Source organism: Dromiciops gliroides, chromosome 1 (assembly GCF_019393635.1).
Source record: "Dromiciops gliroides isolate mDroGli1 chromosome 1, mDroGli1.pri, whole genome shotgun sequence".
In the NCBI taxonomy this organism is placed as follows: domain Eukaryota; kingdom Metazoa; phylum Chordata; class Mammalia; order Microbiotheria; family Microbiotheriidae; genus Dromiciops; species Dromiciops gliroides.
In genome coordinates this window covers 504,424,675-504,713,032 of record NC_057861.1, presented here as the reverse complement: position 1 = coordinate 504,713,032, position 288,358 = coordinate 504,424,675, and the positions used below count along the sequence as shown (strand labels likewise).

Here is a 288,358-nt window from a genome sequence, read left to right as displayed (position 1 = left end):
GCTTGCTCTGTGCACAGGCACAGTGCTAAGCACTTTATAACTATCATCTCATTTTGTTTTGTTTTGTTTTGTTTTTGTTGTTTTGTTTTTTTTTTTGCGGGGCAATTGGGGTAAGTGACTTGCCCAGGGTCACACAGCTAGTAAGTGTTAAGTGTCTGAGGCCGGATTTGAACTCAGGTACTCCTGAATCCAGGGCCAGTGCTCTATCCACTGTGCCACCTAGCTGCCCCCTATCATCTCATTTTTATCCTCACAGCAACTCTGAAAGGTAACTGCTATTCTTTTTTCTTTTTTTTTGCAAGGCAGTGGGGATTAGGTGACTTGCCCAGGGTCACACAGCTAGTAAGTGTCAAGTGTCTGAGGCTGGATTTGAACTCAGATACTCCTGAATCCAGGGCCAGTGCTGTATCCACTACGCCACCTAGCTGCCCCCTGTAACTGCTATTCTTACCCCCCATTTACAAAGGAATAAAACTGAGGCAAACGGAGATGAAGTGACTTGCCCAGGGTAGCACATGTAGTGTCTGAAGCGAGAGTTGAACGAAGATTTTTTTCCTGGCCCAGAGCGCCACCTAGTGGCCACAGAAGAGAACAAAAAGAAGTTCCAAGGAAGACTTAAGCAGGACAGCTTTGAAATGAATTGAATTTTATTATATATACTTAAAAAGCTCTCTGTAAGAAATTCATATTTTCATACACAATTCTATTTCTATTCATTGAATATGGAAACATTTATGTTTATCAAGTTCAAAATAACGAAAAATTTAAAATTAAAGAAACAATTTATACTTTTTTGTTTTGTTTTTGTTTTGCAGGGCAATGAGGGGTTAAGTGACTTGTCCAGGGTCACATAGCTAGTGAGTGTCAAGTGTCTGAGGTCGGATTTGAATTCAGGTCCTCCTGAATCCAGAGCTAGTGCTTATCCACTGAGCCACCTAGCTGGCCCTCAATTTATACTTTTTTAGGGGAAGATTTTAAAACAGGTTAGAAAATCCTACTTCCAAATTTTTGAAGTGTACAGCTATTAGAGTTTTTGCTGGTGACACATCATTTTTAGCAACAAAAGCTTAGCGCTAAAATATCCTGGTAATTGTGATGGCTATATAGTACTATTAGCTAATCAATATCTCAAGGCTCAATCACACACTCAGGGAAAGCTCTGGCATTGACAATAGTGGACACAAGTGTACATTTTGAGTCACCTTCTTGGTAATTCTGAATTTCCTCAGCCGACTTCTCATCAGATCTGATGATTTAGACGGTCACTGTTTTTGCTCCATGATGTTCCTGAGGAAGAACTTCTGCCAGGCAGGAGAAGAGAAGGTGCTGCCATTATCTTTTGCATTGTTAGTATGACCTTCCATTCACAGTTTCTGCACAGCAATCTTTCCCAGACTCTTGTCCACTTTGTTAGGGTCAGTTTAGTTAAAAATAGATAATATAGGGGGCCACTAGGTGGCGCAGTGTATAAAGCACCTGCCCTGGATTCAGGAGGACCTGAGTTCAAATCCAGCCTCAGACACTTAACACTTACTAGCTATGTGACCCTGGGCAAGTCACTTAACCCTCATTGCCCCCCCCCCCAAAAAGATAATATTATCTGCAAAGGCACATGTGGACTGCAATATGTTTAAAGTGAACAATATGTTTGAAGTGAACAAATACGTGAGGGCACCATTGTCCACTCTTCCATCTGGTGGAACTTCTACGTTTCCCTCAAAATATCTCATGAGCCATTCATAGTTTAATTTCTTTCTGATTCTTTTTTTTTTAAGATCAAAATGAATAGAAATAGAAGGATTTCTCTCACCATGGTGAATGATCTTGGACATACCTTGGGATTCCCACACCCTACTTTGGAGACCACTGCAAGTCTCTTTTTTTTTGTGAGGCAATTGGAGTTAAGTGACTTGCCCAACTAGTAAGTGTTAAGTGTCTAAGGCTGGATTTGAACTCAGATCCTCCTGACTCCAGGGCCAGTGCTCTATCCACTGCACCACCTAGCTGCCCCCACTGCAAGTCTCTTAAACTCTAAGTTGCTTGAGGAGTCTTCTCACTGGAAGTTTACCAACCAATGAAATCACAGATTTCATTTTTATAAAAGAGAAAATTAGCCTGGCCTATGACCACCTCTCTTATCTTGGACCAGCATAGCAAAGTAAAGAAAGAGAGGCTTATCACCAGTAAGCTGACTAAGAGGTCAATGAATTCATTGGCCATGGGAACCCAAGAAAAATACAAAATGGTCCTTAGAACTGTGTGGTTCCCTTCCATGTCTGCTGCAATCCTGGCGTAGTGTCTGAAAAGGGGATACAGAGCTCTAAGAGTCACACGGTCTTTATTGACTCTCTCTAAACCTAAATTTCACTGCTAGTTCTCGTAAATGTGAGAGCCTGTGCAATGATGGTGGAAAATGAATACTATGTCAATGTCACAATAAGAACCAAACGGATCTGCTGGGGTGCAGGCCCTCTCCCTCTCCAATAAGGGGCCACTTTCAACTCTGGACCCACATGTGCAGACAGACTGGGGTCAGACCTGGAGCACACTCATCAGCAGCAATGTAATGTAAGGTGCCTGCATTCTGTGAAATGACATTTCTTTTGCCTTTAGTCTTATAGTCAAGGCAAATCAATCAATCCTTTTATTTGCCTCTCCAAAGAGGCAAGAAGGACAGCTACCGTGAAGATAAATAAAGCTGTAATGGGGGCCTGATACATGTGCAGACCCCATCACCTAGCATGGCTGATACAACCTCTCTACAAGGAGAATGGTAGGGATCTTGCTTCTGGAAGAATCTGATGATCCGTAAGAGAGAGGGGAGCAGGTGTAGACATCCCATAACTACTGCTGGTTGGCTGATGACATGATAGAGAGACACTCTGGCTCAAGAAGCATTCAGAAAAGGCCTGATTGAGCTCTATTAGCTGATTTACAAAAGTTAGCTTCAACTAGGTGGCACAGTGGATAGAATGCTGAGTCGGGAGTTAGGAAGACTCATCTTCCTGAGTTCAGATCGGCCCTCAGACATTTACTAGCTGTATGACCCTGGGCAAGTCACTTAACCCCCTTTACCTCAGTTTCCTCATCTGTCAAATGAACTGAAGAAAGAAATGGGAAGCCACTCACTCCAGTATCTTTGCCAAGTAAACCTCAGATTAGTTACAAAGAGTTGAAAGCAACTGAATGACAACAAAAACCTTCCCCTTTGACTCTCTTCAATTTGTTCAGTGACTGCTCACAATCATCAAGAGCTGGGGCGGCTAGGTGGCGCAGTGGATAAGCACCAGCCCTGGATTCAGGAGTACCTGAGTTCAAATCCAGCCTCAGACACTTGACACTTACTAGCTGTGTGACCCCGGGTAAGTCACTTAACCCCCATTGCCCCGCAAAAAAAGGGGGGGCAGCTAGGTGGTGCAGTGGATAGAGCACGGGCCCTGGATTCAGGAGGATCTGAGTTCAAATCCGGCCTCAGACCCTTGACACTTACTAGCTGTGTGACCCTGGGCAAGTCACTTAACCCCAATTGCCTCACCAAAAAAAAATCATTAAGAGCCTGTGCTGTAAAAGGAAAAGCTTTAGGGCGTTCTTCCCTTGAGTCCAGGTGGCCCCTGAAAAATGGGTCTCTATCCCTGGTCGTTTGTCTGTCCATTTGTTCTTTTCCATTCTAGGTGAAAGGAATGGAGTCTCATAACCTAGTGAATTCAAAAGGAGGGCTGTCAGGGGGGCACTCTGCCATCACAGTCCCTGGGCTTGAGAGACAGCAAAACAAGCATTCATGCCCCAAAGAACAGGGAGCAATCGTTGGAAGTGACCTTTAAGACTCTAGCCTAAGGGAGGGATTCACCTGGCAGTCATGCTGCTTCTGGACATGAACATGGGGGGAAGATGCCATGCAAGTTCTCCCCTGGTAGTACAGGGGAGAGTGACCCAAGGTGTTAGAGGAAGTTTGTACTTTTGTTCTTTTATATCTTTGAAATAAATATCCTTTTGTGAACACTATCCAATGGAACTGGAGCATGAGTCACATGTCCCTAACAATAGTGTGTGTAGGGGGCGGGGGGGGGGGGGAGAATGTGTGGAACACAACCAGAGGGCCTCAAGATGATAAGACACATCAAACTTTCCTGATCGGCCCTAGAGCTCTGATGGGGGATATAGCAGGCCTGGCCCCGAGAAAGTGGAAGGGCCTTATCTGGTCTAAAACTATGCCCTTAGCATTTGCAGGAACCCCTGGAGAGATTCTCTACCCAGGACTTAAAATCTGCAGTAGTTTGTTGTATCTTAGAGAAATAGGCAAATATGTATGTGTCGTTGTTGTTCAGTTGTTTTCAGTCATGTCTGACTCTTCGTGACCCCATTTGGAGTTTTCTTGGCAGAGATACTGGAGCGGTTTGCCATTTCCCTCCCCAGTTTATTTGATAGATGAGGAAACCCAGGCAAAAAGGGTTAAATGATTTGCCCAGGTTCACACAGCCAGTAAGTATCTGAGGCCACATTTGAACTCAGGACTTCCTAACTTTTTTTTTTGTGGGGCAATGGGGGTTAAGTGACTTGCCCAGGGTCACACAGCTACTGTCAAGTGTCTGAGGCCGGATTTGAACTCAGGTACTCCTGAATCCAGGGCCGGTGCTTTATCCACTGTGCCACCTAGCCGCCCCCCTAACTTTTTTTTTTTAAGTGAGGTAATTGGGGTTAAGTGACTTGCCCAAGGTCACACAGCTGGTAAGTGTCAAGTGTCTGAGGCAGGATTTGAACTCGGGTCCTCCTGAATCTAGGGCCAGTACTTTATCCACTGCGCCATCTAGCTGCCCACAAATAAATGATATAGATAAAGAGATTAGATGGATGGATGGATGGATGGCTAGTTGGATGAATATAGACAGATACTTTTTAAATTCAATGCAAAGTTGGGCATAGAAGATGGTAAAAAAAAAATGCACTGAAGAACATTACTCAGGATTAAAAAATGAAGCCTTGCACTTATATGCCATGAATCCTTTAAAAAAAGTCTGGAGGGCAGCTAGGTGGCGCAGTGGATAGAGCACCGGCCCTGGAGTCAGGAGGACCTGAGTTCAAATACGGCCTCAGACACTTAACACTTACTAGCTGTGTGACCCTAGGCAAGTCACTTAACCTCAATTGCCTCACACACACACACACAAAAAGTCTGAACTCAAATATCAAATAAAAAGGACATTTCCTTGAATACTTTCTTCGAGAAGAGGGTAATATGGCATGCATCAAATTGTTACGTTCACAGAAATGAAAGTGGAGGCAGACATGGTGGCACATGCCTGTAATCCCTGCTGGGGAGGTGAGGGAAGGGGGACTGAGGTTGGTGGATTGTTTGAGCTCTGGAGCTGCAGTAGAACTAAAGCTGTGAACATTTGGCCACCTAAGGAGAAGTGAACTGGCCCAGACTGGAAATGAAAAGGGTCAAAGCTTCTGTGTTGATCAGTATTAGGATCAGGTCTATGAATACGTGATTTACTTTTGGCCTTGGTGAAAGAGGGAGGCTTGATCTTTGAAAAAAATGAAAGAAGGAAAAGGCAAAGCGAGAGGAGGGAGGGAGGGAGAGAGAGAGGGAGGGAGAGAAGGAGGGAGGAAGGATGGAGGGAGGGAGGGAGAGAGGGACAGAGAGAGGGAAAGAGGGAGGGAGGGAGGGAGAGAGGGAGGGAGGGAGGGAGAGAGGGAGGGAGGAAGGATGGAGGGAGGGAGAGAGAGAGGGACAGAGAGAGAGGAGAGAGGGACGGACGGGGGCAAGGAAGACAAGGAAAATGACTATATGAACAGAGAGGAAACAACCTTATACCTGAAGTGGAATCATTTCAGTCTTTAGTCAGGATGCTAGGTCAAACAACACCAAATTAGAAGATAGGATAAAGATTAGAAGCAGACTGCAATTATAGGAGCTCCAACCTGACTTATTCAAGCAAACCACTGCTGCTAAGCCAAATTTGAAATAGTCAAAGGAAAAAAAATAACCAACTGGAGAAAACAGTTGTCATAGTGACCCAAAGAATCCCCAAACTCCTAGAACCTGCAAATAGTTGATTTCCTCACCAAGTGCGGAGACCTAAGGATGACAGTGGTTTAGAGCATAAACTCATATACAAAATTGTATGGAGAAGGGTAGTGAGAGACTGTGAGAAGGATCACTTCACAAACAGTGAAGAGTGGCAGAGGGAAAAATTAATGCAGAAATTGTGACTTGAGACCCACTGAAGACAAATAAAAATATCTAGCATTTATATAATGCTTTAAGGTTTTGAGAAACATTTACATGTTATCTTGTTGGGTACTATTTTATTTTTATTTTTATTTTTTGCAGGGCAATGAGGGTTAATGACTTGCCCAGGGTCACACAGCTAGTGTCAAATGTCTGAGGCTGAATTTGAACTCAGGTCCTCCTAAATCCAGGGCGCCACCTAGCTGCCCCCTTGTTGGGTACCATTATCATTATACAGGTGAAGAAACAAAATGCCACTGAGAAAGGTCAAGTGATTTGCCCAGGGTCACACAATTAGTATCTGAGGCAGAATTTGAACTCAGGTCTTCTTCTATCCAGTGCTCCACCTAGCCTCCCTCTTGGATGTCCTTTTGGGCATTCCTGGTCCTACTGAGAGTCTTTGCCATGCAGAGTACCAAGCCTAGCTGGGCTCTTAGTTCTGGACTCTCCTGGTTTGCTCCAGTCTGCTGCTCCTGTTGCTGACTTGTGGGGCTGAAATGCTTGTGGCAGACTGCTATGATGACCATTTCCTCCCATGTGGTCTTTCCTGGTTAATGCCTCCCAGATCCAGCCACCTTAGCAACTATGAGTGTCTGTGTCCATCCCTCCAAATATATTTGCAATTTACATCTTCTTGGTATAATTTTCCTGGACCAATTTCCCGTTTTAGATTCCTTGAAGACGGGTCTTGTTAGCTCCTTAGATTGCCCTATTAGGCCTCACCCTACCCAACCTCCCCACTGGGTTCCCCACTGTGGCTCTTTAAGTGTCACTGAGGGACAGCTGGATGGAGCAGTGGATAGAACTTTGGGCCTGACGTGAGGAAGACTCATCTTCCTGAGTCCAAACTCTGCCCCTCAGATCTTTACTAGCTGTATGACCCTGGGCAAGTCACTTAACCCCCTTGCCTCAGTTTCCTCATCTGTCAAATGAACCCAAAGAAAGAAATGGGAAACTACTCACTCCAATATCTTTGCCATGTAAGCCTCTCAAATGGGGTCAGACAGGACTGGAGAGACCAAACAACAAAAAATGATATTGACTGGTGTAGTGGCAAGGTGCATGTGCCTGTGTGTATGAGAAAGGAAGAGGGGTGAAGGGGAAAGCCTGGGATATGAAGTCAAAACCTAGCTCTGCCACTCACTACCTGTTTGACTTTGGTTAACTGCTGCTTTCTCGGCAGCAGCTTGGTTTCCCTTATCTATGAATGGAGGATCTGGGCTAGATCACCCTCTAAGACATCTTCCAGCTAAGTCTCTGCTCCTCTGCTCCTCTGTCCCATGGTGTGTGGCCTCCACTACCCCAAAGGGGAGAAGGCTAGGACCTGGAATTCAACCCCTGCCTCAGTCAGGCAGTGCAGCATCCAAAAAGAGACCACTGGATTTCGAATCCCAACTCGAATCTTACTAGGTGTGACCTCCTCCTCCCTAGCTTCCATTTGTTCAATCCTAATTCTTAGGCAATTATTTTCATCTGACAGTTTTTTAATCTCCTTTTCCATTTGGCTTTTCAAACTGTTGACTTTTTTCTCATGACTCTCCTGCATCGCTCTCATTCCCTTTCCATTCTTTCCTCCTTTTCTCTACATCTTCTTTCTATCTCTCTTACTTTCTCTTCAAAGTCCCTTTTGAGAGCTTCCATGGCCTGAGACCAGTTCATATTTTTCTTGCAAGCTTTGGATGTTGGAGCTTTGACCCTGTTATTATCTTCTTCTTCTGAGGACATATTGTGGTCTACCTTTCCCTCAAAGAAGTTTTCGAGGTCTTCTGCTTTCCTCTGCCCTACTCATCCTGGCTTACTATTTCTTGCTATTTACCTCCTTCTTAATGTGTAGCGCTGCTTCAGGACACACTGTTAGTGCTACAGCGTGGCCCAGGGAGTGATTGGGCTTCTCGACCTCCTCCTCCCTAAGACTCCTTTTCCCTCATCTGCAAAGGGGAGATGATTGTATTGGCTACCTCCAGGGTTGTGAATGTGAATCCAAGTCAACTTGGCCTTCCACTCTCCCTTTCAACAAGGGTCAGGGAGAGAAGCAGGAGGCCATGTGCCCTCCCAGTATGTTTGACTGGCAGGAAAGTCTTTCTTTAGTGGAGCCTGCGAGTAGGAGGCATGGAGAGCCCAAAGGCACCATACAATCCTTCTAATCCTTTCCTATTAAATAAGACCTTCCCTAGCTTCCCAGGACTCAACTTTTTTGTTTTTGTTTGGGTTATTGTTCTTTTTTGTGAGGCAAAGAGGGTTAAGTGACTTGCCCAATGTCACACAGCTAGTAAGTGTCAAGTGTCTGAGGCCGGATTTGAACTCAGGTCCTCCTGAATCTAGGGCCGGTGCTTTATCCACTGTGCCAACTACCTGTCCCCAGGATTCAGCTTTTTTAGTCCAGTTCTCACTACCCCATCACATGCAGTACTCCTTCTAGTCCCCATATCTTTGCAAGTTCCTCCTTCCTTTTCCCCAATCCAAATTCTAACCCTTCTTCAGGGGACCACTCAAATATCACCTCATTATAGAACCTTTCTTGACAACCTCAGCTCATACTGATCTTCCTGGGTTTTTTTGTTTTGTTTTGTGGGGCAATGAGGATTAAGTGACTTGCCCAGGGTCACACAGCTAGTAAGTGTCAAGTGTCTCAGGCTGGATTTAAACTCAGGTCCTCCTGACTCCAGGGCCAGTGCTTTATCCACTGTGCCACCTAGCTGCCCCATGATCTTCCTGTTTTCTGTGGCACATAATGCATCACTCATTTTGGACACTGCCCTGGTTGATGTATGCATCGCATGTATATGTATGTGTGTATATGTATATCATATACACATACATAATACACATATATGTATCATAGTCCTAATTTCTGTCAGTTCTAGTCTGATACCTTCCCCCACATACACACACACACCACACACACACACACACACACACACTGAACTGGTTTCCTTCTCTTTAAAATGAAGGGGTTGGGGCAGCTAGGTGGCACAGTGAATAAGTACCCGTCCTGGATTCAGGAGGACCTGAGTTCAAAATGTGACCTCAGTGACACTTGAAACTTACTAGCTGTGTGACCTTGGACAAATTACCTTAACCCTCATTGCCCCACACAAGAAAATAAATGAAATGAAAGGGTTGGACTAGCAGAGGTTCTTTTTTTTTTTTTTTTTTTGGTGAGGCAATTGGGGTTAAGTGACTTGCCCAGGGTCACACAGCTAGTAAGTGTTAAGTGTCTGAGGCCGGAATTTGAACTCAGGTTACTCCTGACTCCAGGGCCAGTGCTCTATCCACTGTGCCACCTAGCTGCCCCTTAGCAGAGGTTCTTAACCTGGGGGTGTCGTGAACCTTTAGAAAAATAAGATTTGGGGGCAGCTAGGTGACACAGTGGATAAAGGACCGGCCCTGGAGTCAGGAAGACCCCGAGTTCAATCCAACCTCAGACACTTGACACTTACTAGCTGTGTGACCCCGGGCCAAGTCACTAACCCTCATTGCCCTGCAAAGAAAAAAATAAATAGATTTTGACAACTATCTTTCAATATAATTGGGTTTCTTTTTATAATTGCTATTTCATTTTATACATTTAAAAACATCGATCTGAGAAGGAATCTATAAGGCTTCACCAGGAGCCATGACACAAAGGGCTAAAGATCTCTAACTACTTCTATCTCTAAACCCTGCCTGGGGATGGAGGGCCAAAACCAATCTTCCTGTTTCAGGTTCCTGTACCCGGGCTGCTCTGTGGGTAGTGTTGGAATATCATGCATTTACTCTAGTTCTAGAAAAAACCATCTTATATTTTTTTACCTTCCTTGGCTTCCAACTAAAGAAGTCAAGAGTGAGACTTCAAAGTCAAGTAAAGGGGGCAGCTAGGTGGTGCAGTGGATAAAGCACAGTCCTGGATTAAGGAGGCACCTGGTTCAAATTCGCCTTAGACACTTGATACTTAGTATTTGTGTGACTCTGGGCAAGTCACTTAACCCTCATTGCCACTGCCCCCCCCAAAAAAATACAAAGTCAAGTAAAAAGAGGAACTGAGAGATGAATGCCTCTAACTCAGAGAAAAAACCACACCATACAACAGGCCAGTGCTTCCTGCTTTATACATTAAATGTAACATTTTATACAAACGGTGGGGGGGCCCAGCTAAAATTCTCAGAATTAATAGAATGACAAGCTGCCATATCCATCAGGCATCCCCTCAACCCCAGTGCATTTCTGGGGTTTTGCACTGTATAGCTCTGTAACAAACTTACTTCTATGAAATATTAAAGAAAATAAATATTGCCACTTTTGTAATAAAGTTCTTTTCAAAGGACTGCATTCATTCTTCCCCTGCTCCCGTCAGTAAGTGCCCAGCTATAAGAAAAGGGCTCATCAAAAGGAAGTTCCCAAGGCAGGAGGGGAAGTAGCATTTGACATTTCAAACAAGGCCAAGATGACATTGAGACTGAATTCCTCACAGTACAACCTGAAAATTGAGATTTTCTCCACCCAGGGCACAAGGAAGACCTAGGAAAAACTGGCGGTCAGGCTGTCTGCTGGGGCCCCAGAAGCCCCCTGCTTAAAGACCTCCAGGCTAGTGCTAGACATGACCCTCCCACCCATTTGTGGGCTCCTTCCCTTTAGTCAATACCTCAAAGCCCTTTCCAACACTCTGGACTTTTACAGTGGTTTGTTTACCCAACGGGAATTAGAAAAACCTAGATTTTACCATATGGTTGAGCTGGGGGAGGGTTGGATGGGGGAGAAAGGGAAGAGTCAAAAGATCAAAAGGGAAAAGTGGGATGTGTGTATTTCAGGCCTCAGTACACACTGCACCTTCTGTGTCTCTAGAGGTGACTGAGACAACCAAACTTGTAAACACACGTCTGTAATCACTGACATTTCTAGCCAGAGCCTTTAATTCTCCATTTTCTTCCTCATGGGTTTGATTAAGCTCAGATCTTAAGCCTGACAGTCCTGATGTTCACTGTTAAGGCTCTCAACGGTGGGTCAAGGTTGCTTAGATAGATCTTTACCTCTGCTCGGCAAGACAGTTTTGCTAAGTAGAAGCCAGACAAAGGGACTCACTTGTTCAAGCCTCTTTCATTCTGCAGGATTCCCTGTGCTGCAGTCCGTGTGATGCTGGTAAAACCAGGGCCTATGCCATCCCCCCACTGCCTTTTATACACAGCCAGGAACCCAGGAGAAGTTGTGGGCATGCTGTCCTAGGCTCTGTCTCTATTACGACCTCCCTCCAGTTTTTTTTTTTAATAACACCTAAGTGAACTGTCTATTAATACCCTAGAAGCTAGCAGGAGATTGAGAAGTAGGAGGCCTTGTGAGCTGAAACACAAAAGCTGATTCTCTGTGCTTATAAGGGTCTGACTGAATTCATAAATTCAAACTTCCAACTGTATTAACCCTATTGCTCTACCCTTCCCCCTTAAATTCAAATCAACATATATTAGCTCCTACTTGTGCTGCTCAAAGAGTCCACAGACAAGAGACTACACTAGGGTACCTGCTTGTCCAGGTCTCGTAGCTTTCTGCACCACATAGCCAAACATTCCTGTCTCTGGTTTATCCAAGAGACACTTAGATACCTTGGGGGCAGGAAAGCCTTCTTCCTAAAAAGAGATGGAGAGAGAGTCTCTCCATCCCTTAAGTTTAGCACTTCACATCCACTAAACAAAGAATGGAGAAGAACAGGACTTGTCAGACCCAAATACAAAGTGATAGTCATCTGGCCACTTACCAAATGGGCCCCCAACTTTTCTATGGAGAACTCTAAGCCCTGTGGTGTGTTTGAAAAGGCCACACAGCCATCTGTCTGACCCAGGCAGCTCCACAGAACAGTATGGAGGATGGCGATGCCTGGCACTCAACTTGGAAAAGCAAGATTCTCAGAACAATCATGGTTATATTTCCTTATCTCTTCTATCACGGTGGAGGAAATGAGAAAGTGGTAACAATCTGCCCCTTAGGAGGCTACCACCGGACCCCAGGCCCTAGGTAACTAAAGAACGGATAAACCATCAATATGATATAATCTGTTGGTGGCAAGCCACCAGTAAGGGTCATCTGGGGGCCCTGCTGGGTACGGGAGAAAGGTGCTAGCATTTTCTGAGGGCGGTGTATGTGTCATGGGCATGGGTGTACACAGAGACGGCTCACGACAGACCCTAACCCCTCGCCTGGATTTCCTAAGTCTTTCAAGAGACAAAGTCCTCCCTCGGGACCCCTCTGCCCAGGTCAGGATTCAATCTACCTAAACATCTTCTCTTGTCTTCAGTAAAGCAGACTACGGAGGCGCTGCCGACTGACCTGTCTTGGGTGGCAGGGTCCTCATCAGCTACATCAGTCACTATGGTCTCTACCCTCACAAACTGACAGGGAACAGACCCCCTTTTTTCAAAAAGGGGCACGGTAGAGAAGGGGGGAAACTTAACAAAATAAAGTCCACTCTTTAGGACAGCATCAGACAATATGTTTCAAAAATGATATTAGATTTTTGTTTTTATTGTAGAGCACACAGATCATAGCAAAGTGCCAAACACACAAAACTACAATAATTTTTTTGGGGAAAAAAAGCTGTAAAAAAAATAAAGCTGCAACTGCTTTAGTACTTAAAATCCAGATTCAAGGAATCAAAATCTGAGAAGTTTTTGTAAAATTTATATTTCAAAAGAGGGTTCTAAATTTATCACTAGACCCCCAAACCTCCAGAGCCTTCAAGGCCTCAGACAAGTTAAGTCAACAGGACAGAACAGAGAGAAGGATCAGGTGGGAAAAGAAAGTTAAGGTCTTAGCAGCAGGAGTCAGGTTTCTCCTGAGTCATCTTTATGGCCAATGGAGCCCTGTTTTTACTAAGAATTCCTAGCAGTTTAAAATGAATTAAGACTTCAGTTTTAATAGGCCTGACTCATTGAAAGTTGCTAAAGTTTTTTTTTTTTAATTAAGAAAAAAAAAGTATTAAAAAGGCTCTTCCCATTACTCACAAATCTTACAACCCTCCCAAAAAACTGATGAAGGAAATAATCCAGGGTGAAATATAGACTTCCATCACAGAGCCAACTCTGTTCTCCTTTCCCCTCGTGGCCAACACGAAGCCATGAGAACCTGTGGGAATTCCCCTTCTATGAGGAACGAAGAGAGAAAAAGTTGATATCCGCTGAGGTCCTTGTATTGGGGGAGGGGAGTAGAGAAGAAGGAGCCTTTCCTCTAAGGGGGACCTAGAAAACAGACTGCCAAATGTTGAACATTTAACATGGACTGACCTCTCTCAGGCTAGGTCCCTCATTGGGGAAAGAAGGGAAGAGTGAATGAAGACAAAAAAGATATAGACAAAAACCCCACCCACACGCCATGACACTTTTCCATATTCCAAACCCTAGACTTGGAAAGACATCAGTCCCCCTTGCTAGAAAAATTTCTAAAACCGACCAAAACATGAGAAGACTCTACCACTATCCAAATATTCACACATATGTCCAAATGCATGAGAGGAGATACTTATGAACAAAATCGTGCTATTTAAGCAAAGGTCTCTGTTCCAGTACCAACCCCCCCCCCCCCCCTTTCTCTTGGGCCACTGGGAATGGTCAAGAACTGGCTGAGAACTGACAACTGCACATGTAGGAGAAAACAGAACTTGGTGCAGTGGCCACATAAGCTATCAGCTAAATGTCCTAAGCAACTTGGAAATCTGTTGCAGAAAGAACAATTTGCAAACTTCAAGATTCCAGTTACCAAATGGCAGGTTAGAGAAAAGAAATCTATAGGAGACTTAGGGCTTAGCAAGCTCTATTCTAAAGTTGGTAAAGCATGAAGAGGCCATGACCAAGTTTCAACTCTAGGGGGGGTCAAACAATATATTTAGAACGTTTAAAAAAATTTACAATTAAAGCAAAAGGACTAATTTCTTGAATCTCCAGCAGTGAAACAGTAAAACATTTTTGGTGTTTTAAATAAACACAGCCTAGCACAGCTTCAACTTTATCTGCTTGGTGAGGGCAAAGTGCCCTTCTGACTGCTCAGGTGGTAACCAATCCTCCCCAGAAACAAAGATGCCTCCATATCATTTCCATTCAGGAAAATAAGTGAACCAAAAAAAAAAAATCTGGATCCTGTCCCAGTTCCTTTCTTCAGCCCTAAAATGAAGAAAAAAACTCTTGGGGGAAAAAAATGCTAAGAGAAACAGCCAAAGAAAGTTTTCACAGAAGGGAGGCTGGTTTCTGCAGCTTGAGTCCTTTTGCTCATTTCTCAGTGTCTCCTCATCTTCACTTTTCGGGCTGGGCTTCCGTCCTCCTCCCCGCAGTCCTCTGTGTACTCGTAAGACTTTCGCCAATAGTTCTCAGAGCTGAAGCTGCTCCTCCTCCTGTGTTTCGGTAAGAGGACAGAACGCCGGTTCTCTTCTTTGTCCATTTCTAAAATTCGTGGCCTGTTGGGGAAAAGAAAAAGGAAAAATTGCAGGTAGGGGGGCAAGAAAAATATTTTGGGAATTGGTATCATATAGCAGAAAGGACACTGAAAGGAAGGAAGTGAGGTCTGGCCTTCAATTAGCAGCAGTACTTTGGAAAAGTCCCATACCACGCCAAGTTTTGTTTTTTCATTTCTAAAATATAGGAAGTTGAATCTGATGATCCATCTAAGGCCCTGTCCAGTTTTAAATCTATGACCTTTTTCCCTCTCTGGACCTGAATTTTTCCATTTGGGAAATAAGGGTTCGATCAGAGCTGATGAATGGTCCCTTTTAGTCCCCAAACTCTATGGTTCTATAAAATGCCAAATTCTAGAGATGTGATGTGATTCTGCTGAATTGAAGAATAGTATGGTGGAAATAGCTCTGGATTTAGGGTAAAGACTGGCTCTGACTCTGTCACCTGTTGTAAGGAAAGCACTTTATAAGCTGAAATTTTCTATATAAATGTAAGCAGAGACATTTTCCCTAACAAGCAATAAAAGTTATCTTAGTTACAACTTCTCAAGAAACTATACATAAGGCAAGAGTTGAACACCAACCTATCTGAGAATCCTATCTATTTAAATTTGCCTTAAATCAAATAGAAATGGTGAAGTTGGGAACATTAGTAAATTTTCTGCTATAGTCCCTTACTATAAGAGGTGCTAGGTGGTATAGTAGATAAGAGTGCTGGTCCTGGGGTCATGATTGTTGCTGTTCAGTGGTGACCGACTCTTCGTGACGCTGTGGACCATAGCATGCCAATACTGACCATGAGGTTTTCTTGGCAAAGATACTGGAGTGGTTTGCCATTTCTTTCCCCGTGGATTAAGGCGAAGAGAAGTTAAGTGATCTGCCCAGAGTCACACAGCTATTAAGTGTCTAAAGTAAAATTTGAACTCAGGTTTTCCTGACTCCAGGCTGAGAGCTCTATCTAGCGAGTCACCTTAGGTGCCTCTTTGGAGTCAGGAAGATTCATCTTTGTGAGTTCAAATCTTGTCTCAGACACTTAATAGCTATGTGACCCTAGGCAAGTTGTTATTCTCTCTCAGTCTAAGATTATTCATCTACCTACCTCCTAGTACTGCTCGCTGTAAGGATCAAATAGAGATAATATATGTTAAAGCATCTGGCAAATGTTAGAGTGCTATGTAAATGATAGTTATTATTATTACCATTACTACAAAGTCTCCTTTACTGGGTTTGGAGAGAAAATATGGGGTAAATTACTAAAATGTTCTAGAATCTGTGACTTCTTGAGTTCCCTTAACTTCAACACCCAGGCTATTTAAGATAATCAGCAGTAAAGCCCCAGTGTGGTTCATACCTATGGGCAGCATCTGGATCTGCTTTTCGGTGGGACCGCTTTGGTTTTAGAATCTGGTCCCTGTTGCTTCCTGACAGACGATCAGAAGTGTAACCAGGGGGTAACACAGAGTTACCCAGGGACTTTGTTTCCAATCTTGGGGCATCGAGTCTTGTCCTATAAATGAAACACAAAGAGTTACTAGCAGGATTCTCTGAAAGTACACCTGCCAGAAAAACCTGGTAAGACTTACATGAACTGATGCAAAGTGAAATGAGCAGAACCAGGAGAACATTGTGCACAGTAACAGCAACATTGTACAATGATTAACTATGAATGATGTAGCTATTCTGATCAATACAATGATCCAAGACAATTCCAAAGAATTTAGGATGAAAAATGCTACCCACCTCCAGAGAGAGAATTAATGGAGTCTGAATGCAGATCAGAAGCATACATTTTATTTTATTTATTTTTAAATTAAATTAAATTTTTTTTTTTACGTTATAAGGTATTTTATTTTTTCCGTTACATGTAACGATAGTTCTCAAACTTTTGTTTTATACAAGCTTTACAATTTCAGATTCTTCTCCTCCCTCCCCTAGACAGCAGGTAATCGATATAGGTTATATCTATATAGACATATATCTATACACACCACACATATATATATATACATAATAACATTAATCCTATTTCTGCATTAGTCCAGGTTAATAGAGAAAAAATCAGAGCAATGATGAAAAACCTCAAAATAGGAAAAAAAAACAACAGCACCAAAAACAAAGAAACAGTATGGTTCATTCAGCATCTATACTCCACAGTTCTTTTTTTTTTTTTCCCTTGGATTTGGAGATCCTTCTTCTATCATGAGTTCCTGGAACTCTTCTGTACCATTGCATTGGTGAGAAGAATATAGTCCATCACAGTAGATGCCAACACTTTATGTTGATGATACTGTGTACAATGTTCTTCTGGTTCTGCTCATCTCACTCTATAATCAGCTCACATAAGACCCTCCAGGTTTCTCTGAACTCCTTCTGGCTCATCATTTTCTTACAGCACAATAGTAGTCCCATTGTATTCATATGCCACAAACTTGTCCAGCCATTCCCCAATTGATGGGCACCCCCTCAACTTCCAATTCCTTGCTACCACATAAAGAGCAGCTATAAATTATTTTTGTACATATGGGTCCCTTTCCCCTTTCCATGATTTCTTTGGAAAAAAGACCCAAAAGTGGTATTGCTGGGCCAAAGGGTACGCATAGCTTTATCGCCCTTTGGGCATAATTCCAAATTGCTCCTCAGAATGGTTGGATCAGTTCACAGCTCTACCAACAATGAATTAGTGTTCCAATTTTCCCACAGCTTCTCCAACATTTATTATTTTCCTTTTTTGTCATTTTAGCCATTCTGATAGGTGTCAGGTGGGTACCTCAGAGTTGTTTTTAATTTGCATCTCTCTAATCATTAGAGATTTAGAGCATTTTTTCATATGGGAATAGATAGCTTTGGTTTCTTCATCAGAAAAACTGCCTGTTCATATCCTTTGACCATTTCTCATTGGGGAATGACTTGGATTCTTATAAATTTGATTTAGTTCCCTATATATTTTAGGGATGAGGCCTTTATCAGAAGTACTGGCCTCAAAAATTATTTCCCAGCTTTCTGCCTCCCTTCTAATTTTGGATGCATTGCTTCTGTTTGTACAAAAATTTTTAAATTTAATATAATCAAAATCATCCATTTTGCATTTTATAATATACTCTATCTCGTGTTTGGTCATAAACTGTTTTCCTTTCCAAAGATCTGATAGGTAGACTATTCCCTTTCTCTCCTAATTTACCTATGGTATCACCTCTTATGTCTAAATCGTGTATCCATTCTGACCTTATTTTAGTATAAGTGTAAGATGCTGGTCTATGCCTAATTTCTGCCATACTATCTTCCAGTTTTCCCAGCAGTTTTTGTCAAATACTGAGTTCCTATCCCAGAAGCTGGAGTCTTTGGGTTTATCAAACACTACATTACTAGTGTCATTTACTACTGCATTTCCGTGAGCCTAGCCTATTCCATTGATCTACCACTCTATTTTTTAGCCAGTACCAGATAGTTTTGATGACTGCCACTTTATAGTAAAACTCCAGGTTGGTACCGCTAACCATCTTCCTGTGATTTTTTTTTCATTATTTCCCTGGATATCTTGATTTTTTGTTTTCCCAGATGAATTTTGTTATTTTTTCTAGTTCTATAAAATAATTTTTAGGTAGTCTGATTGGTATGGCACTGAATAAGTAAATTAATTTAGGCAGTATTGTCATTTTTACTATATTAGCTCTGCCTATCCATGAGCAATTGATTAATCTTTCCAATTATTAGATCTGATTTGATTTGTGTGAAGAGTGGTTTGGTAGTTGTGTTCATAGAGTTCCTGGGTTTGTCTTGCAAGTAGAACTCCCAAGTATTTTATATTATCTACCGTTACTTTAAATGGAATTCTCTTTCTATCTCTTGCTGCTGGGTTTTGTTGGTCATGTATAGAAATGCTGATGATTTATGTAGATTTATTTTATATCCAGAAGCATACATTTTAAACTTTAGTTTTCTTGTTTTGGTCTGTGTTGTCTTTGTAACATGGCTAATATGGAAATATGTTTTGTGTGACTTCACACTTATAATCTATATCAAATTGCTTGTTTTCTTCAGGATGGGGGAGGGAGGAATATGGAACTGAAAAAAAATTTTTTTTTTGGGGGGGGGCCAAGGGGGGTTAAGTGACTTGCCCAGGGTCACACAGCTAGTAAGTGTCAAGTGTCTGAGGCCCGGATTTTGAACTCAGGTACTCCTGAATCCAAGGCCGGTGCTTTATCCACTGCGCCACCTAGCTGCCCCCTTGAAAAATTTTTTAAAAAAGAACATTAGGGGGCGGCTAGGTGGCGCAATGGATAAAGCACCGGCCTTGGATTCAGGAGGACCTGAGTTCAAATCCAGCCTCAGACACTTGACACTTACTAGCTGTGTGACCTTGGGCAAGTCACTTAACCCTCATTGCCCTACAAAAACAAAAACAAACAAAAAAACCAACCAAACAAAAAGAACATTAAACATTTTATATATATATATTTTTTTGGTGAGGCAACTGGGGTTAAGTGACTTGCCTAGGGTCACACAGCTAGTAAGTGTTAAGTGTCTGAGGCTGGATTTGAACTCAGGTCCTCCTGACTCCAGGGCCGGTGCTCTATCCACTGTGCCACCTAGCTGCCCCCCTTTTATATATAATTGAGAAAAAAATAAAATGAGGGGGGAAAAGAGAAACTTTCAGCAGAAAAAAAAAAAAAAGTACAGCTGCTCTTCTAAACCACTGGATGCCTAAATTATTCACTATAATTTCACTAATGCTAGAAAACAAAATGTCATGAGGTTACATACTTCTGGAGCCAAACAAAAAAGTTCTTCTGGGGGGCAGGTTTAGATCTAATTCAAAAGGTAAAAAGTGTGTAGTAGGTGGATACCAACCTCTAGAAGGAAAAAAAAAAAGGACTAAGTATATCTACTTGCAATATGTACCATACTGCCTGTTACCTGGGACAGCTAGGTGGCAAAGTAAATAGAGTGCTAGGCTTGTAATTAGGAAGACAAATTCAAACCTGAACCCATAACCCTGGGCAAGTCACTTAACCTGTATGTCTCAGTTTCCTCATCTATAAATAAGGATAACAATAGCAGCTACCTCCTAAGGCCACAGAGAGGATTAAATGAATGAGTAGTTGTAAAGCACTATTGCACCATGCGGGGCACATAGCAAAGCACCTAATAATGCTTGTTCCCTCATTTTTGCCTTCTCCTCACTCCCTGTTGTTACTTCAGCTAAGGACTGTGGTACTATCACCTTAAGATACTTGAAAACATGTAGCTAACTTGCACATAAAAGATAGAGATAAGAGAAGCCCCAAAGTATGACTACAAAGTCTCATTTCCTTAAACAATTCCCCAAAAATCCTAAGTCCAAATGAATGTTGTGTTTGGATGGTGACACTTATTCCAATGATGTGGCCATTGTTTGGAGTATGCTTAGAATTCTTCCCTGAAGAGCTTTCGGAGACATATATGAGCCATACAGGGTAAAACCAGTTATTGTTTTAGCTGCCATTTTGTTTTTGACACAAAAAAGTTATCTCCTAAACCAAATTATTCATTGGACTTGGTTCCAAATGACATTCATCTATTTCCAAAACAACAACAATAATAAATCTACCCTTGAAAGGAAAAAAAGATTTGTCTTTATGAAGGCTATTTATTCCAAAGGCTCTAAAGGTATTTCCTAATAAGAATGATAGACCCATTTTGAGCAGTGGCTTATGGAGTTTGCACCTTTAAGGAAGGGAGGTTGTAAAAGAAGGCAAGGAGGGACATGGTTATAACTGAATAAAGAAGGGGATCACACTGAAGCCCCACAAACTAAAAGTTTTGATCTGATTCAAGAGCAATGTTAACATTACAGGGCTTTGAGAAAGGGAGCAAAATGGTCAGAAGATAACCTGAAAGAAGGGTGTTTACAACTATGCAAAAGTGTGGAGGGGGTAGACACTGAAGCACTATTTTGCCTGACTGCTTTCTAGTTTTCCCAACAGTTCTTATCTAAGTAGTGTTTTCCTAAGTAAGTTTTAAATGATCTGATTTATTGAACTTTGAGTTACTGAGCTTAATTTTTTCTACTGTGTTCCACTGATCTACTTTTCTTTTCTTTTTTTGGTGAGGCAATTGGGGTTAAGTGACTTGCCCAGCTAGTAAGTGTTAAGTATCTGAGGTCGGATTTGAACTCAGGTCCTCCTGAATCCAGGGCTGGTGCTCTATCCACTGTGCCACCTAGCTGCACCCCCCCCCCCCCCTTATGTTCTTTAGGAAGTATCTTGTAACTGTTGCCTTTATGCAGCTATCAGGGATAATTTAGCATAATGCTTCCTAAATATTTTATGCCTTTATAGTTATTTTGAATAGTAACTTTTAGGGACTCTTTCTATTATTGCCTCCTGGATTATTATGTAAAAGAGTTGCTGATTTTTATAACAGGCAACTTTGCTGACACTATTGTCTCAATTAGTTTCTTTGATTCTTTAGAGTGATTTAAGTCATGTCACTAGCAAGTAGTGATGGTTGTCTTTAAGTTTTTAATTTCTTTCTCTTGTCTTATTACTGTCACTAGCATTTTTAGATCTATATCAAATAACAGCAGGGAAAGGAGGCACCTTTGCTCTACTTCTGTGTTTACCGGGAAAACTTCTAGTGTTTCCCCATTACATATAATATTTGGATTTGATCATGTAAAAAAGATCCCTCTATTCCTATATGTTGTGATTTTTAAAAATAGCAAAAGTAAGTGTTGTACTTTCTTAAAGGTTTTTTTCTGCAGCTAGTGAGGTCATCGTGATATTTTTGTTTTTAATATGAACAATTACATTTATTGTTTTCCTTATGTTGAATGATCCTTGCATCCCTGGTGTCTTGTTTGATTTTAAGAGAATAGCAAGAAATCTAAATGAAAGGGCAGTCCTGTGGAAGGTGCCAGATACAACTTTGTAGGGCTAGACAGGTGTAAGTAGCTGGGCATGCAAGACTATATTCTGACAGGAAGTCAAAGTAGTAAGAGCAGAAAGCCTGGAAACTGTATGCTATTAGGCAAATCTAAGAGCAACATGTGGAAGGGAGAAAAGTCAGCAGGAGCTGCTAAAGAAACAGTCTGAGAAATGGAAAAATGGGATATCCTCCAAAACCAAAACTGAGAGGACAAAATGATATGAAAATGCTGCAAATGAGTTCAGGAAGATAAGGATGGAGAAAATGCTGTGGAATGACCTAAAAGAACAGCTCAGGTACTAATGTGATAAGTACAGTTTTCACAGTTCAGGGAAAAGCTAAGTCACTTCAAAATGTCGAAAATGTCTGTAGTATTCCAAATGAGAGCCAATGCATTTACTAGCTACTTGTTCGTGTATGGATAGAACTGGCTTTGGACACTAACTGGCTATATATCATCTGGAGCCTGCCATTTTGCCCCTCAGATTCTAGGTAACTCTCTAAGATGATACATGTTGCATAGAAAATGTAAGCCGACACTGGTAGAAGTTCTCACCAGGAAGAGTTCCCTACATAAATGAAATCATAGGAACATTCCCTAACCCCGTCATACGGGGTAAAACACGAAATTATGAAGCCAACTGATCAAGACCAGTGGTTTTCTTTCTGCTTTTTCCCCTCTTTATTTAGCTTTTATTTCCCCCAATTGGCAAATAAAACAATTTTTAACATCCATTTAAAAAACCTGTGTTCCAAATTCTCTCCCTTCTCCCTCCCCACCCCACCTTTGAGAAGGCAAGCAATTCAACATAAGTTATACATGTGTAGTCATGTAAAACATTTCCATATTAGTCATGTTGTGAAAGAAAACAGACCAAAAAAGAAAAAAAAAAGTTATGCTTCAATTTGTATTCAGATACCACTAGTTCTTTCTCTGGGGATGGAGAGCATTTTCCATCATCATAAGTCCGTCAGAGTTGTCAGTGGCTCTCTTTTCACAGTAACTCCTATGCAAGCTGTATATTTCTTCCATTGATGGTGCTTTCCTTAGGACATTTCAGGAAGTGTCTTCTCTGGTGGCAGATGGATGACTTGTAGTTGTCCTATTACTTTATGGCATCACTTAATTTTTTATCCTAAATTCTTATTGGTTGTTGCCAAAAGTCAAACCCATCCTAAAAAAAAAAAAGTCTCCAGAGAGACTATTACTAAGCCTGAACTACAGGTTCTGAAAACTACTCCCAGAAACAGCTGTCCTAGACATGTTCTGAGTAATGGGAGCAGTTCTAGAACAAGTGAATAGATTCTGAAGCAGTTGCTTTGAAAGACAACACTCATTTGGATCGTTAAGTTCTGTGTGTTTGTTAAAAGATTTGGTGATTTTTGCCTTTAACTAACTGGGTGAACTGGCAGTTTCATCTGTTACTCTTATAAAAAAAAAAAAGGAAGTATGACTACTTCTACAGTGGCTTCCTACTACTACCTCAAGGATAAAACAGTCCTCAGCTTAGCACTGAAAGACTTCCAGAACCTGGCTTCAACTGCCTTTCTGGATTTATTTCACCATCACTTTTCTTCATATACTGTGCCAGCCAAACCTGCCTACTAGCTACTCTTGAAGTAGACACTGTTGCCTGCTTTAGGATTTTGCTCGGGGTGTTTCCCACTCTCAAGACACTCAGCAAAGCAGGCACTTCACCTGTGGCTCTTTATTTTCTTTAGGGCTCCTCACCAACCAGCCAACTTACATTGCTACTTTCTCCCCTTTTTCTGTCAGGTGGTGCCAGTGCTGTCTTTCTTCTAAAACTACCTTGTAGAAAGGTAAATGCTATGTCTCTCCTGACAGAATGTCTGCTCTATATCTGTCCTTGGATCCCCCCTCTTAGGACTCTAGTTACTTCTCACAAATGCAGTGATTCTGTATTCAAACTAAACATTCAAGTACTTGCTCTCAGTAGCCCAGGAGCCTGCATATGCTGGACAGGGGCCCAACTGACCCACCTTTAGCTAAGTTATTGCTAATAGAAGACAAAGAATTGAACTCCTACAATGGCAGATGAAAAGAGATAATAAAATTTAATATCTTCAGGAGGACCTGCTGAAGTGTCCAATTAAGGTCAAATCCAAACAGCCTCTCCAAGGAGGGATCCTCATCTTTATTCCAACAACTTAACACAGCAGCTATAATCAAACCAGCAAGCATTTATTAAGCATCTAGTATGTGCCAATCATTATACCAGGTGCTAGAAATATAAAGATAAAAGGTAAATAATTCCTGCCCTCAGGGAACTTACATTCTAACAGCTAAACACACACACACATATTAAAATGAGATTAAAGCAAATGTATATAGCTAGTATTATATAATACGTTCTATATCATTATACTATATGCAATACATTTTATATAAAATAATAATATAGACTACAGACAATATATTATAGAAATATATATTTTTTGCTTTAACCTTATTTATTGAAAGGTATATTTAAATGATCAGTCATCTAGGTATAAAAAATTATTATAAAACAATGCAACCAAAAGCACTGAAGTCTGTATCTGACACAATTCAATTTAACTTCTGTTTTGATGTCTGCATACAAAAATTATAATACTCAATTCTGAATGAATCTAGTCCTACACCATTGCAATTCCTAAGGTAAATTTAGTATTCACTCCCAACATCTTTGAAGCCTGGAAAGGATCCAAACATTTATACTCCCACATATAATACAATGGAATTCATAACAGCAATCAAGTAGTATAATTTTCATTTTAAAACCATATGCGGGGGGCAGCTAGGTGGCGCAGTGGATAGAGCACCGGCCCTGGAATCAGGAGTACCTGAGTTCAAATCTGACCTCAGACACTTAACACTTACTAGCTGTGTGACCTTGGGCAAGTCACTTAACCCCAATTGCCTCACAAAAAACCCCCCAAAAACCCCAAAACACCCAAACCATATACAGGGGCAGCTAGATGGCTCAGTGGATAAAGCACCCGCCCTGGATTCAGGAGGACCTGAGTTCAAATCCAGCCTCAGACACTTGATATTTACTAGCTGAGTGACCCTGGGCAAGTCACTTAACCCTCATTGCCCGCAAAACAAACAAATGAATCTGGGGAAGAGAAGCTGCTGAGTGATTGATAGGGAAGGAGAGTCTAGAAGTGCTAATAGAGAAGAAAGTATTCTGAAACCCCCAATGAGTTGGGGGTTAAGAGAAAATGCAATCAGTACTGGAAAGGATAGCTATTTAGGCAGTGTCATTTATGGGGAGCCAGGTCACACTGAGAGCCAGAAGATGGGAGAAACATGAGAGGAAGAAATCTGAAATAAATGTAAGTTTGTTAATTATAGAGCTGGAGTTCCATAGTATACAATGGAAGGGATGAGGATAGTCTCTTTGGTAGCATGGGATTCAGCATCATAGGGACAGGCAGAGTGAGAAGAGGTAAGAGCTTGTAACCCATGGGATTATGAATGGGGAAGAGAGGGGCAGTTAGGTGGTGCAGTGGATAAACCACCAGCCCTGGATTCAGGAGGACCTGAGTTCAAATTCGGCCTCAGACACTTGACACTTACCAGCTGTGTGACCCTGGGCAAGTCACTTAATCCTCATTGCCCCGCAAAAAAAAAAAGGGGGGGGGGATAGTACAAGTGGATGGGAGGCAAGCAATTAGAAGGTTTAGGGTCTCAAGGCTGGAGGTCTCAAGCAGACCTTGCTTCCCCAGAGGCAGTGGTTCTATTTCCCGAGAGCATCCAGAAGTGCAGTCTTTTGGCAAATGCAAGCAGGCCTCCTGGTGCTAACGTGCCTTGTGCTAATTCTGAAAGGTATTGCCGGCAGAGCTTTAGCCAGCATAATGATTTGTATTCCAGACATGTTCCTAAGCAGAGCAATAGTATCACAATTCTGTTACCTAACAGAAGAGCATTTAGCTTTCAATAAAAATCCGTAATTCTATTTAATAATGAACCCTATACTAATCTAATCAGCGTTAAGTTCATCACATAACACAAGAGTCTCCCAAAGTGTTGAGAAGCTTTGGTAAACATCCTGACAGTTATGATTCCTAGTCACTACATTTTTGGATCTTATAATGTTGTTGTTGTTCACCCTTGTTCTCGAAGAGGACCAATGACATCATGAAGGTAACATCATGACTTGCTCACGAATTGGATATAAGTGAGGCAGAGCTGCACAAAGTTGTCATTCATCAAAGTCCAATGGCAGAACAACTGGTGATGGCCCAGAATGTAGCAGGTCACCTTGGCCTTTCTAAATTAAGGTCCTTCCCAGGTCTCAGTTTGTCTGAGGTCAAGCCCATTCATTAACTTAGGGCTAGGTAAATGTTGAGACAAAAGATGGACTTTCTGTGGTCCTGGAAGTGTTCCCTCTCCCTCACTCTGCTGCCCCCTCAAGTCCTAGACAAGACAACATACTCTTTCCTTTAGGAAATAGCATTATCAGTGAGATTACTACTGAAATAAATAAGTTATACAGGAAAACCTGGTTTAATCTCTTGTTTTGGGCTTGGGGCTTTGAAATCACTAGCAAATCTAGACGAATTTGGCACCCTAGATGTCACCGCATCTACCTAATCTCTCTTGCAGAAGCTGTGGTAGAGAATGGGTAGATGGCAGGTTCTAGTTTGTTCTAAAATAAGAATACTTCAAAATAAGTAGTATTTCAAAAATATCAATGTTTTCAAGTAAGAATCATGGAGCATCAGAGTTAGGACATTGGAGAGAATTTCAAATAAACCAACTAAGAGTCAAAAAATTGAAGGGACTGGCTCATGTTCACAGTGTTATTAAGCGACAGTCAGGACTTCAAGCTAGGTCTCTTAGATGCCAAACCAAACATTACAAGATTATACTAAAGACAAAAGTAACCACAGAGCCTGTCAACACAAACTAGGCAAAATCCTTGATGTGAAAGACAATGGGGGCAGCTAGGTGGCACAGTCAATAAAGCGCTGGCCCTGGATTTAGGAGGACCTGAGTTCAAATCTGGCCTCGACACTTGACACTTGCTAGCTGTATGACCCTGGGCAAGTCACTTAACCTTCATCCCCCCCTCCCAAATATATACATTTCTAGTTCCAATTTTGACTAATATGGTAATGTTTTACATAATTGTATATGTATAACCTATACTTATTGCTTGTAGCCTTGGGGGGGAGGGGAGGGAGGGAGGGAATGAGAGAGGGATAGAATCTGGAACTCAAAACTTTAAATAAATAAATAAATAAATGAAAGACAATGAAGTGGTCTTAAAAGTCAGTTTCCTGGAAGTTTTATTTTATTTACATGTTCCAGAAAAGCCTTCCACTGATCACTAAAAAACCATCAACCAAGTAAAACTATTGTATAAAATATAAGAAGCCTTTCTTCTCAAATCTAATTCCTAGAGTATTATTTACAGAATTGTGGCTATTTGCAAACCTAAAAAATTGTCATAATTTCATTTTTTGGATCTTTACTCCCCTAATTAAATTTCCAACTCTTTCCATTAAATCTCAAATTTAAAGAAATACCATGCTTACTCCAGAAGCAAATTCAGTTCTCTCCTCCTACACCACTGTCTCCACATCAAGTAGTACCTGCTAATATTGAGAATAAAGATTGCCTCCCTATCATATCTGGAACAATTCTCTGGTGATAAGACCTTCCCTTTAATTCCTTAAGCCTGTCAATGGACTATAAAGCAATTTGAATTAAGGTTAACATTTGAGAATCATAAGGTGATTTTAATATTCAACAGTCTGGAAGAAGGGGAAAAAAAGCAGCCAGCAGTCACTGGTCTCTGTTAAGGCACCAAAGCCCTGAAAGGCCCAACATTAAGTTAAAGATAGTGATAGTCCCTGCTATTAGCAAAGATATAATGTTAGCAGTGGAACCTCAAAATAATTAAAAAGCACCATAAATTGGGTCAATATGGACAGATTTAAAATAAAGAGTCAAGTAAACTTGTGACATTAACAACTTCAAAAACTCTAAAGAACAAGGTAATGGGGTGAAGAGAGCCAATGGCAGAACCGAGATTCTCAGAAACCCGTGGAGGGAAATGAAAAACAAAACAAAAAGCCTGAATTCTTCAGGGTCCAGATAATCACCTTTCTAATATTGCAACAATGTCCTCATTTCAAGTACTCCCCCCACCCCAACCTTTCTCAAAGGTCCTATATGCTTCATGGATATTCCAACTCATTCATAACTTATCTGCTGTGGGTGTGGCACAGGTATTTCTACACTTCATTACTCTGGAATTCTTTTCTCTTCAGGAAATCCACTTGCCCTGAATCACACAAGAAACCTAGATCTAGAGTATTCTCAGTTTGACATAAGACCACCCAGGTCAGGTAACAGGAAAGCCTTGTTATGTATTCAGCTCGCCATTACTGAAAGCACGCAAAGACAATTTTGTATCTAGGACACAGTAAAGGGAGCTATCTGTCCTGGGCGGAAGGTAGGTCTCTTCCAACACTCTGAGTCTGGGATTCCACATTATGGCATACCTTGGCATGTAAACTGACAAACAGTTTCATAATGGTACAGACAGGGGCTGAACACCTTGGAGGTAGCCTCAGCCTATCCCATAGTAGCAGGACTAGCTATTTGTCTTCCCTGATCTTCTGGAGTCTACAAGACTAGTGTTGCCACTTTCAATGGAGACTGTTTAGCTTTTAGCCCTACTCCCTCCAAATCAGTTGGTAGTAAAGAAATGCCTGTACTATACTGACAGGTATTTTCTGTAAGCTCTAGGGATAGCAAGAGGTATGGGTCAGTGTCTTTACTTCAACTGACAGGAAGCTGGTTCAAGGCTAGTTCTCAAATAGGCAAGGTTCCCAATTCCTTCAATTTGTTCATTTTGCTAAGTACCTAGAAGAATGGCCCACAAGCATAGCACCCTTCCAGTTTCTTTTTTTTTTGGGGGGGGGGGCAATTTGGGTTAAGTGACTTGCCCAGGGTCACACAGCTGGTAAGTGTCAAGGGTCTGAGATCAAATTTGAACTCAGGTCTTCCTGAATCCAGGGCCGGTACTCTATCCACTGTGCCACCTAGCTGCCCCCATTCCAGAGTTTCTTGATGCCAGGAAGCTACTAAGAGGCATGTTTGCAGGTTAAAACATATCAGAGAACACAATAGCATCCTATTTAACTCAGAGAATCCTAGACAGAAGAACAAGAGTTTGTACAGACAAGGCAGCAGGCACAGGAATGGAAATTACTTCAGTCGTGGTTTCAATCTTAGATCATTTGGTGAATCCAAAGTTTTGTTCTTTTATGCTTTCTCCCAATGTGAAATTTTCTAAAATTGAAGCTAAAACATCTCTAAAACCTATGAAGATTGTTTAGATTTACATTTTGTGTGTGTGTGTATGTGTGTGTGGGCAATTGGGGTTAAGTGACTTGCCCAGGGTCACACAGCTAGTAAGTGTTAAGTGCCTGAGGCCGGATTTGAACTCAGGTCCTCCTGACTCCAGGGCCAGTGTTCTATCTACTAGCTGCCCCTTGAAGATTGCTTAAAATTAGACAAATCCTAGATGTGGGCTGGAAAGGTCCGTGAAAGACACACCAAAAAAAAAGACTACAAGAGCAAGGTATGGTGCTACTATACTGCCCAGCAGATAGGTCAAAAGCTGGGTCAGATAGTTTGGTTCTGGCTAAACAGGTTAAAGCACCTGTTCTACACAATATCCCTGAATGCTAGGGCTACTTGGGGGGGGGGGGGAGGAGGGAGGAGAAGAGCAGAGCAAAATGAGTCTCCCTGAGAACCTCTGGGAGATGGGGTCACTTGAGTTTTCTGTCTCTAGGGGTCACACTTGGACAAGGAAGGGATGGATCAGCAACCCTTGGCAGGCAAGCTGATTTTCCTAGGAGTGGCAGTCACTGTTGTTACCACATCTATGAGGTGAGCTATCAGCTTAGGGCTTAATGGCTCCCTTCTTCCTTTAAAGGAAACAGCCAACAATTAGGAGAGAGATCAATCCCAAGCACTATTTCTCATTTGTAAAACGAGGGAGTTGTAGTAGATGATCCCTCAGGTCCCTATCAGCTTTAATACTATGACTTTACCGAGGCAGCTAGATGGCGCAATGGATAAGCACCAGCCCTGGATTCAGGAGTACCTGAGTTCAAATCCGGCCTCAGACACTTACTAGCTGTGTGACCCTGGGCAAGTCACTTAACCCCAATTGCCTCACCAAAATAAATAAACAAATACATAAAATATTAAAAAATAAAATAAAATTTAAAAAAATACTATGACTTTACCAAATCTTGACATTTCATTTAATGGGTTTTAGTGCCAGGGGGCCGATGGACTGAGGCTGACTCAATCTCTTCAGGGTGATACCTTCATGGACCTAGGAATGTCAGTGTCATACCTGATCTACTTTTTACAAAAAGTTTAACTTTCCTGCCTTTCAAACTTGGCTATGTCCTTTGCATTCTTTACTTTCCAAACCTCTAGAGAGGTTCTGTTCTACTTAGAAAAAGCTACTCATGCCTATAACGTTGTTCTACTTAGTTTTGTCACAACATAAGCCACAGGGAAATCCTTCCTAATATTGTGCCTATGCCACTGCATCTGTTTGGGGGCAGCTTGGTTATACTTAAACAGTTATGAACACATTTTTCCTGAACCATTAATACCTTCAGGTGGTAGAAAGAATGCCAACTAATTCAGCCAACCCTCAGTGTGCAGCTGAAGATGCCAAATAATAATTGTGAGCTTAGGCCCTAGCAGAAACATAAGTTCTTGAAGTCCCTGATGTTCTTCGACAACAGTTTCCCTATAACATCAAGATTTCACTGAGGAACATAAAAGGAATGCCACAGAAGTAGGAAACAAGTCTGTTGTTTTTTTGGTGGGGTAGAATATGGAAGCACTGTCTGATGGGAGGGTGATGGGGGGGGTTTAATATTCAATTCAAATCAGAAACCCTGGATCAGAGCCAATTATGAGAGCTTTGGGAAAACTGGAGTTAACAGAAAAGTACCATCAGAAGGCTAGTGAAGATATTTACATATTGGTAATGCCTTTTTGTATTTTATAAAAACTAAACCCCAGAGGAGGAGCTACTTAAATTCCTCTTAGAGCCTAGCTAGCTAAGATCACTTCTGTTGGAAGGGAACAAAATCAATTTTGTATTCTATGTTTTGGTATATCCCTAATATTTGCCTTTCTGCACATCAAAGCCCTAAAACTTTATGATCCATCATATTTTCAATTATGCAAATAGACTTCACTGACACTAAGATTTATTGACTTAAGCTAAGTGACCAATTTGGTCAGCGTGGACACCACTTTCAAGTGGTTCTCCAACCGAGTCAAAGGCTCTGAAGGAGTTTCCTGGAGCACATGAACAGTGCAAGGGCATTTGATCTGGAATCCAGGGGTACTAGCATTCAAAAATCTCATCTCTGAGATTAGTTGTATAACATGGACAGGCCACTTAACCTTGGAGTCTTATTTTCTTCATCTGTAAAATGGGCATAATACCTAATTATATACCCCATGGGATTGCTGAAGACTGTGAGAACTTATGTAAAATATTTTGCAAATTTTAAAATACCGTGTAAACGTCAGCTATTATCTCAACTTGGAACCCTAAAATCAAATCCCATTTCTTATATCCTGGGTAAAGGATTGGGAAAATCAAGTAGGAAGAAATGAAAGCAACTATATAGGTACTTGCTGTCTTCAGCCTCCAAATTTAGTTAATATGGTCAATGGATACATTGACTACCCCCTATAAGCAAATAAAACATCTTTTGCTTGCTTCATTGCACGAGTCTTCAGAAGACTGGAACACAACAGAAGTATGTCAGTAAACAACTCCAAAGGAACAAACTAGTTAACAGTTATGCACCAGAGGGAAAAACCTTAAGCTATTATTGCCTTAACCGAAGATATTACTCTGTATGATGGGATATATGAGAGGTTCTAGCTTCACCAACACATGAGTAATACTTAGATCTCATGCACAAGAAATAGATATTTTCAAAGTGATTACATGGGGCAGCTAGATGGCGCAGTGGATAGATCACTGGCCCTGGAGTCAGGAGGACCTGAGTTCAAATCCAGCCTCAGACACTTAACACTTACTAGCTGTGTGACCCTGGGCAAGTCACTTAACCCCAAATGCCTCACTTAAAAAAAAATTGTGATTACATGGCATAGATTGAATAAAAGACCAACAAACATATGTTGATTCCTTTATTTCAAGTGACCTAGTTGGGTCCCATTTCAGTCTCTCATAATATGGTAGTATATTAGGCAGAAACCACCACAGCCTTGGCTCTGCCACAGACAAGAATGTTAAGGGGTCTTCAAATTCCCTCCTGATAGCTCAATGCTAGGTGGCACAGTAGATAAGAGTATTGGCCCTGAAGTCAAGAAGACCTGAGTTCAAATCTCACCTCAGGCACTTACTAGCTGTGTGACCCTGGGAGCAAGTCACTTAACCCCAACTGCCTTAAAATATCTGGTACCAACTCCAGTCTTCTTGATATATATCTTGCCACACTGGATCCAGATGGCTCTGGAGGAGAGAGTGAGAGGTTGGTGACCTTGCATAGCCCTCCCTCAGTGCAAGTCATGACAACATGTCCTCTTTGAGGACAAAGGACAAACAACAACACAACTAAGATATGCTCTATGCCAAAGCTTCTTAAACTGTGGGTAGTGACTCCATATGGAGTCAAGTAACTGAATGTGGGAGTGGTGGAAAATTTGGCAACAGTAAAAGATTACATATACCTATTTTATATACTTATATATCTGGGTCAAATAAAAATTTATTGGGTGAAAAGGAGTCATGAGTGGAAAAAGCCCTGCTCCAATGTTCTAAACATATTTTCTTGCTCATAAAAATAATTAGCATAGCTTAAGAAACCTGGATTAGGTCAACTAGAATGTGTGAAGGTTGATACAGCTATCCTAGACTTCTTCCAGCCACTCTATTTTTTTGATTCCTGAAATAATCTTCAATTTATCCTATATATCTAAAAATACTTCCATATTATTGTCTTAATCTTACAACACCTGGAATAGATAAAGGATCCTAGAACAAAGGTGTCAAAAACATGGGCTGTACGTGACCCACAACACTCCCAAGTGCAGCTCAAATCAAATTAAAATGTAATTAGAATATATTTAACAAAATAAAACCACCACAAAACATGGATAATATTACATTTTAAAACTAAGTCAATATGAAGGCAAAAGGGTTTTGGTGGGTTTTTTTTGGTTTTGTTGGGCAATGAGGGTTAAGTGACTTGCCCAGGGTCACACAGCTAGTAAGTGTGAAGTGTCTGACGCTGAATTTGAACTCAGATCCTCCTGAATCCAGGGCCAGTGCTCTATCCACTTTGTCACCTAGCTGCCCCCAAAAGGGGTTTTTATGCATGGATTATTGGCTTTCATTTCTATTTGCGTTTAACATCATTGGTTCAGCTGCTTATCCAAAGTAGGGATGCTGCACAAAGGAGTCTTAACAAATGGTCATCTAGAGGTACCAGACTAAGTTCCTAAATCTCTGAGAGTGGGGACTATGTCTTACCTACACTTTCTATTTCTTGTAGCACACTGTACTCTGAACACAATAGGTGCTGTAAAAAGAAGTTTTTTGAATAATTAAATCCAGTTTTGCTGAAATATTTTTTTTATAGGAGGAAATTGTTACCTCTTGATATAGTCTATTTAATTGATGGACAGCATTATTCATTAGTTTTTCTTTCAGTTCAGACAACCATGAAAAGACATGAATTGATGAAGAGTGGAGCAAACAGAACCAGGAAAATAATAAATACGACAATCTAAACAAAAAAAGAAAAATTGAACTGAATCATTAAGTCTGACCTTGACTCAAACTGGTAACATGCCCTTCCCTTCCTCCCTTTTCTGAAGAAGTGAAGAACACTAGATATGGAGTATTACACCCTGTCAGATCCTGCTAATATGTTGGTTGGTTTTACTGAATTGCTTTCTACCTTACCCCTCCCTTAAAACATCCCCACATACCTACACCCCCCCACACATACCCTTTTGTTACAAGGGACAGTGAAGGGACATCCTCAGGAATGATGGTATTAAAACAAAGAAAAAATAAAAAGTAATTTTTAAAAAGCTTTTTATACTATGTTGAAATTTGCTTTCCTGTATCTTCTGCCCACTGATGTATACAAATAATTGAACACAAAGGAGGAAGTCTGAGGCATTGGAAGATCAGACTTAGTGTCCTGGTCTCCTAGTTCTGTAGACAATGTTCCTACCACTAAAACCACATTCTTATCTGAGGACATCAAAGAAAAAGATAATTAACTACTGGTTCGAAGACTAGCACATTAACCTGAAGTCAGAAATTCTCCATGACTAGCACACATGGAATGAGTGCTTACCCTTTCTATCTCCTGTTACCATGAGTAACCCTTGGCTCTTGATGAGATGCTATTGTCCCTGGCCTGCCACTTCCTTGGCTGTTGTGTCAAGGGTTGATGCCCTGCCAGATATCCAGGTTTCTCCTTTGCCACCTGGCTGCCTGCATTGACAGTGGACCTCAGTTCTGTGCTGCCAGATCCTCATGAGTTTACATATTCTCTACAAGGATCTGAGGTGACCTCCCTAGCCACAGTTTCTTCTGAGTTAGAAGGTTTGACTTTAGATGATTTAAATAACTCCTAGTATTTTAAGACAAATGAGATGCGACAGGTTTTATAAATCCTAAATGCTAAAAAAGAGTCTGCTGTTATTAATAAGGATCTGCATTTTTATTTGATCAGTCAGTTACTTCTACCAATGCAGATAATACCCCATAAACACCTTAGTAGACAGTTTTTGTGAATTGCTATGGCCAATAAGATTCACTGCCTTATGACCAATCTTTTAAGTCATGAGCCTAAATTTAGGTAGGCTGATCCTTGATAGACAGACTCATAATCTGTCACCAGGTCCATACTCTAAACCCTTTTTATCTGGTACAATTTGCCAAGGCAACCCCAGGGACACTTTGCCATTAGATGGCAAAAGAGAAAGGTTTTAGTGAAAGAAATCTCTCAATACTTTTCAAAAATGAAGATTATGCCACCACCACCCCCCCAAAAGAAAAAGTCTGACACACTTAGGCTGCTCCCTCTGTTTACATGACAGATAAATCCTATGTGATTAACATTTTCCTTAATGAAGTGTGTTGGGAAAGCAGCAGATGGAACAAGGAAGGTAAAAAGGCAGATCAATCAACAAGCATTTATCAAGTGCCTACTCTGCACCAGGAACTGTGCTACATGCCGGGGATAACAGCATTTCCTGCAGTTAGAAAAGTCTTCTTACCCTCTTTAAATTTCTAGGAAACTTTGACTGAATCTTTCTTTTGTTCCCATAACACTCCACCTTGCATTATCTTTAATCTGTATGTATCTATGTTTCTCAGTGGAACAGTGGTTCTAAAAGGGTTGTGTGCCTCAAGTGTTGTTAGGTATGCCATGAAATTTTGGATGTCAAGTTACTGCAGATAAAGAGATTTTTCAAAATAATTATTTCACACACATTTTACTTACCCAGTGTATTAATGTGGTAAGTATAGCATTTGCAAAAACAAAATTTGCTTATTATATGTGCATGTTAACCTCAAAAAATGTCAGACCTTGAACTTGCAACAAAGTCAACAAAAAAGGCCGTTTTTTTTTTTAAGTGAGGCAATTGGGGTTAAGTGACTTGCCCAGGGTCACACAGCTAGTAAGCGTTAAGTGTCTGAGGCTGGATTTGAACTCAGGTCCTCCTGACTCCAGGGCCGGTGCTCTATCCACTGCGCCACCTAGCTGCCCCCAAAAAGGCCACTTTTATTGAAGACAACTGTGCATACTCAAGCTGGCCAACTATTCTACCACAGCACTATCAACTTAAATGCTCAGTGTGCTGAAATCCCTCATGGCAAAAATACTGTCATAAGCAAAAAAGTCTGAACCACTGCAGCTGAATATAAATTTCTTAAAAGCTAGGCTTGTCATTTATCATTATTTTCCCAGTACCTAGCACATAGTAGGCATTTAATAAATGTTTGCAGATAATGACAAACTGAATTGAAGCCTTGGGGTCCTGGGAAGGAGAAAATAAATAGGCTAAGTTACAAAAGAACATTCTAATTATGGTTTGTGAATAACATAAAATTAAGAGTGAGGGGGCAGCTAGGTGGCGCAGTGGATAAAGCACTGGCCCTGGATTCAGGAGGACCTGAGTTCAAATATGACCTCAGACACCTGACACTTACTAGCTGTGTGACCCTGGGCAAGTCACTTAACCCTCATTGCCCCTCCAAAAACAAAACAAAAAAAAAAGAGTGAGGATACTTGTGCTCTAGTCCTGGTTCTGCCTCTAAACAAGATATGTGACTTTGGGCAAGTACTTTCTTTTACCTCTAGGACTGTTTCCCTCACCTATAAAATGAAGGGACTGGACTTTAAAGGTCTCTTTCTTCTGCTTTACAGTTAGTTCCATGATTCTAAATCTATTTATCTGATGAAAGAAAACTGGGAGAACTTATGTGGCTCCACAAATGGCATATGTCAATACCTCCTTATTTTTCCATCACTGCCTAAACTTACCACAAGTTGGTCATCAATTCCCCACATGAGAAATGGTGACCATGTGGGAAAAAATTAGATTCTCAGCCATCTGATCAGTTTCCTTTACTGTTTTCCTTACCATACGTGAAAACCTTGAGAATTGAGAGACAGTTGTGAAAGCAGTGTCTAAAAATACTTTGAGTATATAATAATGAAGAGTGAAATGAGCAGAATCAAGAGAACGTTGTATAAAGCAACAGCAATATTATTTTAAGAACTATATGACTGGGGGCAGCTAGGTGGCGAAGTGGATAGAGCACCGGCCCTGGAGTCAGGAGTACCTGAGTTCAAATCCGGCCTCAGACACTTAACACTTACTAGCTATGTGACTCTGGGCAAGTCACTTAACCCCAATTGCCTCACTAAAAATAAATAAATAAATTTAATTTAATTTAAAAAAAAAAGAGAACTATATGACTGGGGCAGCTAGGTGGTACAGTGGATAGAGCACTGGCCCTGGAGTCAGAAAGACCTAAGTTCAAATTTGGCCTCAAACACTTGATACTTACTAGCTGTGTGACCCATGGCAAGTCACTTAACCCCAACTGCTTCACTCCCCACCCCACAAAAGAAATATATGGCACTATAAAAGACATGAAGAAAGATGCTATCTACAACTAGAGAAAGAACTGATAAAATAGATGTATGTATGGAATAATTTTACATATATATGTAAAAAACCACATACACCTATTTGGGTCTAATGGTAGCCATCTCCAGGGAGGGGACAGAGGGAGGGAAGAGAAAAAAAAAGAAATTTACTTAATTTTGTTGTATATTTGAAAGAAATACCAAGTTATACATAAGAGATTTGCAGTTTCATGTGCAATCATCTTTTTTATTGTACTAGATTATAGAAATGCTTGTTTTATTCCATAGACTAAAAGTAAAAAAAAAAATTTAAGTATATTATGAGTGGTGATAATAAGACCCTTAGGGTGTTCTCTAGGTAAGGGAAAAAGAACTTATTTTCTCAAATCTTTTGGTCTTAGTCTATTTTTCAATACTGATAAAACATGCCTTTTCAGAGCCATTTTTATAATATCTTGCTACATGTGTCCAAGTTGAGTTTAAAATGGTAGAGGCTTCCAGATGAAACACCTTTATACTTAAAGAATTAAAATCAAGAAAGGGTAAAATGAACCTCAGGCTGCCCCTCCTGCCAAACATCCTTGGTACATAAATATCCCCTAAACTTAAAATGTACCTCACTTGTTATTTACAAATAGGATCCAGAAAGACGTAAATATATAACAATCAACTTAGTGGAAAAACAACTGAGCTTTGGCACTTACTTCCTAAGTATGATGACAGCTCGACGCTCCTTGATATCCTGCGGTCGTATGCAGTGGGTGATTTCATCAGCAGCATATCCACTGAAAGAAAACACAGCACATACTCAGAGAAGCCTGGCTTTAAAAGAATGACTGCAGGTAAATGATTATCACTTCCTTCGATCAGAATTCTTCCCCCCATTTCCTTTGGGTTACTAAAGCTCATTCTGATGGTCAGGAAACTAATAATATGAACTTAAAGATACTACCTTCCAACAGCATAGCCATTTGTGATTCAAAATAAGGGAACCTTTTTCCTATCATAGTTGGATATAACAGGCATCTTTACTATTTAAATGCTGTTTTTTCTCAGTGGAGACTCTACATTTCATCTAAAGCAAGTTTGACTAAATGTAAAAACTACTTTAAGAAAACATGGACAGTTTTTCCCTTGTGCTCTGATTCTTCTTTCACAAGATGACTAACGTAGAAATATGTTTAATGTGACTGTACATATACAACCTATATGAGACTGCTTTCCATCTTGGAGAGGAGGGAGGGAAGGGAGGGTGGGAGAAAAAAAAAATCGGAACTAAAATTCCTGTGAAAACAAATGTTGAAAACTATCTTTATATGTAACTGGAAAATAATAAAATACTTAAAAAAGAAAGTAACTAAGTCTAATAAATTATGAAATAGCTGACTTTTTCCTAGCAAAAAAGAAAGAAAAAAAAGAAGACATGAGCATATGGCAAGTAAACAAGACTTTTAATGGAAAGGTGAGAAAGAAAAGCCGAGCAATTTATATGATACCATGTTAATTTTGAAATCCCTCCAACCATTAAAAAAAACTAAAGGCCCTCAATTTAAGTGACATTTTTTTCTTCAGATTAAACTTATCATTTGTCAATCCTCAGCTTTGGGGGAATCAAAGATGCAGAGACTACCTGGAATGGTTAGATTAGCTTAAGAAAGGCTTAGTGGGATATATCTGTCTGTCTGTCTGTCTGTCTGTCTGTCTGTCTATCTATCTGGGATAGGAAAAGAGATATTCAGATCTTACTCTTTCACAACTTTTTAGCTTTATGCAGAAACTGAGGTGGATCTACTAATGATGAATCACCAGGGCACAGAAGACAGAAATTCAAGTTTTTTTCCATAAAGCTACCACTTAGGGAATTCAAAGTCTCCACATCAGCTTTTTGGTATATTTTAGGAATTACAACCATTATTTTGTATTTATTTCAACACAAGATGTAATTCAAAACTGCTTACAGGCCAGTAATCACATGTAGATGACTACTTGATGGCTAACAACTTTCAAAGCTAACTGTTCCTCTGCAGCCTCTCCCAGTTGTCATGCCCAAAGTGATTTTAACCTGTCAATAGCCAACTAACAAAACCCTGAAAATCATTCAGATTAGTATAGTAAAGCTTTAGTTTATAAAAAATGAGCTATAGCCAAAGTCAGAACTGAATATAGGTAAGAAAAGGTCTCTCAAATATTTTACTCAACTCAAATACCTCTAAGTGTCCCATGTGATAAATGATCATTTTATGCTCAGTCTCTTTGTTTTATGTTCAGGCTTTTCTAAAAGTCCTTTTCAAAAGTTATATTAGCATCAGGCCTGCTTGGCCTCTATCCCTCTAAGCTCAACCTGGACACACTTGGCAAGATATTATAAAATGGCTGGTACTATTTGGATGGGGGTGGGGGACAAGAACGGGAAAAAGGCAGAAGGTATCTGATACCCTACTGGAAGGAGGCAAACAGCTATTCACCCCATGCTCTGTCTAAGAGCCAGGCTACTTTTGGCTTAGGTCTCAGAAAGTCTGATCTGATTCCAAGCCCTGTGTCCCTTCAAGGTTACCAGGTTGGTTCTTGTCTAGCCTCAGGAGATCACATCCACAACAAAGATTTTCTCAGGATGGTCTTGGACTAAACCAGAGGTCAATGAAGACTGGAGAGCAAACTAGAATTCTTGATATAACTGGAAATATTCCGGGCTCCTATACATCAAATAACTTGGGGCTCCTATCTCTTGATTCAACGTTCTCAGTCATATGAGGCAGCTAGGTGGCGCAGTGGATAAAGCACTGGCCCTAGAGTCAGGAGGACCCACAGCCTCAAAGTTCTCAGTCATATCCTTTGGGCTAGCTGAGGCAGACTAAAATGGTTGTAAATCTTACATTTTCTTCTTTGTCTTTCTACATACCAGAGCAAAAAGTAATAGCATGAAAGGTACACAAGGCCAATCCCCAAACGACTCATTTACGAGTGGTAGGATACTAATTCTCATACCAGCTACAGACAACCACCTCTCCAGATACATACACATGAAAGTATTGTTAACCTATTTGACTTGGCCAGTAACAGAGCTGATAATATACTACCTTCAAATCTGCTAACATGTAAAAGCTTGCTGAAACGCAACTCTAGAAAATATCCAGACCTTTTGGGGGGTGGGGGGGGAGAGAGGCAATTGGGGTTAAATGACTTGCCCAGGGTCACACAGCTAGTAAGTGTCAAGTGTCTGAGGCCGGATTTGAACTCAGATCCCCCTGACTCCAGGGCCAGTGCTTTATCCACTGTGCCACCTAGCTGGCCCCCAGACATTTAACAATTTGTCTTCTCTCTCTTCTTAGAGAGAGAGAAAGGAATTAAACTATCATTTATCATCCTCCTACCAAGTGAAGCCAAAATGAGTCAAAAGATCTGGGAAAGATAATTTTAATTGATTCAAATCCTTTTCACAATATCTAAGTGTGTAGTATCATAAATTATAATAGTTTAGCTACCTCTGGTACCCTTTAGCTCAATTTAATCTTAATCCTCTCAGATGCTGCTCCTGCTCCCTCTTGTGGCTGCCTCAATTCTGGTATACGGCTGATGCATCTGACACTAAAATTCATTATCTCTCATTATTAGGCTTTCGCTATACCTTTGCCTTTCCTATCAACAAAACCATTATCATTATCTAAGCCTTTGGCAATCCTCAAGAATGCTTTAAAAAAGGACCTATACTATTCTTTTTAAAAAGTTGTTTTTAATGTGATCCTAATCATTAATAAACACAAGTTGTTTCATTATATAAAGAGAGGATCATAGAGGAAACTAAACTTTTGTTAAGTTATTCTTCAACCCGAACTTTCCATCAGAAAGTGTTGAGCTGAGAGAACATTAGGCTTATTTACCACTAAGGAGCCTATTTACTGCAAGAGAACCTGTTTAAGAGAAGCTGCATGCCAGTTTGAAACTGAATACGCCCAAGGTCCAATGCCACTCTTGGCCTGTAGAAAAGAGTCAGGGCCTGTTATTTTATCTCCAAAGGAAAGAAAGTTTTACATATTGGTCAGCCTACATAATTATCACGTTGATCAAATGGGAAAGCAGAGACCATTTTCAAGGTTTCCTTGTACCACATCTTAAGTCTCTGCTCTAGGGAGAGAGATTTGGAAAATGCATGATTAAGACCGGTTTGCAAAGATGCTAACTTCCTCCTTAAACACCCTTTAGCAAGTCTGTCCAAACAGGATCAGAGAGACATGAAAACTTAGGTTTGGGCTATTTATCTAGGGCCCTCAGTTCTGTCTTAGGATAAGTGGGTGGTAGAACAACTGTTCACATTTATGTAAAGCTAAATGTAAGGTTAGCAAGCTTTTCTTTTTTGTAAAAGGTAAGCAATCCACATTTCTCCACATTTTACAGGTGAGGAAACTGAGGCTTAAGGAGGTTAAGTGACTTGCTTGCTCACTGTAACAGTAAGTAACAGTCTGGGCCAGGATTCAAACCCAGGTCTCCTGACCCAGTAGTCTTCTTTCTGCTATACCATCCATGCTGTCTCCAACTTCAATTTACTGGGACATAACTTAAGAACTCTCAGTAACATAGTCCAATCACAGTATGAGCCCTCTCAAAATGGGGGAGTGAAATGCGTTTCCCGCCCCATTTAGCTAGAGGGCAAATCAAAGCTGGTTCTTTTTGGAAAGTGAGCCACTTTTCACCAAAGCAGGATGGTGATCTCAGGTGGAAGTTATTTATGCATTACTCTAACACCATAAAAATATACACAATTCAAATCCAAGGAGAGGAAGAAAGGCATGTTTGACTCCAGACATCCAGAAGGTTGGGGAAAGAGGGATGATGTCTCAAACTAGAGAAGGTGTTGAGCTGACCCCAAGCCTGATTCTGACTACATAAAACACTAAATTCTGAAGCCTGTGCACAATCTTCTCTCCAACTGTTCAATTATATACCTTAAGTATTATTCACCTTTGTTTTTGTACTCCCTTCCATGAGACACTCTCCCCTTCCACCAAACCGTATGCTTAGCAGCTATAAGGCTTGTTTGAAAACTTTTTGAAGCCTGAAGTACAGCTCTAGTTAGGGATGGTATAGGGATATCTTTTTTTCTTTCTTTCTTTCTTTCTTTTTTTTTTTGGTGTAGGGATATTTAAAACAAATCTGACTGTGTAAAACAACTTAACCACTCATAAGCCTAGGCGGTACCTATTGCCTTTGGGTTAAAACAGAAGTTTGTTTTGCTTTTAAAGCTCCCCACGATATGCTTCAGACCAATTTTTCCAGACTCATTGGCCATCATTCCCCCTCCTTCACTCTAAAACTAGGTAAACTGGCCATGTCTCTGTCCTCATCACCACAAATCTTGTCTGTTCCCCTATGCTTTGAACACATGGCCATGTCTTTCCCTCCCTCCCCTATCCCTTTCCTGAATCACAGGGATTGCCTCATTCTTTGTATTTATATCTCCATTGCTTAGCACAGTGCCTATAACATAGCACCCACTTATATGCTTGATTGACGGGGTGCTTTAGCATACATAAAATCTTAATTAAGTGGGATAATCAATCAATAATAGATCAATAAATATTTATTAAGTGCCTTCTATGTTCCAGGCCAACACATTCAGCTCTTTTTAGTCATGTTCTAAGCTGGAAAAGTTCTGAAAACAAAATTAGGCCCTCTGAAGGAAAGAGCTAAGCCTTGACCACAGCTGTACAATGCCCAGCCCTAAAAATTTCCCATAGTACTTAGAGCATGTACAGAGGCTCCTGAACATAGCAGCACTACATCTGCCTTCTTTTTCCTTTGTCTTCTCTGTATTCCTTCCTAGGAAAAGAAACATTAAGACAGCCCAGTACAGAACTCTGGCCCTTTTAAAACCATCTGTGAGTTTGCATCCTTATGAACTGATGCATCACTATCACTGTTTTTTTCTGGGGTTTGAATATTCTTTGCTATTCTTTGTTTGCATATTTCTTCCATTGCATAGATGAAGTGCCTTAAGAGCTATCTGTCCCACTTTCTGAACTATTTTAAGCTGAAGGCTGAATTTTGCTTTCAGTAAGTAGACATTATCTACTCTTCTCCCAAAATTGATGATTAATGCTAACAGTAAATAAGGAATCAGCCTGTCAGACATTACTTCAATTAAAAAATGTAATTTCTATATTTTAATTTGAGATATTCATGTCATAGCATGAAAGAGAAATATGCTAAGGAGGTAGGAAGAAGGTAGTAATAAATGTCTTGGAGGAATAGAGTTGAGTGGCCTACCCTATTCCTCTGCCCAAATGGCAAAATGTACAGAAAAGAATAAGGGAGGGCCGAGTCGACTATTGAGGGAACTGAATGAGGGAAAAGTTATACCATTAAGGAAGCCGTTTCCAACTGAATTTAGAAATAGGCAGGACAAAACTTTTGTTTAGAATAGGTTTCTATTACCACTTCAAATGTGTTTATATGATCTTTAGAAGTTGTTTTCCATGACAACTATTATAAAAAAAAAACCCGAACCCCTACTATAATTCTCAAAAAGACAGCAATGCTGATGAAGCTAGCAGTATTTCAGCTATTACTAGATGAAATCATGATGCAGTGAAAAGAGTACTGGACTAAAGTCAAATGGCTTTGCTGGCACACTGCAAGTTACCCTGGGTAAGTCATTTCCACTTGGGTCCCAGGTTTCTTCACGGGGTAATGAATGGGTTAATTAGATAATCTAAGGTCCCTTGCAAAACTAACACTGAGTCTAGAATCTGCCTTCCTACACACCCCCATTATACCTCTCCTCAAATGGACATGTTGAAGGACAGGGATTGGATTTGGGGTTTCATTGGTATAGGGAATATTTCCCAAATGAGGAGACTACTTTTATCAATGCTCTGCAACTTATAATCTTAGAGCGTTACTCAAAGAAGACAAAGTGACTTGCCTAGGGTTAGAGTCAGTTTGTGTCAGAGGTAGGACCAGAACCCAGATCTTCCAGGTTTCAAGGATAGTTCTCTACTCATTACATTCTTTTCTTCCCAATCTGAAGCTCTAAACCCTATCAGATGAGGGTAGTACATTTGGGGTTCATTCTTAGTAAATGCAAGAAAATAAGGATTGCTCCACAGGTTTACATACCAGTTGAATTCTGAGAAAAACTAAGATGTTAATTGGCTGGAGACTTCAAGGAAGCAGTCTACCTGTCTGTAAATGTTGTAGAACAGAGTTGACAAAGCTCAGAAGTAGCATCTGAACCCAATTTGGAAATTCATACAGGAGCTCTGAAAAATAAAGTCTCCTTGATCACTGGTTTTTCAAGCTTGGTGATATTCAGGGGGAGGCAGAAAAGACGGAGGCTGAGAGAGGAATCAAGCTGACCTTTGTTTCCAGGATGCATTAAGGTACAGTGGATAAATGGATTTGGAGGCAGAAAGTCTGAATTTGAATCCTGACTCTGCTACTTACAGTGCCTGGCACATAGTAAACACTTGATAATCTACTGTGTGATACCGGGCAAGTCACTTAACTTCACTAGGCCTCAGTAAACTCATTCATAAAATAAGTACAGGGAGCAGCTCGGTGGCACAGTGGATAAAGCACTGGCCCTGGATTCAGGAGGACCTGAGTTCAAATCCAACCTCAGATACTTGACACTTACTAGCTATGTGACCTTGGGCAAGTCACTTAACCCTCAATGCCCCTCAAAAAAAAAAACCCCACAAACCAAACCAAACCATAAATAAGTACATAATAGACAATCTCTAAGGCAGGGGTTCTTACTTAACCTTTTTTTTGTGTGTTAAGAACCTTTCTGGCAGTCTAGTAGAGTCTAGGGACCTCTTCTCAGAATTATTATTATTTCATAATCGAAAGAAATATTAAATTTCAGTTAGAGATTAATGAAAATAAAGACATGATCTCCCCCACCCCACTCCCTTAAAGCTCATTAACCCCCTGAAATCTATCTACAAACCAAAGGTTAAGAAGCCCTTCTCTAAAGTTCTTTCCAGTTCCAAATCTGTGATGACGACTTCCAAGTGTTTCTCCTTAAATGACATCATCACATAGACTACCTAACCTAACAAACGAGCCTTACTTTAGAAATGCTAAAAATAAATCGAAACTTGAGGTTTTACAGCTAAAGTTCTCAAAGAAACAAGACATTTTCCTGATGGTATAATTGTTAGTTTACTCTTGTCAACTAGCACATTGGGACTATGTATTGGTGTCGGGAAGCTTTATGGTATTTTTTTAGCACATTAACTAAAAGGATAACATGACAGATTTCAGAAGAATGCTTTTTAAGCCTTGCATTAAGTATCAAAACGAATAATTTACAGCTACTCCAGAATGTGTTCTTGCTACAAAACTGTACGGACCTGGCTCTGAAGGTCCCTTTGGTATTTCAGGCACTGAGTCTCCCTGGGGATGCACTACAGTAATTCCATGCTATGCGGAATTGTTTATGGCCAATAATTTTAGAGAAGTTCTTATTGGAAATCCCTATCCTAAAAGGTACTATAAGTAGTAAATCTATATTGGAATAAACAAGCAGATTCTAAGAAACAAAACACGTCTCAAATATTTGGATTTTCAGTGGTTGTGTGGGATCCCAAATCCTGGCTTCTATTGGTGTTTCAGATGAACAAAGAAGCAAAGTACTGCTGCTCCTGTTTGTTTACTTCTCAAACACAAACAACCTTCAGTTAACCACTCTGCTTGGAATTCCCTACTATTGCAGCATAGTTTTTTGGCTCTTGGGACCTGACAGAATTCCTCCCTCATCCACAAACACTGAAGAAACAACTGCTTCCACACCCAAATGATATTAACGGTGCTTCCCCAAAGCTGTTCTTAAAAGGACTCCTGGGACAGCATTTTTCTATCCACTGCTTCACTTTAAAGATTAAACTCTTCTCTACTAAAGCTCCTGAAGACCTTCAGGGTAAAAAGTTAAGATCAACATTACTTTCTGTGCTACTTTTTTAAATCAGAGGATTCCAAGGTACTCTAAACATTAGTTATCTTATGACTTGAAATTTCTGAGCTAGAATAAAGCAGTTTAAGGTAAAATTTTACTTTCTCATTAAAATCCAATGGAAAGGTAAATATGTTACTAATATAACTAGGGGAAAGCACCAGGTCAAGAGAACGTAATTACTAAACTTATAATTTAGAAAGGACACTCTAACATACCAGATCAAGTGCCATACTTGGAATCGGGGGATCTAGGTTCAAATATCTCCTCAGACAGCTACTAGCTGTGTGCTATGTGATCATAGGCAAGTCACTTTTTGGGCCTCAAAGTGCCTCAGCTGTCAAATAAAGGGATGGGTCTGGATGGTCTCTTCCATCTCTAAATCTATGATCACATGAAAAATAATGAAAGGCTGAAGAAAACAAAATCTGCATCTTAGAAGGATTTCTAACTTAACCAGCAGCACAGTATCTTTGGAAAAATCTTATCTGATGGCTTCTGTTGAGTGCATTAAAGCTAAGTTTTAGCATTGTTCTCCTCCACTTCTAGGAGAAGAGGAACAAACTTTCCTTGATAAGCATTTCCCACTTTAAGATCAAGCCTAAATACAGTTTAACCCATAGGACAGGTCACCCACCATAGAGGAAAAGGGTATTCATTATCTTAACCTGATGGAAGCCAGTTGGGAATAAAGTTATGGGTTAAAGGATGACGGCTCATCCCTCATTACCTGAGCACAGTCACACTCCCTCTCCTCACAGGCAGGAACAGCACAGGTTCAGAGACCCTGATGGGCTTGAATTGAAACTTGCAGCCGAAGCAGAGGGCGGAGTCACTGAAGAAGGAGACAGACACTATGGGTCTCTCAAAGATGTGGATGGGATCCACATGTGAGACAATGCAGCCTCCGGGTTGGTAGTCATTGATTACTGCGCTGTTGACAAAGCCTTCAGGGATGACACGATGCTCCACGAGCTTCCGGATCACCAGCTGGTGCACCCACTCCGGGATTTCATCCACGTCCCCAGGTGGATAGAGCCGCTCCTGGCCCGGACCTCGCTTCTGCAGCTGGGATCCGTAGGTATAGCCCTCTCCAAAAAAGTACTTGTTGCGGAGGGGCGCCCGATCCACCGTGTGCTCGTTATACAACCCCTTCTCTGCTCGGGACACCACCTCGTCGATGCGGGCCTCGATTTTGGCACATTCATCCTGGCTGAAGAGGCGGATTTGCCTGATGCCACTCTTCACTTTGCGGGCCTCCTCTTCCTTCTGCTCCTCGTAGTCACTGCGCTCTGAATCCGAGTCTTCGTGGTATTTACGCTTGGCCGGGATGGTGTAGGGCTCGGCAGCTGCAGCCGCGGCCGCCACGGCCACCACGGCGGCCTCCCGGCTGCTGGGCTTGTAGTTATCCCGGGATGTCATGGACTTGAGTTTCTCCCGCAAGTCTGTGTAGCCGCCGGCAGCAGCCATAGTGCCGCTTCCCACCCCACCCCCACCTTTCCTCTATTGATCTCCTAGATACCCGACTCTGGGAACTGGAGAGTGGGAAGTGCTGCTGCTATTCATGGCCTGCACCAGCTGTATGCGAATGTTCTTTCGGAAAAAGACGGTTTGCTACAGCCCTCCAAAGGCGGATTTTAGGGTCCCCTAAGAGATGGAAGCCGGGTAGACCGAGGGGGGAGGAGGTTAGGAAGGCGGTCCTTCTTCAATCTTCATAGGTCACTCACTTCTCAGAGCATTGGAGATTTTTTAGCTTCAAGGCTTCATGGGGGTTCTCCTCCCCTTTGGGGAGAACGACGGCTCAGGGCAGATATCTTCTCTCAGGTTCCAGTCTTCGGTGCAATAAAGCCCGTGAAGCTTTAGGGGAAAGCAAGTCCCGGGCCGTCAACCAACTCCGACCCCTTCCTCCAGAGGGGTCTGAAAGCTCTCCTCGTGGAGTGGGGGAAGGACCGACGCCAGAAGTGGAGCCGAGTCCTCCGTGCGTGCTTCCCCCTTCTTCTTCTTTCTTCAGTTGAAGACAGGGAGGAATTAGCGAGGCTCCAGCCGGAATCCTGGCTCTCGGAGGGGGCTCCGTGGCCGCCGGAGGCCTCAGCCGCAGCAGCCAGACTGTGTCATGCAGAAGCAGCGGGCCTCCTCCCGGGATCTCTTCAGAGGTCTCCGGCTGAAGGGAGGCAACATCAGACACCGGGTCTCCCCAGATATCTCCTGCCTGCCTCATCCACAGCCCGACGGCTGGCAGCCCTCATGGGGAACTAGAAGCAGAGAAATCAGGTTCCATTATTAAGTGCGATCCGGTTCCGCTACTGCAGAGCAGGGTTTAGGTAGCACTTTAAAGGACTCCTCACTACGTCACAGGGCGCCAGCCCAGCATACTATAGACCCGGGGCTAGTCCAGTCCTAAGCGGGCTCCTCACTGCGCAGGCGCCACTCCACCGGCAACAGCGGGTCCTCCGGATATCAGTCATTGCGCGTCAAGATGGTCCGGGCAAGCGGCAACTTCAACGCATGCGCACTAAAAACCTCTAGTCGTTTGCACCCCTCCCCCAACCCTGAGGGCTACGAACCCCCTAGCAAACCTGCCTCAACACAGCACCGCTAGACTTCCTCGGGGGCTGAGCGCTCCCTTTCACCTCCTTCGCGGGGTTGGGGAGCGTTCTGCACGTTGTCACTGCTGTTCCCGCGCCTTGTCAGGGACATCGTCGGGACACCCGTACACTCCTCAAACCCCCTCCACGTACAACCTGGGGAACCGCCACAACCTACCCTGTCCTATTACCGCCCCTTAAGCTTGCTCTTCTTTTTATTGGTCTGTCGGCCACTCAGGGGGCGGTCCCTAGACAAGGTTTCCGGGAGCTGATTGATGGAAAAGCCAGTCAATCAGAGGGGGTTCGCCCTAGTTATTGCGTCCCCGTCGAGGACCCCTCAGGGGTTAGTGGGTAGTTAAATTATTGCCTGTTATACTACTGTACCGCTACGGAGAAAGCCCCGGGGACCGAAAGTTTCCCAAACTTAGGCTCAGCCATGGCTGTATGTCGGTCCCATGGGCTCGGCGCGTGAACTCGGGGTGATGGCGCACTCCCGAGGCGGGGGAAAATAAGGCACCAGCGAGGGCAACCCCTCTCGCGGCGCCGTAGCCTCCGGGACGTGACTTAAGGACGTCGGCTCCTGGGAGGTGTCGTTGGCGCGCGCCTGGCGGAGGGAAAGTACCTCCAGGGATTAGCCCGGGGAATCCTAAACCCACACACCGCTAAGGAGGGGAGGGCGCCCTCTGCCTAAATGCTGGGGGCTGGGAGTTGAGAGCCTTGGTCACGGATAATGCAAAACAATGGATAACCGGAAACGGGTTTTTTGCTTTTGAAAAAGAGCAGTTCACATAATGTTTCTACTTTTTGGTTGGTTTTTTCTCTTTTTCGAGATTTTCCCTTTTGTTCTGATTCTTCTTTGACAACGACAAATACAGAAATGTGTTTAATGTGATTGTATAGATGGCCTATATCAGATTGCTTTCTGTCTGGGTGGGGGGGAGGAAAAATTTGGAACTAAAAATCTTAGGAAGACATGTTAAAACGATCTTTACATGTAACTGGAAAATAATAAAATACTTTTGTGATGAAATAAAAAAAGAAAATAATAAAATATTAAAAAAGAATAATTCATTGATTTTTTTCTTTTGTTTTTTGGTCCAAAGTCACAGATTTTTGTTGGTTTTTTTTAGAAATAAATTTCTATTCATACTTGTTTTTTTTATATCACTAGAATTTCTCTCAGAGGCATCCCAAATCAAAATAATTTTTATGATTTTATAAGTATCTTTAAAATATAGAAATAAAATGTTATGATAATTTTTAAAAAGAAAAAGAGACCAACCCCCCACCCCAATAAAACCGATCAATACAACAAAAAAATTCTGAAAATAATAAGCCATGTGCCACACCTATGGATCTCTGCAAAGGAAGGGATTTGGGTGCATCTTCTATCTGTTCCAATAGCTTATATTTTTACATCCTAATTAAGCTTTCCTCATAACAAGCCATAAAGTGGATATTGGAAGCACCTTAAAGCTTCTCCTTAGTGGCTTGGTGACTTTGGTTGTCCTCTTAACTATAATGCTGTGCATACCCACTTCCTTAGGTCTCCTCTTTCAAACACACCTTATTGATAAAAAGGATAGTCTGGAGCCTGTTGGACTTGTCACTGTGCTGGGCCCTGACTGGAAATAATACAGAAATTGAAAAGGAGCACATTGGTATGGCACTTTAAGGTTTGCAAGCCTTGGAGAGGAGAATCAAACCCTGGTGGATTACTCATCTGAATCCTGTCTGTCTTTCAAGATGCTGCTCGACTTAAAGCTGTAAACCCAACTTCTCTGACTTGACAATTTATACTAAAGGCCTTTGGTGTACAGAGCACCATGGGTGTTACAGCTTGTCTAAGACACTCTTCTTTCCTTGAAGCTCTTATGGTCTAATAGGGACATAAAACAGTAATATGGGTCATTGTAATGCTATATGAAAAGTGTATCACTTACTAGCTGTGTGACCCTGGGCAAGTAACTTAACCTTCGTTGCCCCACAAAAATATGTTTTGCATGACTTCACATGCATAATTGATATATTGTTTGCCTTCTCAATGGGTAGGGGAGGGGTGGGTGTGAGGGAGAGAATTTTGAATTCAAAATTTTAAAAATATGAATGCTAAAAAAATCTTAAACTGAATAAAGAGAGAAAAAGAAAAAAATTAAAGTGCATCAGGGAGTTAGGAAACTAAGATCTACATGAAGTTTGCTGGGTAAAGTTATTGCCAAAGGGAAGGATGATACAATAGGAAGTCTGATCACAGTGCAACCTACCTCCTTTGACTTGCTATGGCACTTATTATTCACACATTATGATGCCTCATATTCTTTAATTTTTCATTTATATTTATCTTAGCTCCCCAAATAGACTGTTAGCACTTTAGAGTTAGGGACTGTGTATTACCAATTCTTTTATTTCCCATATCCCTTAGCCTAGCACAGAATTCTGACCCTCTCAATCTAGGTTCAAATCTTACTACTAATGAACAAGTCATTTAACCTTTCTGAACCTCAGTTTCCTCAACTGTAAAATGGGATGATAATATTGCCTACCAAACAGAGCTGTTGTTAGGATCAAATGAATTAGTATTGATAAAGACAATTTACTGAGAACTGACTGATCCCCACCTAGCCTGCATTCCCTGGCCAATGAATTGCCTTGGGTTAACCAATCTTTGTCAATTCCAGACTCTTGATTGACTTATGGATCTCCCCCAAAACGAACTATCCCTTCCCAAAGATTCCCAAACTTACTTCCTAGACTTTAGGTTATTATGTAAAAAAATTCATTTATATTAAGTAGTTTCTGTCTGTGAGAAACTTACTTTTTTCTAGGGCAATCTCATAGCTCTTTCTGTTCTGTTACCCCATATAAACCCTGTCCTCAGTCCCCATCTTTGAGTATTCCTAGGATTCTTGCTTTGCGATACTCTGAGTTATAACTCCTCTGCCCTGATTAAAGACCTTATTTTCTCCTATATTGTTTCATTAATTTCCAGGTTAACAGTATATTCCCAAGAGAGAAAGAAGAATTTGGTTCTCTACCTCCTTCCTCTCTCCCCAACCACATACTCACCAAAATATAAAGGGTAATGGGTAAATAACGGATAATCAAATATTCATTCATATACTATTAAGTGCAAATAAATGTTTTATCTTATCCCTTTATGAAGTGTGAAGAAATTCACTGAATTGGGAGGGCATCTGGCCACTGGTAGAGCCCAAACTGACCATGTTTCTGGAGACCTTTAAGAAGACAAGCCTACTAAGTGTGACTCCTATACTTCCCCTGCCCCTCCCGACCCCTATTGGTTATGGCAACTTGCTAAGGAGTTTCTGGGCAACTCAATTTCTTTCTTTCTTTCTTTTTCTTTTTTCAAATTTTGTGGGGCAATGAGGGTTAAGTGACTTGCCCAGGGTCACACAGCTAGTAAGTGTCAAGTGTCTGAGGCTGGATTTGAACTCAGGTTCTCCTGAATCCAGGGCCAATGCTCTAGCCACTGCACCACCTAGCTACCACCAACTTACTTTAATTTCTGTCTGCTTCAGATTTCTCAACTGTGAAATGGGGATAAATAATAGTTCCTACCTCCCAGGGTTGTTGTAAGGACTAAATGTGATCATATTTAAGCAATATTTATCAAACCTTAAAGCATGATATAAATGGTAACGATTGTTATTATTATTGCCATCTTAGTAGCTGTGTTTGCTGTGAGCTACTGATTATTAAAGATCAGCTCACCACTGAGGGCTCATGAACTAAAGCTTTAGGAGTACACACCCACAGAGCACAGGGTACCTTCTTTTTTTGTTTCTTTTTTTTTTTTTAAACGGGGCAATGAGGGTTAAGTGGCTTGCCCAAGGTCACACAGCTAGTAAGTGTCAAGTGTCTGAGGCTGTATTTGAACTCAGGTTCTCCTGAATCCAGGGCCAGTGCTTTCCACTTTGACACCTAGCTGTCCCCCCCCCTCCCGCCCCCCCCCAGGGTACCTTCTTAAACCCAGAGGCAGAGGTAGTCACTCCTCAGTCAGCACTCAAGTGTAGATATTGAGTTGAGTAGGAAGCACAGTGAGGTGCTACATGTATAAAGAACTTTGTAAGCTTTGAAGCATATATTAATGTAAATTACTGTTTATTTATTTTTTTTTTTAGGCAATGGGGGTTAAGTGACTTGCCCACGGTCACACAGCTAGTAAGTGTCAAGTGTCTGAGGCCGGATTTGAACTCAGGTACTCCTGAATCCAGGGCCAGTGCTTTAACCACTGCGCCATCTAGCTGCCCACTGTTTATTTTTATAATACATATATCTATATACATATATATGTGTGTGAGAGACATTTATTGATGTATACGCTGATATCCCTAGTAGGAATGTGGGGCCCAACGTAGCACATTCTACTACTTTTAAGATCATAGATCTGGGGCTACAAGGAATATTGGAGGCCAATCTTTCTATTTTGCAAATAAAGAAACAGGTTCGGGGAAATTAAGTGACTTGTCTTTTCTACCTCCATATCTCTCACATCCAACCATTTCTTTCTACTAATATTGGAGCCATTGCCAATCATCTTGATCTATATCTTGCCACTGGACACAGATGGCTCTGGAAGAGAGTGAGGCTGGTGACTTTGCCCAGCCCTCCCTCACTTAAATCCAATTCACTGCAAGTCATGACATCACCTCCCAATGTCATTGGTTCTCTTTGAGAACCAAGGACGGAACAACTAACATAATTACCACCTTAGTTTAGCACCTCTGGTGCATATTAGCAGCAGTAGCTGCTGCTGCTGCTGCTGGAACTTTACAAATGAGATAACCATAAAGCACTTACCCCAATGCCTGGCATATAGTAAGTACTATATAATTGTTAGCTATTATTATCTCATTTGATGCTCACAAAAATACTGAGTTATACGTGCAATTATTATCCCCATTTTTTTCAGACGAGGAAACTGAGGCAGTCACTGGTAGGTCACTAGTAGTGAGTCGGTGTCTGAGGTCAGATTTGATCTCAGGTCTGACTGACTCCAGGTCAAGTTCTTTAGCAACTGTGCCACTTAAATGTCTCTAAGTGTCACTCAGGATAATCCCTCTCCCATCCCCATGCTTTTGCACTGGCATGCCCTAGAACGAACACCCTCCTTTCTTCCCCCTCATAGAATCCCTGTCTTTTTTCAAGGCCCAGCTCAAGCATTATCCTCTACAAGGACTTTCCTGATCTCCCTGGCTGCCCCGCTCCCAAATGATCTTGCCTTCATTTGTATTTGTTCACTTTATTTTATGCTTTTTATATATGTATTCATTGCCTACCCTTTTCGAATGTTAGGTCTTTGAGAGTAGGAGTGGTCAGATTCTACAAAATTGTATCCCCAGTCTCTGGAGCTTAATAAATACTTGTTGACTGACCAACCAAGGTCATAGAGGTAGTAAGTGGCAAAGGTGGGATTTGAATTGGGATCCTCTGGCTTCCGGAGCTAGAGATCTTTCCACTGAACCAAATTACCCATCTCCAAGGTAATGAAAATAGAGTTTAGAGGGGGAGGTGGATGGAAGTAGGAGTGGGGAAGGAACTGGTAAATTTCCTTCTTTGACTTGTGCTAATGGCCACGATTTAGGCTTAAGTATAATTGCTCAAGACCATTTTCTTTTATTTATTTCATTGCATTGCACTGTATTTATTTAGAACCTTTTAACATCTGCTAAAGGAAGTCCTTCCTCCCATTGGCTATCTCCACTAGTCACTGTCCAATTAATTACATGGGCACCTCCCTGTACCCCTTTAGACCCGCTCTCCCTGCAGAAACACAGAGCTCCTCCAGAATGTCAACACCTGGAGTGATTGCCCCAATTTTCTAAGCCCTGAGGAAGTCTCCCTTTCCGAGAGGTATTGCTTTATTAAGTAATTAATGTGTGCCAGGTTCTGTTCTGGTACTGCTTAGAAAGGTCAGAAAGTAGGGGAAAGATAGGGACTCACAGAACATGGAAAAAGAGATAACATTGGTAAAGTGTTGGGCAAACTTTAAAGCACTATGTAAATTTTGGCTGTCATCATCATCATCCATTATGAATAGTATGATTATTTTGTTATTATTATTAATCTTTGATGGTGAAGTAGTGTCCCCTTTTGCCCTTGGTGCTGACAGCAAAGAGAGACCCTGAGGTGAGCTAGCCTTGGACAGAGGCCATGTTCTTATTCCAGGATCTACTATAAGGTTAGCCAAACAGTGGAGAGAGCCAATACATATCAGGGAGAGAGACCCACAGTTCTCCCCCTCCCCCACCAACAGCATATTTGTAAGGAAGTGTCAGGAGCAGGTGCGGGTGGAAAAATGGAGCAGGCATCAGGGCCCTGCATTAAATTTAGCTGCTGCCCTATTCCTAGGGTAGCCTTTGGGGAGCTAAGCCATTAGCCTTAAAACTGGAGATGGCAGAAAAAGAGTCAGCCCAGGGAGGGAGCTTGGTGTGGTGGAAAGAGACATGATCTGGGAATCGGGAGACCAGGAATCAAATCACAGCTCTGCCACTGACTATGTGACCTTGGACAAGTCCCTCACTTTTCTGTGCCTCTCTTTCCTTGTCTGTAAAATGAGGGAGGTAAACTAAGGGTTATCTAAGGTCCCTTCCAGTTAAGTGCTCAATGAGCTAGTCTTTTCCCTTCCTTTTCCTCCTTGTGTCAAAATTCCTTAATATCACCCCCTACCACTTGTTCCTTTTCTTTAGTCTTGTAACCCTTATCTTCATCAAAGCAGACCCTTCTGTGTATTCCCCAATCCTCTCCCTCCTCCTTTTTCCTGCAGATTATCCCTACTAGTATTGCCTCTCTCTCTTTATTCTCCAACCTTTCCTTATTTTATTTTGTTTTATTTTATTTTCCTTATTTTATGGAAGCTGAATTCAAATCCTGCCTCACTTATAACTGCTGTCTGCCCCTTGTGTAAAATGAGGGTAGTAACAGCAACTACCTCTCAGGGTTGTTGTGAGGATGAAATAAGATAATATTTGTCAAGTGCTTAACATAGTGCCTGAAACATGTCAGGCACTTAATAAATGCTTGTTTCCTTCCTTCTCTTTCCTCTTAATTGCCAAATCTAAAGACCTCTTCTTAATTCTCATCCTCCTTGACCTCTCTGCAGCATTTGATGCAGCTAATTACCTTCTCCTCCTGGATATTCTCCCTTTCTTCTTTTGGTGAGGCAATTGGGGTTAAGTGACTTGCCCAGGGTCACACAGCTAGTAAGTATTAAGTGTCTGAGGCTGGATTTGAACTCAGGTCCTCTTGACTCCAGGGCCGGTGCTCTATCCACTATGCCACCTAGCTGCCCCTCCCCTTCTTTTTTAGGTTTTGTGACATTACTCTTCTGACTCTCTTTCTGTTCAACTACTCCCTCCCCCCATAGGCTTTTTTGCTGATTCATCATCCATATTACAATCCCTGACTTATGGGTGCACCCCCAACATTCTGTTTTTCTCTACATATTCTTTCAGCATTCTCATCAGATCTCATTATGTCAGTTATCATCTCTATGGAGATGGCTGACATATGGATCTGAAGATCCAGCCTCAATCTCTCTTTTGAGACCCAAGTCCTGAATTATCAACTATTGATCGGATATTTCAAACTGGATGTTATATATGTATCTTAATTGTCACATGTTGAAGCACTTGGTCCTTTGGCATGAAGCAGAATCCCTGTGGAGGCAGCAGGGGTAGATGTCTTGCATTATAGAGGATGGACTACTAAACTAGGAAGAGCCCTCCACTCAGTAGATCTTCAGGAAAGTGACCGCAGTGGGCCGTGGTGAGGCACACTTATACTCGATGTTATAGGGGAGGCTTGGACTCAAGCTCAGGAGTTCTGAGCTAGTTATACTAGCTGAGCCTGAGACTGGATCTCAAAACCCTAATGGCTTCTTCTACTTTGCATTTTCCCCCCAGGTGATCCAATGGCTATTCTGAGATGGGCTATCATTGAAGATGACCTTGTGAGTTCAAGAGATCAAAAGCTCCTTGTGTCTCTGACATCTGCACTATGGGAGGTGCTCCCTATAATGCATGTATACACATGGCATACATACATGTACATAGATACATGTGTGTATATACCATATATATGTGTATACAGCCACATGTATACACACAGCACACATACGTGTATACAGATACATGTGTGCACCCCATGTGCACACACATGTACTGTTAGTGTGCTTTTTGGAAGACAGAACAACCACTAACAGAATGAGGAGCCCAATTTCTGCCCAGTGTTGTCAGAAGACATGGGCCTTGAGGGAGATGATACAGAACTAAGGTGAAATGATCATTTAGCAGTCTCACAAAATGCTTCAGGTTTTGAAGTTTCAACTTCTTGGGGGTGTCTAATGGTAGTTATAAGTTACTGACATTTATTTAAATCTTTGCCAATGCTCATTTGTGTGAGCACACTTCTGTGAATAAAGTAATGCTTTTAAGCAGTGGAAATAAATAACAGTTCTATACCTGATTTATATAGTACATTGAGTTTTGTTCTATATAATCCCTTTGGAGGAGATCATAGACATGAGCCAGACTTAAGCTTTAAGTGATTCTCTCTGGACAGAATCTGGGTGGGGACATAAAGTGTCAGGAGGTAGGGAGAAAGTACTTAACCCCTTTTTTTTTAGTCCAACTTCACTAGAACTGAACCTGGTCTGCATCTATGAGTCCAGAGCTAGGGATCCCTTGGTGGGAGAGAGGAAGGACAAGCGCCCTTTAGCATTTGGGCCCAGCAGTGGTTCTTTGAGTTGTTACTCATATATATACATGTTGTCTCCCCCATTAGGATTTAAAATATCTCTGTATGATCAGCATTTAGCACATGGTAAACACTTAATAATTGTATTTTGATTGATTACTATATCTCCATTTTAAAAATAAATGTTTATAATTCTCTGGTGCTGCCTAACACAGGGACAGACACATAATATCGGGATTACTACAGACTCCAAGGAATCTTCTCCCAGGCTCTGAATAGCATTAGGTGCTTAAAAAACCCTCAGTCCATGAAGGAAGTAATGGGAGCCTTGTACCTCATATGTGGAGTGTTCAGTAAAGATTTATTGATGAAAAAATGAATGAATGAGCAACTTTGGGAATGAAGTTAGTGATACACTGTTGGGTCATCCTAGAAAATATCCATGCTGTTACTAGGGTATGGAGGTTACCAAGGCAGAGGTGGTCTGACAAGCACCCTCAGCATCTGACTGGCAACGTGGGTGGATTGCTCCAGATTTGCTGGAAGTCTCCTGGAATTTGCTTTGGGCTTCTGGGCACAGGGCCCTGGAGCTCAGGGTGGGGCAGTACTGGTTTCCAAGGGATTGGAGGCATAACTTGACAGGTTCCCGGGCTGTCTCTGAACTTAGAATAGGCTGAGTGGGTGGGTACAGTCTCTTCCCTGTCTGGTGATAGCTCCAGCCTCCTTGAGTGGAGAGAGGATTAAAATCTCAGATTCGGTTTTTGATCCAAGGGGAGGGAGAATGAAAATCTCAGGCCTAGCTGTGGGTACATGTGGTAGTCTTAAAAAAACAATTTTTAAATGTTTTTTTGTCTTTTTACAACACATTTATTTTGGGGCACAAAAGGTAGTCTTTTTCTTTTTTCTTTTTTTGTGTGAGGCAATTGGGGTTAAGTGACTTGCCCAGGGTCACACAGCTGGTAATTGTTAAATGTCTGAGGCCGGATTTGAACTCAGTTCCTCCTGACTCCAGGACTGGTGCTCTATCCACTGTGCCACCTAGCTGCCCCACAAAAGGTAGTCTTATGAAAATTATTCCCCTGTCCATCTGATCTCTAGATCCAGAACATTTACCCTAGCTTGAGGAGCCCTTTTCCCAAAGAAATATTTCATCTTTGAACTGGGCACATTGACCAAAGCCTAGGGGACCCCTTGTGGGGAGGGGTGGGAAATGTCCATCATCTATGGGAATTTTCCAGGGGTCCTTCCTCTCTGCTCTCAGCCTGTATTCAGATGAAATCCAAAGTCAGCTGGGTGAGGGTGGGAAGGGTATGGAGAGAGAGGGGGAAAGGAGAGAGCTCTATTTGAGATAAAACCTTGCTCATTTGTTGTTCTGGGTTTCCTTACTTTAATTTTGCAGGGGTTTCTAGCTATAGAGCTCCTGGAGAAAACAACAGGGCTGAGGGGATAGAGAGAGGCATGGATGAAGTGGTGGTGGTGGTAGGAGGGAGAAGTCCTTCCCAGAGATAGAGCTGAGTTGGGTAGAGGAAGAAAGAGAGGAAGAGAGAGAGAGAGAGGCAGACAGAGAGAGAGAGAGAGAGAGAGAGAAAGGGACAGAGACAGACAGAGAGACAGAAACAGAGAGAGGGACACAGAGAGACAGACAGAGAGAGACAGAGACAGAGAGAGAAAGAGACAGAGAGGACTTCTTCCACTCCAATTTTGAATGGCCAGCTGGAAATCCAAACTTCCACCTTGGGACTTTTGGCCTCAGATTGTCAAGCATTCACTTTATCTAGACAGGACTCAGACCTACTTTCTGGTCATTTTCATGATATATAACCTCCTTCCAAACTCCTTTCCAATACTAGCTCTGATAACAATAATAAAACTACCACTACTATTCCTGGAAAGGACTTGTCAATCAACTACTCTGTGACTCCAATCACCATGACTACCTTGTCCATAATAGTTCTCCTTGGTCGCCACTTCCCTATATATGTGATCTTCCCCTACAAGAAGTGTAAGCTCCTTGAGGGTGGGGGCTGACTTGTTTGCTTGTGTTTGTAGCCCTTAGCACAGTGCTTGGCACATTGTGAGGGCTTAATAAGTGATTTTTCATTTATTCATTTACAGACTGCATGATTCCCAAAGAACAGCTAATGGACCAAATTTGGTTTTGGAATCTGCTCTGTGCCCTATTTCCCCTCCCCTAGGCTCATCTGTGACCTTTTCTAAGTGACATTTGTATTTTTTTTTGTTTTAGTGAAGCAGTCGGGGTTAAGTGACTTGCCCAGGGTCACACAGCTAGTAAGTGTTAACTGTCTGAGGTCGGATTTGAACTCAGGTACTCCTGACTCCAGGGCTGGTGCTCTATCCACTGCACCACCTAGCTGCCCCGACATTTGTATTTTAATAGAGGATTTTTAGAAACAATGTTTTAACAATGAAAAAGGAAGGAGTAAAGGAGAAATTTTAAGATGGGGAAAAAACTGTATCATGTTATTCACCTCCACCCTATATTAAAAAAAAAAAAAGGTATTCTGAGATAAAGCTACCCTGGGCTGGGTGTAGGGAGTTGGAGTGGGAAAAGAAGATGAGACCTAAAGACAGAGTTAGTCAAAGCTGGGGACCATTGCCTAGAATTCAGGGGAAAGAATCAGACTGGAGGGAAGGGAGCAGAAAGCAGGTCCTTAGGCTGGAGAGATGAAGCTGGTAGCCAGGGTCTCTGTGTCTCTACACCTCTGTGACTGAGGACATGGGAAACAAGGGTGGTGATGGAATCTACAGGGGCTGGGGCTTTGAAAAGAGGGCAAAGGGATGGGTATTGAAGAGGGTTGGGATGAATGGTGAAGATTCCCTATCTTCTTCTGCCCCATTCTGGCTTTGTATAGGACATGGTTTTCCTGCTTCTGCTCATAGGATGTTAAGGCTTTCTCTTCCTTGCTGTGCACTGGCTGATGACTTTACCAGGAAAAGGAGAAGTAACTGGGAACCTCTCAGCTGCCAGCAGCTGACTCACCCAGAGCTCCCCTGGAAACCAGCACACTCTGTTGCCAGGGCCCCCTTACCATGCCCCTCCCTCCTTCTTCCTTTCTTACCACCCTCCTTCCCTTCTTGGCACAAGACTTCTGTCTACTCTCATCTCCCTGAAATTCAAGGCATTGGAGGACCTTGTTAAAATGTAAAGATCCCCTGAGATGAGGAACAGGCTAATTTATTTCTGAGGGTTTCAGGAGATGGAGAAGCAAGGGAAAGGTCTGGAGCAGGGGATGCTGGGAAGAGTGGGTGGGACTGAGAGAATAATGGCTGGGGTCGTCTGCAGCCTGATAGCAAACACCACCAGCTTCTTGATTTTGCCAGGGGCCAGCCCTGTCCTGAGTTCCTAGGGACCTTAATGCCCTAACTTGCCATTTACTTCACACAAAAATTACAGAGAGAAATAAAGATTGCTAAAGTGTGGGAAGTGAAAGGTGAAAGCAAAATGAGTGCAAAAAAAAAAAAAAAAGCAGAGCTGGGGAGGTCCCAGGGACCTTCTGCCCAGACTTCTACCATTGTCCAGAAGGCCACCAACAATTGGCTTCTGCCCAGTCTGGCTCAGGAAAATTGCTTCAGGATGAAAAAACAGAACCCATCTACCCAGGCTCAACACTGTGCTGCCCACTCTCCTATATTACCTGCTTAGCCTTTCCTTTACCCCAACTACTTAAAGATGAATGAAAAAGAAACCATCCAGCCCATAGGTTAATAGCCTCCTGTTCTCTCCCGTGCTCAATCCTAGGTCCCGAGAGCCACACAGACCCCCTTCTAAGTCATCCACTTGTCTATAAATTAGCTTTGCTCTTTGGCTGAGAAGAGCTCAGACTTGTAGCTAGAGAGGAGACAGTGATATTGACAGGGTTTGCTTTCCTCCTAGGCTGGGCAAAGACATTCATTTATTGATAAATATTGGAGGGAAGGCTTCCTGAGAAGGTGGGCTTGAGCCAGCACACAACTGGACATCAGTCTCATCTTTAGCAGGTAGTCAGGCATTTTCAGGATGAAATGAAAACTGTCTAGGAAATTCTTCTTTCTCCTTTTCGTGCTTTAAAAATGCTTGTTGATTGATGGATAGATTGAAGTCTTCCCATGACAACTTGATTCCATTAGTTCTTTCAGCCTATCTCCTCCAGCCTCTTCTCATTCAGACTCAGATTTCCTGTTTCTTTAACCTTTCTCTATTCTACAGCCCAGAAGAGCCTTCAGGGAGGGTGTCATGATCTGGCCCTGAGACTTAAAGGGATGGTCTTAGAAGAGTGTCATGGTTCTTGAAAACAGACCGTAAGGTATATGCCCTAATACAACATGGTGCTTATTTCTTGAGTCTAATTCAGAATCTAACATGAACCTCACACTCCTCTCCCCCCCCCTCTCTTTTTTTTTTTGGTGAGGCAATTGGGGTTAAGTGACTTGCCCAGGGTCACACAGCTAGTAAGTGTCAAGTGTCTGAGGCCAGATTTGAACTCAGGTCCTCCTGAATCCAGGGCTGGTGCTTTATCCACTGTGCCACCTAGCTGCCCCATAAGAATCTTTTTTTTTTTTAATTTTATGTATTTTTTTTAAAGTGAGGCAATTGGGGTTAAGTGACTTGCCCAGGGTCACACAGCTAGTAAGTGTCAAGTGTCTGAGTCCAGATTTGAACTCAGGTCCTCCTGAATCCAGGGCCGGTGCTTTATCCACTGCGCCACCTAGCTGCCCCTCTCTTCCTGTCTCTTTAACTCAAGTGATTTTCCCTGAGTCTTGGGAGGCAACCATGGCCTCTGATCATTTACAGCCTCAGTTTGTTGAAGACTCCCTTGGGAGACCCAGTCTTCCTGAATTGTCTGGGAAGAATTTCAGAAGCACAGAGTTGAACAGAATTCAGAGTAAGAAGGGATCTCAGGGGCCATCTAATCTCACCCATATCTGCAAAGGCATTCCCATTGTAATAAACCCAAAAGTGATCATCCAAACTCTGCTAGAATACCTAGGAGGAGGAACCTACCACCTCTAGATACAACTCATTCTACTTTGGGATAGTTCTACTTGTTAAAAAAGGTTTTCTCTAACATCAAACCTAAATTTTCCCCTTTAAACTTTTCCAGCCATTACTTCTGGTAATGCCTTTTGGGTCAAACAGAACCAACCTAATCTCTCCTTCACATGATAAGCCCTCCAAATACTTGAATAGAGTTATTATGTCTCCCCTCAGTCTTAGCTTCTCTAGGTTCTTTATGATGTGGACTCAAAGGCCTTCGCTAGCATAGTTGTTCTCTGTATACTCTCTTGCTTTATCCACATTTTCCCTAAGCAGTAATTCCCAGAACTGAACACAATTTTTGTTTTCTTTTGTTTTTAGTGAGGCAATTGGGGTTAAGTGACTTGCCCAGGGTCACACAGCTAGTAAGTGTTAAGTATCTGAGGCCGGATTTGAACTCAGGTACTCCTGACTCTAGGGCCGGTGTTCTATCCACTGCGCCAACTGAACACAATTTTACAAGCTGTGGTCTGACCAAAGCAGAGGACAGGGAGATTACCACCTTCTTCTTTTTTTTCCTGGAAGCTATACCTCTCTTAACGTTGTCCCAGATTGCATTACGGTTTTTTGGCTGTCATCATACTACTGACTCATGTTTAGCTTATGGTTCACTCGACTTTTCTTCAGAACAAATGTTGTCTAACGTGCTTCCCCTACACTATTTATGAACTTGATTTTTTGATCCTAATTGTTAGACTTCTCATTTATTCCTACTGGATTTCACCTCCTTGGATTCAGTCCAATGCCTTATAGATCTTTTTGGACCCTGACGCTGTCATCCACCATTTTAACTCTTTCACTTAATTTGGTATCATCTGAAAATCTGATGAGCATCTCATGAAGGCTTCTGTCTGCATCACTGGTAAAAAATGGTAAATAACCCAAGGCCAGACACAGGTCCCTGGGGGTACTCCACTGGAGACCTTCTGCCAAGGCAACATGAAGTCACTCCTTGCCCTGTTCAGGGTCTTCCACAGGTTTTGGGTGGAGTTGGGTGGGCAGTGACAGCAGCCAAGGAAGGAAGCAGATGTTGAAACAAGTCAGAGAAGGGTGATCTCACTAGGAGGCAGGGTGAACCGCTTCTCTCGGGCACACAGGAGGCTCTCCACATGTGCGGCCACAACCCGGCACAGCTCCAGGCCCTGTGGAAACAGAAGGGGGAATGGTTCAAGTGCTGCTCATCTCTCTTCCTGAATCCTCTCACAGTTGCCTTAGAGATGTTTACAGAGGACAGGGTGGTGACGGAACGCTCTCTGTATATATGTATCTGTTTATATGTATATATATATGTAGATAGATCTCTATTATATAGATCTATAATATTATGTAATATAGATACCTATTCTACACATGCATAATAATGTATAATAGAATAAATATATAATATATAATTTATGGAACATAAATGTCCAGGCTTCTGAAGGGAAACCTGCTTGTTTGCATTTGTCTTGGGTTCTATTGACCAAGGAGGTGGGAGGGCAGACTCTTCCCAGGAGCCTAGAGATTTTCCTGGCTGTTTGGGGGTAGTTGGTCATAGAATGAGAGGCAGTTTGGCATAGTGGATAGAGAGTCTGATCCAAAGCCAGGAAGATCCATCTCCAACACTTACTGGTTTCATGTGACCCGACAAGTCACTTAACCTCTTGGTGTTCTTAGGCAGCTCTTTAAGATGCTGAGCTGAATTGGCGGAGGGAATTTCCTCACCCAGGGAATGAAATCATAGGTCCAATCCCTCTCCCTATCACTATCCAAGGATTCAGAGAGTTGTGTGATATGACAGAAGGAGATCTAGATTTTATTGGGCATTGGGTCCAAGTCCTTGCTTTGGTTAGGGACTTGTCCTCACTGGTCCTCAACTTTCTCATCTCTGGGGCAGATGACCTCTAAGGTCCTCGAGTTCTAAATCCTAGGATTCTATGATTTCTATGAAAATCCATGTTGGGATTTCAATGGGAGCCGAGGCTCAGTAATCTGGTCTGAGGCAGCTAACCTCTCTGAGCAAGACTGAGAAGTTCAGCACTCCACGTGCTGAAAGGCAGACATCAGAGCAGAGAGCTCCAGTTCTAAATCCCTTCTGTTTGGAATGGTTTCCTTGTCCTGGGACCTGGACACTCGCCCAAGAGAACCCCAGGTAATTCCACTGGCTCAATCAATGAAAAATCAGGGCACTAAAATCATTGCTCCACAGAACCCCCAGAGTGGAGGAATTGGGGAAATCCATGAAGAAAAAGAATAACAGAGAACATTCCAGAAAAGTCTGCTTGTAGTAAGATCACAGAATCTCAGAGTTGATATTATGCACTATAACTCATATGTGAAAAGAGATCCTCTTTACAATATTCCCTACAAATGATCACCCAAGCCTTCATTTGAAGACTTCCAGTGATGAGGCATTCAAGGCTCGGGAGTATGCAGAGGAGGAAATGAAATAATCATCATGACAATAATATTGAACACTTACATTAGGGTGTACAATAGTTATCATTTGGTCATGTTTTCAGTCATGTCCAATTCTTCATGTCCCCATTTGGGGTTTTCTTGGCAAAGATACTGGAGTGCGTTGCCATTTTCTTCTCCACCTAATCTTACAGATGAAGAACTGAGACAAGCAGGGTTAAGTGACTTGCCTAGGGTCACACAGCTAGTAAGTGTCTGAGGCCAGATTTCAACTCAGGAAAATGGTTCTTTCTGATTGCAGGTCCGGTGCTCTATCCGTTGCAGCACTTAGCTGCCCTAGGGTGGTCAAAGCATTTTATAAATATTACCTAATTTGATCTGTACAATAACCTTGGGAAGTAGGTATTGTTATTACCCCCATTCTATAGATAAGAACACAGGTAAGGTTAGAAGTTAAATGACTGCCTAGGGTCACATAATTGGTAATGATCGGGATATCTGTCATATTTGCATTCAGGTTTTCCTGAATCCAGTACTAGCACTGTTCACTTTACCTCCTAGCTGCCTTGTGACAACATAATGAGACATGATGGCTATCTTCAAGTATTTGAAGGACTGTCATGTGGAAAAGTATTTAGATTTGATCTGTTTGGCCTCAGAGGGCAGATCAAGGCGTGATGAGTGAGGGAATTGTGAGCTAGCTCAGTTCCCTTTCTATTCAATTATGGGTGTAGTCCAATTTCTGCCTTGTGAGAAAACTTTATTGAATTATGAGAAAACCTTTATTGCATTGTTTGAACAATGCTAGCCCTGTGTGTCTCGGAAGCTGGACCTCTTCTACCTGTTGCTTAGAGACACTTAACTAAGGACCTCGGTTATGCTGACTAGAAACCCAGTCAGATCCAAAGATTGATGCAAAGAGTTTTCTCACAATTATACATTTCAAGCAACCTATATATGTCTTATCTGAAAATTGACCCCATAACTGGTCAACCAGTTATTGTTTCCTTGTTCCTTTGATTGAATACAGACACTTGGGGAGGGGAGTGGGACACCTCTTTTTATGATTTTAGGGAATTGTACCTGTTCATTCTCCCCTTACCAACTCAGAAAGGCCCTAACCTTTCCTCCAATTAGAAATCAGATTACTTAATCTTGTATCCTGGTTTATATCCTGTTAATTGTTTTCACTGAATGCATAAAAATCAATCTTCCCCCATATTCAGGGTCCAGTGCCAAGCCGAGGAGGCCCCGTCCCGATTTGTTATGCAATTGGCATTGTTGTTGTTGTTGTTCGGTAATGTCCGAATCTTTGTGACCCCATTTGGACGGTTTTCTTGGCAAAGATACTGAAGTGGTTTGCCATTTCCTTCATCTCATTTTATAGATGAGAAACTGAGGAAAACAGCATTAAGTGACTTGCCCAGGGTCACACAGCTACTAAGTATCTGAGGCCAGATTTGAACTAATGAAGATGAGTCTTCCTGATTCTAAGCCCAGTTCTTTGTCCTCTGTAGTACCTAGCTGCCCCTACATTCTTTTTTTTTTTTTTAAACAGGGCAATGAGGGTTAAGTGACTTGCCCAGGATCACACAGCTAGTGTCAAGTGTCTGAGGCCGGATTTGAACTCAGGTACTCCTGAATCCAAGGCCAGTGTTTTATCCACTGAGCCACCTAGCTGCCCTGCCCCTACATTCTTAGTGTTAGTGTGGGGAAAGAAAGAGCTCGGGTAATGAAAAATTGCATATAATCCCAAATCAATTTACATTCTGCTTTGGAGTGGGCTTTAGTCCTTCTCAGAGAGATACATACCCTTCATTTAAAACAATGAACCCAACATCCAACTCACCAGCATCTGGAGAATTCCCCATTTGTGGCATCAGCAGCCTAGGTTTAACTATCTCTTCCCTGAAAAGTTGCTGTTTCTCTGCCTCCCAATTTACCTATGCCTTGAGGCACAGAAACACTGACTAAGGGGAGATGGGGGTAATTAGTGCTTTGGTTTAAAAGGAATATACTGGTTGATAAGCACAAGGAAGGAAGGAGATGGACAAGGGTGATAAACTTTCTTCTTTTCTAGCAGGTAAGAGTGTCAAAAAGTGGAGATGAGAATCAACAAAAAACAAGAATAAAACAAGAAGCAAGAAAACAACAGTGATTCAAATTGGTGATAGAATGATTAAATGAAGGTGAATATACTTCCTTCTTATACGTCAAAAAAAACAACTTTTTAAGATAGGACAAATGTAGCTAGACATTGATTCTTCTCAAGAAAGATCTGGGGGCAGCTAGGTGGCGCAGTGGATAGAGTACTGGCCCTGGATTCAGGAGGACCTGAGTTCAAATCCAGCCTCAGACACTAAACACTTACTAACTGTATGACCTTGGGCAAGTCACTTAACCCCAACTGCCTCACACAAAAAAAGAAAGAAAGAAAGAAAGAAAGAAAGAAAGAAAGAAAGAAAGAAAGAAAGAAAGAAAGAAAGAAAGAAAGAAAGAAAGAAAGAAAGAGAAAGATCTGGAGGTTTTAATGGTCTGGAAACTCAGTAGTGTGATCTGTCCATTCCCTTCCCTTCCCCCCCACCTCCCCCCAAAAAACAACCCAAAAGCTAATGCAGTTGTAGATTGTATTAAGAGAAATGTAGCGTCCAGGACTAGGGAAGTGAGAGTCCCAATGTATTTTGCCCTGGTCAGATGTTATCTGGAGAGGTGAGCTGAGTTCTGTGTGCTACATGTTAGAAAGAGAACTACAAAGTTGCAGAGCATATATGTGAAGTGGGGTATAGTTGATATTTGAAAGATTGTCATACAGGCCTTTCTTTAGTGCGCTTTCAACATGACTGTGACAATGACAGACACTTTGGTAGAGGAAGGGGACTTCCTTTCCTGCTATGGAATTTCCTTCCTGGGAACTCCCTGGGTCCTTCCCGAAAGGCAGTATGCTTGAGTGACAGAAACTATAATGTAGTGGAAAGAAGGCTGGTTTTAGATCCAGAAGACCTGGGTTCGGATAACAGCTCTATTACTGGTCAGACCACATGTGGGGCATTCTATAGTGGATACCATGGTTTAGCAGCCAGAATGCCAATGGAGGAAGACAGTCAGGGTAGTGAAGGGCCTCCAGACCATATTATGTGAAGACTGATTGAAAGAACTGGAGAAGCCTCAATAAGGGTGTTTAACCTATCAAGGACCCCTCAGACAATCTGGTGAAGCCTAGGGACCTCTTCCCAGGACTACTTTTTTTTTTTTTTTTGCAATGAGGGCTAAGTGACCTCCCCAGGTTACACAGCTAGTAAATGTCAAGTGTCTGAGGCCAGATTTGAACTCAGGTCCTCCTGAATCCAGGGCCAGTGCTTCATCTACTATGCCACCTAGCTGCCCCCAGGACCATGTTTTTTAAAGCATAGAATAAGATACAAAGGATTACAAAGGAAATCGATTCTATTGAAATATAGTCATCGAAATATTTTTTTTCAAAATAATTTTTAAAAAGTTGAAACAGACTCCAGGCTAACAATTGTATCTATTGGGTATTGCCTCCTTTAGGGGTATACAATAGCTGTCTTCAAGACTAGTCTTATTATTCTATTTGACCCTAGAGAACAAAGTTAAGAGCAATGGGTGGAAAGTCCAGAAGCCCCCTCCACCTCCCTGTGAAGAGAAAACTTGCTGGCTATTAAAGTGGCCCCACAGTGAAATGGGCTTCCTCCTCAGGTGGTAGGGTTCTCATTTGAAGGAGGTCCTCAAACAGAGGCTGGGTGAACATTTGTCAGCATTGTTGTGTGTGTGTGTGTGTGTGTGTGTGTGTGTGTGTGTGTGTTTGTGGACCAATAAGGGTTAAGTGACTTGCTCAGGGTTACACAGCTAGTAAGTGTCAAGTGTCTGAGGCCGAATTTGAACTCAGGTCCTCCTGAATCCAGGGCTGGTGCTTTATCCACTGTGCCACCTAGCTGCCCCCTATCAGCATTGTTGCAAGGTATATTCTTGTTCAAGTATTGGTCTGACCAGATGGAAAGTCCCTCCCAGCTCTGAGATTCTGTGTTCCGGAACTGTTGTCTCTGTGACCTTGCTGGAAGGCAAGTCTCTAAACCTCTGATACTCAATGTGCTGACCAACTATCAAATGAGAATCATGCTTTCCTGTCTGCCTTTTAGTGTGGAGCCAAGGACAACTGCCACAATGCAGTGCCCTTGCCCCTCCTCTGGCAGCCTCTCCTAGTCTCTTACCTGCTCAAGCTGCAGCTGCATAATTCGTTGTACAGTCAGGTTTCCCAGCGTGATCTCTACATAGGGATAGCTGGAGCCAGCTGTGGGTCGCTGGGTTCGAGTGGATTGAATTTCTTTCAGAGGAAATTTCACTGTCAGTTCCTACAGTGTCAAAGGAGAGAGGGTTAGGACTAGGGATTGTCACCATCTCCTAGGTCAGCCTAAGGCAACATGGCAGGCAGAGTGGGCCCTTAACAACCCGGTAACCTTGGCAACTTAGAAAGGTGGAATGCTGTTTGGCTGGATGCCACTTTGCCCAGTATCTTTCCCTGCGAAATGCATTTAGTAATATTCATATGAGGAGCCTTTTCGAGCACCTGTAGACATTATAAAAGGAAGGCAGCATGAATCATCACAAAAGCCACTTCATCAGAGACTGGAGTAAATGAGGACATAGCTGGGGATGACATAAAGGGGTTTTGAGATATAGGGAAGGGAAAAAGAGGAAGCTCACAGCAAATGGCTGATACAATTGAGTCCAGGTCCTTAGCTGAGAGTGTGAGGTTTGAGGGGAAAAGAGAAGATTTAGAACAGCCATGGGAATAAGTGGGATAGAGATTAATTAGGGAGGGGTAAAAGGATTTCCAATCACTTCTTAAGACTAAGCCTCAGGCTTCTCCTCTGCCTAAAGTGGGATTACAAGGTGTGTCTGCCATGTTAGACTCCATGACGCGATGGATGTAGAAATGCTTTGGGAATAGATGAGGTACTCTACAGATATGAGAGTATTATTATTATTTCATCATTTCTGATAGAAGCAGTTTAACCTAATCCTAATTCCTCTACCTCAACTACTTAAGGGTCAGTGACCACATAAGCCATTTGGGGGCCACCTCTCTCCCCCATCCCTCCATGGTTCAAGGCCCCAGCTCACGTGGGTCTCCTTGTTGAGGAAATTAAGACCATTCTGGTTGACAGCCAGGATGCAGGGCGTGAGCACGGTGTTGTTGCTACAGCTCTGGATGAAGAAGAAGGAGGAACCAAACATGGGATAGGCACTGAGGAGCCCTGTGGAGATGTGGAAAGAGATGTGAGAGAGCTATGTCCATGATCACCAGCATCCAGGGAAGAGGGGCAAGAGAAGAGTATATTTCGGGGGAGGGGAGGGGACCTAGGACATACTAGCTACAGGCAGAAGGTAGATCTCAACATATTCACCTATATGTGAGAATGTGACTGTGGGTCTTTTCTGACCTATGACTATATCAATGCCTGGAAGACAATAACAGCCTGTTCATTGAAAGGGATCTATCTCTAGCTCATAATACTGCATCTGCTCAGCACCATGAGTCAACTGAGTGACTCACCAAGAGGAGGACATAGAGGGGTATCCCACAAGTCTTAGTGTAGTTTTAAGCTCCATTTGTTTGTTCATTTATTGATTTATCTGTTTATTCATTTGTTTATTTTTTTGGTGGTTTGTTTTTTCTTTTCTTTTTTGCCACAGTTTTTGGTTTTTTTAAATTTTTTAATTTATTTTTTTTTTTGGTGAGGCAATTGGGGTTAAGTGACTTGTCCAGGGTCACACAGCTAGTAAGTGTGTAAAGTGTCTGAGGTCGGATTTGAACTCAGGTCCTCCTGAATCCAGGGCCGGTGCTCTATCCACTGCGCCACCTAGCTGCCCCGTTTTTGTTTTTTTTTTTAATTAATAAAGTATCTTATTTTTTTCCTGTTACATGTAAAGATAGTTCTCAACTTTTGTTTATACGAGCTTTTCAATTTCAGATTTTTCTCCCTCCCTTTCCTCCCTCCCCCCTCCCCTAGACAGCAAGTAATCTGATATAGGTTTTATATATATATATATATATATATATATATATATATATATATATACATATATATATGTATGTATGTATGTATATATATGTGTGTGTATATATATATATATACACACATAATAACATTAATCATATTTCTGCATTAGTCATGTTATAAGAGAAAAATAAGAGCAATGATGAAAAACATCAAAATAGAAAAACAACAGCACCAAAAACAAAAGAAATAGTATGGTTCATTCAGCATTTATACTCCACAGTTCTTTTTTTTTTTTTCCTGGATTTGGAGATCCTCTTCTATCATGAGTTCCCTGGAACTCTTCTGTACCATTGCATTGGTGAGGAGAATAGTCCATCACAGTAGGTCAACACTCAATGTTGATGATACTGTGTACAATATTCTTCTGGTTCTACTCATCTCACTCATCATCAGCCCACACAAGACCCTCCAGGTTTCTCTGAACTCCTCCTGCTCATCATTTCTTACAGCACAATAGTATTCCATTGTATTCATATACCACAACTTGTCCAGCCATTCCCCAATGGATGGGCATCCCCTCAACTTCCAATTCCTTGCCACCACGTAAAGAGCAGCTATAAATATTTTTGTACATGTGGGTCCCTTTCCCCTTTTTGCCACAGTTTTAAGCTTTAATAGTTTTTGGGATCTCCCGGTATACTGTAAGGTGTACATTACAGTACATTGGTGAAGATGAGCTGCACTGTCATCTAATGTTTATCAAAGTGCCCAGTACACAGTAGGCACTTAATAAATGCTTATTGACTGACATTGCCTGATGTACACTCTCTCACCATTTGGGACATAGGTAGATAACTCTACGGTTCAGTCTATGCTGAGCTTAAGGGATCAATCTGTGGTTGGCATTAGAGTCAGGGCTAGGACTAGGGTCCTCAGTGTATGATTGGGGTTCAGTCTAGGGCTAGGATTAGGTCTTAACCTATGACTGCATCCTTGGCTCACTTAGGGGTATTGCGATTCAAACTTGGACTTTCTCTCCCTCTTTTTCTTACCAAGGAACTGGGCCCTGGCCTGGTGGGGGCTCAGGGCCTGGATCTGTTGCATATGCTGGATCACCAAGTTCAGCCAGGCCTGACCCTTTAATGTGCGATAGAACTGGGGTGGCATGTACTCCTGGGCTTCACGGCTAGGGACAGAAACAGAAGCACAGGAATTAAAGGTTGTGGTAAGTAGTACATGGGTTGTGAGAGGTGAGGGTGAGTGGAAGAGTGACCATCACCCTTGGGACTGTGGCAGTTTCCTTTAAGAGTCACGGAAAGTGAACTCAGAACCTCTGTCTCTTTCATCTCAAGATTCACAGGATGAGAGAAAAATAAAACTCCTGTATCTAAGTATAATCAATCATTCCATTCCTCCCTGTCTTGGTCCTCCTGTACCTATTCATCCTCACCATGGTTTCCCAGTATCCATCACCCCTGCTGTGGCTACATTCTCCTCCCTTCCCCAATCTTGACTCTTTAGTAAACCAGTTCAACTTTGCACTTTCCTATACTCTCAAATCCCTTGGTCCCTGGTCTTGTCAACACTCACACTTTGTGAAAACCCAACCCTGAATTATTCTTGCCATTTATTTCTTTTGTTCCTATTCATTTACGGGTTTGTTTTTTTGTTTTTGTTTTTTGCAGGGCTATGGGGGTTAAGTGACTTGCCCAGGGTCACACAGCTAGTGTCAAGTGTCTGAGGCCAAATTTGAACTCAGGTCCTCCTGAATCCAGGGCCAGTGCTTTATCCACTGTGCCACCTAGCTTCCTTCCCCAAGCCTCAAGCTTCTTGACCCCTCTGTATCATTTGTCTATTTTATTGTATTTACTTATTTTGCAGAGCAGTGAGGGTTAAATGACTTGCCCAGGGTCACACAGCTAGTAAGTGTCAAGCGTCTGAGGCCGAATTTGAACTCAGGTCCTCCTGAATCCAGAGCAGGCATTTTATCCACCGTGCCACCTAGCTGCCCCCCTGTATCATTTGACACTACTGACCACCTTCTCCTTCTGGTTCTCTCCTTTCTGGAATCTTGTATCATTATTCTCTCTGGGTTCTGCTTCTATCTGCATGACTTCTGCTTTTCAGTTTCCTTTGCTAAAGCATCATCATTCTCATGCCCACTAGCTGTGAGTTTTCCCCAGGGCTCTTCACCGGGCCTTCATTTCTTTTCTTTTTATACTCTTTTACCTAGTGACCTTATCAGCTCCCATGGATTCAAATATCATCTCTATGTAGATGACTTTCAGATTTATATATCTAGCTCTAGCCTCTCTCCCAAACTCCAGTCTCAAATCACCAATAGTCTACTGAATATTTCAAATTGGCTCTCTCATAGGGGTCTCAAACTCAACATGTCCAAAACAGAACATATTACCTTCCTCCCCTCAAACTACCTCTCTTTTGAATTTCCCTATTACTTTGAAGGGCACCACCATTCTTCTAGTCACCCGGGTCCAAAACTCTGGTGTGGTTCTCAACTTTTTCCTCTCACTCATCAAGCATATCCAATCAGTTGCCAAATAATTGTCATTTCTACCTTCCCATCTCTTACAACCATTCCCTTCTCTCTATTCATAGTGCCAACACCATTTCGGTCCCTCATTACTCCTCATCTGGATTATTATAATAGGCTACTAATTGGTCTCCCTGCCTTAAGACTCTCCATAATCTAATCCACACTCCAGGTAGCTGCCAAAGTAATTTTTTTCCTAAAGTGTAGATCTGATCATGTCACTCTCCTGCTCAATTAACTGTAGTGGCTCACTATTACCTCTAGAATCAATTATAAACTCTTCTGATAAAGCTCTCACAACCTGGGCCCACCCCCTCTTTCCAGCCTTTCACATTACTCTTTTCCAAGAACTTTATTGCCTAGCCATACCAGCCTGCTTGTTCTTCATATGACCCTCCATCCTGTCTCCAAATCTTTCCACTGGCTGTCCTTGGCTCCTTGAATGCTCTCCTCACATCTGCAGCTTGGAATCACTCACTTCCTTTAAGACTCACAAGGTGTTTCCTCATCACCCCCAGATTCTAGTGCCTTTCCCTTCAAGGCTACCTGTTATCAACCTTGTTAGAATATATCCTTCCTGAGGGCGGGGACAATGTTGTCTGTCTTTTTCACCCCAGAATCTTAGCACAGGCTCTTAGTCAATGCTTGCCGATTTGATTATGACATTCAATTTTCTGCATCTTTGAACAAGCTTTCCTAAGGCTTGGATTGCATTACCTTATTTCTCCTACCTTTTCTTTCTTTCTTTTTCTTTTTTTTTTTTTTTGCGGGGCAATGGGGGTTAAGTGACTTGCCCAGGGTCACACAGCTAGTAAGTGTCAAGTATCTGAGGCCGGATTTGAACTCAGGTACTCCTGAATCCAGGGCCGGTGCTTTATCCACTGTGCCACCTAGCCGCCCCTCTCCTACCTTTTCAAATCCCTAATTTTCTTCAGAACTCAGCTCAAATGCCACCTCCTAGATGAGGCCATTCATGATGCCCCCAGATGCTAATGTGTTTCCTCTACCAAATTAATTTGAATTTGTTTTATGTATAGTTTGTATGTACTCATAACTATATATTTCCTTATCCCCCTCTCTCTATCCCTGACATAAGATCCTGGATGGTGGGGATTGGTTCATTTTTATCTTCGTATTTTCAGCACAGTGTCAGGCACATAGTTGATGCTTAATAAATGTTTATTGACTTAGTATATGGGAGAGCTATTGCGAACATCATATTATACTACTATGTCAATTCTATTCACCATTTTTCACCCCATCTAGGGTGGAGATAGGCTCCTTTCCTTATCTGGTCATTGGTAAATAAAAAGCAACAATATCTGCATCCCCTCTTGACCCAGAGATTTGAAAAGAGTTTTGGAGATCTCTATAATCAGTCAATAAGTGATGAATGAATAAATATTTATTAAGCACCTGCTAGGTACCGGGCACTGTGCTAAGCACAGGGAGATACAAAAAGAGGCAAAAGACAATCCCTGCCCACAAGGAGCTAAGGCTTTGGTATAAATAGAAAAATATTAATTCCCAGGAATTTGGGTAGATGCATTACCAGGGAGACATTTTTGCTCTGAAGCCTCTTTTCCCCTCCTTTTCCACTCAGCCCCTTTCTAAAGCTACCTCTAGTTTCTAGCCTTTGTCCACTGCTCTCTGGAAGGCTTCTTCTGGGGGCTCAGAATAGATATTATACACAGAAAGAATTTTAGATCCCATCTAGTCCAATTCTGGCATTTATACAGATGAGGAGACTGAGAACTACAGATATGTGATTTGGCCAACATCACAAAGCAGCAAGGTGGTGGAGTGGATAGAGCCTTGGTCAGGAAGACTTGAGTTCAAATCTTGCCTTAGATCCTTATTGGTTCTGTGACCTGGGCAAGTTGTTAACTGCTCTCAGCCTCAGGTCCCTCATCTGTAAAGTGGAGTTGGGAATAGCACCTATCTCTTAGGGTTGTTAGGAGGATAAAATGAGATAATGTTTATAAAGTGCTCTGCAAACTTTAAGGCACTATACAAATTCTAGCCATTATTATTGTTGTTGTTACTACCTGAACAAGGGCTGGGACCAAATCAAGCAAAATTCCTGAGTTAGAAAAGATATAGAGGGGCGGCTAGGTGGCACAGTGGATAAAGCACCGGCCCTGGATTCAGGAGTACCTGAGTTCAAATCCAGCCTCAGACACTTGACACTTACTAGCTGTGTGACCCTGGGCAAGTCACTTAACCCCCATTGCCCTGCAAAAAAAAGAAAAGAAAAGATATAGAAAGGGGAGTCCTGAATAGCTATAGCTTTTGGCAAGCTATAGCTTTCAGGCTCTCAATGTCCACCCTTCCTATCTGGTTCTCTCACTTTCCTTGGAAGCTGGACACCTCTGGGAGAATGATTATAGAATCATCTGGAGAGGATGGTGGGGGGGTGGGACAGGGGGCAGGGGTCCTTACACACTGGGCAGATAGACACCATCCTTGGCACGATGCTGGAGGGCAGCTAGCTTGGACACCTGCTGTCGCTGCTGTTCACTGGGTTGTTCAGTGGGTAAACTATTGAAGAGGCCCTTTAGATAATCAGGCAGGACCTAGAAATTGAGGGAGAGTAGAGAATCATAAGAGGAAAGCACACTTTTTTTTTTTTTTTTTTTTTTTTAGGCAATGGGGGTTAAGTGACTTGCCCAGAGTCACACAGCTAGTAAGTGTCAAGTGTCTGAGGCCGGATTTGAACCCAGGTACTCCTGAATCCAGGGCCGGTGCTTTAACCACTGTGCCATCTAGCTGCCCCAAAAGCACACTATTTCATGAGCTACTTTATCTATCTACAAAACAACTAGAGAATCATATCAAATAATAGCATTAAATACTGAAGTGAAGGATCAATCCAAGTGCTGGAGGAGCTCAGAATAGGGAGAGATCAGCTTGATCAGGGAGGAAGCGATATTTGAGCAGAACTTTAAAAGAAGGAAATTTAGTTAGAGAGGAGAGGGAAGGCAGTGCAGTGTGTACCTGATAGTGTACCTGACTTAGATTCAGGACGATTTGTGTTCAGATCCTTCTGACATACACTAGCAGTCTAACCACAAGCAAATCCCTTAACCTCTCTGAGCCTCAGTTTACTAATCTGGAAATTGGGGATAATTATACCTCTAATGGTTAATTCATAGGGTTGTTGTGAGACTCAAATGACCTAGAATAGGTAAAGTACCATACAAACTTTTCAGCACAAAATGAACATCAGATATCATTATTCTCAAATAAAGGAAAGCAATGTGAGCACAGGCAGGGTGGTTAAGAATGAATTGGGTATATGTGGGTTCCATAAGAATAATCTGGATGAAGTTTAGGTAACATATAGGGAGTAGAGATAAAAGCAGATTATTGAAAAGGTAGATGGAGGCAGATTGTGAGGGGCATTGAATGCCAGCTCAGGGAGTTAGACTTTACCTTATCTCATGTGGGAATGACCAATGAGTGACCCGGACCCAGGCCCAAACCCATATGGAGGGTCAATGAGCCTGCCTCTGGGCATGCATAATAGTGGACCCTGTTTTCTACTTTGGCACATGGGCAAGTACCCTACGACCATTTCCTTTCTGATCACTGTATAGTGAAGAGGGGATCTTTTCATTGGTTGCTGAACCTGAAAGGTCCCAGTGAGTAGACCTTAGTCTCTTTTTCCTGTTAGTGACCAAGCCAATAACTTACTATAAGCCTTTAGCTGGGGAGACGTAGCATTGGTACCAGTGGTGTGCTCTCCCTACATAGGCCCATGTTTGACTGTGAATACCTGGTGCCCTTTTTTATACCAGTTTGCATGTAGCCCTGACGAGCAACCTGCTCAGAGTTTAACCTAGCTCAGCAGAGGATCGACCTGGTAACTGAGATATTAGGTTCTGAAGTAAGGTAGTGAGTGACTTGTTTAACAGCTAGTGACCTAGAAGGGTGAATGCTTTGTAGCAAATGAGTTGAGTTCGAATCCAGTGGAAGTGATGAGGGAGGAGGTAGTGGAGTATGCTCCTGGTCTTAGTGAAGATGCCTTGTAAATTCTATGGCTTTATCTTCTCTGTAATATCCTTTTATAGTAGCTAATCAATCTTAATTGTTTAAAATTATAATAGTGCACCAACCACTCAACCAATGATCTAGATATGTTAAGGATTGTTAAGGGGTCCCCTGAGCTTATCTTTTTGAGTTGCCATATTTCTCAGAAACACTGAACCCCAAAGCATGCAGGAGGCCCTGACTGTGTCAAGGACAAAGTGCCCCCCCCAGCTGACAATTTGTTGTTTGTACTCCTAAGTAGATTCCCTGTGTGTCTCTGGGGTGCCAGCCAGTCTGTACCAGGCTGAGAAAAATGCCTGTGCAGCTGGGCTCCTTTGCAGATAAGCAGACCCTCCCATCTTCATAGTTCCAAGGGAAAAGAATGTGGCTTTAGCCATCCCCTTGCTCCTTCCCAGGGGTGAGTGGTTTTGTCTATTTTCCCACTGTTACCGCACAAGTCTCCTCCCCATGTGTGAGAAAATTATTAATAATAGGGCTTGCTGAGAGAGCCAGGCCTGACTTTTCTTAAGGTCAGCTCAGAGTCAGGAAATTACCTCATTCAAAACCATACCTACCTGAAAGCCTTGTTCCCGCCAGAGGATCTGTTCTCTGACCTCAGCAGGACTGCACCAAACCGCCCTCAAATCCAGTGAACCAATAGATTTGAGTGATGCTAGTCAATCAGCTTTGAACAATGTGTATGGGCGGGCTCTGCTCCTGCCCTCAGCAAGCTTGCACAGACACCTGCTCTCTTTGGCACAGGAACTCGGTGAGAGCAGACTCAGCCCTCTAGGGTTCCCCATTTTCTCTCTTCTCTCTCTTCTATTTCCTAGCTAGCTTTTCCTATCTTTCAGAGCCATGTGCACTCTCTTTACTAATATTTAATGTGCTTTAATAAATGCTTAATGCCCCCAAACTGGTGCAGTATCCTCTAATTTCTAAGTAACAAATATACGATAAACCCCAGCCAATTTTCCCTACACTTGGAACCATAAAAGGGCGACCACATATAGTTTTACCCTCCACACGTGCCACGCCCCTTCTTGTTTTCTCTTCTTCCTTTTGTTGTACTATCATAAATATGCAAACTTCTGTGAGGACTGTGAACTCTTTGGGTTCCACATTTCTCTTGTAATAAGTCTGGTTTTCACCTAAGTCTGATGATGTAGTGATTGCCTGTTGACAGAGACTAGCTATAATTGGCAGCATGGAAATGGAGACTTGAGCTGATAGTATTAGAAAGACACTCTACTACCCACTCAAGGGTACCCCTAGAGTCCTGAGAAAGAGATGTAGCTAACCAGCCCTCTGGGGAGCCCAACTCACAGACAGATGTGAGAGCTGGGAAAATGATACAAAGGCTATATTTATAAGCAACAGGGAGCCCTTAAACCTCAACCTGAAGCATTGTATCTTATTCCCTGATGGATTTTTTTTTTTGTCCTTGAATCTGTGTGGTTCCCTGGGCTGGAGAAATGTTGACCTCAAGCTAATGACTTGTTTCCCTTTGGTGGCTGCTGGTGCATGTTGGGGCATCTGCCCCATGACTCCCACCTCCCTTTTCCCTTCTTTCCACTGTCAGGCCACAGAGCGAAGTTTACAGTGTTTATCACAATGGAAAAGAAAAGTATACATGGGGGCAGCTAGGTGGCACAGTAGATAAAGCACTGGCCCTGGATTCAGGAGGACCTGAGTTCAAATCCAGCCTCAGACACTTAACACTTACTAGCTGTGTGACCCTGGGCAAGTCACTTAACCCTCATTGCCCCACCCCACCCCCCCCCAAAAAAGAAAAGAAAAGTATACACAGAGATCAAGAATAAGAACATAAGCAATAGAGAGTATCTAAAAGGATACCTAAAAAACGTATAATAAATAAAAATAGTTTATTAGAAATTACCGGGGTTCACTAGATGACTTCCAGATGGTGGTTCTATCCTATCTCCTCCCTAAAAAATCCTTTGGGTCAAGTCTGTTCCAGAATGATTCTCTCCCAGGCTAGAGTGTTGGGAATCTTCCTCACATTTTGTAATGCTTTTGTTCAGTCATTTTCAGTCATGTCTGACTCTTCCTAACTCCATTTGGGGTTTTCTTGGCAAATAATGGAGTAGTTTGCCATTTCCTTCTTCAGCTCATTTTGGAGAGGAGAAAACTGAGGCAAACAGGGTTAAGTGACTTGCCCAAGGTCACATGGCTAGTAATTGTCCAAGACTGAATTTGAACTAGGAAAGATGAGTCTTCCTGACTCTAAGCCCAGGACTCTATCCACTATGCCACCAAGTAATCACTAAATACCCACATCTTCCTTCTAAGGGAAAGAGTTCTCATAAAAGATATAGTTATACCCATCCTTGCTTCCCCTCCCCCACCAAAGGAATAATCTAATCCATCACCTAGTTCATTTCCAAAGGTAAAAAGGGCAATACCTTTCATTACACACACCCAGGCTTATTTGGACACACTAAGAGATAGTTTCCTCCCTTCCCCCATCCTACCGTCCATTGGCCCCTAATAAACGTCCTGGAGGGAAATGCTGGTCTCTCAGTTACTGTCACCCTCCCTACCATCCCACCCCAGCTAAGAGTCAGGTAGCACAAGTGGGCATACCTGGCTGTAGTGCATGGTGACATAGAGCTCATTCTCAAACTTGAGTGGCTGGGTCCACAGGATGCGCCGGTACCAGAATGTGTATCCACTGTCCACCTGCTCCATCTCTGAGGCTACATCGAGGATGTAGTCCCGCCGGCTCAAGGGACAGACGTTCTGGCCTGAGTAAGGAAAGCAGTGGAGCTTTGTGTATGGGTGCATTGTGTGCCCCCATGTACAAGGTGTACCTACAGCTTTGTTTATTTCTCTGGCTCTGTCCAACAATTTACTCAGTTATGATTTATTAAGCACCTAATGCATGCAGAGTGCTGTGCTTGGTACTGGTTGAGGTATGAAGTTTAGCTAATAATTTTTTTTTTTGATGAGGCAATTAGAGTTAAGTGACTTGCCCAGGGTCACACAGCTAGTAAGTGTTAAGTGTCTGAGGCTGGATTTGAACTCAGGTTCTCCTGACTCCAGGGCCGGTGCTCTATCCACTGTGCCACCTAGCTGCCCTTTTAGCTAATAACTTAATAGAATGTAAGCTCCTTTTCTTTTCTTTTTCTTTCTTTTTGTGTGTGTGTGTGTGTGTGTGTGTGTGGCAATTGGGGTTAAGTGACTTGCCCAGGGTCACACAGCTAGTAAGTGTTAAGTGTCTGAGGCTGGATTTGAACTCAGGTCCTCCTGACTCCAGGGCCGGTGCTCTATCCACTGCGCCACCTAGCTGCCCTTAGAATGTAAGCTTCTTGAAGGGTAGGGACTTTTGTTTTTGTATCCTCAGCAGAGTTTGCTACATATAAGATACCTAAACGCTTGTTGATTGATTAATAAGACCTAATCTCTACCCCCATAGAATTTATGGGTTAGTAGTATATGTATCTCAGTGGAAAATACACTGGGGCTGGAGTGAGGAAGCTCTGAGTTCAAATCTGGACTCGGATATTTACTAGCTGTGTGACCCTGGGCAAGTCGCTTAATCCTGTTTGCCTCAGTTTTCTCATCTGTAAAATGAGCTGAAGAAAGACATGGCAAGTATCGTTGCCAAGAAAATCCAAAATAGGGTCACAAAGAGTTGGACATGACTGAAATGATTGAACAATAATGACAAGCATATGTATATGGACATGTATGTAAGTATATGCATGTGTGTGCATGCATGCACGTGCACTTATTTTGGTTTACGTTTATAAATGTAAAGACATCATGGCTTAGGGAAGAGTGCTAGCCTTGGAGCCAGGAAAACCTGGGTTCAGGTTCTGCCTCTGAACTTACTGCCTATATGACCCTGAATAATCACTGCCCCCCAGCGATGAGATTTCCCTTTTTGGACCATCTTTTAACCTCCTGCCCAAACTTTCCCCTGATGTTTCAGAAGTTGAGGCCTCCTGCCAGAGGGGCCTAGGAGGTAGTCTCAGGGACCCAGGATCATACATAGCCACCAACAGGGGGACACTTTCTGTCCTTAGAGCTAGATCCTGGGTCTCCATGTCAAGGGACATGGGGCAGGGAGGGGAGACCTCTTAGATTAAATTCCTCTACCCCCACCCTCATACACCCCAGCCAGGCTTCCTGAGAAGGGCACTTATCATGAGCCTCGGGGGTAAAGGTGGGAAGGGGGTCTCTTCCCCTTTCTTCCCTGACCTCTTACCTTGGTTGGTGACAGCGAAGATCACATATTCACTGACAGCCTCAGCCCTTGTCAGGCCCATCTCGATGCAGATCTCTGACACCACATCTAGGGCCACCTAGAAAGAGAGGTCCCAATGACGGGAGCAAATGAGCAGTTGCCTCCTGCTAGTCAGATACCCATCAGGCAAGCTGAAAGAGGGCCGTGCCAGAGGGGTAGCTCTTTGGTGTCAGTGCCACAGGGCATGCTTTTTTTTGGTGGGGCAATGAGGGTTAAGTGCCTTGCCCAAGGTCACACAGCTAGTAAGTGTCAAGTGTCCCAGGCTGGATTTGAACTCAGGTCCTCCTGAATCCAGGGCCAGTGCTTTATCCACTGTGCCACCTAGCCGCCCCCAGGGGTAGCTCTTTGGAATGGGATCCATGAGGGAAGGGTTCTTTTGTGGAAGACACCGAAGGGGTCATGCAGGACCAGCTCCAGTATCCCAGAGTTTCAACTCCCTCATCATCACCACCACCAATAACATTTATTGAGGACCCATCAATGGCCAAGCACTATGTTAGGCTCTGGGCACATGAAAGAGCCCTGGCTTTCACAACACTTACGTCCTATTGGGGAACTAGAAGTATATCCAAGGTGATTTTTATAGGGGGAGTGCTAGCAGCTAAGGAGATCAGGAAACACTGCATGTAGAAAGTGATGGCTGAGCTGAGCTCTGGAGGAAGTTAGGGAATCTATGAAGGGGAAGTGAGGAGGGAATGCATTCCATGCAGGGAGTACCCCTGGAGTGGGGCAGTGGTGCCAGCCTGGAGAAAGGCATGGAGAAGAGGACAAGGAGGCTAGATCGGCTGGACGCTGGATCGTAGAGGAGGTAAAGAGTCATAAGCCTGGAATACATGTTGCCTCCTGTCCTATACCCTCAGTCTCTCCCTTCAAAGAATCAGGTGGCTCTGGGGTCATCCAGGAAACCCTCATCAGTGTGTCTGACCTGGAGGAGCAAAGGGCTGTGTCTCTATCAATATCAGATGGGTCTGGGGCCTGGTTCTCGCTTTACCGTGCAGGTCTTGATCTTCAGGTGGCGTTCAATCCCTCCAGGAAGGAGAAACAGTTGCCTCTTGGAACTGCGGCCAGCCTGTGGGTGAGGAGGGAATGAGAGTGTGTGTGTGTGTGTGTGTGTGTGTGTGTGTGTGTTGGGGCGGGGCAAAGATTCAAAGGAGGTAGATCCCTCAGGATCTTGAAAGGGCAGAAGTAGATAGAGATTGCAGAGAGGGAAATCTCATTCTGATGTTAGGGAAGGGGCAGCTAGGTGGCACAGTGGATAAAGCACTGGCCCTGGATTCAGGAGGACCTGAGTTCAAATTTGACCTCAGACACTTGACACTTACTAGCTGTGTGACCCTGGGCAAGTCACTTAACCCTCATTGCCCTGCAAAAGAATTTTTTTAAATGACTGATATAAGAAAGCAAATGTCACCTGATGTTAGGGAAGACTTCCTTTTACAACCATCCAATTAGAGCTATCCCAAAGTAGAACCTTGGGAGGGGGTGGGTTCTCTCTCATAGGAGCTCTATAAGACACTATTATTGGATATGTCGTAGTGGGGATTCCTTACAGGTTGGACTAGAAGGTTTCTGAGGCCCCATCCAACTCTAAGATCCCGTGATTCTGTGAATCCAGTTTCTTCTTCCTTTCTAGGGATCTCTTTCTACTGAGGGTACTGGGAGTCGTGGGGGTGACCTATACATGTCCAAGTAGGAGTACCTGGATGAGCTGACTTATCCCAGTGTCCCATTCAAGGACCATATTCTTTTCCAAACCACCTCTTTGGGAAGGATCTCTCTGATCACTTTGAACACATAATAATTTTCTTCTGGACTCTTATAGTACTTGGTACTGGTCTTGCTCATCTTGGCACTTGACCATATACTGTCCCAAGTTGCTCCCCAATTATTTCTTTTCTTTCTTTTTTTTTTGGTGGGGCAATGAGGGTTAAGGTCACACAGGGTCACGCAGGGTAACACAGCTAGTAAGTGTCAAGTGTCTGAGGCTGGATTTGAACTCAGGTCCTCCTGAATCCAGGGCCAATGCTTTATCCACCGTACCACCTAGCTGCCCCCTTCCCAATTATTTCATATACAGGAGTCTTTCCAATTAGACTGCAAGCCCCTTGAGGGCAAGGACTAGGTTTTGAAGTTTTATGTGCCTATGTAAGTCTGGGTTCACAATAGGTACTTGGTATAGACTGGGTGATTGGTGTGATCAGCCAAGTTATAAGCTTCCCTAGATCAGGTGTGGGTGGCACCTCTGCTGTCTGATGAAACCCAGAGACCAATCTAGGGGGTGTGTCTGGGCTAGGCTGGAGGAGGAGCTCCCACCTACATTACTCCCATCTCTCCCTCCCTCCGCACTTCCCAGCTTACCAATATGGCCCTCAACTCCATATTGCTGGGAAGTTCACTTCGACCACCAAACTGGAAGGTTTTCTGAAGGTTCTGCTCACAGGCCTTTGCAATCCCTGTCAACATTGTGCCATGTTTAGTGGTTTATTTACCACTCCCCTCTCCACCCACAAATTTCCTTTCTCAATTCAACAAGCATTTATTAAGCACCCACAGTGTGTCAGGCACTGATGACACAAAGATAAAAGCCCAAACAGTTCCTGTCCTCACGGAGCTGATATTATCTTCCTTGACTTCCTCTGCCTAGGTTCTCAAAGGGCATAGCTATGCTGTCAGTTCCATGGAACATTTGTAATCCTGTGCACATGCTCAAGTGTGTCCTCAGCAAAGGATAATACTGTACCTTGAATAACAAGTTTGAGAACCACTGGAGTAGAATCTCCATCAAACCTGTCTTATTTAACCCCCTTGGAAGCCTCTCCACCTTATCTCTTCCCCCATTGCTGTCTCCAACTCCAGGGAGTTTTCCTTCTCCCTGGCGGGGGGGGGGGGGGGGGGGGGGGGGGGGGGGGGGGGGGAAGCTCTCATAAAAAATACTAGAGTTACACCCACCCCTGACCCACCCCCTTCTGAAGGAATAACCTCATAATAATAATAACAACAATACTGATAATAATTTGATTATTATAATAAATTGATAATAATAATATTGATAATGATAATAGTAATGATGATGATAATAACCACCTCCACAGAGCTGCCAAGTGGATTTTCCTAAAGCACAAGTCTGACCATGTCAACTACCTGGGGGCTCCCTATTATCTTTAGTTCTCTATTTGGCACTTAAGGCCCTTTACAATCTGGCTCCAATCTATCTTTCCAGCCTTATTCTACATTTTCCCCCTTCACGTATGATACAACTAATCAAAGAAACCTTTTTACTCTCTCTCCTGTCCCTGCACTTTTGCATAGGGATGTCCTCTTTTCTTTTCTTTTCTTTCTTTCTTTTTTTTTTTTTTTGGCAGGGCAATGAGGGTTAAGTGAATTGCCCAGGGTCATACAGCTAGTAAGTATCAAGTGTCTGAGGCCAAATTTGAACTCAGGTCCTCCTGAATCCAGGGCCAGTGCTCTATCCACTGTGCCACCTAGCTGCCCCTGTTCTCTTTTCTGAGAGTAAACTCCTCTACCTCCCTTGGGACTAATTAGTTTGTCACTACATCAGTCTTCTTACTTTCCTTCCCCATTACTTGGAAAGAGTAGTCAAAAGAAGGAGTTCTCTCTTCTCAAAATCCATCTCCCCTTCCATTCCCCTTCTGGCTATGGCAAGAGACTTCTCAGGGATCCTTAGCCTTGCTTCCTTTTACCACCATCCATCCTTTCACTAAACCTTACTAAGGAGCTGGAGATAGAAACCTAGAGAGTAGAAAGCAGGAGGTGCTAGACCTCAACTTAACTAGGGATAGAGAGAGCTTAGACCCGTGATTCTACTGGACAAAAAGTGACACAGGTTGACACTGTCTTGGCAACTTATAGTCTTAGAGCATTGAGAAGTTAAGTGACTTGCTCAGAGCACTGAGAGATTAGGTGATTTGCCCAGGGTTACACAGCTAGTATGTGTCAAATGTGGGTGTGGGCTATAACCTATGTCTTCCTGCCTTGAGGCTAGCTCCCTCTACTATCTTATGTTGCTTGTGTAATTGAACTATGACCCTAAAAGCAGAACAATTTTTACCCCCTTTTCAAGTCCCCAATAACAATGTAATGCAAGAACCAGAAGGGACTTTGGAGATCATCCAGTGACTAGGCTATAAAATGAAGAGGTTGGACTACATGACTTCTTTTTTTTTTTTTTTTTTTTTTTAGTGAGGCAATTGGGGTTAAGTGACTTGCCCAGGGTCACACAGCTAGTAAGTGTTAAGTGTCTGAGGCCGGATTTGAACTCAGGTCCTACTGAGTCTAGGGCCGGTGCTCTATCCACTGCGCCACCTAGCTGCCCCTACATGACTTCTTAACATGGGGTCTATAAGCCTGTTTTAAAATATTTTGATAATGGTAGTTTGTTAGAATCGGATTCTTTTGTAATCTATTTTAAGCATTTAAAAACATTATTCTAAGAAGGGTTCCATAGTTTTAGTAGACAGAGGGGAGGGGGTGGAGGTGGGTTAAGAAACTCTGCCCTAGTCTAACTCTCAAGAAACAAAAGACCCAAAATGGGGAAGACTTGCATAGTCCACAGATGAGTCAGGACCAAGGACAGATCCCAGACCAGGGAACAGGTATGACAAGAACCTGGGTCTCCTCTGAACCCCATGTTCTTTCCAATAAAGCAAGCTAACCTCCTTCAAATATAATCAAATGGATTTTTAAAAACAGAATCAAAATTATTATTTTAGAAAAATTTTTGGTGAGGCAATTGGGGTTAAGTGACTTGCCCAGGGTCACACAGCTAGTAAGTGTTAAGTGTCTGAGGTCAAATTTAAACTCAGGTCCTTCTGAATCCAGGGCTGATGCTCTATTCACTGCACCACCTAGCTGCCCCTCAGAATCAAAATTAAAACAGAAAAAAGCCTCTAGAGATTCACTTTGAACTGGACCAAATGATATTTTCTTTGGCATAATAGTTAGAGGTTGACACTAGAATCAGGAAAGACCCACCTCTTATACACACCTTCTGACCATGGATAAATGATTTAGTTTCTCGGGGCTTTAGGAAACTTTCTAAGACTGTAAGGAGTTTCAAATATGTCAATAGAGGGAGTTTCCATAAGAGGAATTGCCCATGTCAATTATATCCAGACCAGACTCCTACCTCCCCTCCAAGCAGAGGGAAACAAGATCACAAAACTGACATTTTCTCTAGCCTAGCATATCACAGGATCATATCATTAGGGTTGGGAGGGACCTTAGATGTCAAGTTATCCAACCTCTTCATTTTATAGAGGAGCAAAACTAAGGTTTAGAGGGGTTAAATAATTTACCTAAGGTCACAGAGGGACCAGTTGGGTAGGATTTCATCCCAGGTCTTTTTTGAATCTAAATTCAGCCCTCTTTCATGCAACAGGGATGTTCATATATGTAATATATGTTTGTCGAATGACTGGAATTGAGCCTGACCCAAAAGACTGCCTTAAACATAACCACAATAAATTGTCAACAAGAGAGCTGAGAATTGAGAGGAACTGAAAGGCATAGGAAAGCACCTCCCCCTTCCCTGAGGTATCTCCCCTACCAGGTGCCATTCATCTTTCAAGGTTAAAGTCTTGCCCTCTTCTCATTCTTCCTTTACAATACAAAGCCCTGGGAGGGAAGCCCATTCAGTCTCCAACATGTCCCTGGGAATGAGACTATCAGACACATTTCTCTCTCAGAAGGAATCCCTAAAAAAACCAAGTGGACTAGATGGGTCTGAAGGTGGGGAGAGGCTCTGAAAAAAAAGAAAAGAATAAGAAGGGAGAAATGAGAGCCCTCAAGGACAAATTTAGGTATCATAATTTTGCAAAGAGATGCTGAAGGAAAGATAATGACTCTAAGTCTCCCTCCCCTCGCCCCCAAAGAAGGCCCCTTCCTCACTTTCCCTCTGTGGGGGAAGGGAGGGCTTCTGAGGGTTTCCTTCAGTGATAAAGAAGAGGTCAATGATCAGCCTCTTTGTTCAGACCCTAGATAGCATCTCTGGGAATTAGGGAGGGAGGCAGTGGTTCAGGGCTGGGCTCTAGGAAGAACTCCATTGATTGGAAGGATCCTGAGAATTTCTTTTTTTTCCTTTTTCTTCTGGGGCAGGTTCACAAATTTTCCAAGTTGTAGCTCTTCTACAGCTTAATTTTGACTTGGTATCTTTGTATTGTTCACTGAATAGAATCCAAACCTCCAAGAGCTTCTCAGGCTGGCTCAACCCTACTTTTTTTCTTTTTCTTTTTTTCTTTCACATCAGCTGTTTCTATTTGTACTCTTTTGTTTTTCTTTGTTTTGTTTTGTTTTGCAGGGTAATGAGGGTTAAGTGACTTGCCTAGGGTCACACAGCTAGTAAGTGTCAAGTGTCTGAGGCCAAATTTGAACTCAGGTTCTCCTGAATCTAGGGCCAGTGCTTTATCCACTGCAGCACCTAACTGCCCCCTCTACCCTACTTTTCTAGGCTTGTTTTCCTGGCCTTTCTGTTCTTTTGGCTGAGTATGACCCAAGTATGCATCTCTGCCTTTTGATTTTTCCTGCTCATTTACTCTTGAGGTGTTTTTTTTTCACTTATTAACAAGCATTTATTGAGTGCCTGCTACATCCCAGGTACCATGCTAGGCATTGGGAATACAAAGAAAAAAAAGTAAAATGGGGGGGGGGTCAGTAAAATTGAATGGAAAAAAATCTATCTTTATTTTCACTAGCTTATAACTGGAATTTGGAATTTACTTTAATTACTTAAAAAACATTATTCTGAGAAAGGGCCCATAGGTTTCACCATCCTGCTTTGGTAGTCCAAAACACAAAATAATCTAAAAATTTCTGGTCTAAATGGAGAGAGTAGGGGCAGCTAGGTGGTGCAGTGGATAAAGCACCAGCCCTGGATTCAGGAGTACCTGAGCTCAAATCCAGCCTCAGACACTTGACACTTACTAGCTGTGTGACCCTGGGCAAGTCACTTAACCCCCATTGCCTTGAAAACAAAACAAATAAAAGGAGAGAGTGGTCAATATTGTCAAATGTTGCAGAGTAACCAAGGATAAAGGGTGAGAAAGAAATCATTGGATCATTGGTGTGAGAAAATGGGTAGTTGTCTCCTCTCAATGAGGATATAATAGTCAATCATACTCCTCCTGACCTGTTTGTAGTACAAAGGTCTCCGATCCCCTCCTCCCCCTCAGGCTAACAAAATCACATGGTTCAAGGAGTCCTGTTCTCAATAAGGTCCACTCTGGAGTTGTGTCCATATAAGGAAGAATAAGGTCCACTGCTGAGTTATGCCCATAAAAGGAAGAGGGATGAGAATACTGTGTTCTGATTAGCTAGTTTTTGTGTGTAGAGTGTAACCCTTGAGTAATTGGACCAATGATGAAGAAGGGGAGGGTCCATTTGCATTAGGGACTAGAATATAAAACAGGGCCTGCAAGCCCCCTTTCTTTGCACCCACTAGCTGCACACTAGGGTGCCTCCTCATGAGAAGGAAATAAAAGAGCCTTTGTCACATCGCTGCTGAGTTCCTGAGAATTAATGAGAAGAGGATTGATTTTCCCTCACAATTAGTAACTTTGGAGAGGGTAGTTTTCAACAAGTAGGTAGACAGAAGTCAGATAACTTGAGGTTATGGATTAGGAAGTGAGAAAGTAGAAGCAATGAGTATGCAGATGGTCTTTCTGGAAGCTGGACTGTGAAAAGGAAGAGAGATATAGGATGGTAGCTTAAGGGGATGGTAGAGTCAAATGAAGACTTTTCAGACTGAAATCCAATTCAACCTTCAAGGCATACCTCATTCTTGTTTTTGGTTTTTTTTTTGTGAGGCAATCGGGGTTAAGTCACTTGCCCAGGGTCACACAGCTAGTAGGTGTCAAGTGTCAGAGTCCGGATTTGAACTCAGGTCCTCCTGAATCCAGGGCCAGTGTTTTATCCACTGTGCCACCTAGCTGCCCCTGCCTACCTCATTCTTGAAGTCATTCATAATTGCTATCAGTCACACTGATCTCTCTTCTTTCCCTCCCATGAACACCTATGGCATATACACTTGTTATGGCCCCTGGGTACCTCAGAAGTTTTCTGGGGGTAAATCAAAGAATATTCTCCTTGAGAAACTAAACCAAAGGACAAATACAACTAAAGAGATAAGTGGAACTGGGTTAGCTCCAGGACCACCATCCTTCATTCCAGTCTCCCCCACCCCTCTGGGAGATAAGATTAGGTGTGGCTGCTGCCTTTGTGGCATGAGGAGGACAGAGATGGCTTGAGAGATCCAGAGCCCCCCCCTCACCCAACTTCCCCCAGCCACCACCAGTGGGGAATGGTCCTCCCCCAACAAGGGAACTTTCCATAGTCAGATGATCACCTCATGGGAACACCATGGTCCTCTATAAAAGCATCTGCCCGTCTCCTGCTCAAGGAGATAGGTATCTCAGAGAGCTATGCCTCTGTGCCATGCCTTCTCCCCATGAGAAGTCCAAGGACTTCTCTCTTGGTTTCTTTTCCCTAGCACCTAAATAAACTATTCTAATTGGATTTGTGTGCAAGAGGGTGTAATTCTTTACAGAATTCCTAAGAACCCCTACCCCAAACCCCCATAATTTCCCCCATAACACACTCATCAATGGTCATTTACCAAGTATTACCTGATACTGTTATGTATTTTTTCATATCTGTGGTGTTGTATCCCCAGTTAGACTTACTGAGGGCAAGGAGGGTGTGTGTGTGTATGTGTGTGTGTGTGTGTGTGTGTTTACATATATTTTGCTTTTGCTTCTCCCCACTTCCCCCTCCCTGGGCATAGTAGGCACTCAAAATAGAATTGTGGAAATTTGGTGGTTGTGTCCCTAGCTCCTCCATCCCCGCCCCAAAGCTAATTGTGCCTAATTAGCAGTAAACTCTTAACTAGCAACTTTGGCAGCAGCATAGAACTCACCCTTAAATAAACTTTTGTTTTGTTTTTGTTTTGTTTTTTTTTAGTGAGGCAATTGGGGTTAAGTGACTTGCCCAGGGTCACACAGCTAGTATGTGTTAAGTGTCTGAGGCCGGATTTGAACTCAGGTACTCCTGAATCCAGGGCCAGTGCTCTATCCACTGCACCATCTAGCTGCCCCTTAAATAAACTTTTAAAGACAAATTCAATTGAAGGGTAGAGAGCCTCCAGGGCATGGAACCCAACTCCTGGTCACCTGAAGTGTCCAAGTCTTGGAGAACAGTCAGGAGAGGAAACAGGACTAGGCCAACTAGAGAGGTGAATACTTGGGCTATAGTTTAGGGTGGAGAGGGAGATGGGGTGGAGAGAAGGAAGTAGCCCATCTGATAGCTTCCTATTTTAACTGATTATTCTTGCTAACTAGGTGCCAAATTCAGCTGCTTCTAAGCTGCTAAAGGAATGTAAAATGCTTTCAACACCTTCTAAACTATAGGGCCCCGGGGGAAAAGATGGGGTTCCTTAGTTATGGTTTTCATGGCCAATCACAGTTTCCATGAGGTGACAAATGCTTCCTGAACCCTGGCGAGGACAGTTTGCTGCCCCCACCATCAGCCTCTCCTCTCAGGAGCACTCACCCTGGAAGTGCAAGCCGGGACTTCTGCATACATCCTGAAAGAATCGGAAGAGGTATGGCTTCAGGACATCTGAGCACTTGTGGTAGGCGGCCAGGATGTGCAGCAGCCTCCAGCCTCTTTGGCAGCTGTCCCTGTTGAGGTACACAGGAGGATGCTATCATTAGGCCAGGCTGCTGCCCCAGATTCAATAGGTGTGCCTTGGAATTATCAAAGCTCGCCCAGCCCCTCCATCTGAGGTATTTTCCTCCCGGGCATGATGGTTGGACATGGGAATTTGGAATCTAAGAGATTCTAAAGCTCTTGGGAAGGGTGGAGTGAAAACCTGAGAGAGTGAAGGGGATTAGAGGGAGGAAAGAGGGGAGAGGAAGGGGGGGGGAGATAAAGAATGGAGAGTAGGTGAGGAACAAGGGAAGAGGGAGGTGGGTAGACCAGGAGGGGAGAGAAGCAAAGAGGAAAGGGGGAAGGTCTGAGGATGGGAGTGAGGCTGGAACATCAGGATCATAGCATCATCAGACTGCCACCTGATACATTTAGGGGATTTGTCCAGAAGCCTGTGGGGCAGCTGACATCATGTACTCTATTTAAAGGTGTAGTTGCTGGTTATCCTGGACAAGGGCCTCAGAACCCAGAGTGCGCCCTATTTCTTCCCTCATGCCCAACTTTGGAGTGAGCCAGCCTGGAGGCTGGGATGGCTCTCCAAATGGGAGGAACCTGAGACTTTACCATCCTCTGCGGTTCTACAAGTCTGGAGGAAAGGAGCAGAGGGAAGCTGGAAGATTTCTGTGCTCCAGGGTGGGCCAGGGGCCTCACTCACGGTTTGGAGCTGGTGTTGTCTGTGATCTGCTTGATGACCTGGCAGTAGGCTTCATCTCGAAGTACTTCATGGTCCCTGCAGAGCTGCAAAAAGGACAATAAGTTTAGAGATGGAGGAGACATGAGAGACCACCAAATCCAACCCCGTCATTTTACCAGTGAAGAAACCAAAATTCCAGGATTCAAAATGATTTGTTCAGGTTATACACAGAATTAAGTGGCAGGGTGAGATTCAAACTCAGGACCTCTAACCTCAAATATAATACCACACAAACCCCGCACTGGATCTCTGGGTTACAAACCCAAACCTTAAGCAATATATTGCTTTCATAACTCCTAACACTCTTTTTTGTTTGTTTGTTTTTGTTTTTGTTTTTTTGAAGGGCAATGTGGGTTAAGTGACTTGCCCAGGGTCACACAGCTAGTAAGTGTGTCAAGTGTCTGAACCTGGATTTGAACTCAGGTCCTCCTGAATTCAGAGCTGGTGCTTTATCCACTGCGCCACCTAGCTGCCCCCAACTCCTAACACTCTTAACATTGCTTTCGTAACTCCCAGAGATACCACCTTAGTTCTGGCCCTCATCACCTTTTCCCCAGCTATTCCAAAGACCTCCTAATTGGCCTCCCTGCTTCAAGTCTCTCTAACCCATCCTCCCACAGATGCCAATGTGACTTTTCTAAAGCATAAATCTGACCAGATCACTCCCCTGCTCAATAAACTCTCTATGACTCCTGGGATAAAATACATACTTTTCTTTTGATTTATAAAGCTCTTCATGACCTGGCTCCAACCCAGCCTTATTATACATTACTCCCCTTTCCACATACCATAGTCCAGGTAAACAGACCTTCTCTCTGTTACTCAGAACTCCATCTCCTGTCTCCATATTTGCCTAGAATGCCCTTGCTTCTCTGCTTCATAGAATACTTCCTTCAACTAAAGCACTTTGAGTGGTTTTTGTTGTCGTTTTGTTTTATTTTTGTGGGGCAATGAGGGTTAAGTGACTTGCCCAGGGTCACACAGCTAGTAAGTGTCAAGTGTCTGAGGCCAGATCTGAACTCAGGCCCTCCTGAATCCAGGGCTGGTGCTTTATCTACTGTGCTGCCTAGCTGCCCTGCACTTTGAGTTTTAATGGCTTAAAACTACACTAAGACTTTTGGAACACTGTGTGCATATGTACATGAGTGTGTATACTTATATACGTACCTGTTCCAATGGAATGTCAACCCCTTGAAAGCAGAGATTGTTTAATTTTTTTGGCCAACTTCCTGAAGTCCTTTTAGGTAATTAGGAACTGAGATATAAAAACAGCCTTGGGTCATGTTATAAAAATGCTTAGTGTGTTCTCATACTTCTGGTGCTTCTAATAATATTATAACTACCTACTATGTGTAAGGCACTGTGCTAAGCACTTTTTAATTATTATCTCATTGGATCCTCACAACAACCCTGGGAGGTAGGTCCTATTATTATCTCCATTTTACAGATGAGGAAACTGAGGCAAGCATCAATTAAGTGATTTGTCCAGGGTCATACAGCTAGTAAATATCCAAGGCCAGATTTGAACCCAGGGCAACTAGGTGGTGCAATGGATGGAGTGCTGGGCCTGGAGTAAGGAAGACTTATCTTCATGAGTTCAGATACTTAATCTTGTTTGTCTCAGTTTCCTCATCTGTAAAATGAGCTGGAAAAGAAAATGGCAAAAACTACTCCAGTATCTTTTTTTTTTAAATAATCATTCTCTCTCATTACTTGTTTTATTTATTTATTTATTTTTTTAGTGAGGCAATTGGGGTTAAGTGACTTGCCCAGGGTCACACAGCTAGTAAGTGTTAAATGTCTGAGGCCGTATTTGAACTCAGGTACTCCTGATTCCAGGGCCACTGCTTTATCTACTACACCACCTAGCTGCTCCCCACTCCAGTATCCTAGCCAAGAAAATCCCAAAATGGGGTCACAAAGAGTTTGATGCAACTGAAATGACTGAAACAACAACAGCTTCCTGACTCCATGCCCAGGGGGCCACCTAGGTGCCTCTATGACCTATATGTTATGGTATAATATCTAAAATCAGTGAAGCACCTGTGGGTGCTCTAATCTCCTCTCCATGTCCCCTTGATTCTCAGCCTCCTCTCTTCTCCAGCAGATTGTCCCTATTATTATCTCCTTTCTCTCTCTAATCTCCAATTTTTCCCTATCTACTGGAACCTGAGTTGAAATCCTGTCTCAGACTCTAAAGTCACTTAGCCTTAGTGCCCCAGTCATACACAAACATTCTAGGCATTCCTTTATTTTATTTATTTTTAGGCAATGGGGGTTAAGTGACTTGCCCACAGTCACACAGCTAGTAAGTGTCAAGTGTCTGAGGCCGGATTTGAACTCAGGTACTCCTGAATCCAGGGCCGGTGCTTTAACCACTGCACCATCTAGCTGCCCCATTCTAGGCATTCCTATAATAAGATCTGCACTATTTTCTCAGCTCAGCTCCTAATTACCTAGAAGGACTTCAGGAAGTTGGGGACCAAGAGGACTCTACAGCTACATGGTCTTGGCTTGACTCATCTAGGCCTAGCTTGGTCCTCGAGTGCATACTGACCTTGAGCCTATTCTCACTCCAAAGCCACTGCCCTGGGCCCAAGATGGAGACTGGGAAGGGCAGGGGGAGCCAACCACATAGTCTCCCACTGATTCCCCTGAAGACACAGAACTAGCTTAGGGCCTTTCCCCACCCCTGATTCTGTCTACCCCTCCAGTGAGCACAACTCAAACTCCAGGATGGAAAGAAAGTAAGAAATAGTATTGGTTAGTACCCATTCATGATTCCCCAGGGTTGGAGTGAAAGTCTCCCAAAGGTCATCACAGCATCTGCCCAATGTCTTTTGGGGGTAGCTCCAGGTGGAAAAGTCAGGGTATCTCATTCTCCTTCTACCCTTAAGTTTCCCTTTATCTCTGTCCTTGATTCTACCCCAGGCACATTGCACTAGAGAAACCCAAACCTTCTGCTGTTTCTTCCCCAGCCACAGGAGCCCACACTGATCTCTTCCTCCTTTTGGAGTCCTATGACACTGGCAAGGACATTTACTTAACAAACACTGACTGGTCGGGGAAGCTAGGTAGCGCAGTGGACAAAGCACTGGCCATGGATTCAGGAGGACCTGAGTTCAAATCCAGCCTCAGATACTTGATGTTTACTAGCTGTGTGACCCTGGGCAAGTCACTTAACACTCATTGACCTACAAAAACAACAACAAAAAGAAAAACAAACAAACACTGACTGGTATCTAGTTATCTTTTCATCTGTTTATATCTTCTTCCCACTGCTAGACCCAGAAGTTAAGAAGGAGTATGGTGTAGTAAGCAGTATTCAACATTGAGTCAGAAAGACCCAAGTCCAAGTTCCACTCCCAATCCACTTAATATAAGTTACTTAACATCTTTGAGTCTCAGTTTCCTCATCTGTAAAATGGGGATAATCACACCAATGTTGTTGTGAGGCTCAAAGGAGATAATATATGCAAAGCACTTTAAAAATGTCAGCTACCAGGGCAGTTAGGTGGCACAGTGGATAGAACACCGGCCCTGGAGTCAGGAGTACCTGAGTTCAAATCCGGCCTCAGACACTTAACACTTACTAGCTGTGTGACCCTGGGCAAGTCACTTAACCCCAATTGCCTCACTAAAAAAAAAAAATGTCAGCTACCATTACTCTTCACAAGCAGTGAAGGTTTCTTATTTATCTTTTGTATCTCCCATAACATTGTGCCTAGCACAGGTCAACACCCAGCCACCCCCACCCCCAACCTGTCAACATCCTGCCTCCTTTACATCTTGGATATTCTGTCCATGGATGTGGGAAATGGCTTTCAGGGAAGTGAGTGGGGGTGGGGGGGGTCCCATGAGTTTTGCATTTTTGTAATGGAATGAGAGGAACAATAATTGGACCATTGGGACATTGTTTGGTGTCTGTCCCTCCAGGGTATGTACCTGGATTCCACTGGTGAGACTATCCCACTCCTGATAATGCCCTGGATTTTCCCAGCCTAATCTGGAGAGATTGTCCCACCCTCAATCCACTCCTTCCACAGTTTTAGAAGCAACAACCTATTCATCCTCCCAGATCCTGGAGTCATTGACCTGCCCATTAGTACCCCCTGAACTTCCCCAGTCCTGGTCTCAGAGGGCAGCTCTGAACCATAGAATGTCACAGCTGGAAGGAGACTGAGAGGTCAACTTCTGAAACACCTTTGCTTTACAGATAGGAAAAATTAGGCCACAGAGAAGTGAGAAACAAACCTTTAAGAAGGAGCGGAGCACATCCAGCTCGGTCTGGGCCTTCATTGGGAAATCCCCCATGAACTTCATCACAGCTGTAGGAGGTACATACCCACCCGACCCCAAAACCCCAAATTAGCTTCACTCTTCATCTACCTTAATAGCTTTCTTCCTGAACTCTGAGCCTTTCTCTGCCACTGGGGACTCACAAAGAGGAAACTTTTTTCTCAAGTGGCAGGATAGGAAGAAGAGGTCTTTGGGCAAATGGGATACTGGGGCTGTCTTGGATGGGCAGGCATGAGCCAGGCCCAGGAGCAGGAAGAAAGCATTTTGGAACACAAGGTTCTGGAGGTCAGGAGCGCTTTTGTTTCTGTCTTGGTCTCCCAAATGCCTGGCACATGTGAAGTACTTAATGCATGTTTGTTGATGGAATATTGGACAGGGCAGTATTAAGGATGCTACAATAAAGAGGTTATAGCCTGTAACTCAAAGTATATCTGGAGAACAGCCCAAGAGCTGGGGGGTGGGAGGAGTGGGAAGGGGAGGGGGGCAAGAAGGTATGCATGGACTTATTTGTCCTTGGTATCATTCATTTGCTAAAAATGATCTCATTTTCTGAGATGGAATAAGAGGGCTCGGTCCTGGAAATGGGGATTCGGTCCCAGGGTTTGGGGTTTAGTCTAAGAGTTGGAGGCTCAGTCTCAGGATAGGAGTTCAGTCCTGGGGATGCGAATAGGAACCCGGAAATTAATTGGGGTCAGCAATACTTTGCCACCGGACCACCTACCCCATTACTGGAGCTCTCAAAAGAGATGCCGAGCCCTGAGTGTGGGTCAGCTTCATAAAGGGACACCCAATGAGACACACACCCAGACCTTCCCCAAGAAAAGCCCTTATTTCTGCCTCATCTCTTGTATGCTGGGGGTAGGGGCAGAGAAAAGGGGGAAAATGCACTCTTGATGGACGTGTTCCCAAGTCCTTTCAAGGAAAACTACCCCCCAAGAGCCTTGGAAGGCTTCTTTTCCCACCCTCCTCCAGTACCTAGGAACATCTCTGTGGCAATTTTGTTCAGGCTGCTGTTGCTGAATTCAATGAGGGATTCCTGGATTGGTGTCTATATGAAAGAGAGAAAAATGAAGGAGCGTGAAATCAGTGGGGAGCGGGTGGTGGTGGTGGAGAAAACTCTTTGAGCTGAAGGGTCCTCAGAAGTCTAGTCTCACCCTTTCTTTTTACAAAGGGGGAAACTTAGACCTGGAGAAGTCAGGTGATTTGTCCAAGGTCACACAGCCAGTAAGTGTCAGAGCAAGGATTTGAACCCAGATCTTTAGACTCCAAACCCATTACTCTTTCCATAGCACCATGATCTAGAAGCAGAGGCTGTTGGCTGATGACAACAAAATCCAGAAACCACAGAGGAGCACAGCGTTTTCTGGGTCAAAGAGCCAGGAACGTGACACCATTGATAAGGAGGGTCAGGAACACTGTGAAGTGGAGGTGTTCCAATAGATCAAAGACATCTCGTGACATGAAGGACCGTGTTATCTCACAGGGCATCCCCATACAGGACTCCAGTTTGGGGCCAATATCTTTATCAGAGGTTAGCCTCCTGAAGGTCACAGAGACAGCATTTCACAGAAATATTATGATACAAGCTCATTCCTACATCACCGAGTCACTTTGGAGGTCCAGCGGGTAGTCCTAAGCCCACCAGGGACTCTCTACCCCTCCTTTTTGAGAGGGCAACTTAAAACTATAGAATGCTAGAGATACAAGAAAATGTGAACATTGTCAAATGGAAAAAGGGATGTTAAGGAGGCTTTTACCTCTTTGGCCACTCCATTCCAGAAAGTGAAGATATGGGCATGCCCACAGTCATGACGTCAACTCATTATATCATTGTGTTAGATACTATGGTGATGACATCATCGTGTCAGATATCATGGTGATGACATTATCATGTCAGATATCACAGTGATGGCATCATTGTGTTAGATATCATGGTGATGGCATCATCCTGTTTGGTTGGGAAGTGGCAGAGGCAGAGAGCCAGTGATGGAGAAAGAAGGTGGGTGAGAAAATCAAGTGTTCAGGGACTGACTCTATGTACATATTCTTCACTATCCTTGTGCCTGGTATGTTAGCCTCTTCCTGGGGAGGGGGAGAGGGAGAGGAGTGGGCAGAAGGAGGAGATGTGAAAACATTTTTTTGGCTCAATCTTCCCTTTCCAATCTATCTTCCACATGACTGCCAAATTGATATTCTGAAAGCACAGATCTGGCCTTGTCACTCTGCTCACAAAGCTCTAGTGGTTGTATCTTGATTCTCTGTTTGGATTTTAAGGGCTTTCACAATATGGTTCTATTGTCAGTTTCCTCTTCTGTAAAATGGGGGTAATAATAGTACTCATGGGGCAGCTAGGTGGCACAGTGGATAGAGCACTGCCTCTGGATTCAGGAGGACCTGAGTTCAAATCTGGCCTCAGACACTTGACACTTGACACTTACTAGCTGTGTGACCCTGGGCAAGTCACTTAACCCCCATTGCCTCACCAAAAAAACAAAAACAAAAACAAAACCTGTTAATAGTACTCATATCCCAGGGTTCTTCTGAGGATAAAATGAGATGATATTTGTAAAGCACTTTGTAAACCTTAAAGTACTATACTAATGCTGCTGTTGCCTCTTTTTCTGTCTCATCCTCCTCTTCTACTTTTTCCTCTTCTTCTTCCTCGTCCTCCTTCTTCTTCCATCATCATCATCACCACCACCATTACCTTTCCAGGTATATTGTACATCACTCTCCTGGTTGTAACCAAATTGGCTCGCTTGCTATTCCCCACATATGACATTCCATCTTAGGCTGATTCCCCTGTCTTGAATGTGCTTCCTCACAAGTTCTTCCTAAAATCCCTGACTTCCTTCAGAGCTCAGCTTAAGGGCCAACTCCTACAAGAAGCCCATCCCAATTCCCTGTGATATTTTGGTTTTATTTTTTAAACCTTACGTCTCTGTGTGCATGGTGTTTACCTCCAATAAGAACTACGTTCTTTGAAGGTAGAGACTGGTTTGCTTTCTATCTTTGTGTCCCCGTTGCCGAGTACCTGTCCTGGCATACAGTAGATGACTACTGAATGCTGCTTGAATGAATGGGTCAGGAGATGGGGGGAGGGAAGGTGGAAGAAGAAATGAGGGAGCTGCTCTTTTGCTGATACTCCCTAAGCAGGTCCCTAAGGGCAGGGGAAGAGGTGAAGTGGAGATGGGTGGGGAATGATGACCAGTAACTTGGAACTGGAGCCAGGAACCGCGTTCAAGGGTTTCAGGAGACTCCCGGGGAGTAGACCACCAGTCTAAGCCTGGGCGGATGGCTTCCCTCCCCTCTCCACCTCCTGGCCAAGGAAGTACCTTGGAAAATTTCAGCATGTTGCTCATGTCTCTGGATTCTCTTCCTTTCTTGGATTTCTGCCTGAAAGAATCCCTGACACAGGAAACAGGAGAGCTGGTGATTTTCCAACCTTTCTGCCTTTGCTTATGCTACTTCCCTCCTCCAAGAATTATGGGGAATATGACTCATCTTTTCATGCAGATAAGTCTTCCCCCCTTTATTAGGCTGTAAGTTTCTAGAAGGCAGGAACTAGCTTTATACTTCCCCATGTTCCTCCTCTTCTTACCTCCCCATCCAGGGCTGGGCATATTGTGGGATTCATCCAATATTGCTTGACTGACCAATCCAATGGGCAGGTAGGTCTTTGAGGTTGAGGACTGGGTCTGCTCTTACTGGGTTACCCAGGCCAAGCGTGGCCATTACACAAAGTCCGGCTCACCTTGGGGAGGAGCTAATGTCACCCTCAAGCCCTCCCCGACCAGGGCTCCCCCAGAGCCCCCAAAGGGGAAGCCTTTCTCCTTCCTGACCTGCCCCATAGCCCATTCAGAACTCCAGAGATTGGTTTCTCCTCTGGACTTTTGACATCTCCCCAATCTCATCTTTCTCTTTCTTCCATCGTGCACACAGAATCAGAACTCACATGCATCGTCTTTGTGGATCCCGGAAATACTTCTGAGCAAATTCCAGCATTGTGTACTGATGACTGGGAAATAGAGATGCCCCATAGACTTCCTGCCGAGATGTTTCCTCTCCAAACTCCCTGGACCCCTGCAGGGACAAAGGAAGGGTGGAAACTGGGGGAAAACATCTAAAGGATAGAAAATATCTAGTTCTAGACAAAAATATAGTCCTAAGGGATACTATCTGGAACTGAGTGAATCAAGAGCCAACGTAGAGTACTGGATTTGGAATTAAGAGACCTTTAATCTCATCTCTGCCACTAACAAGCTGTGTGGGACCTTGGACAAGCAATTTAACATCCCTGGGCCTCAGTTTCCTCATTTGTAGAACAAATGTTGAAATAGACCAGATCTAACATTCTTGTAATCTAGGAATGAGGGATGAAAATGGGCAGTGGGACAGATTCTTTCTTCCAACAGCTGAGGGGCCTGGACTTGCCCTCTCTTCCCTTGGACAATGTCCATGTGCTAACAGGACCACCTCCCCACCCCTGGCCTTCTGGGTCTTCAAGATCCTTTGAGAAGGAATCATCACCTCCGTCTTCCTGCCAAACTCCTGGGCCACGGTAGAAGAAGCCACGGCTACAGCCACAGCAGCTGCTCTGCCTGACTGGTCCCGAGGTCCCCCCATGTCCAGCTCTGAGGGTAGCTGGAGGAAGTCAGGGGCAGCTACGGGCTGTACCAGGTCCATGGGGAATCGGCCAGGCCTCCCGTGGATGGCCCCAAACTTCCACCCTGTGGGAATCAGGCAGAGGAAAGGGGTTCAGAGAATGTGCCACAGATTTTCCTTATCCCTCAGCATCTTGTGGCCCACCTAAAATGAGTTTGTATTTATTGTGAACATATTTTGTATCGACTGGTATGTTCATCTTCTGTTCCCTGAGAGCAATGTATAAGCGACAAATGAGGTTAATCTGAAAAGCACCATATAAAGGCTAGCTTTTATTACATCATTGTTCCTATTTAAGGGCAGAAGCTTTCATTTTCATCTCTGTATCCCTGGTATCTAGCACAGTGCCTGGTATATAGCCTATGATTAGTACATTTTTCTCGAATGAATGAATAAATGGAGATGGGAAGGCTTAGGGGTTGTGTTCCCTTGAGAGGTGGGTGGAGGTTGAAGAGAGGAGTTTCAGAGGCTGCCCAGATGAATGCCTCCTGTCTTTTCTTCTCTCTATTCGCCCCCACCCCACCACTTCACTCCCCTACCTCCACCAAGGAGCAAAGGGCTAAAAATCTAGTATGATAATCAATGTGATCAGGAGGAGACTCCAGAGGTCTGGCTTCCAATGTCCGACTCTTAAACCATATTTTCCCCAAAATTATTTGGTCCATGACACGTACTTTGGAATCTGCTGGAACCCATCAAAGGGATCAAAATTATAAGCAATCCAATGGGCAAAAAAGATCTGTGTGTGAATAGGCTGCAAAAATGACTTTCACTGAGGAAGAACAAAGACCCTCATTAGTCTTTTCTACTGTGGGGGAGATAATTGATGCAATATTGGTGTGAACCTTGGGGCAGAACTGACCTGGATGGTGAGTGTAGGGTTAGCATCACAAAAATGCTCATTCCTCTATGGCCAGCCAGGCCCCAGGACTCTGCTGAACCCTACCTGGGCTATCACCCCCCTTTCACCTCTTGCTTAGGGGCTGATAATTAAATCGACATGACCACTGCCTCTCTGAAGGATGTGATTATCTCCTACCCTAGGATTCCACTCAGAATCCCTGCAATTTGGAATTGTAGACTGTTTAGGCTGAAGCTTCCTTCCCTGGTCACTACTCCTGTTCCCTCATACCCATCCATGTGAGCGCCCATCCCTCCAGCACCTTACCCCACCATTTATTTCCACTGTGCTGTTCCCTGTTCTGTTAACAAACTGCCCTTTATATTAAATCTGTGCCCTCCCCTGGAAATAAATCAGGTTGCATTCATAGTGTATTTACTTATATGTGTACATATCCACTCCTAATAGGATGCAAGTTCTTTGACGTCAGGGATTCTATTCCCCTTCCCACACCCTGTGGTCCAAACTTTTCCTAACACACAACAGTTTGTCTTCCAACTCTGTGACTTTGCACAACTGTCCCTCCTTCCTGGAATATACTCCCTCTCTCTACGCTCCTGCCTCATTTTCCTCAAGACTCAGCTTAAGCACTGCCTTCCTGGCTGTGCAGCTCCTAGTGCCTCCCCTCCCCAAACTACCTTGTATTTATGGATGCCAACAAAAGAGGTAAATGAATGTTGCTAGTGCTGACTATTTTTTTAAAAAAAGAATCAAAGAAAGGCTTGTGGCCTTTTGGTAGATCCTTCCTGAAAGAGTGAAGGGACCTAGAAGATAATCTTGAGATAGAAAGGGGTTGTAATGTGCCCTAGCAGAGTGAATACTCACACTGTGATGAGATCACAGAGCCATCTACAAAGACAAACAGTTCTGAATCTGCTGGCATTTGGGAGGTGGATCAATCAACCATCTATTCCCTGACAGTGTTGTGCGCTCTCTCTCTCTCTCTCTCTCTCTCTCTCTCTCTCTCTCTCTCTCTCTCTCTCTCACACACACACACACACACACACACACACACACACACACACATAAAAATATACACTTAGAGAGACAGACTTGAAGAGCAATGGACATACCTAGAGATACATAATGTTTGTTTTTCTTTTTTTTTCTTTTCTTTTCTTTTTTTTGGGGGGGGGCAGGACCTGTGATTTAATTGGATTTAGGGAACTCCTCAGCAGGAACTTCTACGGATGCAATGCAACACCTGCTCAGCAACTTATAATCTCATTCTCTTTGTTTCTTTCTCCCCCTCACCCCCGTGTGTCTCTGTCTCTTCCCATGTATCTGTTTCTCACCATGTGTCCCTGTTTTTGTCCATCTGTCTGTCTATCTCTCCTCATGAATCTTTGTCTCTGTCTCTCTCCCCATATGTCTCTACGTAGACAGACAGACAAACAGAGATGGATAGATAGAGAGATAGATAGATAGAGAGATAGATAGATAGATAGATAGATAGATAGATAGATAGATAGATAGATAGATAGATAGATGATAGATAGACAGATAGATATAGAAAGACTATTTCAGGCTATTTTCCCTTCTCCCTGCCTTTCCCTAACCCTCCCCTCCCCCACCCCTACACACATGCATATGTGTGCTTGTGCACACATGTGTGTAGAGTGCATGTATGTGTGTGTGTGTGTAGGTAAGATGGGCTCAGAAATTTTGACCTTTTCCATTATTGACCTGTTCTTCTCTACCTCCTTCCCAGTGCTCCCAGAGACCCACTCTATGGGTATCAGACTAAAGTTTAGATACCCAATTGACTTTAAACCTAAAACAGCCCAGAACTCTCAAAATTAAGAGGTCCAGCAGCCTCCGCTTTCCCTAGGAGCAGGAATTACAGGCTTTGGCCACTATGTTTACCAAGTAAACAACTTATAGTCTTAAAGAAATGCCATGGGGAGGGGCAGCTAGGTGGCAAAGTGTATAAAGCACTGGCCCTGGATTCAGGAGGACCTGAGTTCAGATCCGGCCTCAGACACTTGACACCTACTAGCTGTGTGATCCTGGGCAAGTCACTTAACCCTCATTGCCCCGCAAAAAACAAAATAAAAACAAAAAACAAACAAAAAGAAATGTCTAGGGGTGGCTAGGTGGCATAGTAGAGAGAGCCCTCGTCCTGAGTCAGGAGGACCTTGAGTTCAAATAATGCCTTAGACACTTAACACTTACTAACTGTGTGACCCAAGTCAAGTCACTTAACCCCTGATTACCTAAAAAAAAAAAAAAAAAAGAGGTGCCTAGAGAGCTGGCTGAGAGATGAGATGATTTGCCCAGAATCACATAGTCAGGATACATCAGAGTTAGAATTTAGTTTGGGTTGGTTTTTTTGGTTTTTTTGTTTTTTGGTTTTTTGGTGAGGCAGTTCGGATTAAGTGATTTGCCCAGGGTCACATAGCTACTGAGGCCGGATTTGAACTCAGGTCCTCCTGACCCCAGTGCCAGCGCTCTATCTACTGTGACACCCAGCGGTCCCCCAGAGGTAGAATTTGAACCCAGATCTTCCTGACCTAGATGCTGCTTTCTATGACACACTGTGCCTATGACACATATAAACTTAGAGACATACATATACAGACACATTTAAACACTCTGAGATGAATACATAGGGATGGGCACATATGTGTAGAGAGAGTCATGGGAAGACAGATACTCAGAGATACAAAAACACATGTAAGAAACTATACACAGAGACACAGAGAGTAAGAAACCAAAGGAGCACACATGCCTTTATCCAGGTTCTGGGGTGTGGCAAGAACTGGCCCCACCTTGTGGCTTAGCCCAACTTGTCCTTTAATGGGACCATGTTGAGGCTGAAGCTAATATGGCACCAGCCACAAATGAAGGATTCTGAGGGCTGGGAACTTTAGAAACAGGTTCAATTTCAGTTCTTTTATTTCCTCTGTGACCTTCAGCAAGTCACTTGGCTCCTCTAGGCCCCAGTTTCTTCTTTTGAATGAAGAAGTTGGATTAAATGACCTTAAAAGCCTCTTTCAGTTCTAAATCCTGTGGTTCTGCATGGCAGGATTCTTTGGATTCCTACACTGCACCTCTCAGTGCTGTCTGCCCTGGGCCAGCAGAAAGGGGACCTAAGTAAGCCAATCCCTCTGTGTGTGTGTGTGTCTGTATATATTTATGTATGTGTATATATATATATATATATATATATATATATATATATATATATATATATACACACACACATATGGAGAGAGAGAGAAAGAGAGAGACACAGACACAGACAGAGAAAACTGACCCTGGAGTCAGGAGGAACTAAGTTAAAATCTGGCCTCAGACACTTACTAGCTGTGTGACCATGGGTAAGTCACTTAACCTTGTTTGCCTTGGTTACCTCATCTGGAAAATGAACTGGACAAGGAAGTGGCAAACCACTCCAGTATCTTTGCCAAAAAAACCCTAAATGGGGTCATGAAGATAATCTACTACGCAATGAATCCATAATACTATGTGTAGACTTTTTTTTTTCCTAGTACCTACCAAAGTCCTGGGTGCCCCTCTTCAGCTCCTCCAGGTAGATGACCTTCTTCCTGACTACGTAGCCATAATTGTAGCCTGGGAGGCATAGGTAGGAAAGATGGGAGGCAGAGAGGTTTAATCAACTCATGACCCTTAAGTCTTCCCATCCACCCATTACTCCCAGTAAGTCATGGCCTAGGGGCTGGTAGAATTATGACTTTTTGCTACTGAGCAAAGCTTAAACGTTGTAATAGCCAGGAAAAAAAATAGGATCTGGTTGTGGGAAGTTGGGATGGAATCAATAAACATTGTTGAATGAAGATAATCATATAATAAATCACATGCCATCTATTCTTGGCCAGGGGTGGGGGTGGGGGTGGGGAAATTAAGAAGTCAAGAAGCTTAGGGCTGTCATGCATGCAGGGATCTGTGGGCATGTGAAGGTGTGGGACAAGGAAGAGCAGTGTCTTGTGCTAATCACTGGTCTACTATCCACTAACTAGCTCCTGGAATTACTGCTCTTTCTTGGTGCTGAGTTAGGGTTCAGTTGGGGCCCCCCATCAGGCACTGACCCCTCTCAGGCCACTCTGAAGACTGTAGATGGATGATGTCACCCTTGTGGAAGCTCAGGAGATTCGGGTCATCCGGCAGGTAGTTTCTCACAGCAACCACATAATCAGAATCCTAAAGCCCAGGGGAGTTTGGGGACATTGGGATCCAATGGACAAAAGTCTGCCATTTTTACCCAGAATGCTTCTATACTCACGCACTACAGCCTAGCTTCTTCCGCAGTCCTCTCACCCTTAGGGAACATATACCTTTATTCTTTTTTATTCTGATCTGTGAATTCCTTGGGATAGGAAACTTTTGCTGGGAAACTCCCCTCACCAATATAGATGGCAAATCCTCTGTGATTTATAGTCAAAGAATAGCCTAGAGGCACCGAGAGCAACTTGTTCATAGTCACAGAACTAATGTCAGAAGCACGGCTTGAACCTGGTCTTCCTGGTTTCTGTCTTACCCCCATGCTGCCTCTGACCCAGACTCGTATGTGCACATGCACATGTATGTGCACATATATATGTATATATACATATATGTGATATATATAGGTAGTTACACACGCATGTATAAGTGTATCTTAACAAATACTCCTGTGCCCTAGTTCTTCCCCCACACATGGGTATCCTCCAAACACCCAGACTTAAACATACACATAGGAATACACAGGCATCCCACATCTCAACATAAACGAAATCAATCTTCACTGCCACCTCCCCTCCATCCCCTACACTCTATGTATATTCATACAACAATTGCTGTTTGTCTAAACACACACATACAGTCAGAAACACATACGCATACATTAATCCCAATCGCAAGAACTGCTCAGATATTTATGTGGTTATGAAGGATGAAGAGAACAATGACCCTTGTCCTAGGGACATTGCCTTTCCCTCTATACTCTGTTCCTTACTCCCTGGTCTCTTACCTTTTTCAGCTCCAGAATAAAGTCGTCCACCATGTTCTTCACCTGAGGAGCTCTTGCTGAGAAGAGAATGAGTTTCTCACTGGCCAGGTTGAATTCCAGCATGTTTATGGAAGGGATGGTCACAAAGAGGATGTCTGTATAGCTAGAAGGGAGAGGGGCAGGGCCAGGTGAGGTTCATGTGAGGAACTCCTGTGCCCAGGTCCTTCCTAAATGGGGGGAGGGCTGTGAATTGACAACTGATGATAAACTAAGATTCTCATTCATTTAGACATATCTGCAGATTACATAAATTTGGAGCAAAGACGTCCCTCCTCTCAGTCTCATCCCCTAACCTCTCTCATGTCTCCTGATACAATAAGAGATGACTTCTCTATGACTTCCTCCAAAAAGTCTAAAGACATCTTCCTTCTTCCCTGTATCTGGCTATAGTCTCAATGGAAGGTAAAAGGTTGGAAAGTGGGATAAACCACATAAAGGAGAAGGGAGATGGGGAGGGCTGTTTTGTGCCAGTCACAGGCTGGAATTGGCATCATTAAGGGTGTAATTCCAAATCATGTGTCCAACATTGGCATATGACCAATGGAGAGATCCCTGAGACAAGGGTAGGAAAGGAAGAAAAGACTGCCCCTGGCTTTTTCCTCATGGGAAGATGGTGGCAGTATAATCAGGAAATAACCTCTTTAATACTGTTTAATATAGGAGAGACCTGTTTTGTTTGATGATATCCAAATGTTCCAAAGAAATAATGACCTGGTCCCTTTATGAAAAAATAAGTGGCAAAATGGTCCAAAAATGAACCAGTGGTGACAGTATGGATCACCAGAGGTATTGCCTTTTAAAAGGGCCCTTCAAGGGGCAGCTAGGTGGCACAGTGGATAAAGCACAGGCCCTGGATTCAGGAGGACCTGAGTTCAAATCTGACCTCAGACACTTGACACTCACTAGCTGTGTGACCCCTAGGCAAGTCACTTAACCCTTATTGCCCTGCCAAAAAAACATACACACACAAAAACCCCCAAAAAATAAAAATAAAAAGGCCCTTCAGAAAAGAGAGCACACCAAGGCTAGAAACTCCTAAAAACCTAACAGAGTACTCAGAAGTGCCAATGAAGTCATTTACACCTGAACTCCAAATAGCAACTGAGTATACAGGCTCCCAGAAAGGAGCCAGAAGCTTGAAAAGTTGCCTTGGACAGCCCCAGATATGGTGGGAAATAGAAACAGAACAGCATTCAGAGAAACATGTAACATGTAACAGTTAAGTGAAGTATAAACTGTAGTTTGTACTTAGAGGATCTTGGTTCATTTAATCATTACCCTTACTGGGCTGTTGCATGATTTGAAAGTTAAAAGTCAAAGTAACCCATTTACAACTTAAAAAATACTATTTAAATTTAAAATTTAATTTTAAAAATTTAACAAAATTAAAATTTAAAAAAAAAAAGAAGGCCACAGTTCATTATCTAAGGGAAAGCTACAAGGAAATGAAAGAAAATGAAAAGCTCTAACCCTCTAACTCAAATTGCATGTTTATTTTTAATATAATATAAAGAATCTATCTGTACAACTATTATGCAAACCCTGGTTTCTCTTTACAAGATCTGATTCATTGGATTACTTATTCTTCTGAACAAAGGGCAGGGTGATATGAGTTGAGGAGCTTTATAGCAGACCTAAACTGACCTGGTTTGAGATCCCTGCTTTACCAGACTTTCCCAGAAATCTCACACCCTTTTCGGATAATAATAAGCATTTGGATAGCACCTTTAAGCTTTGCAAAGCACTTTACCAATATTGACTCATTTTTGTCCCCTGGGAGACAGGTGCTATTATTATCCCCATTTTCCAGATGAAGAAACTGAAGCAGACAGGCATTAAGTGATTTGTCCAGGGTCACCTAACTAGTAACTAAGTATCTAGGGCTAAATTTAAATTCAGGTCCTTCCTGTCACCAGGTCCAGCACTTTATCCACCATGGCACCCAGCTGTGATGGAAAAGGGCACCTCTTCTTCCAACTCAGAGAGGCCAGCCCTCCACCCAACGCTTGTCCTTACTAACACACATTGGCTTCCACCCCGAGTGCCTGTTACCTGTAACTCCGCAAGACCCGAAACTGTTCTCCTGATGACCAGCTGCCCTTTACCAAGCGAAGGAGCTTGATGCCCACATGAGACACAGCCAGGATCTGCACACCTGTGCCCACGCTGCCCTGCAGGGGAACAATAGTATGTGGATTCAAGAGTCCAGGGTAGCATGGACAGCAGGGACGAGTGTGGACAGCAGAAGAGGGAACCGAGAAAACAAGGGAAAAGGAGGGGAGGAACACATCTCAGCTGGTTGGTAGTGCCAGCGACCCTTCTTCCCCTGCCCTGGCCCTTCTCCATTCTCTTCCTAGGAAGCAAGAGAAGACTGGACCCAGGGGTAGCTTATTCAGCATCCTCTTCTCTTAGGGGAACAGGCCTGACTGGCCCTCTGAGAAGAGACGGCTCCACACCCTCCACCTTTTGGCAATGAAGGGGAAAGCCCTCAGCCAGGATTCCCCGAGAGATGCTCAGGGCCTTCCCCGCTTCTGTGCACGGGGCCCAGCTCATGCTAGCGGGAGCAGGAAGATGGAGAAGGACCTTACTTACCGTGGCTGGGAAGAGGCGGGAGAAATAGACTTCCCAGCCCGCTCGAGCTTCACTGACCACTGCTCTCTTGATACTCTCATTCACCACCGGATGTAGCGAATCCAACTTGTTCTGGACTAAGAGAAGGAGAGCCCCAAGCATCATTTTCCCTTCCTCCTTCTCGTTCTCCTTCCCTTCTTTCCTAAGAGACAAACTTATAGAAACTGAGGCCCAGAAAAAGGCAGTGATCTCTCCAGACTGGTTACTTGCAGACCTGGCACTAGAACCCAGTCTCTTGACTCTCCAGATTAGGGCTGCTTCCACTGATTATTATTTGGATGCTTCTCCCATGAGACCATGATAATCCTCTTGGAGCTTTTTTTCTAGGGGACTGATTCCCAGGGCTTTCTTTACTTGACCTCTAGGGCCTGGACGAGTCACATGAACTCGGGGCTCCAGGGTAGTCCTGAGTGTAATGCATCTAAGACATAGTGATTTAAGAAAAAGGAAGATATATATGGGGGCCCTTTAAAACTGAGATAATTTTGCATGACTACACATGTATAACTTATATTGAATTGTTTGAGTTCTTAAGGGGGGGTGGGGAGGGAGGGAGGAAGAGAATTTGGGACACAAAGTTTTAAAAATCAATGTTGGGGGGGCAGCTAGGTGGCGCAGTGGATAAAACACCAGCCCTGGATTCAGGAGTACCTGAGTTCAAATCTGGCCTCAGACACTTGACACTTACTAGCTGTGTGACCCTGGGCAAGTCACTTAACCCCCATTGCCCCGCAAAAAAAAAAATCAATGTTGGGGCAGCTAGGTGGTGCAGTGGGATAAAGCATTAGCCCTGGATTCAGGAGGACCTGAGTTAAAATCCGGCCTCAGACACTTGACACTTACTAGCTATGTGACCCTGGGCAAGTCACTTAACCCTCATTGTCCCACAAAAAACCCCCCAAAACCCAAACAAACAAAAAAATCGATGTTAAAATTTGTTTTTATATGTAATTTGGGAAAAATAAAATTCTAAATAAATAAAAAATTAAAACTGAGATAAGAGAGAATGGAATTGTGTTTGGCTATGACTACAACATCCCAGCCCCAGGAGGGACACTGAACCTCAGTGAAAAGCAAAGGGGATGGTCTCAAGGAAATTTGTCTGCACTTTGGGTTAGAAGCCACCTGACAGCTAGCCAACTCTAGGCTAAGCTCTCAGGAGCAAGTGGAAGGGGTGTCAGTTCCCAGGCCTTCAATGCTCTGATCTGCTCACCCCCAAGCCTACCCCATCCCCCTACTACCAAAGATGGATTTCATCTTCATCCTCTCTTCTTTAGAGATTCTGATGCAGGCTTCAGAGAAAGTGTCATGGAGGATCTGAGGGGAGAGGGTCAAGGCTTATTTAGGTTCCTGATGGCGCCAGGGTAGGATTCCCAGCACTGCCATCACCCCACCGCCCAGACAGAGAGAGATCTGGCAGTGCCAGGCAGGGGGTGTGCTGTGGTGAGTCTGGTTTCTGAATTTGTCAAGTCATTCAAGAAACATTTAATAAGCCTGTAGTTTGCAGTTCTATGAAGGGGACAATGAGAGCACTAGAAAGGCTCCTTACAGGAAGGGAATCCTGAGATAGGTCTCGGAGGTACCTATCCAGCATCCTCTTCTCTTAGGGGAAAAGGCCTGCCCGGCCAGCTGAGAAGAGACCAGCCCCACACCCTCCACCCTTTGGGAATGAAGGGCAAAGCCTTCTGCCAGGATTCCCTCAGAGATCTTCCCTCTGCTATGGGGGCTGTCAGGAGCTGGGGTCTCACCTGTCTGAACAGGAGGTCCAGGAGGACTGGGTGATTGTAGCTGTCCTTGGGGTAAAAGACCTGTGGAAGGAGAGGTTCACAGGAAGGTACTGGGGCTGCTCCCCCACACACTCACTCCACCTTATCTCCTGTCCCACTACCTTACTCCTCCCAGCCCTTCTTCTTCTTCTTTTTTTGCAAGGCAATGAGGGTTAAGTGACTTGCCCAGGGTCACACAGCTAGTAAATGTCAAGTATCTGAGATCAGATTTGAACTCAGGTCCTCCTGAATCCAGGACCAGTGCTTTATCCACTGTGCCACTGAGCTGCCCCTAGACCTAAGTTCTATATGCACTCATAGCAGCTAGCTCCCTCCTCACCACCTGAGTGTGTGTCCACAGGGACTCTCCCCTCTGTCCCCTTTGGCCTGTTTTCTTCTAAGGCAAACAAAGTCCAGGGTCCCATAAAGTAAGAGTGGGATTGTGTGTGTGTGTGTGTGTGTGTGTGTATGAATGAAAAAGGAAAAGGAAAGAGAAGAAAATAAGGTATAAGAGAGAAGGGGAGGGGGGCAGCTAGGTGGTGCAGTGGATAGAGCACTGGCCTGGATTTAGGAGGACCTGAGTTCAAATCTGGCCTCAGATACTTGATACTTACTAGCTGTGTGACCCTGGGCAAGTCACTTAACCCTCATTGCCTTGCAAAAGAGAGAGAGAGAGAGAGAGAGAGAGAGAGAGAGAGAAGGGGAAAAGGAAAGAACTAAGAAAGGGGGAGTTCTCCAGAAAAATAAGCTCTTTTATTTAATAAATATTTGACTGTACCCTTGTACTATAGGAAGCAGCTCATGCCTGGCATTTATAAAGCATTGTTTCTTTCAAAAACATTTCCTGATTTATCATTTTCTTTCCTCTGGAAACCCCTTTTTCTCTTTTACAGTTAGGGAAAGAAGGGAAGTAAATGGCCCAGGGTCACACTAGTGGTGGATGCAGGACTTAAAGCTACCTCTTCCTAGATAGACCTGGGGCAATTTCTGAGACTCTGTCCCCTGGTTTTAGAAAAAGAAACTCCCTCCCCCAGACAGTCCCTGAGCATACATAAAGACCGGGCACCTCTTTTCGGAGATATATCTTCCAGGGCACTCCCTGGTAGCTATAGAAGGTCTCGTTGCTCTGCCGATGGAGCTGTGTTTGGATGGGATCCTCCTCCGGAATAAGTGTCCGTGAGACTGGTATGTGGAAGGGTGAGATAGGTGAGGTTGAGGAAGAAGGATTAGGAACCTTGGGTAGCTCAGTCCTGTCAACCCCTGTACCTACAATACCCCGGGCTTGACTGCAACCCCAGCTTATATCCATAACTGGCAAAATGAAGGGAGGAGCATTATGGGTCCTGCCTAAGGGAGGCCGGGAGAGATGAAGGGTTCTCATCCTGCCCCCATCTCAACGGATTTCTAGGGGTTCAGTCTTGCCCTTTTGTGTCTCCCACCCTGTTCACTTCCCATCTCCCCCTTACCTGAGGGAGGGCTTAGGGTTGGCCTGGAGGCTGAAGTTAGAGGTTTGGCCAGCTGGGGTTAGACCTTGGGACCTAGTGCTGGTCACCGGGCATTCACCAAGGCCACTGTCTGTCTAGGACCTGGACCTTCCCTAACCCAGGGTAGAAAATCAGAGAAAGTATCAAGTGTGAGTGGATTTGGGTGGTGGGTGGAGCAGCAGAAGAAGGGGAGAGGGGGCTGGTTGTTTAGCAGGGCCGGTTCAGGAAGCCAATTCCTGGTTATAGGATTCAAGCAAAGGCTTTTTTTTTTTTTAAACAGGGCAATGAGGGCTTAAGTCACTTGCCAGGATCACGCAGCTAGTAAGTGTCAGGTGTCTGAGGTCAGATTTGAACTCGGGTCCTCCTGAAACCAGGGCCAGTGATTAATCCACTGTGCCACCTAGCCTGCACCAAAGGCTTTTTAACATGGGGCCAAGGGATTTCTCCAGGGCTCCAGTCATTCCTTTATTCATTTTCCAAATATTGAGCTCTCCCATATTCTATGTCCTCACGTTCTGTGTGTGTGTGTGTGTGTGTTTACATGCATTGTAGACTGCTTTCCATTTTCCAAAGCATTTTCACATCCATTATTAAATTGAATTTCACAACAGTTCCATGAAGAAGACAGAGAAGAAATTGTTAATTGTCCCCATTTTACAGAAGAGGAAACTGAGGCCCAGTCACTTTACTCCACATGGCAAGCCAAGTGGAAAGCTTTTACAGTATTAACCTGCGTGCATGCGTGCGTGCATGCGTGTGTGTGTGTGTGTGTGTGTGTGTGTGTCTATTCCTGCTTTCACCATACCCAAGGAAATATGGAGGAGACCTAGACCTTGACGGATCCCCGCATTGGATAAGGAACATTACAGAGGAAGGTGCTGGGGGGACAACGGGATTGACCACTACCAGGTTGATGGGGGCGAGTGGGTCATTTGCTCCTTCAGGATCAGGAGGGCTTCTTCATGAGGATCCGATTTCTTCACAAACACCTTCCCACTTTCCTTCCTAGGCAGATGGAGGGTGGGGAAAGTTAAGGCATAGCTGCCCAAGGGAAGGAGCCTCTGGATGCATAGGGATAAGCCGAGAGTCCTTCCATCACTGGACAGCCTGGATGTGGGGACGATGGAGGGAGATGATGCTTAGCACAGTATCTGGCAAATTGTAGATGCTTAATAGATGCTTGTTGCCTTGACTTGATGTGACAATGTCCACTGAGGGAGAAGGAGGAGACCATGCTCTACCAGGCCTTTCCAGAGATTTGGGATGAGGAGCTGGAGCTCTCAGACACCAACCCTGCATCCTGGCTTTGAGGAAAGTCACCCATGTTCTGGACCTAGTTTTCTCCTCTCCCCTCACTCCTTAAATTGTTATGACTAAAATTGACTTAATGTATCTTTTTTTTATAGTGAGGCCAATTGGGGTTAAGTGACTTGCCCCAGGGTCACACAGCTAGAAGTGTTAAGTGTCTCAGGCCAAATTTGAACTCAGGTCCTCCTGAATCCAGGCTGGTGCTCTATCCACTGCACCACCTAGCTGCCCCTTAATGTATCTTAAAAGAGGGTCCTGGGGAGGACTCTGCTTAGGCCAGAAGAATGAACAACAAATAATGCAATCTGAGGTGATGTTTCTGAGCAGGTGGCCACCTACTTTGCCTATGGGTAAGGGTGGTTTTAGAATAAGGGGGACGGGAAACAAGGCCCCCTCTAACCTGAGACCATCTGGAGCTCTGGGTGGCTGCTGGCACTGGCGAATGATAGTCTTGATCTGTTGGGTGGGCTGAGGGAAATGTTCCGAGTTGAGGATGGAGTGACGTACAAGCTCTGGAGAGGGTGAGACTGGAGAGGCATATTTCGGGTGATGAAGGTGTCACACAGACTGTAACTATTTTTACCTCCCAGGGACCCTCTGAAGAAAGGGAAAAATCTCTCCCAAAAGCTAAGGCAAAGGAGAGCCTGGAGGGGAGATTGGACTGAAGGAGGAAAGAGGGACACCCAGAATAAAGCATTCACAGGTTCTTTTTTTTTTCAGGGCAATGAGGGTTAAGTGACTTGCTCAGGGTCACATAGCTAGTAAGCGTCAAGTGTCTGAGGCCAAATTTGAACTCAGGTCCTCCTGAGTCCAGGGCCTGTGCTTTATCCACTGTGCCACCTAGCTGCCCCTTAATGAACTACACGGTTCTTAAGGAGGGTGTTGGGTCCCTGCCATCCGAATAGGGGTGGCCACTGGCTTAATACGAGGGATGGAGCCCCGAGGCTTTGAGGGAGAGCCAGATACTAAGGCCTTGGGCTGTAAACCAACTCCTCCAGGGTCTCCCAGCGCTGGGGCTGCATAGATCAGCACTGGCTTGGCAGGGGGACTTCTCTTGGCTTTTAGAGAGACATCTGGCCCTGTTGGCTTCTGCCAAAAAGGAAGAAAACCCTGGTGAGCTCTGGACCCGTCTCTGGCTCCCAACACAGCATCTCAGCTAGAGAAGTGCCCTTCCCCATAACCTTTCTGAGCCCTAGAGAGCAGTCCCTGAGCCCTCTGGAGTCATGGGGATGGTAAAGGCTGCCCCCATGTTCTAGACGAGCAAACACATCCCAGACCACATGGTCAGTAAGCCACCAAGCCAGAGCCAACAGCTTGGTTCCTCTCTGTTCCTCTGATAGCTTCCTCTCTCCTCCCTCCCCCCCAACATAATCTCTCCCTTCTATCACCTGTTATTTTTAGCTCCTGTCTCTCTAGTCACTGCATCTTCTGCAGGTGTAGAGTATGTTTGTGTCCCACCCCCCAGACCCCTCTCTCAGGGTCAGACTCACTTTGGGGGGCAGGGGCTGGGTGGAGGGTTCCAGGGGGACTGAGGAAGATCCAACAGAGGGGACTGTATCTGTCTGCTGCTGCTGCTGCTGCAGGGCCATCGCCTGAAGAGTCATCTCTCTCGCCTTTGTGGGGGAGAATAAAGGAGAAGGGGCGGGCTGGGGTAGGGAGAGGGAAGAATCCCCTTCCTCCCAGCAGCCTCCTTGCCTCGGCCTTCATTGTCCCTCTGATCCACCTTCGTTGCCCTCTTCTGTCAATCGAAGAAACAGGACCCCACTTAGAAGAGGAGACCAGACAGGATTACCTCCTTTGGGATTTTCTCCCCCTTCTCCTATTCAACCCTTCTTGGCCAACTCCTCACGGTTAGTGAGTTCGGCTCTGGGCCTGGCGGCTGCTTTCTTTTGCCTAAGCTTGCCAGAGACAGAGTTGTTTTGTTCTGTTCTGTTTTTAAGAATCCATTGTAGTAGATTTGACCAAGAGGAACCACTCAAAATTTCATCAGAGTGGATACTCCTTCCATCAGTGCAGATTGCAACCCCTCCATGCCTCGTTCTGTGCAATTCTTTGGCGGGTGTGTGTGGGGGGGGCAGGGCAATAGGGATTAAGTGACTTGCCCAGGGTCACACAGCTAGTAAGTGTCAAGTGTCTGAGGCTGGATTTGAACTCGGGTCCTCCTGAATCCAGGGCCCGTGCTTTATCCACTGCACCACCTAGCTGCCCCGCTGTGCAATTCATATTCATGTCCTTCCATAAAACCTTCAACAAAGGATTTACCCAGTGTGGTAGAGCCCTTCCTCTCAATGCTTTAATATTTCTTGATATCACTGGAATACCATCCAAACCTTTAATATGCAAGGCACTGAGCCAGGCCCTAAGGGTACAAAGACAGAAAGGAAACAGCCCCTGGGAGCTTTCCTGGGGAAATATAGACATAGATAAATGTAGAGCATTAATAACAGGGGGAAGAAATCAAGGAAGGCTTCACATAAGAGGGGGCATGAGAGCTGAGCCTTAAAAGAAGTGAGGAATTCTAAGCAGCCAAGCCTCATTGCAGGGAGTGAGGGCCACTGTGTACAGTGACAGAGACCAAAGATGGAAGTCAGGTTCTGGGAACAGCTGGTTTGTCCAGAACATAAGCCAAAGAAGGGAAGTGGGAAATCTTTGAAAGACTAAGTGGGAGCCAGATTGTGGCGGGCTTTAAATGCCAAGTTAAGGAGTTTATATTTTATCCTAAAGCTAAACTGGTCTTCTCTCTGTTCCTTATACATGGGACCCTATCTTTGGGCCTTTGTACTGCCCATCTGGGGCAGCTTGGCGGTGCAGTGGATAGGGCACTGGGCTTGGAATTAGGAAGACATCTTGAGTTCAAATCCTGCCTCAGACACTTGCTAGCTGTGTGACCCTGAGCAAGTCACTTAACCCCGTTTGCCTCAGTTTCCTCATCTGTAAAGTGAGCTGGAGAAATGGCAAACCACTCCAGTATCTTTGCCAAGAAAACCCCAAATGGGGTCACAAAGAGTCAGATGTGACTGAACAACAACAAATCTGCAAGTGGAGAGAAGGGAACAAATGGGAGGACTATTGTGGAGATAGGATCAAGATTTGGTTGTTGGTTGGATATGTAGCAGAAGGAGAGAGAAGAGTAGAAGATGACCCTGTCAGTGTAAATCTGAGGGATCTGAAGGATGGTGGCCCCCTCAGAGGGAATAAGGAAGTTTGGGGGAGGGAGGAATTTAAAGGAGATAGAATTCTGTTTTCGATATGTTGAGTTGCTTATGGAATGTACAGTTAGAAATGTACAATGGGGGGGCAGCTAGGTGGCGCAGTGGATAAAGCACGGGCCCTGGATTCAGGAGGACCTGAGTTCAAATTTGACCTCAGACACTTGACACTTACTAGCTGTGTGACCCTGGGCAAGTCACTTAACCCCCATTGCTCCGCAAAAAAAAAAAAAAAAAGAAAAAAAGAAATGTACAATGGGTCCTTGGTGATGTGGCACCGGAACTCAGGAGAGGGTTTGGGGCTGCATATATGGAATTGAGAGTGATCTCCGTGGAGATGATAACTGGACTAATGGAAGTTGGTGAGATCACCAAGAAAGAGAGTATAGAGAGAAGAGAAGAGAGCTCGGGGCTGGGCCTGGAGGAGCAAGTATGAGTAGTAGATCAAAGGAGACCATATTTTGTGAAGTGCTTAGCAAAGGTCCCTACAAAATGCTTGTTCTCTCCCCACATTTCCTCCTCATGAAACATTTAACATGCATGTGGGGGTGAGACAGGTAAAGATCCAGCAAAGGAAAATTAGGTGCAGTGAGGCAGTAGCAACGGAGACCCAGGGAGCAGCAGCATGTAAACCAGGAGGGAGAGAGCATCACAGAGAAGGGCTTGTTGATAGTGTTAAGAGCAGGCAGAGATCAAGAGGTTATCAGGAGGGGCAGCTAGGTGGCACAGTGAATAAAGCACCAACCCTCGATTCAGGAGGACCTGAGTTCAAATCCGAACTCAGACACTTGACACTTACTAGTTGTGTGACCCTGGGCAAGTCACTTAACCCCAATTGCCTCACCAAAAAAAAAAAAAAAAAGAGTTATGAGGACCAAGAAAAGGCCATGGGGCTTAGCAGGTAAGAAAAGATGGCCCCCATGAACCGGCCATATTTGCAAAGCTTCTCCCATTTTGCTAAGTGACCACCGGCTCCTATTCCCCTCCCCAGGGAAATAATCACCCGAACCCTTTGTAACTTTACAACGTTCCTTCCCCATCCCATCCCGTAGTATGTCGCTCTACCCGCAGACAAGTTCTACCACCAGTAAGGATGAAGGGGTTTCCCCACAGCCCCCAGGTGGGTAGTTCTGAGGTGGAGAGGTATGTACTCACCAGAAGCATGGCCTGCTTGTGGATGAAAGCCTGCTGCAGCGCCAACGTGGAGGGGTCCAAGCCTGGGACTGCAGAGTGCCAGGCTCAGCGAGGCACTCGGATCAGGGGGCTCAGGGGGGTAGGGAACAGCCGGGACGGCTGGAGGGAGTGGGTGCTGGTTGTCAGGTTACAAACAATGGGGTTCAGGGGGTGCCAGGAGCAAGGGGTCAGGGAAATGAGGCAGGGGGTTATCTGGGGCATAGGAGTCAGAATCAGCCAGATCGAGGGTTACTGAGAACAAGGAGTGGCCAGGAGTGAATTCCAGTGGGCAGCTGGGGCTACTTGAATTGATGGTGTTGAGGCAGAAGGAGGCCAGGATCAGGGATATGAGGGTCAAGTGTGCTGGGTCAAGGAGCATGGGAGGAGGGAGAGGTTGAAGAACTTCCTTCCATCAATCCCTCGGTCCCAATAGCCAACCTTCCTATTTCTGGGATTCTGTTATCAATTTCCCCCAACCCACCCCAGATTAGAGGGACTGAGTAATTGTGAAGGGAAAAGTGGAAGAAGAATAAAGGATGGAAAGGGGAAATGACACCAAGAGGAAGAAGGGAGGGAGGGAGGGAGGAGGAGGAGGAGTCATCCTGTATGGTGAGGAAGGGACCCCAGAGAGATTATACCCAGCCCCAGCACCTGCTCTAGGGTTCCACATCCCTGACCTCTCTGTCCAGATCCCTAGGGTTGGAGCGTTATAATGTTGAGCTTCAATAAGGGATCTGACCTCTACCCTGGTGTGGTCTGCTCTCAGAATTGTGGGAGAACTAAGGAAAGTCTGGGGCTGATTAGACTAGGGGGTGGGGAGGGGTGGAGTGAATAATTAGGAGGTACTACTGACCTGGTTCTTGGGGTATTCTGGGGGCTCCGCTGGCTCCTCATCCCTTTGGGATGACCTCCCCCCTTTCATCCTATAGGAGATAGCAGCAGGCTTCTCAACATCCTAGAAATGGGGGCAAAAGAGTGGCACCAGGCCCGAGGGTAGGGAGCAGGGGGTGAGGCCTTGACTCCCTTCCAGGATCCCAATAATCTTGTCTCATGGTAGAGAGTGACATCAGATGATGGCTGGTGCTGATGGGGGGTTCCAGGGCAATTCAGTAGCCCTGAAAGAGGGAGGTATTAACCACGTGGGGCTATCTCCTCCTGGAAAGGACTGAGCAGGACCAGCTACCTCTGCATGTCTCCACAGAGAGAGTTAGGGAATAGGGCACAATAGGGATGCCAAGGCTTAGCATGAAGCTTTCTGATTTTTTCTGGCGTGCTGGTATAAATTGTGAGTGTGGAGGAAATTGTCACGTGCCTCTGACCAGAGAAGATAATGAACATGGGGGAAAGGCCCACCCATCACTAAAGAGGACTCTGAGTAGAGGAGGGCTCTTGGGCATGGGAAGGGAGAAGAGTCTGAAATTGGGAGGGGATCAGTGGTGTTCTGAACTGTGTCCTCAGGGTGGATTTAGTGCAGAATAACAACCTGATGCCCCTTGGGGGTTGGGGGGCTGTAGGGTGGAGAATGGGAAAATGACTTACAGGGTGTGGGGGAGGGGACAGCTGGGACAGTTCGAATTGATGGTGTTGGGGTAGAGGGAAGCCAGGATCAGGAATATGAAGGTCAAGCATGCTAGGTCAAGGGGCATGGGAGGAGGGAGGGGTTGAAGAACTTCCTGCCATAAGTCCTTGACTTCAATCCCAATGGCCAACCTTCCTTCCTCCTTCCCTCCTATTTCTGTGGATCAGTTATGGATTTTTCCCTGTCCCCTGTCCCCTAGCTCTGTGTGTGTGTGTGTGTGTGTGTGTGTGTGTGTGTGTGTGTGTGTGTGAGAGAGAGAGAGAGAGAGAGAGAGAGAGAGAGAGAGAGAGAGAGAGGATTCCAGAGGCTATGTGTGTGATGGGGTGTCTATGTGTGATGATGTTTCCTTTGCTCACCACTCCCTTCCAATCATGGAGGTGTGAATCATGATCAAGTCCCTCTGCTCTTATTATATTCCTGGAAGGGATATGCCAAGCTACTCCCCTCTGAATCTACTCACCATCCCTGATTTTCCCTCCCTAGCTGCTACTTCCTTATGGGTATTCCTTGAGGGCTCTCACAGTCTCAACTTTTAGATCTGTATCTCCAGGACTTGATGCCAAGTCACAGGGCTTGGTATACAGTAAATGCTTAATAAATGCTTTCCCATTCGTTCACATGCATGTGATGGTGCTTGTATGGTACAGTGAATAGAGAGCTTGACTTGGAGTCAGGAAGACATGGGTTCAAATCCCACCTAGACCTTCTAGGCTGGGTCGGTGAACTGGATGATACACTTTCTTCAGTCTGTAAAATTGGCAAAATAGGGGTAATACGAGTGTCTACTTCTCAGGGCTGTGAGGATCAAATGAGATAATGCAAATGAAACACTGTGAAAACTTTCAAGGTGAGCCATTAGAGTATGTGTATTTGTGTCATGTGTTTCTGTGTATTCAACTGTGCTGCCTCTCATCTCCCTCCCCCAACTCTACTCCAGGCCTGCCCATCACCGCTTCCCTGAAAGCCAAGGGGAGGCTCCATACCGTGTTTCCATAAGCAAGCACAGGGTCAAAGAGGCTGTCCAGGTACCGATCCAGTCCTTTCTGTGGGGCGGCCGGCTCCCTGAAGCTGTCTGAGTCTGCAGAGAGGATGCAGGGGGCAGGGGTAATATGGCTTCCAGCTCTGCCAGGGAAACCTGCCCATGGGGATGCCACAGCAGGCTGGGGCTGAGGCAGAGGCAGGAGAGCAATTCTTACCCCCAAGCCAGGGGAACAAGCTGGTTTGGGGTTATAGCTAGCACCGCCCCATTTCCCACTAGCCACCAGCTTGGAGGCAATATAATTCAGTGGACTGCTTTAAGGTTCAACTGATATGGACTTATTGTGTGAGTCACTTAACTGGAGATATGGAGATTATGGAATTTGGAGTCTGAGGATCTGGGTTTGAGTCCTGACTTACTACTACCTATGTGGGCTTAAGTAAGACTCAGTTTCCCTATCTGTTAAATGAGAGTCTTAAATTACATGATCTCTAAAATCCATTGAGTCTCTCTGAGCCTGAGTTTCCCTCAATGCGAAATGGGGGGTAGTAATCACTGTTTTAGAGCCCTCGCAGAGTTGTTGTCAGGGTCACATCATACATAAGCTATGTGACCATTATAATGTGAAGAATAACCCAAAAGAGGGGAAGGAAGGAACCCTCCAGGTGGGATCAGGAGTGTCCAATTGATGGGTCAGGAACCGATTACGGCCATGGGGCTATGGACTGATGATAGCGGGGCTCACCGTGACTGAAATAACCATCCGAGTCAGGAAGTTTTGTCGACCGAACAGAGCGCCCTCTGTGCCGGGGCAGGGCAGGTGTCTCCTCATCAGAGTCCCAATTATTTCCAAACACCCTGTGGGGACACAAGGATCTTCCTAGCTGGTTCTGTGTTTCTCCACCCATTCTCAGGATTCAGGATTTGCTTCAGGGCTATACCACCAAAGGTGTCCCACAGGAGAGTGACCTATGCTCTTTCTTCCAAAAGAGACTTTGACTGGGCAGGAGTTCCCTCCCCCTCTCCCCAGAACTCACCACTCCACCCCCTTAGTATTTGGATTTTTAATTTTTATTTATTTATTTTTGTGGGTCAATGAAAGTTAGGTGACTTGCCCAGGGTCACACAGCTAGTAAGTGCCAAGTGTCTGAGGCCGGATTTGAACTCAGGTTCTCCTGAATCCAGGGCTGGTGCTTTATCCACTGTGTCACCTAGCTGCCCCCAAAGTGTTTGGAATTTCCCACAAGGGGCCTGCTCATTGTCTTCAAGCTCTGCACCATTAACACCCTGGAACCATTATCCCCACCTGACCAGGACTCAAGGTGAACAAAAGTCACATGTACCAGTCACGTATCAAATGGTGGCAGTGGATAGGGGAAAAAACACCACACAACTTCAAGCAGTGTGTGGGGAAGGGTCAGACTATGTGATGGAGGCCGGGGTGGGGTGGGGGGGTAAATTAGATACCTACATTCTGGTGTTGCTTCTGCCCTTCTCTGCCCCCTCAGAGGTGATGATAAAGTAGGATTTCTGCTTCGGGAAGTCCCAGATAAGCTCCATGTCTGAGATCAGATCCAGGACATAATCGTGGCCCGCCAACTCGGCCCACTGGCTACCATTCTTCAAGGAGACTGTCCAGCCCCTCCAGCCATCTGTTAGCCCCCTAAGGATGTCAGGAGTCCAGGGTTTGGGAAAGTGGAAAAGGTTGGCATTCTGCTGCTCAGTGCTCCCAATTCACACTGCACAGGGGTAGCCCGCAATGACAATCCTGTTAGGTTGGAGGGAGGGCTCTTCCCTCGTGGAGGGCAGGGGCTATTTGCCCCCCTTTTGTATCCTCAGCATTTAGCCTAGTACACAGTAGGTGCTTAATAAATGCTTGTTGCCATATTGACTTTTCTAAAGACACTGGTATGAAAGGCAGCAGAGTATAGTTGAAATGCTTTGGGCTTGGCTTTGGTGTGACTTGGCTCTGATACTTAGCAGTGACTTGGAAAAATCACAACTTCTACAAGGTTCAGTTTTCTCATATCTAAAAGAAGGATGGTACTAATTGTACTACCAACCTCACATCATTGTGAGTGCTTTGTAAATACTTATGTACGCTCCCTTTCTTCCTTGGGTGTGGAAAATTGCATATATTACAATTTGTTCTTGTTGAGTTGTTTAAGTTGTGTCTGACTCTTCATGACCCCATTTACCGGTTTTTCTGGGCAAAGATACTAGAATGGCTTGCCATTTCCTTCTCCAGCTTCATTTTACAGATGAGGAGACTGAGGCAACGGAGTTAAGTGACTTGCCCAGGGTCACATAGACAATAAGTGTCTGAGGCTAGATTTGTACTCATGAAGATGAGTCGATTCCAACCCAGTGCTCTATCCACTGCACCACCTATCTACCCACACATACAATTAGTTTTGCTGAACTGATTGTGCGGGGTTTTTTTTGTCTTCATGTTGTTAAAAGAGGAAAACCCCCATCACTTAGGGGAGAGGGAGGAAAATGAAGGTTTTGCTAAAAGCAAAATGCAAGATATCTCAAAGTCTTAGTGCTCCGCTTTTTAAGCTATTAAAGCTAAACGGAAACTTTTGAGATACCTTATATATCAATGCTTCCCCCTCACTTCCCTAAATCCTTTATGCTCTATAGAAATGTGGGCTTTTATTACTATCTGGCTGTAGAGGAAACTCATCAGCTAAATCAGATTTGAAAAAGATTAGGGGTTTTTGTCTTCCTTTTCACTTTTTTGTAACAAAGGATGATTAACTGGGTAGGGAGAGGAGGGGGATATGTTCAGAAAGAAGATGTTGTGAAAACAAAATAAGGGGTGTCCCAAAAGTCTCAGTGCTATTTTAAGCCTTGATACTTAAGACTTTGGGGACACTCTATATATCATTGTTTTTCTCACCAAAAGAACCTTTATGAACCCTATAAATGTGAGGTTTTATTAATATCTGGCTGTAGAGGGAACTCATCAATCAAAGACATTTGAAAGAGACACGTACAGTAGGTGGAAGCGAGACCAGATACCGTAGGTAACCGGGATGAATACAAGAAGGGCCAAGGTCCTTTGAAGCCATAATGAATGACCTAAAGAACAGAAGAACTGAGTGCTGCTGGGGAATGCTAATGGTTGTTAGCAAAGGGCTTTTAAAGCTATTTGGGGTGGGGTGGGGGTGGGGGGAAGAATACGAAGATCAAATGAAGAAAAGGATTCCTGCCAGGGATGGTTGGAACGGTAATAAAGGATAATGGGGAGGAGGAAGAACTACTTTGACCATGACAGTGTCTCTCCTCCCTACCAAGGACCATGATCATCAAGCTGGGAAGGATGGGAAAAAACAAAAGGTTAACAGGGAACCCAAACCTATGCTAAGTCAGGAAGCACCTAATTTCCTTAGCGAGTCCCAATCAGGCCCAGGTACTAGCTCTTGGGGGTAATGAAGTAACCCGGAGGTCAAAATGTTGGGGTTACTTGGTAATAGAAATCTTTGAAAAAATTGTGCTTGAACAAGTCAATGGTCGTATGATAGGTGATGAATACTGCTGTGCTACTAAGAAATGATGAACCTGGAAGTACTTGCATGAAATAATGAAGAATGAAATGAGCAGAACAAGAGAACCGTTCACTATACTGTAACAGCAAAATTGTTTTAAGAATGACTTTGAAAGAATAAGTTTAGTCTATTATAAATGCCCAAATTAACTATAAAGGACATGTGAAGGAAGAAACTATCTGCATCCAAAGAAAGAACCGGTAACTAGATGTAGAGAATAATGTCACATTTATTACTATTATTTGTGTTTATTGGTAAGCCATTTCTAGGGCAAGGGGAAGAGGGGAAGGAAAAAAGGAAAAAAGACATTTTCATAATAATTTTGTTGTATATTTGAAAGGAAAGCAAGTTGTGCATAGTAGATATCACAGTTTCATGTGCAATCTTTTGGATTGTACTATGTTATGGAATGTTGTTTATTCCATATTTTTTTTTTTGGTGAGGCAATTGGGGTTAAGTGACTTGCCAGGATCACACAGCTAGTAAGTTCAAGTGTCTGAGGCTGTATTTGAACTCAGGTCCTCCTGAAGCCAAGGCTGGTTGCTTTATCCACTGAGCCACCTAGCTGCCCCTTGTTTTATTCCCATAAATTAAATAAAATAAATAAAAAAAACAAGAAAAATCATGGCGAGTGGGAGAGATGCTACAGGATTGGGAAAGGGAAATGTGGCTTCTCTAAAAAGGGAAAGAAAGAAGATGGATTCTTTGACTATAGACCCATTGAGCCGTGCTTTCAGTTCCTGGCAGGAATTCTCTAAGCCATTATGGGTTGGCTCTTTGAACTTGCGCAAAAGGAAGAAGTAAAAATCATGAATCAACAAGGTTCATGTTGCACTGGAAAAGGAATTTAAAGTCTGAGGCCACGGGGTTGAATTCTGACTTATTTGCTACCTATATGGCCTTGGGCAAAGTACTTTCCTATCTTGGCCTCAGTTTCCTTATCTGTAAAATGAGGGTCCTAGACTACTTCCAGATTAACCTCAGTTTCTCTGTTGATGGGACCATGAGACTGGCAGGTCAGGGAATTGATACAGAAATAATATGACTGGATTTTATCAAAGAGTTTGACAGTGTCTTATGGTATCCTCCTGGACAACATGAAAAGATGTTGATGGTAGTACAGTTAGGTGAATTTGGAATTGGCCAACTGTCCAGACCCAAAAAGGAACATTTAACAGACCAGTAACAATCTAAAGAGAGATTTCTAAGAGAATGCAGAGGATTTTTGTCCTTGGCTCTATGCTTTTCATTATTTTGATCAGTGACTTGAATGAAAACATAGAGAAAACACTTCTAAAATTTGCATATGATACAAAAGTAAGATGGATAGTAATCCCGAATAAACAACAAAATGGGATCCAAAACAAATTCAAATAGTCTGGAACAATGGGACAAATTTAATAAGGTGAAATTATATTTATAACACACACACCATAGAAATGTGAGTTTTTATTTTCAATAGCTGTACAGAGAATTTGTTGATAGAGAGACAGACAGACAGAGGTAGAGATAGAGGCATAGATAGATAGGTAGATAAATAGAGTCACCTCCACACAACAGTGAGACTTTCAGAGTTGGACTTTAGTGGCTGTATATCTAGATAATACATATTCATGAATATATACGAATGTGCACACATGTGTATGCATGCATAGATACAATTCATGCATTGATACACACCACACACAACACTATATTAATCAGGTCCAAAAATGGACTACTATGATGAATTTTGGGGAGGGGCATACCAATTCACAAAAACTAAAGTTTTTAGAGGCACTAGGTGTTGCTGTGTATAGAGCGTTGGGTCTCTGAAGTCTGAGTTCAACAGACTGAGTCAGGAAGACCTGAGCTCAAATTCAGCCTCAGAAAACTTCATAGTTGTGTGATCCCTGGGAAAATCATTTAAACCTCCATCTACCCTCATTTTCCTCAGCTGAGGATAATAATAGCACCTACCTCCCACAGCTGTGTGAGGAACAAATAAGATAGTATGTGCATAAAATGCTTGTTTTCCTCCTTCCATTTATAGAGAGGTGACTTCTATCTCATCAACAGAGGGAGTACCTACACTGATGAAACTACAGATCCTTGAAGTGTAAAAGTAAAGTTACACTTAGGTTAAAAAAAAAATGGTTGCATAGTTCCAGGGCAGGGGATGTATGAACTACACGATATGTCATGTGAAAGATCTGGAGCAGATTCTAGTAGACCACAAGTGAATATAAATCAACAATGTAAAATGGCAGTAAAAAATGAATGAAACTATATGTTGCATTAATATAATAGAAGCAAATGTTTAGATAAGGGGACATGAATCCTGCTATACACTGTTCTGATCAGACAACTTTGGAGTATTATTAGACCATCACGTTTTCGGAAGAGGGCCTTTACCAAGCTGGCCTGAATACCAGGAATGTAACCAGAATTGTGAAAAATCTGGAAACCATGTCATGTGATGGTTGGTTTAAAGAAACTGGACATATTTAGCTTGAAAAAGAACAAGACTTAGGACAGGAATTATTATTATTATTATTTTGTTGGTGAGGCAAATGGGGTTAAGTGACTTGCCCAGGGTCACACAGCTAGTACGTGTCAAGTATCTAAAGGCGGGATTTGAACTCAGGTCCTCCTGAATCCAGGCCAGTGCTCTATCCACTGCACACCTAGCTGCCCTAGGACAGAACTTCTTATCCTTTTTTTTGGGTGTCTTGGACTCATGTTGGCATTCCTGGTGAAGCCCATGAACCTCTTCTCAGAATAATGTTTTTATTTTTGCTTTTTTGTTTTCATTGCAGGGCATTTTCATTGCCCAGGGGGACGACAACTAGTAAATGTACACAGTGTCTGAGTTAGGATTTGAACTCAGGTCTCCTGAATCTAGGGCCAATGCTTTATTCACTGTGCCACTTAGCTGCCCCTTAGGGGTATAAATTTTAGGGAGGCAAATTGTAGCTTAGATGTAAGGAAACACTAACAAAGCTCTTCAAAGGTAATAAGGCTTCTCTGCTAGGTAGGGAGTTCCCCATCTCTGGGAATTTTCAAGTGGAGTCTGAATGACCACTTTTATGAGGATATTATAGACGGAGGAGCAGCACGTGCTTCAGGTAGTGGTTGGACAAGATTACATTGGGATTCCTTCCCAATTCTGAAATTTTATGATCCATACCTGTGTTTCAAAATGTCTCCAGTTATGTCCTCCCCTGTGACTCCATGAATGGACTGGGCAAGAAAAACTGGTCCCCTGGAAAAGCAAGGGTTGGTTGTTGGATCCCTACTCAGAAATGACATCTCAGCTTTACTTAGTTCTATCAGTCTTCTCACCTAAGTACTCTCATATCACCTCTTCCTTTTCATTCATTGTGCCATCACCCCTTTCATAGCCTCTTTTAAAAAAAAATTTTTAATTTTAAAAAAACAAATTTTTTTTTGGTGAGGCAATTGGGGTTAAGTGACTTGCCCAGGGTCACACAGCTAGTAAGTGTCAAGTGCCTGAGGTGGGATTTGAACTCAGGTCCTCCTGACTCCAGGGCTGGTGCTTTATCCACTGTGCCACCTAGCTGTCCCATCCTCATAGCCTCTTTACCTTTTTCTTGGACCATTGAAACAGCCTCTCTGTCTCTATCTTTTCCATTTTCAATTCCCTCTGCACAGTTTTTTACTGGATTTTCCCTTAAACATGGCTTCTTGTATATTAGTTTTCTGCTTAGAAGCCTTCATTGCTGGCAAGATAAAGCCTAATTGTTCATTCTGGTATTCAGAGCTTTCCATAATCACTCTTGCTCATCCCACTTCTCTAATAATATCTACCATTTCTCTCCTACTCCAACCCTTCACTCCAGCTAGTCTTGTCATTCATATATGACACGAATAACTGCTTTTGTTTTTGCTCACACCATCCTTTTCCATCCTTTTCTCTCTTATTATCTATATTGTGCTCATCCTTCAAGGCCAAAATAAAATCTTCCAGAAAGGCTTCCTTGATCACCCTTCTCTCACCTTCAATGCACTACTTCCTGGACTGATCAATATCATGTCCTGTCTATTCATAGTTCTTGTATTCTTAGTTAACTTTTCTTGTGGAAGTCTTGTGAGTTTGAGGGCAGGAAGAGAGTCATCCTCTTCTCTTGTGTCCCCCATTCCGATGACTAACCACTGAGTTGTTCATAAAGGAAGACGTCATATGGAGACATTGAATGGATCTCCCTTCTTCTTCTCTTCCTGAGTCTAAACATGTAGGGACTTGGAAGGTAGGGAGTAGGAAAGGGCCCAGGGCCTGCCTGAACTCAAATCTTTCTTTGAGCCTTGGGTCTGATATTGTTTAAAGAACACTGGGATGTTTATTTTAGGGGCAGCTAGGTGGCACAGTGGATAGAGCACTGGCCCTGGATTTGGGAGGACCTGAGTTCAAATCCGACCTCAGACACTTGACACTTACTAGCTGTGTGACCCTGGGCAAGTCACTTAACCCCAACTGCCACACACACAGACACACAAAGCCTATGAGGAAGAACACTGGGCTGGGCAGGATATCCAGATTCTAGTCTTTGTTCTGCCACTGTGTAACTTTGGAAAAATCTCTTTACCTCTCTGGGCCACAGCTTCCCCTTCTGTAAAAAGGGCAGGTGATTACTGATGATCCTTCATAGATTCTAGAATTCTATTTATCTGTAAACTCTTACTGAATTATCTTCCATCTTCCTTTTCTCCAACCATCATCCCCTTCCCCCCACTCACCATTGAAGCAGTGGACGTCTAGTGCCATGTTGGCCTTCTTTTGAGTAACTGTCCACTCAAGGAGGGTTGGAGGGAAGGTTCGGGCAGCTCCAGGACCCTTCTGGGCTTTGGCCATGGCCTGTATGAGTCTGTGCTGACACACAGCCTGGAAGCCATTGTGGGCATAATCAGAGACAAACCTGGTGAGGGGCAGAGGATAATCAGGCTTCAGGGATGAAGGGGAACACAGAAGAAACCTGGTGCTGATGGGAAGTATTATCATAAGAACACAGTTTCCAGCTGATGAAGGAGGTTATGTTCCAAAGTCAGGTGTTTAGAACATGGAAATCATTTTAACCTAGAAATAAGGCTAGGTTTCCAGGCTAGACCAAAGTCATTTGTTTAGAACATTTTATCCTAGAAATAAGGCTAGGTTTCCAGGCTAGACCAAAGTCATTTGTTTAGAACATTTTATCCTAGAAATAAGGCTAGGTTTCCAGGCTAGACCAAAGTCATTTGTTTAGAACATTTTATCCTAGAAATAAGGCTAGGTTTCCAGGCTAGCCCCTAAAAACTTATCTTACTTATGGTTTACCTAAGTTCATGGAAAATACATTTATAGTTCTAACTATGGACAACTCTGCAGTACTCTGGGTCAAGATGGAAGAAGATGGGAACAACTTGCTCATGTTTGCTCTGTATCTATATGTAGCCCCGAGTTCAAATGTCTACTATCACTGTAGTTTTTTGGGGTTTTTTTTTGGGGGGGGGCAATGAGGGTTAAGTGACTTGCCCAGGGTCACACAGCTAGTAAGTGTCAAGTGTCTGAGGCCAGATTTGAACTCGGGTCCTCCTGAATCCAGGGCCGGTGCTCTATCCACTGTGCCACCTAGCTGCCCATCACTGTAGTTTTAAGAGCCAGATGAAAATTCAAATGGAATGTTGCGAAAAACAATTTGTGTTGGTTGTTTAAAAAGTCATTCGAAAAAATGCTAAGAACCTAAGTAAACAGGGGAGAAGGTGAATGTGTCTTATCAGTGATCTATTAGAATCCATGAAAAATTTGTGGAGAAGGCAGATAGGAAGGAGGTGAGGAGAAACTTCTGCCTTGTGGAAACGATTTTAACTATGTGTCCACAAAGGAACTTTCTAAGATAATTTTATGAAGAGTTTGTGAGGGACTAGTAAGTACAGTGAATGTCTGAAGGGAAGACAGAAAAAGGACTAAAACTCAAGAGAAAAATTAAAAAGATTGTCAAAAGACTTTAATAGGCATCTGGAGTGAACCAAATAATGTAAGACCAAGTTTCCAGACAAATAAAGAAGAATTGGTTACTGTTATTTTGGGGGACAGCCAGGTAGCACACCCTATAAAGCACTGGGCTTGAAATCAGGAAGACTCATCATTATGAGTTCAAATCTGGCCTGAGACACTTATTAGTTGTGTGACCCCAGTCAAGTCACTTAACCCTGTTTGCCTCAGTTTCTCATCTGTCAAATGAACTGGAGAAGGAAATGGCAAACCATTCCAGTATCTCTGCCAAGAAAACTCCAAATTGGGTCACAAAGAGTCAGACACAACTGAGAAGACTCAACAACCAAAATTTTGAGGGTTTGAGGTGACTCAGGCCATGACATTGATCATAGCCAAAAATATTATAGATATAGTCTAATGCTTATTATTTATTTCCTTTATTAATAAATCATGCATATTCATTCAGTAATTTTAATATTTGCTTACTTATAGGTAAATGAATAATTACTATTGGTAAGTGGAAGTGTTTTCATTTCACTAATTAATATTTAATGAATTTAGGTGGGACATGGAGCTACATAATGAATGGAAAAGATAGCAAGTTTATTAATGAAGAGTAAATTATCATGCTATACCCCCAGATTACTATAGATCTCGGGAAAAATAAAACTGAATATATAGCAATGAATAAAGTGACAGGGTGAGATTGGTTGACCTAGAATTGGATTTGGTCAGACTCCAGACCTTATAACCTTGCTTCACTTTGTTGAAGGTGGGAAATGGTGTTGTGTCTTCTCACAATATGCTACATATAAGAGAGGTGTTTCCCTATCTTTTTACACTTGCACAAGAGGTTTTATTCTATCTCCCTCCACTAATATTGGGAAACAAAGAGAAGTTTCTGGAGAAGGGGTGGGGACAAGAAGTCCTAAGATTTTTCTTGCTCATTCCCATGTACAGGTCATTCCCAGAGGCCCAAAAAGTCATTTGAACATCCTAGGTAAGGTTTAAGAACTGGGCCCTATGTATATGCCAGTCTTCCAGTAGCACATACAATTTGATTTATTACAAGATAAATACCAGCCTGACAAGGAGAGTTGAATTTCTTTGCATTAAAATATTTAATGTAGACCAAGTGCCTCTGGGACAAGGAGAAATGCATGATGGGAATTGAAGTCCACGGATGGAATAAAATCTATCAGATGGAAGAGACTAAAATGCACACCAGTACCCCAAGGGGAGGGTGCTGAACTGAAGTGGTGAGGTGGGAGTTTGGGGTTCAGTTTTGGGGAGGAGCACAGCTATAAGCAGAAGCAGTGGCATCCTCAGACACAGCAACAGGAAGATGAGACAGAGACAGAAACAGACAGAGAGACAGAGATAGACAGACAGAAAGAGAGATAGGTACACACAGATGAGCATACACAGATGGGGCAGTGGGTAGTAGTGTCCCTATTTCCATACCCAGGATTTAACAAGCTGAGCAGTGAGACCTTCCCCCTATCCTCAGCAACACACAGCTAGGAAGAAGGGAAGGAGCTGCAATGCGGGGTGGAAAGAGACAGTTGGAGGAATAAACCTGGTAGGCTGCTTCGATGCAGCCTCAGCTTTATGTAAGGGAATTCAGATTGAGAACATGAGGTTCCTTTTAAGAACAGAGAAGAGCTAGCTGCAGGGAAACTTATTATAAGCTTTCTTTTTCACTTTCTCCTCCCTTTCCAGTTTTAAAGGGCAGATATTTAAATCCTAAGCCTGTGTTCATTCTAAGCGGTTTTCTCCCTTTTTTCTCTGTTTAAAAAAAACAGGATTTTCTCTAAATAGAGTTAAAATTTAATTCAATTACAGCCCCCCTCCCTCCCTCCTGTATGTAACTGAGTAGAGAGAGTGTAGATAGAGGGAAGCCATTAACAAATCAAAGATCCTCATTTCTGTCATGTCAACCATGTCATGGTCACTCTAGTCTGGATGAAAGATTTTTAGAAATTTTAATTTCTTTTGTATTTTGTTGTTGTTGAGCTGTTTCAATTGTGTCTGACTCTGTGTGACCTCATTTGGAGTTTTCTTGGCAAAGATACTGGAGTGGTTTGCCATTTCCTTTTCCAGCTCAATTGACAGATAAGGAAACTGAGGCAAACATGGGGTTAAGTGACTTGCTGAGAGTCATGTAGCTACTAAATGTCTGAGGCTGTATTTGAATTCAGCTCCTTCCTGACTCCAAGGGCTGGACTCTATCCACTGCACCAACTGGCTGCCCCTCATTTATATTATTATTGTTATTATATTAATAATCTATATTTTAAAACTCTGTGGAGAGAAAAGAACCCACACTGATCCCGGCAACTGTGCTCTAGAGCACAGGATAAACCTCAGCTCTTTGCAATAGGCTGGACACTGGCTACTCTCCAAAGGGAGAAAGAAGAGGGTATACCCAAGAAGGAAGGTGACATCTAAAGCCCAACCCCCTGGATGGACACAGGCATGGCCTGGGAGGAATTGGCCCTCCTATCCCCTGAAGGGAGAGGAAAAATCCTTCTTAAACAACTTTGCCCTCCACAGAGAAACCAGGTTACATTTATAAAAAGTAATATTGGGGGGCAGCTAGGTGGCGCAGTGGATAGAGCATCAGTCCTGGAGTCAGGAGGACCTGAGTTCAAATCTGATCTCAGACACTTGACACTTACTAGCTATGTGACCCTGGGCAAGTCACTTAACCCCCATTGCCCCGAAAAAAAAAAAAGTAATACTAAAAAAATGTCCTGTGTCACCTGCCATCCTGCTCATTGGATCCTAGGCATTTCTCTACCTCTTCTACCATTAGTTTTGGCTCTGGTCATTCCTAAATTGAGTGTAAGTGGGGATCATAGGTATATTTACTACAGAGAATTGAGGATGAGGCCGACTCACTATATTCTCCATTTAATATGGTTTGGTAATCCAAAGATTTTGTTTTTTTCTAAAGGCGTCTAAGGCAGAGCTTCTTAAACTTTTTCCACTTGCAACCCCTTTTCACCCGAGAAATTTATATGTGACCCTGGTTACATAGGTATATAAACTAGGTATGCATAACCTTTCAGTGTTGCCAATTTTGGGGACGTGGGGGTGGGGGAAGAGGCAGGGCAATGAGGAGGGTTAAGTGACTTGCCCAAGTTCACACAGCTAGTGTCAAGTGTCTGAGGTCAAATTTGAACTCGGGTCCTCCTGAATCCAGGGCCAGTGTTTTATGCACTGCACCACCTAGCTGCCCCCTAGTGTTGCCAAATTTTTTGTGACCCCCACATTCAGTTATTTGACACCATAGGGGGTTGCGACCCACAGTTTAAGAAGCTAGGCTCTGGGGTGGCTAGGTGGTGCAGTGGATAGAGCACTGGCCCTGGATTCAGGAGGACCTGAGTTCAAATCCAGCCTCAGACACTTGACACTTACTAGCTGTGTGACCCTGGGCAAGTCACTTAACCCCAACTTCCTCACCAAAAAACAAAACAAAACAAAAAAAGAAGCTAGACTCTAAGGAACCAAGGACCACTCAGTCACCAGCATCAGTTTTATAGAGGATCTCTAAGGTAGATTGTGCCATGATTTTGAATAACAATTAAGTCATTAAGCATTCTCAAAAACTTTCTATTGTTCCATTGGATGGTACAGAGCCTGGAGTCAAGAAGACCTGGGTTCCAATGTGACCTCAGCGTTTTACTAGGTGACACTGAGCAAGTCGCTTAACTTCTCAGTTTCTCCAACTGTAAAATAACAGCATTTACCTCAAAGGGTTATTGTGAGAATCAAATGAGATAATATTTTTTAAAGTATTTCGCACCCGTGCCAGGCACATAGCAAACATTTGATAAATAGTTGTTCTCTTTTCCTGTCCCTTCTTCCAATGCTTTCAGGATAAACTCTTTAAGTCTCTTAGCCTAGTTTTCAATAGTCTGGCTCCAACCTCCCTTTCCAAGCTTACCCCATCTCTATCTCTAACACCATTAAACTCCCATATGGAAAGAGAGGGTACACAGCATTAGCCTGAATTCCCTGTGACAAATACTCAGACAGTCCCCACCATGTCAACGCTGTACCTCCCTTTGTTTTTCTTCCTTTTCTCCTCTTCAAACTGACTGAGAGATGAGGAGAGAGCTGCGCAGGGCTCCTTATTCACCTTCCCTCTACCCTTGGTTTTCGGGTCCAGTGCCACCCAGAGATGAAGCTACAGTGGTCTTTGCTTAGGAAAATGAGCCAAACCTCTCTCTCCCTCTCTCTCTCTTTCTCTCTTTCCCTCTCTCTCCCGCCCCCTCCCTCCATTCCTCTCTCTGTCTCTGTCTCTTTCTCTCTTTCCCTCTCTCTCCCTCCCCCTCCCTCCGTTCCTCTCTCTCTCTCCCTCCCTCCATTTCTCTCTCTCTCTCTCTCTCTCTCTCTCTCTCTCACACACACACACACACACACACACACACACACACACACACACACACACACACTTTTGTGCTGAGTCATTCACACTTTCAATAATATTCTGCATCTCAGAGAACATCCATTTATGAAATGGCTGGCCAGAATTTGATTTCAGCATGAAATTAGTGTATGGCCAAGGTTAGGGCTCACTTGTAGTTGGGGTCAGGGGGCTCAGCATGTGGCTGGAGTTAGGATTCAGTGTGTGGCTGGGGTTAGGGCTCAGCATGTGGCTGAGATAAGGACCCACTTGTGGCTAGGATTAGGGCTCACTTGTGATTGGAATGTAGAACAAAGTTAAGGACCCACTGCTCTAACCAATCTGCAAAAAGGTTGAATAGGAAAGCTTGCAACCAATAGCACTTAGTGAATAGTAAGTACTCAAGGCAATATTTACTGATCAGTTGGCTTTCTAACATAGTCAACCTGAGCCCTGTGGTTGAGCAATGGCCTAGTGCTTTGCTAGCTGGGCCCGGAGACGTCGATCAATAGTAGGGTGTGCTTCTGGGTAAGACCCTATGTCGCCATGAAATCATCCCTCTGTGCCTCCCAGGGAGCCTGTCCGGGTCCTTTTGGTTGGAGCCTCAGACCTCCCAGACCCCCTACTTACTTGAGCAAATACTTGTCCAGCCGAGGCGAGGGTGCGAAACCACTGAGGCAGGAGGCCAACAGGAGCCAACCTCGTTCCTTGTTGCTGATGTTGGGGTTCCTCCACACCTGGTTGGCCAGCTGGACCAGGATCTCATCCCTCAGCTCAGCCTTTGCCAGCCCCTTCTGAACAATGTAGTTCCCAAACAGGTTGTCCTGAGCTCCATGGAGATGGGGGTCACCCATGAAACGCAGAATCTATAATCATTGTAAAATCAGACACAGAGAAGTCCTCTGTAACTCCAGTAAAACTAAATACCTCCCTGGTCCCTTCTGCTGTCATAGAAAATCCTTATGTAAAAATTACCCTGTCCGGGGCAGCTAGGTGACACAGTGGATTGAGCACTGGCCCTGGATTCAGGAGGACCTGAGTTCAAATCCAGCCTCAGACACTAGACACTTACTAGCTGTGTGACCCTGAGCAAGTCACTTAACCCCAATTGCCTCACACATACACACACACACACATACACACACACACACACACAAAATTTACCCTGTCCAAGCTTATGCCAAATAGCTACACATTGATTCCAACCTGCATTTGAAGAGAGCTTCCCTTCCTTGCTCAAGACCTTCCTGTGGCCAGTTCCCCATTGCCTATAGGACAATGTTCATGTTCCTTAGTGTGGCATTCAAGGCCTCCAGTGCTAGGCTGTCTTTTACAGGATCATATACTTAAAAGATACAAGGGACACTCTTGAAGGGAGACCATTCTTTCTGGTCTTATTTTCTACTGCTCTCTCCTATAGGGATCTCTTCTTCCACTTTTGCCCCCTGTTGTTTCCCCTACCTGAGGTAGCCTCCCTCCTAATTATACTCATCCACATTCATCAGGTTCTTATTATTCAAAAGGCATTATGTCTGACTAAGGTTTTACATAATTGCGCGTGTATAATCTATATCTGATTGCTTACTGCCTCAGGAAGGGGGGAGGGCAGGGAGGAAGGGAAGGATAGAATTTGGAATTCAAAACTTTAAATAAAAAAAAACACTTTAAATAATTTTTAAAAATGTCTGACTAAGGGCCAGAGCAGTTGCTGATTTGCATTGATGGGGAGAGGATCCCCCTCCCCAGAGAGAACATTACCTCAACGAAATCAAAGGTCTTGTCAGAAAAAAAAAGTGCCTTGTACACAGCATACTCACTTCACCATTATTGTTTCCCTCCTTTAAAAACCTCAGCTTTTATTGTGTGGGACACTCCCTCCTCTTATACAGACTGCAGCCTCTCTTATACCTTAGTATCACAGGGTCTAAAAGAATCTAAAAGCTGGAAGAGACCTCAAGGGTCATGTAGTCTGACCTATACTGAGCAAGAATCTCCCTCTCTCACCTGCCCCCGAAGGGATCACCCAGACTACTCCAAGACCTCCAAGGAGGGGATGTCTGCTACCTCCTGAGGCAACCCAGGCATCGCACTTTCAGATAGCTCTAGTCAGTAGGAAGTTTTTCCTGACATCAAGCCGGTTTTTGCCTTCCCACTGCTTTTAGCTCCACCCTCCGGAGCTAAACAGCACCAGCCTAATCCCTCTCCCATCCCACAGCCCTTCAGAGGCTCCAAACCAGCCAATATGTCTCCTCCGAGTCTTCTCCATTTCCCTCAACCCACCTTCTTCACATGCCATTTTGTTGTTGTTTTGTTTTGTTTTGTTTTCACATGACTTTTTTTTTTTGGTGAGGCAATTGGGATTAAGTGACTTGCCCAGGGTCACACAGCTAGTAAGTGTCAAGTGTCTGAGGCCAGATTTGAACTCAGGTCTTCCTGAATCCAGGGCTGGTGCTCTATCCACTGCGCCACCTAGCTGCCCCTACATGACATGTTTTCCAGGCCTCCATCCTGGTCAGGTTTTAATCTATCTATGTCTCTGCCAGTCCCTAAGGGATGATGGAGATCTCAAAAAAAAGTTCTGAGCTCTGGGAGTTCATCACCTGTGCATGAGCCCATCTACACTAAAACAAGCTAGGCTGGGTTTTGGATATGGACCTTGAGTTCCTCACCAGGCCTAATACTCAAAGGTCATCCATGAAATAGAGGATCTATAGTCATTGTAACGTCAGACCCAGGTCATGTAAGAATGGCTGGTGCTGTTTATATAGTGCCTAAGGTTTGTAAAGCGCTTTTCAAATGTTACCTTATTTGATTCTCCCATCAACTCTGGGAGGTAGGGGCTATTATTATCCCCCTTTTTACTGATGAGAAAACAGAGGCAGACAAAAGTTAAGGTACTTGCCCAATTTCACACAGATGGTTAAAAATATTTAAAAAGGGATTTTTTTTTTAAGTGAGGAAATTGGCATTAAGTGACTTGCCCAGGGTCACACAGCTAGTGTCAAGTGTCTGAGGCTGGATTTGAACTCAGGTCCTCCTGAATCCAGGGCCAGTGCTCTATCCACTGTGCCACATAGCTGCCCAATGTCAAGGTTTTTTTTTTTAATTATTTTGTTTTTGGGGGGACATTCCTGGCTTCTTTTTCTTTTGTTTGTTTTTTGTTGTTGTTGTTTTGTTTTGTTTTTTTTTTGCAGGGCAATGGGGTTAAGTGACTTGCCCAGGGTCACATAGCTGGTAAGTATCAAGTGTCTGAGGCCAGATTTGAACTCAGGTACTCCTGAATCCAGGACTGGTGCTTTATCCACTGCGCCACCTAGCTGCCCCCATTCCTGGCTTCTTGCCAATTCACCTGTATCCAGGTTGGAAAGGATTTGGACTAAGAATGAACTGAATATAGGGGACTGGATAATCGGATGATCCAGAGATCTCTAGGCAAGATTAAGTTAAGTCAATCTAAGATTTGGTATACCTAGAACTACTGACCTATATTAACATACACATCTACCTAGAGTAAAAATCACTTTTGTCACATTCAAGGTGATTAGCAGTAAAGTATTGACCCATTAATATTTGATTATTGAAGAGAAGAAAGGGAAAGAAGTGACATGGCCAAAGCCATTACCCCTACATTCTTAGATGGTGGATAGCAGGGTGTCCGACGGGCCAGACGGGCCAGGGGGCCTGGGTGCTTCCCTACTCTAGTCAAGTAGCAGGAGGTCCAAGGGACGGGGCTTTCCCTATCCACCAATCCTTCAGTGAGCATCAGGAAGCCTGGGGAACAGTGTAGAGAAAAGAGTCACATAGTACCAGCTTGAGTTCTAAAAATCCTTCCCCTGTGTCTTGTTGTTTTGTTGTTGTTGGGTGTTTTGGGTTTTTTTTGTGAGCAATGAGGGTTTAAGTGACTTTGCCAGGGGTCACACATCTAGTGTCTGAGGCGGATTTGAACTTAGGTCCTCCTGAATCCAGGGCTGGTGCTTATCTACTATGCCACCTAGCTGCCCCTGCCCCTGTGTCTTGAACTTACCAACTTGAAGATGCTGAGGCCTCTGGGTAATGCTCTTTCTCCAGCCTAGTAAGGGGGGCTTTGTATGCTCAGTAGCATCCCCCCAAAGGCTGGATCCTAGGGACAAAGTATGGACACCAACATTTGATGGAGTGACAATGGTTTAAAGAGGGCCCTGGGAGAAAATTAAGGTGAATAAATCTGGGAAGAAGGAACATAGTGGGAAGGGGGAAGAATAGGGCTTAGGGGACTACTTGGAAAAAAGGATAATGGAGCTACAGGTCCCTCTCTTGGGGTAATAGATTAGAGGATGACCTCAGGGTAGCCCTAAGGCCCTGTCTCTGATTCCTCTGTTTTCCCAGCCTATTTTTATTTTTTGGCAGGGCAATGAGGGTTAAGTGACTTGCCCAGGGTCACACAGCTAGTAAGTGTCAAGTGTCTGAGGGCCGCATTTGAACTCAGGTCCTCCTGAATCTAGGGCTAGTGCTTTTCCACTGCACCACCTAGCTGCCCCCTATTTTCCTCTTCCTGAAGCACACACAGCTTCCCCCTTCACCCCCAGCCCAGAATGTTGAAGAAGAGCAGGGCTTGGCCTGGAGCATAATGATACAATCCCACCCTTTGTTCCTCTTGAGCCCTTGTTATATTCCCTTCCACCCTTCAGAAACACTATTGTGCTTTCTTTACCAAGAAAAAAATCCAAATCTAATCCCCAAACCATTTATTAAGGGCCTACCTATGTGGCGATCATACATACATGCCTTTACCCAGCTTGTCTGGAAAGGATTAGGCCCCACTAAAGCACTGCATGACAATATCACCTTGGTGATGATCTCCCCCTGGGAATTTTTGCATTTTAATACAGAAAAATGCCTCATTCCAAAGACATCTGCTCTAATATGGAATTTTAGCAACACAGACTATGGAGTGGAGTAGGCAAAGTGACGGGGGAGGGGGAGGTTGAGAACCTTCCCAGAACCCATTAAAAACCCATCCCATCGGGTCCTCACCTTGAAGTGGGCCTGGACATAGTTGATCATCGGATAGTTGTTGATGTCGAGGGGCAGTGCAATCTGAGGGTCAGTCTGTAGCTTGGGGGTACGGACGGAAACCACGCAGCCAGCATTTGCTTGTTTGTACACTGTGAGCCACAGGAGACAGGAGTAGGAAGACTGTACGCAGGCTCCCCCTCTTCCCCATAGCCACGAATCTTCCCCAGACACCAGAATCCCATCCGTCCCCTCTCCCTCTCCAAAGGCTCCATGCAAAACTTTAGCCCTTTAACATTCTCACTGACATATATGCCTTCCCCAAGCTGGGGCACAGGACTGGGTCAGGCAGCCTTCCCTAAAAACAGGAAACCTCTCTGACAGTTCCCATCCCTTCCTACAACTCCCTCACGTCCTGACCTTCCCTGGACTTCACAGCCAATCTATTAGCCTTCTGGGAAGTACAGGACCCCTCCCCACCCTTCCGGGGTCCCTTGCCCACCTGTCACCACCTGTAGGAGTCCTGCCAGCTCGGCGGGCACCTCAAGGCAGGCCACATTCACCACCTCCCTCTTGGTCAGCTCCTGGGGAACACAGCACTCAGAGCATATTCTCCCTCCTCCCCTGGTCCTGGTCAGGAGACTCTAGGCATCAGAGATTGGGGGCAAAAAGGGGCTACCCATCCAGACTGAGCACCCGTGTGTAGGTTTAGGGATATGCCATCCCTGCACCCCACACACTCACCTGTCTGACTCCCCAAGACCTTTATCCTTGGAAGACACACTACCATGAGATACCTGTGAGGCCTACCTTCCCATAGCCCATTCTGCTTGCTGGCCTGGAATCACCTTCTGCACCTACACTTTCTCCTAATCTGGGTGACCCCTCATTTTTACCTTCAACTTTAACTAGGACAGCGGCCTGGTTGCCAGGATGCTGAGACCTGCACCTGGAGTGAGGGGAGAAGGGGTTGTGTTGAGGGAAGTGGGAGGGAGGTAGTGGTATGAGAAGAGAAGGGATCTCAAAGAGATCAGAAGTCACAAACGTAGGATATCAGAAGAAAAAAACGCATTTCACGCAGAGGGCAGCAGGGTGATGGCGGCAGAGAACAGGACCGGCCCCTCCCGCTCAGAATCCCTCATTGACTTGGAGGAACAATCATAGATTTATGGCATCGACGCCATCTATTTATTGTACTCATTGGGATGTTTCATTCTTCATTCATTCAACAAGCATTTAGTACATCTCCATCTAGATTACAAGCTTTTGGAGGGCGGGGGAACCTGAGTATATGTCTTTGCATCATCATTGTCCAGTACATGGTCTGTTGAACGAATAAATGGCTGTAGGAATTAGCATTTCATCACCCTTATTCCCGCCCCACTCCATACGCTCTCTGCTTCCTTTGGAACCTCCAGAAGCATGGCTGCTTGGATCTGGTTAAAACCTTGGAGGCCAAGGGTCAGGATGGTGCGGTCTGCTTCACCCACGATTTAAGAAGGATAGAGAGGGGGGCAGCTAGGTGGCGCAGTGGATAGCAGCCGGCCCTGGAGTCAGGAGTATCTGAGTTCAAATCCGGCCTCAGACACTTAACACTTACTAGCTGTGTGACCCTGGGCAAGTTACTTAACCCCAATTGCCTCACTAAAAAAAAAAAAAGAAGAAGGATAGAGAGGGGGGCAGCTAGCTGGCGCAGTAGGTGGAGCACCCGCCTAGATTCAGGAGGACTGAGTCCAAATCTGGCCTCAGACACTTGACACTTACTAGCTGTGTGAACTTGGGCAAGTCCACTTAACCCTCATTGCCCTACCAAAAAAAAAAGGGGGGAGGGATTAGAAAATAAAAAAGGAGAGGACATTCCCCTTGGCTGTTCATCGTCCCCAATGCTGCCTTGGATAAGTTTCTGTTCCTTAGATTCGCAGGCTCTTCACTCAGCCCCCAGACCATCTTTCTGCTGTTTTTCTCCAACTGTGACCTGGTCTAAGCCTCAGGCTCTGCATCAGGAACAATCTTAGCTCCAGGCCCTGGGACAATATGTATTACCAGATATGTGCTGTGCTACCTTCTTAACAACTCTGTCAATATAGTGAAAGACTGTAAAAACCCACTGGTTACCAGTGGAGAGAAAAAGCTGATGTGAGCACATTGATGGATCTTCCAATTAATTTCAACCTTTGTGTTTTGAGGAACTGGGCAGTGCAAGATTCTATTGGTTTGTTGTTGTTATTAAGTCTATTAGTCAAGTCTGACTCTGTGATCCCCATTGGGGTTTTCTGGGCAAAGATCTGGAATGGTTTGCCATTTCCTTCTCCAGCTCATTTGATAGATGAGGAAACTGAGGCAAACCAGGGGTCAGTGACTTGACCCAGGATCACACAACTTAGTAAATATTTGAGGCTGATTTAAGTTCAGGTCCTCTTGAACAAGGCTGTGCTGTAATCCATTATATACCCACAGCTGCTCGATTCTATTGGTTGCTATCTACAATAGGGCTTAGAAACCGTTGGAGGGACAAACTGAAATGGAATAGTGTGCCTTGAGAAACACAGAATTTGAGAGAAGTTAGGCAGCATGGCTTGCAGTCAGGAATACTGAATTTCAAATCTGGCTTCAGAACATCCTAGGCGAGTCGGCTTAACCCTTTTTCAGCCTCGGTTTCCCTATTTGTAAATGGATAATAGTACCTATCTCCAGGATGTTGTATTGATTGAACATCAATATGTAAAGTGTTATATAAAGAAAGAGATTCTACATTACCACCAGAGTTGTTGTTAGGTAGAAGGCTGCACTAGATGATTTCCTAAAATTCCTTCTAATTTTAAGATTCTATGTGAAGCACCAGTCCTGGAGTCAGGAGGGACCCGAGTTCACATCTGGCCTTAGAAACTTAACACTTACTAGCTGTGTGACCCTGGGCAAGTCACTTAACCCCCAATTGACTCACCAAAAAAAGATTCTATGTGATGTAATGGAAAGAATGCTGCAATTTTTTAGGGGGTGGCAATTAGGGTTAAGTGACTTACCCAGGGTCATACAGCTAGTAAGTGTCTAAGGCCAATTTGAACTTAGGTCCTCTTAAGTCCAGGGCCTGTACTCTACCCACTGTGCCACCTAGCTGCCCCAAGAATGCTGCGTTTGAAATCCTAGCTCACAACTTTTATTATTGGTATGACCTTGGCCAAGACATTTAATTTCTCTGGGTCTGAGTTTCCACATCTATTAAATAGGAGGTTGGGCCAGGCTATCTCTCAGGTCCCTCCCAACTCTAAATCCTAGAACACTGTCAAGATTCATTGAGTTCACAGGGAGCATCAAGCTCCCTTTCCCTGTCCCTTTAGCTCAGGCCATAGGGAACAAGGCAAATCATTCAGCAAACATTTACTGAACCTTGGGGAGGATGCAGAGCAGACACTCACAGAGTCAGAGCGTCTCGGTAACTCTGTGATCCATCAGTTCTACCATTTCCATTTGCCTTCCTCTCTCCCCACCCCCATTTCCCCTATAAACCCTACCCATCCTTCAAGGCATAGGGATAAGGGCTGGACCTGTGACTCATTCATATAGAGTCCCCCAATGAGGAGACACATCTCTGAAATGTCTAGTGTTGCTTAGACAGAACTCTGAGAGGGAAATGACTTGCCGAGAGTCACACAGTATGTCAGGGGTCTTGAGACTTAAACTCCACTCCTCCTCCCTTTGAAACAGGCTCTCTCTCTATTATATAACTTCTGCCTCTCAAAGCCCATCTCAAAGTCACCTCCTTTATCAAGACTTCCTTGATGACTCCTCCCAAAAAATGTCTTTTTTTTTTTGGGTGGGGAAGACATTGGGGTGAAGCGACTCACCCAGGGTCACACAGCTACTGTGTCTGAGGCCAAATTTGAACTCAAATCCTCCTGACTCCAGGGTTGGTGCTCTGTGCTACTCAGCTGCCCTCAATAATTCCCTCGATAGACTTCTCATACTATAGCTTTTATGCATTTACCTTCTGTTTTGTCCTCCAGCTATTTACCTATCCTTTTTTTTTTTTGCGTGACAATGGGGGTTAAGTGACTTGCCCAGGGTCACACAGCTAGTAAGTGTCAAGTGTCTGAGGCCAGATTTGAACTCAGGTCCTCCTGAATCCAGGGCTGGTGCTTTATCCACTTCGACACCTAGCTGCCCTTACCTGTCCTTCTTATCTGCCTCACCCCCTAGCTCTAAATTCCTTGAGGACAGGAATCATGCACCTTTCTTTAGAGCTTCACAGTGCTTGTGAGGGATTCACCCAGGGCTAGGGCACGAAGAAGATTTTAGCTTTCTGGAGGTTCTCATCTTCCACAAAACCCTGCCCATGCCCTAGGAATGGCTTTTTTTTTTTAAAGGAATGGCTTATTACTGTTTTCCTTCATAACTTTGCTTGATCTTCTGCTGTTGGCTTGGGATTGTTGCCGTTGTTTGACTTCCATTTTCAAAGAGGACCAATGACATAACAGGGTGATGATGTCTTGGATTTAAGTGAGGAAGAGTTTTAAGAAGTCATCAGCCTCGGGGGCAGCTAGGTGGCGCAGTAAATAGAGCACCGGCCCTGGATTCAGGAGGACTTGGGTTCAAATCCGGCCTCAGACACTTAACACTTACTAGCTGTGTGACCCTTGGCAAGTCACTTAACCCCCCTTGCCTCACTAAAAAAAAAAAAAAAACCAAACAAACAAGAAGTCATCAGCCTCGATCTCTTTTCCATAGTCATTGAAGTCCAGTGGCGGGATGAAAGTCAAGATGATTGGCAATGGCCTGAGATGCAGTGGATGGCCTTGGTGTCTAACATCTGACCAAACTCTAAGCTCTGTACAGTACCTGCTTCAGACATCTTCATGGCCATTGGAACAAATTATTCTCATCTGTCCATTCCGCCAAGGGAAGTCTTTTATTTTATTTTATTTGGTGAGGCAATTGGGGTTAAGTGACTTGCCCAGGGTCACACAGCTAATAAGTGTTAAGTGTCTGAGGCCAGATTTGAACTCAGGTCTTCCTGAATCCAGGGCTGGTGCTCTATCCACTGTGCTACTTAGTTGCTCTGCCAAGGGAAGTCTTATTATGGTTGGGGGTAGACATCCCCCTAACTCACTACCTGGAGGTTTACCCTCAATCTGATTTAGCAAGTCTGTGGAGAGGGTTTACCGGGTAGGTTGTGGCTGCTACACATGGCACACGACTGAGAATTTTGGAGCCACGGGTGTTGTTTTTGTTGTTTCTCCTTTGTTCTCAAAGAGGACCGTGACATCAGGGGGTGATGTCATGACTTGCAAGGAATTGGATTTTTTTTAACACAGAGCAATGAGGGGTTAAGAGGGTTTAAGTGACTTGCCCAGGGTCAAACAGCTAGTAAGTGTCAAGTGTCTGAGTTGGATTTGAATTCAGGTTCCTCCTGAATCCAGGGAGGGTACTTTATCCACTGTGCCACTAGCTGCCCCCAAGGAATTGATTTATGTGAGGGAGGGCTGTGCAAAGACACCAGCATCACTCTATCATCCAGAGTCCATGTGGGTCCACTGGCAAGATATAGATCAGGGTGACTGGATATGGTCCCGATGTTTAAAGCAATTGGGGTTAGTGACTTGCTAGGGTCACGCAGCTAGTACGTGTCTAAGGTGATATTTGAACTCAGGTCCTCCTCCAACTTCCTTTCTAGCCTGGAGCCCCAACCTGGTGAGAGTTGGGGTGAAAGGTGGACACCAAGATGGATGAGCAGCTCTGAAAAGGCAAGCTCTCATACCAGAGGTGCTAGTCCTTCCTGAGCACCTCGTACACCCCTGCTGATTTGCAATATTGAACTGATCTCCTTAGTCCTGAGCCAGCTTGGCCCTTGTTCAGAGGCCTAACAAATGCAGTCAGTCTCTGATTACCTTTCCTGCTATTACCAGACCTTTCCCCCTTTCTTTCCCAACCTGAACACACTCTAGTCCCCCAGTGCTATTTTCAGTGATTTCTTCATGGTGGGAATTCAAGAATAATATATGTGTTATTCAGAAATGTAAAATCATAGAATACCAGAGCTAGAAGGGAATCTTATTCATCTCTTTCATTTTATTATTTTTTTTGCATCCTTTTCATTTTAGAAAGAGGAAATTGAGCCTTAGGAGAGAAGGGCCTCGCTGATTTCTGAGATATAAATACTCACATGGAAAATTTAACAACTGGCTTTTGAGAGCTGGTTTGAGCTGGCTCCAGCACACTCCTTCTGTGTGTTTGTATTACTGTGTATGTGTCCTTATTATCTATCTCCACAGTGTAAAAGGAATGAAAGGGCTGGGGTCCTTCCTACAAAGAGGCCAGGACCTACAGCTGAGCACCAAAGTCCCGAGCTCTTCGTTACTCCCCAGATAATCCGTTTGGGAGAAGAGGGCGGGGTTTTCCAGACAAACTCAACCTGGTTCCAGGTATGTGTGTGGCAGGTGGTAGAAAGGGTGATGTGAGGTTGGCCTTACCCTCAGGTACTGCTTTTGGTTCACATACATGTTCACCAGAGATCTGAACTTGATCAAATTCTTCTTCATTTTCCGGTACTTCTTCCTAGGGGTATAGGAAGAGTAAATGGAGTCAAAGTCTGGGGCAGGGTATAGATCCACAGAGGCACCAGTCCCCAAGAACTGGCGTCCCAGAGGCTGTCAGGAAACCCTCCAGAAGTGTTCGGTCAGAGGCAGGATCCTAGGCATGACATCTCCTGTGTGGGCAGTGCTGGGTGCTTCTCAGAGCACCTCCACATCTGCTTCCCCGCTCACACAGCTGCCAAGAGGATATTTCTTTTTCTTTCTTTTTTTTTTTATGGGGCAATGGGGGTTAAGTGACTTGCCCAGGGTCACACAGCTAGTAAGTGTCAAGTGTCTGAGGTCAGATTTGAACTCAGGTACTCCTGAATCCAGGGCCGGTGCTTTATCCACTGCGCCACCTAGCTGCCCCCCCAAGAGGATATTTCTAAAGCACAGATCTGCCCCTTCGAACTTCTCCTGACCCCTTTCACTTTTGGCTTCTCACTCAATCCTCAAGTCCGTTGGCTCCCCTATTATATAAACTCCTCTGTTTGATTTCTAAAGCCCTTCAAAAGCTCATTAGATTGTAAACTCCTTGAGGGCAGGAATTGTCTTTTGCCTTTTTTTTTTTTTTAGTCCCCAGAATTTAGCACAGTGCCTGGCAATAGTGGGTGTTTAATAAATGTTTATTGATTGATTTATTGATTAAAATGGGCTCCAATCTACCTTTCCAGCTTCATTATGCATGACTTCCCCTTTCACATGGTCAAACTAGCCTTCTTGCTATGCATCACACATGATAGGTCATTGCCTTTGTCGTCTGTGCCAGAGATCCAAAGAGTCTCCCTGCCGGGTTCGCCAGTGAGGAGCAAGATGGCGCCCAGCCCAGGCGATCGATCCCTCCTCCTCACCCCCCCCCCATTGCTGCTTCTCCCCACTAGCGGCAGCTTCTAGGACCCCTGCCTGGGCGCGGTACCTGGCGAGGTAGCCCCGAGAGATGCTCTGGAGCAGGATGATCTTGCGGCGCAGGGAACGGAAACGCCTTTTGATGAAGAAGCCCCGGAGGCAGCGCTGCAGCGTGAGGACAGCAAGGTGGCAGAACTCGGTCCCTCATGCTCTCCAGCAGCTGGTACAGATGCATCCTTCAGGAACAGCTGGGGATGGGACAGAGCAGGGCACCCTCGTGTCACAGACCACGTGGTTTAGCGAAAAGAACCCTTGCTTTAGAATCAGAGGGCCTGGATCGAATCCGGGATCTGTCAATTTACCAATCATTTTACCTTGGGCCATCACTTCACGACTGCGGGGCCCTCAGTTTCCTCATATGTAACGAAGGGTTTAGGCTAAACGATCTCACAAGTTCCTTCGGACAACTTGGGTTTAAATTCCTGGTGCCTCTAGCTGTGTGACCCTGGGCAAGTCACTTAACCCCAATTGCCTCACCGCCAAAAAAAAAAATTTAATTCTGGTGCTGTCACGTATTCCCCTTCGTGATCTTGGACAAATCCCTTGGACCCTCTCTCGACCTCAGTTCCTCATCTCTATAATGGGAAGGGAGGTTGGACAAGATGGCCTCTAAGGGGTCCTTCTGCCCTCTGAGTTTGTGATTGTTTTGCTGATGTTGTTGTCACGTCGTGTCTGACTCTTTATGACCCCATTTGGGGACTTCTTGGCAGAGATACTGGAGTGGTTTTGCCATTCCTTCTACAGATGAGGAAACCGAGGAGCAAACAAGGGTTAACATGACTTGCCCAGAGTCACACAGCTAGTAAGTGTGTGAGACTGGATTTGAACTCAGGGAGATGAGTTTTCCTGACTCCAGGCCCAGTACTCAGACACTGCTCCACCTAGCTGCTCACAATCTATGATCCTAGGAGCCCTAAATATAGATCTATGATCCCCTACCTCCACCCTCATATCTAGGGTTCCCCCACCCCCCAAGGCTCAGGTCATTCAGTCACTGAATAAATCTGTATTATAAGCTCTCCCTTGCTGGTGGAGGAAAGGTGTCTCCAAAATCTTAGGGCTGCTTGTTTGTTTGTTTGTTTTTAGTGAGGCAATTGGGGTTAAGTGACTTGCCCAGGGTCACACAGCTAGTAAATGTCAAGTGTCTGAGGTCGAATTTGAACTCAGGTACTCCTGAATCCAGGGCCCGTGCTTTAACCACTGCGCCACCTAGCTGCCCCTTTAGGGCTGTTTTAAACTAAAAGCTTAAATTACTTAAGCTTAATTATTTAAGATAAAAGCTTAAATATGTAAGGGGAGCAATGAAAATCGGTGATTGTTTCCCTAGAGGCAGAAATATGAACCACAATGAAGTTAATCTTCCCAAGGGAGAACTGAGGGTTCTTTTGACTGCAGAAGATGGTAGGAGAGACAATGACTCTGCATGAAAAAGACAGAGGGGAAGGATGCTCCAGGGCTTCATTTTAAGCACAATGACTTTGAATTCTCCCTGCCCTTCCTCCTTAGACTCCCCCCAACCCCACTTCCCCTACACTCCAGAGAACTCTGCCTTTTTTTTCCCCAGGGCAATGAGGGTTAAGTGACTTGCCTAGGGTTACACAGTATGTGTCAAGTGTCAGCGGTCAAATTTGAAACTCAGGTCCTCCTGAATCCAGAGGCTGGTGCTTTATCCACTGTGCCACGTAGCTGCCCCCAGAACTCTGCATTTTTTTTTTTTTTTGGTGAGGCAATTGGGGTTAAGTGACTTGCCCAGGGTCACACAGCTAGTAAGTGTTAAGTGTCTGAGGCTGGATTTGAAACTCAGGTCCTCCTGACTCCAGGGCCGGTGCTTTATCCACTGCGCCATCTAGCTGCCCCCCAAGAAACTCTGCATTTTTAACAGGAAATTACATTAGGTTCATAGGATGGTAGATTTAGGGCTCGACAAGACCAAGACCAGAGAGATCAAACTGAGATTTGAACCTATCTCCTCTGAGTCCAAATCCGGCCTTTTCCCCCTCTTCTTCCTCATGCGGTAACAGAGCTTTAATTAGGTAAACATCAGTGGGGGTAGCTCAGAGTGAGTTGTAAATTGCAATTGTTTTCTGTTCCGGCCAGAAACTGAGGGTCTGCCTCTCCAGACAGCTTCTTTTGTAAAGGCAAATTAGGCCACCTTTTGCCTCAGTTCTTTTTTTTTCTTTTTTAGTGGGGCAATGGGGGTTAAGTGACTTGCCCAGGGTCACACAGCTAGTAAATGTCAAGTGTCTGAGGTCGGATTTGAACTCAGGGTCCTCCTGACTCCAGGGCTGGTGCTTTATCCACTGCGCCACCTAGCTGCCCCTTGCCTCAGTTCTTGCCTAGCCTTTGTTCACTGAATGGGCATTGTTGCAGACAAACTGAGACCTGGGAAAGACCTTAGCTTAAAAAGGCCAAGGTCTCCCAGTGTATGGGGTCGTCTCCAGTCATCCTGACCTACGTCTTGCCATTAGACTCAGATGACCCTGGAGGAGAGAGTGGGGCTGGTGACTTCGCACTGCTCTGCCTCACTTAAATCCAATTTATTTGCAAGTGAAGATTTGAACCTCCTGATGTCATTGGTCTTCTTTGAAAATGAAGGATGAGCAACAACAATGGGGATGAGGATTGGCGAAAGAGGCATGGGGGGTGTCGGTGGGTGGGAGGGGGAAGAGACATTACCAACACATAAATAGCAAAATATAACTTAGGCATTTATTAACAACTTGGTTAAATCAACTAGTTTTAGAAAAGAATAGTTGATAGCTGAAAGTTTTCTCTGCAGGAATAAGGATAATCTAGGGGATGGGGTGGGGTGGGGTGGAAGGAGGGGCTGGTGATGAGAGGGTAGGCAAAGGTATTGCTAGGGAATAGAGGAATACTAGTGGAGTATTAGGAAGGTGATAGGGTCAGCCTGAAATCTTCCCTTTTTTTGTGGGGCAATGAGGGTTAAGTGACTTGCCCAGGGTCACACAGTTAGTAAGTGTGAAGTGTCCGAGGCCGGATTTGAACTCAGGTCCTCCTGAATCCAGGGCCGGTGCTTTATCCACTGCACCACCTAGCTGCCCCAAGACTTCCTTTTGAATGTTAGGATTGACAGTTAATCAGGTATGGCTACTATCATCAATTAGTCAATAATAGCAAGTGTCTACTGTGTGCTGGGTATCATGCCAAGTGCTGTTGATACCAAGAGGCAAAAGACAGTCCCTGCCCTCAAGGAGTTTACGATCTAATGGAGGAGAAAACAAACAAATGTGTACAAAGGAGCTATATAACAGCTTAAACAATCTCTGTAAGTCCCTGCCGTCCGGATTCGCCCTTACCTTGCTGACCCCAATACAGTACATGCGGTGGGTGACTGTGCAAAGCCTGTTGAGCACCGAGACGCAGGCTTCCCCAGTAGCTGGTATGTCGTGTTTGAGAGGCACCAGGCATCTGTACCTGAATGTGGGTGGGGAAACCCAGTAATCAATGATCCCTGCTTAACTTCCCTCTTTTTCCTACAAAGACCCCAGCCTTATACCTAAGTAGAGTCAGCTCTCTTCACTGATTCTATTGTGCTGGTTGATACCTTCCCACTTTGGAAGAGCTGTAAAGTTCTTTTTTTGTGGGGCAATGAGGGTTAAGTGACTTGTCCAGGGTCACACAGCTAGTAAGTGTCAAGTATCTGAAGCCGACTTCCCTCTTTTTCCCAAGGTGCTGCTGCTCCCTGGCCCAATGAGAGATGGAAAACACAGTAGGGCTCTCCTTTATCATTCCATACAGCTTCTTGGGCTGCTTGTGGGACCCTTGATGGGCAGTTGTGTTCATGGAAGAACATGTGGTAGAGGGAAGAGATGCTGTATTCATCAGTCAAGAGGAATTTAAAAAGTAACCCTCTTCCCAAGCATTGCCAGCATCCAGAATAGTCTGGAACTGGTGTAAAGGGAAAACATTTCTTCTCACGAGGTGAGAGGAAGAGGAATGGACCAAGAGCTCAGTCCCCCTTCCCCTCCTACAGGGTAAGATTCTGATTTCCTGACCATGAGCAGGGAAGGTCCCAGCTTTCCCCAGATATGGAGGCTGGGTCTGGGATACCCTGAGCTCCCCTCTCTGGAAGTACCTGTCAATGAAGGCCTGGAAGGGAACGCGCACAGGGAAGCCCTCTTTTCGGATCCGGATGGTCTCCATAACGCCTGAGTATCGGAGCTGTCCCATCACCACATCTGGCTCAAATAGATCAGGCTCCTGTGGTGGGGAGAAGGGGATTAGGCTTCTCACTTACCCACCTTTCCTGCTGTTTAGGAGGGTTGGTGGAGGGCAGCAGAGTGGTGGGATTAAAGGGGGCGCCAGAGAGGGAAAGTACCTTCTGACTCAAATTCAGCCTCCTTTGCTTGACATTCAAGACTCTCCATTGCCTGGTGTAATCCTCCTTTCCAGTCTGGTCTCATACTGTTCCCCCACTCCCCAGCTCCAAAGTGTGCCATGCCCTGCCCCCGGAGTTGTAGCACTTGTGTTGTACCACCTCCATGCCTTTGATCCTGCTGTTCCCTATGCCAGGAATGCCTTCCCTTCACCCACTCTATTTCTTTTTCTTTTGGTGGGGCAATGAGGGTTAAGTGACTTGCCTAGGGTCACACAGTTAGTAAGTGTCAAGTGTCTGAGGCCGGATTTGAACTCAGGTTCTCCTGACTCCAGGGTCGGTGCCCTATCCACTGTGCCACCTAGTTGCCCCTCAACCCATTCTATTTCTTTTTTCTTTTTTTTTTTAGTGAGGCAATTGGGGTTAAGTGACTTGCCCAGGGTCACACAGCTAGTAATCACCCATTCTATTTCAATCCATACTCTAAGAACCTATACAAATGGTGACCTCCCCACTTCTGAACTCTCAAAACACTGTATCTCTCCATGCACTTACTATATATTATTTTGTATTGTTTATCTATGTATGTGCCATATCCCCTTGCTAGACTACATATACTCCAGGAGGGCAAGCATTGAGTCAAATCTAAACTTTGTACTTCCTCCAGTGACTAGCATAGTGCTCTGCATAAAGGTTTGTGAACCTGAAATGTTGACAGAGAGAGGCAAGAAGAGAAGAAGAGGGGAGAAGGAAAATGAAGGAGAGAGAAGAAAGAAAAAGGGGGAAAGAGAGAAGAAAATAAGAATATTAGGTGCTGCTGGGGAATGGAAAAAGGAAAGCCCAGGGGCTCCCTACCCTGTTCTCCCCCTTCACCACCTTTAACCCCTTACCTTTTTGTGGTTGGGCTTGAGGCATCGAACAAACAGGGGGTTGCACCTAAGAGTTGGACAAAAGAGGCATGAGACCCAGAAGTCTAGACTTTTCCTTCTTGCTTCCCTCTGAACCAGTGCTTCTCAAACTTTTTGGGCTCAGGATTCCTTTTCACTCTTTCATTTATTTATTTACTCATCCATTTATTTATTCATTTGTTTGTTTATTTATCCACTTATTTATTTATTCATCCATTTATTTACTTATTCATTCATTTATCTATTTATTTATCCATCTATTTACTTATTTGTCTATTCATTTGTTCATTTATTTATTTATTTATTTATTTATTTTTGTGGGGCAATGAGAGTTAAGTGACTTGCCCAGGGTCACACAGCTAGTAAGTGTCAAGTGTCTGAGACTGAATTTGAACTCAGGCCCTCCGGAATACAGGGTCGGTGCTTTATTCACTGCGACACTTAGCTGCCCCCCATTCCTTTACGCTCAAAAATTATTGGGGACCCCAAAGAATGTTGATGTGAGTTGTAGTTATCATATTAGAAATTAAACATTTAAAATAAACTATTTTATAAATGTTTTTAAAAACATTTGTCCATTAAATAACAGTAAATTCATTCACATATTAACATTAATAACATATTTTTGTGGAAAATAACTATATTTTCCAAAACAAAAAATAGTGGCATTGTTTCACATATGTTTGCAAATCTCTTTGCTGTCTGGTTTAATAGAAGACATCTGTTTCTGTATTCAGTATCTTGTGATATATTGTTCTGGTTGAAGTATATGAAGAAAAATTGACCTCATGCTGGTGTGTAGTTGGAAAGGGAAGAGTATTTTAATCAGCAAATAATGTCTTAATATTATTATGAAAATAGATCTGACTTCATGGACCCCATGAAAGGGCCTCAGGGACCCCCAGGGGGCCTGTGGACCACTATTGCTCTAGACCCTTCACTCCCCCCTCCCAGTCACCTCATCCTGCAAGAGAAGAGCTTGGAATTATTTTCCCAGGTCAACCTAAGGGAAGCCTAATGGACTAGGGCCTAGCTTCTTAAATTGTGGGTTGCAATCCCATAAGGGGTCCTTCAAGTGAATGTGGGGGTCGCAAAGAATTTGGCCACAGTAAGAGGTTATGTATACCTATTTCATATACCTATATCCCCAGGGCCACATGAAAATTTCTTGGGTGAAAAGGGGTCATGAATGGAAAACAGTTTAAGAAACCCTGGGCTGTGTCACTTCAGCTGCTCTGCTACTTCCTTCCAACAGAATTTCGAGCTGTCCTTGGCAGGGTCTGAGGCTGGCTAATCAGCTACTTCTCTGACTCAGTTACCCTTGACTGATGAGGAAGAAGCTACGGTTCAGAAATTTTGGTCTGCCTCCCAGGGCCCACTTCACCTCTCCATCTTGTCCACTAGGTCCAGGAGAGACTGCTGAAACTTGGCAGCCACGGTGGGAGCCTTGTAGAGACGAGTGAGGGTATTGTTCTTCCCCAACCGGTGGTGGGAGGTCAGCTGAGCTTGGCTGGCAAAGAGGTGAGCCACAACCTGGCACCCACAGAGCCAGAGGGAAAGAGATACAGAGAATGAGAGTGACGTTTCCATAGAGAAGGGCATTAGCAGTGGGTGGGTAGGTGGGGGGAATTGCCATGTAGCCACAGCAACATGAGGGTAGAGACAAGGAGGGCAGAAGGGGCTCCCCAATCCTCATGCCTCATCACCCAAGGGCATGCCAGGAACAGCCGACCATCCCCACCCCCTCCCAGCTCTGCAGTACAGTAAGGGCCTTATTGTCCCCCATGCATGCATCTCTGTGCACATTTCTTCAGCCTTGGACACTTTCATTCATTCAACAGGTATTTATTAAGTGTATGCTACACCCTGGGGACAGATATAAAGACAAAAGCAAAACAGTTCCTGCCCTCAAGGAGCTTACATTTCACAAGGGAAAACAACAGCAAGACTAATTAGTCGATTAAAAAAAATACAGACAGAATAAAATACCCAAACTACAAAATAATTTCAGGGCCAGTGGAAGAGAGTTAACCACCTAGGAGAAAGAATTCTGGGAGAGGTGGGAACAGTGATGGGGAGGGGAAGGTGGCATGAAGGGGAGGACTCACTTGGGTTTTACTTCGGACAAACAGGTCTAGCACATCCTGCCTCACCTGGTCATAATTTTTGTCTAGGAACTTGTGCACCTGGAAAAACAAAAACAAAAAATAAAAAACAAACCTGGGGTGGGTCATAGCGATTTCTGCAGTGTTATTCACCCAGTTCAATGTTTGAGAAAATCAGTCCAGGAGAGGTCAAGAAATTTAAAATCATAGAATGTTACAATGGTTAGAAATCAACCCCATCATTTTACAAATAAGGAAACTGAGACCCAGATATTTGTGACATGCCCAGTGACTTGTCCAAGGTCACAAAACATTGTTAAATGGCAATGCCAGTATTAAAACCAGGAACTATTTGATCATAGAGGCCCAGACACTCATGAGAGGTAGGATGGTATAATGGAAAGAATTCTGGGCCTGAAGTTATAGAGACTTGAATCTGAATACTGCCCTAAATACATACTGGCTATGTGAATTGGGGCTCTCTTGAGACTTAGTTTCCTTATCTATAAAATGAGAATGATGACATCTATCTCACAGTGTTGTCTTCAGGATCAATGAAATCAAATGAATCAATGAAATTGGTCTAATGATTTATGGGAAAGTGATTTGTACACCTTAAATCCCATAATATGAGCTATTATTTTCATTTTCTGGTGTCTTGAGAATGGAGATCCAAGATAAGGTTAACTTATTGCATTGAATCCCCAGCATCTAGCATGGTGTCTGGAAATATGGGAGCTTAACAAATTCTTCCTGAGCTGAATAATAATACCTTGAAAGAAACGCCCTTGAGTCCAGTATAAAGGCATTTAGCCAATTAACAGGTATTTATTAAACACCTACTATGATGTGGAAAGCACTATGCTAAGTTCTAGGGATACAAGTACAAAGAATAAAATAATCCCTACTCATCATGAGTGTGGGGAAGTCTTTTCTTTCTTTCTTTTTTTTTGGTGAGGCAATTGGGGTTAAGTGACTTGCCCAGGGTCACACAGCTAGCAAGTGTTAAGTGTCTGAGGCCGGATTTGAACTCAGGTCCTCCTGAATCCAGGGGCAGCACTCTATCCAATGGGCCACCTAACTGCCCCAGTGTGGGGAAGTTTTCAGGTAACTCAGGGGCTTCCTGGGGTTACTCTCCAAGCCCCCCACAAGCCAAAACAGGTGGAGATGTGGAGAAAAGTAGGTATGTTTGAGGGGGTGAGCATCTCACCTGGTAGGTGACTTTGCCAGCATAGTGCTTGATGGTGAATTCAGGCAGAGGCATCTTGGGCTTGGAGTAGAGGGGATTGGAGCCATGGTGGTAATGACATTTCTGTAGGAAAGTGTGGTCTGTGGCCTGAGGAATAAGGATGCCCAAGCAGTGATCAGAGAAGGGAAGGGGAAGAAGGAAAAGAAGGGAGGGGTCCTCTGCCTGGAGTGGCCATAAAACATTAACATTAAGTAAAAAGTAAGTAAAATTAAGATAGATCTTTACTAGACTTCTATCCTGGATGTCCCATGGTCATCTCAAGCTCAGTATCTAACACTGAACTTATCCTATCCCCCCCAAAAAACTAGTTCTTCTTCCTAACTTTCCTGTGCCTGTAACTAGACATTCCCACTCCCCTGTTCCACCTGTTCCTAGATTTATTCCACCTCACCAGTTATCTCTGGCTCTTCCCTCTGTCTCCCATATCCATTCAGTCACCTTAACAACATTTCTCACATCCTTTCCTTTCTTTCCATTCTCATTGATATTACTCTAGTTTCAGTTCTCATTACCTCTCATCTAGGTCTCCCTAGATCTAATCTCTCCTTCCCCTGATCCATCCTACACACCACCACTAGACTGGGTTTTCCCAATACATGGGTCACTCCAATACTCAAAGATATTCAGTGGCTCCCCATTGCCTAGGTAAGTTAAAGTGATGGGGCTTTTTGGGAATCCCTATAGTTACAACTATGGTCTCTCTATGGTGTGGTCAGGAGAGAAGGCCTATGAGACGTACCTGGGGGAAGCAACTCTGGTCATCTAGAATCCTGAGGATGCCGTAGGGCTTTAGGCAGATAAGGTTGATGCAAGGCTGGTTGTCAGTGAAGGTGATTTCTCTCCAGTCTATTTGCTCTCGGATGTACTCATCCTAGATAGAGTTGGCCCACCCCCAGATTTGTACAAGAATTTTTTTGGAGGGGGCGGGAATGGTGCCTCTCTTAGGAATGACGGCCTCATACCTTCAGACTCAGGCAGCCTCACCTAATCCCAGTCACTTTCTCCCCATAGAACCTAATATGAGGTTGGGCATAGGGTGTATGAATCTATGAAGAACATCTGTATGAATGCCATGCCCAGCCTCATACCTACATCCTGTAGGGGACCCAAGGAAGCATGAGACCTCAGAGCTCATGATTAGCTGGAGATAAAATGTGCAAAAGGATTAGAAGCCAATTTAGTGTTGTTGTACTATGAGGAATTCAGAAATGGTGGAAAGCCAAGAGGCTCATCTAGCTGAGTCCAAAAGGATGGGTAGAATTTGGAGAGGTCGGGAGGAGGGTGGAGAGCGTAGGATGTAGGATATTCTCCCTACTTCAGGGTAGGAGGAATGGTATAAGCAAAGCCATAGAGGTAGGAATACTTAATAGCTTGGTTTGGGAATATCTCTCCTTTCTCTCCTGGGCTCCAGCAACCTCCCCTTTCTGGGTCCCTCTGGACTGAGGACCATGCCCATCACTGAGAGAAGTCCTGGCAATGAGCTGACTAAATGTCGAAAGAGGAGGGTGTCTTTAGGAAGTCCAACTCAAATCAAGACAGAGACACAGAAGGATAGAATGAAGACATCGACCCTTGGGACCATCCCCCCTGTCCCATCCCCTCCCCACCCCCCACCCCCATAGCTGCCTCCCTGGCTCACCTGCTCCTCTTGGAAGACAATCTTGTTGAAAAAGTACTGCAAGTACTCATTGGCATAGTTGATACAGAGCTGCTCAAAGCTGTTGAAGCTAAGATCCTGATCACAGAAGGGCCCAATTACAAGCATTCCAAGAGTGAGCAAGGGGGGAATGGAGGGACAGCAAGTATAATCCTAAATCTCTGGGTTTGGAGTCATCAGTCAACAACAAAGGATTATTAAGTGTCTTCTATGTGCCAGGCATAGTTCTAGGAGCAAGGGATTTAACTATAAAAAGGAAAAAAGTCCCTGCTCTCAAGGAGCTTAAACTCTAATGGAAGGATCCCCCTTAATGCTAGTCTTTTCCCTCTGTTGATTATTTCCACTTCTCCTGTCCATATCTTGCTCATACTTAGCTGCTTGCATGTTGCCTCCCCCATTAGACTGAGTTCCTTAAGAGCAGGGAGTGGGTTTTTTTTTTGCCTTTCTTTGTATTCCCAGTGTTCAGCACAGTGCCTGATATATATTAGGTGATTCGTAAATGCTTATCAACTGACTTAGAATGGTGAACTCTCTGGACCTAGAGTCTATTCTTCCCTTAGCACTTACCTCAAAGCCATAGATGTCCAGGATGGCAATGGAAAGAGCATCCTTCTGAGGGTAGACCAATGTGTTGATCCTGTCGATAAGCCAGCCAAACAGCATCGAATACAGAATCTTGGCAATAGCATCTCTGGAACAGAGGGGATGCTTGGTTGGGATGGGGAGAAGGACGAGAGGAAGGAGAGCAAGCAGGAGCCTGGGACAGACAAGAGTTCGCAACATTGTGTAAGGTGGGGGTAACCTAGCTAAGGACACACAGCCCCTGTGTGTGGGCCCCACTACCCTACCTGGCATCCACGGCACTTTCCACGGTGAGGGGAGTATAAATCTTCTCTCTCATTGTCTCCTGAGGGAGAATGCCAGAAAGACAGATCCAGGGATAAGTTAAACCAGAAGTTTCCTGATAAGCTAATTTGTGGATTTTCAGTTTCACTTCTAACTGACAAGGCTGGGGTGGGGAGTGGAGATTTTCTCCATTTTTTAGGTGGGGAAACCAAGGCCCAGAAAGATCTAGTGGCCTCGCAGTACACCAACAGCAGAAACTGCTTAATAAGATAGCTTCAGGGAGTAGCTAGGTGGCACAGTGGATAGAGCACCGGTCCTGGAGTCAGGAGGACCTGAGTTCAAATGCAGCCTCACACACTTGACACTTACTAGCTGTGTGACCCTGGGCAAGTCACTTAACCCCCATTGCCATGCCAAAAAAAAAAAAAAAAAAGGAGGGAAACAGAGGAATCAGAGACAGGGCCTTAAGGCTACCCTGAGGTCATCCTCTAATCTATTACCCCAAAGAGACCTGTAGCTCCATTATCCTTTTTTCCAAGTAGTCCCCTAAACCCTATTCTTCCCCCTTCCCACTATGTTCCTTCTTCCAGACTTATTCACCTTGATTTCTCCCAGAGCCCTCTTTAACCATTGTCACCCCATCAAATGTTGGTGTCCATGCTTTGTCCCTAGGATCCAGCCTTTGGGATGTTTACTGAGCCACTACAAAGCCCCCTTAGTAGGCTGGAGAAAGAGCATTACCCAGAGGCCCTCAGCATCTTCAAGTTGGTAAATTCAAGACACAGGGGCAGGGGCAGCTAAGTGGCGCAGTGGATAATGCACCGGCCCTGGATTCAGGAGGACCTGAGTTCAAATCCGGCCTCAGACACTTGACACTTAATAGCTGTGTGACCCTGGGCAAATCACTTAACCCTCATTGTTCCACATGAAAAACAACAAAACAACAACAACAAGACAAAAAAAAAAGATAGCTCCAGACCATTCTATCTTGCTCCACTTAGAGTGAAAGACTTGTGACTGGGATTTAAGTTGTTCAGATCCAGACCAACCCTCTGTTAAGGTACAAGGAGGCAGGTATAGAAGACTCAACTCTGGAAAGTTTATGAAAAGCCATGTTGCAAGCTAACCAGTTCAATAAGATCACAGATCTAGTCAAGTAGTAAATATATGGAGAAACTATGTCCTGTGTTATTTTTGATACAAAGTTTTGCTTCACTTTTTGTCTAGGAATTGAGTATCTAAAAGCTTTTTTAAAAATTCCTTTCTGATCTGGTTTGTCCACAAAGCTAAGCTGGCACCTCTGTGAATGGGCAGTTCTGTCTACCTATCACGACTTTCCTCCCCATGAGAAGAGTTAATGAAGGCAGAGTGTCTTTCTTTGTCCCTTCTTTCCCCGTTGCTCAGTGGATAATAGATAAATGTAACTTTGCTACAAAAATTATCCTTGAGTAAACAGACTGGCTCACCTACTGAGCTTGATCTCCTTTCAGAGAATACCTTTGGGAATTTGAAACCTGTAGGCTGAATCCAGGTACCATGTTTGGAGAAGAGGGAGGGGGTGTTCTTTTTTTTTGGGGGGGGGGACAATACGGGCTAAGTGACTTGCCTAGGGTCACACAGCTAGTAACTGGCAAATGTCTAAGGCTGGATTTGAACTCAGCTCCTCCTGAATCCAGGGCCAGTGCTTTATCCACTGCGCCACCTAGCTGCCCTCAGGAGGTGTTCTTTATAGCAAGATCAAATGGTGTTGACCCAGGAGTGCTAGGTGTTTTACACTAGCAGGAATTGGGAATCACCTTCAGAAGACCTTGTTTTTCTATGGACCATGAAGATTTTGGAGAAATAGATGTTTTTGCTAAGGACACAATCTAGTTTTGTAAACCTGGACCACGGAAATTCAGAATAATAGAGTGAACTTGCGTTTTAAAGAGATTCTTTGACAAAGTGGCAACACTTCTTTTTTAATCGCTTTTAGTTCAAATCTAAAAATGTCATCTTTTGTCAAAAAGGTTCAAGCCGTTCCCTGCCTCACACTTGCAAGCATGTCAAAGACAATCTACAGTAAATGCCATAAAAAATGAACTGCAAGGGAAAATGGTACAATCTTAGTAAATGAGAATTGTAGTCAAAAGGTTTTGCTGTCCTTATTAGAATGTTCTAAAATTTTATTGTTTTGAAAAAAAAACCCTTTCTGGATTCTAACAGGAAACATAAAGTTTTTGGTTGTTGGAGGAGGAAAGCTAAGAGGCTGGATTGGAGAAAGTATACATTGAGAAGCAGCCCATTGGTTTCTGTTAACAGTTAGCATACCATAGATTTCCTCCAGTAGAACAGCAAAGAATTTTACTTCAAAGACCAAAAAAAGTGAAAAATTAAAAAGAACAATCATTGAAACAGGAATGGTTGCATCCTTTTTCCACACATGATTTCTTGCTATTCCAAAGACTTCTCTTTATTTATTTTCCATTAATATATCTTCTTTTTTTTGGCTCATGCATACCTACTTAATGTTCAAGGTTTTACAGATTTTTTTGAACAATGAAAATGTTATTCTTTATTGATTGTATTTATTTAATTCACAGTTTATCATTTCATTCATTCATTCATTCGGGGTTTGTTTGTTTTTGAGTTTTTTTTTTCCACTTCCTCCTATCCCTGCCAGACCTTTTCTTCTCAATCAATCAATTAGCATCTGTTAAGCACCTACCATATGCTTGGTACACTGTGCTAGGTGATGGGGGTACAAAAACAACAGTTAAATAGTCTTCACCCGGGGCAGCTAGGTGGAGCAGTGGATAGAGCACTGGCCCTGGAGTCAGGAGGACCCGAGTTCAAATCTGACCTCAAACACTTATTAGCTGTGTGACCCTAGGCAAGTCACTTAACCCCAATCGCCTCACAAAATAAACAAATAAATAAATAATCTTCACCCTCAAGAAGCCTAAAATCTAGCTGGTGGAAATAGCATGTACAAAATAATTACTGGATAATTTAGGAGGGAAGATGTATTGGGCAGTTTTCCCTTTCTTTTCTTTCTTAATTAAAAAAAATATATTTAAAAGAGCACTTCTATATCCCTAGAAGAAAGTGCAAACCCCATTTTGGGTTATTCTTTTCTGTTGTTATTGTTATTGGTCCTTCATTATCAAAGAGGACCAATGATATCTCAAGGGCAATGCCTTATTTTGTCCATGAATTGGATTTAAATGAGGCAAACTTGGGAAAAGTCAGACTCACTCTCTCTAAATATTTTTAGTATCTCCAAAACTTAGCACTGTGCCTGGTAAGTGCTTAATAAATTCTTATGGATTAAGCAGATGAAAATTTTGTATTGAGTATGAATTATTGTAATCCTTTTTGCTTGCATGTTAAGTTTTCTTATAAAGTATAGCTGATTTAGCCTTGAGAATTTTTGTTTAAAGTACAACAGATTTTTTCCTTCTAAATTTTCTAAATAGTTTCTGCCCAAACCCAAACCCAAACACATACACACACACATACACACACTCCCCAGCCCACTCTAAGACAATAGTAGCTGCTATCAAAGTGGATATTTATTGTCATTCAGGCCCATCCTGAGATAGCCACTCCCTCCCTATGTCACTGACTATATCTTATTTTTAGATTAAGCATAGAGACCAGTCCATTAGAGGTTTCCAACTCAACAACAGGCGCCTATACCTTTCGCCTCTGAGAATAGGACCAATAATAACAATGGGAAAGTTGTAGATGAGATAGACTCATATGCTTTGGCCAATTTGAATGCAAAAAAGACTGTCCATAAGTTCAGGTCAAGGAATACTCACAAATCTTGAAGAATACTTAAAGAGTAAGGAGCGTCACTTACAAGAAGAAGAACCTTTTCACTACTCAAGAAGGAGTAATCCACCCTCAAATTACATGAGCTCTGAAGTCTCATTTTGCTAAAAGGTGCAGTGTGTAGAGCACTTGAGGACTTGAGTTCAAATCTCACCTCAGACACTTACTGGCTGTGTGACCCTTAGCAAGTCACTTAACCTCAATTGCCTTAACCATCCCGGGCCATCTCCAGTCATCCTGATACATATCTTGCCACTGGACCCAGATGGCTCTGGAGGAGAGAGTGAGGCTGGTGACTTTGCACAGCCTTCCCTCACTTAAATCCAATTCAGTGCAAGTTATGGCATCACCTCCCGATGTCATGGTCCTCTTCAAGGAGGACAAACAATAACAACATGCAGATACTGATACTTGTATAAGCATGGAGAGAGAGAGAATACAGGACCAGAAGAAAGCTCACAGGCCTGGAGAAGGGTGTCCTTCATCTGAAAGTGCCCGAGGGGCCCTGGCAGCAATCACTCCTCCCGCATTCACTGGTCATCTGGGATCTTCACGATTAGGATGAATCTCTAGAACAACTCCTATCCTTCCCTAAGTCTCACTATAACATGCATGAGCTGTGCACTGAGTTTTGCTTTCACTGTTTGGTGGTGGTGAGTAATGTTTGCAACATCAGTAATCTCTCTCCTCTCCAAGCCATCCTGCACACAGATGCCAACAGTGATTTTCCTAAAGCTCAGGTCTGACCATGCCATGCCTCTTACTTAATGAACCTCAAAGGTTTGTATTTAGGATTGAAGTGATCTGGGCACGTCACTTCACCCTGTTTGCCTCAGTTTCCTCATCTGTAAAATGAACTGGAGAAAGAAATGACAAACCACTCTAGTCTCTTTGCCAATAAAACCCCAAATGGGGTCAAAAAGAGTCAGACATGACTGAAACGATTAAACAATAACAACAGACAAATGCTTGTTTGATCATTTTTGGGGGGTGGGGTTAAGTGACTCGCCCAGGGACACACAGCTAGTGTCAAGTGTCTGATTCTGGATTTGAACTCAGGTCCCCCTGAATCCAGGGATGGTGCTCTATCCACTGTGCCACCTAGCTGCCCCACCTGCTTGATATTTAAAAGGACTTTACAACCTGGCCCCAACCTTTCTTTCCTATTTTATTACACATTATTCCCTTTCATGCATCCTTCTTGATGTTGTTGTTGTTGTTGCTGCTGCCGCTGCTGTTGTTGTTAGTCATACATTCTACAATCTAGCTGAACTGGTTCCTTTCCAATCTCTATGCTTTTGTGCTGGCCGGTGCCCATGCCTGGCATGCCCTCCCTCCTCATCTCTGCCTCTTGGCATCTCTAATTTCATTCAAAGCTCAGCTCAAGTGCCCCCTTCAGCTGTTAGTAGTTCCCCCTCAAATTACTTTGTATTTATTTGATTTATACTCATATTGGTATGTGTTGGATCCTCCTACAGAGTGTTAGCTCTTTGAGGGTAGGAATGGTTTTGTATTTGTCTTTGTATCCTCGGTACCTAGCTAGCGTAGTTCCTGGTATGTAGTAGCTGCTTATTTAATACTCATTTAATACGATTTACACAGGGTTGTAGTTTTAGCAATTGAAAAGAAATTATCTGTCTATCTATCTATCCATCCATCCATCCATCCATCCATGTAAGGAAACAAAGGTCCCACCAACATGGAAGGAGGTGTCCAAAATTGAACAGTTAGTACCAGGAGGACAGATAATTCCATAGTTGGGATTTGAACTCGGGTCTTCCTAGAGTCTAAATTCCACACTCTATCCGCTCTGTTTCTTAAAGGGGAACTTCTCGTGACCCGGCCCTGCTCTAAGGCAGAGGAGAGGGATCGACACTAAGATCTCTGGAGATTTCCTCTCTCCTCTCCCCATCACACAGGCCACCACGCGGGGAGCTGTGCACCAGGACTCACGGTCACTTTGAAGGTGATGGCCTTCTGCAGTCCCTCCGGGGAGATCTGGAGCAGTTCCGCCACAACCTGGATCTCCCGGGCGCTCACCACAGAAGCTACTTCCTGGGCATCTGTCTGAGGAATCCAAGTTGACCCAGTTAGGCTATAAGAAGGAAATATCTCACCGGAAAGAAAAGACAGAAAATCCCTGAGAAGGAAAGGCTGGCCCTAAGGGAAAGCTGGGTCTGGATTCCTGGATCAGCCTTTACTCCTGGGAACGAAGTGGAGATTAGCCTGTATGCAGGGGGCGGGATTGGACCGCTCAGGAAAACTGATTGTTAAATTTTCAGTGAGAGCATTTCCCCCACAGAAATCAACAAGAGCTCCAAATCCGGGCTTGGTTCATTGCTTTGTTGACTGTTGACTTAAGAAAGTGATGGGGGAAATGCTAATAATGCAGATTAAACTTAAAAGTGAATTTCTTGTGGGTTTTTGGAGAGCCAGTTACACATTTCCCAGCACCCCTCTGCCAACGCCAGTCTTTCAGAGCTCTGACAGGTATTCTGAACGGAAGGCTCAATCATCACAGATGCTTCCCAAATGAGGAAACATCGCCTACATACATGCGAGACACCCCAAGGGGAAAATATACCCCATTCATTTTCCTGGCTGTCTTCCTACACCTTCTATTTACTTTGTACATCCCTTTTATGAGTGGGTTTTGGGGGGAATTTTGTAGCTCTCTCCTTCCTTACAATGTGAGCTCCTCCAGGGCAGGGATTATTTTTGTCTTTCTTTGTATCACCAGAGTACACAGTGCTTGGCACATAGTAAGTGCTGGATAAATGTTTGTGGACTAACAGACACAAAGAAGAGCAGGCATTCTGTGGGGACCCAGTCTTGCTGCCTCGTTACAGTCAGAGTCCAGCCGGGCTCCTCTTCCCTTTCTCCTTCTACGGCTAAACTCTGTCTAGCAGAACTGTCAGTAATGATTACATTACCACTTCCACTTAAATACACTAACTACATTTAGCATCCCTTTGGATGGAAAGACCACTGAACTCTTCCAGTGCAACAGTCTCATCTGTTCTCTTCCCATTTTTTGTACCTCAGCTGCATCATCTCCCCCATAGTGCTAGCAAGTGACATGTAGGCTTTTAGGGGTATGATCGATACCAGTCCCTTTCAGCACCCCCACTCCCTCAGGCACTTCTGTCAGGAAACCCTGGGATAACTTTCCTTTGGAAAGGAGGAAGACGCTTGGTCAAACCCACACAGAGTCTGATTTTCCTCTGAACTGTGGCTAAATCAGACTAGCTCTTTGCACACCAGATCTGTAACCCTTTTCCTTGTGTGAGCCTGGGTCTACCCCACAAGGTCTATGTACAAAGAAGTACAAAGAGACTTTCTTACTCAAGGAGAGGAGACCCAGGAGTACTTGCCCAAGGGAATAACAGAAAGGGGATGGGATAAGGCTCTCTCAGAACAAAAGAGATGCTGGGCATGGTGGTGCATGCCTGTAATCCCTACTATCAGAGAAGCGGAGGCTGGTGGACCACTTGAGTTTGGGAGTTCTAAACTGCAGTAGGACTTAAACTGACTGGGGGTCCAGACTAAGTTTGGCACCAATATACCCCCAGGAATTGGATTGAGGTCATATAAAGAGGGGGCAAAGCAGCCTAGGTTGCAAACAGAGAAAGTTAAAGCTCCTGTGTCTATTATTAATTGGATCAAGCTTGTGAATGGCCACTTCTCTTCTAGTCTGGATGGCATGGGAGACCTAGTCTCAGAGAGAGAAAGGAGTAGGGAGAGACAGACAGACAGAGAGGGACAGAGAGAGACAGAGAGAGACAGAGAGAGAGAGAGGCAGGCCAGAGAGCATAAGGAACTAAGAAAAAGCAAGTCAGTCTCTATTTGCTTTCCTGGATGCAGCAGAATACCATCTATAAAGATGATATTTGGTGTAACGTTGACTTTATAAATCATCCCACAACTGTTATATGTTTGTGGTCTTTACCAGCAAAACATCCCTAAGGGGCCCTCTAAAAGGTTGTGGTCCACCCTCATGAGAAGATGGTAAGCTTTTTCTAAAAGAATCAGGGAAGATAGAAATCCTACAAGAGGGCAGGCAGCCAAGGAGTTGGCTGAAGAACATCAAGGTCCCCAGCTTGGGAACCAGTGATTTCTCCACACGTTTCTTGCTCCAGGAGGCTTCATGCCCTCACTTCCTCCCTGGCTCAGATCCTTGATGACCGGGGAACCACTTTACCCAGAGGGCTTGTGGAAAGCTATTACTTTCAACATGAACTTGAGAAACAGGATACATAGTCTCTAGGGAGATACCCAGGCTGCCCCTTCCCTCTACACATCCCTGATGCTATTATTGTAGTGGCAGAAAACTAGAATATTGCCTTTGGGTAACCTATGTATTTTTGTAGGAACCTACTGAAGACAACAGCTCCACCTTGGTCATTTACCTCCAAAGAACTGACCTGATAGTAGGAATTCCAGGCCAGGTTTGGGGGGCACAGGGGAAATCAGGGTAATTGAAAGGAAACAGGAAATATTTTGAGTATGTAAGAGCTTTGTGATTCCCTGTAATCATGCCCTAGAAAGGGATACGGCGACAGTGGCTTAGACCTGAGGAAAGCAAGATTAGGGTGGGGGGAAGGATGGAGATCCCAAGGAGCATGTTGGGGTCGGGGTTTAGAAGTAGTCTAGAGAAGAGAGAGAAATCGTAATCAATGTTTTAAAATATCAGCCATTCCCCATGTTATCTGTGTGGTTCCTCCAAAAGGGAGAAGTGAGTCTTTAACAATAGCAGCAGAGACTGTGGCTAGACGTAAGGGGAAAGTGTTGACTATCTAAAAAAGCAAACACTGGCATAAGTGGCAAAAGAAGGCTTTGGGACTTTGTTCCTGGACACCTTGGGAAGGAAATGAAATGCCCTCCATAGTGCATAATTAGACATTCACCCGCCTGAAGGCAGGCAGGCAGGCAGATGACTGTAGCAGATGAGCTTTTGAAGGTTTTCTTCCTCTGAAATTCCAAAGTCACAGATTCTCAACTTGGAGTCCAAGGGCCCCCAAGGGGTTTGTGGGTAGACTTCAGGGGCTTCTTGAACTTCAATGGGAAAAATTACATCTGCATTCTCATTAACCTCTAACAGAGATTTAGCATTTCCTTCTTCAAGTATGATTTTTTTTTTAATGTTCCAAGAACTTGCTTTATTACTGAGGAAATGTTAAAAGAATCATGAATACTTTTTGAGTTAGCTGGTATCTTAGAGATTATCTAGTATAATAAGCCCTTCATTTTATAGATTCATTCATTCAACCAGTATTTATTACATACCTGCTGTGGGATGGGTACTGATCTTTTTTGTTTTGTTTTGGTTTTTTTATTTAGAATTTTTATTTTCCCAAATTACATGTAAAAACAAATTTGACATCAATTTTTAAAAAAACTTTGTGTTCCAAATCAAGTATGAATTTCTAAAAAACTATTCTTCAGAGAAGGGGTCCATAGGTTTCACCAAAGAGGTCCATGATACAAAATAACGTTAAGAACTGCTAGCTGAGAGTCATAGGCAGAGAAGAGCCCTTCATCAGAAGGATCTCTCAAAGCCAATAACTTATGACTTTAGTATGGAGGGACTTCAACATGCACTTTTATGATTGGTCTCTTCACCCCGTCCTCCCCAAATCTCTCCTGCCCCAGATTACCTCATACTTTTCAAAGTACACATTGCCCAGGTGGAGGATGGAGGATAGAATTCGGAAGATGCTGTCCTGGTCTTCAATGCTAAAGTTTAAGACCTCCATGGCACTGAGGAGTCTTTGGAAGTCAGCTTCATCACTTTTCCCTAGGATCTCACAGTTGCCACCCTGGGGAAGAGAGGGTAGAAGATCTCTCTGTGTTTGACAAGTAAATCAGATGTTTCCTCCCTAATGTGTTTTCTGGGCTCTTTTGGTCTCTTTGTTGTACCAACTAATTTACATTGGTTAAACTTCTATACCACATTACCATAAGTGGTGTTGATGTTCTCTTTTCTATCGCCCATTTTTATTGTATAGTTATCCCATCTACATTGTGGGGGTTAGGGGCATGGCATCACCCCACTCCTCAAAATCTGGAAAATCCACATAAAATTTTTGACCTTCCCTTCATACAAGAGAAGTGTGATTATGGTATTAAAAGATAAAATATATTTATACTATACAATACTATACATACATTTGATGCATTTCTAAACTTTTTCTGTGTCTTTTCTGGCCTTTTGTGTCCTCAAAACTCCCCCAAAATTCCCATTTAATTTCTCACACCAACTGTTGGTATGTTGAAACTTCAATGGGGAAAGTTATGTTGTGGAAGGGATAATGGTCTATGACATTATTACAATTGGAGTTGATGTCATTTCTCTTTTGCATTGCCCATTTTAATTATTCCTCTGACAAGTACTACTGTGTTAATGTATATACCATGTTTTACTGTGTAAAATAGACATTTTTAAAGGATGAGATAAAGACAAAATAAACAGTATTTTTTAAATATGTGGTTTCATTTTATCTATTAATTTTATAAAAATCTATTTTCTCACTAAAATATTATTAATATAAAGATCGATGCCACAGAAGTGTTGGGGTATCCTCTCTCAATGAGAACCTATAGATTTGTGGTCACATGACCTGGGTTAAACCCTCGGGGAGCCTCCAGTCTGAAAGAGGTCATCAGGCACTTCTTGAACTCGATCTTTATTTCACTGGTCCTCTTCAACAACTATAGTAATAATGATAATGCTTAGATGGGGCTGGGAGCATAATGGGAGGAGAGGGAGACCCTAGTAAACAGTCCAAAGGGTCAGTCAGTAAGCAAAAGGAAGCTGTAGATTGAATTTAGAGGTTGTACCTGGAGTCCAATCAGAAAGGAATTTACTCTTCTTAAGGACTGGACATAGGAGAGGGCAGCTAGGTGGCGCAGTGGATAAAGCACTGACTCTGGATTCAGGAAGACCTGAGTTCAAATCTGATCTCAGACACTTGGCACTTACTAGCTGTGTGACCCTGAGCAAGTCACTTAACCCTCATTGCCCCGCCAAAGAAAGAAAGAAAGAAAAGGATTGGACATAAAAGCTAGAAACTGGCAGGTCTGGCCATGAAGCCAGAGAAACTCATGGGAGAAGCCAGACAACTTTTTTTCCTTTTCTTTTCTTTTCTTTCTTTTTTTTTTTTTTTTTGTGGGGCAATGAGGGTTAAGTGACTTCCCCAGGGTCACGCAACTAGTAAGTGCCAAGTGTCTGAGGTCAGATTTGAACTCAGGTACTCCTGAATCCAGGGCAGGTGCTTTATCCACTGCGCCACCTAGCTGCCCCCGGAAACTCCTTTGTTTGTTTGTTTGTTTGTTTGTTTGTTTGTTTGTTTAGAATTTTATTTTTCCCCAATTACATATAAAAACAATCTTCAACATCCATTTTTTGACTTTGACTCCTTTTGCCAAGGTAGTTTGAAACCTCTGCAATTTATAGTCTTAACAGTGAGAAGTTAGGTAGGGCTTAGAGTTGCACAGCTGGCGTGTGTCAGTAGCAAGACTCAAACCCAGGTATTCCTGGCTCTAAGGCCAACCCGCTCTCCACTTTGCTTCCCTAGGGGTATGGAGAGACAAGTATGTGTGTGGAGGTGGGGCAGGGGAAAGGAGGGTCAGGTTACCACTCAAAGAGGGGAATCTCCCTTTTTTCCTTGGGTTCCAGTGTTCTGTTTGGAGGTGATCCTGACACTTCTGTAACAGCCCTACAGTTCTGCCCCTGGACAGTCATGGTGTTTACCTGATTCAGGTAGTAATAGGTCTCAGCTTCCTGAAGACTGAAGGTCTGCTTCAACTGGGCTGGGAGTCCTGCCAGCATCTCATAGAATATGTGGTAATTTCGTTCATTCTTGGCCTGTGGAATTGAATAGGAGGAGGTGGTGGTGGTAGAATGGATAGGGAAGGAGTGAAAGGGCACAGTTCAGCATAGACCAAAGAGGAGGTGACTTCCCAGCCTAGCCTGGTCCTTCCTCCCGACATCTCTATATCCCTTCCGCACGGGATGTACCTGAAACACAATCCGGGATTTCTCAAGGAGGTACTGAGACGTTATGGCACCACAGATCAAGCCGCTGGAAAGAGAGAGCCATGTTTTAGATCTCAAAGCACATCAGGGTACAGGGTAGTTAGGTAACACTGGTGCCTAATGACCTTCTCCAGTCCCACTTCTGAATGTAGCTATGAGGGCCGAGGATAGTAGAGAATGACCATTTGGGTCCAGGGGATCTTGGCTCACAGGTCTATGCACCCTCCCAAATCTCAAGAAACCCCAGTAGCCAGGGACCCTGTTGGGGGAGTTTCTTGGGTCTTAGACTAGGGGTTTTTTTTTGTGTTGGTTTTTTGTTGTTGTTGTCATTTTGGTTTTTTGGTGAGGCAATTGGGGTTAAGTGACTTGCACAGGGTCACACAGCTAGTAAGTGTTAAGTATCTCAGGCCGGATTTGAACTCAGGTCCTCCTGACTCCAGGGCCGGTGCTCTGTCCACTGCACCACCTAGCTGCCCCTTTAGGCTAGGTTTTTGAGAGATGATTCTGGGCAAGGAGAGATTGGAGACCTTCATGTCCCCTTTTCTTCTCCCGCCTCCATTTTCAGGGCTATCTGTTCCAGCTTCCCATCGTTATCCCAGGATATGCACCGGTATGGCCAGAGAACAGGAGAGGGCATAGCAGAGGGGACTGAGCCTCCTTCCCTCACAATTGGTACCTTGAGCTCATCACAGCTGACACTAGGGAGATGCCCTGGACTTCAGAGTGCAGGTATTTGGCAGAAGGTGAACAAATCAGAAATGCTCAAGGAAAGCCCATTGTGGCAGATAGAGCTTAGATTGAGTTGAGAATGGAGATGTTGAGAGCAAGGATGCAGGAGTGTGGTTGAGTGAGAGTAGTTGCCCCATTGTCATAGCTAAAAGCATATTCTCGGGGCAGCTAGGTGGCGCAGTGGATAGAGCACCAGCCCTGGAGTCAGGAGGACCTGAGTTCAAATCCGGCCTCAGACACTTACACTTACTGGCTGTGTGACCCCGGGCAAGTCACTTAACCCCAATTGCCTCACCAAAAAAAAAAAAACAAAAAACACCAAACCCCCAAAAAACAACAAAAAAAGCATATTCTCATCAGCAGCCACCTAGCCAGTCAGTCAACGAACATTCATTAGGTTCTTATTAATTCCCAGTCAACAAGCATTTATTAAGGGCTTATTATGTACCAGTCAGTCAACATTTATTAAGCACCTACTATGTGTAGAGCACAGGGGCAGCTAGGTGGTGCAGTGGATAGAGCACTGACCCTAGAGTCAGGAGGACCTGAATTCAAATCTGGCTTCAAACACTTACTAGCTGTATGACCCTGGGCAAGTCACTTAACCCTGTTTGCCTCAATTCCTTATCTGTAAAATGAGCTTGGAGAAGGAAATGACAAACTACTCCAGTATCCTTGCCAAGAAAAGCCCAAACGGGGTCACAGAGAGTTGGACTGACTGAAAAAAGTACTAAACAACAGAAATATACATGTATACATATATGTGTCACTGTGTATACAACATATATCCGGTGTAAATGGAAGGTAATCTCAGAGGGAAGGTATTGGAGAGTTTGGAGTCATGGAAAGATTGGGAAAGAACTACTACAGAAGGTGGGATTTGAGCTGAAGGAAACCAGGGAAGCCAAGAGGCCGAGGTGAGGAGGGAGAGTATTCCAGGCATGGGCAACAGCCAGGGAAGATGCCTAGAGTAGGAAGATAGTGTCCCATGGGAGGCACAGCAAGAAGGGCAGGGTGGATAGACTGAGGAGGAGTAAGTTGAAAAGAGTAAAGTATAAGAATACTGGAAAAGTAGGAAGAGACCAGGTTGTGTGGGGATTTTAAAAGATAGAGGAGAAAAACACAGAGGACTTGCACAAAATAATGAAGAGAAAAATGAGCAGAACCAAGAGAATGTTGTATACAGTGACCACAGTATTGTTCTAAGAACAACTTTGAGCGACTAAGTCATTTTGACTGTTATAAATACCCAAAGGAACTATGAAGGATACATGAAGGAAGACACTATCTGCATCCAGAGAAAGAACTGATAAATAGATGTATAAAATTATTTACATATATATATACATATATGCTTACATATACATATTTGTGTCTAATATTAGCCATCTCTAGGGCAAAGAGGAAGAAAAAAGGAAAAAAAGTTACATGATGACTTTAATATATATTTAAAAGAAATAGCAAGTTGTACATAATAGATTTGCAGTTTCATGTGCAATCACTTTTTCTCTCCTACAATGTTATGGAAATGCTTGTTTTATTTCTGAAGTTCAAAATAAAATAAATATATATATATATAAGATATAGAATATAAAATTTTATCTTGGAGGTAATAGGGAGCCAATGGCATTTGAGTATGTGTGTGCATATGTGTACATGAGTGTGTTTGGGAAGGAATGATACAGTCAGACAAGTGCTTTTGGAAAATCATTTTGGCTGCTGAGCAGAGGGTGAATTGGAGGAAAACAGGTTTGAAGAAAGGAATCCAGTGAGCAGGCAGGAGGGGATGAGGGCCTACATCAGGGTGGTAGCTGTGTGAGTGGAAAGAGGGGATGATAATCTGGAAAAATTATCATGGAGGTAGAAATGAAGTCTTGGCAACAGATTGGATATGTGTAGTGAGGCTGGAGACATGTCTGTGGGCCCAGGGAGTTGGAGTAGACATCTTTGAGCTACTGAATGGGTGTTGCCTCAGACAAACTGAGACATGGGAAAGACCTCAGCTTAAAAAGACCAAGGTCTCCCATTGCATCCGGAGCCATCTCCAGTCATCCTGACCCATGTCTTACTACTGCACTCCAGTGACTCTGGAGGAGTGAGTGAGGCTGGTGACTTTGCACAGCTCTGCCTCACTTGAGTCCAATTCACTTGCTAGTTAAGACTTCACCCTCCCGATGTCACTGGTCCTCTTCAAGAAAGACAAACAACAACTATATCTAAGGACAACTCACACTCACAGGATCCTAGATTTAGAACCAAAAGGTGCCCTGCAGGCCAAGTTAAATCCTCTCATTTTACAGGTGAGATAACAGGGTCACACAGCTAATGAGGGTCTGAAGCAAGATTTGAACCCAGGCCATCCTGACTTCAGGACCAGTGCTCTATCTACCCCCACCTTGCCTCTATCTCCTGGTGATGGGATTGCCAAGAATGCTACTCTCTTTCCATCTGGAGTTCTTCCTTAGAGGAGGACCCTCTGACCCCTCTCTCACTCACCTCTCCAAAAAGATCTCTATGAACTTCCCAAAGCGACTGGAGTTGTCATTCCTCACGGTTTTGGCATTTCCAAAGGCCTCCAGCAGGGGTGTGGCCTCAAGGATCTGGCCCCAAGACCACATAAAACAAAACCATTGAATCCATCAGAGAAAAGGCATGTGTGGGTTAGTATCTCTGCTGACCCCAGGTGAACTGAAAACCCTCTAAACCCAGAACTCTCCCTCATCTGGGACCTAAGAGCCAGCCTTGGGAAAGACCAGAATCCAACTGGATTCCTTGAACCTGCTGATTCTTGGCCCCTACAGAAGGGACAGAGACAAAGACTGGGCAGGATTTCAGAGGCCACACGACCAGAGATGTGACAGGGACAGCTAGAGAACCAGAGGTAGGCAAGCAGTAGATTGTGGGAAGGGTGGAAACAGTTGCTCCCCACTATCTCAGACTACTATGTAGAGGGGAGTAAAGGGTAAGAATATTGGAAAGGTAAGAAGGAGCCAAGTTGTGTGTTTAAAGGCCCAACAGAGGATCCTGGAGGTAATAGGGACCCACTGAAGTTTATAGAAGAGGGTGACATGTGAGATTTGAACTGATCAACAAGTCAGGAACAGGACTCTAAGGTCATCTCTTATTCCAGAGAAATGGAATACCACAGCTTCTGCTAGGCACAATTTCCCAGGGATTATGACTATAACCTTATTTGGAGGGGAAAAGGGAAGTAGGAAAAGGATCCAGTAAATATAGCTCAAGGCTATACTTTTTACCAATCTCAGCCCAAATTAATATTAGGGTACTGCCATCTCCTCAATCACCACCAACCCCACAGCAAACCAGCTCACGGCAATTCCATCCCATTGTAAATACCTTCATGGTATTTGCTGTTCACTGCACACCCCTCACTTCCACCCTGTTTCCAATGGGGACCTCTACCAAGGTCATGCCCCCTACTCTAAAACCAAAACAGCCAAACTGAACCAAAACAAGACCAAAGGCTTCTTCAGGAAGGAGGAACCTGGGCGGGGTAGGGGAGGTGGGGTGGGGAGTTGTATGGGACAGTGGTGGTTGTAAATATCACCCTGCTGGACCCAGAAGGCCTGAAGCCTCCATTCACAAACTCCTCACTGCTATTTTTGTCTTCTCCTTAATTCTAGCCGTTCATCCCATTCACTGCAAGCCCCATACGTTGCCAATCTCCTTCATGCAAATCCTCTTCCCTGTATCCTCCATTCAAAGCAGACCCGACTACTGTGACTTCTCATCACTGTTCCACTATCTTCCACCCATGGGCCACAATGGTTCCAGACCCACCTGTACATTTAAAGGGCCCTTGTTTATATTTGGATTAAAAGTGTCAACCACCCACTCCAGTTCCCTCCTTCCTGATGCCCACACATGAACACATGCAGAAGACCATGCATGAATGCCAGATCCCATGTACCTTTATCTGCAGGAGCACATGAGTCAGGGAGAAGGATGGGGTCAGGAACAAGTTCTGGGAGTCAATAGCAGGACTGAGAGTCACAGTCCCTACCCCACCCCATCATGACCTGTTACCCTAGGCTCAAGGCTGGACCAACCCATCTTTCTCTGTCCATCCAAGGTGGTCTGTGGCAAACCTCAGACACTTTGAGTAGTAGAGGAGGAGACCTGAGGCTCTTCAGTCTCCCTAGCCCTGAGTCAACAAACTGGAACACCATTATCCCTTCCACATAGCAACTTTCCCCATGACGGTTTTGATATATCACAGGTCAGCATAAAAAATTAAATGAAAATTTGGTAGGAGTTTTGTGGAAGATGATACTCCAAGGTCAGCAGATGACACAGAAAAATCTTAGAAACTCAGAAATGTATCAAGTATATGTATAGTATTGTATAATATCAACATATTTTATCTTCTAATATCATAATAATTCAGATTTCTTCTCAGGTATGAAATTTTACACGGATTTTCCAGATCTTGGGGGGCACCATTCCCCTAACCCCCATGATGTGGAAGGGGTAACTGTATGTCCATAGAAGGCAAGGTGAACATTCTGAAAACCTTATAAATTGAGGATCTGTTGATGGACCCCGGGGAAAGTTAGCTCAGAGAAAGGATGACTGTCTTAAAATATTTGAAAAATTGTCAGTGGAAAGAGTCAGGAGATGGTTCTATTTGGTCCCAGAAGGCAGAACCAGGAGCTCCTTTCTCCTCAAAGTAGTACCAAAGTCACAGAGGCAAGTGAGGAATTTGCTGTGACTACCTTGCCCCTACATACCTGAAAGACCTAGCTTTTTTTTTTTCAGGACTGTGACCTGAGAGTAGAATGAAGTCTATTGAAAGCAGCATAGGGGAGTATCCCTAGGGTAGGATATCTCTTTTTATTTTTCTGTGGCTCCAGCCCAGGGTTAACTGCTACAATATCCTCTATCCCTAAAAAAAATGTCCTGTTCATGACCATTTGCCAAGAAACCTTCAGGGAAGAGAGTTCTAGGAGCAATGGGCATTAAGAACTCTTGTCCCATTTAGTGTCCAGGTGACATCCCTCTCCTCTCCTCCTCCTCCCATTTCACTTTAAACTTATTCTTAAATTTCCTGGGTAACTACAGAATGGGAAGAGGGAATAGCTTTGTTTCAGTCAACACTTGTACTGATCTGGATCCTAGATTTAGAAATATGTTTGTGAGGATTTTTCCATAAATAGGGTACTGGGATAAAAAAAAAAGAAGGCAGAACCAGGACCAAATGGATGAAAAGTTTCAGAGAGGCAAATTTGGGGCCAACATAAGAATAAACTAGAGTCAATTAGGTGGTAAAGTGGCTAGAGGGCTGGGCCTGGAGTCAGAGAGACATGAATTCAGATCTGGCCTCATATACTTACTAGCTGTGTGACCCTGAGCTAGTCACTTAAGTTTCCTCATCTGTAAAAGGAGGATAATAATAATACCTACCTCGAAGGGTTGTTGTGAAGATAAAATGAAATGCAAATAGGGACTCCCTCTCAGAATAATGTTTTTAAATGTATAAAATAAAATACAGAGGATTATAAAGGAAATTATTTCAATTATATTGAAATAAAAATATCTTAAAAGCTAGTTCATGGATCCCAGGTTTTAAAACCCCTGTACTTCTTGCAGAATCTGGAAGACTGCTTATCAATGACATTTTGGGTAGAAGAGTGCACAAGAGAATGTTTAAAGAGTCTTCCAGTTCTGAAATGTTATGATTCTATGAATATATGCAGAGACCTGTAAGGCAGAGCCTTATCTCCACCATTCCCATCTCTGACTTTCCAGGAGCCAAGAGCCAACAAATGCAAAGAGTTCAATTTGACCTAGAAGAGAGAATCTAACTTGGGTAATGAAAACAGCTGGGAAAGATAGAAGTTTTAAAGCAGGAAGGTAACTTTAGAGGTCATTAATCTCAGGGTTTTATGGCCTGTGACTGCAAGGGTCCCATAAGCTCTGATATGAGCAGACTCAAGAAAATACCAGTGGGCCCAGATGTCAAGAATTCAGCTGTAATACAGGATCATCATCCTCTAAACCTTTGTTGCTCCCTCTGCCTAATACCTCAGGCAGCTTGCAGCACAGTCTAGTCTCCAAGGCATTCCCAAGGATTCTTATGAGACTGGTGAACACAGGAAAAGACACACAAGGCTGAAGACACCCAGGGCTACTATACTTCCAGAGCTACTTTATCGGGACAACCAAAGCCTTGCCTTCCTTGTTTTATTTAATAATTTCTCAGTTCTTTTCTCACCCCCTCCCTTTGCTTCTTTCTAACACATGCAGTTTTCAGCTGCTCTATGATGGGTCAGCCTGAAATGCCAGCCTGGACTGTCTGCCTTTCTGGCCCTCCCTCAGGGTGTGAGAGAGGTCAATGCCTTTGTTGGAGCCATTGGCAATAGCTGCTACCTCCGGAGATCATCTCCTTTACCTTCTGGAGGCCAAGAGAAGGAATGAGTTACAGAAGCTCACTCCATGAATTAGTAGAAGAGCAGGGACTAGAATCGAGGTATATTTATCATCATTCAGCAGCAGCCCCTTTATTGGGGGCATGGGGCTAAAGAAGAGGCCACAGGGGGCAGCTAGGTGGTATAGAGGGATAGTAGCACAGGAGGACCTAGTTCAAGTCTGGCCTCAGACACTCACTAGCTATGAGACCCCAGACAAGTCACTTAACCCAGATTACCTAAAAAAAATAGATGAGGGCTACTAAGAAGTCTAACTGACATTTATGTTTTAGTCTCCTGCTGCCAAGCTCCACGGGAATTCAATGAAGCTGTAGGGACAGGGGGTGAGCTTGGTTATCAACAGGAGCAGCAAAGAGCCACTACAAGCTTTCACCAGCTTCCCCTGTTGCTGTTGTCTTTCTTTCTTTCTTTTTTTGGTAGGGCAATGAGGGTTAAGTGACTTGCCCAGGGTCACACTGCTAGTAAGTGTCAAGTGTCTGAATCCGGATTTGAACTCAGGTACTCCTGAATCTAGGGCCGGTGCTTTATCCACTGTGCCACCTAGCTGCCCTTAGCTATTGTCTCTCAAGAAAAACCATCCACTTTCTTCCACCCCACAGAAAATGAAAGTTCTGAGTTGACCCAGCTTCAGGGATATGGGCAAGAGAAAAGAGTCGGATTTGGATGAAAGTAGAACTCAGCAACACCAAGCCTTCTCTATTGATATTGGAATAGGGGGAAAAAATATTTCCGGCAAGAAAGCTAAACGAGAATTTCTGTAAAAGCACAGACTTCCTCACCATTCAAAACAGCTTAAAAAAATACAAAAGCAACAAACAACCCAAACATAGATATATACTTAATAATTTGATAACTGAAACAGAGGGATAGAAATAAATCACAAAAGGAAGGTGGGGAAGGGGAACAACACAGAGATTGAGGAAATAAGTCAACAAAATAGTAATTTTGGAGAAATAATTTTAATTTTAAAATAAATTTTAAATGAGGATGCAAAAATATTATAATTTCTAATACCAAGAGGTTAGCACTGTTGTAAAGAAGGAACACTGAAAGTTTTCTGCTATAGATGAAAGAAAAGTAAAGTATGCCCTCAGCCTCCATTGGCATACCACTAGAAATGGCTAGCTATGGCAGAGACTGGGAGTAGAAACTGCAGGAATTAGCATAGCTAAAGTAAAAGCTAAATTACCCTTATTCGAGGATGGTTTACTTAGGAAACCCAAAGAATCGAAGAAAAAAATTAATCAAGGCAATTAATTGTTTCAGATCAGTAACAGAATATTACAGAAATCCACAATATTTATAAACCTTTCTACAAATTACCAAAAAAACAAACAAAACAAAAACAGAAAAAAAAGACAGAAGAGAAATTCCGTTTAAGATAACAGCAAAATGCATTAACTCTCTGAAAATTAACCTGCCAAGACGTACCTAGGACTTGTAAAAATATAACTATGAGATGATTTTTATAGGAAAAAAAGCAGTCCTAAATAATTGAATATATACTACATGTTCGTGCCTGGATCACACCGATACAATAAAAATGATTATGCCACCCATATTATTCTACAGATTCAGCACTTATCAATGGATTTACTGAAGAGATGCTGATAGAATTTGATAAAATAATAAGAAACTTCATCTGGAGGGGTCAGTGGTCAGGATTATCAAGGCTATAAAACAAACCCCCAAAAGTTGCAGGATTCACATTTTGGGCTATCAGATCTAAAGTCATACCATGAAGCAGTATTTATTAAAACCGCCTGATCTTAGATAAAACACAAAATAAACTAGATAAGCAGAACCTAGGAATAAAAATCCCCAGCATGCTGGTACTTGACAAACCCAAGAAAGCAAATTGCTAGAAGAGGGATGAGGCAGCTGGAAAAACTGGTCATTATTTTGCCCCCCCAGATAGGTTCAGCTCAGCATTTTATACCTTGGTCAATAAGACATTCCAAACTGATGTCATGTAAATATAACAAATAGCACTATCAAAATTCCAGGAGCATGGAAGGTTAAATCTTTTCTCATCATGAGAAATAATTCAATAATGCATTACATAAACATGATATATTAATATTGTTTATATTTTATACATTTATTATGTAATATTTATATAATATAAAGAATTACTTCCTAGTTATGAGAAAATGCATCGAGGCCAGACACAGGGCATAGTGGATAGGTCAGCCTCAAAACCAGGAAGACCTGGGCTTCAAATCCCCACTCTGACACATACTAGCTCTGTGACCCTGAGCAAGGACTTTAACTTCTTAGGATTCTAGGCAAAACTCTAAGACTATAAGCTGCAGAGAAGGTGCTGACCTGCATTGGTGGAGGGTGTTTCTTCCTCCAGGAGTTCCCTATTACAATGAAATCACAGATCTTGTCCTTATCCCTAATAATGGATAAAGGAAAACTATATGACTAGACAAGATATGGAAGGAATAATAGAGAATTGACAGTCTTTGTTATATAAAAATTTTAAAGCTTTTACACAAACATGTTCAATGCAGCTAGCATCAGAAGAATATATATGGGGGCAGCTAGATAAAAAATACATATGGGGTGCAGTGGATAAAGCCCCAGCCCTGGATTCAGGAGGACCAGAGTTCAAATCTGGCCTCAGACACTTGACACTTACTAGCTGTGTGACCCTGGGCAAGTCACTTAACCTTCATTGCCCTGCAGAAGAAGAAGGAGGAGGAGGAGGAGATATATGAAGTGAGGAAAATTACATTTATAAACTCTGACAAAAGCTTGATATCCAAAATCTACAGGGAATTAGCATAAGCATATAAGATAAGAACCATTCTCCAATAAATAATATGAGTAGGTTTGGGGAGGTTTTTGGAGGTAATTAGGGTTAAGTGACTTACCCAGGGTCACACAGCTAGTAAGCATCCAAGGTCAGATTTGAAGTCAGGTGCTCCTGCCTCCAAGGCCACTGTTCTATCCTCTATACCACCTTGCTGCCCTAATACACATGATTTTCATTTTTTTTTCCTTTCTTTCTTTCTTTTTTTTTTTTGTACACATGGTTTTCAAAAGAGGCAGCTGATAGCCCAGTAGATAGAGCGCTGGAGCTGGAATTGGGAAGACCTGATTTCAAATCCAGCCTCAGGCACTCATTAGTTGTGTGACCCTAGGCAAGTGACTTAACTTTTGTTTGCCTCAGTTTCCTCAACTGTAAAATGGAGATAACAATAGCACTTACTTCCTAGGGTTGTTGTGAGGATCAAATGAAACAATATTTGTAAAGTGCTTAGCACGGTGCCTAACGTAGTAGAAGCTATATAAACGCATTGTTATTATTATTACATTTACTACCATTTACGACTACTACTACTACTACTACTACTACTACTACTACTACTACTTGCAAATAACAATAACCATCTTTTGCAAAGATCTTAAAAGGTGGGAAAACTTATTTTTGGAGGGACACTCGGTGATCTCATGAGCTCTTATGATGACTTTGAGATCTAAATATCCAGTCCTAGTCTCCCTTCTGAACTATAGTCTCGCATCACCAATTGCTTTTGGACCTCTCAAATGAGATGTCCTGTAGGCATCCCAAACTCATCATGTCCAAAACACACTAATTTGCTGCTGCGGAAACTGCAAATTAGCTCAAACACTTTGGAATAATGCAGGAAATGTTACCGAATTGCTCACATCCTTTAACCCAGAGGTATCATTGTTGGGATTGCATCCCAATGAGGTTATTCACAGAAACCTTACATACAGAAAATGTTCAGAGCAGCATTAGGAAAGGGAATAAACATTTAAATAGTGGCTACCATGTGCTATGCATATAGTAAGCGTTCTTTACAAATATCTCATCTGATCTTCACAACAACCCTGAGAAGTAGTTGCTATTATTACTCCCATTTTACACTCGAGGAAACTTAAGGAAGCCAGAGATCAAGTAACTCGCTCAGGGTCACACAGTTAACAAGTATCTGAGATTGAATTTGAACTCAGTCCTTCTTGACTTCAGGCCCACAACTTTATCTACTGTGCCACCTAGCTGCGTGATTCATGATTATAAAAAATTGGAAACAAAATAAGTTCCCAATGGGTAATGGCTGGATAAATAATGATGTTGAATTTGTGCAAATTCAATGTATCACGGTCAATGATAAATATGAAGAAATCAGAGAAAGCTGGAGAGGTCTGTATGAAATAATGTGGGGTGAATAAAGCAAAGCCAAAAGATCAATAAACTTAAAATGAACAGTAAGTAGAGACAACAACGAAAATAAAGTCAACATGGAGAAGCAACAAAACTCTGCTGAAACTAGTTATTGCCGGGATCAGAACGCCAAGATTGAAGGACATTTTCCTTCTTTCTATAAATGATTTCATGATATGCTTTGTGGTGGGGCAGGGTTGAAGGAAGGAAAAAATACTTTGTATGTTTTGGAATGTTAGCTATTGGCTGGCCAAGAATCCACCATGCCCTAAGTAGCCCTTTGTAAAAAAGGGACATATTCTCTTGTGACCATTTTATTTTGATCCTCATCATTCTTGTTTTCGATTTGGTTTTCCTAAGGTCTTTCTTTTGTCGGGGCAATAAGGGTTAAGTGACTTGCCCAGGGTCACAGAGCTAGTAAGTGTCAAGTGTCTAAGGTCAAATTTGAACTCAGGTCCTCCTGAATCCAGGGCTGGTGGTTTATCCACAGCTCCACCTAGCTGCCCCTAAGAAGGACACATTCTCTAGGCAGAGAGGAAGCCAAGGAAGCTCGAAGGGGCATGACTTTTGGCAGAAAAGAACCAGCTATGGATTTAGGAGAGAACTAGCCCTGGATGTCAAGTATCAAGTGATGGAAAGAAGTAGGTCCTAGGAGCCCAGGTGAGATATTTGCCCAGAAGAGACATTGTATGCAGTTGAGAGCAGTATAGTAAGGACACCATAAGAAGAGAAAGGACATTGGGACCCCGAAATGACAGAGACAGAAGTTGCCTTGGCCACATGCATTACCTATGTATGGGCTTCTTTATCAGTAAACTCTATGCACATGCCCTCTCTCCCGCCCTGAGACTGTGATTATTTGTGGGAGAATGCACCTCAGTTTTATGGAGAGGTGTTGTCATAGGACAGGGTACTAGATTGGGAGGAAGGCTTGGGTTTAAATCCTGACTACGACACTTACTAATTGTGTGACCCTTAGCAAGTTATTTACTGCTTCAATTTTCTCATCTGTAAAATGTGGGTATGTGTGGAATTGATGGCTTGTAAGATCCTTTCCAGGTTTAGATGTATGATTCTATGATCTTATTGTTCTTACAATGCCATCTCAGTAAATGCCTTTGTTTTGAGCTTAATTGTATCTACTGGCTGGCTATTAAAAACACAGATGAGGGGGACAGTTAGGTGGTGCAATGATAAAGCACCATCTCTGGATTCAGGAGGACCTGAGTTCAAGTCCGACTTCAGACACTTGACATTTGCTAGCTGTGTGACCTTGGGCAAGTCACTTAACCCTCATAGTCCAACAAAAAAACAAAAATGAAAACAAAACACAGGTGAGATGGAGGATGGTGAATTATTGTTTTAGTAGAGCAGTACCGTGGAATATCTAGAACTTGGTCTGATAGCCACCTGGAAACCCAACCACAACTTGGAAGAGTGAATTGAGGGAACAACCCAGAAGATGAACTATATTGAGAAGTATCTGTTGTGTTAAAACAAAATAAAGTTACAAAAATTAGGAAGGATCTTTCAGAGACAGGTCTTGACTACTGTAGAGGAATGGACTAATTGAGCTCTACAAGGTCCCAGAACACTTCCTGGGGTTTCCCCGTTGAAGTTGTTGTTGTTCATTCTTTATTCTCAAAGAGGACCAATGACATCATGAGGGAGATGTCTTGACTTGTTCATGAATTGGATTTAAGTGAGTTGGAGCTGTGCAAAGTCATCAACCCCACTCTCTCCTCCAGAGTCATCAAAGTCCAGTGGTAAGATAAAAGTCAGGATGACTGGTGATGACTTGGGATACAGTGGGTTATCACCACTGTTGTGGTGACCACCACAAGTATGAGTGAGCTGGAAGAAATGAAAATGCTGGGATGTTTGGACAAGGTCTGTAACCAAGCAACATGGAAGTCACAAGGGTTCTATCCATTCCTGATACTGAGATAAAAACTGTACTCCAGTTTGTCTGTCACTTTGGGGTTTTGTTTGTTTGTTTGTTTTGGTGAAGCAATTGGGGTTAAGTGACTTGCCCAGGGTCACACAGCTAGTAAGTGTTAAGTGTCTGAGGAGAATTTGAACTCAGGTCCTCCTGACTCCAGGGCCTGTGCTCTATCCACTGAGCCACCTAGCTGTCCCGCACTTTGTTTTTTAATTCTTTCATGCTCCCAGGAAAGTGCTCATTCCCAATCCTTGTTTCTTTCTCTTTCCTTCTTTCCTTTTCTCTTTCTTTTTTTTTTTTTTTGGTGAGGCAATTGGGGTTAAGTGACTTGCCCAAGTTCACACAGCTAGTAAGCGTCAAGTGTCTGAGGTCAGATTTGAACTCAGGTCCTTCTGAATCCAGGGCCGGTGCTCTATCCACTGCGCCACCTAGCTGTCCCCACATATCCTTGTTTCTTTTTTCTTTTTTTTTTTTAGTGAGGCAATTGGGGTTAAGTGACTTGCCCAGGGTCACACAGCTAGTAAGTGTTAAATGTCTGAGGCCGGATTTGAACTCAGGTACTCCTGACTCCAGGGCCGGTACTCTATCCACTGTGCCACCTCGCCGCCCCTATATCCTTGTTTCTTAAGAGTTTGTTTTCTATTTGGTTGATATTTTAAGACTGTCTTCTCTAAGTTAGCCATTCCTTCAATAACTTTAAGTAATTCAAATTTTAAAATAATCCAAATCAAGTCAGGCTAGCTAGGTGGCACAGTGGATAGAGCTCCCAACCTGGAGTCAGGAAGACCTGAGTTCAAATCATACACTTATTAGCTGTGTGACCCTCATTAAGGCACTTAACCCTGTCATCTGTCAAATGAGCTGGAGAAGGAAATGGCAAACAACTCCAGTATCTTTGCCAAGAAAACCACAAATGGGATCACAGAGAATTGGACACAACTGAAATGACTCAACAACAACAACAACAAATAAAGTCATTCATCGAATTACTAATTTTTGTTTGTGTCCTTGGGGCAAATGCAGCTGAAAGAGATCATATATGGTAAAGAATACATGGTAAGAAAAATTTTCTATATTGGCTTTGTGACTACCATTTCCTTAGGACAGGTAGTCATATTACTGACTGAAGCTTGCAGAAATTAGCTGAGGCTTCAAACTTTAGCTCAGACAATCAACTGGTTAGTGACAAAATTTCTGGCTCAGCTTTATTATCCCTATTTACTTAATCGGAGACATCAACTACAGCCCTGTTACTATCTTCTTAGTTCCTGCTTTGTTGGTTTACAGAATTCCAGCTTGATATATCAGCTTTAGCTCTGGTGTTTAGTAATGTTTGTTATTTTATCTGATGTGGCTCTTCTTCTGTTGTGAGTTCTTTGATGTGTAAATCTTTACTTTCCCTTTTGTCATTAAAATTCCAATTGTACCCATCCTGCTGATGTAGTTAAAGAGTATACATGGTTGGGGCAGCTAGATGGCGCAATGGATAAAGCATCGGCCCTGGATTCAGGAGTACCTGAGTTCAAATCCAGCCTCAGACACTTGACACTTACTAGCTGTGTGACCTTGGGCAAGTTGCTTAACCCCCATTGCCCCACCAAAAAAAAAAAAAAAAGCGTATACATGGTTGCTGAAATGTTATTCAAGGCCTATTTTTTTTTTGTATAAAAGGGCTGTGCTCTGAACATGTAATAAACCAATATTAAAATGTCTCTGCCTATTGATAAGTATAATTGGCAGCAGTAGTACCAATGAACCCCTGAATATTTTTATGTCTTGAGAAATGGTACATTTTCTATTGTAATACATATTCACCACATAGAAAGAGCTCCCCCCCGCCCCCATCAAATTGCTGGAGTTTTACCAACTCAAGATGAACAAATGATATGTGTTGATTCACATGTCTATAGTCTCCCAAAAGCAGGGAACAGGAGTCCCTGGATTCCCTGAGACAAGAGAGTCAGCAGTTGGTAGGGGGAAGATTTGTAAAGGATCTGAAGTAACCTTTCTGAAGCAGTTGTCTCAGGTACCTCATATTTCCATAGTTCCTCCCAAGAAGGTTCAAAAGAAAAACAGTCATCCCCTCCTCACCCTCCAACTCCATGGAACCGAGGGTATTTGCTAGAGTAAAAATCAAACCTGATTTGTTTGGGGAAAGCTGGGAAATAGCAGTCCCTCTCACAGGAGGGTGGAGGCTAGTCAAAAGGGAGTAACTGGGGCAGCTAGGTGGCGCAGTGGATAAAGCACCCGCCCTGGATTCAGGAGTACCTGGGTTGAAATCCAGCCTCAGACACTTGACACTTACTAGCTGTGTGACCCTGGGTGAGTCACTTAACCCCCATTGCCCCACAAAAAAAAAAAAGTGGGGGGAGTAACTAACTGCTCACCGGTCAAGAACCTTTTATCTCTACACAACTGCCAGCCATGTATAATGTTTTTGTATGACACAGGACTTTTACATGTTTATGATATTTTCAGAATTCCTCTACAGCCCTTTGCAGTAAGCAGGGGAGTGTGCCCACCACTTGACAGATGAAGGCTATGTGGTACAGTGGAAAATGGTTTGGGGTGGGAGTTAAAGAACCTAGGTTCAAATCTCACCTCTGGTACATACTGGTTATGTGACTGACTCTTGGCAAATCACTCCATTTTTCAGTGGCCCTGGGCAACTCTAAGACTCATTTGAAGAACAACTAAGGATCAGCCTTGATAAAGGAGATGTCCTCGTTGGGAGTTTCCTGCACCCAATGAAATCAAAGGTCTGAGCCAAAAAAAAGAGGGAATTGAGCTGAAAGCCCTCAGAAGTCCCTCCTGGCTATAAGTCTGTGGTTCTGAATTGGGTTGCAAGGTCCCACAGTGATGGTGACAGTGCTGGGACTAGAACCAGGTCTTCTGACTCCTGGCCCCAAAGTGCATTCCCCTTCACCAGCCTTAAAGTGTTCCAGACTGATGCCAAATTCTCCTATTTCTGGAGCCCTCCAGGGCAGAGGATCCACAGATTTCCTAGTGTGGGAATTTATTTTGATTTGGGGGCCCTGCCTTTGGGCTGAGATTAAAAGCCTTAGGGCCTCAGGGTATTTTTCTGGGTGAGGAGCTGGTGCCCCTCCCCCTCTGCTTCAGCTGAACCAAAAAGCCCCGTGGGCTTTACGGGACACCAGGTCAGATGGCTGGGGGGAAAAAGCCCCAGCTCCCTCTGTCCTGAGGGAATCTACCCCAGAGATCCCTGGCTGGTCCAGATCAGCCTCTGGCATAGCCTGTGCGGAGGTCCCTGGGTGCACAGCAGGGGGCACGGACCCCTGGAGCCCTGGCTGTGGCACTCATGGGACACTTGAGAGTTCCCCCTCCTTCCCCCCCCCCCACTGCCCACAGAGCTAGTGCGGCTGGGGGATTAGCTTGGCATGTGAGGGGGCGCACGGAGCCCGAGGTTTGAGGGGAGAGAAGGGACAGATATACAGAGCTAGCAAGACAGTGAAGGGGGGAACGCCAGAGGACTAGGAGGATGCAAGGGAGGCCGGAAGATTAAGAGAACAGAAGGACGCTGGAGGATAGAGAAAGCGAGAGGAGACTAGAGACGCTGAAAGGTCGGTGAAAAAGGGATGCTAGAGATGCCGAGGGGGAGATGGAGAAAAAAGCTAAGAGCAAGGAAGGAGAACGAAACAGGGTAGATAAAGTGAAAGGAGTTTGGAGCTAGAAGAAAGGAGGTGAGCAGTGAAAGTGAAGCAGGGGAGCAAGAGTGAAAGTTGGAGAAAGCTGGAGCATACCCTAAGGCAAGAGGCAGCAACAGCCCTTATTGTATTAAAAGGTTGTATAATTTGCATTCCTAACCCTTATCTCTTACATTTATTTTTATAAATAAATTCTGCTTTGATTATTTAATTAAAAGGCTTCTTAATTGTTTGCTTATCAATTTGAGAGCAGCTTGGAGAAATTTTGTAAATGGCCCATATTAAATTAATAGCAGTCAGATAGCCAGCCAGTCAAAAGCCCTCAGATTAGTCCTTCAGTTAGATTAGTCCCCCCAAATTAGCCCTGGTAAATTAAAATATTTCCATACTTGAATGGCAACTGCGGCAGGACTTACAGCCCAATAATAATTTTTCTAAACTTATAATTTTTCATACAGATATAATTTTTCATATAAGTACAGTTCTATAATTTTTCAGATTAAGATTAGCTAGTTAATAATTTTTTTTTTTACACCAGTAAGCCATGATCGCTGGGATGCGACCAAGGCAGACTGGAAGAAGAGAGACAATGACCTTACCTGCTGCATGATGTCCCGCTTCTGGTTCATGGTGGCCAGGTAGCGGAGGATCAGCTTTGTGGCCTCAGTCTTTCCTGAACCACTTTCCCCACTAAATCAAAGAGAGAGAAAGGAAGCCCAAGTGGAGAGGGGGATCAGAGTGTCAGGGATGCAAGCTGGCTCATTCCTAATGAAGAGGAAGAACAAAACTGACTCCATCTTGGAGCAACCTTAACAATAGAGAACCTACATGACAAGTATGTTCTTATGAAATGATGACACCAACAATAGAGTGCTGGGCCTGGAGTTGAGAGGACCTGAATTCAAATCTGGTCTCTGACACTTATTAATTATGTGACCCTGGGTGAGTCACTTAACCTCTTTGCCTCAGTTTTCTCATCTGTAAAATGGCAATTATAACACCACCTTTCTCCCTGGTCTTTTTTGAGGATCAGATGAAATAAAAATTGTAAAGCATTTAAGCACTATTTAAGTGTTAGCTATTATTATTATTATTAATCTATAAAACAAGGATAACCATAGCACTTATGTCCCAGAGTTGTTGTGAAGATAAGATAATGATTATAAAGGACCTGGCCCATAGTAGGTGCTATATAAATCTTAGCTATTATCATCATTATTGTTAGCTATTAACAATACTGCAGCCTGAGAATGTAAACTTAGAAACCACAAAAAGTCATCACACACTTGACCCACTGTTGTTTTACTCCATTTCCCCCCTTAAACCTATAAAAATGTAAAGTTGTATCATGCATAATTGGAGCCGTGCTCAAAGCAAAATGACTGCTTTTTTCTTGTTCAAACAAGTAAAATCTGTTGTCTTATGTGACTTCGACTGGGTCTGGTGGGTTTTTTTTAGGTATTATATTTCTTTCCCAGGAACCCTAGTTTTGGAACCATGCAACCCCAGACAAAGGCACAATCTGTGGAGGAAGAAAAGGATGAGGATCAGAGGAAATGGGAAGAGGGGTCCCTTTTGACAGACAGAGGAATCGAGTGACATGTCCAAGGTCACATGGCAATTTGAGAACTAAAACTCAGAAACCTATAATCTTTATAAACTAGACAAATGAGAGGCCACTCTGGAAGCTCAGAAGTAGGGGCTGGGCTTGTTGGGCACCCCACCATATCTCCTCTCCACTTTCCTCTCACCTGATGATGATACATTGGTTGTGTTTAGCATCCAGCATTTTGGTGTAAGCAAGGTTCGCAGTTGCAAAGAGGTGCCTGCAAAGGACAAAACATTTTCACTTTATCCTTCCAGGAGGAATAGATTCTGACAAATTCCCAGGGTAAGGATGGTGCATGACAGGATGTGGGCAAGAGTAGGGAAAGCAAGGGGAAGGGAGTGTGGGACAAAAGGACAAGGGGGAAAGGAGACCCTGGTGCCCTCCACTTCCATGAATTGGAACCATCTCAGGAATATGGATTTCCTCTACCTATGAAGCTTCTTGGTTTTGTTTTTTTGCAAAGCAATGAGGGGTTACACATCTAGTAAGTGTCAAGTGTCTGAGGCCGGATTTGAACTCAGGTCCTCCTGAATCCAGGGTCAGTGCTTTATCCACTGCGTTACCTAGCTGCCCCCACCCCCACCCCCCAAGAAGCTTCTTAGGAAGAAATATCACCATCTTTCAATTAGGGTCAAAACTAAACTATCTCAGGAATATGGAGGCTTCTCCTCTGCCTAAGGAGCTTCCTGGAAGGAAATATCACCACCTTTCAATCAGGATCATGAGCATATGATTTGGAGAAGGGGAAGGATATCTGTCCTCTTAGCTGCTTCAAATTGGGCTATAAAGGACCAGATCACAGGATCTAGATGCTCAGACCACAGTTCTTCCCTCCTTCCCAAAACTGACTGATTATCATCTAGGTTAGGGTGACTTCTTGTTGTTATTTGTCCTTCATTCTTTCTTTCTTTCTTTTTTTTTTGCAGGGCAATGAGGGGTTAAGTGACTTTCCCAGGGTCACACAGCTAGTAACTGTCAAGTGTCTGAGGCCATATTTGAACTCAGGTCCTTATCAATTCAGGGCCCGTGCTTTATCCACTGCGCCACCTAGCTGCCCCCTGTCCTTCATTCTTTCTTTCTTCTTTTTTTTTTTGCAGGGCAATGAGGGGTTAAGTGACTTTCCCAGGGTCACACAGCTAGTAAGTGTTAAGTGTCTGAGGTCAGATTTGAACTCAGGTCCTCCTGAATCCAGGACCGGTGCTCTATCCGCTGCGCCACCTAGCTGCCCCCCTGTCCTTCATTCTTGAAGAGGACCATGACATTGGGAGATGATGTCATGACTTGCAGTGAATTATATTTAAGTGAGGCAAGGTCACCAACCTCACTCTATCCTCCAGAGCCATCTGGGTCCAGAGGCAAGATATACAACAGCATGACTGGAGATGGCCTTGGATGTTTGAAACAATGAGGGTTAAGTAAATTGCCCAGGGTCACATAGCTAGTAAGTGTCAAGAGCTGAGGCACAGTGGATAGAGCACAGGCCCTGGAGTCAGGAGAGTGTGAGTTCAAATCCAGGGTGACTTACTTGGGGCCAAAGGGACAGTTTAGAAGTCTTTTCTCATGTCAAACCAAATTTTCTGACTCTAATTTTAGTCCATTTCCTCTCATTTCTAGGACTTTCGTGTGACCCGGTCAGCCAGAGAGTTGACAGCAATGATCAGATCTACTATGCACTCAGCACAACACAATGAGGAGCCCTCATCCCTGCCCTTAAGGAGACAGCAACTGAGTCAGTGACTTTGCTCCTACCAGCACCTGCACAGAGGCCCCCAAAACTTTAAGAAGCAGAGGGGCGGGGTCAGTGGCTTCAGGGGCTTGGGCAAGCCCTTTAAACTCAGCTGCACTTGCAGTTTCTTCATCCCACAGTTCTGCTTCCAAGGCTCCCCCCCACCCCGCCCTGCCCTGCCCTGGCCACTTGGCCTATATTTAAATGACCACACTTGACCTGATGCCCATTCCTGGCTTTCTTCCTTTCTCCTTGGCTCTCTGTCTTGGCATCATCTTCCCCTTTCAGGTGCAGCGTTAGGCTTTACAACACCTATGTCCTATCAGACTTTTCTTTCTCTACTGTCCCTTCCTCTGCCTCCCCAAACAGCCCTGACAGAGAAGAGCTTGAGTCAGAGGAGCTGAGTTCAAATTTTACCTCTCACACATCTTTATGGCCTAAATTTCATTATCTCTAAAATGAGAAGGTCTGAACTAAATGGGCTCTCAGGTCCTTTCCAGCTACAATGACCCCAGAATCCTTTGAATAGCTTGACAATTGAATTCCTGTTTTGGTTGCTCTCTGACTGCAAACTGGTATCATTTGCGACAGCCTAAGGGATCGTTGATGAGAAAAGCCTGATGTATTAACTTAGTTAGTGTGTAATTAGGCTGAGAAGTGTCAGAGCCAGGATTAGCTGTATTCTCGGCACCACTGATATTTTCCTAGACCAATGAATGTGAATATAGATGCTTTGAATTCAGTCACTTTGCTAACCCTAACAGGGAATTTTTAAGCTGGGATCCATGAACTTGGCTTTTAAAATATATTTCTTATATTTAAATTTAAAAGATAGTTAAATAATATGAATTATAAATAAACATAATTGTAAATAAAATATATTTAGTCTATTTTTAAATATTTATATCATGATAACTGTATTTCAATATAATTCAATATATTTTATATTATATTTATATATTTTATTATTATATATTTATATATTTTCAATATAATTCAATATATTTTATAAATAAGTAGCTAGGTGGCATCATGCATAGAGTAGCAGTCCTGGAGTCAGAAAGATTCGAATTCAAATGTAGTCTCAAATGAGCTGTGTGACCCTGGTCAAATCACTTAACCTCTGTCTGCCTCAGTTTCCTCAACTGTAAAATGGGGATGATGACAGCACCAACCCCTCAGGGTTGTTGTGAGGAACAGCGTTCTGCACAGTGCCTGGCATACAATAGGTGCTATATAAATGCTTATTCCCTTCCCTAATCCTGTGGATTTTGTTTTATGCATTTAAAAACATGATTCAGAGCAGGGGTCCATCGCCTTCACTGGACTGCCAAAGGAGTCTGTGACACAAAAAGGGTTAATAACTCCTGCCCTGAACCCTTGCTAAAGGCCAAGCAAGCAGAACTGTAGATAGTTGGAAAAAGGAAGCCCAAGTGACCAGCCTCAGCCTCCCCCCAGCATCCGAGGGGCAGGAGACACTCACGGTGGATTCTCCCCCAGGGCTCGTCCTTTGTACTGTAACACCTGCTCCATCCCATAGATGTTAAACATTCGGTAAGGGTTCACTGCCACAAGGATGCTGCCGATGTAGGTCTGCAACAAAGAGAGGCTGGCCTAGAGTAACTGTGATACTGTGGAAAGTACCGGAATAGGTGTCTGGGGACCTGGATTGGTACTGTTAGGCCTGGCTATGCTTTATTAGGCCTGACATATTTTGTCATGTAATTGATACAGAACATTACCAAAGGCTGTGCAGAATTTCCCCAGTTAGGGCCTGTGAAGCCTGAAGTGAGAGTCGAGGGAAAGGGGAAAATAGGGAAGAGAAAAAGGGGTAGGGGAGGAAAGAAGGAATGGGGAAGGAGAAAGAGAAAGGAGGGAAGAAAAGAAGATTAAGGGAAGAAGAAAGGATAAGGGAGGAAGTAGGAGGAAGGGTAGAAAAGGAGAAAATAGGAGGGAGAGGGAGGGAGGAATAGGGAGAAAGGGGAAAGGAGGAAGAAGGAAGAAGGGAGGGAGAAAGGTTAGGGAAGAAAAGGGAAGAAGAGAGAAAGAAAAAGTAAGGAGAAATTGGAGACAAGGGGGAAGGAGGAAAAGGAGGAAAGGGGAAAGAGAAAGATAGGAGGGGGAGGATAAGGAGGAAAGGGGAAGGAGGAAGAGAGAAAAGGGAGGAAGAAGGAAGAAAGGGAAAGAGGAAGAGGAGAGAATGGAAGAGGAAAGAGTAAGGAGGAATTGGGGGGAAGGAAAAGAGAAAGGAGAGGAAGGGAAAAAGGGGAAAGTTTGGTGGAGAGAGGAGGGGAAGAGGAAGGAGGAAGGGAGAAAGAAGAAAGAAGGGGGAAAACAGGAGGGATGAAGAAAGGGTAAGGAAGGAAGGAGGGAGGATGGCAGAAAGGCTAAAAGGGAAAGCAAAAATCTAAAGACGTAAATGATGTGCAATCACTGTGAGAAATTCAAACCATCCTTTCCTCCCACTTCAGTCAGAAAAGGACAAACTCTCCCGCATCTCCCCAGGCTGTTGCTTCTGCCTCAGCTTAGCGTGAGCAAGGAATATCCCATCTTCCTGAAAACACCTTTGGACCTGGAGCTTGAGCAACAAGAACAGGGAACTTACGTAGATGAGGTTTCGTTCAAATCTGGTTTTCAGATTGGACAACACAGCAGACTCTTGCAAGTCCCTGAAAAGTTAAAGGAGAGAGAAACCGTCAGGATGAGGTGACATTAAGTATTAGTTTGGCTTACTGGTTCTGGAACCTAGAGCTCTTTCCCTTTGTGTGCCCTCCCAAAGTGAATAACCGTACCACCACTCATCCGTGTCACCCTCGTGGATCTGCCCACCATTTCCACATTCCCAGTTTCCCAGCTGATCCACACAGCCTTTTTAGAGAGGCAGGGGTTGTTTTATAGATTTGAATACTGAAATTTACAGAACTTAAGTGACTGTGATAACATAAAACTTAGTGTTAGGGCCAAGACTAGGGCTCTGATCTCCTTATTCCCAGCCCCTATGTCCTTTCCATAACGATGATGAATATATATATATATATATATATAATACATAGAGAGGAAGGGAAGAGAAAGGGAGAAAGGAGGAATAAAGAGAAAGAGAGAGAGGTATATATGTTTATTATATATAATTTTGTCAGTGAAATATATATTATATGTTCATCAGTGAAATATACTAGATAACATTTCTATAGCCCTTTAAATTTTGCAAATCTCTTTACACATATTAGCTTATTTTATCCTCACAACAACCTTGTAAAGTTGGGACCATTATTATCTTTATTTTGCAGATGAGGAGACGAAGCTGAATGAAGTCAAGTAACTTGTCTGATCAGAGTCACACACAGCTAGGATCTGAGACAGGATTTGAATTCAGCTCTCCCTGACTCTGAGTCAGAATTCAGAGGCAAGCCTGATTTGGCAGCTAGGCTCCCCAAGGAAGAACCCTCAAGATGGATGGTCCATATTCAAAGCAAGACCATGAACATTTCTAAGGCCCAAAGCTCCGGAGTAAATCAATCCCTGATCCCCAAGGAAACAGGAGGCAGGGGAGAAAGAAGCAGTTGAGAGAATGGCCCAACTAATGCACTTCCTATAGTCTTTGACTGTTTGTCACATGACCTCATTCTGCCCCTCTAACATTCATTACCTTTCTCTGCTTCCAAACACCCTCTGGTCTCCTGACTCTCCTCTGAATTTAATTTTGTGCATTACTGGTTCTGTTTCACGTTGTCCCATCTCATCCCCTGGCCTGAGTGACCTCCTCTCCTCCCTGTCTACCCAAATCACATCAGAACTTCAATGCCAAAAATATATTCGTGTTGTTGTTTGTTCTTTTTCAAAGAGGACCAACGGCATCACGGGGTAATGTCTTGACTTGCACATGTTGCACAGTGTCTTCAGCCTCGCTCTTTCTTCCAGAGTCATTGAAGTCCAGCGGCAGGACAGTGGCGATGGCCCGGGGAGCAGTGGATGAACTTGGCACCTTCACCGGCTGACCAAGCTCCACGCACTCCACATCGCCTTCTTCAGCCGCCTTCATGGCCATTGGAACGAATTGTTCTCATCTGCCCATTCCTCCAAGGCAAGTCTTCACAGGCTTGGAGTAAGACCTCTCCCCCAACTCACCAATGAGTTTGAGTAAAACATTTTACCAAATAACAACTAACATTAATATGAACGTTCATGTTCCAAAGAGAATGGACATCATTGGTAAAGGACTCTCCTCATTGGTGGAGATGAATGCCCTGCCCTGCGTGAAGGGTGAGCGGAGTTGGTGGGAAGTGAGAGAGCTTCGGTTCTTATCTAGTCTCCCTTGTGAGAGAGATGTTATGATTATTCACATTTTACAGATGAGGACAGTGAGGCAAAGAGAAATGCACAGAACTGGGAAGGATCTGAGGAAGGATTTGAACTCAGGACTTCATGTCTCCAAGTCCAGCACTCTATCCACCATGCCGCTTCAAAGCTCTGCTCAACTCTTCCCCTCTCCATGAAGTCTCCCCTGAATACTTAATCTTGTTGATGCTACTCTCTGATGCTACAGTTCCTATCTGTATCACACAATCTCACATTTGATTTCCAAGTGTTTTGTGTGCAGGTGAATTTTGTTTTCCCAACTAGGCTGTGTGTGAATTCCTTGAGGAAAGGGGCTGTGATGTACCCTTCTCTGTCTTCCCCAAGACCCCCAACAGATAGATGGTAGGCATTGAACATATAATTTATAGTTGATCGGAAGTCAATTAATCAACAAGCATTAATTAAATGCCTCATATGAGTTGGACACTGTGCTGAATAGTAGGGATGCAAAAGTGAAACTCTTCAAGGAGTAGTAGATTTGGGTGGAAAATTCTGTTTTGGACATGTTGAGTATGAGATGCCTATGGGACATCCAGTCTGAAATGTCTAACATGCATGTCCAACATGATGCGGGACTGGGGCTCAGGACTTGGAATGGATATATAGATCTGGATATATAGACCTCCAAAGAGAAGATAATTACATCTATGGGGAAGTGAATGGCTCATCAAGATAAACAATGTATAGAGAAAAGAAGGGCCCAGAGCAGTGTCTTGGGGATATAGCCGAAGTTAAGGGCATGACATAGATGAAAATCCAGCACTGGAAACTGAGAAGGAATGATGATTGAGGTAGGGAGAGAAACCAGAGAGGAGAGAATGGTCAACAGGGTCCAGTTCTGCAGTGGTTAGAATTGTGAGGATTGAGAAGAGGCATTGAAATTGGACAATTAAGAGATCACCGGTGATTTTGGAGAGAGCAGTTCCAGAAAGCGGATTGCAGAGGGTTTAGAAGAGACTGAGAGGGGCAGCTAGGTAGCTCAGTGGATAAAGCACCGGCCCTGGACTCAGGAGGACCTGAGTTCAAATCCGGCCTCAGACACTTGACACTTAGTAGCTGTGTGACCCTGGGCAAGTCACTTAACCCCCATTGCCCCGCCCCCCCCCCAAAAAAAAGGAGAGACGGAGAAAAGGGGAGGCACCAAGACTTTTCCCAGGAGTTTGAGAAAAGGAGGCAAGCTGTAAGAGGAACACCAGTGGAGATCGCAGGATCTAGTGAAGATTTTTAAAGAAGGACCAATTACATCACTTCTCTGAACTTCAGTTTACTCATATGTAATACCTCATAAGCATTGCTATGAGAAAAGTGCTTGGCAAACTTTAGTAGCTCTTCCTCATCATGGTTTCAATATATCACAGGTTGGCAAAAGGAATTCATAAGAATTTGGGGGGAGTTTCATGGAAGCTGCAGATGATATTCAAAGGCCAGCAGATGACACAGAAAATGTTTAGAGGGGGCAGCTAGGTGGTGCAGTGGATAAAGCACTGGCCCTGGATTCAGGAGGACCTGAGTTCAAATCCAGCCTCAGACACTTGACACCTACTAGCTGTGTGACCCTAGACAAGTCGCTTAACCCTCATTGCCCCATAAAAACCAAAAATAAAAAATAATAAATGATAAAAATAAATACATAAAAGAAAAAATGTTTAGAAAGTCCTAAATGCATAAAGTATATGTATAGTATTGTATAATACGAACACATTTCATCTTTTAATACTAGAATAATTCAAAACTCTTCTCTGGTACGAAGGGAAGGCTCAAAAATTTTACATGGATTTTCTAGATCTCAGGGGCACTGTGCTCCTAAACCCCATGATGTGGAAGGGATAACCATTGTGTGGAACCGTCACGTGGCATGAATAATATTATTATTATTTTGCAAAGTGGAAGGTTGTCATGCAAATAGGAGACGGATGACTAATGATGATGACTGATTAGTTAGCCCTTAATCCCAGATGGCTGAAGGGCTTGTCATATAGAAGAGAAAGTAGACTTGTTCTGTGTGGTTCCCAGAGCACAGAAATAAGACCAAAGAATGAAAAGTTTTAGAGGAATATCATTTTCAGTTTAATTTAGTGAAGAAAATTCTGACAATTGGTGCCATGCCAAACACACTGAAATGGCCTGCTTTATGAGGCACCGAAGGGGTTTAAGCAGCAGCTATCAAAGGTCTTGTAGAAGGAATTCATCCTTCATATATGGGTTGGACTGGGTGAATCATAGAAGTATAGAATGTTAAATTACATTAGAAATCATCTATTTCAACCCCTCATTTTACAGATGAGGAAACTGAGGTCCAGAGAAGGTAAGTGATCTGCCCAAGATCCCTCAAGGTATTTGGGGCAATCAGAATTAGAACCCAGGTCTTTTGATTCTCAAGTTCAGCTCTTTCTATTACAACATGCTGCATCCATAATGACCTCGAAAGTCCTTTCTAACTCTGGGATTCTAAGATTCTGTGATGTTGCTTGCACCCAGACTATGTAGGCAAAGGACCCTCTTCCCACTCCAGCTTCCTAGGCAGCGGACAGAACTGGAACTAGGGGTAGGCAAAGTAGGTAGCTGGTCAGAGCACATCATCTTTGGGGGCACAACATGGTATATCTTTTTAGGGTCCATTTTGTAGTAATAATAACAACTCAGTCTTTGGTTTTATAAAGTACTTTCCTTATAAACAATATTGGTGAGGTCAGAAATGTAAGCAGATGAGAAAACAGGCCTCAGAAAATATACTCTCCAAGGAGCCTAGGTGTTTATTTTGTAAGGCAAATTGCATGTGTTACAGTGAAGCTTCCTAGGGAGAAGAACATGCAAGGGGAAGGATTTTCAAACCTCGAAACCTAGGGTGGTCAGCCCACCTGAGGAGAATTAATAGTCAGAAACACCTCCATCTCCCTCCCCTCTCCCCATCAAAGGCTCTCACTCCAGCTGTGTCATGTCTTCCACACCATCTTCCTCTTGCTGTACCCGGTATCTCATAGATGGCAGGTTGCGGATGGAGTGCATCTGTGTGGGAGAACAGAAGAGGAGAGCTGGGTTAAGCTGTGGGGTGTGAGAAGGAGGATAACAATGAGAAGAGGGAGTTAAGAGTCACGGGAATGGCTAGAGTTACATCTGTTCTCCTCAGAGCTCAAACCACTGAAAGCATAGGTTTCTGGGGACAGAGTTAGAGTGGTGGTCAGATCTGGCTTCCCGTTTCAGAGAAGGGAAAGTTAAGGCATGGAATAAGGGAAAATTGTACTAAAATTACCAAAAGAGGAGGCAGCTAGGTGGCTCAGTGGATAAAGCACCAGCTCTGGATTTAGGAGGACCCGAGTTGAAATCCAGCCTCAGATGCTTGACACTAGCTGTGTGACCCTGGGCAAGTCACTGAACCCTCATTGCCCCGTCAAAAAAAATTATATAATTATATATATATATGTAAATTTTATATATATATATATATATATATATATATATATATATATATATATATATATATATATATATATGTAAAATTACTAAAAGAGGCCTGAAACAGGAACAGGGTCTCCTGGTTCCCAGTGCCAGCATCCTTCACCCTCGACAACCCCTGGGGTGGTAGTGGAGGAGGGCAGTGATGCTGACCCTGTTGGGTGTGAATTGTAAATGGGATGTTGAACAGGGAAACAGGTTTCACCAGCTCCCTCTGCTGGCTGAGTTTGTGTGTGAGTGGGAGAGATGGAAACAGGAGGAGAGAGAGGGTTTGAAGGAGAGGAGGCCTGGATGAATGAAGGGGAGAGCAGAATATCCTGGAGAGAGTTTGATGGGAGAAGATAGAGGGGCCGAGTGTAGGGGAACCTCAAAAAAGGAGGCTGAGAAACATTGCAAAGCAATTCAGAGCATAGACTAGCAGGAAAGGACTGGAATAGATGGATTGAGGAGATGTCTCTGAGGAAGCCCTCCTCATTCTCATGATGGGGAGACAGAGAAAGGGGTCAGATCTCCCAGCCTTCCACAGTGCTTGAAAAACTTTTGAAACACACACACACATACCCCTACCTCACACTACCATACATATTTACGCATTGCATATACATACATAGATATATGTATCATATACATATAATGATCATGAGTACAAGAAACACATTTGCAAACTCCCCCTACACAGAGATCCATTCCCATGTGTACGAGATGACCAAAGACATATATGTGCACATAGAGCCCGAATATGCAACATCAGTATGCACATCACTTCCTCGACAATCCTCATATTTCCTTCATGTGACCTTGGCACACATGCAATATAAACATATACTCCGTCAGTTCATTCCCTAGCACACATGTGTACACAATCATTGCTTACAGACCCCCACTCGTGCCTTGCCCATACATGGATACCACTGTTACCCACCCACTCACCTACAACCAAACCAGGGGGAACAGACCAACCCTAGAGCTCTTGGTCCTTTGCAGAGAGGGTGCCCAATCTGGTGGGCCCCCTGTCTGACTATATCTATCCTTAAGGTCATGGGAGTGGGAACTTTCTCTATAGAACAGTTTTCTTAGACCCTGGGAGCAAGGGGGAGGAGCTATTCCCAGATATCTCCCCAGTAGAGGGTGTCAGTGCCTTTCTGACCACGGGCTGGGGAGTGGGTGGAACAACATGAATTTCCTTCCCATCCTCCGTTCTCTAAGGTTGCTCTTGATAAGTAGGGCACTGAGAAGAGAAAACTCAAAAGGCCTTGGCCACATGCCAGGGAGAACCTTCTCAGCTGCTGTTGCCACCTAAATAATTCAGCCACTCACGTATTCCAAGGTGATCAGTGCCACCGTGGCCGGCTCTGCCACGCATCCTTGGCCCCGGGGCCCTGGGCGGTTGGCACACCTCTCTAGAAGAGCTGCATCGAACACAGAGCGCAGGACCCCGTGACGGGCAGGTGGCCGCCCTTTGCTGATTGTAGCCTGGCCGCCATTGCAAGGGAGCCCTTCCCGGAACCCACTGCTCCCGAACATCCGAAGCCCCTGAGCCAGGCACCCGTCTGTGGGAAGGGAGGCAGCTGATTGGGACAGAAATAAGCTGCCTGCTGCCTCCGCCCTCCCCCCCTCTTATGGCAGAGGAAGGAATCAGCCCCCAGGGGAGGGGCTCTGGTGACCATGCCCTCCCCCTGCGTCTAGTTCTTGCTGCCAAGAGCTGTCTGCCTCGCTGCTTATTTCCCAGGCCAGGCCAGGACCACTGGCATCCTTAGTCCTGGCCTCACCAGCAAGAGTGGCCAAGACCACGATGCTCCTAGAACATGATCCTCAAGCTTGGGGGCCAGGGGGAGGGGCAAGCACACTGCTTCTGAGAAGATCCTGTGGCTACCCCTGGGGCACCCAGAAAGGATGCCTATGAAGATTGTCCGAAGGGGCAGCCAAGCTAAGGAAAAGACCTCGTTGCAGACCCAGGACCATTCCCAGGATACACAGAGCTTCTGGGCAATTTCTAGGAGCTCAGGCTATCTCCTGTCACAGAGCTAGGTGGTGCCCTGGCTAGAGCACTGGTCCTAGAATCAGGAAAAATCTGAGTTCAAATCTGTACTCTGATACTTAGCTGTGTGACCTTGGGCAAGTCACTTGACTTCTGTCTGCCCTCCATTTCCTCAACTATAAAATGAGGACAATAATAAGACCTACCTCCCCGGTGTTGTTTATGAGGATCAAATGAGGATAGTATTTATTTGTAAAGCATTCTCCCAAATGCTTATAACTTACAACAATGCTAGCATACAAAGAGGTACAAGTTTCTCAGCCTAGAATGCTTTCTTTTGTTTCCTCTTTGCCCATCCAAATCTTCCCCTTCCTTCATGCTCAGGTGAAATCCCACCTTCTCCATGAAGCCCTCTCTGACCACTCAGCCCTCACTGTTCTCCCTGTCCCCTCAATCTGTATGGCACATAGCACAGGATCTTCTTACTAACACTCCCCTGAATCATACACTGTTCCTTTCATTTTGGTGTGGCTGAATGATGCCATCTGAAGACAATCACCCTCTCTTCTTCACTGTCATACCCAGCACAGGGCAGAACATATAACAATAGCAGTGACTCACATATGTGTGTGTGTGTGTGTGTGTGTGTGTGTGTATGCCAGGCAATGAGGGTTAAGTGACTTGCCCAGGTTCACACAGCTAGTAAGTGTCAAGTGTCTGAGGCTGGATTTGAACTCAGGTCCTCTTGAATCCAGGGCCGGTGCTTTATCCACTGTGGACCCTAGCTTGCCCCCCCCCCTTTCAGATTTTACAAAGCACCTCTCTTCACCATCACTTGGGAAGATAATTGGTACTGACATTGTCCCCATTTTACAGATGAGAAAAATGAGATTTGAGGGGCTAATGACTAAAGGCACACCATTAGTCTTTTTAGAACCAAGAACCCAGGTCTCCTGACTCTACAATCAGTGGACTTTCCGTGCTACCACAATGATGGGCTTTGTCAGTTTGAGCGGAACTTAAACGCATGGAGGACTACCGGGAGCTTCCTATCCTGGTCTGGAGAAGATGCCTCACACGGAAATAAGCTAAGCAGTTTGGGGGTTGCCTTCCCAAAGGAGGAAGAGGGAAACAGAGGGAGGGAAGGCTGACTGTTTCTTCACACCTGGAGCCTCCTTGAAGGTGTATGGGTCATCCCTTCTGCCCTCCAAACCCGGCCAAAGCCTCTTGCCCTCGTATATAAAAAGCATTAGGCTGGCTGCTAGGTGGCGCAGTGGATAAAGTACTGGCCCTGGATTCAGGAGGACCTGAGTTCAAATTCAACCTCAGACACTTTGACACATACTAGCTGTGTGACCCTGGGCAAGTCGCTTAACCCTCAGTGCCCTGCAAAAAAATAAATAAAAAAATTTAAAGCACTAGGAGCTTCACTTACCCGCTTCTTCCATCTCACTGGGCCTTCCTTCTCCCAGGGTGCCTTGAAGGCGTGGCACTGCAGGGGACATTTCACAAGATACGTAATGGGACAAAGGTCCCCGTGGGCATCCTGGGCCCATCGTCGGAAGGTCTCTGTTGACACGGAGACGCGCACCCAGTTGGACTTTGGCAGGCCTTGCGTCGGCCCCGTCGGTGGTCCAGTCTGTGTCTGCTGGGGCATCACAGACACTTGCTGGAAGGAGCTCATCTTCTGAACCCGAGGCAGAACAATCGCAAAGCGCCCGGGCCTCGATGGGCCTCGTTCTCTTTTCTCTCGGGCTCCAGCAGGTACTGTGGTAGGCGCTGACTGGACCAGTGACGTGGGTAGGGATGCCCACCTGCGCAGGCCTGGGCCACGCGGCACTAGGTGAGGCAGTCAGCGGGTAAGAGAAACTACTGCTTAGCGCCTTCCGCCCTGCATGAGACCCTTCTCAGAGACCCTGGGGGACAGAGAGATGGAGACAGGAGAGGACTTGGGGTGGGGACGGCGATGCCTTCCTCAGGTTTCGTGGGCTCTTCATTTGATGATTGATTCACCGAGCCGGGTCCAGGTTCTTCAAGCCTACCAAGGAGAAACACGGGCTGAGTCACTGGCCGTTCCTGGAAAACAGGAGAGGGAGGATGTGCAGGCCCAGGCACGGGAATGACCAACGTGCTGGTAGAAGGACCTGTGAAATGAGGATTGGTGGCCCACGTCTCTTGGAGAAGCCTCTCCGGCTGCCGGTCATGCCAGGCCAAGGGGATGGCGGGCGCTGGATTGGGGGAAGGTCCACGTCCCAGCTTGGTGCCATCGGGGGTGGGAACCAAGGTGGCGCCTGCCCTGCCTAGGGAGCGGCGGCTGCCTGTCTGGGAGGTCCATCGGGCACGGGCCCATCTCCACTCCAGGGGCCTGGAGGCGGCTGGGGAGGGACCCGGCGGCGTGACGACCTCTGGACTGGAAGATGCACCTGGGGTTTTACTGCCTTGGTCGGCCGCTCGCTGAGCCGGTTCCAGGGTGGGGAGGCTTCCTCGGCAGGTTAAGGGACCGGCGCCTCAGCTTCGGCCTGGTGGGGGAGAGGGAAGCCTCTGGCTTCCACCTCTAGGAGGGAGATGAGGGGACCCTAGTGTGGGGAATGAGGCCCGAAACGACTGAGTGATGGATTTGGGGACAGAGGTTCCCGGAGAGAGGGGTGACGTCTGGAGCCCTTGACCCCCAGAGGAGTGTGAGAAGGGGGGCCTTCTGGGCCGGGGCTATATATCATTGAAGAAGTGGAATGGATGGAAGCTGCGGGGAAGAGGGAGCCCTGCGCCGTGGAAACTCCTGAGGGATGGCTGTGGAGAGGGAGGGATGGGTCGTGATCCTCGGGGGATCCCAACAGGTCTCCAGGGGGCATCGCTCCCCTCCCAGAAGGCCCTGCGAAGCCAAGGGTGCCTGGTCTCCTCAGGATGACCGAATCGAGGGAGTAGGAGTCGGCGGCCTGCTTGGGGGTGGCCCAAACCACAGTGGATAGGATTAGCTTCAGGCTTCTGAAAATTGGATACGGATGGTGGTTCAATGAAGCTCCACCAACTGGACTGCGGCCTGAGGACAGGGTGTCCTGGGGGAGACCAAGGCCTCTGCCGCAGGGAGGGACCGTGGCGAGGGTGGCCCTTGGCGGAAGGATCCTTGAGGAGAGGAGCCGTAGGGAGAAGGTGGCTTGGCCCTGTTGAAAGGTTCGGTAAGAAAGACCAGAGGGATGATTTGACATCCGCATTCTCATTCTTCCTCTGAGGAGGCGGGGAGATGAAGATGTTCTTCTTGGAAGGCGCTGGGGACGGAGACAAGGGAGGCACGCTCTGGGAGTTGGTGGCGGTGCTCGTGGGGCCACGGAATTTCCTCAGGGTCACTGGTGTGGCGGGGTTGTCAGGATCCATGCCTGCCAGCTTATAGCCAAAGCGTTTGTAGGCCGCCTCCCTCACGGCTGGTCTCCTGAAAGATCCCGCACCCTTTTGGCGGGCACTGCCCCCGTATTTGGGGATGGGTTTCCTTTTCCGAAAGGGTTTTCTTTAAGAATCGGGCCAAGTGGACGTTGCTGGTGGAAGGGGCTGGCCTACCTCTCTGGGGAAGACCCAGGTCTCTCCTCAGCCTAAAGGCCGACAGGGCCCTTTGGACGTTTCGATCCCGTGGTACAGGAAGCTGGCATAGAAAAGGGAGGGAGGTACGGGGATAAAGGCATAGAGGACCGGTGGGTACCTGGTCTCCTCCCCTCGTCTTCCTCGTCCTCCTGCATCATCGGTGGTGAGTGGGATGTCCAGGAAGAGGCAGGGGCACATCCAATTTCTCTTGCCAAAAGATTATCACCTGGGGTCGGGGGAAGAGTCGGACTTCCTGATCAAGGACAATTTCGAGGTGGCCGACTACTCCTGCCCCTGCTGCTCAAAGAAGGTTGTGCTAGTTGGTTTGAAGGGTATTAACCCTTCTGCTGGATCCCCGGCTCTTCTTCTTGCTCACTCTCTTCCAGCTCCATGATGTCATCCATGTGGGGGTGGGCATAGGGATTATGGGGGGATGGGATGGGAGGTCCCAGGCATAGTCAAAGGGGGGTCCTTCAGGGTATGCAAAAGGGACCTCGGGGGGATAAATGGCGTCAGCTCCTCCCGGGGTAGTATCCCACCTCATTGTAAGGGCTGTAGGGATCCAAGTAATAGTTGTAAGGATATGTGGCTCTTCGTAGCCATCATAGTAACTGTAGGGTGAGTACCCAAAGGGAGAGCATAAGGTGGGGAGTAGTCATCATAGCCATAGCCAAAGCTATAGGGAAGGTAGAGACTATCCCCATAGTACTCGTCAGCATAGTAATCATCACCGTAGTAACCAGGACCATAGAAATCGTGGTCGTAGTAATCACTGTCATAGTATTCATCATCATAATATTCATAAGGGTCTCGCACGGGGTACCCATAGTAATATTCGCCCATATTCGGGCCACTCTGAGGTGTAATAGCCCCAGGGTGAGCGATACTGTTCTTCGTATTCATGGAGAGACTGCGGTCATAATAATCATCCCCCTCGCGGTAGTAGTCATAGTATTCCCCCAAGTCCTGGAAGCCCTCCAGTCCATAGAGCGACTTCCTCGAGCCAGACTGATGGAAGGGCTCGTCTGTCTCAAAGGGAAGGAAGCCGATGTTTTCTCCTGACTCGTACAAGCTTCGGCCTCTGGGGAACCTCCCTCAGCCTCCCCTCTCGCCCTCAGGATGTCAGCCCCGGAAGGGAAGGGAAGCTTTTGAGAACCGAAGCGAGAGCTAGAGCGGTTCAGCCAGGCATCCAAGGAGGCCTGCTCACTTCCCGATTCTCCGCCTTCTTGATGAGGAACCTTTTGTCAACCAGTTGATGGAGGTGGATTCTTTGCTCCAGCACCCTGGGCTCGGGGCTTTAGCTTCCCTCGGCCTCTCTTGCCAGGAAACGGATCACCATGAAGGATGGCTTCTTCTCCTTCATCGCCTTCTTCCTCTTGCCCTCCCGCATCTGCGTCATCACTTGGAGGTGGATTGCAGCACCGGTCTTGGCCTTCTTCTTCCTCTTGGTCTTCTGTGACCTCTGTGAGACTCCATACGAAGTGTGAGGCACTCCTGAACTGACCCTTCTTGGATATCTTTGGTGTCCTATCCCGGAAGCCCATAAAGAGCCTAGAGTTACCTTTGAGGCTTCTTTTGGGTTTCTCTGGTTCAGGAGGCTTCTTCCCCTTCTTCTTCTTCTTCCCTTGTCTTCTTCCTCATCTTTGGCCATGGTTGCCTCCCCTTCCTAGTCAGGTCTGGCAAAAAATACACTGGGTTGTAGCACTTGGCTTGGGGTTAAGGAGTGGTCTCTGTCCCTCCACACTCAACCGAGGACACTCAGAGTATAGCAGAGGTGCAGCTCGGACAGGGACCTGACTGGGCTGAGGAACTTTGCCTGCCTGTGGAGGAATACACAAGTACTGCTACTAGGGAGGGTGCCAAGCATAATCTATACATAATTGATTTCTTGAAGACTTCTCCCTTCTCCCGCCTCAAGCCCTAACCGCCTTGGATTTAACCTTCAAGCAGGGCTTGGAAATAGGTAGAGTGTCATTTACAGGGGAAGGGCTAGAGTCCAAGGGAGCCTCAACTTACTCTGGCTTGACCTCAGTTCTCTTTTCAATCACCAGGGGACTGCTGCCTTGTGGGGTCTCAAATGAGATATGCAATCTTCCTTGCTATTGGGCACTGCTTCAGCAAAGATCCCGAAGTTCCCCTTGCCACTGCCGGCTAAAGAAGTATTCATTTTCTTTGTCCATCTAGGATATTATACACACGCATATATACTTATACATACATATATCCACACATACTACTATATGTATTTACACACACACACAACTGGTTAAAGAAGTATTCCTTTTCTTTGTCCATCCAGGATATTTATACACACACACATATACACACACCACACTACTATATGTATATACACACACACACACAACTGGTTAAAGAAGTACTCCTTTCTATGTCCATCCAGGACATTATACAGACATACACACACACACACACACATAGGTATGTACATATATGTATATGTGCATATATACAAACACATGCACTACTGGTTAAAAAAAACTATCTTTTTTCTACCCAGGAGATATATGTATGTATATGTATGCATGTTATAAGTATGGGTATAGATATAGGCATAGGTACTATATATAGGTATATGATATGTATGTGTATATGATCATGAATATGTGTGTGTATACACACACAACACATTATCTCACAGCTCAGAATCATGAAAGCATTTCCCAGTATCATATCTGGGGCAACCTATCAGGATTCCCAGAGGCCGAGCAAGGGAAAAGGAAGGAGCCAAGGGGAAGAAGAGACAGAAAAGGCAAATGGTCTCAGGAATAAGCTACTAGGTAGGTAATTGAATCTCCTTGCCTCCTTGAGAACGTGAATAATGCAACAGACAGAACCTCTGAGCCACCAAATGTCTTAGGAGCCCAGACAAGATAGAAACATAATCCACAAAACTCCAACTATGGGCCTTCCTTGCAGATCAGAGAACGGAGGTATGTCAGGACCCCTTCATCCTTTATCACGTACAAGGATGAACTAAGAGATCCTAAAGTATCCCTGACCCAAAGTAATCTTCTCATTGGTCACACTCTTCCAGAAATTGGAATTTCCACCAATAATACCTCCTTGGCAGGTGGAGGAAAATATTTCTTTTAGCGATGCTAAGCTCTATGCAAACCTTAAAGCACTGTATAAATACTAGATGTTATTATTATTTAATGTAATATGCAAATTTTACTTAGTTAAGGCCTTAGGCTAATAAATTAATCTTTGTGTGATAATAGTCATAGCCCCACACTGTGAGCCAGGAGACCTGTGTTCTTGACTCACTGTTTCAGTAACTTGATGTAGGACTTCAGTGAGTCACTTCTGTCAGAATCTCAGTTTTCTCATTTGTAAAAGAAAAGGTTTAAACTAATTCAACATTGGGTCCCTTTCAGCCCCATCAAGCTGTAATTCTTATGTGCTAGTTTATACTAAAATGTGAGTAACTGATATTAGTTTAGTGTGTTTGCTTCTCCTTGTCATATACATAGATGTGTAATATTCATATAAATATTAGTAGTTTCGAATATTAGTATTAGTAGTATTATAGTATTCTTAACATTAGTAGTTTCTGAAATAAGCCTGACAGAGTTCTAAGGTAGTACCTGCTCATTTAAATGATGGACAAGCTGTAGAATTCTGGAGTGGATGGAGATAACAAAATTGTCTGGTGATCTATATTTGAAGACTTGAAGAACTGTAAAACGTTTAGGTTAATAACTGGGGGAATTGTACAACAGAACTGTTCTATGATTATGGATATACATAATCTTTGTTAATTGTTCAGTCATTTCAGTCCTGTCTAACTCTTTGTGATTCTACCTGGGGTTTTCTTGGCAAGACTAATGCAGTGGTCTGACATTTCCTTCTCCAGCTCCTTTTACAGATGAGGAAACTGAGGCAAACAGGGTTAAGTGACTTGTCCAGGGCCGCACAGCTAGTAAGTGTCTGAGGTCAGATTTGAATTCAGGGAAATAGTCTTCCTGACTTCAGCCACATTGTGCACCTAGCTGTCCCACACATAATTTACCTGTTCATGGAGAATGAATCTTGGTTTTCTAAGTATAATCTTAGTTCCTAAGCATAAGCTAAGGTGGATCATTGCAGAAAGGAGCCAGGGTCAGAATTACAAAAAGATAAGAGTGGTGAAAGACATTTCAGAACTTCGATAAAAGGAACATAACACTCTCTGTAGCATCACTTGCTGTCCTTGCGGTTGGTTGGCTGATGAGTGCCACCTGGTGCTAAGAGGTAGCCTATATATACTTTCTATTATGATTGGCCAATGAGAAGAAGAAAAGAGAAGACAGGGAAATAAGGTTTTTGCCTTGTCACCTGTAGTTGATAAGAGGTGATGGAGAAGACGGAATCTATAAAGGAGTAGAGTTAAGACTTTTTGCCAACGATTAGGAAAAGGTCATCACCTTTTCCTAAAAAAATTTAGCATAACTTCAAATGAAGGTGTTATTAAGACTGAAACTGGAAGTGATGGATACTATAGTTGCTATTGATTAGCTTGGAAACAGACAATCAGAGAAGAGACCCATCAATATTGACTAGTATGACTGAGATGTTCACCTGGTGAGGGGGTTAGTTAGGCACAATATGGATCAACTTGGTTTACCTGTGGAAGTTCCACCAAATAATTGTTATGTACAGTTCCTAAGACAAAGAGGACATGGCCAGTGCATGTTCCCAAAGTTGTGATCTGTATTGACCACATGAGTTTTACCTTTTCATATATTTCCCTGTCAAATTTCTGTAAGTATATAACTACTCTTCCATATATAAACTGAATACATTGGTGAGGAAATGTAATGTGCATGGACTGTAATATATTTAAATGTTCCTGCATTCGATTTATGAGTGTACTTGTGATATTATTATATTGCTTTCACCTTATTTTTAGTAAATTGTTGCATTTAAGACCCTAACATGTTAAACAAACCCAATGTAATAAAAATTAGAAGAGAAATAGGTAACTAGAAAAAAAGATCTTTGCAGAAATTTCTTAGATAAAGTTCTCACATTCAAGTTATATAAATACTTGATCCAAATTTATAAGCTCGAGAGCCAAATCTTCAATGATAATATGAACAAGTAGTTTTCAAAGATGGAAGTCCAATCTATGAACAACCATATGAAAAAAATGCTCCAAATCATGAATAATTAGAAAAACACATACTAATGCAACTAGGAATCCTGTTGTTATTGTTGTTCAGTTGTTTATTCACTCATGCAACCTCGTTTGGAGTTTCTTGGCAAAGATACTGGGGTGTTTTGCCATTTCCTTTCCCAGCTCATCTGATAGATAAGGAAACTGAGGCAAACAGAGTCAAGTCACTCGCCCAGGGGCACATGGCTGGTAATGTCTGAAGAAGGATTTTAATTCAGGAAGATGAGTCTTCCTGACTTCAGGCCTGGTGCTCCATCCACTGTGTCACCTAGCCACCCACCTACACTTATCAGATTGGCAAAGAGGAAAATGACAAATGTCGGAAGGGTTGTAGAAACACAGACATACTATAATGCATTGTAGTAGGAAGGGGAAGGGGAAGGGAAAGGAGAAATCCAATATGTTCCAGACACTTTACAACATATCTCATTTACTCCTCCACAGCAACCCTTTTTAGTAGGTGCTATAAGGAGCCCCATTTTATAGTTGAGAAAGATAACTTCAAGAGGTTTGTATCAGCCTCTCAGAAGATTATAATAGTAATCAAAAAAGATGCTGAATCTTCTTTAAGTTGTTCTATTGATGTATACTCTGAGTCTTATATGTTTAATATTCCTCTTGTGTGTAGGAAATAAATTGTGTCCATACATGTTTTACAATATATACCAAGTGCTTTTTTTCTCCCCTTATTTGAGGTAACCTTAAACTTTGAGTAATCTGTCCTTGCAACACTGTAGGTGATGATTAGAGGGGTAGAGAGTTTAAGAAGCTGAAGAATGTGAGAGTAGGGAGTCTACTCTTCTCATTAGAAGCCATACTCTTTACAGAAATTAACACACTCCAAACCTTATTTCTGGATACAAAATGAGGACTGTGATTTACCCCAGAGGCAATTTCTCAGTTTTAGGTTTCTACATTGCAAAGAAGCAAGAATCGTATTTAATTTATTTATTCATTCATTCATTTATTGGTAAGGCAATTGGGGTTAAGTGACTTGCCAGGGTCACACAGCTAGTAAGTGTCAAGTGTCTGAGGCCAGATTTGAACTCCGGTCCTCCTGAATCCAGGGCTGGTGCTCTATCTACTTTGCTACCTAGCTGCCCGAAGCACAGGAATCTTGAAGTGACCAATTAATTATCTATGAGAAGTCTGTAAGAAGACAGAGTTTAACTGTCATTCTGGAGATATCTTAACTTTGATGACTAGAGAAAGACAGATAAAGAAACTAAGAGAACTTAATACTTTAGAGAACTGGATTTAACTCTTCTGTGAAGAAACATAAAGAGAATTCTTGAGCAAGAGACATTGAGAGAACGAATGGTAGGACTGGTTCCAGAATTGAGAAGTCAGAAGTTATAATGATAGTTAATGAGACTTATGCTATGCTATTTCTCACAGGGACATATTGGAATAATTATGTATACCTTGTTTGTTACATGTTTATAAATAGCATATCCAGTACCTTGATTTGTATTTAAGTCTAGGCAATTTAGAGAGGTGGTGTTGACGATCTTATATTTGTCTATGTATGTATAGATATATACACAAATATATATGTGCAGAGAGAGAGAAGTCACTTTAAAAATTATTTTGGCAATTGTATGGAGGATGATTACAGTGGACAGATGAGGCAGGGATACAAATTGGGGGGGGGACTTATCTCCCACCATCTCAGGTGATGAAATCACAGAAGGTAATGTGCAAATAACAGAAACAATGAGATTATAAGCCATAGATTTAGAGCTGGGGGGGGGGGTGTTACAGGTCATAAAGTCCAACCTCCTCATTTTAAAGATAAGGAAATTGAAGCCTAGATCAGTTAGTGACTTATGTGGGATCACATAGCTACTGAATATCTGAAGCAGAATTTGAATCTAGGGCTTCTTGACTCTAAATCCTGCCCTTTATACCCTAAAGAAAGTGCAAAGCTACACTTTGTAGAAGCTGTGTAGCCTTAATGAGTTGTAAAGGTTTATAGTCAAATTAGATGGAATTAGAGGGTGACTAGCCATTAGCTGGGGGCAGCTAGGTGATGGAGAGCACTGGGCCTGGAGTCAGGAAGACTCATCTTCCTGAGATCAAACCTAACCTCACACTAACTGTGTGACCCTGGGCAAGTCACTTAACCAGGTTGCCTCAGTTTCCTCATCTGTAAAGTGAGCTGGAGAAAGAAATGGGAAACCTCTCTAGTAAACAAGTGAACAACAAGTCTAGCAATAGTGGAGCAATAGAGGACAAATTGGGTAAGGCCTTGAGTTGAATAGTTGATTTACCTTCCAAACAGCTACTTTGAACCTGGTCAGAGCTGAGTGTGCCATTTTGTATACAATATAATAATTTATTATTATATACACACAAGAATAATAGTAACAATTCACATTTGTGTCTACATTCTCTTCACAAGGTTAATTGTTTTGGGGATAAAATGCTTTAAGTACATTATTTTTATCAATTTGAGCCTCACAACAACCCTGAGGTATATATAATACAAGTAATATTATCCCCAACTACTGACAAGTAAATGAGGCTCAGAGTAAATTGAAATAATTTGTACCAGGTCACATAGAAGCAGAGCCTGAATTTAAATTCAAGTCTTTCGATTACAAGTCTAGTGTTCTTTCTACTCCTCTCTTCCAACATTTAAACAATATATGACAGATTATGCTCTACGTGGACTGGTCTCTATTGAAGCCACTAGGTGGCAGCATGTAGATAGAGTGCTAGGCCTGGAAAATGGCCTTCTTCCGTACTAGATTTGTAACTCTGGGCAAGACACTTAACCTCTGTTTGCCTCGGTTTCCCCAACTGTTAAAATGGACATAATAATATTTCATTTGAGAATAAAAAGGAACATCATTTGTAAAATCCTTAGTACAATGTCTGGCACATAAAATGTTTCTTCCTTTCCCTTTAGCTAATATCAGAACAGTAAGTAAATTTGTATACTGTTCTTCTGTTCATCCTTCTATTCTCAAGGCCAATTGTTTTCTTTCTTTTTTTTTTAGTGAGGCAATTGGGGTTAAGTGACTTGCCCAGTGTCACACAGCTAGCTAGTAAGTGTCAAGTTGTTGAGGTCGGATTTGAACTCAGGTCCTCCTGAATCCTGGGCTGGTGCTTTATCTACTGCACCACCTAGTTGCCCCCTATTTCTATCATTCTAATCAACCTACTATATACTAGTAGCTGTAAAGGATTCAGAAGTCTAAGGCACAATTCCAACCTTCGACACTGTCTAGGTAGGGAAATGAGACCAAGGCCTATGAAAGCACTAGAGAATAATTTAAATTCTAACACCTCTCGACGTCTTGGTCCACTTCAAGAAATAAAGGACAGGGGCAGCTAGGTGGTGCAGTGGATAAAGCACCAAGCCCTGGATTCAGAAGGACCTAAGTTCAAATCTGGGCCTCAGAACTGACACTTACTAGCTGTGTGACCCTGGGCAAGTCACTTAATCCTCATTGCCCAGGGAAAAAAAAAGGACACACAACAAGTTCTAACATATGAGTAGTTCCCACAATAAGTGCCAAGGAGTTTAGAGATAGTAGTATTAATGAGGTCTGGATTAGTCAGAAAAAAAAGTTTATGAAGGACAATAGAAATCTGTTTTGCATGGCTTTACATGTATAATGGTATCACAATCATTTGTCTTCTCAATGAGTTGGGGAGGGGTTGGAGGGAAGGAGAGAATTTGAACTTGAAATTTTTCAAAATGAATGTTAAATAAAGTTATTATGGAAGAGGTTGGGCTTGAGCTGGGTCCTGAAGGAGTCATTTATTCACACTTTCAAAAAAAGTTCATAAAACGCCTATTAGGTGCAAGGCTCTATGATAGGTTTAGTAGGTACATACAAAGATGGAAAATAACATAGTACCTTCCCTCAAGATCTTTACAATCCACTAAGGAGAACATGAAGTGATAAAATGTTCATCGTACAGCCCATGAAATAGATCAAAATCCCAAATGTCTCACAGTCTTGTCTACCTCCTTTCTGCTCCTGCAGGGACTCAGTGGATGGAAGAAAATTGGGGCAAAAGGAGCTGAGAATCACAGTTTTATGACAATATAAAACATTAATTTAATGTTGGAACTTTTAAGGTAAAGTCTTCCTCAATGTCCAAGAAAAGAATACATTACCAGAGGAAATGAATCCTAACCACAATGTTATTCTTATTTTAAAATGATCTAGAAGGGGCAGCTAGGTGGCACAGTGGGCAAAGCACTGGCCCTGATTCAGGAGGACCTGCGTTCAAATCTACCCTCAGACACTTGACACTCACTAGCTCTGTGACCCTGGACAAGTCACTTAACCCTCAATGCCCCACAAAAAAAAAAAAAGGCAAATAAAGGAAGCTGACTGAGTGGGTTTTATTATACACCCAAAGAAAACAAGAAGCAGCATTCCATGAAATGCTTGGTTATCCTCACTCAACAGTGCCATAGTGAGCAGAAGCAAAAGTATTACCATTAAAATAACTGCAACTTATAGACTAAGATCTGTTGCTGAGTGTAAGGGGTGGAATTCCACCTCTAACAAGATGTTCTGTGCCCTGATATCTTTAATTGAATTGTAGAATTAACCAAAATGAAATGTAATAATAGCTAGGCATTTATATAATACTTTAAAGTCTGCAAAGCTCTTTACAGATATTATCTTATTTTACAACAACTGTGGGAGGTGCTATCTATTCCCTGTTTTACAGATAGGGAAACTGAGGCAGCAGCCAAATGACTTGCTCAGAATTATACAATTAAAGGTATCTGAAACCAGGTTTGAACTTAGTTCTTGATGATGCCGGTCTGAGCTCTGTTCCTTTCACTTCCACCCTAAATTCAGGGCAGCTAGGTGACAACAGTGGATAGAGCACTGGGCCCTGGATTCAGGAAGACCTGAGTTCAAATCCAGCCTCAGACACTTGACATTACCTCACTATGTGACCCTGGCAAGTCACTTAACCCTCATTGCCCTGCAAAAACAAACGAACAAAAACCAGAAAACAAATAAAATGTGAACCTCTTTGATTGGGCCAAGAAAGGGAAAAAAATTATTGGCTAACTGAACAAACTAACTAGGCCTGTGGGAGCTTAAAATAGCAGAAGGGGCCAACCCAGATGGTGAAGATTTCATGTCAGGTGTAGAAGATTCCAGTTTAACCGACTGGTAGGTCCAACCTCATCAGTTTAAATACACTCAAACAATAAAAACTGGAAATGGAAAAGGGTAAGGGGCATTGACTCTATTGACTTTTGGGAGGAATGGGAAATCTAAGTCTATAATTTCATGGGTATAAAGAACTCCCTGAAGAGGAATTTTCATCCACTAAGCAGATAAGCACCTGATCTACAATTTATAGGGTTAACAAGTTACCTAGAATAGCTATGTCAAACTCAAATAGAAAGGGATCTATCACAGCATATTGCTTGGGAAACCACAAATTAATATTATCTATGCGATATTGTATTTTAAAATTTATTTGTTCAACATTTCCCAATACATTTTTTTTTTAAATCTGGTTTGGAATTTCACAGTGTAAATGTGATACCACTGATCTAGAGCAATGCAGAATTAAGTGACTTGCTCAGAATACCACAGCTAATATGTGTCACAGGCAGGAGTTACAGTGTCTTCCTCTAATGTCACTGGCTAAAATCCTCATGGATTGTGTTCTTGACAGTTGGGTACCTGTGACTAGCACCCCAGTTTTCATTTATCTACTTAATATGAATTAGCTTTTAATAATTTTTTTTTAAATAGACACAACTAATGTACAAACATTTTCCCCAACACCTTGCTTGTGGCCACAGACCTCAGAGAGTGCACTCAGACATTGAACAGTTACTACAATGACATTGGTCCCACCAAGTTCCCATTCATGTGAGGCATGGCTACCAGCTGCGTCTTCCTCTTTGCTATCACTGGGCATGAACCACAACAGTTCTTGTACCCTGGGACATCTACAGACAAAGAGGCTGACACTGACCACATGATTAGCAGACTAGAAGTACAGACTGTTTGCATTGTTTCACACCTAGCCAAGATACTTCCATTACACACATCATGGTTCTCTTAGATGGAGGGCTACCAGACTCTCCCACATGAGAAGTAGCAGCAGAGGCATTATCTATTACATGTATGTCAAGTTTGTACAGACATTATTTCTGACTTTGTCCTTTGTAGTGCCATTTCAGCTTCCTTATGTGGCACACTAGAGACCAAATTGTTAAATTTCCAAATGTGCTCATTCCTGTGATGATGAAAAATAGAATAACCAAATTGTTCCATTTGCCTATTGTTGTTGTCATCTTTGGTGGTGGCGATGTGTGTGTGTGTGTGTGGTGTGTGTGTGTGTGTTCCACCAGTTTCATCTATGAGTATATTCTTGAGGTTATGTGACTTAATTGGGTCTCATGACAATTTTTTTGGTTTGTTTTGACTTGTTTTTGCTTCCACAGTTTTTCATTGCTTTATGAAGTAATATTGCTCACAAATCTCAGTCAACAGCCTCCTTAAAAGTTTACAAATGCTATTTTGAGGTTTTTCGTCATTGCTCTGATTTTTCTCTTATAACATGACTAACACAGAAATATATTTAATGTTATTATATATATATATATATAACCTATATCAGATTACCTGCTGTCTAGGGGAGGGGGAGGGAGGGGAGGGAGGGAGAAAAATCTGAATTGGAAAGCTTGTATAAACAAAAGTTGAGAACTATCTTTACATGTAACAGGAAAAGAAATAAACAAAATACTTTATTATCAAAAAAAAATTTTTTTAAGTTTACAAATGATACCTCTCTGTCTGATATTTCCTTTTAGTATGTAGATGACCCAATGTTCTTAAAAGCTACACCAAGGGATATGTCTGTGACAGGTTTTAATTTGCATGAAAGATTTCTATTACAGGGGGCAGCTAAGTGGCACAGTGGATAAGCACTGGCCCTGAATTCAGGAGGACCTGAGTTCAAATCCAGCCTTAGACACTTGACACTTACTAGCTGTGTGACCCTGGACTAGTCACTTAACCTTCATTGCCCCACCAGAAAAAAAAAAGATTTCTATTACAGTTTCAGTGACAGAAAGTTGTCTGAAGGCCAACAGAGAAAGTATGAAGAAGTTCATTAAACAGTAACTTGACAGTTAAGCAATGCATTATTTGGTCATGGAATCCATAAAACATAGGGAAATAAAGTCTTCTACAATCCTTTTCTACTCTCACAATGATGGTAGTGGACTGGTGAAAAGATGAACAAAGGATGCTAAGAATCACAAGGCTTTTAGGCCTTCTAGAAACATTTTCTTTGTTTGGCAACCAAAATAAAGGTAATTTTTTTATAGAGGGCATAAAAAACTGCATAATTTTCTGATCGATGTAACCATCAACCATGACTGCAGAAGATCAAAGATAAAGTATGGTACCAACCTCCTGAAAGAAAGGTGATGGAGGGGCAGCTAGGTAACACAGTGGATAGAGCACCAGCCCTGGATTCAGGAGGACCAGAGTCAAATCCAGTCTCAGACACTTAACACTTACTAGTTCTGTGACCGTAGGCAAGTCACTTAACCCCAATTGCCTCACCAAAAAACAAACAAACAAACAAACAAAAAATATGGGGCAGCTAGATGGCGCAGTGGATAGAGCACCAGCCCTGGATTCAGGAGGACCTGAGTTCAAATCTGCCCTCAGACACTTAACACTTACTGTGTGACCCTAGGCAAGTCACTTACCCCAATTGCCCTCACCAAAAAAGAAAGAAAGAAAGGAAGAAAGGTGCTGGAATCAAAATGGACATGGCCAACATGGGAATTTGTTTTTCTTGACTTTGCATATTTATTACCAGGGTTTTGTTTTGTTTTTCTCTTTTTTCAACAAAGGGGGAAAATGGGAATGAGAAAAAAATAAATGCTTGTTAATTTAAAAATACAATATAATTAAAAAAACAAATATATGATATAAAACCACCTCAATAGGCTAAAGCAGAGGTGTCAAATTCAGGACTAGCATCATGAGGTGGCCTGTGTGGCTGAAATCAGATCAAATGTAATTGGGGAAAGTTTGACAAAATAAAATTTTAAAAACACTACAACATAGATAATGTAAATTTGGGTTTTCTAATTCAACCATGAAGCCGATAGGGATCTACATGTCCTGTTTATACACCAGGGGGCAGCTATGTGGCACAGTGGATAAAGTACTGGCTTGGATTTCAGGAGGACCTGAGTTCAAATCTGGCCTCAGACACTTGACACTTACTAGCTGTGTGACCCTGGGCAAATCACTTAACCCTTATTGCCACCCACACACACACACACAAAAAAAGAATTATAAGCCAGAAGTAGACTAGAATCTATTCTCAAGGAGATGTACAATTAGAAAATGAGGAGAATTGGTCATGTGATGAAGAGTGAGGAATACAGATCTGCAGCCTGTGGGTTCCATTGGTACCCATATAATGTCAAGAGATCTAAGTAAATGTCCCTTTGGATGTTTTTCAGGAGGATAAGGACAAGGTCATACACAAAAGAAGGTGTGGATGATTTGGGATTGTACTTTTAAAGACATCTGCAACCAGGAGATCCAGTTCAGTCAAAAGTGTCAAAGCAAGTATAAACATGACCTTATCTGTAGGCACATAAATGTGAGCTATCAGTACGATGATTGCCTGGAGGTGGTATTCTACTGTACTTACTATGTATTTGTTATATTTTCTTTTCTGTTTTTTCTTTCTTTTTTTATTTTAAAGTTAAGTGTGGGGAGGAGGCTAGGTGGTGCAGTGGATAAAGCACCAGCCCTGGATTCAGGAGGACCTGAGTTCAATCCGGCCTCAGACACTTGACATTACTAGCTGTATGTGAACCTGGGCAAGTCACTAACCCCCAATTGCCCTGCCAAAAAAAAAAAAAGTTTAAGTGGAGAAGTTGATGGAAACTCTAAATCAACTACTATGAAAAAACCCAAAGTTTACTCTCAGAAAAACTGAATCACATTAGTATTGCTATTTTCATGATGTACAAATTCAGAAGGGGAAAAAAAAGGAATTTTCAGCTAAAAGGAAGCCTGATCACTTGACACTTACTAGCTATGTGACCCTGGGCAAGTCACTTGACCCCCATTGCCCTACAAAAAAAAAAAAAAGGAATCCTGGCTCCAACATTCTCCCTGGAAAGGCAAAAAACAACAACAAAGGAGCCAATCAAAGTTGGTTTTATGCCCCCACTAAAACAAGAAACATTTCATAAGACTCTTGGTTATCTCCCTTGAAATGCTTAAGATGAGCATGTACAAAACGAATATAAAGCATGAGTTACAGTTTATCCAACATCTGTCACAGGAGATAAAAAAGTGAAGAAATTCTATGAAGAACTTGACAAAAGTCTCCAAATTCAGTTAATATGGTATCATGATAATTGGTACCTCCAGTGGAGAGAATGAGGAAAATAATGTTGAAAATGATTTTGTCCCAAATCACACCAAAATCTTTATAGCAGCATTTTTTAGTGATATCAAATAATTAGGAACAAAGTAGATGCTTATAATTGGGGGATCGCTAAACAATTGCAGAATGGGAATGTAAAGGAATATACTGTGCTCTAAGAAATAATGAGTAAAGAAATGAAATGGATGAGTGTGATGAAATACAGAAAAACATGGAAAGATTTATATGAACTGATGCAGAGTGAAGAAAGCAGAGCAAATGAATCAATATACACAATGACTCCAATAATGTAAATGGAAAGAACTACCAAAAAAATCAAAAGTGAATGTTGCAAGGGGCAGCTAGATGGCACAGTGGATAGAGCAAAGGTCCTGGAGTCAGGAGGACCTGAGTTCAAATCCGGTCTCAGACAACTTAACACTTACTGGCTGTGTGACCCTGGGCAAGTCACAACCCCAATTGCCTCACCAAAAAAAAAAAAAAAAAAGTTATGAAAAGCGAATGTTGCAAAATTACAAAGAACAATTAAGACTAAAAAGAAGAGATATGGAAAAAAAACAACCCCACACATTTGCAGGGATGAAAGGTTCACAAGTGTTGTTCAGTGCACATATTTTCAGACTTTTTCATTTTTCATCAATTATGCTTCTTTTTCTTCTTTTTGTCCCACTGTTAAAGATATTATTTGTTGCAAATTAAAGCAACTCTGAGTTACCACCTCACACCTATCAGATGGCTAAATATGACAAAAAAGGAAAATGACAACTGTTGGAGAGAATGTGGGAAAACTGAGACATTAATGCACCATTGGTGGAGTTGTGAAACTGATCCAACCATTCTGGAGAGCAATTTGAATTATGCCCAAAGAGCTATAAAATTGTTCATACTCTTTGATCCAGTAATACGACCACTAGGTTTGTATCCCAAAAACATCAAAAAAAAAGGAAAAGGACCTATTTTTACAAAATATTATAGCAGCTCTTTTTGTGGTGGCTAAAAAATTAGAAATTGAAGGTATGCCTATCACCTGGGGAATGGCTAAACAAACTGTGGTTATGGTTGTGATGAAATATTGTACTATAAGAAATGACAAGCAGGATAGAAAAACCTGGAAAGACTTACATAAACTGATGCAAAGTGAAATGAGCAGAACTAGTAGAACATTGTACATAATAACAGCAATATTGTTTGATGAAGAATTGTGAATGACTTAGCTATTCTCAGCAATACAATGATCCAAGAGAATCCCAAAGGACTAATGATGAAGCATACTATCCGCCTACAGAGAAAGAACTGATATTGTTTAAATACACACTAAAGCATGTTATTTTCACTCATTCTTTTTTTATTTGTCTTCTTGTAAGAATGACTAATATGGAAATGTTTTACAAAATTACACTTTAATAACATCTGATTACTTACAAATCAGGGAGGGGGAAGGTGAATGAGGAAGGGAGGAATATAATTTAAAACATCAAAACTTTAAAAAACCCAAATGTTAAAAATTGTATTAACATGTAATTGAGTAAAGAATAAAATAACATACATTACAATATTTGTTATGTGGGATGGCTCTCTGGAAGAGGGGAATGGAGAGATTCTGGTGGAACTTTTGGCAATGGAAAAAAAGACAATAAAAAATTCATTTAATAGAAAGAAAAATATACTTTTGGATAAAAAGTTAGAGACAAAGACTTATACATGACACAGAAGCTCCATACCCACATAGATTCTGATACTAAATAACTTCAGTGTGTACAGGTTTGCAAGAGGACCATTATCTAGCAGGATCCCCTCTCTCTGCACCCATTTGGGTTAGGCTAGCTTTTTCCCTAAAAGTAGGGTAGTGGGGGGTTGTGAGAAATAATGGGATTTGGCAGATACTCAAAGGCTCACCTGGAGATTAATCTAAACTGATTGAATTAAGTGGGAGTGATTGACTTTGCTGATTAGCCTACTTCAAGTTAATTAGATTGTAACCACACTTGGCTAGCCCTTAAGAAGGTATTGTTCTCAGAAGCTAAGGACTTTGAACTCAACTCCAGACCACCTTCAAGTCCCATGAACCAATGGATTTGGATGACGCCTATCAATTGGTTTGAAGCAGTGTGGAAGGACCACCTCTGCTCCAGACCTATAAAAAGCTTCCACACTCAGTTTGAGAAGAGTTCCTGGTTGAAGCAGGCTCCTGGCAAAGGGCTTGAAGAAACCAGACCAGACTGAAACTCTAGGCTAGATAGGCCTTATCTTAACTTTCTGAACTCCACGCGAATACCTGGTATTCTTTAATAAATGCTTTGTGGGTAGGGGCAGCTAGGGTGGCACAGTGGATAAAGCACCGTCCTGGAGTCAGGAGTACCTGAGTTCAAATCCGGCCTCAGACACTTGATACTTACTAGCTGTGTGACCCTGGGCAAGTCACTTAACCCCCATTGCCCCACAAAAAAAACCCAAAATAAAAATAAATGCTATGGCCAAAGAGTGGTGCTAAAGCTTCTAATTTAAGGCTACTATACATTTAGATTTTAAACATCACAGTGTGAAACTCAAAAAAATACAGAAGTTTAAGAAGAATAGCAAAAGAGAAGCAAAAATATTAACTTTTAAATAACATATTAATAATATATAAGCCAAAGGGACTGACCTTGAAGATAGGATATGTAGAAATAACTTAAGCATCACAGGTTTCTCAGAATAAAATGTAAACAATCCAGATATTCATAGTAGAGAAAAAATACAAGAAAATAATCCTGGATGTTTGAGTACAGACAACGAAGTACTGATAGATTGAATCCACAGATCACCTCCATAGTGTAAGAAAATAATGGCTTTGCCAACACCCCAAAAGCCCCAGCTTAATTGGATTGAGTGAGACTGACTGACTCTGCTGATTGACTCACTTAAAGTTAATTCAATTGAAGCCACACCTGCCTGTCCCTCAAGAGGGTATTATTCTTAGAAGCTGTGAATCTGACCTCAACACAGGACCACCCTCAAGTCCAGGGAACCAGTTGGGTAATGCTAGCCAATTAGCTGGAAGCAGGGTGAAAGGACTGCCTCTCCTCCAGAAACAGAGGAAGTTTGGACTGAGAGTTCATTGCTTAAACAGGCTTGGGTGGCAGAGTATTTGGAGAAGAAGCAAGCCAGGCTGAACTCTTATCTCTCCTCTAGGGTAGATAAGTTCCTTAACTTTCTGATTCTGAACTCCATATGTTCTCTCTTTACCATGCTTTAATAAATGCTTAATGCCCAAAGACTGGTGCTAAAGCTTCTAATTTATAAGTAAACCTAATTTCCTTACACTTGGGACAGAAATAAGGTGACCAAACATTAAATTTCAAATGTCACACTAGAAATTCTAAGGCATATAGTAATTCATTTCATAATTTTAATTCCAAGCAACAGATTTTAGAAGCAGCTAGGAGAGAGGACTTTAGTTATGAAGGAACATCACTTCAGATAACTCAGACCACTCCAAAGCCACAAGAAATCACCAAAAGGGTGGAATAGGATATTCCATAAAGCAAAGGAGTTCAGGTTGCTACCAGAAATAACATATTCTCCAAAGATAACCTTAAACATAAATTGAAAAACATGGATCTTCAACAAAGAGGAGGCATTTAAATCATTCCTAGAGAAAAAAAAAGAAGGAAGCAGAATGTTTTCTTTTTTATTTTTTTGCAGGGCAATGAGGGTAAGTGACTTGCCCAGGGTCACACAGCTAGTAAGTGTCAAGGGTCTGAGGTTAGCTTTGAATGCAGGTCCTCCTGAATCCAAGGCCAGTGCTTTATCCACTGCACCTAGCCGCCCCAGAATGTTTTCTTTACAAACATTGCAAACAAGAGGAAATAAGAAAGATAAATAAGTACAGGTATTTTTAAAAGACTATGCATGGAAATAGTTCTCTCGTGTTTATATATTATTTTTAAAAAACAAATTAGACTAAGAGGTGAAAGAAGGACCAAAGGGAGAGTATGAGGACAAAAAGGGTCCTAGGAAATATGAAAAATGTGCTGAATAGCAATATAAAAGCAAGGCATAAAACAGAGACATATACTCACCAATATGTTCACCAGTGAAATGGAAGATGTTCAATGGAACAGGGTTCAATAGAAGAAGGATTTGTTTTCAGTGTTGAGGTTTTCCAAATGGTCCTTTGACATTAGTACTAGTTGCATCAAACCCTGAAAATCTATACAGCCTCCTTAATGAAAAATATAACGCTTCAAAAGAAAATAGTACTGAAAAAACAAGTCAATGAAAAACATATACTGTCACAATTATGACATGTAGTTGGATGAGAAGTACTTTTGGTATATGTTTATTTGGAGAGGCACTGCAGATAGACATTGGGTTGGGCCTAGAGTAAAATAGAATGAGGGAGGGATTGATTCTCTCTGAAGTGTTTCTGTAAATACTCTTTTAATATCTTTTTTTTTTTTTGGTGAGGCAATTGGGTTAAGTGACTTGCCCAGGGTCACACAGCTAGTACATGTCAAGTGTCTGAGGCGGGATTTGAACTCAGGTCCTCCTGACTCCAGGGCCGGTGCTCTATCCACTGCACCACCTAGCTGCCCCCTCTTTTAATATCTCAAGAGTATTTATGTAGCTTTGACTCCAGCTATTTTCTCTCATTCTCATCACAATGACTTGTCCACCTCCTTTCCCCGTCTTCATTACTAATGAATGTCCTTTATATCACTTTTCACATGTAAGGCACTACTAGTAATATGCTACCACCTGCTGATGGTCACCATTCAACTTTCCATTGATCCGTCACCTGCAATTTTGATTCTTCCCAGAGCATGGCATGCTATGACTGGAAGCCATCTATTATAACCAGAATATTGATGCTAAAAAGGTGAACCATTGCAGAAGTTAGTAGCTTACAGTCAGTTGTGTGATTTTCTAAAAACGATCCAGCAGCATCTCACTGGGGCATACTAGCTTGGGTAGCTAGTTGGCAAAGTGCCAGGCCTGAAGTCAGGAAGACTCACTTTCCTGAATTCAAATACAACCTCAAACACTTTCTAATTGTGTGACCCCTAGGCAAGTCACTTAACCCTGTTGGCCTCAGTTTCCTCATCTGTAAATGAGCCAGAGAAAGCCATGACAAACCACTCCAGTATCTTTGCCAAGAAAACCCCAAAAGGGTCACAAAAGGTAAGATGCAACTGAAAAACAGCTAACAATGAAAGCATCATTTTCTTCTACTCAGTTCTACTGCCATGGTGGAACAGCCCCTTTCCTACCTGTTGATGAGTATCTCCTTGAGCCACAGTGGTGAGGGCCTCTATTGCATGAAGTATACACTTCATGCACTCACTATACAGTCTAGTCAACCTGATCACTTTTGCTGTTACTTATGGACAACATTACAGCTCCTGTCCTGCTGTTGGTTGTCCTTCATGTCTAGAATATACTCCCTTCTCACCTCCACTTCTTACAATCCTTATTTTCTTATGAAGCTCAACTTGAACTCCATCTATTTTATTTATTTATTTTTTTGTGGTGAGGCAACTGGGGTTAAGTGACTTGCCCAGGGTCACACAGCTAGGAAGCTTCAAGTGTCTAAGGCTGGATTTGAACTCAGGTCCTCCTGACTCCAGGGCTGGTGCTCTATCCACTGTGCCACCTAGCTGCCCTGAGCTCCATCTTTTACATAAAGCCCCAGGTACCTAGAGCTCCCCACTAAAACGATCTTGTATTTATCTTGTGTCTATGTTGTACATATGTCTCTGTGAATGTCACCCCTAAAAAGACTGAATGTCAAGGTGCACTGGTACACACACACACATAGGCTCATACATGTAGGCCATTCCTGACTCCTGGCCCTTCCATATTGTTTGCTAAGTGGAGAGACAGCGACACCTAGTGGTCATGATGTCATCCAACTCAAGTACCAGCTTGTACCCAAGAGGCCTCCTCAGGTAGAAGGGAGGGTGGGGCTGGAGACTGGAACCCCGCTGATAGTGTCTGAATCCAGAACCTCAAGGAAGGCAGCCTTCAGTTCCTAACTACTGTGTAAAACAAGAATGGGACAATGGAAAAGAGGAGTTGGAAGTGGGGGTGTGGGGGTAAGGGGGGAACAGTAAGCAAAGTCCAGGCTAATGGTGACATCGAGTCATCTTTCAGATGGGTTTGGTATCTTTCCTCTAAAGAAGTGGGGGCAAAATCCAGGAAATAGGAGTATATGATGTGAATACCTCTTAGATTCTTTTATATCCTTTCTCCCCTAATAGAATGTAAGAAAATAAAGAGGAGGGATCACTCTAACTCATCTTTAGCTCCTAGTAGACTGTAGTAATGTTTCAATTAAACAATTTTCTATACATGGCCCTGGGACAAGTTTTTCAAGGGATACAGAGAGGGGGTCGGCATTGTCCCCTTCCTCGGGAAGTTGATAACAAAGAAGGATAAGACATGTATCAGACATCTTGGTTGATTTGACTACTGAGAAGCAGTGTGATGTGCTGGCAAGGACACCATCTGGAATCAGTAAACTAGTCCCATATCTGTCATTTATTCACTGGCTCCTTCCATGAAGTCTCTCCCATCTTTAAGAAACTCTCACAAGGGTCTACCATTGCCTCAAGACATCTCCTGTCACTCTCCTCTCTTTCACAGCCAACCTCCAAGAAAAAGTTCTTTACATTTGTTGGCCCCACTCTCTCACTTCTCACTAACTTCTCAATCCCCTACAGGCTGACTTCTGCAGCCATCACTCAAATGAAACTGATCCCTCCTTCAATGATCTCTTTATTGTTAAATCCAGTGGCCTTTTCTCAATCCTTCTCTTTCTTGACCTCTCTGCAGCATTTTAATCTATTGATCACCCATTACTTCCAGATACTCTCTCCTTAAGGAGTTTTTGTGACACTTGCACTGTTGTAGTTCTCTCTTTTTTGTGGGCAATGAGGGTTAAGTGACTTGCCCAGGGTCACACTGCTAGTAAGTGTCAAGGGTCTGAGGTCAGATTTGAACTCAGGTCCTCCTGAATCCAGGGCTGGTACTTTATCCATTGCACCACCTAGCTGCCCCTCAATAGTTCCCCTTTCTATTTACTGATCCTTTTTAGTCTCCTTTGCATGTTCATAATCACGTCCTACTGTGTACATATGGGTATGCTGCAGGATTCTGAACTGGCACCTCTCCTTTTCTTTCTAATTCAGTGATATCATTTGTTCCCATGGACCCAACTATCTTTTACCCCTATGCAGATGGCTACTGAAGCTACTGTTTAGCCCTTACCTCTTGATCTCTGTTCTCATATCTTCAACTGCTGCTCAACATCTTCACCTACAGGTCCCATATACTTGTCAAAATCAATATGTCCAAAACAGAACACACTGTTCTTCCCCATAATCCCACTCTTCTTCCTAATTTACTTATTTCTGTCAAGGGCTCCATCATTCTTCCAGTTACCTAGATTCCCAACCCCCAAGTCATCTTTAATTTTTTTTACTGTACTCACCCTTCATATACAGTCACAGTCACCAAGTTACATCTGTTCTACAATCTATAACATCTCTCACATTTATCCCTTTCTCCTTTTTTTGTGGGGTTTTTTGTTCGTTTTTTGTGGGTCGATGGGAGTTAAGTGACTTGCCCAGGGTCACGCAGCCAGTGTCAAGTGTGTGAAGCTGGATTTGAACTCAGGTCCTCCTGAATCCAGGGCCAGTGCTTTATCCACTGTGCCATCTAGCTGCCACTATCCCTTTCTCTTTATTGATATTATCATTACTCTAGTCCAAGCCCTCCTCACTTTGTAACAAACATTTTTTGCTGTAATAATAACAAGCATTTTTTTTTTGCAGGCCTCCTCACTTTTTGCTTGAAATATTGCAATATTCTCCTAATTGATCTTCCTACAAGCAAAAATTCCCCCTATCCAATCCTTCCACATAGCCACAATATTGATATTACTAGAGGTGCCATGACCATGTTAAGAAACCAGTGGCTCCCCATTGCCATTAGGATAAAACACCAACTCTTCTATTTAACATTTAAGTCTTTCATGATCTAGCCTCAGCCTATTTTTGCATTCTTGCTTCTAGCTAGGCTGGTCTTCTTGCAGTTGCCCATGTATAACATTCAATTTACTCTCTCCAAGTCTTTGTACAGGCACTTCCACATGCCTTAAATGGGTTTCCTTCACTTTCACTTCTTGGACTCCTTAGTCTTCTTCAGTAGGATTTTACTGATTCAGTTGTTACTTACCCTAAAAAATATCACTGAATATTTGATTCTGTATATATCCTACACTTATTTATCTGTAATTATGTTACATTTCTGTTAGTAAGAAATAAACTCTTCGAGGGCTCTTATTACATTTGTGTATTTGTATTCCTATCACTAAGCACAGTACCTGACACATAGTAGATGCTTAATAAATGTTGGTTAAGTGAGTGTGACCTTGGCCAAGTAAGATTTATTCCCAGTTTCTTCTGAAATGTTGGACTATATGTTATTTAATGTCCAGTTCTGTTCATAGACCCACAACCCTTCCAAGTATCTCCCAATTTTGGTACTTCTGGAGCCAAGATTGTGGAGTAAGGAAAAAATTCACCAGAACTCTCCCAAAATTCCTCTCCAAACAACTTTAAAATAATGTCTCAAAATGAATCCTAGAGTGGCAGTGGCAACAAAAGGACAGGTTGAAACAATTTTCCAGCCCAAGACAACTTAGAAGGTTTACAGGAAAGGTCTATCTCACTGAGATAAAAATGGAATACAGGGGCCAGCTAGTGGTACAGTGGATAAAGCACTGGCCCTGTATTCAGGAGAACCTGAGTTCAAATCTGGCCTCAGACACTTGACACTTACTAGCTGTGTGACCCTGGGAAAGTCACTTAACCCCTCATGCCCCACCAAAAAAAATGGAATACAATTCAGTGCAGGCAGCCTGGGCAAGCCATCAGCAAGATCTCAAGCTTGTACACAAGCCAACAGTGAGGTTTCATGCCCTAGCAAGCCAGTGCTGGCTTTAGTGGCGAATCAGCAGGACTACTCCAGAGCTCCCAGCCCACAGATGGTAAGGGGACGGATAATTGGTCAGAAGGAAATTACAGGGTACACTTTGCTGGGACTAAGTATAGGACTCTTTTGCATTGCCCAAATGAGGATCTAGTTCACAGATAAAGGGCACAGTCCCAGGGTGAGGAGGAACACTAGCACAGTAAAGGATGCTACTACAGGGCAGAGGGGATCATGGTCACAGATCTAGGGCAGAAAAGAGTGCTTGTAGTTGCTCACAGATAGAGTACAGTCCAGGAAATCAATGACCACACCTCTCCTTAGATCACACCACCTTGGAAGAACCAAAAACTTACAGGTCTCCAGAATTAACTCTGAAAACAGCAGCATGAAAAACTTGGAGCTTGAGACAGTGTCTCCTCTACCCAAGGAGTAGAGCCAACCTTTACCTTAAAAACTAAAAGTCAAGAAATAGGCTGGGGAAATGAAGCAAACAACCACAAAAAGCAAACAAACAAAAATAACCTGACCAAAGAAAATTACTATGGTGACAGGGAATATCAAAACAAATTCAGAAGAGGACAACAATATCAAAAGGCTACGTGTGAAGTCTTAAAGAAAAAATGTGAATTGGTGTCAGGCCCAAAAAGAACTTCTGGAAGAGTTCTAAAAGGATTTTAAAAACCAAATAAGAGGGGGCAGCTAGATGGCGCAGTGGATAGAGTGCCGGTCCTGAATTCAGGAGTACCTGAGTTCAAATCTGGCCTCAGACACTTAATACTTACTAGCTGTGTGACCTTGGGCAAGTCACTTAACCCCAATTGCCTCACCAAAAAAAACAAAAACAAAACAAATAAGAGAAATAGGAAAAAAACTGAGAAAAGAAATGAGATTCATGTGAGAGAATCATAAAAAGAGCCAAAATTAGTAAAGGAAGCACACAAAAAAATGGAAAATGACATACAGAAATTCCCTTAGGAAAACAATTTCTTTTTTCACAATTAATTATTTTCCACTTACATGTAGAAATAATTTTCAACATTTGTTATATAAGATTACCAATTTCAAATTTTTCTCCCTCCCTCCCCTCCCTCCCCGCCCTCTACAGCAGGCCAATCTGATATAGGATATATACATAATAACATTAAACCTATTTCTGCATTAGTCATGTTATGCGAGAAGGATCAGAGCACAAAGGAAAAACCTCAAATCAGAAAACCAACAGCACCAAAAACAAAAGAAATAGTATGGTCTGATCAGCATTCATATTCCACAGTTCCTTTTTTTTTTTTCTGGATTTGGAGAGCCTTTTCCATCATGAGTCCTTTGAAACTTTCTTATTCCATTGGATTGGTGAGAAGAATCTAGTCTTATTACAGTTGATCACCACATAATGTTGATGATACTGTGTATAATGTTCTTCTGGTTCTGCTCATCTCACTCATCATCATTTCATGCAAGTCCTTCCAGATTTCTCTGAACTCCACCTGCTCATCGTTTCTTATAGCACAATAGAATTCCATTACATTCATATACCACAGTCCTGTATCGGACTGCACAGCCACACTGTGGCCTGTGGCTCTTCAAGGCGCTGATCCATGGTCGTCCACAACTGGTGGAAGCCTACTACTACTACTACCACAATTTGTTCAGCCATTCCCCAATTGATGGACATCCCCTCAATTTCCAATTCCTTGCCACAACAAAAAGAGCAGCTATAAATATTTTTGTACATGTGGGTCCTTTTCCCGTTTTTATGATCTCTTTGGGAAAAAGACCCAAGAGTGGTATTGCTGGGTCAAAGGGTATGCACAGCTTTATAGCCCTTTGGGCATAATTCTAAATTGCTCTCCAGAATGGTTGGATCAGTTCCCAGCTCCACCAACAATGCATTAGTGTTCTAATTTTTCCACAGCTTCTCCAACATTTATTATATTCCCTTTTTTGCCATATTAGCCAATCTGATAGGTGTCAAGTGCTACCTTAGAGTTGTTTTAATTTGCATCTCTCTAATCAATAGTGAAGAAAACAGTTCTTAAAAGTAGAATTGGCCAAATGGAAAAGGTAAATGAATATCTCCCAACTTTCTGTCATGGTCCTGAAATCTCAATATTGAAGTATCATTTCTTTGGCTCTTTAGGACTTTTCTGCCTGTAAGAATTGCTTGATTTAGTTTAGACATTTCTTGGACACTTCGTGTTCCATTAACATTTGTGGTGATAGTATAAAATAAGCTAGGGGGCAGCTAGGTGGCTAAGTGGATAGAGCACCGGCCCTGGAGTCAGGAGTACCTGAGTTCAAATCCGGCCTCAGACACTTAACACTTACTAGCTGTGTGACCCTGGGCAAGTCACTTAACCCCAATTGCCTCACTTAAAAAAAAGAATGAATAAAATAAGCTGAAATAAAGGCCCCAAAGACCTGGAATAAAGGATGGTAGGTTCTTTGTGGTAAGTTATAGGACCTTAACATTGAAGAGAGGGCCTTGAAAGTTAGAAAAGGTCAGAGAACACTAAAGGCTATCATTGGACAAACAATTTCAATGTGTATTCTCAGAAGATAATGCTAAGGAGCATCACTGGAACATCTAAGAGCTGCAAGTTGGTAATTTCATCAGACAGTAGGGTAGTGAGTGTTAACTACCTGGTCTGTCTTGTTCATCTTCCCTAAAATAAGTTATGTGTCTCTCCTCCCCCCCCCCACCCACTATTGGGAAAGTAGGGATTGTTTTAACTGGACCCAATATCCTTTAAAAATATAGGTACCTTTGTGATGGCTAAGGCTTATCCATCATTCTTATCATACTATATATTAAGTCAATTACAATGCTTCCTTCCTAATATGTCTGAAACATAAGTGTCAGAACTCTGGACAGGGACCAGAGCAAGGGCAAAGCCAAGATCCATATCAGCACCACTGCAAAGGACAGCGCTAAGCTTCTTGAGAATCTCTGCTGTACATGATGAGTGTATGGTCTGACATGTAGTAGGAGATTTAAGGAGCAATAATAAAGTATGCTGATAAGCGGTTGTTGAAACTGGCTACTATTATGGAACTTTGTAGCAGTTTTTGAGGCCTTTGAAAAGTGATTCAGACCCAGGTTCAGGGAGGTGTCCAATGGCATTGTATGTATCAATCAAGGATAAATCAATAAGTATTTTTAAAACACCTATATTCCAGACGCTGTGCTTGGGGCCAGTGATAGAAAAAAATTGGGGAAATTGAATATGTTTTCAAGGAACTTACACCCTCTTGGGAGAAAACAACATAGACATATTTAAGTATATATGGGGGGCAGCTAGGTGGCACAGTGGATAAAGCACCAGCCTGGATTCAGGAGGACTTCAGTTCAAATTCAACCTCAGATATTTGACACTAGCTGTGTGACCTTGGGCAAGTCACTTAACCCTCACTGCCCCTCTCAAACAAATTAAATTTAAAAAATTTTTAAAGTATTATGTTTAATATATTCTAAATATTTTATAAAATAGATATAACCCTGCTCAGTAACCCCTCTAGTAATAAGTATCAAGAAAAGCACAAAACAGGAAGATGTATGCTCTCCAAAGGTATTTGTCACTATGATTGGGGAAATCCCCTGTAGAGTCCAGGTTGAAAAAGGATTCCCCAGGGATTAGATCCTCCAGATGTTTCTTTTTTTGTGGATGACATTGTGTTGATAACAACAAACCACAGGAGATTATAGAACCCCCTCAAAAAAATTTATAATTGGGGCAGGTAGGTGGTGCAGTGGTTAGAGCACCGGCCCTGGATTCAGGAGTACCTGAGTTCAAATCCGGCGTCGGACACTTGACAGTTACTAGCTGTGTGACCCTGGGCAAGTCACTTAATCCCGATTGCCTCACCAAATAATATATATAATCACTCAAAATATATATATATATATATATATAATCACTCAAATGAATTTTTCCTGATCATCAGCTACACAGGAAAGACCAATTAGATGAAGAATGTTTATTAGCCAGATTTCAATCTGCATTTGGATGGATACCCTACAGAGATTGTCCAACAACTTCTATCTCTTGTATAGATAGACAATTCAGATTGGCAATGATCTGGGTCGAGAGTTGGAAAGGAGGAGAGGAGGCTGGATTTTAGGAAATGGCAAAGATCTTTTGCTAATTCCAAGCTTCCCATGAAAGCAAAAACATATTTTCAATAATAAAAATTTCCTAGTGTTGCTGTGTGGTAATGGGACTTAGAACACTACTGCCTTCAAAGAAGTTAACGTGAGGGCAATGAAGAAGAGAATGACGGGAGTGAGTAATTGGTTGCGATACATACGAGAAACTCTTAAGAGAAACAAGAGTGGGGAAATCAGTGAAAAAATTTATGCCAAAAAGAGAAGATGGGTATATGGCAAGAGAAAGGGATAGCAAGAGGGCTCCTTCTGTGAGACAACTATAGTCCTATTATTTAAACCAGGAGGAAAAAAAGCAAAGAAGAAAATTACAAGACAACATAATTAATGAATGTTAATTCAAATTTTAAATGTTAGCAAAATGGCTATGATAGTATATCCAAAAAGCCACTCAATATTCATCAAGTTGGATTTATACCAGAAAAGGAAGGATATTTCAACCTTAGGAAACTTAAAACAATTAATAACATTAATAATAATTAATACATTTATCAAAAATTATTTGATTGTATCAATAGAAGCAGAAAGAGCTTTTATTTTGTTTTTTGTGAGGCAATTAGGGTTAAGTGGCTTGCCCAGGGTCACACAGCTAGTAAGTGTCATGGGTCTGAGGCCAGATTTGAACTCAGATCCTCCTGAATCCAGGGCAGGTGCTCCATCCACTGCAACATCTAGCTGCCCCTAGAAAAGCTTTTAACAAATCTCAATACTTATTTATGCTAAACCCTAAAACAGCATAGAAGAATCTTTTTAAAAATATTATTTTAAAAAACTATAAAACTCCAAAAAGTACCACTATACAACAAATACAGGAATAAATCAAGATATTCCCCCTTTCCCGGTGTTATTTGACATAATTATAAAAATGCTAGCAACAGCAGCAAAACAAGAAAAATTAAAGAAATAATTATAAGCAAAGAGGAAACAAAGTTATCTCTCTTTACTGATTACATTATGGGTTTACATGGAAAATGTCAGGAATCAGCAAGAAAACTAGCTGAGACAATGAACAGGTTCACTTAAGTAGCAGGTTACAAATCCAAATCAATCACATTTCTACATAGAGACAACAAAATCTGGAAATGGATAATAGAAAAGGAAATCTTCGCTCAAAATACCAAAGCGAATAAAACATCTGGAAGTCAATCTGCCAAAGCAAACACATATCCATTTAGACACAGCTACAAAATGCAAATGCCTGCTTAAAGTATTGAAGAACATCATAGGGATATTCAGTGCTTACAGCAAGGCAATGACTATAAATTCAAATAACAGTATTATTAGCAAAATTAGTTACAGATTAGTGCTATACCAATCAAACAACCAGAAGACACTTTATGACCTAGATAACATAATAAAATTCATTTGGAGGTACAAAAGGTTTATAATCATCAAGGGAAAATAGTGAGGAGAGGAGCAAGCAAGTAAAGGGAGAATAGTACTTCCGGATTTCTTGCTATTTTATAATGGAAATAATTATCAAATTATTGGTATTGGTTTAAAAATAGAAAAGTTGATCGATGAAATGGATTAGACAGAGGAAAATCAGAAACAACTAATTATAATAATCTAGTGTTTGATAACTTGAAAATATAAATTACCTAGGAAAGGACTCCCTATTTGACAAGAATGTTTAGGAAAATTAGAAAGGTATCTACCCAAAGCATTTCTTTACAGCATAAAAACTTTTGTCTACTTTCCCCTATCATAGTATTTAAGACTGACAGAACCTTTGTGTATTTACTGGAAAAGGAAAATCATACAAGTGGGGATAATAGGCAGGAGGGGCTTTCCTAGTTTTGACCAGAGCTTTATGACAGTACCCTTGATATGACACTTGAACCCAGATTGCCCCCCCCTTTGTGAAGCATAAGGGGTTATGATGGAGATCTCCCTGACTCAGAACCAGAAAGGGAAGAAGGTGCAGAGCCTGAAGCCAAAGGACTCACAATTACTTTGTCAGTTGGCTTCAATAAAAAGTAATATTGTGGGGCAGTTAGGTGGCGCAGTGGATAGAGCACCAGCCCTGGATTCAGAAGGACCTGAGTTCAAATTCAGCCTCAGACACTTGACACTAGCTGTGTGATCCTGAGCAAGTCACTTAACCCTCATTGCCCTGCAAAAAAAGAAAAAGTAATTATGGGAAATGGACCACCAGAAGCTAAGCCACCCTAGAGATTTGGCTGACATCACTTAGTGGTGACAGAGGGAGAGAAAAGTATTGTTTCACTGTAGTTATAGTTTACTTTAAGGAAACTCAGTTCTCCTCCAATCTATATGGACATTATTATCATTGTGGGGTTTATTTCTAGGGACTCAGGAAAATTACACTTGCCTTGTGGGAAATCTGGAGAACAGGTCTGGAAAGGTCACACATTCTTCTTAGTATGCAAACCATTCTAGGCTTTCATAGCAAATATTCACTGTTACTTAGCAACTAACCCTGTGACACACAACCTGGGATTATTACAGATCCTAAAGTTCACCTAATTTTACATATCTCATGTCTCAGATTGGTATTCTGCTGCGCTTCCATGAAGTGGGAAACCTGAGCAGCCTCAGTAGAGCCTCTATTTACTCCTAGGTTGTGGGTTAGTAATGATAAAGAAGTGGAAATGGCTCTGGTTACAGTTCATCTGGAGTGTCACTGCTGCAGCGTAGTGAGAGGAGGTGTGGGGGCATCACAACTTCCAAGAGGATGCTGGCTAACCAGGAGAGCTGAGGAACAAGAAGTGAATCTGGCAGCACAACAAGTTACTTAACCTCTCACAGCCTCAGTTTCTTCATATGAAATATGGATGCAATAATAGCCTCACAGGGTTGTTGTGAAGCTCAAGCAAAATGATATGTAGATCACTGCAAAATTTAAGGCCTTAGATAAATGTTAGCTATTACTGTGGGATGTCTGCCATTGAACCATAGGCCAGGGGTGTCAAACTCAAATAGAAATGAGGGCCAATAAATTGTACTTAAGAATTCATGAAGGCTGCATATTGACTTAGAAAACCACACATTTATATATTTCTTTCCTTTTTAAAATTAATGCACTGAAATAAAGCACCAGTCCTGGGTTCAGGAGGACCTGAGTTCAAATTTGGTCTCAGACACTTGGCACTTACTAGCTGTGTGACCCTGAGCAAGTCACTTAACCCTCATTGCTCCACAAAAAAAATAAAAATTAATGCATCAACATTAAATCATATAGGTACTGTTGTGGGCCTCATATAGTGTTCTATGCTATGACTGGTATCTATGCATTAAAACACTCGAATACAAGCCATGAAGGTACCTATAGCCTCCTCAACCATGGTATTGAATGGGGTTTGACTCATTTAGATCTTTATCCCTTTAGTAAGGGGATTGAAATAGGTATAGAGGGGGCAGCTAGGTGGCACAGTGGATAGAGCACTGGCCCTGATTCAGGAGTACCTGAGTTTCAAATCCGCCTCAAATACTTGACACTTACTAGCTGTGTGACCCTGGGCAAGTCACTTAACCCCCATTGCCTACAAAAAAAAAATAGCTATAGGCAATTTCTCAAGGATCTTCCATTTGGTCCCATATGCCAAGTTGTCACTGAATGTTCAGGTTATATGGTATTTAGTATATGGAAAGAGTTTCAAAAAAGACTGCTTCCAGATTGAACCATACTGTTTCTACTTTTTGTTTTATTTTTTTTATTTTCTGAGGTTTTCCCCTTTTGTTCTGATTCTTCTTTCACAACATGACCAATGCAGAAATATGTTTAATGTGATTGTACATATATAATCTATATCAGATTGCTTTTTGTCCTAGGGAGGATAGAAGGAATGGAGGGAGGGAGAAAATTCAGAACTAAAAATTTTATGAAAAAAATGTTGAAAACTATATTATATGGAACTGGAAAATAATAAAATACTTCCATGATTAAAAAAAGAGACTACTTCCTACTGTCTACCACTCACAGGCCGACGAAATTTTAGAGCAAGCAAAACACAGCAAATAGTATCAACATTATTCTAAAGATGACAGAAAGATAGGGTACCAGACATCGAGGTCTGCTCTTGAGGTAAACTACCACCATTGAAACCCTGCTGCAGAGAACACAGCTCTAGTGGGCTGGCCACATAGCCAGATTTCAAATATAGGCTTACCTAAAAGACTTTTGCGAAAATTCACACAAGGCAGACACTCACATGGGGATCAGAAGAAGCAGCACAAAGACACTCTAGACATGGGAGACGCTGGCATAGAACTGCCCTATCTGGCATGCCTGCATCAAAGAAGGTGCTGTACTTCATGAGCAAAGCAGTATCACAGTAGTACAAAGGAAACATGAGCTGTGAAAATCCAGGGGCATTTCCATTCCAAATGTTCTAAAGACTAGTGCAGAGCCTTCCAAACTCATATTGGACTGATCGGCCACAGGCAAACACTGTACCCTGACCTCAACATTGTGATGTCTTTAGTCCTCTTCAAAAACAAAGGATGAGAGGGCAGCTAGGTGGCATAGTGGATAAAGCACTGGCCCTGGATTCAGGAGGGCCTGAGTTCAAATCCAGCCCCAGACACTTGACACTTACTATCTGTGTGATCCTGGACGAGTCACTTAACCCTCATTGACCCACCAGAAAAGGGAAAAAAGAGAAAAAAATAAAGGACAAACAACTAGCAAAAGAAACAAGCATACTTAGAAACAGAACTAGGTTCCTGTTGTTTTCACTTTGACAAAAACATGATGCCTTCTACCCTAGAGAGCTTGGCCTTTCAGGTGGTCTATGATTCTACCTATTTATGCGCCTGAAAGATATATCTATAAAGACAATGGGGCAAAATGGAGAGAAAAACTGGTTTAAAGTCAAGAAAAGAGCGGCTCACATTCCATCTCACAGATAATTACTGTTGACAAATTTTTTCCAACTCCAACATTCAGTTATACAACTCTATATGGAATCTCAACCCACAGTTTAGGAAGTTGGTCCCATACATAAGTATCCCTGTAGGGGCAGCTAGATGGTGCAGTGGATAAAGCACTGGCCCTGGATTGAGGAGGACCTGAGTTCAAATCCGGCCACAGACACTTGACACTCACTAGCTGTGTGACCCTGGGCAAATCACTTAACCCTCATTGCCCCGCAAAAGAGTGATAGGAAGTAGCTACTATAAAGCACCTTGGACAGGAACAATCAGGGAGACTGAGAGCTGTGAACTTCATCAACCCTAAGACAAAGGACAGATCTGAACCAGTTTATGGACATTATCTTGCTATGAGTACAGGAGAAGTGTGTATAATGAAAGCTTAAGGAGGAGAGGAAGAATGGACCACTCCCCTGGTAGCTACAAATTGACCAATATTGTGGAACTTTGTTGCAGTTTCTTTTCTCTTTGGGAAGCAACGAAGACCCTTATTGCTCTGTGACCTTGGGCAAGTCACTTAACCTGTCTGCCTCCGTTTCCTCAACTGTAAAATGGGGATAATGATAGCCCGTACCTCACAGGAGTGTTGTGAGGATCAAATGAGATATTTGTAAAGCACTTGCACAGTTCCTAGCACCACTTGTTTCCTTCCTTCTTTCCCTGCCAAGCTTGAGAAACGAATGGCTGTATCATCATTATCCCTAGGAGACTTTTTGGTGTCACAGTAATTATGCGTGTTCTCCCCTGGAATGAGAGCCTTCTGGAAGGAGGCCAAAGGAGCATGTATGTGTCAATCTTCCCTCACCACTAGGCATATTATATTCAAGGTCTATGCTCGCTACCTCTGGATTTTCTGGGCCTCAGTCTTCTGCTATTGGGGAATCAGTGATGATAAGGTCTTTCTGAGATGGCTAAGGGCCGCTTCTCTACAATTGAACTCTGTTCCACCAACTTCAGAGTTGGTTTTAGAACCTCAAATGGAACACTCAGGCACAGAAGAAATGGCTGGTTAGGCATGCTAAAGTAAGGCACATGAGCACTGGGAGAGACTGAAAATCTGGATTACACCCAGGTTACATAAAGGACTTTCAGGCTCAGAGGGCTCCACGCACTAGAATTGTGACTAGAGGACACATGTGCAGAAAGGCAAGGAGAGTGAGAACATTTCACCTCATGATTTTGATTTGTGCTTCTACCCAGACAGAAGTCAGCACTCCCTGTCTATTCTTAGGAGCTTGGCTCTGGATGTGAAGGATGATGCTTGGGTTCTGACTGGGAGGACACAGCTCCCAGACCAACTTCTATCGCTAGGTTGTTTGTTGTCCAGTCATTCCAGTCGTGTCTGATTCTTCGTGGGACTTTCTTGGCAAAGATACTGGAGTGGTTAGCCATGTCCTTCTCCAGCTCATTTCACAGACTGAGGCAACAGGGTGAAGTGACTTGCCCAGGGTCACACAGTTAATAAGTGTCTGAGGCTGGGTTTGAACTCAGGAAGATGAGTATTCCTGACTCCAAGCCTGGCAACTCTATCCACTGCGTTCCCTACCTGCCCTTCTTGCACTCTACCAAACCCCAATCTACTTACTCTTTCCCCTGCAGATTTCAACAGTGCTCCCTCCTGAAACCCAGAGTTGAGACTGCCTAAATTTCTGTGAGGAATTAGTCAACAGCCCCTCAGCCAAGGACAGGTGTCCCTGAAATCTAAGATTAATGCAAGGGGGGCAGCTAGGTGGCATAGTGGATAGAGCACCGGCCCTGGAGTCAGGAGTACCTGAGTTCAAATCCGGTCTCAGACACTAAACACTTACTAGCTGTGTGACCCTGGGCAAGTCACTTAACCCCAATTGCCTCACTTAAAAAAAGAAAGAAAGAAAGAAAGAAAGATTAATGCAAGGACTGTCATTACAGGGCTTCCCACAGAACAGGATCTTCAGAAACATTTCTTGGTCAATGCATTGACTGAAAGAACTAAGATGTGGCAAGGTTAATGCTGCACAGACACACAGACACAGACACACAAGTGCCCCCCCCACACACACACACAGTCAGAGACACTGAGCCATGAAACATCCAGAGATTCACACAGATGCTCACATACATATTCTCATGTGGACTCACACCACAGACACTCACCCACTCACACATGTAGATCCCTATCACCCCCACCATCACACAAAAACTACATGCACAGCCCTCTGGGAGTTTAGCACCCAAGAGGAAAAGATTGTCATATGTCCTTCATTCTCAAAGAGGCCCAATGACATCAAGAGGGTGATGTCTTGACTTGCAAGTGAATTGGATTTAAGTGAGACAGGGCTGTTCAAAGTCACCAGCCTCACTCCCTCCTCCGGAGCCATCTGGATCCAGTACCAAGTCCAGTGTCAGGATGACTAGCAATGGCCCCAAAAGGAAGACAGACATCCTCCTCTCCAGTTCCTTCTCTGCAAATGCTTCTTAACTCTGGCTACTGGGTTGTTTATAAAGCCAGGAGAGCAGATGTGGTCTCCAACCCTTAGGAGATTGTGGTCTAAGAAAGAAATTGAGGGGAAGAGGTGCACAAGTGAATATGTAAGCATTTATACAGATGACAGGCACTGCTACCTACAACCATCCTCTCTTTGGGTCTCACTAACACCAGGTCAGTTCTTTCTCATCATCAGTTATGCAGAATCTAACAACAACTTCTCCCCTGATCAGGACCAATGTGGTGCATTAAGGGGAAGGAGGGACCATCTCTGATATTACAGGTCCCCTCCATTCAGCCTTAGTTCCCCTTCTATCTCCCCCCCTCCCCCCCCCCCCCCGTCCAGATTCTCCCAAGACTCCATCCCAGCGGTTCCTAAGGCAGAGTTGCTGAATAGAACCAGGACTAAGACCAGGACTAGGACAAAGTAGAGCAAAGGAGAGAAACTTTAGTCACATTGTAGAAGATTCTTGGTGCATAGTAAATACTTAATAAATGCTTATTGACTATGGGGGATAGCTAGGTGGCCACAGTGGATAAAGCACTGCCCTGAATTCAGGAGGACCTGAGTTCAAATCCAGCCTCAGACACTTGACACTTACTAGCTGTGTGACCCTGGGGCAAGTCACTTAACTCTCATTGCCCTCGTTTAAAAAATGCTTACTTACTTAATGGGCTGGAAGTCAGTCATTCAATCAACCCAAGCACTAATTAAGCACCAATGTGTCAGGGACTATTCAAGGAATGGGGGGCAGCTAGGTGGTGCAGTGGATAGAGCACCAGCCCTGGATTCAGGAGAACCCGAGTTCAAATTTGACCTCAGACACTTAATACTTACTACCTGTGTGACCCTGGGCAAGTCACTTACCCTGATTGCCTCACCCCCCCCAAAAAAAAACCAAAACCAAAACCAAAAAACTATTCAAGGAATGGAGATAACAAAGACAAGACTGAAACCAACAGTCCCCGTCATGAGAATCTTATAGTCTAGCCAAGGGAGACGTGTATGTAAGTAAATACAGACAAAATAGATACAGAGTGATTTGGGGACAAAGGCACTAGCGTCTGAGAGAGACCAAGAAAAGGCTTTATGAACTTCGAGAAAGTGGTACAGGAACAGAAGCTTGAAGAAAAACAAGGAATTCAAAGAGATGAATGTGAGGAGAGCACATTCCAGGCATGGGGGGAGGGGGGGAGAGGGGAGTGTCTCCGAAGCACAAAGGCACAGGTGTGAGGGATGGAACGCCCTGTCTGAAGACATGGTTTATAGTTCCAGTTAAACCATTCACTGGATCATGACCTCGGTAGGTCATTTCATCTCTGTAGGTGTCGGTTTTCTCATCTATAAAACCAGGGCCTGAACTATACTATCGCTTTGGTCCCTTCCTGCTCTAGAATTATAACCAAAGCTTCCCTAATGCTTTTCCTGCCCTTTTTTCACTCTATCACCATCCTCTTCACATTACCCCTTAACTATGGTTCTCCTTCTTGCTCCCAAGGCCTTTGGGTGAGCCATCATTAGTCAAAGATCTTTGTTGTTCTCCTTACTGTCCTCAGAGCACAAATATCTTATTGAGCAAAGAAGTCGTGGAAAAAAGAAAAGAAGAGCCCTCAGTTCTTCCTCTTCTGAAATGGGGGAGGGGGAGCCCTAAAAACAGTGGTGAGAAGGAGGTGATCCAGCACTGACCTTGATCAGGTAATCCAATCTGCCTTCTTTGGCTCTAAGGGAGTCTGCCCATCCTTTTGCTCATCTGTGCTCCCCTATCCTAGCAGTAGGATGAGCTTCCTCGACCCTTCCCCAACTTAGACTAACATTACTAAGGAAGGCCTTTAAATCGGGATTGCTTTGGAGGTACATGGACAGGTTGTCCCAGAGATATTCACAGCCACCACTTCCCCAACCCCTCCCACCATCTTATTAAAGTAACTGTGTAGACACAACTTCCCTTGCTATCCCAGTTCCTCCCTCAGGATCTCCACTGTGGGTGGGACATCCAAGGTGTGGCTGCCTTAAAAAGGGGAATGGGTGGTCCCTGGGACCCACTCACCTGCTTTCTGTCACAGGCTCCCGGCTTGCTTCCCACTGCTGCTGGGTCTACATGGCCAGCCCACAGAGCCTGCTGCTCCCATGGTACCCCTGGGGCCCTGGCATGGCCCACTTCCCTCAGAAAGGGCTTCCTGGCAAGAATACAGCTCTATCTCCCAGAGGGGCCTGCACCAGCACACAAGAGCCATGGGGCAGCTGCCGACTGCTCGCTGGATCCCATGCATATTTGATGACGGCTATTATTCTAATTCTGCCTCCTGAATGGAGAAGGACAGAACAGAACTCAGTAACTAGTTGGAAATTAGAGGTCAGAGAGTCTCAAGGTCATTTGTAATAACCAAAAATAAGGCAAAGCTCAGTTCATTTTCTTCATGAAGTCTTCCCTAATTACCCTCTAGTCCTCACTGAAGTCTCCTTTCTCTCAGTTTTTAAAGTGCAAGATCTAGATTCCACAGTTTAACTACCATTTGGTCATTATTTTCGCTTATTACTTTTGGATTTTTTCCCTGAGTAATATGTTTCTTCCCCTCACCCTATTAGACTATAAACTCCTTGAGGAGGAGAAATGACTTTTTATACATGTTTGTAGACTCCACTAGCACTTTGTCTTAGCATTTATCACTGGGCTTTGAATCTAGGCAGATTTTAGTAACTTGACTGAACAATGGAATGAGTATTTCATTACTTAACATTCATTCCTCTCAAAGAGAAGAAAAATGCTCTACAGTTTTGTGTATTCATTACAGCTCCCAATAGACTAAGTTTCTTGCTATTTTTTTCTTTACTGAGGAAGACATAATGAACTCTCAACGAACCAGAAATTCTATGCCATCTATAGGATAATGGTAATGAACTCTCAGAAAAATAACATGGAGGCTCTGGATAATCAAAGAAAATTATGGACAATATGGATTAGTGTTGTGTTTTTGAAATGTTTGAAAATTGGACATCTCTATAAGATGGGACCTTTCTATCTATATTAAGCACTAGATCTAGCCCGTGCTTTGTTTGGTCAGGTCTAGGTAGGAGCATCCCATTCTTTGACACCAAGCTGATCATTTCAGAGGGTGGTAGACATTGTTCCATAAAACTTCAGATGGGGATTTATGGACCAACATGCCAAGATTCTTATTTCTACCTGAGAAATAGAGAAAGGAAATTCATAAAGGGGCTCAACACCCACTGTGGAAACCAGGGCCATCAGTGGAGATTGGCTGCTTATGTCTCACTGGTCACAGGAATTAGGACCATAAATAATAAATATTTTGAAATTTGCAGACATTTTATGTATGTCATTTTGCAATCTTGTGATGTAGATATTATTATCCCCATTTTACTGATAAAGAAAGTGAGAAGTTTATGTAATTTGCTCAGAGTCACAAAGCCAGTTAGTATCTGAGGCAGACTTTGAACTCAGGTCTTCCTCACTCCAAGTCCAACAGTCCAACCACTGTGCCCCCAGATGCCTAGTGAGGTCTTGGCCCCCAGACTAGACAATAAGCAAAGCCACATATTGTTGAAGTACATGGCTACCTGATGGTTGAATGTGAGTGGTGTCTAAGACTCCTCTTTACCCAGAAGGTCTCTCCTTCCAACCCATTCCATATTACCTTCCTTTCACCCCTCCTACTTAGAATAAAATTTAAAACTTAGATTATTAAAGTTTGGAGGGACCTTTAAGCTTGTCTAGTTTAATCATCTCATGTTGCAGTTGCGAGTAGAAGTGGCTTCTCAAAACCATATAGTGGGGGGCAGCTAGGTGGCGCAGTGGATAGAGCACTGGTCCTGGAGTCAGGAGGACCTGAGTTCAAATCCAGCCTCAGACACTTAACACTTACTAGCTGTGTGATCCTAGGCAAGTCACTTAACCCCAATTGCCTCACCAAAAAAAAAAAAATTAATACACACACACACACACACACACACACACACACATAGTGAATTAAGGAATTAGAACCCAGGTTTCCCAGTTCCCAAGGTAGTACTCATTCCATTATCCCATACTGCCTCATTGCATGATTTGAAGGTTTTGCATGTCAATGTTGTTGTTCAGTTGTTTCAGTTGTGTCCAACTCTTGAGTCTTCATGACTGCATTTGAGGTTTTCTTGGCAAAGATGCTGGAGTGGTTTGCCATTTTGTTCTCCAGTTAATTTTACAGATGAGGAAACAGAGGCAAACAGGGTTAAGTGCTTTGTCCAGCATCACATAGCTAAGTGTCTGAGGCCAGATTTGAACTCAGGAAGATGAGTCTTCCTGACTCCAGGCCCAGTACTCTATCCACTACACCATCTAGCTGCCCCCAAGTCAATTTTACATGCATTTATTAAGCATGCACTATGTACAAAGCACTATACTAAGAAACTAGGGGTTATATGGAACTGGACCTGTGATTTTATAGGGAATTTTCTTTTTTTTTAATTAATAAAGTATTTTATTTTTTTTCTGTTACATGTAAAGATAATTCTCAACTTTTGTTTATACAAGCTTTACAATCTCAGATTTTTCTCCTTCCCTCCCCTCCCTCCCCCCTCCCCTAGACAGCAGGTAATCTGATATAGGCTATATATATTATGTGTATTATGTGTATATATGTGTATATATGTATGTGTTATTATGTGTATATATATATATATATATACATAATAACATTAAACATATTTCTGCATTAGTCATGTTATAAGAGAAAAAATCAGAGCAATGATGAAAAACCTCAAAATAGAAAAAACAACAGCATCAAAAACAAAAGAAATAGTATGGTTCATTCAGCATCTATACTCTGCAGTTCTTTTTTTTTCTTTCTTGATTTGGAGATCCTCTTCCATCACAAGTTCCCTGGAACTCTTCTGTACCATTGCATTGGTGAGAAGAATATAGTCCATCACAGTAGATCAACACTCAATGTGATGATACTGTGTACAATGTTCTTCTGGTTCTGCTCATCTCACTCATCATCAGCTCACGAAAGACCCTCCAGGTTTCTCTGAACTCCTCCTGCTCATCATTTCTTATAGCACAATAGTATTCATTTGTATTCATATACCACAACTTGTCCAGTCATTCCCCAATTGATGGGCACCCCCTCAACTTCCAATTCCTTGCCACCACATAAAGAGCAGCTATAAATATTTTTTGTACATGTGGGTCCCTTTCCCCTTTCCATGATTTCTTTGGGAAAAAGACCCAAAAGTGGTATTGCTGGGTCAAAGGGTATGCACAGCTTTATCGCCCTTTGGCATAATTCCAAATTGCTCTCCAGAATGGTTGGATCAGTTCACAGCTCCACCAACAATGGATTAATGTTCCAATTTTTCATAGGGAATTTTCAATGAGGAAACTCTTGCCTACCAATGCAGATCAGAACCTTACCTGACACTTACACTCTTAGAATATTTCTTGGGATACTGAAAGGTAAGCAACTTGCCCAGGGATACAAAACCAATAGTCAGAAGCCAAGCTTGGCTCCAAGTCTTCCTGACACCAAGGCTGGGTCTTTATTGGCTATGCCATACTCTCTTTTGGGAACCAAGGCTCCAATGACAAATGAAACAGTGCATGAACTTGAGTAAATAATTCCTCTTTTAGGATGTAGGATAAGGTTTGGGGTTATAGAAAAAGATATCAATTGGGGAATGGCTAAGCAAGTTGTGGTATATGAATGTAATGAAATACCATTGTGCTGTAAGAAATGATAAGCAGGCAAATTTCAGAAAAAACCTGGAAAGACATGAACTGATGCTGAGTGAAATGAGCAGAACCAGAACACTGTACACAATATCAACAACATTGTGTGATGATCAACTGTGATATACTTAACTCTTCTCAGCAATACAATGATCCAAGATAATTCCAAAGAACTCATGATGGAAAATGCTCTCCACATCCAGAAAAAAGAACTGTGGAATCTGGATGTAGATTGAACCATACTGTTTCTACTATTTTTGTTTGTTTGTTTTCTTTTTTGAGGTTTTCCCCTTTTCTTATGTTTCTTCTTTCACAATATGACTAATGCAGAAATATGTTTATTGTTATTGTACATATATAACCTATATCAGATTGCTTTCTGTCTTGGGGAGGAGGGAGGGAGGGAGGAAAATTTGGAACTAGAAATTATATAAAAACAAAATGTCCCCAATTGCCTCACAAAAAAAAGATATTGATGGAAAACTATCTCTACATGTAACTAGAAAATAATAAAATACTTTTTTGTTTGTTTTGGGGTTTTTTTTTGCAGGGCAATGAGAGTCAAGTGACTTGCCCAGGGTCACACAGCCAGCAAGTGTCAAGTGTCTGAGGCTGGATTTGAACTCAGGTCCTCCTGAATCCAAGACCAGTGCTTTATCCACTGCACCACCTAGCTGCCCCAAAAATACTTTTATGATTTAAAAAAAAAAGAAAATGATAGGAAGATGGGATCTTCATCTCTTTTTTTGAGATGTCAATACAAGGCAGAACCATACTGCCTCTGTCCAATTCATTATTCCCGCCCACCCCCTCTCCTAAGCTGGGCTGATACCAATGCTGCCTATATGGTCCTTGAGTGTAGCCACATTTATTCATGGTGTTCCTCTTCCCTTTTCTGTGTGCTTGATCCATATCCTACTCAGCTTTGAGTTGTACTTTCTCCAAGAGAGGTTTCCCAATAAATCCAGTCCTTACTATTCCCTTCCTGACCTCCCTGCAGAACCATATATTTTAGAACTATTATTTTCTGGGAACTCACAAAAACCTCCAAATAATGCCACAGGAAAATTCCCAGAGCAGCAAAACCCACAAAAGAACGTGCTGAGATCATTTTCCAGCCAAAGACAGCTTAGAAGGTTGACAGGAGGGGGCTGCTGTACCAGAGCAGAAGTAGAACCCAACCCCACAGTCCTGCTGACACAGATCCAGTCCCAGGCAGGCCAAGCCAGGAAAGAGACCCCCAAAGCCTCTGAATCAGCTGCAGCACCAGTGTCATCCAGAACTAAGCTCACAGTCTGGTGAGAGGGCTGAATGGTTGGTAGGGGGGAGATTATAGGGGTCTCTGCTGGTGCTGAGGCAGAACTTGGGTGTTTCACCCCTGCTGGGAACCAGAATTATTATTTTCTATTATTCTTCAATTATTTTATGAGTGTGTAAGCCTTATCTCTCTAACATTGATTATAAACTTCTCAAAGAGAAGAAAAATTATCTACACTACTTGTGTATTCATTATAGCTTCCAATAGACTAAGTTTCTTCAAAAACAAAGGACAAGAGGGCAGCTAGGTGGCATAGTGGATAAAGCACTGGCCCTGTTTTTAGTGAGGCAATTGGGGTTAAGTGACTTGCCCAGGGTCACACAGCTAGTGTTAAGTGTCTGAGGCTGTATTTGAACTCAAGTACTCCTGACTCCAGGCCCGGTGCTCTATCCACTGCGCCACCTAGCTGCCCCAACATCATGTTTTTAAAAAAATTAAATTAGTGAGAGAGAGAGGAGAGATGGATAATGCAACAAATAAGAACAAAGAAAGCCACACAATTACCAGTCATAAATGTCCCTTTTGTCCCTGCAGGAAAGGCCAGTCAATTTATACTGTGTCTACTTTGTGCAGGGTACTATGCTAAGTGCTGGGGAGTAAAAGAAAGGCAAAATGTATCTGCCCTCCAGATCACATTTGAATGAGCATACAACACGTTGGTAAAGAGCATCATACAATATTCATACAGGCTAGATGATTGCCAGGTAACATGAGAGGGGAAGCGTCTAGAAGTGGGAAGGACTGGGAAATACCTTCTATATAAGGTGGGAGTTGAGCTAGGTCTTGAAGAAAGCTAGAGGCAGAGGTGAAGCAGCAACTCATTCCAGGCTCGGGGACAGCCAATAGAAAGGCATGGATGTGAGATGGAGTGCCTTGTCTGAAGAACAGCAAGACTAATGTGCCTAGATCATTAAGGGAGCAGAGAGGAGAAAAGTATAAGATTAGACGGGCAAAGAGCCAGGTTTGGGAGAGCATTAAATACCAAAGGACTTTATATTTGATTCCAAAGGAATCCAGATTCAAACCCAGGTTTTTGTGACTCCAGGCCCAGGAGTGACTCCAGGCTCTAATGAGCCACCTAACTGCCTGGATATATTTAGTATAACCTCCCTATAGGACATCCAGTAAAGAAATCTCAAATTGTCCTCTTTGTCCCTTATAAATCATAGAACCCTAATTTCCCTTCCCTGCCTCCTTTGGGAGTCAGCCCCTGATCCCATCTAGTCAAATCCTTGGCTTATACCATAAGCCAGGTTACTAAAGGTATTATCAGTTCTACTTTTACAGATGAGGGAACTGGGGTTCAAAGGCAAAATGACTTGTCCAGGGTTACACCACTAAGTGTCATAGTCTGCTTTTGAACCCAGATCTCTACTGGTGCCTCTCAATCAAGATGTACCAAGGGTAGGGGGGCAGCTAGGTGGCGCAGTAGATAGAGCACCGGCCCTGCAGTCAGGAGTACCTGAGTTCAAATCCGGCCTCAGACACTTAACACTTACTAGCTGTATGAACCTGGGCAAGTCACTTAACCCCAATTGCCTCACTAAAAAAAAAACCAAAAAAAACCCCAGAAGATCTAAGGCTTCACAGCAACTACATCAGGAGACACCGAGGCAATTGATAGGGTGGACCCGAGGCTGCCATATGATTTTTGGAACTATCTGGTTCATGCTGGTCACTGGTTCAGCTCTCTAAAAGTCTGCCTTTCTCCATGACCCTGTCTGCAAAAGGTGCTTCATAGCAGGCCCTGTTCTTCTTCTTCAGACTCAGCTTTTCACTGACCGGACCATAGAGATGGCAGCAGGCACTGACCATGACAGGTGAAGGGGCAGCTGTCCCCTTTGCCATGTGCTGCCTCTGAATAAGCACCAGGTTCACCCCATTGTCCAATGTGGCAGAGGAAGAGTTCCTGCAAGACACCAAGAGCCTGGGAAGGCCACATGGAACAGGCCCATTGTTTGTACCATGCTACCCGCTTCTCAAGGAATCTTGGGCATAAGTCAACAACTTCCCACAACCAACAAGAGTGGGTGATACTGCACAAGTAACTTCAGAGTTTCCTGAGGGACGTTTGATGGGTGCCACTGGAGGATTGGGAATTGAGTTGTCAAGATTGGAGGATATGAGCTTTCTGGGAGGTGGGATGCTGGAGGAAGGTCATCAGAGCTTGTTGCCTAAGTTCTTGCTTGGCCGAGTAGAGGAATGTAGTTTTATAGAACCAGAATTATGAAAATTCAATTTTTCTTGCAATGAGTAAGCCAGTCCTAGCTTTCATCTACCTGTAAGACAAAGGAGCTTTATTCCTTTTCGGGGGGGGGGGAGGGGGATAATCTCATTCCAACCATCATAAGCTCTATCAGATCCTAATAGAAGATTCTAGTTTCACCTAAAATTAGTCATGAAGGACTCTATGTATGATTGTATGATTCACCTATTGGGTAAACTGGACTACAGAACGTTAGTGTTTTAAAGAACCTCAGAAGTAATCTACCCTTACCACCATTTTAGAGAGGGAGCTGAGGTGAAATGATACATTTAATCCCTGTATAAGATTACTTTTGTGGGGCTGATCCTATTCCAAAATGGCTACCTAAAGAAACAAAGGCCACTGTTGTCACAAATCTCCCCCTTATTTAGGCTCTGGATGGCTCCAGTTCTTTTGGAACTGGTTTTTCTTAGACAGAGGGCAGGCATCATGAGCACCAATAACACCTGGTCTTTCCCAGAATCCAAAACTACCAAACCAATAACACAGGATGGAATTTCCTGTAGCTGACTCCAATAGAATTCAGCCCTTGTTCTGAATCAAACACAAGCCATCATGATTCTAACTTGTGTCCTCTGTAATCTTTCCTGTGGATTCAGCATGGCATTAACACAGTGTCAAACTCAAACAGAAATGGAGGACACTAAACCATGTAAGGATGCCTGTGGAACATTAACTTAGAAAATCACATATTAACATTATCTATGTTTTACTGTATTTTTATTTTGTTAAATATTTCCGAATTACATTTTAATCTGGTTCTGGCTCCACTTGGAAGTAAGAGCCAGAATGCATGTGTGACATCTCCGGCATAGAAGGGTAAGTGCTGGACTTCAAATTCAGCCCACATTCCAGCTGTGAGATCAAGAACAAATCACTTAACTACTTGTGAGCATCCATTTCCTCATCTGTAGAATGGATAGCGAGGTGACCTCAGAGACAGGAAGACCTGGGTACAAGTCATATTTCTAACAAACACAAACCAGCTGTGTGACTAGACAACTAAGACAGATGAAATCAGTGGGAGTTATCTATTCGAATGAAATTACAGTCCCTCCCCTTATCTTTAAAGTAGGAATAATTCTTAAAATTCTGCCCCAACAAAGCTGTGAGGAAGGCCTTCTCCAAATTTCAGTACCATACAATTGCACTGTTATTTCCTTTCTTCAAGAGCATGATCCTGCACAGTGGGGCAGGGAGCAGCCACACACTGTGACCATTTAGCACCACATTGTCTTTCTCGCTCTGGCTCCCAGGTGCCCATTTGTTTTTCTTATCCCCATGGAGTTAAAGAGGAAAAGACAGACATCAGCTGGGTGTCCTATTGACTGTAAAGTGGCAGCTGTGTTTGCATGTGGAGTACCAACTTTTATTCTTAGTTGGAAAAGAAATCATTCTTCTGTTTTAGTCTTTAATCCAAAAAGAAAAACAAAACACCCTCAAATCTAACAGATGTGTGGTCACTGGACAGCAGTTGGGAATCCAGCATCGATGGCCAATAAAATACAGCTAAGTGGTTGTGCTGTGTGAGGAACCAGGGGCCAGCCCAGAGCTCCACAGGACCCCAGTCCCCCTCCCATCCTATCTCCCCAGCAGTGAGGGAAAGGAAGGAAGAGGCAGCAGGAACTCTCAGTGATCAATCAGAACAATTCAGTAGTCCCGATGGGAGCTCCCCATTGGTGGTTTGTGATTCCCCTATTGGACCTGGAAACCCTACTGGGATGAAAAGCCTACTATGGAGAGAGAGAGCTCGAGAACGGGTTCTTCTCTTCACCTGTGTTGTTTGGGAAATCTGACACATGTAAAAAACAAGTATGAACAACTTGAGGAAATATGGGAAGATCCATGAGGCGAGAGTGAAATGAACAAAACCAGAAGTGTACATGCATCGACTGCAACAAGACAAAAAAAGGAGAAAGAGCACAGGGAAAGAACAAAGCCGAAGAGGGTAGAATTTCCAACAGACCTAAAAAGGAGAATGGAGGGAGAGTTTTTATTTGTTTGTCACTGGTTAGGCGTGATTTTTGCTCTTCACCCCTCCAGTCACAGGGTGGTCTGGGGGCCTTTCAGGATTCCTGGGGCAGTAAGAGGGGGCTCAGAAAGGACAGGAAAGGGCTTAAGGGGCACAAATTTGCTCCAGGTACCAAAGTGGCATAACACAGAGAGGCAGCAGTCATGTCTCCTAGGAGATGAGGAGTCTCACTGAAGGGATGGCAGGAGGTGGAAAGCCTCAGCACATCACACTGAGACTCCCGTAACCATTCTCACAGCAGTCATCCATGAAAGAGAAACACGCACTGACGGCACGAACACAGATTCCAATACAGTTCTTAGCACCCCCCCCTCCCCGCCATGTGAAAGCTGCTTGGCACACACAGCTCCATAAGAGCCAGTGGCCCGAGCGAGCTGCTGGCCAGCAACAAGTCCACTTCAGCAGGATGGTCAGCAGCCTGTGGGGGCCTAAGCAGAGTCTCGAAGGGGGCAGGGAAGGGGCTCAGTTCTGATGTCTGGTTACAGGTTCCGGATCCCCTGGCACCACCACTCCCACGTGAGCCAAGTGTCCACAATGTGCAGATCCCTGAGCCACACCAGCTCCTTTTCAGTCTCTCCTCATCTTCCTATTGACCGAGTTTCCCAGAAGCACACTCGGGCGACTCTGGGGTTTTCTAGGCTTTCCTTCTTGGGCACACTCCCCCCCCCCTCCCCCTCCCCCCTCCCCCCCTCCCGGTTCCTTTTTTGGCTTGTAGATGATAACAGTCAATCAGATGTCACTCTGGGGATGTGGGTGGGGCCAGGCACTGATGAGCAGCAGCAGGAAAGGCTACTTCTTGACTATCTGGATGACATCCTCATGCTCCATCGTATGTGTCAATCCCACTCTCTGAGGGCTATATTTGGTGCTGGTTCCCTTGAAGAGGGGAAGGAAGAGGGAAACGTTAAGTAGTCAGCATTCCTTTGGGGAGGAAGGAAATTCTTAAGCCAGAAGGCCCGGAGGACTTACCCACACTAAAGCATACTTAAACTGGCTGGCGAGTGTTCGGTGGATCCGGTGGCACTGAGGGAAGAGAAAAGGGCTTAGACTGCAGGATGTTCCCAGCCAAAGACCTACATCCACTAATTGCACACTTCTTTTACTCTCCACCCCTGCCTGGTGCTCAGAGATGGCATTCCTTACAAGGGGGAGAGTGAGACCTGGTAACCTAGTACACCACTTCAGCCTCTTAAAAGTAAGGAGTGCTATGGCGGCAAAGGACCCCAAAGGCCCCCAAAGGCCATCTACCCTACACAGCGCCACACTGGTCATTATCTGTCGCTTGTTATTTGTGACTTTCATGGGTCTGGCTGTTCTTCACCCCTGGACAATAGCAGGGTGGTTTCCTGGACTTTCAGGACACTTGGTGCAATAGGAGGAGGTTTGGAAACAACAGGGAAGGCCTCAAAGGGTAGAAATTTACTCCAGGTACCAAGATGGTCTCACATGGAGACCCAGGAGCCCCATCTCCTAAGATTGTGAAGAGTCTCAATTTATAGGATGGCAGAGGAGGGGAAGAGCCCCAACATTGTTCTCAAACCTGTCATCCACAAAAGAAATGCCTGCTGATGTCTCGAGGAAGTCCAAACTTCTTTAGGAAGGCTTCCCTGATCATGGACAAGTCCTCCTTGAACTACAAACTCCTTTTCTTCTGTACTATGGACTTGCACCATAGTCCTGAGGTATCCTGTATCATTTAACACTACTGTCTTACTTGTAATTGAATGAGAGAGAGAAAGAGAGAGAGAGCGCTCGCCCATATGTGTGTGTGTGTGTGTGTGTGTGTGTGTGTACACACGCATGCCCTGTCTCTTAAACCAATTACAAATCCTATAAAGTAGGCATCATGCCTTCCATTTCTCTGGCTCTTATACACAGGCACATCATGGCTCATCAGCAAATATCCGTTCAGCAGATGACTCTGGGGTAAGTCAGGGGATCCAGATTCCAGGACCATTCCTTACATGACCTTGGGGTCTCAATTCACCTAATAGCCCTTCCCTGTCTCTATCTCACAAGGATATTTTGAAAATGAGATTTACAGGAGCAGCTAGGTGGCGCAGTGGATAGACCACTGGCCCTGGAGTCAGGAGGACCTGAGTTCAAATCTGGCCTCAGACACCTGACACTTAACTAGCTGTGTGACCCTGGGCAAGTCACTTAAACCCAATTGCCTCATACACACACACACACACACACAAAAGAAGAAGAAAGAAAGGAAGAAAGAAAAGAGAATAGAAAAGAAGATTTACAGACGTGAAAAATGCTAAGTTCTCTATGAGAAAATTGCCATGCCACCCCATTCCCCTTTTCTGCAGTTAGCTTGCTAAAAACCTTTGTGTTTTCAGATACAGCTCAACCTATTTATCCTACCAAAATCTCTGGGGTTTCTTCTGCAAGTTTCAGTCAAGGCCAAAAGAAAGCTCTACAAGGACAACCCTGGGTACCTTTTCTATGTAATGGCTCCCAAGAGTCAAAATATAAAAATATCACACCACTTCAAATGCATTGAGGGCACAGAAATTTGTTTCTTCATTTACCATGGAAATATGTCATCATTACATAAAATCTTTAAAAAATATTTGTTTCTGTATTCTATGTTTAAAAAAAAAAGAGTAAATAAATCTTCCCGATATCACAGCACTATTAGAAAATTAGCCCCAATTCCACAAGGCCAGTGGAGACCAAGGGTGAGGATGGATGGCAAGAAGCCATGTGTTGCTACTCAAAAGTGCCCAGATAACATCACATGCAGGAATTAAGTCACATTGTAAATGTCACTGTCTGGAGAGAAGGATTTCTTTTTTTTTTTTTTTTTTGGTGGGGCAATGGGGGTTAAGTGACTTGCCCAAGGTCACACAGCTAGTAAGTGTCAAGTGTCTGAGGCCGGATTTGAACTCAGGAACTCCTGAATCCAGGGCCGGTGCTTTATCCACTGCGACACCTAGCCGCCCCCAAGAAGGATTTCTTAATAGTTTGTGGCTTTGCTTTCCTGGGAAGCACACACTGAAGTTTCAGAGAGAGGTCTGAAAAGCCCAAAGTGAGGCATTTGGGGGCAATCTTATGAGAGACTGAGCTGATGAAACAGCTGAAATGGGCAAAGCAACAAGGAACTTGCCTGCCTTGGTAGGAGCACTACCTAGTAGAAAAGGAGGCAAGGCCCCTGACCAAGGATAAAGATGTTAACTGAGGGAATTGTGAGAATTGTGTGAACCAAACTGACTCCCCATCTTGTGCCTCAATTCTGGATCTATCTCAGTTCTCTTTCTATTGACTTATGGGTCTAGTCCAATTTCTGACTTGTGAGAATTATGGGAACTGGGGGCAGCTAGATGGCGCAATGGATAGAGCACCGGCCCTGGAGTCAGGAGTACCTGAGTTCAAATCTGGCCTCAGACACTAAACACTTACTAGCTGTGTGACCCTGGGCAAGTCACTTAACCCCAACTGCCTCACTAAAAAAAAAAAAAAAGAGAGAGAGAATTATGGGAACTGTGAGAAAACTTTACTGCATTGTTTGAACCTAAGCCCATGTGACGGGGAAGCTGGACCACCGCTACATGTTGCTTAGAGATCCTTAACTAAGGACCTAGATTATGACTGATGCAAGAAGTTTTCTCACAATTATAGATCTTAAGCAACCCATATATGTCTTATCTGAAAACTGGCCCCATACTGATCAACAGTTACTGTTTCCTTTTTCCTCTGACTGAATACAGACACCTTGAAAGAGGGGGGTAGTAGTGGGATACCTCTTTTTTTTTTTTTGGTGAGGCAATTGGGGTTAAGTGACTTGCCCAGGGTCACACAGCTAGTGTTTTAATTTTTTTGTCTTAAATTTTTTTTTTATCTTTTTTCTGACTTCAGGGAATTACACCCATTTGCTCTCCCCCTCCCAACTTGTAAAGTCCCTACTTTTTCCTCCAATTAGATTATCTAATCTCATATCCTGGTTTGTATCCTGTTCATTGTTTTCTTCCTTTTTTTAAAAAATTTATTTAATTTATTTTTTAGTGAGGCAATTGGGGTTAAGTGACTTGCCCAGGGTCACACAGCTAGTTAAGTGTTAAGTGTCTAAGGCCGGATTTGAACCCAGGTCCTCCTGACTCCAGGGCCGGTGCTCTATCCACTGTGCCACCTAGCTGCCCCCATTGTTTTCTTTTAATGCATACAAATCTGTATCCCTCTTTATCTAGGGTCTAGTGCCAAGCTGAGGAGGCCTGATCCTAATCTGTTATGTAATAATTGGCATGCACTGTTTAATAAATAGAAGTGGGAAGAGGCTCGAACTTTTATTTCCTCAGATATTTCAGGTTCCACCCACCACGTCACAAAATACAAGTCATCTCTTCTGGCCCAGGACAAGAATAGATAAGATGACCATAATGTGGGTTAGTGCAAAGGTACTCCGAGGGCCAGAAGAGCTGCCACATGTGAGAACTGAGTCACTGCCTGAAGACAATTCTGAGTGAAGAGTTAGTTCCCTGGCAATTTGATCAGATATTAAACAATCATCTCTCCTCCTTTACTTACCACATGCTCTACGGAAGCTCCTTTCCGGAGAATAATGGCATCTGTAAAGTCTGGTCTTTCTACAAGAGGAATGAGAGGAAGAGCGAGGGGAAAAGAGTTAAAAGCCATCAGCCTTTCAACAGATCTTTATTTAAAAAAAAAAAATAGCTCACACTTATCCTGTCTAGTCGTCCTCGAAAAACGTCAAAGAACTATTCCCAAGGGGCTATGGGGCTATGTGTACCCTTTGACTCAGTAATGCCACTACTAGGTCTGTATCCTAAAGAGATCATAGAAAAGGGAAAAGGACCCACATGTACAAAAATATTTATAGTAGCTCTCTTTGTGGAGGCAAAGAACTGGAAATCAAGGGGATGCCCATCAATGGGGGAATGGGTGAACAAAGTTGTGGTATATGAATGTAATGGAATTCTATTGTGCTATAAGAAATGATGAGCAGGCAGATTTCAGAAAAATCTGGAAAGAATTAAGTGGACTGATGCTGAGTGAAGTGAGCAGAACCAGGAGAACATTGTACACAGTAACAGAAACACTGTGGGATGATCAACTGTGATGGACTTAGCTCTTCTCAGCAGTGCGATGATCCAAGACAATTCCAAAGAACTCATGATGGTAATGGTTCTCCACATCCAGAAAAAGGAACCGTGGTTTCTGAATGCAGATTGAACCATACTGTTTCTACTTTTGTTTTTTTCTTTTTGGGGATTGTTCCCTTTTGTTCTGATTTTTCTTTCATAACATGACTAATGCAGAAATATGTTTAATGTGACTGTACATATATGACCTATATCAGATTGCTTTCTGTCTTGGGGAGTGGGGAGGGAAGGGAGGGAGAAAAATCTGGAACTAAAAATCTTATGAAAACAAATGGTGAAAATTATCTTTACATGTAACTGGAAAATAATAAAATACTTTTATGATTTAAAAGAAAAAAAAAGAAAAACTTCAAAGAAACAGACAACCATTCACCAGATACAAATAACTAATTTCCAGCTCTCGGAATTAGACTATCTCAGAGCTGGAGGGAGAGCTGAATTCATAGCTGAGCAAGAATCCCATCCCATCTCTAACAGAGTCATTCAATATTTGCTTAGCTATCTCCAGCAAGAAGAAAGCTACTACCTCATTCCAACTTGAAGAAAGCATTAACCATTAAGTTCTTCCTTACCCCAAGCCTCGACCTGCCTCTTTGAAATTTTCACACACTGTTTCTAGAACTAATAATTTCTCTTCCTCCATGAAAGTCCTGCAAAACCTCAAGACAGATCTCACTTCCTCCTTATGCCTTCTCATATCCATGATAAATTTCCTTCAACCAAATTTCAAATGACATGATTTTGAGGCCTTTTCCATACTGGAACCTAGTTTGTGGACACTTCCCGGTGTTTCAACCTATGTCCTGAACACAATCTTCCAGAGGTGGCCTGAGCAGAGCAGAGTGCAGCTGGGCTGCCCCTCTGCCAGTCCCAGACATTTCTCCTGTTACTGTTGCCTTAGGTGGCCCTGGCTTTCCAGAACATCATGTCATACTATGGACCCACACAGAGGCTTTGGGAAGTGAACTGCTGTCCCATTATGCCTCCTCCATCTTAAACTCATGAATTTGGCTTTTTGAACAGGAGTTTAAGAAGTAGTGCTTGCTCTCTAGACAGGTTATATCATTGGTGGAGGGAATGTAAACTGTCTTACATCGTATAGCCTTGCACAACTTCCTGGGAGCATGGAGAGATGAAGTAACCTGCCCAGGCTTACACAACTAGCATGTACATGGGCAGGACTTGAAGCCAGATTTCCTTGACTCTCGGACTTCCTCTATTATTTATTCCCATTAAATGTCATTTTAGACTCTGACATCCAGCCCCCTTTCTATCTGACATTGAACCACTCTTTGGTGGGTCTAGTCATTCAACTGGTTCTAGGTCTATCTTGAAAGAATCCACTACCCCTCAGCCCACTTCTCTCCACTCTGTCCACAAGGGAAACATGAGAGGTCTGGGCAAATGTTCTGTTACTATCCAGCACATGACACTATCACAGACATGACACTATGCCAACAGGCCTATGCCACCCTTTTGTATCCATCCTCTGCTACCTGTCCTTGCTTCTATCATCATCATAATGGTATTAGACATTTATGTGGCTCTTTAAAGTATACAAAGTACCTTACACGAATCCTATTATTTAAGTCAAACTAAAATATTATCATCCCCATTTTTGAGATGAGGAACTGCAACCCATAGAGGTTAAGTGACTTGCTCACAGTCACACAGCCAGTGTTAGAATTCAAATCCAAGTCTTCTATACATTTTGTTTTGGTTTTTGGTTTTTGGCAGGGTAATGAGGATTAAGTGACTTGCCCAGGGTCACACAGTTAGTAAGGGTCAAGTGTCTGATGCCAAATTTGAACTCAGGTCCTCCTGAATCCAGGACCTGTGCTTTATCTACTGTGCCACCTAGCTGCCCCCCTAAGGAAATATACTTTTACCAGGAGTTATTAGGGATGCTATATTATTCCTGGTCAGGAGCCTTTCAATCCTGTTGTATACTACTTCCAAGAAATCCCAATCCTTTTCTCGGGTGTCAACTTAATCAGCCCTTAATTTCCCAAATCTGCCTTTCTCTTCTGAAAAGCTAACTCTCCTTTGGCAGCAGCTATGAAAACAACCATGCCCCTAAGATCTTCAGTGTCTCACCCAAGATTTCATAATCTTTAGCAACACCTTCTAGACTGCTTTTGGCAGTATCATTTGTGCTGACACAAATTACTATATAGTGTATGGCAGTCATCTAGTTTGACAAATCTGGGGAGCTGACATTCCTTGCCCTCAAAACATCCTGAAGGAAAGCAACAGATTGCTGCTGACAGGTTAACAAATGGTTGTCTCAGTACCACTCAGCAGGGACCACCACACTTTGTGTTTTCCTTACGTAGGACACGAGGATCCTTCACATTATTCCTTGGAGGACGATCAGCTGCTCCCTCCTTAGAAGGGAAGTTCCTTCCCTATTTAAATAGTCCTTCTATCCTTTCTCCTGCGTGTCACATTTCCCTCTAACTCCTGACACAGGCTGGATTCCCCTCTGCCATTTCTTTTGTTTTCATACTAACACCCTTTTCTCCACCCCACTTTTTTTTTTTTTGGTGAGGCATTTGGGGTTAAGTGACTTACCCAGGGTCACACAGCTAGTAAGTGTCAAGGGTCTGAGGCTGGATTTGAACTCAGGTCCTCTATCCACTGCACCACCTAGCTGCCCCTCTCCTCACTTTCTTAATGAAAATTCCAAGCAGATGCTTCTGTTACCACTGCTTGCCTCTAATTCTCCTTTCACTTGTGGCTAAATCTTTTGCAATCTGGCTTCTGACCTCATTACTCAGCTGAAACGGCTTTCTCCAAAGTTATCAACAATCTCAACTGGCCAATCTAATGGTCTTTTCTCAGTCCTTACCTTTCTTGATTTCTCTACAGTACTTGATCCTGGCTATTCTCTTCTCTCTGGATTTACAGGACACTGCTCTTCCTGGGATCTCTTTCTACCTGTATGACCACTCTCTCTTGGTCCCTGCTGGATCATCCCCCACATCCTGCTCCCTAACAGCAGGTTGATCCTAAGTTCTGCCTTGAGTTCCTGTCACTTGGTGACTTCACCAGCAAATTTTGTGTGCATGTATGTGTGTCTATCTGTATGTATGTATGTATGGCATAAATATACACATATATGCACACACATATATAAAATATATTTATTATGTCTGTTCCCCAACTACAATTCTTTAATGATCAGATTTAATGTTATTTGTGGATCACTTGGTGGTCCCCCCCCCGCCCCAATGTATACATTTCTGGAATATCTCCAACAACCTTGATTATAATGAGAGGAGACAAGGAGGGAGGAAATAAAGTCAGAGATTCAATTCTATCACTCTTGCCACCTCAAGCACTTACAACAGGACTGAATATGGCAGAAAAAATAAAACTTTTAAGACATTTGTGTTTACATGGCAAGCACTGAGTAGCTGCTGAGTCCAAATCTGGGAAGTCTCATCTTCTCCAGCCTATAAGGTCAGATACAAATACTCAAAAATGCAGCAACAGAGTCCCTGAGGCTGACAGGGTGACTCTGGCCTTCAAAATACGGCCAAAGACCATGAAGAGAAAACCCAATGAGCCAGAAAGTTAAAATTCTTATAGATTTAGTGGTTTATGACTCTGGGTTTAAGTTGGGAGGCAACATTACTATTATGAGTGTCACACAAGGAAATCTGATATAGGTGTGGACCAGAAAGCACTAAATGGGATAGTTTAAATTGCACTGTCCTTCATATATAAAAGTAACATTACTAGTCCTCAATACTAGCAGGATGAATTCTCTGAATTTTTTTTTAGTAGTGGCAATATTGTTGTTCTTCAGTTGGTCAGTCATGTCTGACTCTTTGTGACCCCGTGCACCATAGGACGCATTAATATAGTCCGTGGGGTTTTGGGGGCAAAAATACTGGAGTAGTTTGCTATCTCCTTCTGCAGTGGATTAAGGCAAAAAGAAGTGATTTGCCCAGGGTCTCACAGCTAGCAAGTGTCTGAGGTCGGATGTAAATTCAGGTCTTCCTGATTCCAGGCCCAGCACTCTAGCCACTAAACCATCTAGCTGCTTGTACAAGTGGCAATAGGGTAGGATTATTAGGATATCCGACCTAAGAACATACCCGAACTAAACAAAGGAGCTCCCCCATCCCCAGCACACACCCTAGTCCTCTTCAAAATAAAAATAACTTGAAGAAATACATGAAGTTAACTGGTCCCAAAGAAAATGTAGCTTTTCACTCAGGGGAAGGGCAGGGGGACAGTGTTAGTGTCATGTAGAGCAAAGTAGCTATAGGCACAGTGTGATACTGTCCAGGAAAGAGGAGGCCTGGTCCTCAACTTACGTCCTCTTTTTTTGGTGTAGATACACGTCAGGGCCAAGTACTCCCAAAGCATCTCCAGCAAGAAATCCAGATTGAGCTTCATCCCGCAGCTACAAAGACAAACCACACACATGAACTCACACCCCGAACCTGAAACTGTGTGAGGAGATAGTTAACTGCCGGGACAGATGGAAATGGGAACCTGAAAAGATGTCAAGGCCTCTTCAGAATGAGGATGGGGCAAGATGAAGATGCATAAGTCAAGAAACGGCAGGGGAGATTTTAATCAGTAACAATCTACAGCCCTTGAATGAGCACATACTGTACGGTATGAGACCAGTTGCAGAGTGTGAAGAAGATGTCATTATCCTTGAACAGTTTATTTTATACATAATTGTCTCAAGGGAGCCTGAAGGTGGGTCTCTAATGTAAACTGTGAATGTTAGAATAACTATTTCTCATCCCATCTCTCAGGGCCTTTTCTGCTCACTTCCAGCATTATGATCATGCTCTGAATGGCCAAGAATTCCAAGAAGTCTGACCTCCATGTAAGGGGTGGCATTATTTTCTCTTTACAAAACAAATATCACAATAGGACAGCAGAGGAAAATGACAAATGTTGTAGGGGATATGGGGAAAAGGAGACATTAATGCAGTCTTGGTGAAGTTGTAAACTGATTTAAACATTCTGTAGAGAAATTTGGAACTATGGCTAAAGGGCTATAAAATCATGCATACTCTTTGACCTAGTAATAACACTACTAGGTCAGTATCCAAAAAGAGATAAAAAAACAAAAAGTTTAATTTGAAATTGGGGAGATGTCCATCAATTGGGGAATGGCTGAACAAATTGTGGGATGAGGTTATGATGGAACACTATTGTGCTATAAGAAATAATGAGCAGGGGGCAGCTAGATGGCACAGTGGATAGAGCACTGGCCCTGGAGTCAGGAGGTCCTGAGTTCAAATTCGACCTCAGACACTTACCACTTACTAGCTGTGTGACATTGGGCAAGTCACTTAACCCCAATTGCCCCCAACACACACACACACACACACACACACACACACACAAAAGAAATAACGAGTAGGATGCTATCAAAAAAACCTGGAAAGAATTATATGAGCTGATGCAAAGTAAAATGTACTGTATACCAAGTAACAGCAATATTTTAAGATGATCAGCTGTGAATGACTTAGTTATTTTCATCAATACAATGATCCAAGACAACTCTGAAGAACTTATGAAAAATGCAATCCATCTCCAGAGAAAGAACTGATAGTATCTGAATATAGACTGAAACATAAGTTTTAGTTCCTTTTTCTTAAGTTGTTGGGTTTTTTTTTTGGTCTGTTTTATTTCAGAACCTGATTAATGTGGAAATGTTTTGCATGACTACACATGTATAACTTATACTGAATTGCTTTCGTTCTTAAGGGGAGGGAGGGAGGGAGGAAGAGAATTTGGAACACTAAGTTTTAAAAATCGACATTAAAAATTGTTTTTACATGTAATTTGGGAAAAAATTAAATTCTAAATAAATGGAGGAAAAAGAAAACAAAACAAATATCACAAGAAAATGGTCGCCAGGGTAGGGACATGATCTCCAGGCTCTTACCTGATAACAACACTGTTGGGCTTTCGTGCCAGGCGGTCAACTTCCTCCATTGAGATCTGATCAATTTTGTTATAAACCTGATTCCAAAAGGGGAAGGGAAAAGAAAGGGGAAAAGAGGGAGTCTTTAGGAAAAACAAATCCCATTTAAACAGAAATAGTCCTTAACTCATTCCTGGCCAACTGCTCATTTTCTAACTTGCCCAAGTCCATGGGGAATAAGTTTTTATACAGCATTTACTGGTCTAAGCACTTAAAAAACAACACCACCACCACACAAATATTATCTCATTTGATCCCTACAACAACCTTGGGAAGTAGCTGCTGTGATTATCCCTATTTCACAGATGAGGAAACTGAAGCAAATAGAGGTTAAGTAACTTGTACAGGGTCACACAGATAGCAAGTAGCTGAGGCTGGATTTGAATTCAGGTCTTCCAGACTCCAGGCCCAGCGTTCTATCCACTGTGCCACCTACCTTCTCCTAAGAGTGCTAGAGTTCTGCATCCCAGAAAGCACAACATTAGCACCTGAATACAGAACCTGCTGGGGCTAAAAGTCTCCCCAATGCTTCCAAAAGAAACATGCGCTTAAGTCCAGTGATCTGATTTCAAACCTTAAAACTCCAAATACAATTTTGGATGTTTCAGTGAAAAGGAAAGGGAGCATCAATGTCCTTGTCCTTTCCTAAGAGTCATCTTTTAAAAGGAAATTGCAGGTTAAGTACAGTTCTGTCCATTTCATTGAGACAAAAGGATGTCTATAATGGCCAATTTGAATGGGATCCCTCAGCTCTCGGTTTCACCCTATGGTCTCAGTGCGAAAGCCTCCACACCTGGAGTTCAGGTACCACTTACATACAAGCAGGGCATGTACACTCGGTTGCCAACAATCACATCAATAAACTCGTCTGGTGAACAGTCTTCTCGGAAGAGTACTTCAGCATTGAAGATTTCTGAGGTGGTCAAAATTAAGGTCGATGAACATGCCTTTTCTGATCGAGGAATTAGATGGCTCACAAATGAAAAATCAAAGAACCACTGAACTGGAAGGGATCTTAGAGGTCATCTAGTCTAACCAGATGGACATTTGGTCCTCCCCAGTGAGGAGTTCCTTGGCCTGAGTCTCAATGAACAATACAACAAACAGTATCCTTCTCCAACCTTTCCTTCTGTTCTCCTACTGCCAATATTGACTTGAATGCCCTCAGTGACAGGAAAGTCAAAACATTGGTGGCTGGCTCTAACTGTCACAGAGTTCTCTAACTTATTCTTTTTTGTTTGTTTGTTTGTTTTGGGGTTTTTTTGGTGAGGCAATTGGGATTAAGTGACTTGCCTAGTGTCACACAGCTAGTAAGTGGTAAGTGTCTGAGGCCGGATTTGAACTCAGGTCCTCCTGACTCCTGGGCCGGTGCTCTATCCACTGTACCACCTAGCTGCCCCTCTCTAACTTATTCTTATCTTGAAGTCATCCTCTCTCTTATATCTTCCCTGTGTCTTCCTATGTCTCCGCCTACATTTTCTCTCTAAATCTAATTCCTCTTTCACATGATAGTATTCTCTTTGCCAAAATATACATCCCAGGTTTATCCAAATGATCCCCATTAAAACAAAGTTAATGGGACTTTCACCAACTTGGTCTCCATCCTCTAGATAAGCTTTCTGTCCTTCTTAACATGTGGTCCCCAGAACTGAGTCTAACACTCTGAGAATACGATAAGCAATGGGAATTTACTAGATTACTAGCTTTAGTTGGGAAACACTACGCTTATGATAAATGTTTTGATAAATGAAATAAATCAACACATCGAGGATATCCCAAGTCTCAGTGCAGTTTTAGACCTACAAAAGCATTGAACTGCACTAAGACTTCTGGGACACTGATACAAAAGGTGTTTAAATAACCCAGGGATTCTGCCCTACAAATAAGTTACTGATTTCCAAGAAAAGCACTGGACACCCCGGATATGGGTAGACAAGCAGTCATCACTCTAGCTCCCAGCTGTCAATTCCTTCCTCCAGTCCTCAGAAATCACTTCTAAAATTGCCTTCTACCTCAGTCAGAGCAGCCTAGATTTAAGGAAGTCCCCATTCCTTGGATCTTTTGGGGAAAGGATACTGTACTCATGTAGGATGAGCTGCACCAGCTTTTCAGAGCACTGGCTCAGTGTGACTGTTGAATTGAAGGAGATCCCACCACCTTTCTTTGGCTGGGGGTTGAGAAGAAGAGAAAAAGGAAGACGTGTTTAGATACAGAGACTGTTCTTGGGAGAATTTCTATTCTCTTTTGGGCCCGTGCAAACAAACCCTGATTAGGCCCAGAGTTCTCACCTTGAAGTAGATATTGGGTCTGTGCTTGTTGAGCCGGATCCCCACAGATTCCAATTCCTTTTCCAACAGGGCCCTGTGCAGATACAGCAAACAAAATTACTCTTTGCGCCAGCAACTAAAGTCCCTTCTTTACATCTGAAAAGGAGAATGCCGCCATGCCGACCTTGGCCCTTCCTATATTACACAGCTCAATCAATCAACAAACATGTGGCCAGTGCCAGGCACTGTGCTCAGTGCTGGGTATACAAATACAAAGACAGGAATAATGCCAACTCTCAAGAAGCTTACCTTCTAACAACAGATACATATAAACAGAGACAATAAATAAACAAAGAATAAGTTCAAATAAATACAAGCAGGTAAAGCAGAATGGGTTCAAATACAGGTTTTGTCCTTAGGGTGTGGAAATTTATTTTGATTTGGGGACCCTACCTTTAGGCTGAGATTAGAAAGCCTTAGGCCCTCAGGGTCTCTTCTGTGTGGGAGGTGCTGGTGCCCCTCCTCCTCAGCTTCAGCTGAGCCAAAAAGCCCGGTGGGCTGTACAAGACGCCAGGTCAGACAGCAGGGGGAAAAAAGTCCCCAGCTCCCTCCGACCTGAGCGGAGCTATCTGAAAGATCCCGGAGAGCCTGTGCTGAAGCATGGGATGCTTGAGCGTGCCCTCAGCCCCAGCCGCAGCCCTGGCTGGCGGATTAGCTTGGTGTGTGGGTGCAAAAAGCCCTGAGATTTGAGTGGAGAGAAGAAAAGGTATATACAGACCTGGGGGTTAGACTCAGGGGGATTCTGACTAGAGAAGGGGGGAGAAGAGGTCAAGGGACGGCAGATGCACCATACGGCAAAGGTTGGAGAAGACAGACAGGGCTACAAGGACCCAGGAGAAGACGAGAAGGACTAGGAGCAGAGAAAAGAGAGGCCGAAGGTCGGTGAGAGAGAAACACAGGGGTTCAGCGGTGGCAGTAAGGAGAGGAAAGTTAGAAGCAGGGGGATTTACAAAGTGAAAGGGACTCAGAGTTAGAATAAAGGACTGAGTGCCCTAAGGCAAGGTGGCTAAGGCCCCTATTGTATTCAAGAAGTTCCAAAGAGACACAGTATCTAGAGACTCACCGCAATGCAGTCAGGTTGTACATTTTATTTCCCTGTATTCTTAATTTTCAATAGTATCTCATAAATAAACTCTGCTTTGATTATTTAGTCAAGAGGCTTCTTAATCTTTAGCTTATCAATTTGGGAGTGGAGCAGTGTGGTGGAACTTTATAAACGGCCCACATTAAATTAAATGCAGTCATATAGCCAAATAGTCTAAAGTCCATAGATTAGTCCTCCAGTCAGATTAGCCCCCCAAATCAGGTCCAGTCAATTCAAAATATTTTTACAAGGGGCACAGGGCTATTCCATTCAAATGTCAGCACCACCTCTCCCCCATTTAAAGGAGGATAAAACTCAAGTAAAAACCATGCCCTTTTTTTCTAGAGGAGCTCAGAGTTGGTCCTTGGCAGCTAAAAGCCAGGAAAACAGACCAATTTCATGGCTGTGGGTGAAGCTGGAATCCCTTGCCAATACATGCAACCTCAAATGAGAACACCTGTAGCCCAGAGGGGTAAAGAATCAATGCAACTGTTATCTGAGGCCTGGTTTCTGCCAGTCTTCAAGCAACAGCTTGGCCACGCTGGCCAACTCTCCATAGAAAGTGAATGGAGGCCCCGTGCCAAGCTCACTGAGCCCTGGGAGAAGTTCAACTCGAGCTCCTGTTCCAAGCTCCTTGGCCAGGGCTTCCTACAACAACATCCTTCTCCAACCTTTCCTTTTCCTCTTCTGCTGTAAACAACTCTGTACTCCTGAGTGCTCGACAGTGAGGCACATGTTGGCTGGATCTTCCTCAGTTTCCACTCCTGTACAATTATGTCATTGATCCAATCCAAGTGGAAAGGCAAGTTACCAACTGACAACTGAGAGCTAACCCTCCTGCTGACGAGGCATCCAAGACACCAGCTGGTCTACAGAAGGGTTAGCAGCAAGGGAAGGCTCTTCTGGCCAGACTTCCTTGAGGGGTGACATACAGCACAGCTGCTACTCAAAGTTGGAGAACTACTCAGCACATAAGCAGGCACCAGCAGGCAGCAGCACGACTTGGTGCCAAGCTGCTGTGGCCTTACCCAAACGCAGCCCATTCCCTCCCTCCCACACACTGACCTCTGCACTTCTCCCTTGGTGGCGTCCAGCATCATGATGACAACATCGGCCGTCCTAGCCACAGCAATCACCTGTCGGCCTCTGCCTTTCCCTGGGAGAAGCAGAACATGGAGTTATGTTCATCCCTTTTCCTAAAGGAGGGTGTCGGAGGTCATCCAACAACCTCGCCGCCTTTATCACTTGCAGCAGTGGATCCCTGCGGAGGCATATTGACTCCAAACCACAAATTAACATTTTGTGGTACTGTATTTGTCTTGATTCTGTCAAACACTTCCCAACTATATTTAATCTGGTTTGGGCCACACTCAGAAGTTTTGCAGGCTGGCGGCAAGTTTGACACCTGATCTACACAGTTGTTCTAGGGACACATTCAGAGAATCAGAGAATCTCAGAGTTGAAAGAGACTTTACAGAGGTATTGAGGCTCCCCAACATAACAGCTGGGGAATGGGGTTTTCATCAGGATATCGTGTGTGTGTGTGTGTGTGTGTGTACACACACACACATATTTGGGGGGGGGGGGTAATTGGGGTTAAGTGATTTGCCCAGGGTCACACAGCCAGTAAGTTTCAAGTGTCTGAGGGCAGATTTGAACTCGGGAACTCCTGACTTCAGGACCAGTAATCTATCCACTGCGCCACCTAGCTGCCCCAGGACATCAAATATTAAAAGTTGTAGGTAGACCTAGAAAGTAGAGGGTAAAAGGGGAAGAGAGAGACATACTAGCCAGTCTGGAAGCCAGAGTCAGTGATGGCTTAGTGCACACACAAAGTCCATCAAGCCTGACTGTACCATGGACTGCATTTTCTTTTTTCTATTCTTAAATCATTTTTATTTATTTAATGAAATATTCCCAATTACATGTAAAAATATTTTTTAAATAATCATTAAATTTTTGAGCTCCTAATTCTCTTCTTCTCTCCCCTGGAAGAACTGCTCCTTGAGCAATTTGACATCAATTATATATGTGAAGCATGGAATTTTTTTTTTAAATATTTTTAGTGAAACTTTATTTTAGACCTGATGTCTGAAAATTAGTCACAGAAGAAAAATGAGACAGGTGCTTATTTTTTGAATAATGTTATTTTTTGTCCTACTCAATTTTTTTAAAGATCCATTTTATATCCCAGAGTACCTTTTTCAGAGATCTACATGAGAGCGAGGCACAATTTTTTTTTTGGTATTCTCTCTGTCCTACTCAGGTGTATAAAATCTGGCTTTGCCTCATTTAAATCTGGCAGTTTATGAAATAGGGTTAGTGATTGGAGTAATTTTTCTACCTTTTAAGCAGTATGAAAACAATGATAACATATAATATTCAATAGTCCTTTAAGGTTTAGTTTAAATCTGACCTGAGACACTTATATAGTGCATGACCCTGAGCAAGATGGACTATACATTTCTAACTGAAGGGGAACTTTTAATTGGTAATCCTTTCTACCAGAGGGAACACTCAGATGGCTTACATCTAAAGGAGCAGCTCTGATAAATAAACAGGGTTTTGTTGTTGTTGTTGTTGTTGTTTTTCTGAGGCAATGAGGGTCAAGTGACTTGCCCAAGATCACACAGCTAGTTAAGTGTCAAGTGTCTGAGGCTGGATTTCAACTCAGGTCCTTCTGAATCCAGGACCGGTGCTTTATCCACTACTTCACCACCTAGCTGCCCCTAAACAGGTATTTTCTGAGAGAAGTACATCTCTGCTAAAAACATTACCTGGAGAAGATAATGGGAACATAATGCATTAAGTCTACCCTTTTCCCATCTCTGCAATCTAATCTTAGTAACTGCAAGGACATAATATACTGGAATTAAAGAATGACATCATAGCTTATGGTATTTGATAATAACTATCATGAAGAACTATTCTCCAGAGCTGCACCACCATTAATGGGTCCAAATTTTCTTACAACACTAATGAATTTCCAACATCTCAGACCTAGGTCATAACTACTAACCAACTTTGGTGAATAGCACAAAAATGGAGAAAGAGAGGCACTGAATGGCAATCTCATCAATTTCCCCACCCCCTCCAAAGCTACTGTGAGAAAGAGCCTGGCCTGGGCACTTCTACTCCCCTTCTTGACCTTTACCACGCACCTGCCTCAGTGACCACAAATAAGAATTGCATCAATTTTCCTACCTTGTGCAGCGCCTTCAATGATTCCAGGAAGATCTAAGAGCTGAATATTGGCTCCTTTGTACTAGGGCAGAAGAATGAAAGGGATAAGAGGCTCTGCTTGAAAGCTTGAAAAATCCTTCCTTAATATGAACAAAGCCTTAAGTCTTAAACACAGGCCTAAAGAGCACTTAAGTATAGGGTATTCCACATAAATTTCCCAAAATGCTTCTGCAGGTTCAGAACGTGCTCAATAGAAGCTTTTAGAATTTCATATTGTTGAAAGTTTAGTGTTGCTATTTCAAGGACCAAACCCTATCGATCCCAATCCCAGGCTGAGAAGTACTTTATTTATAGACTCTCTTTGAAAAGCTAGTCTAGTATGGGCATAAAAAGAAAAGTGTTCCAAAGCTTCCAACTTGGGACAAGAGGTCTCTAGTTCGATTTTACACTCATTTAAAGGTCGCCACACATGCTAACATCTTTTTACAGTCATGTCTTCATGGGAGAGTCAAGACATGATGATGGTGGTGGTGGTGACGGTGATGATGATAGCTAACATGTATATAGCAACTCCTATGTGCCTGGCATTGTGCTCCCCATATCGCGTGGAATAAACAGGTGATTTGGACAGACTGCAATACAGGCTGAGGATCTAAAATACTTTTTGAAAAACTTTTTCATAAAAAAACCACATTTTTACTGGGACTAATTGAGATCTACTAGAGATGGGGGAAGAGTGCTCTTATTACTCTGCCAGACCTCCGTGCAATGAGTTAGAATTCCTAGAAGCAGTGAGGGCAAGTAGTCTCTTGGAGCTGTATTCTAAAACTTTAACCCAGTACTCATACAGGCCACAGAAGCTACTAGAAACTCCATAAGGCCTCAAAATTACAGGGCAAGGCAACTTCAAGACAACTAAGCCCAACCTCAACAAAAGGACAAATGCTAGACTAGCAAATGCATACCCACACACTCTCCTTTTTTTGCCCCCTCCCTTCCCCACCAGAATTCAGACTTACTTCGATGACACCTGGGATACATGTCAGAGTGGTGAATTCATAGGATGCAGCTTCACTGGCAGTAGATGTCATTAAACTCAGGAAGGTAGACTGAAAAGATGAGAGCATCCCATTCAGAAGATAAAATCTCCAACTCCCACACTTTCAATCCCTCTATGTTTATTGGCCAACAGCCTCAAAAGTAAAAAAAACACCCTGCTACAAAGTAGACTGAAGAAGGGGGGGTGGGGGAGAGGCAGGAAGGTAAGGAAGGAAAGTGCAGAGAGTGAAGGACAGGAGGAAAGTAAAACTATAATTTCACTCATTTGACCCCAAGTGATAACACACCCACGTGAAATTCATCATCCCATTTTCTGACTTTTTAAGAGAAGAAAATTGTAACTCGGAAGTCACAATTCCCCTTTCCTTCCCCCACACCCACTTTAAAAATAATTTCACAGTCACTGTTGAAGGCAAAGCCAGACACACTAATGCACTATTGGTGGAGCTATGAATTAATCAGTCCAACCATTCTGGAAAGCAATTGATAATTATGCTAATAACATGACAAAAATGCCCATACTCTTTGACCCAGAGATTCCACTAATAGGAATATACCCCAAGGAGATCAATGATAAACAACTTATATACAAAAATATTTAAAGTAGCACTTTTTGCAGTAGCAAATAACAAACCAAAACAGATGTCCATCAATTGGAGAACAGTAAACAGATTGTGGTACATGCAGTAATAAAGTAATATTCTTGCACTATAAGGAACAATGAATATGATGAATATAGAGAAACACTACTACTATAAAGTGAAGTAAGTATGGACTAACAAAAATGTAAATGAAAAGGAAAAAACTAAATAATCAAAAGTGAATACTATGAAATTCAAAGAAGAGATAAGAAAAAGCACCTCCTCACCTTCTTGGCAGGGGAGAGGGAAAAGCTGGAATAGAGGGCTATAGTACAGAACACTGTACATAATGTCACACTTTTTTGAAGTATTGTTTAGTTTTGCTTTATTTTTTCCACCTAATTTTTATTCTTTATCATAAGGGATGGCAATCTGGGAAGGGGAAGGCCTACAGTAGGAAATAAAGGTAATGTAAAAAAAAGACAGCAACAAAATACTTAACATAACTCCAGTGTATTGTTCTTTCATATGCATTTTGTTATTAATTCATCAAATTCTATTAAGGACCATTTGTATTTTAGTAGGAAACGCATTCATCTATGAATTAAGTATCGTAAATATATTGCTATATGTAGCTCAATCATTCCATTTACATGGGATTATGACTTCAGTTTTCCTTTACTTCTGTTAAAATTGTTTTACAATTCTCTTTATATTAAATTCCACAAACATTTATGATGCCCTTGCAAGGTGCTATACTAGAACAATGACAACAAAATAATTACTGGCCTTTAGGATCTGGGGGGACACAACTTGGCCACAGCCAACACCTAGTGGGGAGAAGGAAGAACATTCCAAGCATGGGAGATGATGTTATGTGTATATGTAAAGGCAGGAGAGAGAATGTCATGTTTGGGGAACAACTAATAGTGCATTTTAGTGGGAAAACAGGCTGCCCAAAAGGAAGTAACATGAGCCAACAAACGAAAGATAGGCTGGGCCAGATTGTGTGGCCCTTAAATGCCGAGTTACAAAGTTGCATTTTATCATAGAGTCAATGCAGAATTTTTGACTAGGAGAGTAAAATGACCAGACCAGTGCCTTAGGAAGATTACTTTGGTAGTTGCGTAGATGAAGGCCTGAATTGGAAGCAGGAGGAGGGGAGGAAGATACTTCTTTTTGCAAAGAAGATGCATATTATGCATGTGTTGGTGGGTTAATGCCTAAGTATTCCACACATTTTTTTTGTCACTGATGTCACTGACATTTGTCTTCCTGTCAATTTCTGCAGGTTTCTGTTAGTCACATGTAGAAATGCTGTTGGTTTTGGGGGGTTTATCTCATATCCTAATATTTGTTAATTTTGTTAATTATTATCCTAATTAATCTTTTTATTGAATTGATTGTACTTTCTAAGTATGCCTTCAAATTATCTGCAAAAAGTATTTTAATTTCTTTGCCAATGCTTCTTTTCTTAATTAATTTTCTTACCTTATTGCTAAAGCTAGCATTTCTAAATTCACCTCTCATTTCTAAAAAGTACTTTACATAGAAATGGTGACAGTAGACAGCGATGTCAGTTTTAACATGAATAAACATAAAATAAAACATACAGGGATATAGAAAAGGAGACTGCAATTTATTATAGAAAATTCCCTGATCAATCACAGAATTTTAGCGCTACAAGGAACCTTGGAAACCAGACTCCTCACTTAACAGATTGGGCCAATGTACTGTCATAGCCAAAGAGATCAGCTACAGTGGTCTGCAAATTACTTGGGACAGTGATTTTGATATAGTCTTATTCTGTGATAAGCAATGACCATTGTTAAGTTGTTTTACCCATGTTCAACTACTTCTCTGCCACTTCGGTGACAGATTTCATGACATCCATAAATGTTTTGCTGCTCTCTGTTGCTGTGTTTTTAATTTTATGGTTTTTAAGAATGAATCTTACTCTAAGGAAATATACAAAGGCTGTAGCTCTTAAAAAGCACATTTAAACTGAAGAAAAAACACTTGTCATAGGAAAGACAATACAAAGACAAAAGACAAAGAAAGACCCAGAAGAGAAAGTTTTTGACATCAAAGTTCTTAGAACTGTGAAATGGTTCAATACCAGAAACTAATCTGATTTTATCAGTGGACACAACATTAAAGAGACATTACAGCGGTTTGGCCACTGCACTCTAAGAACCCTGTGGGACCTTTCCATGTGAACTGAGGATGAAACTTTCCACATGTTCTGTCCCCCCCACCCTCCTTAGAATGTGAGTTCCTTGAGGGCAGGGACCAGTTTACTTTTCTATCTGTATCTCTGGCATTCAACATGGTGCTCTGTACAAAATGTTTTATTCACTCATTCATTCATATACTAAAAAATTAATTGTTCCACATTTACCAAAATTCCCAAATGGAGACAGATGACTGCAAAATAATCTTGTATTATACTATATGTCATAGGATGTTAAGAAATAAATCCAAGATACGGAGATAAACATGATTCAGTGGCCTTGGAAACTGATTAAACACTATTCAAAACCAATAGGCTTCCAAAAAACCCAAAAAACCAATGGGTTGTCATCAAAGGTAGACTTGAAAAAACTTTCTGTTCCTCAACACATGATTAATACCCAATGTGATACGTGTGGTTTCATAATGAATAATTAAAGAATGCCTGTCAAAATCTTGAACTCAATACCAAATCATCTTAAACAAGCAAATGCAGCAAAATTAGAACATGTAACACATTAGAAATTTTTTTAACTGTAAAAAGTCATAAAGTATATTGTATAAATAAAAAATTCTTGTACTTTGTTCAGCATTGTAATTGGAGTATATCATCAAAGAGGGTTGCGAAAACAAACCACCCAATATTCTGCCCTCATGATCAAAGATGACTGATGCACCTACACTTGAATTCTGTGCTCCATAAAATGGAATTAATTAAATGATCAGAAGGACAAGAGGGGTTGCCTTATGAGAGCAGACTAAAAAAGATTAGGGATTATAATCTGAAAATAGCAAGACTTGAGAAAGGTCAGACTAAAAACTACTAAAATAATGAATGGCATAGACAAGGTGACCACAGACTTTTTTTCTGCTTTTTTTGTTTTTTAAGTGAGGTAATTGGGGTTGTGACTTGCCCAGGGTCACACAGCTAGTAAGTGTTTAAGTGTCTGAGGCTGGATTTGAACTCAGGTACTCCTGACTCCAGGGCCAGTGCTCTATCCACTGCACCACCTAGCTGCTCCGACCACAGACTTTTTTTTAAACCAAATCCTAAAAACTTAGGACCATATCAAACCCTCTGATATTTGAGTGAAATAAGCTAAGGACGAATAAAATAAAATAAAAACTAATTCATATGGCAGGCAAACTTATGGGGCTTGTTACTCCAAGATACAGCAAACAAAAAATCTAAATGGATTAAGAGTGTTTAGACAAGCTAGGTGGCACAGTGGATAGAGCACCTGCCCTGGATTCAAGGACCTGAGTTCAAATCCGGCCTCAGACACTTAACACTTAGTAGCTTGTGACCCTGAGCAAGTCACTTAACCCCAATTGCCTCACCAAAAAAAAAAAAGAGTGTTTAGACAAACTGGTGAGTCCACAGCTACAAGAAAAGTTGGGGTATAGCTAACGTTTAAGGCTGAGAACACAGAATAGGTGAATGAGAGTTAGAAAGAACAGTAAAGATAAAGCCAACATCTTTGTTTTGTAAATGGGGAGACTGAGGCTCAGGGAGGTGAACTGCATAAAGTGACACTGCTAGTAAGTGGCAGAACTTAGCCTGAACCTTAAGTCTTTTAACTATGGTCAGTTCTTTCTCCCTACATTGTAGCAAACCAAACAGAGCTCTCATGTATTCCTAAACATTCTTTTGACAAAAAATTATGGTGTAACTGGACTATGGATCTGACCCAGTAAGATGGATAGGAAGTGCAAGGACCCCAGTGCTTCATACTGTAGAGAGGAATTTAGGCAACAATTAAAACTATTTTAACAATTTAGTATTGAAAATAGGGTATGTGAGGAAAGACTAAAAAAGTTTAAAGGGCCAAGAAATTACCATATTAGGAATAGTTGAAGGAACTCAAGATGTTTAGTCTAAAGAAAAGAAGATGAACAGAATCACAGCATTTCAAAGTTGGAAGGATGACTAAAGTTCAGAAAAACAACAAAAGGTGATTCAAAAATTGAGTTTGTAAAAGTCTCAGAACCCATTAACAAATTTTTGTGCATCCACCATGCACAAAAGTCTATGGGTAATATAAAGAGGTGCTAAAGACAAGAGAAAGGATGGAAAAGAATTTGTCTTTTGTCTGGAAAAGAGAAAGGTGAAAGCTGCTAAGGCTCTTCAAATATAAACAATTTTCGTGAGAAGACTGATCTGACATTGTTCACGTCTGCAAAGGGCTGACCAAGGAAAAATTAAATGAGCATTAATTAAGCACCTACTACGTGCCAGAAACTGTAGGAGGTGCTAGGAATACAAAAATAAAAACTAAGCAGCCCTTCCTCTAAAGAGGTTTACATTCAATTAGGTGAAACAGCAGAGACACGTGTAAGTAAATGGCACAAAGTAAATACAAAGCAGTTGGAGGTGGAGAGGCACAGCTAAGCAATCAGTAAAGGCCTCATGTAGCTGTGCTGCTTAAGCTGAGCTGTGAAGAAGCTAAGGATTCTTTTTTCTTTTTTTGAGCCAATCAGGGTTGAGTGACTTGCCCAGAGTCACATAGCTAGTAAGCGTCTGAGACAAGATTTGAACTCTGATCCTCCTGATTCCAGGGCCAATGCTCAATCCACTCTGCAACCTAGCTGCCCCTAAGCTAGGGATTCTTACTGGAGGGAGGGAAGAAGTAAATTCCAAGCATGGGAGAACTGCCTGTGAAAAGGCATTGAGGATGGAGATTGTCAATAGTGAAGTAGATTGGCTTTGCTGGACTATGGAGTATGTGAATCAGAGTCAGTGTCACTGGTCTGGAAAGCAGGTTGAAGTTGGATTGGAAAGGGCTTTAAAAGTCAGTCAGAGAGGCAGCTAGGTGGCATAGTGGATAGAGCATCAGCCCTGGAGTCAGGAGGACCTGAGTTCAAATCCGGCCTCAGACACTTAACACTTAACTAGCTGCGTGACTCTGGGCAAGTCACTTAACCCCAATAGCCTCACCCTAGATAAATGAATGAATGAATGAATAAATAAAGCCAATCAGAAGAGTTTTCCCCCTGAGAAAAGAGTGAGCAGCTAGAGCTTTATGAATGGGAGTAGGGAAGGAAGGGATACCATGATCAAAACTGCGTTTTGGAAGATCCACTTTGGCAGCCGTGTGAAGGATAGGTTTGGAGGGGAGAGACTTGAGGTTGGGAGACCAATTATCAATCAATCAACAAGTATTTATTAAAAGCCCAATTAATGTGACAAGCACTGTGTTGAACAGGAAGGATACTGAAAGAAAAGTGAAGGAGGAGTTTCTGCCAGAGAGAGACAGAGACTTAGAGAGAGAGAAAAAAGAGAGAATGTGTGTGTGTGGTGTGTGGTATGGGTGTGTGTGTGTGTGTGTGTGTGTGTGTGTGTGTATTACTAGCTCTGTGACCATGGCCAAGGGTCTGCCCTGTCTGCTTCAGTTTCTTCACTTTTAAAATAAGGAGAGTAACAGCACCTATCTCCCAGGGTTGTTATGAGGATAAAATGAGATGATGTCTGTAAAGCGCTGTGCAAATCTTCATGTGCTATACAAATGCTAGTTATTTTTATTGTGTATATAGAGAAGACATACAAAATTAATACAATGGGGGGTGCTGCTAGGTGGCGCAGTGGATAGAGCACCAGCCCTGGATTCAGGAGTACCTGAGTTCAAATCTGGCTTCAGACACTTGACACTTACTAGCTGCGTGACCCTGGGCAAGTCACTTAACCCCCATTGCCCCCGCAAAAATAAATAAATAAATAATTTAGCACTTATGTAATACCATCAGTCTTTAAAAAAAATTAATACAATAGTTTTGGGAATGAGGACACTAGCAGCTGTGGGAAGAGAGGAAAGCAGGAAAGGCAGAAAGAGGAACTTGGACCAAGTATTACAGGAAAACAAGGATTCCAAGAGTCATAGTTGGGGAGAAGGGAGAAAAGAGTGTCTCGGCATGGTGAGGAGTTGGTGTGAAGCCAGGGATGGGAGAGAATCATCTTATGTGGAACACCAAGTAGGTCAGCAAGGCTGGACCTTAGACTAATGGGTGAGAAGACTGGCAAGGTAGGAAGGGGAGACAAGTTGTGAAGAGCTTTAAATGCCAGAAGATTTTATAGTTGATCCTCCAAGTAATAAGGAGCTACTGCTATTTATTGAGAAGGCTGGGTGACAATGTCAGACCTTTGCCACAGGAACATCTTAGGCTGCCTTGTGGAGGATGGAGTGGGGTGGGGAAAGACTTAAAGCCAGGAGACCAATTAGAAAGTTGATGAGGGGCTGAGTCAGAGTGGTAGCTGTGTCAGTGGACAGAAGGGGATGATACTGTATACTGTATAGATACTGTAGAGGTAGAAACAAGATCTGGCGAATGACTGCACATGTGGAATAAAGAGTTACATTTGACACCAAGGTTGTAAAACTGGGCAATGAAGTAGACTAAAAGGACAGTGGTACCTTTGACAGTAATAGGCAGGTTCAAAAGCGGGGTGGGTGTGGGGGCAATGATGAACTGTTTGGGATGCCCTTGGGACAACACTGAGTTTGAGATGCCCTTGGGACAACCAGGTTGAAATTAGGATTAAAAACACACAAATGTAATTAACTTTTATGTAAACAAACCCAATATGGCTCATCTTAAGCAATCAATCAACAAGCATTTAAGCACCTGCACTGTGCCAGGCACCAGGGATACAGAAAGAAAAATGAAACAGTTGTTGTCTTCAAGGAACTTATATTCTTTCCAGGGATACAATATGTATATAAAGACATACAGACTATGTAAAAATAAATGCCCTGGTAATGGGGGGAAGGCAGGAGAGGGAAAGGGATTAGGAGCTGGGAGGATCAGGGAAGCTTCATGTAGAAGGCGGTGTTCAACCTGAGTCTTAAAAGAAGCTAAAAGGTGGAGGTGAGGAGGGATTCCAGGTATGGGGATAGTCAGTACAAAGGCAGGAAATGGAGTGCCATGAGACAGGAAATGGAGATGCCATGTGAACGAGACAGCAAGAAAGCCAACTTGGCTGGACCACAGAGTAGGGGAAGGGAAGAAATGTATAATTTTTTAGGTAAGAAAGGTAGGATTAGAGAGGGTGGAGACTTGAGGCAGGGTGACCAATTAGGATGCTATTTGATAACAGTCCAGGCAAGAGGTGATGAGGGTTGGAAGCAAATAACTTCAATCACTGACCTTACCCACAGAAGGAAAGCCAATCAGTGCCACTCGGGCATCTCCAGATTTCATCACATCGAAGCCTTCTCCTTTGGTGGAGGCAGATTTGGAGGGTTCCAAGAGCTGTGCTCTGTACTTGGCAAGTTTTGCTTTCAGCAAACCAAGATGGTACTCAGTGGCTAAACAGCACAAAACCAGACACTGAAGATCAATACCCACGTAATCAAAGATATGCAGGTAAGACATAAATGAATGTCATGAAGCATTGACTGGGAATATCTAAAGTGAATAGCCATGATGTCCAAAGCATCTCAAATGTCTTTGAGGAGCTATAATTATCTCTATGGGAATAACAGGTTCAAATAGTACCTTTTGGTTTCATCCAAAATACAAGTGAAAAGGAAAAGAACAAACCCAACTGTTAAGTACATTCTAGTTTACTCAAACAGCAGCACCAGACTCCCCACTGCAAGTGGTATTTTCTTTCAGCAAGAACTATTTAGTACCTATGCCAAAGGACCCTTCTTCCCTTTCTATCCCCAGGCCAAAAACTTCTACTGTAGATGAATGCAAAATAACTTTGGGGTAGTATCTACTCCTTCCTAAAGACTCAGGACTTCAAGCTTTTTTTTATGACCAGGTAGGCAGTACTATTATTAAACACGGGGCCAACAATCAGGGAAAACCCAAACTTTAAATGGCTCCTTTCCTTTATCAGAAAATCTAAACTCCTCCACTTGCTTGACAAGGTCTTTGATAACCCGGCCTTAAACTTAAAATCTGGCCTGAACCTTATTTACCACATCTTCCCTCTCCTCTCACAGGGATGGCATCCTCACTGTCCACACTGGAAAAGCTGATCAGAACCATTCTCTCAAACAGGTCAAGCTCATTCTTGCCTCTATGCTTTCTCTCACTTCTCAGATATACTTCTGAGGAGGTGTCACCTCCTACAGGGAACCTTTTTGACTGTTATTAATTCTGTTTGGTCTGTCATTCTACTTACAAACTACCACAGGTTCATTCAATGTTGTTTCGTGTGGATTATTATTATTATTATTATTATTTTTGTCTCCACTGGCTAAGCTCCTCCAGGGTGGGGAACACATCTTATATTTCAGTGCTTCTCACTCTTGCAAAGTAGAATAGCCTATTATATGTGGCAGGGTGAATGTCTGCTGAATGATTAATTGGGGATGGGGTAGGATATTATACACTTCTACCCTCTAATTCCTCCTAAGATTATAGATTTAGAGTTGGAAGGGCCTTTGAGCCACCATCCAGCCCAATTCTGTCTGTCTGTCTCTCTTACAGATGAGGACCCTGAAGCCTCAAGGAAAAGTGACTTGCCCAAGGTCACACGAATGTTGGACGTCATTTAGTCCAATTTTACAGGGGAGGAAACTGAGGACAGGAGAGATGATACCAAGGTCACAATGGTAATAAGTGACAAGTCCGGGATTTGATATTATTAGGTCCTGTGACTCTAAATTCAACACTCTTTCCCACAAAGTAAACAGCTGAGGCGGGATTTGAACCCAAGTCCTCGGGCCTCCAATCATCCCGTGCTCTTTTCGCCGGCACCCACTGGTTCTGCGGATCCCATCTTTCCCATAAGGCGCCCCCGTATTCAAAGAATCCGGAGTGTCCGTGGGGACCTCGAAGCCGAGAGAGTCGGGGGCCGCACCCGCCCCTCCCCGCCCCCAGTCACCTCGGCCCGGCCGCGCTCCTCCCGTACCGCCCCGCCCATTTCACAGATTGGGAAACCGAGTCAAGCGGGGAGCCACAAGCCTGCAGCACAGGGGCGGGAGGCAGGGGGTGTCCCGCGATCCCCAGGCCCGACGCTCACCCTTGTTTTTCTGGGTGCGGGCGATCTCCTTCTCGATCTCCGAGATCTTCTCCAGGATGCCCATGGCGGCGGCGGCGGCGGCGACTGCAGAGGCAGGGGCAACAAGCGACGATGGCAAAGGAAAGGCTGCAAGTGAGCGCCGGATGCCGGCGGCCGGAAGCCAACCCCAAAGAACTCCCCCCACGCCCCGCCCTCTCCGCACACGCCACCGCCTCTCCGGGTGCTCCCGGCAGCGGCGCTCGGGCAGCCGACGCACAGCGCCACACCCTGCATTCCGGGTTCCGGCCTCTGGGAGTGTCCCGGGCCGGCCTGCAGGAGATATATATAGGCCTCCCTCACCTTCTTTCCCAGGAACTCTGCGGGAGGCCCGTTAAGGCCGACGCCTTCCCCGGGCTCCCCTTCGGGCTTTCCCAGCCTTCCTTACGAAAAGCCCCGACCTCCAAAGCGAGGTCCGCCGACCCTCTCGTCTTACACGGGAGAAAATTGAGGCCCGGAGAGGGGACGCACAAAGGGCACAGTGCTTGTAGCTTGGGCTTTGAATGTTGGCTCCAGCACAGGCAGCCACGTGTCGCCCTGCAGAGAGTACTGGATTTGGGAAGGAGGAGGCCTGAGTTCGAATCCTGTTCGAGGCATTTTTCTGATCCTAGGCATCTTGGTGGTGCGGGGTTAAAGTGCTGTGAGTTAGAGTCAGGAAGACCTCAGTTCGAATCTTCCTCAGACGATGTCCTAACTGTGTGACCCTGGGCAGGTCAACCTTTCTCCTCAGTTTCCCCATCTTAAAAAATGAGGATAATAATAGCACCTACCTCGTAGGATTGGTGTAAGGTCTAAATGAGATAACATTAAAGGGTTTACAAACCTTAAGATGCTGTCCAAAAGTTAGGTATTGTTATTTTCCTTATTTCATCCTCATTTTTTTCCTTTGTAAAATGGGGTTAAGTACTTGAAATCGACCTCACCGAGTAGGGTGGTTGTGAGGAAGCTGTTGTGTCAAGTCATCAAAAAGCATTTATTAATCCCTTACTGTGTGCCAAACACTAGGGTGGTGACAGCACGCAAGCTACTGGACCACTAAAATAATCAGAGAAATGCCCGGAACAGGATTTGAACCCAGGACTCCCTGACTTCCAAGTCCAGCATTCTGTGCCTCGTGCCACGTAGCTGCCTAGGCTCCAGCCAAAATTCAAAGCCCTGTCTCCAAGAAAGAAAAAAGAGGAGGGGGGGGGGGCGGTCCTACCTTAAGGAGCTCACTTTCTTGTGGGTGAAACAACATGTAAATAACTAGATTGAAGATCCATACAGAATAGATGAGAGGTAATCTCAGAGGGGAAGGCTCTAGTAGGGGGGAAGGAAGGAGAATTTCCTAAAGGAAGTGAGATTTGAGTTAAGACTTAAAGCCAGGAAGATTAAGAGTGGAGTGGGGGTGGGGGGGGGGCGGGGAGGGGGGCAGCTAGATGGCAGTGGATAGAGCACCGGCCCCGGAGTCAGGAGGACCTGAGTTCAAATCCGACCTCAGACACTTAACACTTAACACTTACTGGCTGTGTGACCCTGGGCAAGTCACTTAACCCCAATTGCCTCACCAAAAAAAAAAGAGGGGCTGGGCGACATTTCAGTCATGGGACACAGCTAGGGCAAAGACAGAGAGATGGGAGATGGAGTATAGTCCTCTACCAAACTGTCAAGTAGGCCAATACTTAGAACCTAGATCTTTAGTTACATTTCCATTCAAACTTCCCTGTGTCTAATATCTTCCTTGGAGAAGGAAATGGCAAACCGCTCTAGTATCCATGCTAGGAAAACTCCATGGACAGCACTGGCAGTGTGCTAGATGGTCCATGGAATCCTGGATAACAGTAATACTTTGAATGCTTTGTAGGAAGAGGAAAATGCCAAAGAAACTATTGACTTCACCTTTCCCCACCCCTACTTAGGCCTGTCCCTGGCTCTGGAGGATGTAAAATCATAGAATATTTATTAGACGTGCAGGAGGCAGCTAGGTGGTACAGTGGAAAAAGCACCGGCCCTGGATTCAGGAGTACCTGAGTTCAAATCTGGCCCCAGACACTTGACACTAGCTGTGTGACCCTGGGCAAGTCACTTAACCCCCACTGCCCCCCCCCCCAAAAAAGTGCAAAGAACCTAAAAAATGATCTAGTTCAACTTGTCTTTATTTTTCAGATGTGGACACAGGATTAGAGGAATTAAATTACTTATCCAAGGTCAACCACGCCAGCTGATGTGGTGTTTTGAGCCTAAAGTGCAGGTTTCCTGACTTTCTTGCTCCTTAGTTAGTCAGCCACCCAGATGTTAACACACAGTCTCATATGTCAAGTATTCTACAAATTAAAATCTGCTCCCCCCCCAAAAAAAACCCCACCTGTCAATAATTTTCCCTTTACAGGATTCCCAAGAGTCCTCCAAAGCGAGGTCTCCTTTGCAATCTGTTATATTAGGAGGACTCCTTGAGAGATGCCCCAGAGCAGGTTCCAAAGAGGCAGTATTTAAGAAGGGATTTTGATAAAAAATAATAAGGATGAAAGCTGGATGTTGTGAAGAAGTAGGGCTCACTGTGTCCCCTCTATAAACAATTTTTACTCTATATCTGGACCATGCATATCCATACTTATCTATTCTTTGCATGGAGTGACACAAATTTCTACACAAGGTCTTTCCTTACTTCCTAATTATATAGGCAGCATAGAATAGCAGAAAAGCCCCCCCAAAATGTATTGGGGAAATAGTTAACAAAATAAATAAAAAGTAATAAAGCATAATAAAAACAAGGGGGCAGCTAGGTGGCACAGTGCATAAAGCACTGGCCCTGGATTCAGAAGGACCTGAGTTCAAGTCCAACCTCAGACACTTGACACTTACTAAGCTGTGTGATCCTGGGCAAGTCACTTAACCCTCACTGCCCCACCAAAAAAGAAAAATGCAAAACACTGCTGGATTTCAGGAATACAGAGATGAACAATTCCATAGGCCTTGAGGAGTTTGCATTTCAGAACGAATGGAATCTGAATACAAATCAAAGCATATTTTTTCACTTTATTTTTCTTGTTTGCTTGGGTTTGGGGTTTTTGTGGGGGGCGGGGTTAGAGTTTTCTTTTACAACATGACTAATATGGAAATATATCAAATTGCTTGTCTTCTCAATGAGATGGGAGGGGAAAGAAGAAGGGAGGGAGAGAATTTGGAAATAATTTTTTTTAAAGAGTTAAAAATTTTACATGTAATTGGGGAAAATAAAATATTAAATAATCAAGGAGTTTACATTTCTATAGGAGGGGACAGATAAGTATAAAATGATATAGAATGTGATGGGGCAAAAGATTTGGGCAAAGTAGTCTAGGAAAAATGAGGAAGTAGAATTCATTTTTAGCTGGGAGTATCAGGGAAGGCTTCATGAAGAGTGGCACTTGAGCTAGACCTTAAAGAAAAAAAATTATTTCAATAGGTAGAGAATGAAGTCCAGGACTGCAATCCAGGGATGAGATGAGCCTGCTTGAGTCTGGAGAGGCAGGAAAATATGTAAATTGATTAGCCTAGTCTTCGTGGAATGTAGAGTATAGGAAGGAAATCAATATGAAATAAAAGTAGGCTGGAACAAGATTGGGGTAAAAACTGTGTGCTAGTCTAATTTTATTTCATCCTATCAGATTTTGAGCAGGGCCCATCTGTAGGTTAGAAAGATGGTTTTGATAGTATGATGCATTCCTGGTAGAGGGGAGCTTGGAGGGTAGAGGGTAGAGGGTAGAGCAGTTTGCAGTCCATTATATTAGGTAAAGCAAAGATTGTGATGGCCTGACTTTAGGTGGTGGCTTCCATATGAGTGAAGGAAATGGAGAAATCCCAGAAATGCCTAGAACAAAAATCAATAATAGCATTTGGGGGAGGAGGGAAGAAGCAAAGAAAACCTAACCATTTATCCTGGGTGTCTAATTGAATGATGAGGGCAAATACTATATGTCCAGGCTTCAATTTGGGGTAAGTTTTGTTTTCTTTTCAAGTTTTTCTTGCTTTGTCAGCAAGATGCTTTTTCACAACCATATGCACAAATGTGGAAAACTCAAATATTTTAGGCTACTGTTGATTTCAGAATAGTACCGAAGAACAGCTCCGTGACCAAGCAACTTATTTCTTTGATGCCATCTAAACAATGACTACTTTCAACCAAAACAATTTAGCCACTTCAATACCTATTAAATAATAAAATAGCTAGCATTTATGCAGTGCTTTTTAAGATTTGTAAAGTGCTGTGAAAATGTCATTTTATTCTCACCACAACCCTGTAAGGAAGGTGCTATTATTTGTTTTACAAATGAGAAAAACTGAGGCAGGAGTTATGACTTGCCCAGGGTCACACAGCATCAAAGGAAGGATTTTTTTTTTTTTTTTTAGTGAGGCAATTGGGGTTAAGTGACTTGCCCAGGGTCACACAGCTAGTAAGTGTTAAGTGTCTGAGGCCATATTTGAACTCAAGTACTCCTGACTCCAGGGCTGGTGCTCTATCCACTGCGCCACCTAGCTGCCCCCAGAGGAAGGATTTGAACTCAGATCTTCTTGACTCCAGGTCAGGTTCAGCTGGACCTCCAGAGCTAAAAATGAATTCTGCTCCAAGTCGGAATCATAGATTACTATGCTTACTAGCTATGTGACCTGGGCAGCCACTTCACTTAACCTGAGCCTATTTCCTAGTATTAAACAAAGTTATCAGAAGTGAGAACTAGAACATTGTGCACAGTGACTGTAATATTGTTCAATGAAGAACTGATGGAGGAGGCTAAAAGGGTTAACAGATAACCTAAGATTTTATCAATAGTAGCCAAAAGGGTTAACAGAGAAACTAAGGTTTGTGTTCTTATCAACAGTATTGTAACCAAGAGGGTTCGAGTCCCTATCAACCCTTACTATCAACAAAGACAGTAACCAGGGACCATTAACCACTAATAGCCATTAATCTTCCTAGATGACAGGGCACCTAGAAACCAGATCTCAAGTAAAGAGATATCATAAACACAGAGACCCTCTGGGTCTGACAAGTTTAAACATGTCTTTATGATCATGCACAGAAAGGATCAAATGTGTTCTTAGGTTCACCTTATGATGTGTAAACCCCAAAAACACACCTCCAGGGAAAAAAGATACCTGCTTCGGGGGTTGTTTTAGGACCCCAGGAAGTCCAAATTAGGATGACCTCCCATGAACCTCCCACAAGGAGATTAAGATAATGAGGAGATAACCTACTTTTTCTCACTATAAATATAACCATGTTAATGGTGTCTCCCTGTGGTCATCACAGTATTTCAATAAAACTTGGGAAACTGAGTCACTGAGTCTTGTAATTCTTTTGGGATGCCTCACGATCATTTAAATCCACCCCTACTACATTAGAACTGTGAATGACTAGGGGCAGCTAGGTGGCGAAGTGGATAGAGCACCGGCCCTGGAGTCAGGAGGACCTGAGTTCAAATCCAACCTCAGACACTTAACACTTACTAGCTGTGTGACCCTGGGCAAGTCACTTAACCCCAATTGCCTCACTAAAAAAAAAAAAGAACTGTGAATGACTGAACTATTTTCAGCAATGATCCAAGACAATCCCAGAGAACTATTGATGAAGCATACTATCCACCTCCAAAGAAAGAATATGGATTGAACACAGACTGAAGCATGCTATTTTCACTTTATTTCTTTCATTTTTTTTCTTTTACAAAAATGACTAATGTTTTATTTGCATAATTACACATGTGTAACCTATATCTGATTGCTTACTGCCTCAGAGAGGGAGGAGGGAGGGAAGGAGGGATAGAATTTGGAACTCAAAACTTGAAATTAAAATATTTATTATCTATTTTTAAAATTTAATTGTTATTGTTATTGGCAACAGTTTGGGGTAAGCATATATTAATATCATACCATTAAAGGTTTGGCCATGTGTCTTCCTAACTTCTCCTGGTGTCAGGCTGTGTGGTGGAGAAAGCAGGGAGAGAGCTTCAGAATGGCAGTTATCATAGGCAGGAGAAAAGCTCCCAAAGACCCATGCTCTCCCAGAGAGATGGCACATGGTCTCAAGGAGACCTAGAAGACTTAAAAAGACCTCTAAAACCCAAAAGACTCTAGTGACATCTTCCAAGGGTTTTTATGCTCTGGTGATAGACATTGATCACGTCATTCAGTTCCATTGGTTGATATGATTTGAAGGTGGTCTGTGTTAAAATGAACTCTACAGAAGACAACAGGGAAAAGAGTGCAAAAGACCCTCACTCTAGGTGTGGTTTAATCCCATCAGTCATTCACTGAGCTAGACAAAAGAATCTATCATCTCTGGCTTTTTTGTTCTGTGGGGTTTGTACCAGATCAAGGAGAATTGGACTTTCTGGAGAGGGAGGGGAGAGAAAAGACTGAGAAACTGATCTCTGGGTCCTCCCAAGAAATCCATTCTTAATATTTTCTTACATATCCAAAAAAAAAAAAGTATCAGAAGGGCTAAAATTTTGTCTTGGCTACAAGTGTTTAATATTTTGGAGGCAGCAAGAAATCAAACAGTTCATCTATATTTAAATCCAGCAATTGCTCTTTTCATTATCCCACCCTGCCACACCTAGGGTGTACAATTTAGCACAAAGACATCATCCAGAGGTGTCATTTCCAACAGGGAGGACTATCGCATGCATGGTTCATCCATTGAAGTATAAAGCTGAATAAAGCATATATTCCTGGCTGTATTCCCCTAGAGTCTGTCTGCATTGCACTCTACCTTCCAAGCATGTTATCTGCATTCCTCAAGCAGTTTCACTGTTGTGCCTTTTTGTCACCCCAGAACCAAGCATAATACAGAAAGTGGGTAGGAGTGTCAATGATTTGCCCACTGTCAAACATTAAGAAAATCAAAGAAGGAAGGAAGGAAAAATACAGTAGGACTTTTGGGTTTTCTAGCAGTTAAAGGTCTTGGAAGAAAAGACCACAGGTATAAATGACTAAATCTTTAAAGGTGTTCCCGGAAGTTAGATGATTGCTATTGAATTCCCAGAAGTCCTTTTTTTCCCTGATAGATTAATCAAGCTTGCTGTAATTTCACCACTGAAGCAATCTTAACACCTTTCTTACTCCATGGAATTGATATTTGTCACTTTTGTCCCGTTCTACAGCTTGTTTCACATATGACAAAGGCCTTCTTTTTCATCTATCTCCAGACCCCCCCCCCAAATATACATATGTATTTTTTGCTGACTCTGTTTGGGGTAAAAGAGGCAAAGTTAAGTGCTCAAAGAGGGTTGAGGTAGAGAGTATAGAATTAAAAATGCCATTTTTGGACTTTGTTATTATTTTGGGTTCCAGGCCTCGTTAGAATCTCTGAAAAGCCAGAGGAGACAGGGTCTCATTTGATGCTTACTCACATCAGCCCTGTTAGGCCTCCCGAAGACCACGAGTCAAGCAGGATGGGGATTGCTTTTCCTGAGCCTCATAGCCATGGCACAAGGGCTTCAGAAGGATAGTGATCTGCTCATTGTCTGCATGGATGCTAAGCACAAGTTGAAGCCTAGTGCAGGAGATGACCTTCATTACCAGTCTAAGTGTAAGGAAGAAAAAAATTCTGTTGCATGGTAAACACCAGCCCTACTGCCCATGAAGACACCATGAGGCTGTGCCACTTTAACTATAATCACCGCAGGACAACGAGTGCTTCCCCCACCTAAGACCCTGGTCCAGCAGGTATTCTCGAGCCAGTAGAGGGAAGGGATCCTCAATGTTCCCCTGTGCTGGGAGGATTGTAACCAATGGTGGGAGGGCTGCCAATCCTCACATACCTGCAAAAAGAACAGGCACAAAGGCTAGAATTGGACTTCAGGGATTAATGAGTGACCAGTTAGGGCTGCCTGCCGTCCTTCAGCCTCCTGACCTGGTAAGATTTAGAGTCATTCTTACAGTGCAAACTTTTTTTTTTTTTTTAGTGAGGCAATTGGGGTTAAGTGACTTGCCCAGGGTCACACAGCTAGTTAAGTGTCAGGTGTCTGAGGCCAGATTTGAACTCAGGTCCTCCTGACTCCAGGGCCAGTGGTCTATCCACTGCGCCACCTAGCCGCCCCTAGTGCAAGCTCTTTTGGCCAGGACAGTGGCAGATGTATCCAGATATGGTTTGATCCAACCCAAGGAAACCCCAACGAAGCTGTGGCTAAAACCATGCTTTTGGCTCTGCTGAAAGCATCTTCAGTTAGGGGGCCAGTTCCCCCTACTTGCCTTTGATATTGCTATTTGTGGGGCAGCTAGATGGCGCAGTGGATAAAGCACCGGCCCTGGATTCAGGAGTACCTGAGTTCAAATCTAGCCTCAGACACTTAACACTTACTAGCTGTGTGACCCTGGGTAAGTCACTTAACCCCAATTGCCTCACCAAAAAAAAAAAAAAAAGATATTGCTATTTGCTTCTCTGGGGTTAACTCTCATCAGGCATGAAATCTAACCAGTCTACGTGTAAAAAAAACCCCACAACCAAAATTTACTCCTAGTCTGAGATCCCTGGACCCCCAGCTTCCTGCCTAACATCCTTGCTCTCCCTAGCTTCCCAATCTGGATTCTTCTCCCTCAAACCTTATCTGTCGGCTTGGAAACCTACAAACCCCCACACTTTGGATTTCACAGACCCCACCCCACTACTGAGGGGGGTGGGGAAGGAGTGCCTTCTGTTATCCCCACTTTTAAGTAATTCCAATTCCATTTTCCTACCTCTTTCTCTGGATAGCAAAATCCACCACCCTCCCCTTTTCTTTGGGAGAAATCAGATATGATTTCTACCCTCTTTAAAGTGAAATCCCCCTTACTCCTTTTAAGTAGGGATCATTTCATCAATCACATCTGCATCCCTAGTACCTGGTCCAAATATAAGTTTAATAAATGTTTAATAAGCTCAATAAATGTTGATTGATTCCCCTACACACAAATTACCATAGGATATAGATGTAAATACTGATTTGCTAGTTCTTTAGTATGAACTAATAAAACAAGTTACAACAAAATAAGTTGCTTGTTTTAAATCGTTTAAGGCCAGAAGATACAAATCACACACAAAAAAAAAAACCCCAAATTGGAAAGGACTTTGCCATGTGTTTGATTATATTTTCCTTGTGCTTCAACTTGATCAAATATGGAAAAAAATTAACTTTACGAATTGCTCTTTCCTACTTTTAAATTCCTAAAGGAACTAAAAGTAGAAATATACAGAACATTGTAGGAGGGGGAAAAAACACTCCAAAGTTGCAAATATCAAAGACCGGAAGGAGAAAGAGACCAGACTTGCAAGAGCCACTTAAAGGGAGCTTTACAGTATTTGGACAAATTCCCATATCAAAGATAATTTCAGTACATAAAGAAAAATTCCAATCTCCAAAGTCACAATTGGAAAGAAACATAACCTGCTTTTCCAAACTCAGTAATTGTTCTTTTTACAGCTGCTAGTTTCTTCTAATACAGAAATGTTTTGGTTTAAAAATAGGACAAACACACTGCTCAAATACCTTTATTATATATTTCTTTTTATTATTTGGACATTGATAGCTCTGCAAA

General features: G+C 43.2%; 4 protein-coding genes across 4 annotated transcripts in view; all 4 read right to left on the bottom strand.

Annotated features, from left to right (window-relative positions):
- Window positions 1–13,534: 13,534 nt before the first annotated feature.
- On the bottom strand, window positions 13,535–47,920 carry ALKBH5 (alkB homolog 5, RNA demethylase). The gene is made up of 4 exons (XM_043977629.1): window positions 46,448–47,920; window positions 37,469–37,549; window positions 15,991–16,146; window positions 13,535–14,642 (listed from the first exon to the last, which is right to left on the bottom strand). The coding sequence occupies exons 1-4, from the start codon at window positions 47,185–47,187 to the stop codon at window positions 14,465–14,467; spliced, it is 1,155 nt and encodes a 384-aa protein (XP_043833564.1). The 5' UTR covers window positions 47,188–47,920; the 3' UTR covers window positions 13,535–14,464.
- A 13,736-nt stretch (window positions 47,921–61,656) lies between these two features.
- MYO15A (myosin XVA) lies at window positions 61,657–205,446 on the bottom strand. The gene is given in 91 exon segments (XM_043997758.1): window positions 61,657–63,197; window positions 68,682–68,822; window positions 69,595–69,728; window positions 71,528–71,661; window positions 75,472–75,605; window positions 79,669–79,829; window positions 81,296–81,392; window positions 82,326–82,403; window positions 83,693–83,787; window positions 90,896–91,026; window positions 91,710–91,792; window positions 96,003–96,076; window positions 97,023–97,095; window positions 99,383–99,455; window positions 100,003–100,130; window positions 100,578–100,777; window positions 105,115–105,189; window positions 105,666–105,777; window positions 106,586–106,727; window positions 108,677–108,795; window positions 109,217–109,332; window positions 110,497–110,572; window positions 111,004–111,063; window positions 112,088–112,203; window positions 112,488–112,539; window positions 112,585–112,618; window positions 113,412–113,510; window positions 114,214–114,340; window positions 114,686–114,902; window positions 115,304–115,426; window positions 118,178–118,245; window positions 119,042–119,150; window positions 120,758–120,909; window positions 121,499–121,611; window positions 122,225–122,416; window positions 127,477–127,514; window positions 127,516–127,543; window positions 129,041–129,223; window positions 135,323–135,558; window positions 139,706–139,836; window positions 140,187–140,268; window positions 146,152–146,236; window positions 147,170–147,288; window positions 147,290–147,331; window positions 147,333–147,347; window positions 150,477–150,594; window positions 151,256–151,380; window positions 152,386–152,431; window positions 153,788–153,936; window positions 154,512–154,589; window positions 155,719–155,844; window positions 156,497–156,628; window positions 157,397–157,492; window positions 157,982–158,105; window positions 158,263–158,321; window positions 164,033–164,146; window positions 167,737–167,898; window positions 169,833–169,946; window positions 170,100–170,163; window positions 173,343–173,446; window positions 174,778–174,783; window positions 187,703–187,793; window positions 188,855–188,929; window positions 191,922–192,031; window positions 193,044–193,107; window positions 197,718–197,800; window positions 199,565–199,780; window positions 201,661–202,064; window positions 202,175–202,301; window positions 202,370–202,516; window positions 202,568–202,695; window positions 202,698–202,779; window positions 203,058–203,705; window positions 203,707–203,856; window positions 203,895–203,979; window positions 203,981–204,044; window positions 204,047–204,131; window positions 204,134–204,243; window positions 204,246–204,319; window positions 204,321–204,387; window positions 204,390–204,431; window positions 204,434–204,635; window positions 204,637–204,710; window positions 204,713–204,887; window positions 204,890–205,014; window positions 205,017–205,034; window positions 205,037–205,070; window positions 205,073–205,125; window positions 205,128–205,261; window positions 205,263–205,419; window positions 205,422–205,446. Coding segments are annotated over 91 exon segments (10,365 nt in total). The 3' UTR covers window positions 61,657–63,095.
- A 45,507-nt stretch (window positions 205,447–250,953) lies between these two features.
- Window positions 250,954–278,962, bottom strand: DRG2 (developmentally regulated GTP binding protein 2). Its single transcript, XM_043975486.1, has 13 exons — window positions 278,792–278,962; window positions 276,961–277,121; window positions 268,966–269,055; window positions 267,968–268,028; window positions 265,829–265,919; window positions 263,641–263,713; window positions 263,429–263,519; window positions 262,168–262,265; window positions 261,314–261,390; window positions 259,716–259,804; window positions 254,792–254,850; window positions 251,228–251,281; window positions 250,954–251,134 (listed from the first exon to the last, which is right to left on the bottom strand). Exons 1-13 carry the CDS (start codon window positions 278,853–278,855, stop codon window positions 251,048–251,050), a joined length of 1,095 nt encoding a protein of 364 aa, XP_043831421.1. The 5' UTR covers window positions 278,856–278,962; the 3' UTR covers window positions 250,954–251,047.
- Window positions 278,963–288,295: 9,333 nt separating this feature from the next.
- Window positions 288,296–288,358, bottom strand: part of GID4 (GID complex subunit 4 homolog) — a 40,970-nt gene continuing 40,907 nt past the window's right edge. Inside the window, exon 6 of the mRNA XM_043970377.1 lies at window positions 288,296–288,358. This exon is cut by the window's right edge and continues 3,186 nt beyond it. The gene's annotated coding sequence lies outside the window, so the exon portion shown is untranslated.

Excerpts from the sequence above, each read along its gene's own strand:
- ALKBH5 (XM_043977629.1), bottom strand. The coding sequence starts at position 47,187 with ATGGCTGCTGCCGGCGGCTACACAGACTTGCGGGAGAAACTCAAGTCC. Across the intron at positions 37,550-46,447 it reads GGGAGTGTGACTGTGCTCAG|TGGATATGCTGCTGATGAAA; the intron begins GTAATGAGGGAT and ends GTTTTCTTTCAG. Across the intron at positions 16,147-37,468 it reads GCTGTCATCATACTTAGGAA|GACAAGACTCGATGCCCCAA; the intron begins GTAAGTGCCAAA and ends TTTCATTTATAG.
- DRG2 (XM_043975486.1), bottom strand. The coding sequence starts at position 278,855 with ATGGGCATCCTGGAGAAGATCTCGGAGATCGAGAAGGAGATCGCCCGC. Across the intron at positions 277,122-278,791 it reads CCGCACCCAGAAAAACAAGG|CCACTGAGTACCATCTTGGT; the intron begins GTGAGCGTCGGG and ends TGTGCTGTTTAG. Across the intron at positions 265,920-267,967 it reads CATTGAAGGCGCTGCACAAG|GGAAAGGCAGAGGCCGACAG; the intron begins GTAGGAAAATTG and ends TGCTTCTCCCAG.